This window comes from Procambarus clarkii, chromosome 3 (assembly GCF_040958095.1).
Source record: "Procambarus clarkii isolate CNS0578487 chromosome 3, FALCON_Pclarkii_2.0, whole genome shotgun sequence".
In the NCBI taxonomy this organism is placed as follows: domain Eukaryota; kingdom Metazoa; phylum Arthropoda; class Malacostraca; order Decapoda; family Cambaridae; genus Procambarus; species Procambarus clarkii.
In genome coordinates this window covers 26,691,203-26,979,560 of record NC_091152.1, presented here as the reverse complement: position 1 = coordinate 26,979,560, position 288,358 = coordinate 26,691,203, and the positions used below count along the sequence as shown (strand labels likewise).

At 51.9% G+C, this 288,358-nt stretch overlaps 2 protein-coding genes across 2 annotated transcripts; one reads left to right on the top strand and one right to left on the bottom strand.

The window, feature by feature from the left end:
- The first annotated feature begins 52,342 nt into the window (after nucleotides 1-52,342).
- Nucleotides 52,343-207,856, top strand: LOC123748230 (uncharacterized). Its single transcript, XM_069331345.1, has 7 exons — nucleotides 52,343-55,720; nucleotides 59,037-59,342; nucleotides 75,738-75,851; nucleotides 77,394-77,523; nucleotides 90,408-90,519; nucleotides 144,602-145,225; nucleotides 207,710-207,856. Exons 1-7 carry the CDS (start codon nucleotides 52,813-52,815, stop codon nucleotides 207,854-207,856), a joined length of 4,341 nt encoding a protein of 1,446 aa, XP_069187446.1. The 5' UTR covers nucleotides 52,343-52,812.
- A 39,155-nt stretch (nucleotides 207,857-247,011) lies between these two features.
- LOC123751367 (collagen alpha-1(III) chain-like) lies at nucleotides 247,012-275,664 on the bottom strand. Its single transcript, XM_069331334.1, has 3 exons — nucleotides 275,280-275,664; nucleotides 273,964-274,173; nucleotides 247,012-249,137 (listed from the first exon to the last, which is right to left on the bottom strand). Exons 1-3 carry the CDS (start codon nucleotides 275,662-275,664, stop codon nucleotides 247,012-247,014), a joined length of 2,721 nt encoding a protein of 906 aa, XP_069187435.1.
- Between the last annotated feature and the right edge of the window lie 12,694 nt (nucleotides 275,665-288,358).

Here is a 288,358-nt window from a genome sequence, read left to right as displayed (position 1 = left end):
AGGAACACTGTTGCTGGTTCACAAGGAACACTGTTGCTGGTTCACAAGGAACACTGTTGCTGGTTCACAAGGAACACCGTTGCTGGTTCACAAGGAACACCGTTGCTGGTTCACAAGGAACACTGTTGCTGGTTCACAAGGAACACTGTTGCTGGTTCACAAGGAACACTGTTGCTGGTTCACAAGGAACACTGTTGCTGGTTCACAAGGAACACTGTTGCTGGTTCACAAGGAACACTGTTGCTGGTTCACAAGGAACACTATTGTTGGTTCACAAGGAACACTGTTGCTGGTTCACAAGGAACACTGTTGCTGGTTCACAAGGAACACTGTTGTTGGTTCACAAGGAACACTGTTGCTGGTTCAGAAGGAACACTGTTGTTGGTTCACAAGGAACACTGTTAATTGTTCACTAGGAACACTGTTGCTGGTTCACAAGGAACACTGTTGCTGGTTCACAAGGAACACTGTTGTTGGTTCACAAGGAACACTGTTAATGGTTCACAAGGAACACTGTTGCTGGTTCACAAGGAACACTGTTGCTGGTTCACAAGGAACACTGTTGCTGGTTCACAATGAACATTGTTGTTGGTTCACAAGGAACACTGTTAATGGTTCACAAGGAACACTGTTGCTAGTTCTCAAGGAACACTGTTGCTGGTTCACAAGGAACACTGTTGCTGGTTCACAAGGAACACTGTTGTTGGTTCACAAGGAACACTATTGATGGTTCACAAGGAACACTGTTGCTGGTTCACAAGGAACACTGCTGCTGGTTCACAAGGAACACTGTTGCTAGTTCACAAGGAACACTGTTGCTGGTTCACAAGGAACACTGTTGCTGGTTCACAAGGAACACTGTTGCTGGATCATAAGGAACACTGTTGCTGGTTCACGACGAACACTGTTGCTGGTTCACGTGGAAGACTGTTGCTGGAGGAAGACTGTTGCTAGTTCAGGAGGAAGACTGTTGCTAGTTCAGAAAAAAGACTGTTGCTAGTTCAGAAGGAAGACTTGCTAGTTCAGAAGGAAGACTGTTGCTAGTTCAGAAGGAAGACTGTTGCTAGTTCAGAAGGAAGACTGTTGCTAGTTCAAAAGGAAGACTGTTGCTAGTTCAGAAGGAAGACTGTTGCTAGTTCAGAAGGAAGACTGTTGCTAGTTCAGAAGGAAAACTGTTGCTAGTTCAGGAGGAAGACTGTTGCTAGTTCAGAAGGAAGACTGTTGCTAGTTCAGAAGGAAGACTGTTGCTAGTTCAGAAGGAAGACTATTGCTAGTTCAGAAGGAAGACTGTTGCTAGTTCAGAAGGAAGACTGTTGCAAGTTCAGAAGGAAGACTGGTGCTAGTTCAGGAGGAAGACTGTTGCTAGTTCAGAAGGAAGACTGTTGCTGGTTCAGAAGAAAGACTGTTGCTGGTTCAAAAGGAAGACTGTTGCTGGTTCAGAAGAAAGACTGTTGCTGGTTCAAAAGGAACACTGTTGCTGGTTCACAAGGAACACTGTTTTTGGTTCACAAGGAACACTGTTTTTGGTTCACAAGGAACACTGTTGCTGGTTCACAAGGAACACTGTTGCTGGTTCACAAGGAACACTGTTGCTGGTTCACAAGGAACACTGTTGCTGGTTCACAAGGAACACTGTTGCTGGTTCACAAGGAACACTGTTGCTGGTTCACAAGGAACACTGTTGCTGGTTCACAAGGAACACTGTTGCTGGTTAACAAGGAACACTGTTGCTGGTTCACAAGGAACACTGTTGCTGGTTCACAAGGAACACTGTTGCTGGTTCACAAGGAACACCGTTGCTGGTTCACAAGGAACACTGTTGCTGGTTCACAAGGAACACTGTTGCTGGTTCACAAGGAACACTGTTGCTGGTTCACAAGGAACACTGTTGCTGGTTCACAAGGAACACTGTTGCTGGTTCACAAGGAACACTATTGTTGGTTCACAAGGAACACTGTTGCTGGTTCACAAGGAACACTGTTGCTGGTTCACAAGGAACACTGTTGTTGGTTCACAAGGAACACTGTTGCTGGTTCAGAAGGAACACTGTTGTTGGTTCACAAGGAACACTGTTAATGGTTCACTAGGAACACTGTTGCTGGTTCACAAGGAACACTGTTGCTGGTTCACAAGGAACACTGTTGTTGGTTCACAAGGAACACTGTTAATGGTTCACAAGGAACACTGTTGCTGGTTCACAAGGAACACTGTTGCTGGTTCACAAGGAACACTGTTGCTGGTTCACAATGAACATTGTTGTTGGTTCACAAGGAACACTGTTAATGGTTCACAAGGAACACTGTTGCTAGTTCTCAAGGAACACTGTTGCTGGTTCACAAGGAACAGTGTTGCTGGTTCACAAGGAACACTGTTGCTGGTTCACAAGGAACACTGTTGCTGGTTCACAAGGAACACTGTTGCTGGTTCACAAGGAACACTGTTGCTGGTTCACAAGGAACACTGTTGCTGGTTCACAAGGAACACTGTTGTTGGTTCACAAGGAACACTATTGATGGTTCACAAGGAACACTGTTGCTGGTTCACAAGGAACACTGCTGCTGGTTCACAAGGAACACTGTTGCTAGTTCACAAGGAACACTGTTGCTGGTTCACAAGGAACACTGTTGCTGGTTCACAAGGAACACTGTTGCTGGTTCACAAGGAACACTGTTGCTGGTTCACAAGGAACACTGTTGCTGGTTCACAAGGAACACTGTTGCTGGTTCACAAGGAACACTGTTGCTGGTTCACAAGGAACACTGTTGCTGGTTCACAAGGAACACTGTTGCTGGTTCACAAGGAACACTGTTGCTGGTTCAGAAGGAACACTGTTGCTCGTTCACAAGGAACACTGTTGCTGGTTCACAAATAACACTGTTGCTGGATCACGAGGAACACTGTTGCTGGTTCACGAGGAACACTGTTGCTAGTTTAGGAGGAAGACTGTTGCTAGTTCAGGAGGAACACTGTTGCTAGTTTAGGAGGAAGACTGTTGCTAGTTCAGGAGGAAGACTGTTGCTAGTTCAGGAGGAAGACTGTTGCTAGTTCAGAAAAAACTGTTGCTAGTTCAGAAGGAAGACTGTTGCTAGTTCAGAAGGAAGACTTTTGCTAGTTCAGAAAGAAGACTGTTGCTAGTTCAGAAGGAAGACTGTTGCTAGTTCAGAAGGAAGACTGTTGCTAGTTCAGAAGGAAGACTGTTGCTAGTTCAGGAGGAAGACTGTTGCTTGTTCAGGAGGAAGACTGTTGCTAGTTCAGAAGGAAGACTGTTGCTAGTTCAGAAGGAAGACTGGTGCTAGTTCAGGAGGAAGACTGTTGCTAGTTCAGAAGAAAGACTGTTGCTAGTTCAGAAGGAAGACTGTTGCTAGTTCAGAAGGAAGACTGTTGCTAGTTCAGAAGGAAGACTGGTGCTAGTTCAGGAGGAAGACTGTTGCTAGTTCAGAAGAAAGACTGTTGCTAGTTCAGAAGGAAGACAGGTGCTAGTTCGGAAGGAAGACTGTTGCTAGTTCAGAAGAAAGACTGTTGCTAGTTCAAAAGGAACACTGTTGCTGGTTCACAAGGAGCACTGTTGCTGGTTCACAAGGAACACTGTTGTTGGTTCACAAGGAACACTGTTGATGGTTCACAAGGAACACTGTTGCTGGTTCACGAGGAACACTGTTGCTGGTTCACAAGGAACACTGTTGCTGGTTCACAAGGAACACTGTTGCTGGTTCACAAGGAACACTGTTGCTGGTTCACAAGGAACACTGTTGCTGGTTCACAAGGAACACTGTTGCTGGTTCACAAGGAACACTGTTGCTGGATCACAAGGAACACTGTTGCTGGTTCACGAGGAACACTGTTGCTGGTTCACGAGGAACACTTTTGTTGGTTCACAAGGAACACTGTTGATGGTTCACAAGGAACACTGTTGTTGGTTCACAAGGAACACTGTTGATGGTTCACAAGGAACACTGTTGCTGGTTCACGAGGAACACTGTTGCTGGTTCACAAGGAACACTGTTGCTGGTTCACGAGGAACACTGTTGTTGGTTCACAAGGAACACTGTTGCTGGTTCAAAAGGAACACTGTTGTTGGTTCACAAGGAACACTGTTGATGGTTCACAAAGAACACTGTTGCTGGTTCACGAGGAACACTACTGCTGGTTCACAAGGAACACTGTTGCTGGTTCACAAAGAACACTGTTGCTGGTTCACAAGGAACACTGTTGCTGGTTCACAAGGAACACTGTTGCTGGTTCACAAGGAACACTGTTGCTGGATCACAAGGAACACTGTTGCTGGTTCACGAGGAACACTGTTGCTAGTTTAGAAGGAAGACTGTTGCTAGTTCAGGAGGAAGACTGTTGCTAGTTCAGGAGGAAGACTGTTGCTAGTTCAGGAGGAAGACTGTTGCTAGTTCAGAAAAAAGACTGTTGCTAGTTCAGAAGGAAGACTGTTGCTAGTTCAGAAGGAAGACTTTTGCTAGTTCAGAAAGAAGACTGTTGCTAGTTCAGAAGGAAGACTGTTGCTAGTTCAGAAGGAAGACTGTTGCTAGTTCAGAAGGAAGACTGTTGCTAGTTCAGGAGGAAGACTGTTGCTTGTTCAGGAGGAAGACTGTTGCTAGTTCAGAAGGAAGACTGTTGCTAGTTCAGAAGGAAGACTGGTGCTAGTTCAGGAGGAAGACTGTTGCTAGTTCAGAAGAAAGACTGTTGCTAGTTCAGAAGGAAGACTGTTGCTAGTTCAAAAGGAAGACTGTTGCTAGTTCAGAAGGAAGACTGTTGCTAGTTCAAAAGGAAGACTGTTGCTAGTTCAAAAGGAAGACAGGTGCTAGTTCACAAGGAACACTGTTGCTGGATCATAAGGAACACTGTTTCTGGTTAACAAGGAAGACTGTTGCTGGTTCACAAGGAACACTGTTGCTGGTTCACAAGGAACACTGTTGCTGGTTCACAAGGAACAATGTTGCTGGTTCACAAGGAACACTGCTGCTGGTTCACAAGGAACACTGTTGCTGGTTCACATGGAACACTGTTGTTGGTTCACAAGGAACACTGTTAATGGTTCACAAGGAACACTGTTGTTGGTTCACGAGGAACACTGTTGCTAGTTTAGGAGGAAAACTGTTGCTAGTTCAGGAGGAAGACTGTTGCTAGTTCAGGAGGAAGACTGTTGCTAGTTCATTAGGAAGACTGTTGCTAGTTCAAGAGGAAGACTGTTGCTAGTTCAGAAGGAAGACTGTTGCTAGTTCAGAAGGAAGACTGTTGCTAGTTCAGAAGGAAGACTGTTGCTAGTTCAGAAGGAAGACTGTTGCTAGTTCAGAAGGAAGACTGTTGCTAGTTCAGAAGGAAGACTGTTGCTAGTTCAGAAGGAAGACTGGTGCTAGTTCAGGAGGAAGACTGTTGCTAGTTCAGAAGAAAGACTGTTGCTAGTTCAGAAGAAAGACTGTTGCTAGTTCAGAAGGAAGACAGGTGCTAGTTCAGAAGGAAGACTGTTGCTAGTTCAAAGGAAAGACTGTTGCTAGTTCAAAAGGAACACTGTTGCTGGTTCACAAGGAACACTGTTGCTGGTTCACAAGGAACACTGTTGTTGGTTCACAAGGAACACTATTAATGGTTCACAAGGAACACTATTAATGGTTCACAAGGAACACTGTTGCTGGTTCACAAGGAACACTGTTGCTGGTTCACAAGGAACACTGTTGCTGGTTCACAAGGAACACTGTTGCTGGTTCACAAGGAACACTGTTGCTGGTTCACAAGGAACACTGTTGCTGGTTCACAAGGAACACTGTTGCTGGTTCACAAGGAACACTGTTGCTGGTTCACAAGGAACACTGTTGCTGGTTCACAAGGAACACTGTTGCTGGTTCACAAGGAACACTGTTGCTGGTTCACAAGGAACACTGTTGCTGGTTCACAAAGAACACTGTTGCTGGTTCACAAGGAACACTGTTGCTGGTTCACAAGGAACACTGTTGCTGGTTCACAAGGAACACTGTTGCTGGATCACGAGGAACACTGTTGCTGGTTCACGAGGAACACTGTTGCTAGTTTAGGAGGAAGACTGTTGCTAGTTCAGGAGGAAGACTGTTGCTAGTTCAGGAGGAAGACTGTTGCTAGTTCAGGAGGAAGACTGTTGCTAGTTCAGAAAAAAGACTGTTGCTAGTTCAGAAGGAAGACTGTTGATAGTTCAGAAGGAAGACTGTTGCTAGTTCAGAAGGAAGACTGTTGCTAGTTCAGAAGGAAGACTGTTGCTAGTTCAGAAGGAAGACTGTTGCTAGTTCAGGAGGAAGACTGTTGCTAGTTCAGGAGGAAGACTGTTGCTAGTTCAGAAGAAAGACTGTTGCTAGTTCAGAAGGAAGACAGGTGCTAGTTCAGAAGGAAGACTGTTGCTAGTTCAAAGGAAAGACTGTTGCTAGTTCAAAAGGAACACTGTTGCTGGTTCACAAGGAACACTGTTGCTGGTTCACAAGGAACACTGTTGTTGGTTCACAAGGAACACTATTAATGGTTCACAAGGAACACTATTAATGGTTCACAAGGAACACTGTTGCTGGTTCACAAGGAACACTGTTGCTGGTTCACAAGGAACACTGTTGCTGGTTCACAAGGAACACTGTTGCTGGTTCACAAGGAACACTGTTGCTGTTTCACAAGGAACACTGTTGCTGGTTCACAAGGAACACTGTTGCTGGTTCACAAGGAACACTGTTGCTGGTTCACAAGGAACACTGTTGCTGGTTCACAAGGAACACTGTTGCTGGTTCACAAGGAACACTGTTGCTGGTTCACAAGGAACACTGTTGCTGGTTCACAAGGAACACTGTTGCTGGTTCACAAGGAACACTGTTGCTGGATCACGAGGAACACTGTTGCTGGTTCACGTGGAACACTGTTGCTAGTTTTGGAGGAAGACTGTTGCTAGTTCAGGAGGAAGACTGTTGCTAGTTCAGGAGGAAGACTGTTGCTAGTTCAGGAGGAAGACTGTTGCTAGTTCAGGAGGAAGACTGTTGCTAGTTCAGGGGGAAGACTGTTGCTAGTTCAGAAAAAAGACTGTTGCTAGTTCAGAAGGAAGACTGTTGATAGTTCAGAAGGAAGACTGTTGCTAGTTCAGAAGGAAGACTGTTGCTAGTTCAGAAGGAAGACTGTTGCTAGTTCAGGAGGAAGACTGTTGCTAGTTCAGGAGGAAGACTGTTGCTAGTTCAGAAGGAAGACTGTTGCTAGTTCAGAAGGAAGACTGTTGCAAGTTCAGAAGGAAGACTGTTGCTAGTTCAGAAGGAAGACTGTTGCTAGTTCAGAAGGAAGACTGGTGCTAGTTCAGGAGGAAGACTGTTGCTAGTTCAGAAGAAAGACTGTTGCTAGTTCAGAAGGAAGACTGTTGCTAGTTCAGAAGGAAGACTGGTGCTAGTTCAGGAGGAAGACTGTTGCTAGTTCAGAAGAAAGACTGTTGCTAGTTCAGAAGGAACACTGTTGCTAGTTCAGAAGTAAGACTGTTGCTAGTTCAAAAGGAACACTGTTGCTGGTTCACAAGGAACACTGTTGCTGGTTCACAAGGAACACTGTTGTTGGTTCACAAGGAACACTGTTGATGGTTCACAAGGAACACTGTTGCTGGTTCACAAGGAACACTGTTGCTGGTTCACAAGGAACACTGTTGCTGGTTCACAAGGAACACTGTTGCTGGTTCACAAGGAACACTGTTGCTGGTTCACAAGGAACACTGTTGCTGGTTCACAAGGAACACAGTTAATGGTTCACAAGGAACACTGTTGCTGGTTCACAAGGAACAGTGTTGCTGGTTCACAAGGAACACTGTTGCTGGTTCACAAGGAACACTGTTGCTGGTTCACAAGGAACACTGTTGCTGGTTCACAAGGAACAATGTTGCTGGTTCACAAGGAACACTGCTGCTGGTTCACAAGGAACACTGCTGCTGGTTCACAAGGAACACTGTTGCTGGTTCACAAGGAACACTGTTGCTGGTTCACAAGGAACACTGTTAATGGTTCACAAGGAACACTGTTGCTGGTTCACAAGGAACACTGTTGCTGGTTCACAAGGGAACACTGTTGCTGGTTCACAAGGAACACTGTTGCTGGTTCATAAGGAACACTGTTGTTGGTTCACAAGGAACGCTGTTATTGGTTCACAAGGAACACTGTTGCTGGTTCACAAGGAACACTGTTGCTGGTTCACAAGGAACACTGTTGCTGGTTCACAAGGAACACTGTTGTTGGTTCACAAGGAACACTGTTGCTGGTTCACAAGGAACACTGTTGCTTGTTTAGGAGGAAGACTGTTGCTAGTTCAGGAGGAACACTGTTGCTAGTTTAGGAGGAAGACTGTTGCTAGTTCAGAAGGAAGACTGTTGCTAGTTTAGGAGGAAGACTGTTGCTAGTTCAGAAGGAAGACTGTTGCTAGTTCAGAAGAAAGACTGTTGCTAGTTCAGAAGGAAGACTGTTGCTAGTTCAGAAGAAAGACTGTTGCTAGTTCAGAAGGAAGACTGTTGCTAGTTCAGAAGGAAGACTGTTGCTAGTTCAGAAGGAAGACTGTTGCTAGTTCAGAAGGAAGACTGTTGCTAGTTCAGAAGGAAGACTGTTGCTAGTTCAGAAGAAAGACTGTTGCTAGTTCAGAAGGAAGACTGTTGCTAGTTCAGAAGGAAGACTGTTGCTAGTTCAGAAGGAAGACTGTTGCTAGTTCAGAAGGAAGACTGTTGCTTGTTCAGAAGGAAGACTGTTGCTAGTTCAGAAGGAAGACTGTTGCTAGTTCAGGAGGAAGACTGTTGCTAGTTCAGGAGGAAGACTGTTGCTAGTTCAGGAGGAAGACTGTTGCTAGTTCAGAAGGAAGACTGTTGCTAGTTCAGAAGGAAGACTGTTGCTAGTTCAGAAGGAAGACTGTTGCTAGTTCAGAAGGAAGACTGTTGCTAGTTCAGAAGGAAGACTGTTGCTAGTTCAGAAGGAAGACTGTTGCTGGTTCAGGAGGAAGACTGTTGCTAGTTCAGAAGGAAGACTGTTGCTAGTTCAGAAGGAAGACTGTTGCTAGTTCAGAAGGAAGACTGTTGCTAGTTCAGAAGGAAGACTGTTGCTAGTTCAGAAGGAAGACTGTTGCTAGTTCAGAAGGAAGACTGTTGCTAGTTCAGGAGGAAGACTGTTGCTAGTTCAGGAGGAAGACTGTTGCTAGTTCAGAAGGAAGACTGTTGCTAGTTCAGGAGGAAGACTGTTGCTAGTTCAGAAGGAAGACTGTTGCTAGTTCAGAAGGAAGACTGTTGCTAGTTCAGAAGGAAGACTGTTGCTAGTTCAGGAGGAAGACTGTTGCTAGTTCAGAAGGAAGACTGTTGCTAGTTCAGCAGGAAGACTGGTGCTAGTTCAGAAGGAAGACTGTTGCTAGTTTAGAAGAAAGACTGTTGCTAGTTCAGAAGGAAGACTGTTGCTAGTTCAGAAGGAAGACTGGTGCTAGTTCAGAAGGAAGACTGCTGCTAGTTCAGAAGGAAGACTGGTGCTAGTTCAGAAGGAAGACTGTTGCTAGTTCAGAAGGAAGACTGTTGCTAGTTCAGAAGAAAGACTGTTGCTAGTTCAGAAGGAAGACTGTTGCTAGTTCAGAAGGAAGACTGTTGCTAGTTCAGAAGGAAGACTGTTGCTAGTTCAGAAGGAAGACTGGTGCTAGTTCAGAAGGAAGACTGTTGCTAGTTCAGAAGGAAGACTGGTGCTTGTTCAGAAGGAAGACTGTTGCTAGTTCAGAAGGAAGACTGTTGCTAGTTCAGAAGGAAGACTGTTGCTAGTTCAGGAGGAAGACTGTTGCTAGTTCAGAAGAAAGACTGTTGCTAGTTCAGAAGGAAGACTGTTGCTAGTTCAGAAGGAAGACTGTTGCTAGTTCAGAAGGAAGACTGTTGCTAGTTCAGAAGAAAGACTGTTGCTAGTTCAGAAGAAAGACTGTTGCTAGTTCAGAAGGAAGACTGTTGCTAGTTCAGAAGGAAGACTGTTGCTAGTTCAAAAGGAAGACTGTTGCTAGTTCAGAAGGAAGACTGTTGCTAGTTCAGAAGGAAGACTGTTGCTAGTTCAGAAGGAAGACTGTTGCTAGTTCAAAAGGAAGACTGTTGCTAGTTCAGAAGGAAGACTGTTGCTAGTTCAGAAGGAAGACTGTTGCTAGTTCAGAAGGAAGACTGTTGCTAGTTCAGAAGGAAGACTGTTGCTAGTTCAGAAGGAAGACTGTTGCTAGTTCAGGAGGAAGACTGTTGCTAGTTCAGAAGAAAGACTGTTGCTAGTTCAGAAGGAAGACTGTTGCTAGTTCAGAAGGAAGACTGTTGCTAGTTCAGAAGGAAGACTGTTGCTAGTTCAGAAGAAAGACTGTTGCTAGTTCAGAAGAAAGACTGTTGCTAGTTCAGAAGGAAGACTGTTGCTAGTTCAGAAGGAAGACTGTTGCTAGTTCAAAAGGAAGACTGTTGCTAGTTCAGAAGGAAGACTGTTGCTAGTTCAGAAGGAAGACTGTTGCTAGTTCAGAAGGAAGACTGTTGCTAGTTCAGAAGGAAGACTGTTGCTAGTTCAGGAGGAAGACTGTTGCTAGTTCAGGAGGAAGACTGTTGCTAGTTCAGAAGGAAGACTGTTGCTAGTTCAGGAGGAAGACTGTTGCTAGTTCAGAAGGAAGACTGTTGCTAGTTCAGAAGGAAGACTGTTGCTAGTTCAGAAGGAAGACTGTTGCTAGTTCAGGAGGAAGACTGTTGCTAGTTCAGAAGGAAGACTGTTGCTAGTTCAGCAGGAAGACTGGTGCTAGTTCAGAAGGAAGACTGTTGCTAGTTTAGAAGAAAGACTGTTGCTAGTTCAGAAGGAAGACTGTTGCTAGTTCAGAAGGAAGACTGGTGCTAGTTCAGAAGGAAGACTGTTGCTAGTTCAGAAGGAAGACTGGTGCTAGTTCAGTAGGAAGACTGTTGCTAGTTCAGAAGGAAGACTGTTGCTAGTTCAGAAGAAAGACTGTTGCTAGTTCAGAAGGAAGACTGTTGCTAGTTCAGAAGGAAGACTGTTGCTAGTTCAGAAGGAAGACTGTTGCTAGTTCAGAAGGAAGACTGGTGCTAGTTCAGAAGGAAGACTGTTGCTAGTTCAGAAGGAAGACTGGTGCTTGTTCAGAAGGAAGACTGTTGCTAGTTCAGAAGGAAGACTGTTGCTAGTTCAGAAGGAAGACTGTTGCTAGTTCAGGAGGAAGACTGTTGCTAGTTCAGAAGAAAGACTGTTGCTAGTTCAGAAGGAAGACTGTTGCTAGTTCAGAAGGAAGACTGTTGCTAGTTCAGAAGGAAGACTGTTGCTAGTTCAGAAGAAAGACTGTTGCTAGTTCAGAAGAAAGACTGTTGCTAGTTCAGAAGGAAGACTGTTGCTAGTTCAGAAGGAAGACTGTTGCTAGTTCAAAAGGAAGACTGTTGCTAGTTCAGAAGGAAGACTGTTGCTAGTTCAGAAGGAAGACTGTTGCTAGTTCAGAAGGAAGACTGTTGCTAGTTCAAAAGGAAGACTGTTGCTAGTTCAGAAGGAAGACTGTTGCTAGTTCAGAAGGAAGACTGTTGCTAGTTCAGAAGGAAGACTGGTGCTAGTTCAGAAGGAAGACTTGTTGTAATCCACAAGTTAGTAGGAATTATTAGCTAGAGGATCATTACTACAACACTTAACGAATGATGATTGAAAGTACATGTAAGTAGACAGTCTATGGATCACATATCTAAGAAAGGTCAATGGATTAAGACCGAAGCTGGTTAGCCAAATGATTAATTCCTGGAAAGAGGAATTATTCTTCGTCAAGCTTCTAGGAACAAGATTACCTCTCTAGGGATAAGGTTAATCGGATTATACCTTCCTTGAGAGGTGGGGTGAAATGGTTGAGGTAGATGGCTGACTGGAGTCAGTCTGATTGTGGAAGTTGAACGAGCAAGTCCTTTTGGATCCCCGGTTGTGGCAGCAGCGAAGTGTAGCAGACAGCTATGCGAGAGCCTGATGTGATCTTAGTGACCAAGTTAAGTCTGCAGTATGTGAGTATTGAATGTAAGACTAACCGGGTGTGGAGCGTTGTAGTAATCATTCCGTATTAGGGACTTAGGCGGAAGTTACGAGTGTGTGTGGTGATCGCGGAGGTCAAGTGGTCTATGGGTATTGGAAGTGTATTGACCTAATAGAGTATGTTAATTAATATAGTATTATTTGTCAGAGTCTATTCTTTGTAATTAAATGACAAAACCCGACGGCCTTTAAATACCTTCCGTATGTTCATTCATTGTGTTCCAGTACAAACCTAGTGGTACGCCTCAAGGGTCTGGTGTGTGTAGGAGTACACGGTGGTAGTAACGGTTGCTGAGGCAAGGTGTTATGTGTTGTGTAATCGCTGTGTTCGGAATGAACCGGGGTTCAGGTTCACAACATATTTGGTGGCAGCGCAAACAGGTTTTGGAACACTGTGCGAGATGAAGAAAGTGTGGTTCTGGTTTAGTTGGTGAGGGAATGTTCGGGAAATGGTAGACGTCGGGTTGTGGTGAGAATGGTGGTTACTAGACGGAGGAAAGAAGGGTCAGGTGAGACCAGGTCAGAGGAGTTAGTTAATTAAAGGGACTAGGCCATTGTGGGGCACATGTGGGGTTTATTTCTTTCTTTCCAGATTCCCGCAACGAGAGACGGCTAAGAGGCAAGTCTGGACCATTGAAGCATCGGGATCCAAAACTAGTGCAGTGTTCGTAGTGCGGATTATACAGTGTTCGTAGTGCGGATTATACAGTGTTCGTAGTGTGGATTATACAGTGTTCGCAGTGCGGATTATACAGCGTGGCGAGGTAAACTAGCGCGGGTGAATGTGGGCCAGCGTGGGCCATGTGCGGCCATGTGCGGGCCAAGCGATGGGTGGGCCAAGCGAGCCGCACCTTGGAGCTTGTTTTATATCGTTGGTAAGGCGGAAATAGTGAGAAACCGTTGCTAAGGTGAAATTAATCGTGTAAACTACGTAATTTAAAGTTAATTAAATTTCATGTAACGTGTAAATCGAATATTTTAAGGATAATGAAATATTACCTAAAGTACTGTGCGAGTTCCGGCGTTGTCAGGTGTAGATACAGAAAATAGGCGCAGTGAATTATGGACGCCTTGGCATAGCGAGCGACGCGTAATTTGACGTCTGGGGTTCGCCGTCTACTGTACCCTGGAGAGGGCCATGGAGATTTTTTTGTGGGTGCAGGTAGCATTATGGAGAGTGTTACCGTGGGACACGGGGAGCGTGTCCCGTTGGTGGGGGTGTGGGACGCCGGGTGTAGTGCATGGTTGAATATTGGCGTTTGTACGCCGGGGTGTGTAGTGTAATGCATGTGGTGTGTAGTGTAATGCACGTGTAGTGGCTTATTAGACGCCAGCGTAATGCATAGCATTTACTGTAGTGAAATGTGCATGTTTTCACTGTGGATATCATGGATGTAGTATAGTGCATGACATTGTTGGCATTGTAGCGCCAAGGTGTAGCATGTGTAGCATAACGGGTTGTTGTAATACCGGGTGTTGTGTTGATGGCGTTGGGGACGCCGGGTGTTGTGTTGATGGCGTTGGGGACGCCGGGTGTTGTGTTGATGGCGTTGGGGACGCCGTGTGTTGTGTTGATGGCGTTGGGGACGCCGGGTGTTGTGTTGATGGCGTTGGGGACGCCGGGTGTTGTGTTGAGGGCATTGGGGACGCCGGGTGTTGTGTTGATGGCGTTGGGGACGCCGGGTGTTGTGTTGAGGGCGTTGGGGACGCCGTGTGTTGTGTTGATGGCGTTGGGGACGCCGGGTGTTGTGTTGATGGCGTTGGGGACGCCGGGTGTTGTGTTGAGGGCGTTGGGGACGCCGGGTGTTGTGTTGAGGGCGTTGGGGACGCCGTGTGTTGTGTTGAGGGCGTTGGGGACGCCGTGTGTTGTGTTGATGGCGTTGGGGACGCCGGGTGTTGTGTTGAGGGCGTTGGGGACGCCGTGTGTTGTGTTGAGGGCGTTGGGGACGCCGTGTGTTGTGTTGAGGGCGTTGGGGACGCCATTGGGTGGTGTAGTGTAGTGGCGTTTGGACGCCTGGTATGGAGTGTGGTGTTGTGGAGTACATAGCGGCACAGGAGGCCAGGTGGTGGTGGGTACGGTGAGTATCGGTGTAATGAGGTCAGGTGCGTCAGGACGCAGAGCCTGGCTGTTGAGAGACGTGGTGTTATAATGAGGTCATCAGTGGTTGGGTTGACCAGAGGTGATGGTGTGTCGGAGCGGGTAAGTATTATGGATAAGATTATAATGTAGAATTTCAAAATTTCAGGTGTTGGTGGTTGCAGTGGACGAGCGAAGTAGATATACTAATTTCTTATTAAGTTGTTACAGGAATCTCGCTAGAGGCGAGCCAGTGGCAGTATGATGTTTTAGTAACATAAGTGTGAAATTATTTTAATGAGGTATTTATTGTGATAATGTATGTGTATGTATATACTGTATATTACCTCATCGGCACCATTACTGAGTGTTAGGCTTGAGAAGGTCCCCCGGGATCATGTCACAGAGCTTCAGGTAGAGTAGAAGGGAAGCTATGAGGCTACACTCAGTAATTCTAGAGAAAAAAAAAAAGGGGGAGGAAGTGAAGCCAACGTGACGTTATAGGCGAAATTCGCCCCCTGACATCAAAGCAGGGATAAGGGCCAGCTGCAATGGTTTTGCAGCTGCGCTCAGGCTATATACGGGGAGAGAGTAAGGAGCCGAGGGGGTTATGTGATAATGGGATTGAGCCAGGGGGCTCCGAGGGAATATTTTGCAGGTACAGCGGTCGGGAAGGTGTGAATACAGGTGGACACACTCTGGGCGGATGGGCCTAGACCAGAGAGCTGTGAGGGATCTACAGCGTTCTGGGATTGGTGCCCTGGAACGAGACGTCAGCACAGACCCAAGGGGACATGACCCTGGGGTAGGAATCTCCGTTGCTCTGGAGGCCAGGATCACGTTACCTCAGAGCAACGATGGGACATTAACAACATTCACCAGGCTGGACAGCCTGGGTTTTGTCTGGGTCATGGAGGATCTATGACCTAGCAACCATGGGACACAAAGACAAGAGAAGTGATGCTGCCAATTGTGGAGGAGGCCAGTGAAACATTGTGTGATCATTGTAAGCCCTTATGTCAACAGTACAGGGCAAGATGTTAAATTGTTATTAACTTATTACTAAGGATGAAGAACCTTAGATATATATGTGTTGTGTATATATTAATGACTAGTGTCATTTCTGTTTAAGTGCCAGCATTCTGGTCCATGTAATTTTATGGTTATGTTTGTATGTAATTATATGTCAGCAGTTTAGGTATATGTGCATTGTTGGAGATGGGAAAAATTATTACAGACTATTTTACCTGTGCTATGATGTGAATATAATGTATATGTTGGAGAAGTGTTGTGAGTCATGTCGGGGAAAATTTTAATTTAGTTCATCGTGTGTATGATGAACTTATTGGATGATTTTTTAGTTGTACACATATGGTGGGTGCATCCTCCAGGTCCTTGCACTAATGGAACCATTGCAATGATGCATATGGGGACATATGCGTGTTTAAGGAGGGGAGTGGTGTTGTAATCCACAAGTTAGTAGGAATTATTAGCTAGAGGATCATTACTACAACACTTAACGAATGATGATTGAAAGTACATGTAAGTAGACAGACTATGGATCACATATCTAAGAAAGGTCAATGGATTAAGACCGAAGCTGGTTAGCCAAATGATTAATTCCTGGAAAGAGGAATTATTCTTCGTCAGGCTTCTAGGAACAAGATTACCTCTCTAGGGATAAGGTTAATCGGATTATACCTTCCTTGAGAGGTGGGGTGAAATGGTTGAGGTAGATGGCTGACTGGAGTCAGTCTGATTGTGGAAGTTGAACGAGCAAGTCCTTTTGGATCCCCGGTTGTGGCAGCAGCGAAGTGTAGCAGACAGCTATGCGAGAGCCTGATGTGATCTTAGTGACCAAGTTAAGTCTGCAGTATGTGAGTATTGAATGTAAGACTAACCGGGTGTGGAGCGTTGTAGTAATCATTCCGTATTAGGGACTTAGGCGGAAGTTACGAGTGTGTGTGGTGATCGCGGAGGTCAAGTGGTCTATGGGTATTGGAAGTGTATTGACCTAATAGAGTATGTTAATTAATATAGTATTATTTGTCAGAGTCTATTCTTTGTAATTAAATGACAAAACCCGACGGCCTTTAAATACCTTCCGTATGTTCATTCATTGTGTTCCAGTACAAACCTAGTGGTACGCCTCAAGGGTCTGGTGTGTGTAGGAGTACACGGTGGTAGTAACGGTTGCTGAGGCAAGGTGTTATGTGTTGTGTAATCGCTGTGTTCGGAATGAACCGGGGTTCAGCGTCACGACAGACTGTTGCTAGTTCAGAAGGAAGACTGTTGCTAGTTCAGCAGGAAGACTGGTGCTAGTTCAGAAGGAAGACAGTTGCTAGTTTAGAAGAAAGACTGTTGCTAGTTCAGAAGGAAGACTGTTGCTAGTTCAGAAGGAAGACTGGTGCTAGTTCAGAAGGAAGACTGTTGCTAGTTCAGAAGGAAGACTGGTGCTAGTTCAGAAGGAAGACTGTTGCTAGTTCAGAAGGAAGACTGTTGCTAGTTCAGAAGAAAGACTGTTGCTAGTTCAGAAGGAAGACTGTTGCTAGTTCAGAAGGAAGACTGTTGCTAGTTCAGAAGGAAGACTGTTGCTAGTTCAGAAGGAAGACTGGTGCTAGTTCAGAAGGAAGACTGTTGCTAGTTCAGAAGGAAGACTGGTGCTTGTTCAGAAGGAAGACTGTTGCTAGTTCAGAAGGAAGACTGTTGCTAGTTCAGAAGGAAGACTGTTGCTAGTTCAGGAGGAAGACTGTTGCTAGTTCAGAAGAAAGACTGTTGCTAGTTCAGAAGGAAGACTGTTGCTAGTTCAGAAGGAAGACTGTTGCTAGTTCAGAAGGAAGACTGTTGCTAGTTCAGAAGAAAGACTGTTGCTAGTTCAGAAGGAAGACTGTTGCTAGTTCAGAAGGAAGACTGTTGCTAGTTCAGAAGAAAGACTGTTGCTAGTTCAGAAGGAAGACTGTTGCTAGTTCAGAAGGAAGACTGTTGCTAGTTCAAAAGGAAGACTGTTGCTAGTTCAGAAGGAAGACTGTTGCTAGTTCAGAAGGAAGACTGTTGCTAGTTCAGAAGGAAGACTGTTGCTAGTTCAAAAGGAAGACTGTTGCTAGTTCAGAAGGAAGACTGTTGCTAGTTCAGAAGGAAGACTGTTGCTAGTTCAGAAGGAAGACTGGTGCTAGTTCAGAAGGAAGACTGTTGCTAGTTCAGAAGGAAGACTGTTGCTAGTTCAGAAGGAAGACTGTTGCTAGTTCAGAAGGAAGACTGTTGCTAGTTCAGAAGGAAGACTGTTGCTAGTTCAGAAGGAAGACTGGTGCTAGTTCAGAAGGAAGACTGTTGCTAGTTCAGAAGGAAGACTGTTGCTAGTTCAGAAGGAAGACAGGTTATTCAAGTTACTTGAAAGACTGGAAGTTTCAGTTTAGTACATAAATATATTGAATAAAGGTAAGAGTATTCTGGGATATATTTCTAGATGTTGTAGCACCAATATATCTAATAGAATTGTTCACCTTGCTCCTGCCCTTGTTGAGCCCCAGTTGGATTATACTGTTCATTGTTGGTCTCTGTATTACAGAATGAACACAAGTTCACTTGGTCTTGTTCAGAGAATAATAACAATCAATAACAGGAATTAGAAACCTCCTTTATGAAGAGAGATTAAGAAAAACTAAATTCACATTGTCTAATTCATCCTTTATGTGCCTCTAGGCGCCCCTTTATGTGCCTCTAGGCTTTCCTTTATGTGCCTCCAGGCGGCCCCTTTATGTGCCTCTAGGCGCCCCTTTATGTGCCTCTAGGCTTTCCTTTATGTGCCTCCAGGCGGCCCCTTTATGTGCCTCTAGGCGCCCCTTTATGTGCCTCTAGGCGGCCCTTTATGTGCCTCTAGGCGGCCCTTTATGTGCCTCTAGGCGGCCCCTTTATGTGCCTCTAGGCGGCCCCTTTATGTGCCTCTAGGCGGCCCCTTTATGTGCCTCTAGGCGCCCCTTTATGTGCCTCCAGGCGGCCCCTTTATGTGCCTCTAGGCGCCCCTTTATGTGCCTCTAGGCAGCCTTTTATGTGCCTCTAGGCGGCCCTTTATGTGCCTCTTGGCGGCCCTTTATGTGCCTCTAGGCGGCCCTTTATGTGCCTCTAGGCGGCCCCTTTATGTGCCTCTAGGCGGCCCCTTTATGTGCCTCTAGGCGGCCCCTTTATGTGCCTCCAGGCGGCCCCTTTATGTGCCTCTAGGCGCCCCTTTATGTGCCTCTAGGCTTTCCTTTATGTGCCTCCAGGCGGCCCCTTTATGTGCCTCTAGGCGCCCCTTTATGTGCCTCTAGGCGGCCCTTTATGTGCCTCTAGGCGGCCCTTTATGTGCCTCTAGGCGGCCCCTTTATCTGCCTCTAGGCGCCCCTTTATGTGCCTCTAGGCGGCCCTTTATGTGCCTCTAGGCGGCCCTTTATGTGCCTCTAGGCGGCCCTTTATGTACCTCTAGGCGGCCGTTTATGTGCCTCAAGGCGGCCCTTTATGTGCCTCTAGGCTTTCCTTTATGTGCCTCCAGGCGGCCCCTTTATGTGCCTCTAGGCGCCCCTTTATGTGCCTCTAGGCAGCCCTTTATGTGCCTCTAGGCGGCCCTTTATGTGCCTCTTGGCGGCCCTTTATGTGCCTCTAGGCGGCCCTTTGTGTGTCTCTAGGCGGCCTTTTATGTGCCTCTAGGCGGCCCTTTATGAACCTCTAGGCGGCATCTTTATGTACCTCTAGGCGCCCCTTTATGTACCTCTAGGCGGCCCTTTATGAACCTCTAGGCGGCCTCTTTATGTGCCTCTAGTCGGCCCTTTATGTACCTCTAGGCGGCCCCTTATGTACCTCTAGGCGACCCTTTATGTGCCTCTAGGCGGTCCTTTATGTGCCTCTAGGCGGCCCTTTATGAACCTCTAGGCGGCCTCTTTATGTGCCTCTAGGCGGCCCTTTATGTACCTCTAGGCGACCCTTTATGTACCTCTAGGCGACCCTTTATGTGCCTCTAGGCGGCCCTCTATGTACCTCTAGGCGGCCCTTTATGAACCTCTAGGCGGCCTCTTTATGTGCCTCTAGGCGGCCCTTTATGTACCTCTAGGCGACCCTTTATGTGCCTCTAGGCGGTCCTTTATGTGCCTCTAGGCGGCCCTTTATGTGCCTCTAGGCGGCCCTTTATGTGCCTCCAGGCGGCCCCTTTATGTGCCTCTAGGCGCCCCTTTATGTGCCTCTAGGCGGTCCTTTATGTGCCTCTAGGCGGTCCTTTATGTGCCTCTAGGCGGCCTTTTATGTGCCTCTAGGCGGCCCTTTATGTGCCTCTAGGCGGCCCTTTATGTGCCTCTAGGCGGCCCTTTATGTGCCTCTAGGCGGCCCTTTATGTGATTCCTGGCGGCCCTTTATGTGCTTCTAGGCGCCCCTTTATGTGCCTCTAGGCGGCCCTTTATGTGCCTCTAGGCTGCCCTTTATATGACTCAAGGCGGCCCTTTGTGTGCCTCTAGGCGGCCCTCTATGTACCTCTAGGCGGCCCTTTATGTGCCTCTAGGCGGCCCTTTATGTGCCTCTAGGAGGCCCTTTATGTGCCTCTAGGCGGCCCTTTATGTGCCTCTAGGCGGCCCATTATGTACCTCTAGGCGGCTCCTTTATGTACCTCTAGGCGGCCCTTTATGTGCCTCTAGGCTGCCCTTTATGTGACTCAAGGCGGCCCTCTATGCACCTCTAGGCGGCCCTTTATGTGCCTCTAGGCGGCCCTTTATGTACCTCTAGTCGGCTCTTTATATACCTCTAGGCGGCCCTCTATGTGCCTCTAGGCGGCGCTCTATGTACCTCTAGGCGGCCATTTATGTACCTCTAGGAGGCCCATTTATGTGCCTCTAGGCGGCCATTTATGTGCCTCTAGGCGGCCCCTTTATGTACCTCTGGTCGGCCCTTTATGTACCTGTAGGCGGCCCCTTTATGCACCTCTAGGCGGCCCTTTATGTCCCTCTAGACGGCCCTTTATGTACCTCTAGGCGGCTCTTTATGTGCCTCTAGGCGGCCCTTTATTCACCATCAAGGCGGCCCTTTATGTACCAATATTCGGCCCTTTATTCACCATCAAGGCGGCCCCTTTAAGTACCTTTAGGTGGTCCCTTATGTACCTCTAGGCGGTCCTTTATGTACCTCTAAGCGGCCTCTTACGTACCTCTAGGCGGCCCTTTATGTACCTCTAGGCGGCCCTTTATGTACCTCTAGGCGGCCCCTTTATGTACCTCTAGGCGGCCCCTTTATGTGTCTTTAGGCGAACCCTTTACGTGCCTCTAGGCGGCACATTATGTACTTCTTGGCGGCCCTTTATGTACCTCTAGGCGGCCCCTCTATGTACCTCAAGGCGCCCCTTTAAGTACCTCAAGGTGGCCCTGTATGTACCTTTAGGCGGCCTTTTATGTCCCTCCATGCACCTCTAGGCGGCCCTTTATGTGCCTTTAGACGGCCCATTTCTGTGACTCAAGGTGGCCCTTTTGTAACAAACTAGGCTGTTGTAAGAATTATCCAGAGTGGTTTATCGACAAAAGAGAATGGGAAGCTGAGCCGCATGGTGACCTGACCCCCAGGGGAATTCGCGGTGGAAATAACCGACGCTTTGTTCATATCTGCGTATAATGAATCATCCTATAGTATTCAGTAATTTAGAGAAAATTAGCCTTTATTCATTTTTATTAAAATTGTATTGTATAATAGTACTGGATACAATATCAAGAGTATTCTAATTATTGAGTTTAAGTCACCATCAGTGACGTCACGAATCAGATCTAACTTTTAAGGCGGAGTGACCGGCGGTCATAGGTCAGCAGGGTTGACATGTCTAATATTTCTCAAAGTTTTAATAACCATTTTTGTGATCGGGAACAGCTCTGCCGTTAGATGTTTGTAATTTAATTCAGTAAAATAATTCAACCAGTCTGGATCAATTCAGTACAAACAGAGTTTAATTGTTATAACTTAACCTTGCTAAAGTAACTGGGTAAGCGATGCGGAACAATACAATGTTCTAGTCTGGGGTAGACCAGACAAGAGGAGATCAGTGTGGAAACGGGAGCAGCTGGGATAAGAGGTCAAACATCTTACCTCTCCCCAAGACCAGCCAAGACATCTAGCTGGTCGCCCAAGGTATAGTTGCTATTGTTATGTATAGAAATAGTCTCATTTGCCACTCAGGTCAAGTAGGGAGTGTTAAAGTGATAGGGAGTGAACATTTTTAGATTTTGTTTTAGTTTTTCTTTTAATAAATTAAATTTGTTAATATTTTGCATTTCATTATTTCCATGTGTTTTATGTGTAAACTTGTCCTGGTCACGTGGTCCACACGAGGCAGAGTTGCATTGGGCGCCGATTCTAACATCGAATCGGAATTATCATTACCGTGTAATTTATTCCACACTCAAGGTCATCGTTTATAGTGGGGATCAAGCCCCAAGGTTGAGTAATTAGCGTGATCGATCCAGACCTCGATCATTGCTCTGTAGAGGTGGTCTGGTGGTGGCAGCGTAGAGGCGACTCTAGGGTTTCGATCAGAGCCTAGGTCACGTCATACTGGGTGTAGAATCCTAAGTCGGTCAATCGTCTTAGGACCACGTGGCGTGGAGTTGGCTTTGGTAAAAGTTTTGGAGTCCCTTGGTAGAGAATAAAAAGTAAGAATACGGGTAGAGGGAGTAGAAGGTAGAGAAAAGAGAGAGAGGAACTCAAACCCGTGTTACAATGGTGGCAGCGGTGGGATGTGGTCCTCAAAAGGTGTTCCTTTTGAGGAACACCTACAGGACTTGACTGAGACTTTGAAGTTGTTAGATCAGGCAGGTTTCAGGCTGAATGTTCAGAAGTGCACCTTGGCGGCTCAGAAATTCAAATTTCTGGGGTTCCAGGTGTGCCCAGACGGTATCCGACCTGACCCAGATTCTTGCCGCGCCATTGCTGACATGCCTACTCCAAGGACAGCAAAGGACGTGCGTAGGTTTTTGGGGGCGGCCGGATATTTTCGTCGTCACATTGAAGGTTTCGCTGGCATTTCAGCACCCCTGACTGATCTGACAAAGAAAAATGCGAAGTTTGTGTGGAAATCTGAACATGGCGAGGCCTATCGCAAACTGAAAGACCAACTAATCACGACACCGGTATTGGCTATTCCTGATTTTGAGAAAGAGTGGGAAGTGCACACTGACGCCAGCGGTATTGCTATTGGCGGGTGCTTAATTCAGCGAGACGCAGATAATTTACCCCATCCAGTAGCCTATTTCAGTAGGAAGGTCAAAGGACCTGAAGTTCGTTATTCAGCTACGGATCGGGAGGCACTGGCAGTAGTAGAATCAGTTAGGTATTTCGAGCCTTACCTATTTCAGCGGCATTTTGTAATCTACACAGACCATCGAGCGTTAACACACATATTTAAAAAGCGAACGAAATGCCCACGAATGTCACGCTGGTCTCACGAACTTTCGGCCCACTCATTCCAGATCTTGTACAAGCCTGGTCCAGCACATGTTGTGCCAGATACGCTAAGTAGAAATATAGCGGCAGTTCAAATTAATGAAAACATTGAAACCATTCCATCAGATAAAATGAGAGAATACCAGATGAGCGAGCCTAGATGGAAAGAAATTATTGAGTATTTAGAGGGAGGAAAATACCCGAAAAAGAAAAAGAACTTACCTATACATGATTTTGAGATGAAACAGGGCGTCCTGTATTATGTCAATAGCCAGAATGATAGGGCAGTATTTCAGCTAGTTATTCCGGACGCGTTGCGGTCATCAGCGTTAAAGCTTGCGCATGCTTCAAAACTTGCAGGGCATCCGGGGATCTTTAAAACGCACTTAAAAGCAAAGTCTCTATTTTATTTTCCAGGATTACTTTCTGAGGTAATCAATTTCGTGAAGTCGTGCCCTCGTTGCCAGAGGAGGAAAGGTACCCTTAAGGTACAAGCCCCACTTCAGGAATTTCCTGAAATTCGTGAACCGTTAGATCGTGTGGGGGCCGATCTGATTGATTTACACCACAGTCATGCGGGTAACAGATACGTGTTGGTGCTAGTTGACCATCTGTCTAGATACACTACACTAGTTGCATTACCTCAGAAGGATTCTCGTACGGTTGCAGATGCGTTCTTGCGTAGGTTCGTTACTGTATTCGGACCTCCTAAAGTTTTAGTCTCTGACCGGGGTCAAGAATTCAATGGGAATATATTTAGAGAAGTTTGTAAGATTTTAGAGACAACTTCGGCTTTTACAACAGCCTACCACCCACAAGCAAACGGAATGACGGAACGGACTAATCGTTCAGTCAAGGATATGCTTGCAATCCTTGCTGAACATGATGCAAACACCTGGGATGAACACCTACCCTATGTTCAGTTCGCCTTGAATACTGCCATCCACCAATCAATTAACACCCAACCACTTCATTTGTTTACTGGTAATTCATGCAATTTCCCCTCAGGTCTGCTTAACAGACATAATGTTGCATACGGGGAGGACTATCCTTCAGAGGTCCTTGGTAAAATGAGAAATGCATGGAATATTGCAGCTGAAGCGTCCAAGAAGGCACGGACTTGGTATGCTCATTTTTATGACAAGAAAGTGCGCCCTCTTGAGTTGAAGGAAGGAAGCCTCGTATTGAGAGTGAATGAGGCTGCGCCCGCCAATCAGAGCAGGAAACTAGCTCCGAGGTGGCGAGGACCCTATAGAGTAATTAAAAGGGCGGGGCCGGTTAATCTTGTTATAAAAGGAGTGTTCGAGGACCAGGTGGAAAGGACAATTCACGTAAATAAATTGAAACATTATCATGCTAGAGAGGAATTAGAACTGCCTTCAGCGGGTCTAGTTCCTGACTCAGCAGTGCTGACTCATGGCTTCACCGACGAGTCAGAAGATGAGGATGACCCTCTGTCATCGCTCATCAGTAGTCAGGTGCAGTCTCGCCACCCTATGGTGACGAGATCTCGCGCTATACAGTAAAGTAACTTCCTTAGTTAGTATAATTTAGTATTGATTAGATTTTCCTGTAAAGGCAAATGAGATGTACTATGTCTATACTTGACTCAGGTAGCAACTTTTACCGTGCTCTGGGGTTCCACCTCCACCAAACCCAGAGTATATCTATGCTTCCGCTGTGTTGTGTCTGTCTGTTCCCAGGTCTGATTGGTACACCGACCCAGTTGTTCCAGCCACACGTGAACCTTTGTCTGTAAAGACCGAGGGGGGAGGCACGTTACACAAAGCCCTCCCCCCACCAGACCCAGTAACCCATACATCAGTTACTTTGGGGATGAGTGACTGTCCAAGAGTCACCCGGCCGACGCCTCACGTCACTAACGAGGTTGTCAGGGCCAGCGAGCTGTCCACATTATAGCAGTCACCGGAGGTGCCATACAACGCCGGGGTAGCTGTCTCGAGATCACCAATACCCACCTGCTGCGTCATCAAGACTGCAGTCATTCCAGCAGTGTTGGAGGAGAGGTCAAGAAATGGAAAGCACGTAGCAGTACTCAAGAATTTCGCCGGAAGATTAATGATTACGTCATCTGAAGTAACAAGAAAGCAGAAGTAAGGCGGTCACAGGTGGAAGGCACGGTTTCCCTACAGAGTACCGGGACTCGCCAATAGAAGGTCGCAAAATTGTCTCCTTTGGCCTAAAGTCGGCGGTACGAGGGTATGCACAGTTGGTGTTTACGGCCTAGTAACCTGGTGACATCAAGAAACGCCTGAGATGACGTGAGCAATGATGGAAGACGAGATTCACCTGTTCTGCAAACAAGCAACCCGCCTCTACGACCTTCTAACATCACTCCTGCTAAGAGACACCGTTGGTACATCCAGTTCTGCTCTGCTGTGGTCATCTGCGACGTCAAGTTTAACATCAAGACTGCCGTGTGAACTGTGATTGATATGAAGGCGTGTGGACTGTCGAGAGCAAGATTAATGGCCGAAGTAACAGTATTCTACAGCTGTCACTTGGCACTCCGCTCTACTACACTCTGTCGTCATTCAAGAGTACCGGATGGGAGTACAAGAGGACCAGGTATTGATGTCTACACATGAGAAGAAGCAAGATCGACACCGTCATCGTCAGCGACTACATTCAGCATCCAGCAGCATCGATTTTTTTTTTTCTCGTTTACTCAATATGAACAATTGATACAAACAACAAAGTTGGCTCTGAACATCTGTGTAAAGAACATCTGGACGCTTTTGTTTAAATGTTGAAAAACAGAGTTAGAATCAATACTTTATAAATGTTGAAAAACAGATTTAAAATAATAATTGGTATAATATGAATTTTACTCTATAAATTGGTCAGTAATCAAAATCGAAGCCCCTGTGTAATTGTCTCAGCCCAGAACAAACGGCTATGGAAAATTATGTTGTGCTATTTTTTTTTTTCAGAATGTTTGAACACAGGAGAGGCGGACCAATATAAACATTGACACTTCTAGTGAGTGAGAACACTTGGCTGTACAGTCAGCTGAAACCTGTGATATAGTATAGGAATTTTTATTTTATTTTTAGATACCTGTAATAAACATTAGGTTGTGTTCCTTAACATGTCAAGGTTGACATTGATGGGGAGTGGTTAGTACACGGATGTGAACTGATAGTTCCGTAGTACGCTCCCGGATGACTGAAAGTTCAGTCTGATGATATAACTTTAATGTTTGTTTGAGCACGGTGTGGCCGGCTCTAGAGGACACATGGACTTGGCTAGTGAAGAGCCAAGAGAGTTTAATAGCTAGTTTTTGATGGTAGAGTAGGGACATGTTATTTAGCTATGTCAGTAAGGATAGGATGTATGTTTCCTGATATTGGAGGATTGCTGTCAGTTGACAGCTGAGAAAAATTTGAACATGTTTATTATGATGGACTATTATTTGTCAAATTTTATTAGTTAGGTTAGCTTTTGTTTGTGGCATGAGTTGAATTGTGGGTTTGGATACTAAACCTCGTGAATTTTAACAAATTAACAAGGTTTACTAAGTGCTTGTGCGGGGGGGTTGTAACAAACTAGGCTGTTGTAAGAATTATCCAGAGTGGTTTATCGACAAAAGAGAATGGGAAGCTGAGCCGCATGGTGACCTGACCCCCAGGGGAATTCGCGGTGGAAATAACCGACGCTTTGTTCATATCTGCGTATAATGAATCATCCTATAGTATTCAGTAATTTAGAGAAAATTAGCCTTTATTCATTTTTATTAAAATTGTATTGTATAATAGTACTGAATACAATATCAAGAGTATTCTAATTATTGAGTTTAAGTCACCATCAGTGACGTCACGAATCAGATCTAACTTTTAAGGCGGAGTGACCGGCGGTCATAGGTCAGCAGGGTTGACATGTCTAATATTTCTCAAAGTTTTAATAACCATTTTTGTGATCGGGAACAGCTCTGCCGTTAGATGTTTGTAATTTAATTCAGTAAAATAATTCAACCAGTCTGGATCAATTCAGTACAAACAGAGTTTAATTGTTATAACTTAACCTTGCTAAAGTAACTGGGTAAGCGATGCGGAACAATACAATGTTCTAGTCTGGGGTAGACCAGACAAGAGGAGATCAGTGTGGAAACGGGAGCAGCTGGGATAAGAGGTCAAACATCTTACCTCTCCCCAAGACCAGCCAAGACATCTAGCTGGTCGCCCAAGGTATAGTTGCTATTGTTATGTATAGAAATAGTCTCATTTGCCACTCAGGTCAAGTAGGGAGTGTTAAAGTGATAGGGAGTGAACATTTTTAGATTTTGTTTTAGTTTTTCTTTTAATAAATTAAATTTGTTAATATTTTGCATTTCATTATTTCCATGTGTTTTATGTGTAAACTTGTCCTGGTCACGTGGTCCACACGAGGCAGAGTTGCATTGGGCGCCGATTCTAACATCGAATCGGAATTATCATTACCGTGTAATTTATTCCACACTCAAGGTCATCGTTTATAGTGGGGATCAAGCCCCAAGGTTGAGTAATTAGCGTGATCGATCCAGACCTCGATCATTGCTCTGTAGAGGTGGTCTGGTGGTGGCAGCGTAGAGGCGACTCTAGGGTTTCGATCAGAGCCTAGGTCACGTCATACTGGGTGTAGAATCCTAAGTCGGTCAATCGTCTTAGGACCACGTGGCGTGGAGTTGGCTTTGGTAAAAGTTTTGGAGTCCCTTGGTAGAGAATAAAAAGTAAGAATACGGGTAGAGGGAGTAGAAGGTAGAGAAAAGAGAGAGAGGAACTCAAACCCGTGTTACACTTTAAGTACCTCCAGGCGGCCCCTTTAAGTGCCTCTAGGCGTCCCCTTTATGTGTCTCCATACGGCCCCTTTATGCATCTCTAGGCGGCCATTTATGTTCCTCTAGGCGAACCCTTTATGTACTTCTAGGCGGCCCTTCAACCGTGAAATCCAGCCCATCAACCATGAAGAGCTCAGTCCCCCAGGGTACTGTGCTTGCTCCAGTACTTTTTCTCATCCTCATATCGGACATAGACAAGAACACAACCTATAGCACTGTATCATCCTTTGCAGATGACACTAGGATCTTCATGAGAGTAGGCAACATAGAGGACACGGCAAACCTCCAGTCAGATGTAGATCAGGTCTTTCTATGGGCTATGGAAAATAATATGGTGTTTAACGAAGATAAGTTCCAGCTCATGCGCTATGGAAAAAATGAAAATATAAAAACGGAAACCACGTACAAAACTCAGGCAAATCATAACATAGAACGAAAAGGCAATGTAAAGGATCTGGGTGTACTCATGTCGGAAGACCTTACCTTTAAGGAACACAATAAAGTAGCCATCACAACTGCAAGAAAAATGACAGGTTGGATAACAAGAACTTTTCACACTAGAGATGCTATACCGATGATGATACTTTTCAAAACGCTTGTGCTCTCTAGAGTGGAGTACTGCTGCACAATGACAGCCCCTTTCAAAGCAGGAGAAATTGCTGACCTGGAGAGCGTGCAGAGATCCTTTACTGCTAGAATTCACTCAGTAAACATCTAAACTATTGGGACCGACTAAAGAGCCTAAAACTGTACTCCCTTGAGCGCAGGCGGGAGAGGTACATAATAATTTACACGTGGAAAATATTAGAGGGGCTGGTCCCAAACCTGCACACAGAAATAACATCACATGAGACCAGAAGACATGGCAGGATGTGCAGAATACCCCCGTTGAAAAGCAGAGGTGCAACAGGTACTCTGAGAGAGAACTCTATCAACATCAGAGGCCCGAGACTGTTCAACACGCTTCCACTACACATAAGGGGCATAACTGGCCGACCCCTCACAGTGTTCAAGAGAGAACTGGATAAGCACCTCCAAAGGATACCTGATCAACCAGGCTGTGACTCATACGTCAGGCTGCGAGCAGCCGCGTCCAACAGCCTGGTTGATCAGTCTGGCAACCAGGAGGCCTGGTCGACGACCGGGCCGCGGGGACGCTAAGCCCCGGAAGCACCTCAAGGTAACCTCAAGGTAAGGTAGGCCCTTTATGCACCTCTACGCAGCCTTTTATGTACTTCTAGCTGCCTTTTATGTGCGTCTAGGCGGCCCCATTATGTACCACTAGGCGCCTCTTTATATACCTCTAGGCGGCTCTTTATGTACCTCTAGGCGGCCATATATGTACCTTGTGACGGTAACGCGTTGGTGTTCAGCTGTTTCAAAAGCTAGGGGTATGGCCTTGTCACATAAAGAAAAAAAAAAGAGAAAAGCTGGAACTTTCGTCTGTGGTAAGGTAATGGGAAGACACACAGAACACAAGTAAATTTAACAATGAAATTTTAATTACGTTAGAAAAGCAAGACATGAATAAAATTGGGCATAAAAATTGTAACAGGTAAATCAATCAAACAAAATAATAAGAATAATCACTGGCAAATGAAAAGTTACGTTAAGACAAGTGAATAATAGCAAAGTAAATTATATTAGTGCAGGAATATTGGCTTCAAGCTGCCACCTCCCTTAGTACACGTAAGCCAAGGCTTATTCTACCAATGAGACGTGTTAACTTGTGTGGAGCACGATATATTCTGCCTTCCCTAGGTCGCGGTAGCTCAGACATCAGCTCGTGTGGCGGGTGGTGGAGCAGGTGCGACGGGCATCAGCCAATCAGCGATAGGCAGGCGATGGACAAGCAGTTTGCCGGTTTAACGGTGACGGAGGCGAGCAGGTGCTGAATACGTTTGCTCTCTGGGCAAAACTTGTTGTTGTACTTGTTGGATATATCTTCTATATTAGTTGTTACAGGGACGTACTTAGGAGGGAAGAGCAGGCTCAATCTCTCTTGAAAGAGATTATCGTCACAACTCTCCCCCGAAGCCTGCGGTTCTGGAAGAAGTACGTCGTTATGTGGTGGAGTAATAGGTGGAGTCGCTTCTACTTCATAAACTCTGGAGAGGGCATCGGCTATGATGTTGTCAGAACCCTTGATATAGCGGATCTCCAGGTTGAAATCTTGTAAATACAAAGCCCATCGTAGAAGACGCTGGTTAGTGAATTGGGCTTGATGTAGGAAGCGGAGAGGGTTGTGGTCTGAGAAGATGGTGGTAGACCTGGCACCTTGTAGGTACGGAGCGAAGTGCTGGAGATTCAGGACGATGGATAGTAGCTCCTTTTCAATAGTGCTGTAGTTCCTCTGGTGTGGTTTCAATTTGTAGCTGTAGTAGCTGACAGGTAGAACCTCCTCGCCTCGTTGCTGCATCAGGACACCACCAACGCCGGTACCACTGGCGTCGACATGAAGGACGAAAGGCTTGGTGATATCTGGCGAGGCGAGAATGGGATTAGAACAGAGGAGGAATTTGAGTTGTTCGAAAGCAACGGTTTGCTGCATGGTCCACTTATACCGTTGCTTGGGACTGGTTAATAGGATTAGAGGTGTGGCGACTGTACTGAAATTTCTCACAAACCTACGGTAGTAGGAGGCAAGACCAAGGAAGCGAAGGAGCTGCTTCCTGGTGGTAGGCTGTGGATAATGTTGGATGGCTTGAGTGTGTGAGTTTAACGGAGCTAGGCTGCCACTCCCAATAACATGACCCAGATAACGCACTTTACCTTTCGCGAAGGTGGACTTGCCCAGGTTGATGGTGAGGCCGGCTGTCAGGAGCTTGGCGAACAGACGTCGCAGCTGGAGCAGATGTTCACTCCAGGTGTTGGATGCTACGACGATATCATCCAAGTAGGCATATGTGTTATCCAAGACCTGGATGACACGGTTGACAGCTCTCTGAAAGGTGGCCGGGGCATTACATAGTCCAAAAGGAAGGCGTTCATATCTGAAAAGTCCAAAAGGAGTGATAAAGGCAGATATTTCTTTAGCTCGCTCCGTTAAACACACTTGATAATACCCCTTCAGCAAGTCCACTTGGGACAAGTACTGGGCATTACCAATGGCGTCAAGAATGTCATCTATCCTTGGCAAGGGGTAAGCATCTTTGACTGTCACGTTATTCAACTTACGATAGTCAGTACATAGCCTCACCTTACCTTGGGGTTTTGGCACCAAGATACAGGGTGAGACCCAGGGGGACTCACAAGGTGTAGCCAGTCCATGATCCAAGAGGTACTGCACCTCAGCATGCATGACTTCCTTCTTGCTAGGGCTGATTCGGTAGAAGGGTTGATGAATCGGCCGGGTGTCGGGGAACAGTTGGATGTCGTGCTGGGTAACATTACACTCTTGGGGGTCATCTCGGAACAACTCCTGATGTTCTCTGAAGATCTTGACGAGAGGTGCACTATGATTATCCTGAAAGTAGTTGGGAAGATTATTAAGGATTTCTGAATTAGAAAGCGCTGACTCCTTGTCAGTGCTTTCGGGAGGAGAAGCAGGGAAGGTCTCACTGTGGATGTATGGTTCTGTAAAAGTAGAATAGTTTAACATGACAGTGGGAGGAGTACCATTATATAGCTTCAGGAGGTTGACGTGGCACAGCTGGGTCTTCCGCCGCCTATCTGGAGTTTCTAGAACGTAGTTATGGTTGTTTCTGCACTCCTTGATGCGGTAGGGTCCTGAAAACCTGTTTTGTAAAGGAGAACCTGGGATAGGGAAATAAGCTAGGACGAAGTCTCCCGGCTTAAATTTTCTTACTCTGCTGGTCTGGTCGTAATGAGTCTCCATCCTCTCCTGTGCTTTCTATACATTATCTTGGGCAAAACTGTGGACTCTCTCTAGAATGTGTTGAAGGTTTTGAAGAAACTGGGGCACATTCTGATGCTCACTGAAGGTGGCATCACGTAGAGAGTCTTTGAAAGCCTTGAGGGGAGTACGGCACTTATGGCCGTAGAGCATCTCATAAGGAGATACTCCTAGGGACTCATTGGGAAGACTTCTATAAATGTGCATAATCAGATCAATTTGCTTATCCCAATCCTTAGAGGTTTCACTACAAAACTTTTTCAGGAGTGCTTTGATAGTCTGATGACTACGCTCAAGAGAACCCTGTGAAGCAGGATGATAGGGGCTGGACAATATCTGTTTGATGTTGAACTCCTCCAGTGTCCTCTTGAAGAGATCACTGGTGAAGTTGGTACCACAGTCGCTCTGAATCTCCCTGGGAAATCCATACTGGGTGAAGATCTTCAATAAGTGCTTCACAACCGTAGCAGCCGTAATGTTCTTCACTGGAACTGCTATGGGAAATCTGGTGGTAGGACACAGGATGGTTAAGATATAGGCGTTACCTGAACTGGTCCGAGGTAAAAGACCAACACAGTCTATAATAAGTTTGTGGAAAGGTTCCGCAGGCACCTATATGGGAATCAGTGGCGCTCTGGGAATAGAGATGTTCGGTTTACCTGCCATCTGACATGTATGACACTGTTTTACGTACTGTTTGACGCTATTTACCATACCTGGCCAGTAGTAGTCTTGACGAATTCCATGGTAAGTCTTGTTGAATCCGTAGTGGGAGAGTACTCCGTGGGCCAGGTGTAGAATAGTGGGCCACAGGCTGGCAGGAATCACAAGTTGTTCAATGTTGGCCCAATCGTCCTCCTCCTTCAGTTTACTGGGTCTATATCTGCGGTAGAGCAAGTCGTTCTCTAGGAAGAACCCAGGAATACTGTCGGGTTGAGTCTCAGCCTGGAAAAATAATGGTGTTTAGGTAAGATCTTCCCTCTGTAACTTACGGAACTCCAACTTGGTCAGATTCGGGGGTAGTTTCTGAGGGTCTTGAGGGACAGCGGTAGCAGTAGAGTCAGCTGGCTGTGGTCGTGCGGCTTGTGCACGGGTGGTCACTAGAACCGGAGGAGAAACTTCATCACTCTCTTGAACCTTTGCTGGAACATACTTGAATATAGGGTTATCTGGCCCAGAGGTACACACCTGGGGTTTGTCCATGACGATCAGGTTGGTCGGTTGCAGGTCTGCTGCCAAGTCGTTGCCTAGGAGAAGTTGCACTCCAGGCATGGGAAAAGGCTTTTCCCTGACGGCGACTTGGACTTCACCGTTCACGAAGGGACAATCCAGGTGGACTCTGGCGAGAGGATAAGGAGTGGTAGCAGTGAGGTCAGTGATGAAGACAGTTTCTAGGGTGTAGGCGATGTTGGGCACAGCCCAACATCGTTCAATCAAACATCAAGATGATCGATTGAAGAGCCGCTGTGTCCCTCAAGATCTTCAATTTGAAACGTCCCTCCGGATTTGAACCGTTGGCAGAGACAGTTCCAGTATACAGGTGGTTACTGAAAAGAGAAAGATCATTAACATTAACACCAACATTCATCACAGGCTTACCGGACTTAGGAGGAGTTGGTTTGGGTTTTTGCGTGTCAGTGGTTCCTTTGTATTGAGACTTACCGCACTTATCTATGGTATGTCCATAGAGTCTACAATACTTGCAGTACAATTGCGAGCCAGCTTGATCGGTACTCACTTTCTCGTAACTGTACCACGACTTCTTACTGGAGGATGGTTCTGGTGTCAGCCGGTGGATGAGGCTGTAAGTGTCAGCCGACTTAGCACACTTCAGGTAGTCGGTTTCTTCTTTATCTGCTAAATATAGACGGACAGGAGGCGGCACACGCCTCAAGAATTCTTCAACTAGCATCAGGTTGACGAGTTCTGTAAAAGTAGAGACATGTGCTGCTTCCAGCCATATCATAAAATATCTCCGTTTTGTGTTAGCAAACTCGAGAAAGGTAGTGGTACTTGCCTTCAGGTGGTCACGGAATTTCCTTCGATAACTTTCTGTGGAGAGAAGGTAGGCGTCCAACACTGCTTGTTTCAGAGTCTGGTAGTCATTCTCAGACGCCAAAGTACTGAGTGTGACTGCTGCTCTACCTGTAAGATGGACTCTGAGAAGTGTGGCCCATTGGTCGACAGGCCAACTGAGTTGATTAGCAAGGGTTTCAAAGGTGGTAAAAAACACGTCAACTTCTGCTTCTACAAATGCTGGCATTAACTTACTTGCATGTGATATATTAAAACTGACGGGAAGATTGGCAGTAGCTTGCTGGCGTTGAGCGAGGTGTGAAGTTTCCAACGCGAATTCTCGTTGACGACACTCTATAGCCAGAGTCGCTTGTTGCTTGTCATGTTCGTGTTGCATCTCCAACTCGCGTTGTTTTGTTTCAAGCTGTATTCGTTCACGTTCACGGAGTAAGGCAATCTCACGTTCTTGTTCTTTCCTTCGTATGGCAGCTGCTTCCCTTTGCTGTTCGAGGGCTTCCCTTTGCTGCTCACGTTCAATCTTGGCCAGCTCTAGTTTGAGTTTCATCGTTGTCAAATCAGTTTTATCTGCAATATAGTAAGTTTCATGAGTTTCAGAGTCTATCTTACCTTGCTCTAAGAAGTGATCCAGTAACAGGTTGTGTATGTCATTTTTGTTGGCTTGGTAGGGAACTTCTAGTTGATACTCATGTGCAAGAGTTTGTAATTCAGTCCTCTTGGCACGACTTAAAGTCCCTATTTCACCTGCTGGATCTGCACTGAAAGCTTGGAGACGAAACATGGTGAAATTAGCAAATAAATGTACAACGAATATACCGTTGTGATATAGTGAATGTCAGAAACAGGACAACGTGGCAACTGGTACCTATCCTGTGGAATCTTTAACAATTAAAGTTAAGTACAAGATGTTAAATGATTAATTTAAATCAAGGTCGCAGGAAATCTTGTACCCGGTACTCATGTAAGAGGATAAGGGCAAGATAATCCTACTAAACAAGTGAAACTGAGTTTCTAAAACAAATGAAACAGTTAATTGCCTCAAAAGTAAAATTGGTAGTCCAAGGATGTAGGCATACCTTGCCGAGTCTCTATAGGACATAAGCAAGTTTTTCCCACTGAAATTAATATGATACTTACAGAATTAGCGAACTTTTGTGCTCTGAAAAAGAAAGCTAATTCCCTACCAACGTAGGTATCATCATCTCTGACCGACATGTAGGGGTGCGAGGTGTCAACTGGTGACGAGAACTGCTGCTGAGGTCCCAATTCAGCAACTAAAGTTCGTGCTAGAGGAACTAAGGCCCTCTTTATCCTCCTACAGTCAGATTGCAGAAGATTAGGTGCACTTGACCCGGGGGCAGACCACAGTACCAGGGTACCAATATGATGATCTGTCAAAAATATGAGAAATATCCAAGGGACAAAAGATGGTAAACACGAGTAATAACACGGAGGGAGAGATGACCAATTAAGAGTATGACTGAGGCCTACAGTCACCACGTAATCCAAAGTTGTCTCACCTTCACCATATGCTACTCTCGGAATGCACAATACACACAGCACCATATAAAAATGAAATTGAATATGATAAATAGTAAAAGCTACGTTACCAAAGCCAAATACGCTTACCATAAATTACTACTTGGCACCAGTACCTGAGTGAAGCTCCTAGGGCAGGCCCCCACTTTTATGTGATGGTAACGCATTGGTGTTCGGCTGTTTCAAAAGCTAGGGGTATGGCCTCGTCACATAAAGAAAAAAAAAGAGAAAAGCTGGAACTTTCGTCTGTGTTAAGGTAATGGGAAGACACACAAAACACAAGTAAATTTAACAATGAAATTTTAATTACGTTAGAAAAGCAAGACATGAATAAAATTGGGCATAAAAATTGTAACAGGTAAATCAATCAAACAAAATAATAAGAATAATCACTGGCAAATGAAAAGTTACGTTAAGACAAGTGAATAATAGCAAAGTAAATTATATTAGTGCAGGAATATTGGCTTCAAGCTGCCACCTCCCTTAGTACACGTAAGCCAAGGCTTAGTCTACCAATGAGACGTGTTAACTTGTGTGGAGCACGATATATTCTGCCTTCCCTAGGTCGCGGTAGCTCAGACATCAGCTCGTGTGGCGGGTGGTGGAGCAGGTGCGACGGGCATCAATCAGCGATAGGCAGGTGATGGACAAGCAGTTTGCTGGTTTAACGATGACGGAGGCGAGCAGGTGCTGAATACGTTTGCTCTCTGGGCAAAACTTGTTGTTGTACTTGTTGGATATATCTTCTATATTAGTTGTTACAGGGACGTACTTAGGAGGGAAGAGCAGGCTCAATCTCTCTTGAAAGAGATTATCGTCACAACCTCTAGGCAGCATTTTTATATACCTCTAGGCGGCCCATTATGTACCTCAAGGCGATCTCTTTATGTACCTCTAAGCAGCCCTTTATGTACCTCTAGGCGGCCCTTTATGTACCTCTAGGCGGTCTCATTATGTACCTCTAAGCGGCCTTTTATGTACCTCTAGGCGGCCCTCTATGTACCTTTAGGCTGCGCTCTATTTACCTCTAGGCGGCCCCTTTAAGTACCTCTAGGCGGTCCATTTATGTACCTCTAGGCGGCCCTTTATATACCGCTAAGTGGCCCCTTTATGTGCCTCTAGGAAGCCCTTTATGGGCCTCTAGGTAAGAACATAAGATCAAAGGCAACTGCAGAAGGCCTATTGGCCCATACGAGGCAGCTCCTATTTATAACCACCCAATCCCACTCATATACTTGTCCAACCAATCGAGGGACCCCACCTCCAGCAAGTTACGCGGTAATTGGTTCCACAAATCAACAACCCTGTTACTGAACCAGTATTTACCCAAGTCTTTCCTGAATCTAAACTTATCCAATTTATACCCATTGTTTCGTGTTCTGTCTTGTGTTGATACTTTTAATACCCTATTAATATCCCCTTTGTTATGTCCATTCACCCACTTGTAAACCTCTATAATGTCACCCCTAACTCTTCGCCTTTCCAGTGAATGCAACTTAAGCTTTGTTAATCTTTCTTCATATGAAAGATTTCTAATTTGGGGAATTAACTTAGTCATCCTACGCTGGACACGTTCAAGTGAATTTATATCCATTCTATAATATGGCTACCAAAACTGAACTGCATAATCTAAATGGGGCCTAACTAGAGCAAGATATAGCTTGAGAACCACACCAAGTGTCTTGTTACTAACGCTGCGATTAATAAATCCAAGTGTCCGATTTGCCTTATTGCGAACATTTATGCATTGATCCTCTTGTTTTAAATTCTTACTAATCATAACTCCCAGATCCCTTTCGCAATCCGACTTCGCAATCTCAACAGCATCTTGTAACTCTATCATCATTACCTAGCCTCAGAACTTTACATTTATCAGCATTAAACTGCATTTGCCAATCCTTTGACCATTTCAAAACCCTATCTAGATCAACTTGAAGTGATAGTGAGTCCTCCTCCGAATTAATTTCCCTACCGATTTTCGTATCATCGGCAAATTTGCAAATGTTGCTACTCAAACCTGAATCTAAATCATATATATATATATATATATATATATTATAAACAACAGAGGTCCCAGGACAGAGCCCTGAGGCACTCCACTAACAACATTATCCCACTCTGACTTAACCCCATTTATACTAACTCTTTGTTTCCTTTGGAATAGCCATGCCCTAATCCAATTTAATATAGCACCCCCAATACCATGAGCTTCTATTTTTTTAATTAGTCTTTCATGTGGCACTGTATCAAAAGCTTTGCTAAAGTCAAGGTACACAACATCACAATCCTTACCACTATCAACTGCCTCAACTATGCTAGAATAAAAAGATAACAAATTTGTTAAACATGAACGGCCATTTATAAAACCTGTTGCGACTCAATTATTAATTTATGTTTTTCAAGATGAAGACGAATTTTATTTGCTATTATAGATTCGAGTAACTTTCCCACAATAGACGTTAGGCTAATTGGTCGATAGTTAGATGCAAGTGATCTATCTCCTTTCTTAAAAGCTGGTATCACATTAGAAACTTTCTAAAACTGGCACTCTGCCTGACTATTGATTTATTAAATATGGTTGACAGTGGGTCACAAAGCTCCTCTTTGCATTCTTTAAGCACCCTGGCAAACACTTCATCCGGCCCTGGGGATTTGTTTGGTTTGAGTTTTACTATTTGTTTAAGAACATCTTCCCTGGTAACTGCAAAACTCGTCAACCTGTCCTCGTCCCCACCCACATAGACTTGTTAGGCTGAAGGCATATTGTTAAGTTCCTCTTTAGTAAATACAGATACAAAATATTTATTAAAAATACTACTCATCTCTTCATCACTATCTGTTATTTGACCCTTCTCAGTTTTTAATGGACCTATCCTTTCCCTAGTCTTAGTACGATATAACTGAAAAAAACCTTTAGGATTTGTCTTTGCTTGCCCTGCTATGCGAACTTCATAGTTTCTTTTTGCTTTCCTTATCTCTCTTTTAACATTTCTAACCAGTTGTACGAATTCCTGTTCTAAAGTGACCTCCCCATTTTTAATCCTTTTGTACCAAGGTCTCTTTTTACCTATAAGGTTCTTCAAATTCTTTGTTATCCACTTTGGGTCATTAGTATTCGATCTATTCAATATGTATGGTATACTACGTTCCTGTGCTTTGTTTAGAATATTCTTAAATAAGTTATATATTGAATCCACATTGAAATCCCCATTTAAGTCACCTATCGCTGGGTTCATGTCTCGCTTCAAGACCGGCCCACACCCCATACCCAAGACATAAGAACATAAGAACATAAGAACAAAGGTAACTGCAGAAGGCCTATTGGCCCATACGAGGCAGCTCCTATTCTATAACCACCCAATCCCACTCATATACTTGTCCAACCCGTGCTTGAAACAATCGAGGGACCCCACCTCCACAATGTTACGCGGCAATTGGTTCCACAAATCAACAACCCTGTTACTGAACCAGTATTTACCCAAGTCTTTCCTAAATCTAAACTTATCCAATTTATATCCATTGTTTCGTGTTCTGTCCTGTGTTGATACTTTTAATACCCTATTAATATCCCCCCGGTTATGTCCATTCATCCACTTGTAAACCTCTATCATGTCACCCCTAACTCTTCGCCTTTCCAGTGAATGCAACTTAAGCTTTGTTAATCTTTCTTCATATGAAAGATTTCTAATTTGGGGAATTAACTTAGTCATCCTACGCTGGACACGTTCAAGTGAATTTATATCCATTCTATAATATGGCGACCAAAACTGAACTGCATAATCTAAATGGGGCCTAACTAGAGCAAGATATAGCTTGAGAACCACACCAGGTGTCTTGTTACTAACGCTGCGATTAATAAATCCAAGTGTCCGATTTGCCTTATTAGACTTTCCAATCAATTTGACCCAAAAAATTTCTTAGGCTATTAAAATGAGCTTTTCGAAAATCTGGCACTTTAACAGAATTTTCTCCTACAGGTCTATTCCATTTTATGCTAAATCTGATTTCTTTGTGATCACTGTTCCCTAGCTCACTCCCTATTTCGATGTCATTAATATGTGTTTCCCTATTAGTTAACACTAAATCTAAAATATTATTTTCCCGTGTTGGTTCCTTAATGTGTTGCGTAAGAAAGCAATCGTCAATTAATTCCAGAAAATCTTCTGCTTCACTATTCCCTGTTTTGTTCATCCAGTTTATTCCACTAAAATTAAAGTCACCCATGACATAAATACTGTTAGATCTAGATGCTCTAGATATTTCATCCCATAGGTGTTTTGCTTCCATTCTGTCTAAATTTGGTGGCCTATATATAACTCCTATTATAATATTATTAGCTTTTTCGTTTAATTCTATCCAAATAGTTTCTGTGTGTGGCTCAGTTTTGATTCACTCTTTGAGACTACATTTCAAATTGTCCCTAACATATATGGCTACTCCACCTCCTCGTCTAATATATCTATCTGTGTGAAATAGTTTAAATTCATTTATTTAATATTCAGCTAATAGTTCTCTATTTTCTACATTCATCCACGTTTCGGTAAGTGCAATAATATCTATTTTTTCTGTGCAGACAAGTAACAAGTAATTGTAACAAGTAATAACAAGTAACAAAGACACCTGGTAACAAGACACCTGGTCTGGTTCTCAAGCTATATCTTGCTCTAGTTAGGCCCCATTTAGATTTTGCAGTTCAGTTTTGGTCGCCATATTATAAAATGGATATAAATTCACTTGAACGTTTCCAGCATAGGATGACTAAGTTAATTCCCCAAATTAGAAATCTTTCATATGAAGAAAGATTAACAAAGCTTAAGTTGCATTCACTGGAAAGGCGAAGAGTTAGGGGTGACATTATAGAGGTTTACAAGTGGGTGAATGGACATAACAAAGGGGATATTAATAGGGTATTAAAAGTATCAACACAAGACAGAACACGAAACAATGGGTATAAATTGGATAAGTTTAGATTTAGGAAAGACTTGGGTAAATACTGGTTCAGTAACAGGGTTGTTGATTTGTGGAACCAATTGCCGCGTAACATTGTGGAGGTGGGGTCCCTCGATTGTTTCAAGCATGGGTTGGACATGTATATGAGTGGGATTGGGTGGTTATAAATAGGAGCTGCCTCGTATGGGCCAATAGGCCTTCTGCAGTTGCCTTTGTTCTTATGTTCTTAAGAGCATTTAATTCGTTAATTTTATTTCTTAGACTTCTACTGTTAGTGTAATATACCCTAAGTGAATTGTTATTTTGAGGCCCTTCTCTTTTCCTGATCATTTAGCCAATTCCTTTCTCCCACAAACACATACTTTTATTACCTCCTTCCTCCAAATCAATTCCCATACCTCTATCTACTAACAGTTTAAACCCAAACAAACACCTCTAACCACTTCTTCCAACGAGTTCGCAACAGCAACAACCCCAGCCCTCGATAGATGCACCCCATCACGAGCATACATTTCATTTCTTCCATAGAAGTGTTCCCAGTTGTCTATGAAAGATATTGCATTTGATTTGCAATATCTTTCCAGCCGGCAATTGACACCAAGTGCCCTCGACATCCATTCATTTCCCACTCCTTTTCTTGGAAGAATGCCACATATGATCGGGATTCCTCCCTTGCTCCTAACTAATTCAATGGCTGTCCTGAATCTCTGTATTAGTTCCTCACTCCTAACTCGTCCAACATCATTACCCCCGGCACTAATACAAATAATGGGTTTGTTCCCATTTCCCGTCATAATATCATTCATGTTTCCAACAATATCACCAATTCCAGCTCCCGGATAGCAAACCCTTAATCTGTTCCCCCTATCTCTGGCACAAAACGTTCTGTCAAAATACCTCACCTGGGAATCTCCAACAACCAAAATTCGCTTCGATTCTCCCTTTTCCTTTCGAGCAGTTTGAGGGACCTGTGCTTCAGGTGGTCCCTTTATGTACCTTTAAACGGCCTCTTACGTATCTCTAGGCGGCCCTTTATGTGCCTCTAGGCGGTCCTTTATGTACCTCTAAGCGGCCTCTTATGTACCTCTAGGCGGCCCTTTATGTACCTCAAGGCGGCCCCTTTATGTGCCTCTAGGTTGCCCTTTATGTGCCTCTAGGCTGCCCCTATATGTACCTCTAGACGGCCCTTTATATACCTCTAGGCGGCTCTTTATGTGCCTGTAGGTGGTCCCTTTACTTTCCTCTAGATGGCCATTTATGTACCTCTAGGCGGCCCTTTATGTACCTCTAGCCGGCCCTTTATTTACCTCTAGGCGGCCCTTTATGTGCCTCTAGCCGGACATTTATGTACCTTTAGGCGGCTCTTTATGTACCTCTTGGCGGCCCCACTATGTACCTCTTGGCGGCCTCTTTATGTGCCTCTAGACGGCCCTTTATGTGCCTCTAGGCGGCCCTTTATGTACCTCTAGGCAACTCTGTATGTGCCTCTAGGCGGCTTTTTATGTACCTCTAGGCGGCCCTTTATGTGCCTCTAGGCGGCCCTTTATGTACCTCTAGGCGGCTCTGCATGTGCCTTTAGCCGGCCTTTTATGTACCTCTAGGCGGCCCTTTATGTCGCTCTAGACGGCCCTTTATTCACCTCTAGGCGGACCCTTTGTGTACCTCTAGGCGGCCCCTTTTTGTGTGCCTTTAGGCCGCCCTTTATGTGCCTTTAGGCCGCCCTTTATGTGCCTTTAGGCCGCCCTTTATGTGCCTCTAGGCGGCTCCTTATGTGCCTCTAGGCGGCTCCTTTATGTGCCTCTAGGCGGCCCTTTATGTGCCTCTGGGCGGCCCTTTATGTGCCTCTAGGCGGCCCTTTATGTGCCTCTAGGCGGCCCTTTATGTGCCTCTATGCGGCCCTTTATGTGCCTCTATGCGGGCCTTTATGTGCCTCTAGGCGGCCCTTTATGTGCCTCTAGGCGGCTCCTTTATGTGCCTCTAGCGGCCCTTTATGTGCATCTATGCAGCCCTTTATGTGCCTCTAGGCGGCCCCTTTATGTGCCTCTAGGCGGTCCCTTTATATGCCTCTAGGCGGCCCTTTATGTGCCTCTAGGCAGCCCTTTATGTGCCTATAGGCGGCCCTTTATGTGCCTCTATGCAGCCCTTTATGTGCCTCTAGGCGGCCCCTTTATGCGCCTCTAGGCGGCCCTTTATGTGCCTCTAGGCGGCTCCTTTATGTGCCTCTAGGCGGCTCCTTTATGTGCCTCTAGGCGGCTCCTTTATGTGCCTTTAGGCGGCCCCTTTATGTACCTCTAGGCGGCTCCTTTATGTGCCTCTAGTCGGCCCTTTATGTGCCTCTAGGCGGGTCTTTATGTGCCTCTAGGCGGCCCTTTTATGCGCCTCATGGCGGCTCCTTTATGTGCCTGTAGGCGGTTCCTTTATGTGCCTCTAGGCAACCCTTTATGTGCCTCTAGGAGGCCCTTTATGTGCCTCTAGGCGGCTCCTTTATGCGCCTCTGGGCGGCTCCTTTATGTGCCTCTAGGCGGCCCCTTTATGCGCCTCATGGAGGCTCCTTTATGCGCCTCTAGGCGGCTCCTTTATGTGCCTCTAGGCGGCCCCTTTATGTGCCTCTAGGCGGCCCCTTATGTGCCTCTAGGCGGCCCTTTATGTGCCTCTAGGCGGCTCCTTTATGTGCCTCAAAGCGGCCCTTTATGTGCCTCTAGGCGGCCCTTCATGTGCCTCTAGGCGGCTCCTTTATGTACCTCTAGGCGGCTCCTTTATGTACCTCTAGGCGGCCCCTTTATGAACCTCTAGGCGGCCCCTTTATGTACCTCTAGGCGGCCCCTTTATCTACCACTAGGCGACCCCTTTATGTACCTCTAGGCGGCTCCTTTATTTACCTCTAGGCGGCCCCTTTATGAACCTCTAGGCGGCCCCTTTATGTACCTCTAGGCGGCCCCTTTATGTACCACTAGGCGACCCCTTTAAGTACCTCTAGGCGGCTCCTTTATGTGCCTCAAAGCGGCCCTTTATGTGCCTCTAAGCGGCCCTTTATGTACCTCTAGGTGGCCCTTTATGTACCTCTAGGCGGCTCCTTTATGTACCTCTTGGCGGCTCCTTTATGTACCTCTAGGCGGCCCCTTTATGAACCTCTAGGCGGCCCCTTTATGTACCACTAGGCGACCCCTTTATGTACCTCTAGGCGGCCCCTTTATGTACCACTAGGAGGCCCCTTTATGTACCACTAGGCGGCACATTTATGTGCCTCTAATCGGCTCCTTTATGTGCCTCTAGGCGGGTCTTTTATGTGCCTCTTGGCGGCCCCTTTATGTGCCTCTGGGCGGCCCCTTTATGTACCTCTAGGCGGCTCCTTTATGTACCACTAGGCGGCACATTTATGTGCCTCTAATCGGCTCCTTTATGTGCCTCTAGGCGGCCCTTTATGTGCCTCTGGGCGGCCCCTTTATGTACCTCTAGGCAGCCCCTTTATGTACCTCTAGGCGGCTCCTCTATGTGCCTCTAGGCGGCTCCTTTATGTGCCTCAAGGCGGCTCCTTTATGTGCCTCTAGGCGGCTCCTTTATGTGCCTCTAGGCGGCTCCTTTATGTGCCTCTAGGCGGCTCCTTTATGTGCCTCTAGGCGGCTCCTTTATGTGCCTCTAGGCGGCTTCTTTATGCGCCTCTAGGCGGCTCCTTTATGTGCCTCTAGGCGGCTCCTTTATGTGCCTCTAGGCGGCTCCTTTATGTACCTCTAGGCGGCTCCTTTATGTGCCTCTAGGCGGCTCCTTTATGTGCCTCTAAGCGGCCCTTTATGTGCCTCTAGGCGGCCCTTTATGTATCTCTAGGCGGCCAAATTATGTATCTCTAGGCGACCCCTTTATGTGCCTCTAGGCGGCCCCTTTATGCACTTATAGGCGGCCCTTTATTTGCGTCTAGGCGGACCATTATGTGCCTCTAGGCGGCCCTTTATGTGCCTCTAGGCAGCCCCTTTATGTAACTCTAGGTGGCCCTTTATGTGCCTCTAGGCGGCCTTTTATGTGCCTATAGGCGGCTCCTTTATGTTCCTCTAGGCGGCCCTTTATGTGCCTCTGGGCGGCCCTTTATGTGCCTTTAGGCGGCCCTTTATGTGCCTCTAGGCGGCCCTTCATGTGCCTCTATGCGGCCCCTTTATGTGCCTATAGGCGGCCGTTTATGTGCCTCTATGCAGCCCTTTATGTGCCTCTAGGCGGCCCCTTAATGTGCCTCTAGGCGGTCCCTTTATATGCCTCTAGGCGGCCCTTTATGTGCCTCTAGGCGGCCCTTTATGTACCTCTAGGCAACTCTGTATGTGCCTGTAGGCGGCTCTTTATGTACCTCTAGGCGGCCCTTTATGTACCTCTAGGCGGCTCTGTATGTGCCTTTAGCCGGCCTTTTATGTACCTCTAGGCGGCCGTTTATGTCGCTCTAGACGGCCCTTTATTCCCCTCTAGGCGGACCCTTTGTGTACCTCTAGGCGGCCCCTTTATGTGCCTTTAGGCCGCCCTTTATATGCCTTTAGGCCGCCCTTTATGTGCCTTTAGGCCGCCCTTTATGTGCCTCTAGGCGGCTCCTTATGTGCCTCTAGGCGGCTCCTTTATGTGCCTCTAGGCGGCCCTTTATGTGCCTCTGGGCGGCCCTTTATGTGCCTTTAGGCGGCCCTTTATGTGCCTCTAGGCGGCCCTTCATGTGCCTCTATGCGGCCCCTTTATGTGCCTATAGGCGGCCGTTTATGTGCCTCTATGCAGCCCTTTATGTGCCTCTAGGCGGCCCCTTAATGTGCCTCTAGGCGGTCCCTTTATATGCCTCTAGGCGGCCCTTCATGTGCCTCTAGGCAGCCCTTTATGTGCCTCTATGCAGCCCTTTATGTGCCTCTAGGAGTCGCTTTATGTGCCTCTAAGCGGCCCCTTTATGTACCTCTAGGCGGGCCTTTATGTGCCTCTAGGCGGCCCTTTATGTGCCTCTAGGCGGGCCTTTATGTGCCTCTAGGCGGCTCCTTTATGTGCCTCTAGGCGGCACCTTATGTGCCTCTAGGCGGCCCTTTATGTGCCTCTAGGCGGCCCCTTTATGTGCCTCTAGGCGGCCCATTTATGTGCCTCTAGGCGGCCCTTTATGTGCTTCTAGGCGGCCCCTTTATGTGCCTCTAGGCGGTCACTTTATGTGCCTGTAGGCGGTTCCTTTATGTGCCTCTAGGCGGCCCTTTATGTGCCTCTAGGCAGCCCTTTATGTGCCTCTAGGCGGCTCCTTTATGCGCCTCTAGGCGGCTTCTTTATGTGCCTCTAGGCGGCCAATTTATGAACCTCTAGGCGGCCTCTTTATGTACCACTAGGCGGCCCCTTTATGTACCTCTAGGCGGCCCCTTTATGTATCTCTAGGCGGCTCCTTTATGTGCCTCTAGGCGGCTCCTTTATGCGCCTCTAGGCGGCTCCTGTATGTGCCTCAAAGCGGCACTTTGTGTGCCTCTAGGCGGCCCTTTATATGCCTCAAAGCGGCCCTTTATGTGCCTCTAGGCGGCCCTTTATGTACCTCTAGGCGGCCCTTTATGTGCCTCTAGGCGGCTCCTTTATGTGCGTCAAAGCGGCCCTTTATGTGCCTCTAGGCGGCCCTTTATGTGCCTCTAGGCGGCTCCTTTATGTGCCTCTAAGCGGCCCTTTATGTACCTCTAGGCGGCCCTTTATGTGCCTCTAGGCGGCTCCTTTATGTACCTCTAGGCGGCTCCTTTATGTACCTCTAGGCGGCCCCATTATGAACCTCTAGGCGGCCCCTTTATGTACCACTAGGCGACCCCTTTATGTACATCTAGGCGGCCCCTTTATGTACCACTAGGAGGCCCCTTTATGTACCACTAGGCGGCACTTTTATGCGCCTCTAATCGGCTCCTTTATGTGCCTCTAGGCGGGTCTTTTATGTGCCTCTTGGCGGCCCCTTTATGTGCCTCTGGGCGGCCCCTTTATGTACCTCTAGGCAGCCCCTTTATGTACCTCTAGGCGGCTCCTTTATGTGCCTCTAGGCGGCTCCTTTATGTGCCTCTAGGCGGCTCCTTTATGTGCCTCTAGGGGGCTCCTTTATGTGCCTCTAGGCGGCTCCTTTATGTGCCTCTAGGCGGCTCCTTTATGTGCCTCTAGGCGGCTTCTTTATGCGCCTCTAGGCGGCACCTTATGTGCCTCTAGGCGGCCCTTTATGTGCCTCTAGGCGGCCCCTTTATGTGCCTCTAGGCGGCCCCTTTATGTGTCTCTAGGCGGGCCTTTATGTGCCTCAAGGCGGCCCCTTTATGTGCCTCTAGGCGGCCCTTTATGTGCCTCTAGGCGGCCCCTTTATGTGCCTCTAGGCGGCCCCTTTATGTGCCTCTAGGCGGTTCCTTTATGTGCCTCTAGGCGGCCCTTTATGTGCCTCTTGGCAGCCCTTTATGTGCCTCTACGCGGGCATTTATGTGCCTCTAGGCGGCTCCTTTATGTGCCTCTAGGCGGCTCCTTTATGTGCCTCTAGGCGGCCCTTTATGTGCCTCTAGGCGGCTCCTTTATGTGCCTCTAGGCAGCCCTTTATGTGCCTCTAGGCGGCCCCTTTATGCGCCTCTAGGCGGCTCTTTATGTGCCTCTAGGCGGCTCCTTTATGTGCCTCTAGGCGGCTCCTTTATGTGCCTCTAGGCGGCTCCTTTATGTGCCTTTAGGCGTCCCCTTTATGTGCCTCTAGGCGGCTCCTTTATGTGCCTTTAGGCGGCCCCTTTATGTACCTCTAGGCGGCTCCTTTATGTGCCTCTAGTCGGCCCTTTATGTGCCTCTAGGCGGGTCTTTATGTGCCTCTAGGCGGCCCTTTTATGCGCCTCATGGCGGCTCCTTTATGTGCCTGTAGGCGGTTCCTTTATGTGCCTCTAGGCAACCCTTTATGTGCCTCTAGGCGGCCCTTTATGCGCCTCATGGAGGCTCCTTTATGCGCCTCTAGGAGGCTCCTTTATGTGCCTCTAGGCGGCCCCTTTATGTGCCTCTAGGCGGCCCTTTATGTGCCTCTAGGCGGCCCTTTATGTGCCTCTAGGCGGCTCCTTTATGTGCCTCAAAGCGGCCCTTTATGTGCCTCTAGGCGGCCCTTTATGTGCCTCTAGGCGGCTCCTTTATGTGCCTCTAAGCAGCCCTTTATGTACCTCTAGGCGGCCCTTTATGTGCCTCTAGGCGGCTCCTTTATGTACCTCTAGGCGGCTCCTTTATGTACCTCTAGGCGGCCCCTTTATAAACCTCTAGGCGGCCCCTTTATGTACCTCTAGGCGGCCCCTTTATGTACCACTAGGCGACCCCTTTATGTACCTCTAGGCGGCTCCTTTATGTACCTCTAGGCGGCCCCTTTATGAACCTCTAGGCGGCCCCTTTATGTACCTCTAGGCGGCCCTTTTATGTACCACTAGGCGACCCCTTTATGTACCTCTAGGCGGCTCCTTTATGTGCCTCAAAGCGGCCCTTTATGTGCCTCTAAGCGGCCCTTTATGTACCTCTAGGCGGCCCTTTATGTGCCTCTAGGCGGCTCCTTTATGTACCTCTAGGCGGCTCCTTTATGTACCTCTAGGCGGCCCCATTATGAACCTCTAGGCGGCCCCTTTATGTACCACTAGGCGACCCCTTTATGTACATCTAGGCGGCACCTTTATGTACCACTAGGAGGCCCCTTTATGTACCACTAGGCGGCACTTTTATGCGCCTCTAATCGGCTCCTTTATGTGCCTCTAGGCGGGTCTTTTATGTGCCTCTTGGCGGCCCCTTTATGTGCCTCTGGGCGGCCCCTTTATGTACCTCTAGGCAGCCCCTTTATGTACCTCTAGGCGGCTCCTTTATGTGCCTCTAGGCGGCTCCTTTATGTGCCTCTAGGCGGCTCCTTTATGTGCCTCTAGGGGGCTCCTTTATGTGCCTCTAGGCGGCTCCTTTATGTGCCTCTAGGCGGCTCCTTTATGTGCCTCTAGGCGGCTTCTTTATGCGCCTCTAGGCGGCACCTTATGTGCCTCTAGGCGGCCCTTTATGTGCCTCTAGGCGGCCCCTTTATGTGCCTCTAGGCGGCCCCTTTATGTGCCTCTAGGCGGGCCTTTATGTGCCTCAAGGCGGCCCCTTTATGTGCCTCAAGGCGGCCCCTTTATGTGCCTCTAGGCGGGCCTTTATGTGCCTCTAGGCGGCCCCTTTATGTGCCTCTAGGCGGCCCCTTTATGTGCCTCTGGGCGGCCCCTTTATGTACCTCTAGGCAGCCCCTTTATGTACCTCTAGGCGGCTCCTTTATGTGCCTCTTGGCGGCCCCTTTATGTGCCTCTGGGCGGCCCCTTTATGTACCTCTAGGCAGCCCCTTTATGTACCTCTAGGCGGCTCCTCTATGTGCCTCTAGGCGGCTCCTTTATGTGCCTCAAGGCGGCTCCTTTATGTGCCTCTAGGCGGCTCCTTTATGTGCCTCTAGGCGGCTCCTTTATGTGCCTCTTGGCGGCTCCTTTATGTGCCTCTAGGCGGCTCCTTTATGTGCCTCTAGGCGGCTTCTTTATGCGCCTCTAGGCGGCTCCTTTATGTGCCTCTAGGCGGCTCCTTTATGTGCCTCTAGGCGGCTCCTTTATGTGCCTCTAGGCGGCTCCTTTATGTACCTCTAGGCGGCTCCTTTATGTGCCTCTAGGCGGCTCCTTTTTGTGCCTCTAAGCGGCCCTTTATGTATCTCTAGGCGGCCCTTCATGTGCCTCTAGGCGGCCCTTTATGTACCTCTAGGCGGCCCTTTATGTGCCTCTAGGCGGCTCCTTTATGTGCCTCTAGGCGGCTCCTTTATGTGCCTCTAGGCGGCCCATTATGTGCCTCTAGGCGGCCCTTTATGTGCCTCTAGGTGGCCCTTTATGTGCCTCTAGGCGGCCTTTTATGTGCCTCTAGGCGGCTCCTTTATGTGCCTCTAGGCGGCTCCTTTATGTGCCTCTAGGCGGCCCCTTTATGTGCCTCTAGGTGGCCCTTTATGTGCCTCTAGGCGGCCTTTTATGTGCCTCTAGGCGGCTCCTTTATGTGCCTCTAGGCGGCCCTTTATGTGCCTCTAGGCGGCTCCTTTATGTGCCTCTAGGCGGCTTCTTTATGCGCCTCTAGGCGGCTCGTTTATGCGCCTCTAGGCGGCTTTTTTATGTGCCTCTAAGCCGCCCCTTTATGAACCTCTAGGCTGCCCCTTTATGTACCACTAGGCGACCCCTTTATGTACCTCTAGGCGGCCTCTTTATGAACCTCTAGGCGGCCCCTTTATGTACCACTAGGCGGCCCCTTTATGTACCACTAGGAGGCCCCTTTATGTACCACTAGGCGACCCCTTTATGTGCCTCTAAGCGGCCCCTTTATGAACCTCTAGGCTGCCCCTTTATGTACCACTAGGCGACCCCTTTATGTACCTCTAGGCGGCCCCTTTATGTACATCTAGGCGGCCCCTTTATGTACCACTAGGAGGCCCCTTTATGTACCACTAGGCGGCACTTTTATGCGCCTCTAATCGGCTCCTTTATGTGCCTCTAGGCGGGTCTTTTATGTGCCTCTTAGCGGCCCCTTTATGTGCCTCTGGGCAGCCCCTTTATGTACCTCTAGGCGGCTCCTTTATGTGCCTCTAGGCGGCTCCTTTATGTGCCTCTAGGCGGCTCCTTTATGTGCCTCTAGGCGGCTCCTTTATGTGCCTCTAGGCGGCTCCTTTATGTGCCTCTAGGCGGCCCTTTATGTACCTCTAGGTGGCCCCTTTATGCACCTCTAGGCGGCCCTTTATGTGCCTCTAGGCGGCCCCTTTATGTGCATCTAGGCGGCCCTTTATGCACCTCTAGGCGGCCCTTTATGTGCCTCTAGGCGGTCCCTTTATGTACCTCTTGGCGGCTCCTTTACGTGCCTCTAGGCGGCCCCTTTATGTGCATCTAGGCGGCCCTTTATGCACCTCTAGGCGGCCCTTTATGTGCCTCTAGGCGGTCCCTTTATGTACCTCTTGGCGGCTCCTTTACGTGCCTCTTGGCGGCTCCTTTATGTACCTCTAGGCGGCCCTTTATGTACCTCTAGGCGGCTCCTTTATGTGCCTCTAGGCGGGCCTTTATGTACCTCTAGGTGACCTCTTTATGTCCCTCTAGGCGGGCCTTTATGTGCCTCTAGGTGACCTCTTTATGTGCCTCTAGGCGTCACTTTATCTATCTCAAGGCGGCCCTTTATGTATCTCTAGGCGACCCCTTTATGTGCCTCTAGGCGGCCCCTTTATGTGCCTCTAGGCGGCCAATTATGTACCTTTAGGTGGCCCCTTTATGCACCTCTAGGCGGCCCTTTATGTACCTCTAAGCGGCCCTTTATGTGCCTGTAGGCGGCCCTTTATGCGCCTCTAGGCGGCCCCTTTATGTGCGTCTAGGCGGCCCCTTTATATGCCTCTAGGCGGCCCTTTATGTACCTCTTGGTGGCCCCTTTATGTACCTCTAGGCGGCCCTTTATGCGCCTCTAGGCGGCCCCTTTATGTGCGTCTAGGCGGCCCTTTATGCGCCTCTAGGCGGCCCTTTATGTATCTCTAGGCGGCCCTTTATGTGCTTCAAGGCAGCCCCTTTATGTGCCTCTAGGTGGCCCTCTATGTGCCTCTAGGCGGCCCTTTATGTGCCTCTATGCGGCCCTTTATGTGCCTCTAGGCGGACCCCTTTATGTGCCTATAGGCAGCCCCTTAATGTGCCTCTAGGCGGCCCTTTATGTACCTCTAGGCGGCCCTTTATGTGCCTCTAGGCGGCCCTTTATGTGCCTCTAGGCGGCCTTTTATGCGCCTCTAGGCGGCCCTTTATGTACCTCTAGGCGGCTCTTTATGTGCCTCTAGGCGGCCCTTTATGAGCCTCTAGGCGGCTCCTTTATGTGCCTCTAGGCAGCCCTTTATGTGCCTCTAGGCGGCTCCTTTATGTGCCTCTAGGCTGCCCTTTATATACCTGTAGGCGGCCCTTTATGTACCTCTAGGCTGCCCTTTATGTGCCTCTAGGCGGCCATTTTATGTGCCTCTAGGCGGCCATTTTATGTGCCTCTAGGCGGCCCTTTATGTGCATCTAGGCGGCCTTTTATGTGACTTTAGGTGGGCCCTTTATGTACCTCTAGGCAGCCCTTTATGGGCCTCTAGGCTTCCCTTTTATGCACCTCTAGGCATCCATTTTATTTGCCTATAGGCGGTCCTTTATGTGCATCTAGGCGGCCTTTTATGTGCCTCAAGGCGGCCCTTTTATGCACCTCTAGGCGGCCCTTTTATGCACCTCTAGGCGGCCCTTTAATGCACCTCTAGGCGGCCCCTTTATGTACCTCTAGGCGGCCCTTTATGTACCTCTAGGCGGCCTTTTATGTGCCTTTAGGTGGCCCCTTTATTTACCTCTACGTGGCCCTTTATACACGTCTAGGCAGCTATTTTAAGTGCCTTTAAGCGGCCCCTTTATGTGCCTCTAGGCGGCCATTTTATGTGAATCTAGGCGGCCATTTTATGTGCTTCTGGCGGACCCTTTATGTACCTCTAGGCTGCCCCTTATGCACCTCTAGGCGGCCCCTTTATGTGCCTCTAGGCGGCCATTTTATGTGCCTCTAGGCGGCCATTTTATGTGCTTCTGGCGGACCCTTTATGTACCTCTAGGCTGCCCCTTATGCACCTCTAGGCGGCCATTTTATGTGCCTCTAGGCGGCCATTTTATATGATGAGCCTCTACGCGGCCCGCCATCATTGCTCCTATAAGAGACTCTCAGGGGACGGAAGTTTACTTGTAGTAAACTCCATGTAAGTTGTTAACATTATACTGTGAATATTGTCCACAAGAGAGCGGAGTGGGAGAGGGCGATCTACACAGAAGCTCAGATGGGAACCCTTGCAAGAAAATAAATAAATAATTCAAAGCCTAATTAATATGATATAGCAAAGTTCGTGGTGGGGGGTAGCTTTGGTACTCTTTAAAGTTGTACTCCCTACATATATGCCATGCCCTGTTGGGCACATACCCAGCAGGAATTACTGTTAGAAATTAGGTGAGGCTCCCTGAGTAGGGTCTTCTAGCTCGCATAGACAGAGAAGCAGACATTATTTCTTATTAATACAGATTTATCATTTCTTGTTCTATTTTGTGTTGATATAGTTAACAACTTATTATTACTACCTTCGATATAACTTTTCATCCTTTTGACAACATCAATAATATCAACTATACTTTTCGAAGAATGTGTAAACATAGCTTCCTTAATCTCTTTTAATAATGGAGATTTTTAATTCCTGAGATCAACTTTGTCATTCTTCTCTTTTATGGGTTCAAGTCAAATTATGTCCAGTATATTGTATGTTGACCAAACTGAACTGCATAATCTAAATAGGTCCTTACAAGAGCAAGATAAAGGCAGAGAATAACATTACTAAATGCTACACCGTATATTTCTGTGTGAGAAAATGAGCACCATTACTCTACCTAAACCAGAAGCCAACACCACAATGATCACAGGAGTTAGGTCAAAATATTGACAAGTTTTAAGTTATAAAATATAACAAAATGCAGGAGGCAGACTTTGGAACTTTATTTGTTTTAGTGATCTCAAAAATGTATTTCTGACCCAATGTTTAACACTAACATCTTGTTTTAATAACGTTAAATTGTTCTTCCAGATGACAGAAATCTGAAGAGTATAAAGACAGAAGAAATTAACTAGTTAAAGAACAATTTGAAAATAACAAATAAAGCTGGAACCAAATATTGCATTAACATGTGAAAACATTTAGTAAAATTGGATTTTTTTGGAAATCACTTATATTTTTGGTAAATTAAGTTACTGTATTATGGTTAATGCAGTCGGATCATCACAGAGTTTGATTCCCTGACAGTGTGAGATGCTCAGCCTCCTGATACCTCTGTTCACCTAGCAGTAAACATTAACCTGGAAATTAGTCAACTGTTGAGGGATGCTTCCTGAGGAAGGTCTGTCGTTGGCTTAGGAAGGCCTACACAAGCCTAACAAGCTGCCCGTCTCCGACAGTGGGAAACAATGTTATGTTTTTAAACATATAATAACAAAACCAGCGTGGGACATTTACTGCTTGTGTGAAACTTGACAACAGTTGTGTGAGGTGAGAATCATACGGCCCAATATGGCGGCCTCGAGTCCTGTTATCCAACCGGAAGATGTGAACAGACTGCGGTATGGACTGGCTGTGACTAAGGCAGGACGAGACGCGCTAGCAAGTGTGTTTATGTGGTCGTACCGGGGCGCCTTCCCAGTAGTGACTTACCTCACTCAGGACTTGGGGTACACCAATGCTCAGTACAGGCGTGTCTTCGATGATCACCAGAGGGATAAACTCGAAGCTTCCTCTGACGCGGCAACTTTTGACATCACCCTGTTGTATAAACTCCTGCAACGTGTGTGTGGTCTGGCTGAGATGAATGACCCAACGTGGACCACTCCAGGGCCTCAGGGACCATCACTTGAACACCTCATTTATAGCCTGAAGCAACGCCGAAACACGTTGGCCCATGATAATGTGGGAATGTCAGAGCAAGATCTTACGTCAACACTGACGGAGCTCAGTGACTTATTGGCCAAGATGCTGGCTGAGGCCGGCGTCCGGTGTAGGACAAACAGCCAGGATGTGGACCACGTGACCAGAGATGTCACCAAGTATATTGGTGGTCTGCTAGCGAAGGTCAGAGAGCCGTTGGATCCCTCAGATGTGGCGTACTTGCCTCAGCTCCGCCAGGAGATTAAGATGTTCAGAAGCCACATCACAGAAGAAGTTAAGCAGATGAGCAAGCAAGAGTTAACTGACGGGTATAGACTGCTGTACCAGATTGTTCCCGCACCCTGGCTCCTCCTCAACATTAACTACAACCCAAGTCTTGCTTTTACACGACTGCGACTCCTTGAAGATCCCGTCATAGGGGCAAGACCCTCCCACGCTGCCAAGGGTCAGGATAGCACAAGACCCTCCCACGCTGCCAAGGGTCAGGATAGCACAAGACCCTCCCACGCTGCCAAGGGTCAGGATAGCACAAGACCCTCCCACGCTGCCAAGGGTCAGGATATAAACTATGAAGACATCTTGAGCATGAGACGAGAGAAGGGAAGAGTCCCTGAGTGTGTCCTCCTGATGGGGGAAGGTGGTATGGGCAAGACAACTTTACTCAAGCTCATCCTCGAGAAGTGGGTAGAGGACCCTGATGCCATACGTCACCTGGGCACTGTGGACCTCGTTTTCTATGTACAGTGCAGGGACTCACATCTTAATACCTTCGATGATCTCCTCCGCCAGTTGCTGCCTCAAGCACTTAGTGATTCTGGTGCCGACTTCCAGCTGTTTAAGGAGATAATCTTGAGCTTAAATATATTAGTCCTGATTGACGGCTACGACGAGGTCAACGACCATTCAGGAAGGCTGGTGAAGGAGCTGTTGCACCTGCCTGGCAAGGATGTGAGGTTGGTGATAACCACACGGCCGGGGTGGGACCAACAACTGTCACAGCTCGTCCCACACACCAGACCTCGCTGCAACATCCTCGTCTTGGGCATCACTCCAGAACGTCGCGTGGAGTTCGCCGAGAGAACCATCAAGGTGCTGGTGGAGGAAGAGAGCCAACGGAGTGTCATCACAGGGAGGTTTACCCAGCGGCTGGAGCAGATGAGTCAGTTCCTGGGTGAGTACCTCAACACTCCACTCACCTTGACCTTGTTGGCGCTGCTGTGTGTCGAGGCTCCAGAAGAATTTAACAACCTCACCACAAACACTCAAGTCTACGAGAAGATTCATGACTTCATAACCAGTAAACTGGTGTCCAGACTCACAGACAAACATGTGGTGGACCCCAAAGGAAAATGTGACCAGTTTCTGTTGTTCTATGAAGAGATTAGTTTAAGAGGGATCCAGAGGCAGGAATACGACCTTTGGCCGGAGACGGAAGCGGAGATTAGGGAGAAGTGTGACACTCTGGGACTGCCACAGGAGGAGGTCTTGTCCAACTATTTCACAAGAACCAGCTACCGTCGGGGCCTCAATGTGGTGTGGGTGTTTGGCTATTTTCACGCCAGGTACCAGGAGTATTGTGCCAGCAGGAGGCTGGTCGCTCTCTTGTTGAAGGCTGAGCAAGACCGAGGTGATCCAGCATCACACCGTGTGTCAGGGGAAAGCTCTATAATCATTGACCTCTTGGTGGATGTTGTGGTGTGGGTGATTGGCTATTTTCACGCCAGGTACCAGGAGTATTGTGCCAGCAGGGGGCTGGTCGCTCTCTTGTTGAGGGCTGAGCAAGACCGAGGTGATCCAGCATCACACCGTGTGTCAGGGGAAAGCTCTATAATCATTGACCTCTTGGTGGATGTTGTACGTAAGGAAAAACGCTCCTTGGGAGATCACCTGAGAGGGTCAAAGTTTGATATTAGCGACGTGCAACAAGAGTTTAAGGAGCGCCCCAGATGGGAGAACATTTTAGTCAGCACTACCGGGGTGCTGTGTGCCCGGGGAGTAGAGCACAAGTTCATTACTCACATAATTGACCTGTGCAAGATGGTTACACTTGAGACTGACGAGCTGTTGAAGCATGTAGCAGAGTCCCGCGGGAGTGAGCACGTCATCCAAGCCGTGTGTGAGAAGCTGCGTACAGAACAAGAGTGGACAATATGGAGTGTTGACTCGTGTGTTGTCCTGCCGCTTGTTCTTAAGAAAGTGACACCTAAGAACATTTACCTAATCATAAACGATCCATCCCAACTAAAGCAGCACCTGTCTACACTGTCAGTGCTGGCAAAAATAATGGTAACCATATGCTTAAATCTTGACTATAGTTTAGACAGCAAAGAGAGAAGTGTTATATCAAAACAATGTTTGGAGAGGCTGACAGCCCCCGGCAGTAAGTGTACCTTAGAGGAGTTTGATGGTGGCTTGTCTGAGGCAGCCATACCCCTCCTGCCTCACACCCTCGAGAGCCTCACCCTGTACCTCACACTACAGCAACTGCCCGTCCTCATCCGTCACCTGCCTCACCTTCCTCACTTGCAGACTCTTGGTAAATATTCATATTTTCCACCATAATTTTTAGGGTTATTTATAAATACCAAAATTACGCAAAGGGCTTCATTCGTCATGTTTAATATAGTAATTCAGATTTATATTGTTTACATATATGTTTACAACCTTATGGACGAAAGATTCGTTATATTGTTTACAAACATAATCACCTTAAGGGAGACAAAACCTTATATTGTTTACAAACATATTCATCTTATGGATGACAAACACCTGATATTGTTTACAAATATAGTCACCTTAAGAGCGACAAACACCCTATATTGTTTACAAATATAGTCACCTTAAGAGCGACAAACATCTTATATTGTTTACAAATATAGTCACCTTAAGAGCGACAAACATCTTATATTGTTTACAAATATAGTCACCTTAAGGGTGACAAACACCTTACATTGTTTACAAATATAGTCACCTTAAGTGTGACAAACACCTTATATTGTTTACAATTATAGTCACCTTAAGGGTGACAAACCTTCTACTTTGATTACAAATATAGACTTATTAAGGGCGACTACTCCATGAATAATAAATTTTCGAAACATTCCGCTGCTGTATATATTCTTGTGCATAAATAATTTCATGAAGTATTTAGCGACGCCAAACTTTTGGTTCAGATGACTTACCACTTTGACTTTGACTCGTGGTACAGATCTCCTTTCACTGTGACCTAATTCCTGTTCAAGATGACCTTTCACTGTGACCTAATTCCTGTTCAAGATGACCTTTCACTGTGACCTAATTCCTGTTCAAGATGACCTTTCACTGTGACCTAATTCCTGTTCAAGATGACCTTTCACTGTGGCCTAATTCCTGTTCAAGATGACCTTTCACTGTGACCTAATTCTTGTTCAGGATGACCTTTCACTGTGACCTAATTCCTGTTCAAGATGACCTTTCACTGTGACCTAATTCCTGTTCAAGATGACCTTTTACTGTGACCTAATTCCTGTTCAGGATGACCTTTCACTGTGACCTAATTCCTGTTCAGGATGACCTTTCACTGTGGCCTAATTCCTGTTCAGGATGACCTTTCACTGTGACCTAATTCCTGTTCAAGATGACCTTTCACTGTGACCTAATTCCTGTTCAAGATGACCTTTCACTGTGACCTAATTCCTGTTCAAGATGACCTTTTACTGTGACCTAATTCCTGTTCAAGATGACCTTTCACTGTGACCTAATTCCTGTTCAAGATGACCTTTCACTGTGACCTAATTCCTGTTCAAGATGACCTTTCACTGTGGCCTAATTCCTGTTCAAGATGACCTTTCACTGTGGCCTAATTCCTGTTCAAGATGACCTTTCACTGTGGCCTAATTCCTGTTCAAGATGACCTTTCACTGTGACCTAATTCCTGTTCAAGATGACCTTTCACTGTGACCTAATTCCTGTTCAAGATGACCTTTCACTGTGGCCTAATTCCTGTTCAGGATGACCTTTCACTGTGGCCTAATTCCTGTTCAAGATGACCTTTCACTGTGACCTAATTCCTTTTCAAGATGACCTTTCACTGTACTCACCTAATTGTACTCACCTAATTGTGCTTGCGGGGGTTGAGCTCTGGCTCTTTGGTCCCGCCTCTCAACCGTCAATCAACTGGTGTACAGATTCCTGAGCCTACTGGGCTCTATCATACCTACATTTGAAACTGTGTATGGAGTCAGCCTCCACCACATCACTGCCTAATGCATTCCATTTATTAACTACTCTGACACTGAAAAAATTCTTTCTAACGTCTCTGTGGCTCATCTGGGTACTAAGTTTCCACCTGTGTCCCCTTGTTCGTGTCCCACCCGTGCTGAAGAGTTTGTCTTTGTCCACCCTCTCAATTCCCCTGAGAATCTTGTAGGTGGTTATCATGTCTCCCCTTACTCTTCTGTTTTCCAGGGATGTGAGGTTCAGCTCCTTTAGCCTTTCCTCGTAGCTCAATCCTCTCAGTTCCGGGACGAGCCTGGTGGCATACCGCTGAATCTTCTCTAACTTTGTCTTGTGTTTAACTAGGTATGGACTCCAGGCTGGAGCTGCATACTCCAGGATTGGTCTTACATAAGTGGTATACAGGGTTCTGAAAGATTCCTTACACAAGTTTCTAAAGGCAGTTCTTATGTTGGCCAGTCTAGCATATGCCGCTGATGACCTAATTCCTGTTCAAGTTGACCTTTCACTGTGACCTAATTCTTGTTCAAGATGACCTTTCACTGTGACCTAATTCCTGTTCAAGATGACCTTTCACTGTGACCTAATTCTTGTTCAGGATGACCTTTCACTGTGACCTAATTCTTGTTCAGGATGACCTTTCACTGTGACCTAATTCCTGTTCAAGATGACCTTTCACTGTGACCTAATTCCTGTTTAAGATGACCTTTCACTGTGACCTAATTCCTGTTTAAGATGACCTTTCACTGTGACCTAATTCCTTTTCAAGATGACCTTTCACACTGACCTAATTCCTGTTTAAGATGACCTTTCACTGTGACCTTGATCCCTTGGTTAATTAGACCTTCCGTAACTTTGATCCTTAATTCAGGTGACCCATCTATCCCTGTGACCTTGATACTTGGTCCAGATGACCTTTCACTGTGACCTTGACTTAGTTTATATGACCTTCTAATGAGACCTTGACCATTGATAAAGATGACCATGTCTGTGACCTTGACCATTGATACAGATGACCTTGACCATTGGCACAGATGACCTTGACCATTGATATAGATGACCTTGACTGTGACCTTGACCATTGATACAGATGACCTTGACCATTGGCACAGATGACCTTGACCATTGATATAGATGACCTTGACTGTGACCTTGACCATTGATACAGATGACCTTGACCATTGGCACAGATGACCTTGACCATTGATATAGATGACCTTGACTGTGACCTTGACCATTGATACAGATGACCTTGACCATTGGCACAGATGACCTTGACCATTGATATAGATGACCTTGACTGTGACCTTGACCATTGATACAGATTACCTTGACTGTGACCTTGACAATTGATACAGATGACCTTGACTGTGACCTTGACAATTGATACAGATAACCTTGACTGTGACCTTGACCATGATACAGATGACCTTGACCATTGATACAGATGACCTTGACCGTGGCTTTTAAAAGCTATTAATACATAGTTTAGATGCTATTAATACTGTCCAAAATACGGACTTGTCATCAGGTAATAAACCCAGCAGTAAGGTGAGTGGATGGCTCAGTATGTCTTCTTGTTATATCTTAGAACATACCAGTAACGACGGTGACTGTATCTCAGTGTATGTCTTCAGGCATTGGCCTGGACGCCACGGGCTACGTGGACCCGGACACCCTGGACGCCACGGGCTACGTGGACCCGGACACCCTGGACGCCACGGGCTACGTGGACCCGGACACCCTGGACGCCACGGGCTACGTGGACCCGGACACCCTGGACACTCTGCCGTACCAGGGAAGGGAGCTCCGCCTGACCATCAGGCGGGACCTCACTGATGACGACCCCGCCATAGACTGGTGTTGCCACCTGGTGGCTCAGCTGTGTCCTCTCTCAAGAGGAGGGTATAGTGGCCTGGTCTTCCGTGACAGGCGTCTCACCAGTACGTATTGGCTACATTTTAACACGTGAATATCTGTAACTCAGTTGTTTAATTCACAGTGCTTCCAGTGGTTTCAAAAATATTTTTACATTAAAAGTCATGAATTAGAGAACTTATAAGGCTTCTTGAGTAACTTTGAGCACCGTTTAGCGACCAAGAATATTCATTAAGCAAGCTTCACTGCTTATAAGATAACACTGATCAATATTTAGCCCAACATTGTCTTGCTTAATACAAGCTAGATTTACTTGATATAAGTTTTCTTTGGCATGAGTGTGTGACATAGACAGGTGTGGGTGGGGAGAGTAGCCAGGTGTGGGCTTTAGTGTTCCCTCTCATGTGCAGGTGTGGGTGGGGAGAGTAGCCAGGTGTGGGCTTTAGTGTTCCCTCTCATGTGCAGGTGTGGGTCGGGAGAGTAGCCAGGTGTGGGCTTCCGTGTTCCCTCTCGTGTGCAGGTGTGAGTGGGGAGAGTAGCCAGGTGTGGGCTTTAGTGTTCCCTCTCATATGCAGGTGTGGGTGGGGAGAGTAGCCAGGTATGGGCTTTAGTGTTCCCTCTCATCTACAGGTGTAGGTCGGGAGATTAGCCAGGTGTAGGCTTCCGTGTTCCTTCCCATCTGCAGGTGTGGGTGAGGACAGTAGCCAGGTGTGGTTTTCCGTGTTCCTTCCCATCTGCAGGTGTGGGTGGGGAGAGTAGCCAGGTGTGGTTTTCCGTGTTCCTTCCCATCTGCAGGTGTGGGTGGGGAGAGTAGCCAGGTGTGGTGGAAGGAGTGGAAGGTGTTTGAAAGCGGTGACAACGTTTGTTTTCATGTATTAGCTACGTTATTGTGTGGTTGTAAATAAGTTGCCACAACTTACTGCACAACTTTGGCTAAACAATTTTGAGACCGTGTCGCAACCTTAAATGTTGCATAAAAATCGTTTTCCTGATTGATGGAATATATATAAAAAATGTAGAAATATATTAAAAATATATTTCTACATATAATAGAAATAAAATTGAAGCATAATAAAAGGTAGGTTAAAAGTATTTTATTCATTACTTTCACTTAATGGTGAATCCATGGTAGTGGTGGTGGAATTGTTGCTGGGTTATGGTTGGTGGCAGTGGTGGTAGGTTGTGATTGGTGGCAGTGGTGGGTGATGTTTATTGTTGGTGGTAGTGGTTGGTTCTAGTGGTGGTTAATAGTTGTGGTTAGTGATAGTGGTTGATTGCTGTGGTTGGTAATTGTGGTGGCTGATGGTTGTGATTAGTGGTAGGGGTGGTTAATGTTAATGGTGGTTGAGGTTGTGGTGGTTTATGGTATCTGGCTCTGCTCCACTACCCTCCTCCACCTGTGCACAACTACCCTCCTCCACCTGTGCACAACTACCCTCCTCCTCCTCTGCACCACTATCCTCCTCCTCCTCTGCTCCACTACCCTCCTCCACCTCTGCACCACTACCCTCCTCCTACTCTGCACCACTACCCTCCTCCTCCTCTGCTCCACTACCCTCCTCCACCTCTGCACCACTACCCTCCTCCTCCTCTGCACCACTACCCTCCTCCTCTGCACCATACACTTCTCCTTTGCACCACTACCCTCCTCCTCTGCACCACTACCCTCCTCCTCTGCACCACTACCCTCCTCCTCCTCTGCACCACTACCCTCCTCCTCTGCACCATACACTTCTCCTTTGCACCACTACCCTCCTCCTCTGCACCACTACCCTCCTCCTCAGCACCACTTCCCTCTCCCTCTGCACCACTACCCTTCTCCTCTGCACTCACTACCCTCCCCCTCCTCTGCACCACAACCCTCCTCCTCTACACCACTACCCTCCTCCTCCTCTGCACCACTACCCTCCTCCTCTGCACCACTACCCTCCACGTCCTCTGCACCACTACCCTCCTCCTCTGCACGACTACCCTCCTCCTCTGCACCACTACCCTCCTCCTCCTCTGCAACACTACTCTCCTCCTCTGCACAACTACCCTCCTTCTCCTCTGCACCTCTTCCCTTCTCCTCTGCTCCACTACCCTCCTACTCCTCTGGACCTCTACCCTCCCCCTCTGCACCACTACCCTCCTCCTCCTCTGCACCACTACCCTCCTCCTCCTCCTCTGCATCACTACCCTCCTCCTCCTCCTCCTCTGCACCACTACCCTCTTCCTCCTCTGCACCACTACCCTCATCCTCCTCTCACCACTACCCTCCACCTCCTCTACACCACTATCCTCCTCCTCTGCACCACTACCCTCCTCCTCCTCCGCACCACTACCCTCCTCCTCCTCTGCACCACTACCCTCCTCCTCCTCCGCACCACTACCCTCCTCCTCCTCTGCACCACTACCCTCCTCCTACTCTGCACCACTACCCTCCTACTCCTATGCACCACTACCCTCCTCCTCCTCCTCTGCACCACTACCCTCCTCCTCTGCACCACTACCCTCCTCTTCCTCCGCACCACTACCCTCCTCCTCTGCACCACTACCCTCCTCCTCCTCTGCACCACTGCCCTCCTCCTCCTCTGCACCACTACCCTCCTCCTCCTCTGCACCACTACCCTCCTCCTCCTCTGCACCACTACCCTCCTCCTCCTCTCCACCACTACCCTCCTCCTCCTCTGCACCACTACCCTCCTCCCCTCTGCACCACTACCCTCCTCCTCCTCTGCACCACTACCCTCCTCTGCACCACTACCCTCCTCCTCCTCTCCACCACTACCCTCCTCCTCCTCTGCACCACTACCCTCCTCCCCTCTGCACCACTACCCTCCTACTCCTTTGTACCACTACCCTCCTCCTCCTCCTCCTCTGCACCACTACCCTCCTCCTCTGCACCACTACCCTCCTCTTCCTCCACACCACTACCCTCCTCCTCCTCTGCACCACTACCCTCCTCCTCCTCTGCACCACTACCCTCCTCCTCTGCACCATACACTTCTCCTTTGCACCACTACCCTCCTCCTCTGCACCACTACCCTCCTCCTCTGCACCACTACCCTCCTCCTCCTCTGCACCACTACCCTCCTCCTCTGCACCATACACTTCTCCTTTGCACCACTACCCTCCTCCTCTGCACCACTACCCTCCTCCTCAGCACCACTTCCCTCTCCCTCTGCACCACTACCCTTCTCCTCTGCACTCACTACCCTCCCCCTCCTCTGCACCACAACCCTCCTCCTCTACACCACTACCCTCCTCCTCCTCTGCACCACTACCCTCCTCCTCTGCACCACTACCCTCCACGTCCTCTGCACCACTACCCTCCTCTGCACGACTACCCTCCTCCTCTGCACCACTACCCTCCTCCTCCTCTGCAACACTACTCTCCTCCTCTGCACAACTACCCTCCTTCTCCTCTGCACCTCTTCCCTTCTCCTCTGCTCCACTACCCTCCTACTCCTCTGGACCTCTACCCTCCCCCTCTGCACCACTACCCTCCTCCTCCTCTGCACCACTACCCTCCTCCTCCTCCTCTGCATCACTACCCTCCTCCTCCTCCTCCTCTGCACCACTACCCTCTTCCTCCTCTGCACCACTACCCTCATCCTCCTCTCACCACTACCCTCCACCTCCTCTACACCACTATCCTCCTCCTCTGCACCACTACCCTCCTCCTCCTCCGCACCACTACCCTCCTCCTCCTCTGCACCACTACCCTCCTCCTCCTCCGCACCACTACCCTCCTCCTCCTCTGCACCACTACCCTCCTCCTACTCTGCACCACTACCCTCCTACTCCTATGCACCACTACCCTCCTCCTCCTCCTCTGCACCACTACCCTCCTCCTCTGCACCACTACCCTCCTCTTCCTCCGCACCACTACCCTCCTCCTCTGCACCACTACCCTCCTCCTCCTCTGCACCACTGCCCTCCTCCTCCTCTGCACCACTACCCTCCTCCTCCTCTGCACCACTACCCTCCTCCTCCTCTGCACCACTACCCTCCTCCTCCTCTCCACCACTACCCTCCTCCTCCTCTGCACCACTACCCTCCTCCCCTCTGCACCACTACCCTCCTCCTCCTCTGCACCACTACCCTCCTCTGCACCACTACCCTCCTCCTCCTCTCCACCACTACCCTCCTCCTCCTCTGCACCACTACCCTCCTCCCCTCTGCACCACTACCCTCCTACTCCTTTGTACCACTACCCTCCTCCTCCTCCTCCTCTGCACCACTACCCTCCTCCTCTGCACCACTACCCTCCTCTTCCTCCGCACCACTACCCTCCTCCTCCTCTGCACCACTACCCTCCTCCTCCTCTGCACCACTACCCTCCTCCTCTGCACCACTACCCTCCTCCTCCTCTGCACCACTACCCTCCTCCTCCTCTGCACCACTACCCTCCTCCCCTCTGCACCACTACCCTCCTACTCCTTTGCACCACTACCCTCCTCCTCCTCCTCTGCACCACTACCCTCCTCCTCTGCACCACTACCCTCCTCTTCCTCCGCACCACTACCCTCCTCCTCTGCACCATTACCCTCCCCCTCCTCTGCACCACTACCCTCCTCCTCCTCTGCACCACTACCCTCCTCCTCCTCTGCACCACTACCCTCCTCCTCCTCTACTCCAACACCCTCCTCCTCTGCACCACTACCCTCCCCCTCTGCACCATTCCTTAAACGTCCTCTGCGCTACTACCCTCCTCCTCCTCTGCACAACTTCTCTCCTCTGCACCACTACCCTGCCCCTTCTCTGCACCTCTACTCTCCTCCTCCTCTGCACCACTACCCTTCCTATGCTCTGCACCACTACCCTCCTCTTCCTCTGTTCCACTACCCTCCTCCTCCTCCTCTGCACCACTAGCCTCCTCTTCCTCTGTACCACTACCCTCCTACTCCTCTGCACCACTACCCTCCTCCTCCTCCTCTGCACCACTACCCTCCTCTTCCTTTCCACCATATCCTCCTCCTCTGTACCACTACCCTCCTCCTCTGCACCACTACCCTCCTCCTCCTCTCCACCACTACCCTCCTCCTCTGTACCACTACCCTCCTCCTCTGCACCACTACCTTCCTCCTCCTCTCCACCACTACCCTCCTCCTCTGCAACACTACCTTCCTCCTCCTCTGCACCACTACCCTCCTCCTCTGCACCACTACCCTCCTCCTTTGCACCACTACACTCCTCCTCTGCACCACTACCCTCCTCCTCTGCACCACTACCCTCCTCCTCTGCACCACTACCCTCCTCCTCCTCTGCACCACTACCCTCCTCTTCCTCTGTTCCACTACCCTCCTCCTCCTCCTCTGCACCACTAGCCTCCTCTTCCTCTGTACCACTACCCTCTTACTTCTCTGCACCACTACCCTCCTCCTCTGCACCACTGCCCTCCTCCTCTGCACCACTACCCTCCTCCTCTGCACCACAACCCTCCTCTTCTGCACCACTGCCCTACTCCTCTGCACCACTACCCTCCTCTGCACTACTACCCTGCCCCTTCTCTGCACCTCTACTCTCCTCCTACTCTGCACCACTACCCTCCTCCTCCTCTGCACCACTACCCTCCTCCTCTGCACCACAACCCTCCTCCTCCTCTGCACCACTACCCTTCTCCTCCTCCTCTGCACCACTACCCTCCTCCTCCTCCTCTGCACCACTACCCTCCTCCTCCTTTCCACCATATCCTCCTCCTCTGCACCGCTACCCTCCTCCTCCTCTGCACCACTACCCTCCTCCTTTGCCTCACTACCATCCTCCTCAGCACAACTACCCTCCTCCTCCTCCTCTGCACCACTACCCTCCTTTTCCTTTCCACCATATCCTCCTCCTCTGTACCACTACCCTCCTCCTCTGCACCACTACCCTCCTCCTCCTCTCCACCACTACCCTCCTCCTCTGTACCACTACCCTCCTCCTCTGCACCACTACCTTCCTCCTCCTCTCCACCACTACCCTCCTCCTCTGCAACACTACCTTCCTCCTCCTCTGCACCACTACCCTCCTCCTCTGCACCACTACCCTCCTCCTTTGCACCACTACACTTCTCCTCTGCACCACTACCCTCCTCCTCTGCACCACTACCCTCCTCCTCTGCACCACTACCCTCCTCCTCTGCACCTCAACCCTCCTACTGCTCCTCTGCACCACAACCCTCCTCCTCCTCCTTTAGACAACTACCCTCCTCCTCCTCTGCACCACTACCCTCCTCCTCATCTGCACCACTAGCCTCCTCCTCTGCACCACTACCCTCCTACTGCTCCTCTGCACCACAACCCTCCTCCTCCTCCTTTAGACCACTACCCTCCTCCTCCTCCTCTGCACCACTACCCTCCTCCTCATCTGCACCACTAGCCTCCTCCTCTGCACCACTACCCTCCTCCTCCTCTGTACAACTTCTCTCCTCTGCACCACTACCCTCCTCCTCTGCACCATAACAATCCCACACCTCTGCACCACTCTCCTTCCCCTGCTCTGCACCACTAACCTCCCACTCCGCTGCACGGCAACCCTGCTTCTCCTCTGCACCACTACCCTCCTCCTCCTCTGCACCAATACCCTCCTCCTCCTCTGCACCACTAACCTCCCACTCCTCTGCACCACTACCCTTCTTCTCCTCTGCACCACTACCCTCCTCCTCCTCTGCTCCAATACCCTCCTCCTCTGCACCACGACCCTCCTCCTCTGCACCACTACCCTCCTCCTCTTCTGAACCACTACCCTCCTCCTCTGCACCACTACCCTCCACCTCTGCACCACTACCCTCCTCTTCCTCCTCATCACTAACCTCCTCTTCCTCCGCACCACTACCCTCCTCCTCCTTCTCTGCACCTCTACCCTCTTCCTCCTCTGCCCCACTACCCTCATCCTCCTCTGCACCACTACCCACCTACTCCTCCTCTGCACCACTACCCTCCTCCTCTGCACCAGTACCCTCCTCCTCTGCACCACTACCCTCCTCCTCGTCTGGACCACTACCTTCCTCCTCCTCTTCACCACTACCCTCCTCATCCTCTGCACCACTACCCTTCTCCTCTGCTCCACTACCCTCTTCGCCCTCTGCACTACTACCCTCCTCCTCTGTACCACTACCCTCCTCCTCTGCTCAACTTCCGTCCTCTTTCTATGCACCTCTACTCTCCTCCTCCTCTGCATCACTACCCTCCTCCCCCTCCTCACTACTATCCTCCTCTTCTGCACCACTAACCTCCTCCTCCTCTGCACAACTTCTCTCCTATGCACCACTACCCTGCCCCTTCTCTGCACCTCTACCCTCCTCCTCCTCTGTACCACTACCCTCCTCCTCCGCTGCACCACTACCCTCCTCCTCTGCACCACTTCCCTCCTCCTCCTCTACACCACTACCCTCCTCCTCTGCACCACTACACTCCTCCTCCTCCGCTCCACCACTACCCTCCTCCTCCTCTGCACCACTACCCTTCTTCTCCTCCTCTGCACCACTACCCTCCTCCTATGCACCACTACCCTCCTCCTCCTCCGCACCACTATCCTCCTCCTCCTCTGCACCACAACCCTAGTCCTCTTTCACCACTACCCTCCTCCTCCTCTGCATCACTACCCTCCTCCTCCTCTGCACCACTACCCTCCTCCTCTGCACCACTACTCTTCTCCTCTTCTGCACCACTACCCTCCTCCTCTGCACCACAACCCTCCTCCTCCTCTGCACCACTACACTCCTCCTCCTCTGGACCACTACCCTCCTCCTCCTCGGCACCACTACCCTCCTCCTCCTCTGCATCACTACCCTCCTCCTCCTCTGCACAACTACCCTCCTCCTCTGCACCACTACCCTTCTCCTCTGCACCACTACCCTCCTCCTCTGCACCACAACCCTCCTCCTCTGCACCACTACCCTCCTCCTCTACACCATTACCCTCCTCTGCACTACTACCCTGCCCCTTCTCTGTACCTCTACTCTCCTCCTCCTCTGCACCACTACCCTCCTCCTCCTCTGCAGCACTACCCTCCTCCTCCTCCTCTGCACCACTACCCTTCTCCTCCTCTGCACCACTACCCTCCTCCTCTGCACCACTACGCATCTTCTCGGCACCTTTACCTTCCATGTCTGCACCATTAACCTCCTCCTCTGCACCACTACCCTCCTCCTCTGCACCACTACCCTCCTCTTCCTCCGCACCACTACCCTTCTCCTCCTCTGCACCACTACCCTCTATTATAGACTGTGGGTTGGTTGGTGCTGTCGTCGTTGATCCTTCTCTACGGACAACCCAACCCAAAACTCGGTTGAGTGCTTATACTTCACTAGGAGATCACCCTTGGCGCTTTTGGCTCTTGGAGAGGGGCTCAACGTCACACGTTTAGGGGATGCGGCTCCCACACCTAGCCTCGTTGTCACGTGCACACACCCACTCGAGCCGCTGTGACTCCCCACTCTCTCCTTAGGTAATATGATCTCCTCGATCCCCTTTTGGCTTATTAGTACTACCTTCTACCCTGTCCACAGCAGTGGTTCTTGGTTCTTTCTCTCTCTCTCTCCTTCTTTACTACTTCCTGGGAAGCCTCACTAGGACAAGGGCAAACACCAGAAAATTGGGATACATTTACTGGACAAAGCACATACACGATACATACACACATATAATAATAATGAATCCTATACTCTATAATATCACAATCAGGCTGCACTCCAACACAATCAGAACTCTATTATCAGCTTATCAAGTGGTATCCTATCTCCTGGTTCACCACCTGATACTATCAACCTCCTCAAGTTGATCAGGTCTACATACACTGTTGTACCATCAGCAAGAGAATATATATATATATGTATCTATAAATGTGTACAAAGAAAATCAGCATATGAATGCAATAACACGTATCAGTATAAATGTTCCTTGCTACACTGCAATGATCCATCGATCACCCTATCAGTCCTAGAACGCATACATCTGTTGGTAATCCAGCCTACGACTGTAACTCTAATCTTCAGTGTAAATCACTCCTTGACATAAGAATGCAAACAACCACTCACCTCTCACTACGTCTTGCACACTAATGACAACCAAACACTATCAACTCCCTACAAGTAATCCACCAGAACTTCCCTTCCACTTCTGGAAGTTCACTACCCTGATATCTTCAGGTTCTTCCGGGCTTCACTACCAGGATCCTCTGCAGCTCCTCCAGGCTGCTATCATGAAGTTTCCTTGAGCAACGACGGTGCTACACCCTTCTGCTAGGTTCCTCCACAGCTCTCTTGGCTGCTACACCATGAAGTTTCCTCGAGCAACTATGGTGCTTCACCACCTCTACAGAAGCACGTGACACTCCTCTTCACTGCTGCTTCTCCTCACAGCTCGAGGTCCTCTCCTCCACTACCTTGGAGTCTCATCAATTACTTCATCTGTGCTGGCTTCGAAGTTCTCAGCAACTTCTTCCCAAAAGACAAACCTGCAACCCATCGACACTCCAATAAAAATGTTTCCCCTTTAACACACAAACAAAAATAACCACACAATATGCTTGCCTCAAACCTCTATCTGTCCTCTACATACAGTGAGAGTGGACTCCCCCGTTTTGGGCGGGTCCATACTCCACCTCGCCCGGAGGCGGTCCTCACTCGCTGGGAGGGTCTTCCTCCGTCAGGAGCCGGGCTCCCTCAGTCGCCTGCCAGTGCTCAGAGGGGACGGACGTTAATCTGTGCTTACCACAGATTAACTGGTCGAGGGCGCTTCTCCCTCTGACTGCGTCTGGTCACGGCGCTTCCACGGCCCACAATAATGTCTCTGGCCGGCTTGATCATCTCTTCTTCGACCAGGACTTGAGACCACAACGTTCCCAGCTCAGTTCCACAGCTGGCACGTCTACACACTTCTCTTCTCTTCGAGATATATCACTAGGGGTTCCCTTCTGGCGGGAGCTCAACGGAGCGCGGCTTTCTCCCTGTGATGTCTGGCACTCAATTCTTCTTCGGGTGGGCCATCTTCACTTTTGTCCTCACCGAGACTTCATTTTTCTGGGCTGGACCTTCATCAAACAGCCATGCTATATCTACATCAATATCTTCTACCGGTTTAATTGACACTGTCTCATCTCCTCCAGCGTCTTCCTTGTCGGCCACCTCTGTCTTCATCACTACCGAGACAGGGTACTCAATGGCTTGGCGGTCTCCTGACTCATCTCCTCGGATGTCAGTCAGGTTCCCACTCTCAGGTGTCCCACCCGTGCCGTGGCCTTCTGGGCACTCCTCTGGGACAGTCTCCGCTATGACTCTTGGCAACACCTTTGTCCCGCACAAGTCATTCCCCAGGATCACTTGGACTCCTGGAATAGGTATGTCGGGGCACACTCCCAACATCACCTCTGCCGACACATATTCCGACCTTAGCTGGACAGTACAAACGGGCATGTCACTCTCAGACAATAACCCACATACTCTCATCTTACCACTGCCAGCTAATCGTCGATCATTCCCAATCAGGCTTCTTGCAATCAAGCTCTGATTAGCTCCGGTATCTCTTAAAATACCAACTTCTACTTCAGGTTGGCTTCCTATTCTGACCCAACCTTTGCTCATGAACGGCCTATACCTCTCGTTCACTAAGTTCGCTCTCTGTGGTTTGTCTCAGAACACATTAGTATATTTACCTCGGGGGTCACACACGGCCAGGGTCACAACTCTCTTGCCCTGCCGACAATCTCGCATCACGTGACCCAATCCGTTACAATTGTAACACCTCACCTGGGAAAAGTCTCTTCTATATGTACCAGAGTAGCTCTGACTCTGCTTACTCACATGAGAATTCCTCGGGCCAGACGTACTACTCGTACTCTGTGGAGCTTTACTGGACTCTTGATTCCCTGGATAACGATTAGTTTCTCGTTTAGCTCCTCCATCCTCGCTTTCAGACGAAGTGCGTGACCTACTCTTCTGAGTTTTAGGGTACTTACTTTTATCTGCCCATTTATCAAAATTCTTCTCACCCCAGACTCTTCTGGGTCTTTCATAATTTCTTCCTCCCCAGACTCCACTGGATCTGCCATTGCTGCGTCTCGCCTCGCTTCGCACTCTGTTCTCCCTCAAGCTCTTGTACGCTTCAGTAATCATATCCGCCCTATCTGCGGCATCTTTCACCTCCTTTATCCCTGCTTCTTGGATCTTGAACTTTGTTTCGGGATGCATCATCTCCAAGAACTTCTCCATGACCATCAGTTGCTTCAGGTCAGCGTAAGATCCAACTCCAGCAGCCTCAATCCACTTCTGGAATCGTCTTTCCAGATCCCTTGCTGTCTCAGCAAACGTACACGCTCCAACTTTGATCATCTCTCTGAAGCGCTTCCTATAAGCTTCTGGGGTTAACTGAAACGAGCGCAATATGCTGCTCTTTACCGTGGCATAATCCTGGCACTCTTCCAGTGACAATTGGGTGTATGCCTCCCTGGCTGCACCGGTCAATCTTAACTGGACCAGCTGGGCCCATTCCTCCTGTGGCCACTCCCTGATGCTGGCTACCTTTTCAAAGTGCTCGAAGAAGCTCTCTGCCTCTTCAGGAACAAACAAGGGAATGTCCTTCTCCCTAACCCTAACATCTTGTGAGTGTGATACCTGGGTAGTGCTCTCTGGCAACCCATGTTCAATCCTTTGCTCAGCCAAGGTTCTGTTCGCTTCTATCTGCATTTGTTTTGTTCTCTCTTTTTCTTTTTCGACCTGGGCTCTTTCTTTTTCGACCTGGGCTCTTTCTTTTTCGACCTGGGCTTTTTCTTTTCCTTTCTCCTGTTCCAACTCCAGTTCTCTTATCCTGGTTTTCTCTTTCTCTTTCTCCACCTCTAGTCTTGCTCTCTCTACTTCCAGCCTGGTTTTCTCTTTTTCCTTCTCGGCTTCATTTTTCATCTGGAGTTCTAATTTCATCTTCTCCAGCTGGAACTGTCTCTCCTTGTCCTCTCGTTGTTGCTGCATCTGGAGCTCTAACTGGAATCTCTCCAAGCTCCTATTTCGGCTACTCCTGCTACTGCGGCTACTCTTGCTGCTCCTACTTGATCCCTGGGATCTCACGTCATCCTGCCCATCATCCTCCTTTCCACTTTCAGCTCCTTTTTGGGCTCCTTGCTCTGCCGCTTCACTTCTGGCTCTTAACTGCCTCAGGATCTCATCCTTCATCCCAGCTAATTTAGATGCTCTCAACCTGATGCCACATTTTTCTGCTATTTGCTTCAATTGATCCCTCGTGCAACCTTCTAAGTCCTCAGGCTTGCCTGACTCCACAAATGCTTGCACCTTCTCCATCTTGTCCTGTGAGTCTTCCCAAGAGAGAGAATATACACCTGCAGTCACACAGTTTATCTATTTCAGCAAGGGTGTACAAATCCACTCTTGGACAGGGTGTGGGTGTGTCAGTTCACTCTCCCGGACACAGGCCCCCAATTTATTATAGACTGTGGGTTGGTTGGTGCTGTCGTCGTTGATCCTTCTCTACGGACAACCCAACCCACAACTCGGTAGAGTGCTTATACTTCACTAGGAGATCACCCTTGGCGCTTCTGGCTCTTGGAGAGGGGCTCAACGTCACACATTTAGGGGATGCGGCTCCCACACCTAGCCTCGTTGTCACGTGCACACACCCACTCGAGCCGCTGTGACTCCCCACTCTCTCCTTAGGTAATATGATCTCCTTGATCCCCTTTTGGCTTATTAGTACTACCTTCTACCCTGTCCACAGCAGTGGTTCTTGGTTCTTTCTCTCTCTCTCTCCTTCTTTACTACTTCCTGGGAAGCCTCACTAGGACAAGGGCAAACACCAGAAAATTGGGATACATTTACTGGACAAAGCACATACACGATACATACACACATATAATAATAATGAATCCTATACTCTATAATATCACAATCAGGCTGCACTCCAACACCATCAGAACTCTATTATCAGCTTATCAAGTGGTATCCTATCTCCTGGTTCACCACCTGATACTATCAACCTCCTCAAGTTGATCAAGTCTACATACACTGTTGTACCATCAGCAAGAGAATATATATATATATGTATCTATAAATGTGTACAAAGAAAATCAGCATATGAATGCAATAACACGTATCAGTATAAATGTTCCTTGCTACACTGCAATGATCCATCGATCACCCTATCAGTCCTAGAACGCATACATCTGTTGGTAATCCAGCCTACGACTGTAACTCTAATCTTCAGTGTAAAACACTCCTTGACATAAGAATGCAAACAACCACTCACCTCTCACTACGTCTTGCATACTAATGACAACCAAACACTATCAACTCCCTACAAGTAATCCACCAGAACTTCCCTTCCACTTCTGGAAGTTCACTACCCTGATATCTTCAGGTTCTTCCGGGCTTCACTACCAGGATCCTCTGCAGCTCCTCCAGGCTGCTATCATGAAGTTTCCTTGAGCACCGACGGTGCTTCACCCTTCTGCTAGGTTCCTCCACAGCTCTCTTGGCTGCTACACCATGAAGTTTCCTCGAGCAACTATGGTGCTTCACCACCTCTACAGAAGCACGTGACACTCCTCTTCACTGCTGCTTCTCCTCACAGCTCGAGGTCCTCTCCTCCACTACCTTGGAGTCTCATCAATTACTTCATCTGTGCTGGCTTCGAAGTTCTCAGCAACTTCTTCCCAAAAGACAAACCTGCAACCCATCGACACTCCAATAAAAATGTTTCCCCTTTAACACACAAACAAAAATAACCACACAATATGCTTGCCTCAAACCTCTATCTGTCCTCTACATACAGTGAGAGTGGACTCCCCCGTTTTGGGCAGGTCCATACTCCACCTCGCCCGGCGGCGGTCCTCACTCGCTGGGAGGGTCTTCCTCCGTCAGGAGCCGGGCTCCCTCAGTCGCCTGCCAGTGCTCAGAGGGGACGGACGTCGCTCCGTGTTCCTCCCTCTTCACTCTCCTATTTCAGGCTTTCTGCCTTATTAAAACATGTCTAACTTATAAATAAACATCGCTACTGTCGCTGGGCACACGACCAACTACAAGCAATCACTATGAACTGGCGTATATCGTGCTTACCACAGATTAACTGGTCGAGGGCGCTTCTCCCTCTGACGGCGTCTGGTCACGGCGCTTCCACGGCCCACAATAATGTCTCTGGCCGGCTTGATACTCTCTTCTTCGACCAGGACTTGAGACCACAACGTTCCCAGCTCAGTTCCACAGCTGGCACGTCTACACACTTCTCTTCTCTTCGAGATATATCACTAGGGGTTCCCTTCTATCGGGAGCTCAACGGAGCGCGGCTTTCTCCCTGTGATGTCTGGCACTCAAGTGAGGTCAAGGTCCTCCGGAAGCGAGCCTCACGTCTCCAGCAAAATGTCCACATCTCCTAGCCAGTCATTTATCTGTTTTCTTCTTCATTGCCCATAATCTCAAACTGTTATACATATCCAAGCAACTATTTTACATATGGGTTATCACCTCAATATTTGCTAGACCTTCTAATCAGGTCAGGCTTGATGAATAACTCTCAAGGAGGGAGACTCGTTTCTCCTGTAGGCTGAGATCATAACACCTCCTACTTCTCCTCTGCAGCACTACCCTTCTCCTCTGCACCACTACCCTCCTCCTCCTCTGCACCACTATCCTCCTCCTCCTCTGCACCACTACCCTCCTCCTCCTCTGCTCCAGTACCCTCCTCCTCTGCACTACTACCCTCCTCTTCCTCTGCACCACTACCCTCCTCCTCTGCACCACTACCCTCCTCCTCTGCACCACTACCCTCCTCCTCTGCACCACTACCCTCCTCCTCCTCGGCACCACTACCCTCTTCCTCTACACCACTACCCCCCTCCTCTGCACCACTACCCTCCTCCTCCTCTGCACCACTACCCTCCTCCTCTGCTCAACTTCTATCCTCTTTCTCTGCACCACTACCCTCCTCCTCCTCTGCATCACGACCCTCCTCCCCCTCCTCACCACTACCCTACTCCTTTGCACCACTACCCTCTTCCTCCTCTGCACAGCTTCTCTCCTCTGCACGACTACCCTGCCCCTTCTCTGCACCTCTACCCTCCTCCTCCTCTGTACCACTACCCTCCTCCTCATCCTCTGACCCACTACCCTCATCCTCCGCTGCACCACTACCCTCTTCCTCTGCACCACTACCCTCCTCCTTCTCTGCACCACTGTCCTCCTCCTCCTCTGCACCACTACACTCCTCCTCCTCCTCTGCACCACTACCCTCCTCCTCCTCTGCACCACTACCCTCCTCCTCCTCTGCACCACTACACTCCTCCTCCTCCTCTGCACCACTACCCTCCTCCTCCTCTGCACCACTACCCTCCTCCTCCTCTGCACCACTACCCTCCTCCTCCTCCTCTGCACCACTGCCCTCCTCCTCTGCACCACTTCCCTCCTCTTCCTCCGCACCACTACCCTCCTCCTCTGCACCACTACCCTCCTCCTCCTCTGCACCACTGCCCTCCTACTTCTCCTCTGTAGCACTACCCGTCTCTGCACCACTACCCTCCTCCTCTGCACCACTACCCTCCTCCTCCTTTGCACCACTACCCTCCTCCTCTGCACCACTACCCTCCTCCTCCTCCTTTGCACCACTACCCTCCTCCTCTGCACCACTACCCTCCTCCTCCTCTGCACCACTACCCTCTTTCTCTTCCTTAAGAGATGGGTGTGAGGAGTAGCCAGGTGTGGGCTTCAGTGTTCCCTTTCATCTGCAGGTGTAGGTGGGGAGAGCTGCCAGGTGTGGACTTCAGAGTTCCCTCTCATCTACAGATGTGGGTGTGGAGAGTAGCCAGGTGTGGGCTTCAGTGTTCCCTTTCATCTGCAGGTGTGGGTGTGGGTTGCTTCCAGGTGTGAGCTGCAATGTTCCCTCTCATCTACAGGTGTGGGTGGGGAGAGTTGCTAGGTGTGGGCTTCAATGTTTCCTCTCATCTACAGGTGTGGGTGTGGAGAATTGCCAGGTGTGAGCTTCAATGTTCCCTCTCATCTGCAGGTGTGTGTGTGGAGAGTTGCCAGGTGTGAGCTTCAATGGTCCCTCTCATCTACAGGTGTGGGTGTGGAGAGCTGCCAGGTGTGAGCTGCAATGTTCCCTCTTATCTACATGTGTGGGTGTGGAGAGTTGCCAGGTGTGGGCTTCAATGTTCCCTCTTATCTACAGGTGTGGGTGGGGAGAGTTGCCAGGTGTGGGCTTCAATGTTCCCTCTCATCTACAGGTGTGGGTGTGGAGAGTTGCCAGGTGTGGGCTTCAGTGTTCCCTCTCATCTACAGGTGTGGGTGTGGAGAGTAGCCAGGTGTGAGCTTCAATGTTCCCTCTCGTCTACAGGTGTGGGAGGGGAGAGTTGCCAGGTGTGAGCTTCAATGTTCCCTCTCGTCTACAGGTGTGGGAGGGGAGAGTTGCCAGGTGTGAGCTTCAATGTTCCCTCTCGTCTACAGGTGTGGGAGGGGAGAGTTGCCAGGTGTGAGCTTCAGTGTTCCCTCTCATCTACAGGTGTGGGTGGGGAGAGACTCCTGCGAGGACTTCACCGGAGGGGCGTCACTGGTAATATCCTTACGTTTTGGATCCAGGACAGTGAGGAGAACAAGAAGTACCTCCGAGAGCTTGGTGCGTCGCTTAACAATTTTAATAATGTTTATATATTGTTGATTGTTGAGACCTGCCTCACGAGACCAATAATGTACAAGGACACATCTACGAGGAGCTGGTTGTTGAGACCAGCCTCACGAGACCAATGTAGATGTACATTATATGACAATGATTATCATGTACATCTCTCAATGAGATGATTACATCTCATCAACGATTAGATGTACATGTGTAGATGTACAGTAATCTACAGATGTACATGTGTAGATGTACAGTAATCTACAGATGTACACGTGTAGATGTACAGTAATCTACAGATGTACATGTGTATATGTACAGTAATCTACAGATGTACATGTGTAGATGTACAGTAATCTACAGATGTACATGTGTAGATGTACAGTAATCTACAGATGTACATGTGTAGATGTACAGTAATCTACAGATGTACATGTGTATATGTACAGTAATCTACAGATGTACATGTGTAGATGTACAGTAATCTACAGATGTACATGTGTAGATGTACAGTAATCTACAGATGTACACGTGTAGATGTACAGTAATCTACAGATGTACATGTGTATATGTACAGTAATCTACAGATGTACATGTGTAGATGTACAGTAATCTACAGATGTACATGTGTAGATGTACAGTAATCTACAGATGTACATGTGTAGATGTACAGTAATCTACAGATGTACATGTGTATATGTACAGTAATCTATAGATGTACATGTGTAGATGTACAGTAATCTACAGATGTACATGTGTAGATGTACAGTAATCTACAGATGTACAGTAATCTACAGATGTACAATAATCTACAGATGTACATGTGTAGATGTACAGTAATCTACATATGTACATGTGTAGATGTACAGTAATCTACAGATGTACATGTGTAGATGTACAGTAATCTACAGATGTACATGTGTAGATGTACAGTAATCTACAGATGTACATGTGTAGATGTACAGTAATCTACAGATGTACATGTGTAGATGTACAGTAATCTACAGATGTACATGTGTAGATGTACAGTAATCTACAGATGTACAGTAATCTACAGATGTACATGTGTAGATGTACAGTAATCTACAGATGTACATGTGTATATGTACAGTAATCTATAGATGTACATGTGTAGATGTACAGTAATCTACAGATGTACATGTGTAGATGTACAGTAATCTACAGATGTACATGTGTAGATGTACAGTAATCTACAGATGTACATGTGTAGATGTACAGTAATCTACAGATGTACAGTAATCTACAGATGTACATGTGTAGATGTACAGTAATCTACAGATGTACATGTGTAGATGTACAGTAATCTACAGATGTACATGTGTAGATGTACAGTAATCTACAGATGTACATATGCAGGTATGCTCAAGGTATGAATGAGTTTTAGTATGTTGTGAGATGAATGAGTTTTGGTATGCTGGTGGTATGAATGAGTTTAGGTATGCTGGTGGTATGAATGAGTTTTGGTATGCTGGTGGTATGAATGAATGTTGGTATACTGGTGGTATGAATGAGTTTTGGTAGGTTGTGGGATGAATGAGTTTTGGTATGCTGATCGTATGAATGAGTTTTGGTATGCTGGTGGTATGAATGAATTTTGGAATGTTGGTGGTATGAATGAGTTTTGGTATGCTGGTAGTATGAATGAGTTCAGGTATGCTGATGGATGAATGAGTGTTGGTATGCTGGTGGTATGAATGAGTTTAGGTATGCTGGTAGTATGCATGAGTTTTGGAAGTCTGGTGGAATGAATGAATGTTGGTATGCTGGTGGTATGAATGAGTTTTGGTATGTTGTGGGATGAATGAGTTTTGGTATGCTTGTGGTATGAATGAGTTTTGGTATGCTGGTGGTATGAATGAGTTTTGGTATGCTGGTGGTATGAATGAGTTTTGGAATAAATGAGTTTTGGAATGAATGAGTTTTGGTATGTTAATGGTATGAAAGAATTTTTGTATGCTGGAGGTATGAATGAGATTTAGTATACTGGTGGTATGAATGAGTTTTGGTATGCTGGTGGTATGAATGAGCTCAGATATGCTGCTCGTATGAATGAGTTTTGGTATGCTGGTGGAATGAATGAGTTTTGGAATGCTGGTGGTATGAATAAGCTTTGGTATGCTGATGGATGAATGAGTGTTGGTATGCTGGTGGTATGAATGAGTTTAGGTATGCTGGAGGTATGAATGAGTTTTGGTATGCTCTAGGTATTAATGAGTTTTGCTATGCTGGTGGTATGAATGAGTTTTGGTATGCTGGTGGTATGAATGAGTTTTGGTATGCTGAGGAAATGAATGAATTTTGCTATGTTGGTGGAATGAATGAGTTGTGGTGCGTCGGTGGTATAAATGATTTTTGTGTAATGATAGTTTGAATGAGTTTTTATATTATGGTAGTATGAAGGATTTTTAGTATACATTGTTTGAATGAGTTTTGGTATGTTAGAGGTATGAAAGTATTTTAGTATGCTGAAGGTACCTTCCTTGAGGTTACCTTGAGATGGTTTCGGGGCTTTGCGTCCCCGCGGCCCGGTTCTCGACCAGGCCTCCTCGTTGCTGGACTGGTCAAGCAGGTTGTTGGACGCGGCTACTCGCAACCTGACACCTGAATCACAGCCTGGTTGATCAGGTATCCTTTGGATGTGCTTATCAAGTTCCTTTGAACTCTTTGAGAGGTCGGCCAGTTATACCTCTTATGTGTAATCGAATAGTATAAATGAAGTGGAAGGTATAGATAAGCAGCCTTCCAGTCTGTAGTGGAAGGTATAGATAAGCAGCCTTCCAGTCTGTAGTGGAAGGTATAGATAAGCAGCCTTCCAGTCTGTAGTGGAAGGTATAGATAAGCAGCCTTCCAGTCTGTAGTGGAGGGTATAGATAAGCAGCCTTCCAGTCTGTAGTGGAGGGTATAGATAAGCAGCCTTCCAGTCTGTAGTGGAAGGTATAGATAAGCAGCCTTCCAGTCTGTAGTGGAAGGTATAGATAAGCAGCCTTCCAGTCTGTAGTGGAGGGTATAGATAAGCAGCCTTCCAGTCTGTAGTGGAGGGTATAGATAAGCAGCCTTCCAGTCTGTAGTGGAGGGTATAGATAAGCAGCCTTCCAGTCTGTAGTGGAGGGTATAGATAAGCAGCCTTCCAGTCTGTAGTGGAAGGTATAGATAAGCAGCCTTCCAGTCTGTAGTGGAGGGTATAGATAAGCAGCCTTCCAGTCTGTAGTGGAGGGTATAGATAAGCAGCCTTCCAGTCTGTAGTGGAGGGTATAGATAAGCAGCCTTCCAGTCTGTAGTGGAGGGTATAGATAAGCAGCCTTCCAGTCTGTAGTGGAGGGTATAGATAAGCAGCCTTCCAGTCTGTAGTGGAAGGTATAGATAAGCAGCCTTCCAGTCTGTAGTGGAGGGTATAGATAAGCAGCCTTCCAGTCTGTAGTGGAGGGTATAGATAAGCAGCCTTCCAGTCTGTAGTGGAGGGTATAGATAAGCAGCCTTCCAGTCTGTAGTGGAGGGTATAGATAAGCAGCCTTCCAGTCTGTAGTGGAGGGTATAGATAAGCAGCCTTCCAGTCTGTAGTGGAGGGTATAGATAAGCAGCCTTCCAGTCTGTAGTGGAGGGTATAGATAAGCAGCCTTCCAGTCTGTAGTGGAGGGTATAGATAAGCAGCCTTCCAGTCTGTAGTGGAGGGTATAGATAAGCAGCCTTCCAGTCTGTAGTGGAGGGTATAGATAAGCAGCCTTCCAGTCTGTAGTGGAGGGTATAGATAAGCAGCCTTCCAGTCTGTAGTGGAGGGTATAGATAAGCAGCCTTCCAGTCTGTAGTGGAGGGTATAGATAAGCAGCCTTCCAGTCTGTAGTGGAGGGTATAGATAAGCAGCCTTCCAGTCTGTAGTGGAGGGTATAGATAAGCAGCCTTCCAGTCTGTAGTGGAGGGTATAGATAAGCAGCCTTCCAGTCTGTAGTGGAGGGTATAGATAAGCAGCCTTCCAGTCTGTAGTGGAGGGTATAGATAAGCAGCCTTCCAGTCTGTAGTGGAGGGTATAGATAAGCAGCCTTCCAGTCTGTAGTGGAGGGTATAGATAAGCAGCCTTCCAGTCTGTAGTGGAGGGTATAGATAAGCAGCCTTCCAGTCTGTAGTGGAGGGTATAGATAAGCAGCCTTCCAGTCTGTAGTGGAGGGTATAGATAAGCAGCCTTCCAGTCTGTAGTGGAGGGTATAGATAAGCAGCCTTCCAGTCTGTAGTGGAGGGTATAGATAAGCAGCCTTCCAGTCTGTAGTGGAAGGTATAGATAAGCAGCCTTCCAGTCTGTAGTGGAGGGTATAGATAAGCAGCCTTCCAGTCTGTAGTGGAAGATATAGATAAGCAGCCTTCCAGTCTGTAGTGGAAGATATAGATAAGCAGCCTTCCAGTCTGTAGTGGAGGGTATAGATAAGCAGCCTTCCAGTCTGTAGTGGAGGGTATAGATAAGCAGCCTTCCAGTCTGTAGTGGAGGGTATAGATAAGCAGCCTTCCAGTCTGTAGTGGAGGGTATAGATAAGCAGCCTTCCAGTCTGTAGTGGAGGGTATAGATAAGCAGCCTTCCAGTCTGTAGTGGAGGGTATAGATAAGCAGCCTTCCAGTCTGTAGTGGAGGGTATAGATAAGCATTTGTCTCCTGATTTTATGAATAAGTTTTGGTATGTAATTGATATATTAGCATTTTCTACACTTTATTATCAATATGACTTACTTTACTATTGTTTGGGATCACTATTATTAGTTTTGGCTCATTATTTGTTAATGGATCTTAGTTATTGTAACATTTTAGGGATTTTAGGCATTGGGAATTTTTGTCTGTTTTAGTCTGTTTTAACCTTATTATCCTCAAGATCAAGCAGGAGCATATATACACCTGTGTTATTGTAAGTTGCTTAATGTACAACTAAATACAGTAAGTTGCCGACTGTAACTTACAATTATGCATTAAGCAGCTTACCGTATATGTACTTTCATATTATCAGTATCCTATTGTAAACTTGCTCTAATACAGTAGGAAGCCTTTTGGGCACTTACTTTATTACAGTAAGTAACGTACTGTACAAGATCTTTTGTACAGTAAGCAGCTTACTGTTCAAGTAGTTTAATACAGTAAGTGTCCTTCTACACACTTAAATGAACAATTTCTTTAGTAAAGAAACTACCATATGTACGCCTGCTTTGATACTGTAAGTAGTACTGTACTATATTTTATATAGTACAGTACTGCAAGTATTAAAGTAAATACATGCATTATCTGAAATAAAGTAACATACAACTTTTTACAATTTAAACACTTATTTTCACTCATTCTCTGAGGCCTATTGTTTGGAGGTATTAACTTGCTAGTGGTATATGATATGACTTTTTCAACAGAAACAGAGTAAGACAAATCCGAGTGGTAAACGTTACCAATGGTCCTCAGGACTCTGGCCTGAGACCTGTCTTGTTTACCGTATATATAAACCACGTAGATAAAAAATAAATTCTTAATAAATTAAGAAAAACTTAAAATCGTTACAAGAAGATTTAGCCTTTTAAAATTTAACAAAACATTTGCATATGCTGGTCAATACTGTCAATGCTCAGTTTAATATTACTTTGGCTTACTTTAAATGACTGGAGAGGAAAGTCTCATTTTGATAATTTTCCCATTGATGGTGACCTAACTGGTCACATCTGAGGGTATAAGACTCCGTGATTGTGACAACCTATCCTGACATTTTCCTGTCATTCACACCTTCATTATACCTCACTATCAAACTGTTGCTGCTGACATTGAGAATAGTAACCAGCCTTAAAATATTTAAACTGGGAGAAAGTCACTATTGCTGACCAGGAAAAGCTTTGAGTGTCTGTTTAACAGAAAAATTGATACTATTCATACATCAAATATTGTAACTTTCAACACAAAACTTCAGTGTAATGTCTATCAAAACAGTTTCAATTACTCTTTTTTTCCATCTGTCATGTCAGTGTTAGTTAAGGAAGGGGAGAGAGAATCCTTCTTAAAACCAAATATAAGAAGTATTGCCTGGTTGGAATTGTCACGTTAAAGCATTTCAAATTACATCTGTCATTGGGATACTCTGTGTCAAGATGCTGGGTGCCCCAGAGATGGCTGGGATACCCTGTGGCAAGATGCTGGGTGCCCCAGAGATGGCTGGGATACTCTGTGTCAAGATGCTAGGTGCCCCAGAGATGGCTGGGATACCCTGTGGCAAGATGCTGGGTGTCCCAGAGATGGCTGAGATACTCTGTGGCAAGATGCTAGGTGCCCCAGAGATGGCTGGGATACCCTGTGGCAAGATGCTGGGTGCCCCAGAGATGGCTGGGATACCCTGTGGCAAGATGCTGGGTGCCCCAGAGATGGCTGGGATACTCTGTGGCAAGATGCTAGGTGCCCCAGAGATGGCTGGTATACCCTGTGGCAAGATGCTGGGTGCCCCAGAGATGGCTGGGATACTCTGTGGCAAGATGCTGGGTGTCCCAGAGATGGCTGGGATACTCTGTGGCAAGATGCTGGGTGCCCCAGAGATGGCTGGGATACCCTGTGGCAAGATGCTGGGTGTCCCAGAGATTGCTGGGATACTCTGTGGCAAGATGCTGGGTGCCCCAGAGATGGCTGGGATACTCTGAGGCAAGATGCTGGGTGCCCCAGAGATGGCTGGGATACCCTGTGGCAAGATGCTGGGTGCCCCAGAGATGGCTGGGATACCCTGTGGCAAGATGCTGGGTGCCCCAGAGATGGCTGGGATACCCTGTGGCAAGATGCTGGGTGCCCCAGAGATGGCTGGGATACCCTGTGGCAAGATGCTGGGTGCCCCAGAGATGGCTGGGATACCCTGTGGCAAGATGCTGGGTGCCCCAGAGATGGCTGGGATACCCTGTGGCAAGATGCTGGGTGCCCCAGAGATGGCTGGGATACTCTGTGGCAAGATGCTGGGTGCCCCAGAGATGGCTGGGATACTCTGTGGCAAGATGCTGGGTGTCCCAGAGATGGCTGGGATACTCTGTGGCAAGATGCTGGGTGCCCCAGAGATTGCTGGGATACCCTGTGGCAAGATGCTGGGTGTCCCAGAGATTGCTGGGATACTCTGTGGCAAGATGCCGGGTGCCCCAGAGATGGCTGGGATACTCTGAGGCAAGATGCTGGGTGTCCCAGAGATGGCTGGGATACCCTGTGGCAAGATGCTGGGTGCCCCAGAGATGGCTGGGATACTCTGTGGCAAGATGCTGGGTGTCCCAGAGATGGCTGGGATACTCTGTGGCAAGATGCTGGGTGCCCCAGAGATGGCTGGGATACCCTGTGGCAAGATGCTGGGTGCCCCAGAGATGGCTGGGATACCCTGTGGCAAGATGCTGGGTGCCCCAGAGATGGCTGGGATACTCTGTGGCAAGATGCTGGGTGTCCCAGAGATGGCTGGGATACTCTGTAGCAAGATGCTGGGTGCCCCAGAGATGGCTGGGATACCCTGTGGCAAGATGCTGGGTGTCCCAGAGATGGCTGGGATACTCTGTGGCAAGATGTTGGGTGCCCCAGAGATGGCTGGGATACCCTGTGGTAAGATGCTGGGTGCCCCAGAGATGGCTGGGATACTCTGTGGCAAGATGCTGGGTGTCCCAGAGATGGCTGGGATACCCTGTGGCAAGATGCTGGGCGCCCGGAGATGACTGGGATACTCTGTGGCAAGATGCTGGGTGCCCCAGAGAAGGCTGGGATACTCTGTGGCAAGATGCTGGGTGCCCCAGAGATGGCTGGGATACCCTGTGGCAAGATGCTGGGTGCCCCAGAGATGGCTGGGATACCCTGTGGCAAGATGCTGGGTGCCCCAGAGATGGCTGGGATACTCTGTGGCAAGATGCTGGGTGTCCCAGAGATGGCTGGGATACCCTGTGGCAAGATGCTGGGCGCCCGGAGATGACTGGGATACTCTGTGGCAAGATGCTGGGTGCCCCAGAGAAGGCTGGGATACTCTGTGGCAAGATGCCGGGTGCCCCAGAGATGGCTGGGATACCCTGTGGCAAGATGCTGGGTGCCCCAGAGATGGCTGGAATACTCTGTGGCAAGATGCTGGGTGTCCCAGAGATGGCTGGGATACTCTGTGGCAAGATGCTGGGTGCCCCAGAGATGGCTGGGATACCCTGTGGCAAGATGCTGGGTGTCCCAGAGATGGCTGGGATACTCTGTGGCAAGATGCTGGGTGCCCCAGAGATGGCTGGGATACACTGAGGCAAGATGCTGGGTGTCCCAGAGATGGCTGGGATACCCTGTGGCAAGATGCTGGGTGCCCCAGAGATGGCTGGGATACTCTGTGGCAAGATGCTGGGTGTCCCAGAGATGGCTGGGATACTCTGTGGCAAGATGCTGGGTGCCCCAGAGATGGCTGGGATACCCTGTGGCAAGATGCTGGGTGCCCCAGAGATGGCTGGGATACCCTGTGGCAAGATGCTGGGTGCCCCAGAGATGGCTGGGATACCCTGTGGCAAGATGCTGGGTGCCCCAGAGATGGCTGGGATACCCTGTGGCAAGATGCTGGGTGCCCCAGAGATGGCTGGGATACCCTGTGGCAAGATGCTGGGTGCCCCAGAGATGGCTGGGATACTCTGTGGCAAGATGCTGGGTGCCCCAGAGATGGCTGGGATACTCTGTGGCAAGATGCTGGGTGTCCCAGAGATGGCTGGGATACTCTGTGGCAAGATGCTGGGTGCCCCAGAGATTGCTGGGATACCCTGTGGCAAGATGCTGGGTGTCCCAGAGATTGCTGGGATACTCTGTGGCAAGATGCCGGGTGCCCCAGAGATGGCTGGGATACTCTGAGGCAAGATGCTGGGTGTCCCAGAGATGGCTGGGATACCCTGTGGCAAGATGCTGGGTGCCCCAGAGATGGCTGGGATACTCTGTGGCAAGATGCTGGGTGTCCCAGAGATGGCTGGGATACTCTGTGGCAAGATGCTGGGTGCCCCAGAGATGGCTGGGATACCCTGTGGCAAGATGCTGGGTGCCCCAGAGATGGCTGGGATACCCTGTGGCAATATGCTGGGTGCCCCAGAGATGGCTGGGATACTCTGTGGCAAGATGCTGGGTGTCCCAGAGATGGCTGGGATACTCTGTGGCAAGATGCTGGGTGCCCCAGAGATGGCTGGGATACCCTGTGGCAAGATGCTGGGTGTCCCAGAGATGGCTGGGATACTCTGTGGCAAGATGCTGGGTGCCCCAGAGATGGCTGGGATACCCTGTGGCAAGATTCTGGGTGCCCCAGAGATGGCTGGGATACTCTGTGGCAAGATGCTGGGTGTCCCAGAGATGGCTGGAATACCCTGTGGCAAGATGCTGGGCGCCCGGAGATGACTGGGATACTCTGTGGCAAGATGCTGGGTGCCCCAGAGAAGGCTGGGATACTCTGTGGCAAGATGCTGGGTGCCCCAGAGATGGCTGGGATACCCTGTGGCAAGATGCTGGGTGCCCCAGAGATGGCTGGGATACCCTGTGGCAAGATGCTGGGTGCCCCAGAGATGGCTGGGATACTCTGTGGCAAGATGCTGGGTGTCCCAGAGATGGCTGGGATACCCTGTGGCAAGATGCTGGGCGCCCGGAGATGACTGGGATACTCTGTGGCAAGATGCTGGGTGCCCCAGAGAAGGCTGGGATACTCTGTGGCAAGATGCTGGGTGCCCCAGAGATGGCTGGGATACCCTGTGGCAAGATGCTGGGTGCCCCAGAGATGGCTGGGATACTCTGTGGCAAGATGCTGGGTGTCCCAGAGATGGCTGGGATACTCTGTGGCAAGATGCTGGGTGCTCCAGAGATGGCTGGGATACCCTGTGGCAAGATGCTGGGTGTCCCAGAGATGGCTGGGATACTCTGTGGCAAGATGCTGGGTGCCCCAGAGATGGCTGGGATACACTGAGGCAAGATGCTGGGTGTCCCAGAGATGGCTGGGATACCCTGTGGCAAGATGCTGGATGCCCCAGAGATGGCTGGGATACTCTGTGGCAAGATGCTGGGTGTCCCAGAGATGGCTGGGATACTCTGTGGCAAGATGCTGGGTGCCCCAGAGATGGCTGGGATACCCTGTGGCAAGATGCTGTATCACGATGCGTCGCGTATACGTCAGCAGAAACTTGATGGACGCGACGCAGCCGAATATCAGCAGTAGCAATTGCATAAATATTTAAATAAATGTGTCTGGATCTTAACTATGATTTGAGAAATTCCTTTTCAAAGAGATGAGTTACCTACGTTGGTCGCACAGTAAAAGTATTATGCTGAATTTATATAAAAAAAGAAGAAGTAATTTTAGCATCAATGTTGGGCAAACAGTGCATTGTTCAAGCTACTTAGCAACAAAAAGATAAAAATGCCAAAGATGCAATGAGAGAACCATTGAAAGCTTTTCACATACAAATTTAACAAATTACCATTAATTAGTCCTACTATCCAAAAGTTTACACTTAAAAGATGTGTTATAGATCATAGTCAAATTAATTTCCTTTAACAAAAAACTTAGTTCAGATGTACAGCATACAGAAAGTTTAGTTTAGTCCAAGACTACAAGACTAACTATATTTGGTGGTGGGTCAGTAAGCTAGCTTGTGGCACGGTTTAAGAACAATCCAAAGGTTGAGAGGTGTAAAGCCCAACACCAAAAACTTGGTTAACTTACATATCAAACATATGGCCATAGATGATACTGCCAAGAAGGGTGGCGAGTTGGCTTGCTGCTTGAGTGGTAGAGTACAGAGGTCTCCGATCACAAACCTGGTCCCACTGATATACAACTCGTTTAGTCTCGGTTATAATCCTTGTAATAAATGTATTCCTAATATCCTTGACATTCTTATGTTGTCTCATTCTGACGCATGGGTCATCTTAGCCTCTAAACTAACAACAGTACTTTATTCAACAACTTCTGTGATTTATGTAAATAATATTTCAAGCTAACACCAAGTCAGCAAGCTGATGGGTTTACTACTATCAACCCGCTCATTCGAATGGAACATTGCATTTGGACGTCAAAATCCCAAACGGACAAATAAAAGGGTGCTAAAAATCATAGCGACTCACAAACATTATCCAGAGACATTTCAGTAGCCATACACAGACTCAGACTTGGTTACAAGTGCTGCTGGGAGGTATAATAAACCCAATTGTTAAAGAGTGTCATATCTGTCGTACAAATGCAGAGGCGCCTCTATTGCATTACTTACTGGAATGTAAAGCAACTTATCTACTCAGACCCCAACCCACACACATTAAATTATGAAATTAAAAAATCCAATTTTGGATGTCAACCGACCAACTCACACTAAACATAGAAAAGACCTACTACATCATATTTGGAAGCAAATCAACAAATGCAATTCAGCTTCAGATAGACAATGTTAACATCAGCAATGAAAATGCTGGAAAGTTCCTTGGCCTATACATAGACAAGATATTTAACTTCAGCACCCACATACAACACATAACCAAGAAAGTCTCAAAAAACGGTTGTAGTTTTCTTTAAAATCAGATATTATGTTCCAAACTCTGCTCTCCTCTCACTATACTATGCGCTAATCTAGCCCTATCTCACATATGGTATCTACATGGGGATCACCCACTGGAAACTACCTCAAGCCAATCATCACTCAGCAAAAATCTTCAATCAGAACAATAACAAACTGTGCTCTCGGACAACACTCAGCGCCCCCTTGTTTAAATCCCTAAACATGATAAACATAAAATCACTTCACACATTCTCTTGTGCCATTTACATTTACAAAACCCTGTTCTTAAATGCAAACCCTGTTCTGAAACTCTTCCTAGACAGATGTAATAAAACCCATAATCACCACACCTGAAATAAATATCTTTTTTGATGTCCCTACAGTCAAACTTAATCTGTGTAAACACTATGCAAATAAAGGGACCTAGTCTATGGAACTCATTCATTAACGGACTGAAAAGCTGCCCAACTTTTGTTGGACAACTCCGCCTATGGAGGTCCCGAGTTCCATATTCATTGTTCTTGAGACTGCTCCATTGAAGCAAACCTTGGCTTTCCTCCCTGTGAGGTAGTCTTCAACCCATTTCATGAGTCTCCCCTTGACACCCATGTATGCAAGCTTGTCCAGGATCGCAATCCCCTGCGCTTTGTCGAAGGTTCCTTTGATATCAACAAATACAGAGTACTTAGCTGTGGTATTAGCCAAGTAATTAACTATACGATTTGTTGTGCTCTGTCCTATAACAAATCCATTGACCCCCTTCCCTAGCCTGCCTATTTTGTGCAACAGTCGGTTTAGTATGATCCTTTCAAGCATCTTGCAAGTGCATGACATGAGACTGATAGGTCTGTAATTACTAGAGTCATTGGGCTTCGGTACGGTAACAATTATTGTGTTTCCATTGTGTGGGCAGCACACCACTTAGGAATGACTTGTTAAATAGGTTGAGTAGTGGATTCCCAGTCACTTCACACAGTGCATTGAGTATGTCGTAGGTGACGCCATCTTCACCAGGTGCAGTACTTTTACTCTTTTTCATAGCGCCCTTACTTCCTGGGCAGTGATTGGTTGCCCATACTCATCATCGCTAGCCTGTGCTCTTGTTATCCAAAATCTTCTCTCATTATGTCGCAGGAGCTGTTCCCTGCTGATTTCTGCAGTGAGGGAGGAGGAGGATGCTGTATCACTCCACTTGTGAATTAGTTCCTCAGCCTTACCCTGGGGGTCTTTGTGAGTCGCAAGCGGGGTTCTGCCCCCCTTACCTATCTGAATTTTTGCCCACACTCGTCTTGCAGATGTTTCTCGTTCAATGGAGCTAGTAAAGTCAAGCCACTGTCTTTCCCGCTCTTTAATCTTCTCTTCCATGGCTACTTGACACACAGTTTTAAACAGCTCTTGGTTGCTTTCAGTGGGATGTCTCCGTTACTCTCTACTCATGGTCTTACATTTGCATTGAGCATCTTTATGTAATTGTTCTCATACCATTGTATTTTCTTCCTCTGAAGGGTACTTCGCCCAGTCGTACGACACGGAACTCTGAGACAGCTCTCAATTAGGTTATAAAGGTTATCAACAATTGTATCAATATCTTCTGGGATTTGGTATTCCGTGAACCAGTCACTCATCCTGTTTATGAAGTGCGGCCTCATATCCGGTCCTAGTGATAACCTTTTTCTTTTATTTATCTCTTTCCTTCTCTTAATCATGTCGACGGTGGTAATCAGTGCCCAGTGGTCACTACATAGACTGTGTACTGGTATCCGTGTCCTGTGCATTCAGCAGAAGAGCATAGTCCAATCTTCCTCATCTGAAGTGGGTTGGCTGTTAATCTCTCAGGACCCTAAGATTTTCATTTCTTCTAACATAGAGTAACAGTTTCCGTCCATTGACATTGGGCTGATGACAGTTGGCACCAAAGTGTGGATGCCTGGCATTAAGGTCACCGACCAGCAAGGTAGGTTCCTTGCTGGTCGGTTCAAGGTAGGTTCCTTCATTAACAAATTCAGGTAGTGTGTCAAGGTCAAGTTTATTCTTTGGCACATATAGGTTGATTATATGTAGGGCATTATTGTTTAAGTGTAGGGGTTACCCCCCAGTGATTCATATTCATTCCTTATGTGGAGGTCATCAATAATCTGTGTGAGAATGTTGTTATTTATTAAAGTGATGAGGCCCCGTTTCCTTTCCCTTAAGGGCAGGGAGTACTTGCGTACTTGCGCCCCTTTCCCTTGTTCGCCTTCCCCTTCCTTGTTCATTCTCCCCCTCCCCCGTTGCCTCATCTCCCCTTCTTCCCCATGGAGCCTTAAGCGAGTCAAGTGTCCCTTCCCGTATCTTGGATAAGACAGGCTGGAACTTATTTCATCCAATTCTGTGAACACAGCTCGCTGTGGGCAAGGTCTGGTGTTTGTCGCCAACTACAAAGAGGCCTTGTTCCTTCGGGCTGCTGGGTAGAGCTGACACGACTCTATGGGCATTTCGTGTATCTTTCAAGCAGACCTGGAAGGTGATTGGCTGTAGATAGGTGCCAAACCCTTACTGGCCTTTGAGAGCCAGACCTCAGGCCTAGTTTTTAAATGATTGGCAGTAGCCAAAAATAATGGGAGAAGCCCAGGCGCTGTATTAGTTGTGGGAGGAGCTATCCTTCCAATGGTAACCTTGTGAACAAATTATAAGTTAGTGTGTCTTGGGGACAGGTCCAAGGGACCTGAGGGAGAGATCCATTCAACATCTGTGGCCGGTAATTGCAGGATAAGGTAAGGTGCTCTTGAGAACTCATGTTCCATCAATGATATACCATTGCCTCGTAGGACTTAATTACAGCATGGATATAAATACGTGTTTTTTGTTAAATATAGTGCTGAGTAATGTATTTTGGTGTTTAGATATTTTCACTCCCTTTTTTGTTTCTTATCTGAGTCGTTATATTTCTGGTTTACATGCTGTACTGGAAGTCCCCTATGTTCTCCTCCATTTAATGGCAATTAAAGTTGCTCTTGAATCTAAACAAGTAAAGTAAAGAATGTTCTAAAAATTAATTCCCAAGCAGTATTGCCAAGATTCCTACGCCCTTCGAGTTCATAATTTTGATTTCTGTCCATCCTAGGAGATCAGTAATGCAGGCACATTCAGGTTTCAGGTTCAGGAAGGTGGTAGCAGCCGTAAGTTAAGTTTTTATTTAATTGAAATAAATAATATCTCTTTATTGTAGCTTCCACCATTTAATGTTTCAGTTTAATAGTTAGCTGGGAGTTCAGTGAGGATCACAGTGATCCTGACAGGATACTTCAACCAAAATGCTGGAGTACCCCAGGGCTCAGTTCTCTCAGTACAACGACCCTATATATACGCTACATAAATGACATTCCGAACCCAAGATACTGGACCTCTATGACCCTCTGTTATGATGACGACGTAATCCAACTGATCTCTTGATACTCGATTGACACCCTCACCCGCAAAGCACAGGAAGAAATACACAAAGTAACCTTCTGGGAAAATGACTGGCGGATGAAAACAAACCCTAACAAATCCAAAATCATCCACTTCTATAACAAACGACAAGAGCCAGCCCCACTAAACCTTTACTCACAATCACCTGACCCAGCCAACATCCTGAGAGCAAACAACATCAGTCTTGGGCCTAACATTAGACCACAACCGCCGCTTACACACACACATAACATCTAAAAAAGTCATATCCTCAAAAGCTCTAAAAACTCTTCCCCCTCAGACAAGCCTCCCAAGCCACCAAACTCTACCTTTACAAGACACTAATTCTCCCACTCCTTACATACACACCTAGCCCACTATCACTCGCAAAACCAACAAATAAAAGAAACTCCAAGGCACCCAGAACAGGGCCCCGAGATGGGTGTTCGACACTCACTGGCTGGACTTCACCACTAGTGAAGCTCTGCACGGATGGGCGAACACCCCGTCACTGAACATGGTCTGGGACACCATGGGGAAAAACAGATCACAAGAAGTCACACGTTTCACAACAACTACGACACTTTCCTCAGAAACACCCCTCAGTAGATCTAGAAATATGCACAATCTGTTTAACCTGATCTACGACCCACCCCCTGCTCCAATATTCCAACGACACTCGCCTCCTCCAAAACCACTCCTCAAAATATCTAGCTCCTAACTACCCCAGACTCCTTAACTTTTCTCCCCCTCTTTAGTGGAGGGGGGAAGGTGCTAGCTCCCGTTTAGCAGTGACTCTGAGGGGGGGGGGAGAAGGTGCTAACTCCCGCTTAGCAGTGACTCTGAGGGAGGGGGGGGGAGGAGAAGGTGCTAACTCCCGCTTAGCAGTGACTCTGAGGGAGGGGGGGGAGGAGAAGGTGCTAACTCCCGCTTAGCAGTGACTCTGAGGGAGGAGGGGGGAGGAGAAGGTGCTAACTCCCGCTTAGCAGTGACTCTGAGGGAGGGGGGGGGAGGAGAAGGTGCTAACTCCCGCTTAGCAGTGACTCTGAGGGAGGAGGGGGGAGGAGAAGGTGCTAACTCCCGCTTAGCAGTGACTCTGAGGGAGGGGGGAGGAGGAGAAGGTGCTAACTCCCGCTTAGCAGTGACTCTGAGGGGGGGGAGAAGGTGCTAACTCCCGCTTAGCAGTGACTCTGAGGGAGGAGGGGGGAGAAGAAGGTGCTAACTCCCGCTTAGCAGTGACTCTGAGGGGGGGGGGAGGAGAAGGTGCTAACTCCCGCTTAGCAGTGACTCTGAGGGAGGGGGGGGGGAGGAGAAGGTGCTAACTCCCGCTTAGCAGTGACTCTGAGGGAGGAGGGGGGAGGAGAAGGTGCTAACTCCCGCTTAGCAGTGACTCTGAGGGAGGGAGGGGAGGAGAAGGTGCTAGCTCCCGTTTAGCAGTGACTCTGAGGGAGGGGGGGAGGAGAAGGTGCTAACTCCCGCTTAGCAGTGACTCTGAGGGAGGGGGGGGGGAGGAGAAGGTGCTAGCTCCCGTTTAGCAGTGACTCTGAGGGAGGGGGGGGAGGAGAAGGTGCTAACTCCCGTTTAGCAGTGACTCTGAGGGAGGGGGGGGGAGGAGAAGGTGCTAACTCCCGCTTAGCATTGACTCTGAGGGAGGGGGGGGGAGGAGAAGGTGCTAGCTCCCGTTTAGCAGTGACTCTGAGGGAGGGGGGGGGGAGGAGAAGGTGCTAACTCCCGCTTAGCAGTGACTCTGAGGGAGGAGGGGGGAGGAGAAGGTGCTAACTCCCGCTTAGCAGTGACTCTGAGGGAGGGAGGGGAGGAGAAGGTGCTAACTCCCGTTTAGCAGTGACTCTGAGGGAGGGGGGGAGGAGAAGGTGCTAACTCCCGCTTAGCAGTGACTCTGAGGGAGGGGGGGGGAGAAGGTACTAGCTCCCGTTTAGCAGTGACTCTGAGGGAGGGGGGGGGGAGGAGAAGGTGCTAACTCCCGCTTAGCATTGACTCTGAGGGAGGGGGGGGGGGAGGAGAAGGTGCTAACTCCCGCTTAGCAGTGACTCTGAGGGAGGGGGGGGGGAGGAGAAGGTGCTAACTCCCGCTTAGCAGTGACTCTGAGGGAGGGGGGGGGAGGAGAAGGTGCTAACTCCCGTTTAGCAGTGACTCTGAGGGAGGGGGGGGGGGAGGAGAAGGTGCTAACTCCCGCTTAGCAGTGACTCTGAGGGAGGGGGGGGGGGAGGAGAAGGTGCTAACTCCCGCTTAGCAGTGACTCTGAGGGGGGGAGAAGGTGCTAACTCCCGCTTAGCAGTGACTCTGAGGGAGGAGGGGGGAGGAGAAGGTGCTAACTCCCGCTTAGCAGTGACTCTGAGGGGGGGGGGAGGAGAAGGTGCTAACTCCCGCTTAGCAGTGACTCTGAGGGAGGGGGGGGGGAGGAGAAGGTGCTAACTCCCGCTTAGCAGTGACTCTGAGGGAGGAGGGGTGAGGAGAAGGTGCTAACTCCCGCTTAGCAGTGACTCTGAGGGAGGGAGGGGAGGAGAAGGTGCTAGCTCCCGTTTAGCAGTGACTCTGAGGGAGGGGGGGGGGAGGAGAAGGTGCTAACTCCCGCTTAGCAGTGACTCTGAGGGAGGGGGGGGAGGAGAAGGTGCTAGCTCCCGTTTAGCAGTGACTCTGAGGGAGGGGGGGGAGGAGAAGGTGCTAACTCCCGCTTAGCAGTGACTCTGAGGGAGGGGGGGGAGGAGAAGGTGCTAGCTCCCGTTTAGCAGTGACTCTGAGGGAGGGGGGGGGAGGAGAAGGTGCTAACTCCCGCTTAGCAGTGACTCTGAGGGAGGGGGGGGAGGAGAAGGTGCTAACTCCCACTTAGCAGTGACTCTGAGGGAGGGGGGGGGGAGGAGAAGGTGCTAACTCCCGTTTAGCAGTGACTCTGAGGGAGGGGGGGGAGGAGAAGGTGCTAGCTCCCGTTTAGCAGTGACTCTGAGGGAGGGGGGGGGGAGAAGGTGCTAACTCCCGCTTAGCAGTGACTCTGAGGGAGGGGGGGGGGGGAGAGGAGAAGGTGCTAACTCCCGCTTAGCAGTGACTCTGAGGGAGGGGGGGGGGGAGGAGAAGGTGCTAACTCCCGCTTAGCAGTGACTCTGAGGGAGGGGGGGGGAGGAGAAGGTGCTAACTCCCGCTTAGCAGTGACTCTGAGGGAGGGGGGGGGGAGGAGAAGGTGCTAACTCCCGCTTAGCAGTGACTCTGAGGGAGGGAGGGGAGGAGAAGGTGCTAGCTCCCGTTTAGCAGTGACTCTGAGGGAGGGGGGGGGAGGAGAAGGTGCTAACTCCCGCTTAGCAGTGACTCTGAGGGAGGGGGGGGGAGGAGAAGGTGCTAGCTCCCGTTTAGCAGTGACTCTGAGGGAGGGGGGGGAGGAGAAGGTGCTAACTCCCGCTTAGCAGTGACTCTGAGGGAGGGGGGGGAGGAGAAGGTGCTAGCTCCCGTTTAGCAGTGACTCTGAGGGAGGGGGGGGGGGGAGGAGAAGGTGCTAACTCCCGCTTAGCAGTGACTCTGAGGGAGGGGGGGGGAGGAGAAGGTGCTAACTCCCACTTAGCAGTGACTCTGAGGGAGGGGGGGGGGAGGAGAAGGTGCTAACTCCCGTTTAGCAGTGACTCTGAGGGAGGGGGGGGGAGGAGAAGGTGCTAGCTCCCGTTTAGCAGTGACTCTGAGGGAGGGGGGGGGAGAAGGTGCTAACTCCCGCTTAGCAGTGACTCTGAGGGAGGGGGGGGGGAGAGGAGAAGGTGCTAACTCCCGCTTAGCAGTGACTCTGAGGGAGGGGGGGGGGAGGAGAAGGTGCTAACTCCCGCTTAGCAGTGACTCTGAGGGAGGGGGGGGGAGGAGAAGGTGCTAACTCCCGCTTAGCAGTGACTCTGAGGGAGGGGGGGGGAGGAGAAGGTGCTAACTCCCGCTTAGCAGTGACTCTGAGGGGGGGGGGAGAAGGTGGTAACTCCCGTTTAGCAGTGACTCTGAGGGGGGGGGGAGAAGGTGCTAACTAACGTTTAGCAGTGACTCTGAGGGGGGGGGAGAAGGTGCTAACTAACGTTTAGCAATGACTCTGAGGGGGGGGGGAGAAGGTGCTAACTAACGTTTAGCAATGACTCTGAGGGGGGGAGAAGGTGCTAACTAACGTTTAGCAGTGACTCTGAGGGGGGGGGGGGAGAAGGTGCTAACTAACGTTTAGCAATGACTCTGAGGGGGGGGGAGAAGGTGCTAACTAACGTTTAGCAGTGACTCTGAGGGGGGGGAGAAGGTGCTAACTAACGTTTAGCAGTGACTCTGAGGGGGGGGGAGAAGGTGCTAACTAACGTTTAGCAGTGACTCTGAGGGGGGGGGAGAAGGTGCTAACTCCCGTTTAGCAATGACTCTGAGGGGGGGGGGAGAAGGTGCTAACTAACGTTTAGCAGTGACTCTGAGGGGGGGTAGAAGGTGATAACTAACGTTTAGCAGTGACTCTGAGGGGGGGGGGAGAAGGTGCTAACTCCCGTTTAGCAGTGACTCTGAGGGGGGGGGGAGAAGGTGCTAACTAACGTTTAGCAATGACTCTGAGGGGGGGGGGAGAAGGTGCTAACTAACGTTTAGCAATGACTCTGAGGGGGGGGGAGAAGGTGCTAACTAACGTTTAGCAGTGACTCTGAGGGGGGGGAGAAGGTGCTAACTCCCGTTTAGCAGTGACTCTGAGGGGGGGGAGAAGGTGCTAACTCCCGTTTAGCAGTGACTCTGAGGGGGGGGGGAGAAGGTGCTAACTAACGTTTAGCAATGACTCTGAGGGGGGGGGGGGGAGAAGGTGCTAACTAACGTTTAGCAATGACTCTGAGGGGGGGGGGAGAAGGTGCTAACTAACGTTTAGCAATGACTCTGAGGGGGGGGGGAGAAGGTGCTAACTAACGTTTAGCAGTGACTCAGAGGGGGGGGAGAAGGTGCTAACTAACGTTTAGCAGTGACTCTGAGGGGGGGGAGAAGGTGCTAACTAACGTTTAGCAATGACTCTGAGGGGGGGGGGAGAAGGTGCTAACTCCCGTTTAGCAGTGACTCTGAGGGGGGGGGAGAAGGTGCTAACTAACGTTTAGCAATGACTCTGAGGGGGGGGGAGAAGGTGCTATCTAACGTTTAGCACTGACTCTGAGGGAGGGGGGGGGGGAGGAGAAGGTGCTAACTCCCGTTTAGCAGTGACTCTGAGGGAGGGGGGGGAGGAGAAGGTGCTAACTCCCGCTTAGCAGTGACTCTGAGGGAGGGGGGGGAGGAGAAGGTGCTAGCTCCCGCTTAGCAGTGACTCTGAGGGATGGGGGGGAGGAGAAGGTGCTAACTCCCGTTTAGCAGTGACTCTGAGGGAGGGGGGGGAGGAGAAGGTGCTAACTCCCGCTTAGCAGTGACTCTGAGGGAGGGGGGGGAGGAGAAGGTGCTAACTCCCGCTTAGCAGTGACTCTGAGGGAGGGGGGGGGAGGAGAAGGTGCTAACTCCCGTTTAGCAGTGACTCTGAGGGAGGGGGGGGAGGAGAAGGTGCTAGCTCCCGTTTAGCAGTGACTCTGAGGGAGGGGGGGAGGAGAAGGTGCTAACTCCCGCTCAGCAGTGACTCTGAGGGAGGGGGGGAGAGGAGAAGGTGCTAACTCCCGCTTAGCAGTGACTCTGAGGGAGGGGGGGGAGGAGAAGGTGCTAACTCCCGCTTAGCAGTGACTCTGAGGGAGGGGGGGGGGAGGAGAAGGTGCTAACTCCCGCTTAGCAGTGACTCTGAGGGAGGGGGGGGGAGGAGAAGGTGCTAACTCCCGCTTAGCAGTGACTCTGAGGGGGGGGGGAGAAGGTGCTAACTCCCGCTTAGCAGTGATTCTGAGGGTGGGGGGAGGGGAGGAGAAGGTGCTAACTCCCGCTTAGCAGTGACTCTGAGGGAGGGGGGGGGGGAGAAGGTGCTAACTCCCGCTTAGCAGTGACTCTGAGGGGGGGGGGAGAAGGTGCTAACTCCCGCTTAGCAGTGACTCTGAGGGAGGAGGGGGGAGGAGAAGGTGCTAACTCCCGCTTAGCAGTGACTCTGAGGGGGGGGAGGAGAAGGTGCTAACTCCCGCTTAGCAGTGACTCTGAGGGAGGGGGGGGGGGAGGAGAAGGTGCTAACTCCCGCTTAGCAGTGACTCTGAGGGAGGAGGGGGGAGGAGAAGGTGCTAACTCCCGCTTAGCAGTGACTCTGAGGGAGGGAGGGGAGGAGAAGGTGCTAACTCCCGTTTAGCAGTGACTCTGAGGGAGGGGGGGGGAGGAGAAGGTGCTAACTCCCGCTTAGCAGTGACTCTGAGGGAGGGGGGGAGGAGAAGGTGCTAGCTCCCGTTTAGCAGTGACTCTGAGGGAGGGGGGGGGAGGAGAAGGTGCTAACTCCCGCTTAGCAGTGACTCTGAGGGAGGGGGGGGGAGGAGAAGGTGCTAACTCCCGCTTAGCAGTGACTCTGAGGGAGGGGGGGAGGAGAAGGTGCTAACTCCCGCTTAGCAGTGACTCTGAGGGAGGGGGGGGGAGGAGAAGGTGCTAACTCCCGTTTAGCAGTGACTCTGAGGGAGGGGGGGGAGGAGAAGGTGCTAACTCCCGCTTAGCAGTGACTCTGAGGGAGGGGGGGGGGAGGAGAAGGTGCTAACTCCCGCTTAGCAGTGACTCTGAGGGAGGGGGGGGAGGAGAAGGTGCTAACTCCCGCTTAGCAGTGACTCTGAGGGAGGGGGGGAGGAGAAGGTGCTAGCTCCCGTTTAGCAGTGACTCTGAGGGGGGGGGGGGAGAAGGTGCTAACTCCCGCTTAGGAGTGACTCTGAGGGTGGGGGGGGGGAGGAGAAGGTGCTAACTCCCGCTTAGCAGTGACTCTGAGGGAGGGGGGGGGAGGAGAAGGTGCTAACTCCCGCTTAGCAGTGACTCTGAGGGAGGGGGGGAGAAGGTGCTAACTCCCGCTTAGCAGTGACTCTGAGGGGGGGGGAGAAGGTGCTAACTCCCGATTTGCAGTGACTCTGAGGGAGGGGGGGGGAGGAGAAGGTGCTAACTCCCGCTTAGCAGTGACTCTGAGGGAAGGGCGGGGAGAAGGTGCTAACTCCCGCTTAGCAGTGACTCTGAGGGAGGGGGGGGGGAGAAGGTGCTAACTCCCCGCTTAGCAGCGACTCTGAGGGGGGGGGGAGAAGGTGCTAACTCCCGTTTAGCAGTGACTCTGAGGGGCAGGGAGAAGGTGCTAACTAACGTTTAGCAGTGACTCTGAGGGGGGGGAGAAGGTGCTAACTAACGTTTAGCAGTGACTCTGAGGGGGAGGGGGAGAAGGTGCTAACTCCCGTTTAGCAGTGACTCTGAGGGGGGGGGAGAAGGGGCTAACTAACGTTTAACAATGACTCTGAGGGGGGGGAGAAGGTGCTAACTAACGTTTAGCAATGACTCTGAGGGAGGGGGGGGGAAAAGGTGCTAACTCCCGCTTAGCAGTGACTCTGAGGGAGGGGGGGGGGAGAAGGTGCTAACTCCCGCTTAGCAGCGACTCTGAGGGGGGGGGAGAAGGTGCTAACTCCCGTTTAGCAGTGACTCTGAGGGGCAGGGAGAAGGTGCTAACTAACGTTTAGCAGTGACTCTGAGGGGGGGGAGAAGGTGCTAACTAACGTTTAGCAATGACTCTGAGGGGGGGGAGAAGGTGCTAACTAACGTTTAGCAATGACTCTGAGGGGGGGGAGAAGGTGCTAACTAACGTTTAGCAGTGACTCTGAGGGGGGGGAGAAGGTGCTAACTAACGTTTAGCAATGACTCTGAGGGGGGGGAGAAGGTGCTAACTAACGTTTAGCAGTGACTCTGAGGGGGGGGGGAGAAGGTGCTAACTAACGTTTAGCAGTGACTCTGAGGGGGGGGGGAGAAGGTGCTAACTAACGTTTAGCAATGACTCTGAGGGGGGGGGAGAAGGTGCTAACTAACGTTTAGCAATGACTCTGAGGGGGGGGGAGAAGGTGCTAACTAACGTTTAGCAGTGACTCTGAGGGGGGGGAGAAGGTGCTAACTAACGTTTAGCAGTGACTCTGAGGGGGGGGGGAGAAGGTGCTAACTCCCGTTTAGCAGTGACTCTGAGGGGGGGGGGGGAGAAGGTGCTAACTCCCGCTTAGCAGTGACTCTGAGGGAGGGGGGGGGAGAAGGTGCTAACTCCCGCTTAGCAGCGACTCTGAGGGGGGGGGGGAGAAGGTGCTAACTCCCGTTTAGCAGTGACTCTGAAGGGGGGGGGAGAAGGTGCTAACTAACGTTTAGCAGTGACTCTGAGGGGGGGGAGAAGGTGCTAACTAACGTTTAGCAATGACTCTGAGGGGGGGGGGAGAAGGCGCTAACTAACGTTTAGCAATGACTCTGAGGGGGGGGGGAGAAGGTGCTAACTAACGTTTAGCAGTGACTCTGAGGGGGGGGAGAAGGTGCTAACTAACGTTTAGCAATGACTCTGAGGGGGGGGAGAAGGTGCTAACTAACGTTTAGCAATGACTCTGAGGGAGGGGGGGGGGGAAAAGGTGCTAACTCCCGCTTAGCAGTGACTCTGAGGGAGGGGGGGGGGAGAAGGTGCTAACTCCCGCTTAGCAGCGACTCTGAGGGGGGGGGGAGAAGGTGCTAACTCCCGTTTAGCAGTGACTCTGAGGGGCAGGGAGAAGGTGCTAACTAACGTTTAGCAGTGACTCTGAGGGGGGGGAGAAGGTGCTAACTAACGTTTAGCAATGACTCTGAGGGGGGGGGAGAAGGTGCTAACTAACGTTTAGCAATGACTCTGAGGGGGGGGAGAAGGTGCTAACTAACGTTTAGCAGTGACTCTGAGGGGGGGGAGAAGGTGCTAACTAACGTTTAGCAATGACTCTGAGGGGGGGGGGAGAAGGTGCTAACTAACGTTTAGCAGTGACTCTGAGGGGGGGGGGAGAAGGTGCTAACTAACGTTTAGCAGTGACTCTGAGGGGGGGGGAGAAGGTGCTAACTAACGTTTAGCAATGACTCTGAGGGGGGGGAGAAGGTGCTAACTAACGTTTAGCAATGACTCTGAGGGGGGGGGAGAAGGTGCTAACTAACGTTTAGCAGTGACTCTGAGGGGGGGGGAGAAGGTGCTAACTAACGTTTAGCAGTGACTCTGAGGGGGGGGGGAGAAGGTGCTAACTCCCGTTTAGCAGTGACTCTGAGGGCGGGGGGAGAAGGTGCTAACTCCCGCTTAGCAGTGACTCTGAGGGAGGGGGGGGGGAGAAGGTGCTAACTCCCGCTTAGCAGCGACTCTGAGGGGGGGGGGAGAAGGTGCTAACTCCCGTTTAGCAGTGACTCTGAAGGGGGGGGGAGAAGGTGCTAACTAACGTTTAGCAGTGACTCTGAGGGGGGGGAGAAGGTGCTAACTAACGTTTAGCAATGACTCTGAGGGGGGGGGGGAGAAGGCGCTAACTAACGTTTAGCAATGACTCTGAGGGGGGGGGGAGAAGGTGCTAACTAACGTTTAGCAGTGACTCTGAGGGGGGGGAGAAGGTGCTAACTAACGTTTAGCAATGACTCTGAGGGGGGGAAGAAGGTTGCTAACTAACGTTTAGCAGTGACTCTGAGGGGGGGGGAGAAGGTGCTAACTAACGTTTAGCAGTGACTCTGAGGGGGGGGGAGAAGGTGCTAACTAACGTTTAGCAGTGACTCTGAGGGGGGGGGGAGAAGGTGCTAACTCCCGTTTAGCAATGACTCTGAGGGGGGAGGAGAAGGTGCTAACTAACGTTTAGCAGTGACTCTGAGGGGGGGGGAGAAGGTGCTAACTAACGTTTAGCAGTGACTCTGAGGGGGGGGGGGAGAAGGTGCTAACTTCCGTTTAGCAGTGACTCTGAGGGGGGGGAGAAGGTGCTAACTAACGTTTAGCAATGACTCTGAGGGGGGGGGAGAAGGTGCTAACTAACGTTTAGCAATGACTCTGAGGGGGGGGGAGAAGGTGCTAACTAACGTTTAGAAGTGACTCTGAGGGGGGGGAGAAGGTGCTAACTAACGTTTAGCAGTGACTCTGAGGGAGGGGGGGGGAGGAGAAGGTGCTAGCTCCCGTTTAGCAGTGACTCTGAGGGAGGGGGGGGGGAGGAGAAGGTGCTAACTCCCGCTTAGCAGTGACTCTGAGGGAGGGGGGGGAGGAGAAGGTGCTAACTCCCGCTTAGCAGTGACTCTGAGGGAGGGGGGGAGGAGAAGGTGCTAACTCCCGTTTAGCAGTGACTCTGAGGGAGGGGGGGGAGGAGAAGGTGCTAGCTCCCGTTTAGCAGTGACTCTGAGGGAGGGGGGGGAGGAGAAGGTGGTAACTCCCGCTTAGCAGTGACTCTGAGGGAGGGGGGGGAGAGGAGAAGGTGCTAACTCCCGCTTAGCAGTGACTCTGAGGGAGGGGGGGAGGAGAAGGTGCTAACTCCCGCTTAGCAGTGACTCTGAGGGAGGGGGGGGAGGAGAAGGTGCTAACTCCCGCTTAGCAGTGACTCTGAGGGAGGGGGGGGAGGAGAAGGTGCTAACTCCCGCTTAGCAGTGACTCTGAGGGGGGGGGAGAAGGTGCTAACTCCCGCTTAGCAGTGATTCTGAGGGTGGGGGGAGGGGAGGAGAAGGTGCTAACTCCCGCTTAGCAGTGACTCTGAGGGAGGGGGGGGAGGAGAAGGTGCTAACTCCCGCTTAGCAGTGACTCTGAGGGGGGGGGGAGAAGGTGCTAACTCCCGCTTAGCAGTGACTCTGAGGGAGGAGGGGGGAGGAGAAGGTGCTAACTCCCGCTTAGCAGTGACTCTGAGGGGGGGGGAGGAGAAGGTGCTAACTCCCGCTTAGCAGTGACTCTGAGGGAGGGGGGGGAGGAGAAGGTGCTAACTCCCGCTTAGCAGTGACTCTGAGGGAGGAGGGGGGAGGAGAAGGTGCTAACTCCCGCTTAGCAGTGACTCTGAGGGAGGGAGGGGAGGAGAAGGTGCTAACTCCCGTTTAGCAGTGACTCTGAGGGAGGGGGGGAGGAGAAGGTGCTAACTCCCGCTTAGCAGTGACTCTGAGGGAGGGGGGGGGGAGGAGAAGGTGCTAGCTCCCGTTTAGCAGTGACTCTGAGGGAGGGGGGGGGAGGAGAAGGTGCTAACTCCCGCTTAGCATTGACTCTGAGGGAGGGGGGGGGAGGAGAAGGTGCTAACTCCCGCTTAGCAGTGACTCTGAGGGAGGGGGGGGAGGAGAAGGTGCTAACTCCCGCTTAGCAGTGACTCTGAGGGAGGGGGGGGGAGGAGAAGGTGCTAACTCCCGTTTAGCAGTGACTCTGAGGGAGGGGGGGGAGGAGAAGGTGCTAACTCCCGCTTAGCAGTGACTCTGAGGGAGGGGGGGGGGAGGAGAAGGTGCTAACTCCCGCTTAGCAGTGACTCTGAGGGGGGGGAGAAGGTGCTAACTCCCGCTTAGCAGTGACTCTGAGGGAGGAGGGGGGAGGAGAAGGTGCTAACTCCCGCTTAGCAGTGACTCTGAGGGGGGGGAGGAGAAGGTGGTAACTCCCGCTTAGCAGTGACTCTGAGGGAGGGGGGGGGGAGGAGAAGGTGCTAACTCCCGCTTAGCAGTGACTCTGAGGGAGGAGGGGGGAGGAGAAGGTGCTAACTCCCGCTTAGCAGTGACTCTGAGGGAGGGAGGGGAGGAGAAGGTGCTAGCTCCCGTTTAGCAGTGACTCTGAGGGAGGGGGGGGAGGAGAAGGTGCTAACTCCCGCTTAGCAGTGACTCTGAGGGAGGGGGGGGGAGGAGAAGGTGCTAGCTCCCGTTTAGCAGTGACTCTGAGGGAGGGGGGGGAGGAGAAGGTGCTAACTCCCGTTTAGCAGTGACTCTGAGGGAGGGGGGGGGGGAGGAGAAGGTGCTAACTCCCGCTTAGCAGTGACTCTGAGGGAGGGGGGGGGAGGAGAAGGTGCTAGCTCCCGTTTAGCAGTGACTCTGAGGGAGGGGGGGGAGGAGAAGGTGCTAACTCCCGCTTAGCAGTGACTCTGAGGGAGGGGGGGGAGGAGAAGGTGCTAACTCCCGCTTAGCAGTGACTATGAGGGAGGGGGGGGGGAGGAGAAGGTGCTAACTCCCGTTTAGCAGTGACTCTGAGGGAGGGGGGGGAGGAGAAGGTGCTAGCTCCCGTTTAGCAGTGACTCTGAGGGAGGGGGGGGGAGGAGAAGGTGCTAACTCCCGCTTAGCAGTGACTCTGAGGGAGGGGGGGGAGAGGAGAAGGTGCTAACTCCCGCTTAGCAGTGACTCTGAGGGAGGGGGGGGAGGAGAAGGTGCTAACTCCCGCTTAGCAGTGACTCTGAGGGAGGGGGGGGGGAGGAGAAGGTGCTAACTCCCGCTTAGCAGTGACTCTGAGGGAGGGGGGGGGAGGAGAAGGTGCTAACTCCCGCTTAGCAGTGACTCTGAGGGGGGGGAGAAGGTGCTAACTCCCGCTTAGCAGTGATTCTGAGGGTGGGGGGAGGGGAGGAGAAGGTGCTAACTCCCGCTTAGCAGTGACTCTGAGGGAGGGGGGGAGGAGAAGGTGCTAACTCCTGCTTAGCAGTGACTCTGAGGGAGGGGGGGGAGGAGAAGGTGCTAACTCCCGCTTAGCAGTGACTCTGAGGGGGGGGGGAGAAGGTGCTAACTCCCGCTTAGCAGTGACTCTGAGGGGGGGGAGAAGGTGCTAACTCCCGCTTAGCAGTGACTCTGAGGGAGGAGGGGGGAGGAGAAGGTGCTAACTCCCGCTTAGCAGTGACTCTGAGGGAGGGGGGGGGAGGAGAAGGTGCTAACTCCCGCTTAGCAGTGACTCTGAGGGAGGAGGGGGGAGGAGAAGGTGCTAACTCCCGCTTAGCAGTGACTCTGAGGGAGGGGGAGAAGGTGCTAACTAACGTTTAGCAATGACTCTGAGGGGGGGGGGGAGAAGGTGCTAACTAACGTTTAGCAGTGACTCTGAGGGGGGGGAGAAGGTGCTAACTAACGTTTAGCAATGACTCTGAGGGGGGGGGGAGAAGGTGCTAACTAACGTTTAGCAGTGACTCTGAGGGGGGGAGAAGGTGCTAACTAACGTTTAGCAGTGACTCTGAGGGGGGGGGAGAAGGTGCTAACTAACGTTTAGCAGGTACTCTGAGGGGGGGGAGAAGGTGCTAACTCCCGTTTAGCAATGACTCTGAGGGGGGGGGAGAAGGTGCTAACTAACGTTTAGCAGTGACTCTGAGGGGGGGGAGAAGGTGCTAACTAACGTTTAGCAGTGACTCTGAGGGGGGGGGAGAAGGTGCTAACTCCCGTTTAGCAGTGACTCTGAGGGGGGGGGGAGAAGGTGCTAACTAACGTTTAGCAATGACTCTGAGGGGGGGGGAGAAGGTGCTAACTAACGTTTAGCAATGACTCTGAGGGGGGGGGGAGAAGGTGCTAACTAACGTTTAGCAGTGACTCTGAGGGGGGGGAGAAGGTGCTAACTCCCGTTTAGCAGTGACTCTGAGGGGGGGGAGAAGGTGCTAACTCCCGTTTAGCAGTGACTCTGAGGGGGGGGAGAAGGTGCTAACTAACGTTTAGCAATGACTCTGAGGGGGGGGGGGAGAAGGTGCTAACTAACGTTTAGCAATGACTCTGAGGGGGGGGGGGGAGAAGGTGCTAACTAACGTTTAGCAATGACTCTGAGGGGGGGGGGAGAAGGTGCTAACTAACGTTTAGCAGTGACTCTGAGGGGGGGGAGAAGGTGCTAACTAACGTTTAGCAGTGACTCTGAGGAGGGGGAGAAGGTGCTAACTAACGTTTAGCAATGACTCTGAGGGGGGGGGGAGAAGGTGCTAACTCCCGTTTAGCAGTGACTCTGAGGGGGGGGGAGAAGGTGCTAACTAACGTTTAGCAATGACTCTGAGGGGGGGGAGAAGGTGCTAACTAACGTTTAGCACTGACTCAGAGGGAGGGGGGGGGAGGAGAAGGTGCTAACTCCCGTTTAGCAGTGACTCTGAGGGAGGGGGGGGAGGAGAAGGTGCTAACTCCCGCTTAGCAGTGACTCTGAGGGAGGGGGGGGGAGGAGAAGGTGCTAGCTCCCGCTTAGCAGTGACTCTGAGGGAGGGGGGGGGAGGAGACGGTCCTAACTCCCGTTTAGCAGTGACTCTGAGGGAGGGGGGGGGGAGGAGAAGGTGCTAACTCCCGCTTAGCAGTGACTCTGAGGGAGGTGGGGGAGGAGAAGGTGCTAACTCCCGCTTAGCAGTGACTCTGAGGGAGGGGGGGAGGAGAAGGTGCTAACTCCCGCTTAGCAGTGACTCTGAGGGAGGGGGGGAGGAGAAGGTGCTAGCTCCCGTTTAGCAGTGACTCTGAGGGGGGGGGGAGAAGGTGCTAACTCCCGCTTAGGAGTGACTCTGAGGGTGGGGGGGGGAGGAGAAGGTGCTAACTCCCGCTTAGCAGTGACTCTGAGGGAGGGGGGGGGAGGAGAAGGTGCTAACTCCCGCTTAGCAGTGACTCTGAGGGAGGGGGGGAGAAGGTGCTAACTCCCGCTTAGCAGTGACTCTGAGGGGGGGGGGGAGAAGGTGCTAACTCCCGATTTGCAGTGACTCTGAGGGAGGGGGGGGGAGGAGAAGGTGCTAACTCCCGCTTAGCAGTGACTCTGAGGGAGGGGCGGGGAGAAGGTGCTAACTCCCGCTTAGCAGTGACTCTGAGGGAGGGGGGGGGAGAAGGTGCTAACTCCCCGCTTAGCAGCGACTCTGAGGGGGGGGGGGAGAAGGTGCTAACTCCCGTTTAGCAGTGACTCTGAGGGGCAGGGAGAAGGTGCTAACTAACGTTTAGCAGTGACTCTGAGGGGGGGGAGAAGGTGCTAACTAACGTTTAGCAGTGACTCTGAGGGGGAGGGGGAGAAGGTGCTAACTCCCGTTTAGCAGTGACTCTGAGGGGGGGGAGAAGGGGCTAACTAACGTTTAACAATGACTCTGAGGGGGGGGAGAAGGTGCTAACTAACGTTTAGCAATGACTCTGAGGGAGGGGGGGGGGAAAAGGTGCTAACTCCCGCTTAGCAGTGACTCTGAGGGAGGGGGGGGGGGAGAAGGTGCTAACTCCCGCTTAGCAGCGACTCTGAGGGGGGGGGGAGAAGGTGCTAACTCCCGTTTAGCAGTGACTCTGAGGGGGGGGGAGAAGGTGCTAACTAACGTTTAGCAGTGACTCTGAGGGGGGGGAGAAGGTGCTAACTAACGTTTAGCAATGACTCTGAGGGGGGGGAGAAGGTGCTAACTAACGTTTAGCAATGACTCTGAGGGGGGGGAGAAGGTGCTAACTAACGTTTAGCAGTGACTCTGAGGGGGGGGAGAAGGTGCTAACTAACGTTTAGCAATGACTCTGAGGGGGGGGGGGAGAAGGTGCTAACTAACGTTTAGCAGTGACTCTGAGGGGGGGGGGAGAAGGTGCTAACTAACGTTTAGCAGTGACTCTGAGGGGGGGGGGAGAAGGTGCTAACTAACGTTTAGCAATGACTCTGAGGGGGGGGAGAAGGTGCTAACTAACGTTTAGCAATGACTCTGAGGGGGGGGGAGAAGGTGCTAACTAACGTTTAGCAGTGACTCTGAGGGGGGGGAGAAGGTGCTAACTAACGTTTAGCAGTGACTCTGAGGGGGGGGGGAGAAGGTGCTAACTCCCGTTTAGCAGTGACTCTGAGGGGGGGGGGGAGAAGGTGCTAACTCCCGCTTAGCAGTGACTCTGAGGGAGGGGGGGGGAGAAGGTGCTAACTCCCGCTTAGCAGCGACTCTGAGGGGGGGGGGAGAAGGTGCTAACTCCCGTTTAGCAGTGACTCTGAAGGGGGGGGGAGAAGGTGCTAACTAACGTTTAGCAGTGACTCTGAGGGGGGGGAGAAGGTGCTAACTAACGTTTAGCAATGACTCTGAGGGGGGGGGGAGAAGGCGCTAACTAACGTTTAGCAATGACTCTGAGGGGGGGGGAGAAGGTGCTAACTAACGTTTAGCAGTGACTCTGAGGGGGGGGAGAAGGTGCTAACTAACGTTTAGCAATGACTCTGAGGGGGGGGAGAAGGTGCTAACTAACGTTTAGCAGTGACTCTGAGGGGGGGGGAGAAGGTGCTAACTAACGTTTAGCAGTGACTCTGAGGGGGGGGAGAAGGTGCTAACTAACGTTTAGCAGTGACTCTGAGGGGGGGGGAGAAGGTGCTAACTCCCGTTTAGCAATGACTCTGAGGGGGGAGGAGAAGGTGCTAACTAACGTTTAGCAGTGACTCTGAGGGGGGGGGAGAAGGTGCTAACTAACGTTTAGCAGTGACTCTGAGGGGGGGGGAGAAGGTGCTAACTTCCGTTTAGCAGTGACTCTGAGGGGGGGGGAGAAGGTGCTAACTAACGTTTAGCAATGACTCTGAGGGGGGGGAGAAGGTGCTAACTAACGTTTAGCAATGACTCTGAGGGGGGGGGGGAGAAGGTGCTAACTAACGTTTAGAAGTGACTCTGAGGGGGGGGAGAAGGTGCTAACTAACGTTTAGCAGTGACTCTGAGGGAGGGGGGGGGAGGAGAAGGTGCTAGCTCCCGTTTAGCAGTGACTCTGAGGGAGGGGGGGGGGGAGGAGAAGGTGCTAACTCCCGCTTAGCAGTGACTCTGAGGGAGGGGGGGGAGGAGAAGGTGCTAACTCCCGCTTAGCAGTGACTCTGAGGGAGGGGGGGGAGGAGAAGGTGCTAACTCCCGTTTAGCAGTGACTCTGAGGGAGGGGGGGAGCAGAAGGTGCTTGCTCCCGTTTAGCAGTGACTCTGAGGGAGGGGGGGGAGGAGAAGGTGGTAACTCCCGCTTAGCAGTGACTCTGAGGGAGGGGGGGAGAGGAGAAGGTGCTAACTCCCGCTTAGCAGTGACTCTGAGGGAGGGGGGGAGGAGAAGGTGCTAACTCCCGCTTAGCAGTGACTCTGAGGGAGGGGGGGGGGAGGAGAAGGTGCTAACTCCCGCTTAGCAGTGACTCTGAGGGAGGGGGGGGAGGAGAAGGTGCTAACTCCCGCTTAGCAGTGACTCTGAGGGGGGGGGAGAAGGTGCTAACTCCCGCTTAGCAGTGATTCTGAGGGTGGGGGGAGGGGAGGAGAAGGTGCTAACTCCCGCTTAGCAGTGACTCTGAGGGAGGGGGGGGAGGAGAAGGTGCTAACTCCCGCTTAGCAGTGACTCTGAGGGGGGGCGGAGAAGGTGCTAACTCCCGCTTAGCAGTGACTCTGAGGGAGGAGGGGGGAGGAGAAGGTGCTAACTCCCGCTTAGCAGTGACTCTGAGGGGGGGGGGAGGAGAAGGTGCTAACTCCCGCTTAGCAGTGACTCTGAGGGAGGGGGGGGAGGAGAAGGTGCTAACTCCCGCTTAGCAGTGACTCTGAGGGAGGAGGGGGGAGGAGAAGGTGCTAACTCCCGCTTAGCAGTGACTCTGAGGGAGGGAGGGGAGGAGAAGGTGCTAACTCCCGTTTAGCAGTGACTCTGAGGGAGGGGGGGAGGAGAAGGTGCTAACTCCCGCTTAGCAGTGACTCTGAGGGAGGGGGGGGGAGGAGAAGGTGCTAACTCCCGCTTAGCAGTGACTCTGAGGGAGGGGGGGGGGAGGAGAAGGTGCTAACTCCCGCTTAGCAGTGACTCTGAGGGAGGGGGGGGAGGAGAAGGTGCTAACTCCCGCTTAGCAGTGACTCTGAGGGAGGGGGGGGGAGGAGAAGGTGCTAACTCCCGTTTAGCAGTGACTCTGAGGGAGGGGGGGGAGGAGAAGGTGCTAACTCCCGCTTAGCAGTGACTCTGAGGGAGGGGGGGGGGAGGAGAAGGTGCTAACTCCCGCTTAGCAGTGACTCTGAGGGGGGGGAGAAGGTGCTAACTCCCGCTTAGCAGTGACTCTGAGGGAGGAGGGGGGAGGAGAAGGTGCTAACTCCCGCTTAGCAGTGACTCTGAGGGGGGGGAGGAGAAGGTGGTAACTCCCGCTTAGCAGTGACTCTGAGGGAGGGGGGGGGGAGGAGAAGGTGCTAACTCCCGCTTAGCAGTGACTCTGAGGGAGGAGGGGGGAGGAGAAGGTGCTAACTCCCGCTTAGCAGTGACTCTGAGGGAGGGAGGGGAGGAGAAGGTGCTAGCTCCCGTTTAGCAGTGACTCTGAGGGAGGGGGGGGAGGAGAAGGTGCTAACTCCCGCTTAGCAGTGACTCTGAGGGAGGGGGGGGGAGGAGAAGGTGCTAGCTCCCGTTTAGCAGTGACTCTGAGGGAGGGGGGGGAGGAGAAGGTGCTAACTCCCGTTTAGCAGTGACTCTGAGGGAGGGGGGGGGAGGAGAAGGTGCTAACTCCCGCTTAGCAGTGACTCTGAGGGAGGGGGGGGGAGGAGAAGGTGCTAGCTCCCGTTTAGCAGTGACTCTGAGGGAGGGGGGGGGAGGAGAAGGTGCTAACTCCCGCTTAGCAGTGACTCTGAGGGAGGGGGGGGGAGGAGAAGGTGCTAACTCCCGCTTAGCAGTGACTCTGAGGGAGGGGGGGGGAGGAGAAGGTGCTAACTCCCGTTTAGCAGTGACTCTGAGGGAGGGGGGGGGGAGGAGAAGGTGCTAGCTCCCGTTTAGCAGTGACTCTGAGGGAGGGGGGGGGAGGAGAAGGTGCTAACTCCCGCTTAGCAGTGACTCTGAGGGAGGGGGGGGAGAGGAGAAGGTGCTAACTCCCGCTTAGCAGTGACTCTGAGGGAGGGGGGGGGAGGAGAAGGTGCTAACTCCCGCTTAGCAGTGACTCTGAGGGAGGGGGGGGGAGGAGAAGGTGCTAACTCCCGCTTAGCAGTGACTCTGAGGGAGGGGGGGGGAGGAGAAGGTGCTAACTCCCGCTTAGCAGTGACTCTGAGGGGGGGGGAGAAGGTGCTAACTCCCGCTTAGCAGTGATTCTGAGGGTGGGGGGAGGGGAGGAGAAGGTGCTAACTCCCGCTTAGCAGTGACTCTGAGGGAGGGGGGGAGGAGAAGGTGCTAACTCCCGCTTAGCAGTGACTCTGAGGGAGGGGGGGGAGGAGAAGGTGCTAACTCCCGCTTAGCAGTGACTCTGAGGGGGGGGAGAAGGTGCTAACTCCCGCTTAGCAGTGACTCTGAGGGAGGAGGGGGGAGGAGAAGGTGCTAACTCCCGCTTAGCAGTGACTCTGAGTGGGGGGGGGAGGAGAAGGTGCTAACTCCCGCTTAGCAGTGACTCTGAGGGAGGGGGGGAGGAGAAGGTGCTAACTCCCGCTTAGCAGTGACTCTGAGGGAGGAGGGGGGAGGAGAAGGTGCTAACTCCCGCTTAGCAGTGACTCTGAGGGAGGGAGGGGAGGAGAAGGTGCTAACTCCCGTTTAGCAGTGACTCTGAGGGAGGGGGGGGAGGAGAAGGTGCTAACTCCCGCTTAGCAGTGACTCTGAGGGAGGGGGGGGGGGAGGAGAAGGTGCTAGCTCCCGTTTAGCAGTGACTCTGAGGGAGGGGGGGGGGAGGAGAAGGTGCTAACTCCCGCTTAGCAGTGACTCTGAGGGAGGGGGGGGGAGGAGAAGGTGCTAACTCCCGCTTAGCAGTGACTCTGAGGGAGGGGGGGAGGAGAAGGTGCTAACTCCCGCTTAGCAGTGACTCTGAGGGAGGGGGGGGAGGAGAAGGTGCTAACTCCCGTTTAGCAGTGACTCTGAGGGAGGGGGGGGAGGAGAAGGTGCTAACTCCCGCTTAGCAGTGACTCTGAGGGAGGGGGGGGAGGAGAAGGTGCTAACTCCCGTTTAGCAGTGACTCTGAGGGAGGGGGGGGAGGAGAAGGTGCTAACTCCCGCTTAGCAGTGACTCTGAGGGAGGGGGGGGGAGGAGAAGGTGCTAACTCCCGCTTAGCAGTGACTCTGAGGGAGGGGGGGGGAGGAGAAGGTGCTAACTCCCGCTTAGCAGTGACTCTGAGGGAGGGGGGGAGGAGAAGGTGCTAGCTCCCGTTTAGCAGTGACTCTGAGGGGGGGAGAAGGTGCTAACTCCCGCTTAGCAGTGACTCTGAGGGAGGGGGGGGAGGAGAAGGTGCTAACTCCCGCTTAGCAGTGACTCTGAGGGAGGGGGGGGGAGGAGAAGGTGCTAACTCCCGCTTAGCAGTGACTCTGAGGGAGGGGGGGAGAAGGTGCTAACTCCCGCTTAGCAGTGACTCTGAGGGGGGGGGAGAAGGTGCTAACTCCCGATTTGCAGTGACTCTGAGGGAGGGGGGGGGAGGAGAAGGTGCTAACTCCCGCTTAGCAGTGACTCTGAGGGAGGGGCGGGGAGAAGGTGCTAACTCCCGCTTAGCAGTGACTCTGAGGGAGGGGGGGGGAGAAGGTGCTAACTCCCCGCTTAGCAGCGACTCTGAGGGGGGGGGAGAAGGTGCTAACTCCCGTTTAGCAGTGACTCTGAGGGGGGGGGAGAAGGTGCTAACTAACGTTTAGCAGTGACTCTGAGGGGGGGAGAAGGTGCTAACTAACGTTTAGCAGTGACTCTGAGGGGGGGGGAGAAGGTGCTAACTCCCGTTTAGCAGTGACTCTGAGGGGGGGGAGAAGGTGCTAACTAACGTTTAGCAATGACTCTGAGGGGGGGGAGAAGGTGCTAACTAACGTTTAGCAATGACTCTGAGGGAGGGGGGGGGAGAAGGTGCTAACTCCCGCTTAGCAGTGACTCTGAGGGAGGGGGGGGGGAGAAGGTGCTAACTCCCGCTTAGCAGCGACTCTGAGGGGGGGGGAGAAGGTGCTAACTCCCGTTTAGCAGTGACTCTGAGGGGGGGGAGAAGGTGCTAACTAACGTTTAGCAGTGACTCTGAGGAGGGGGAGAAGGTGCTAACTAACGTTTAGCAATGACTCTGAGGGGGGGGGAGAAGGTGCTAACCAACGTTTAGCAATGACTCTGAGGGGGGGGGAGAAGGTGCTAACTAACGTTTAGCAGTGACTCTAAGGGGGGGGAGAAGGTGCTAACTAACGTTTAGCAATGACTCTGAGGGGGGGGGGGAGAAGGTGCTAACTAACGTTTAGCAGTGACTCTGAGGGGGGGGGAGAAGGTGCTAACTAACGTTTAGCAGTGACTCTGAGGGGGGGGGGAGAAGGTGCCAACTAACGTTTAGCAATGACTCTGAGGGGGGGGGGGAGAAGGTGCTAACTAACGTTTAGCAGTGACTCTGAGGGGGGGGGGGAGAAGGTGCTAACTCCCGTTTAGCAGTGACTCTGAGGGGGGGGAGAAGGTTCTAACTAACGTTTAGCAATGACTCTGAGGGGGGGGGGAGAAGGTGCTAACTAACGTTTAGCAATGACTCTGAGGGAGGGGGGGGGGAGAAGGTGCTAACTCCCGCTTAGCAGTGACTCTGAGGGAGGGGGGGGGGGAGAAGGTGCTAACTCCCGCTTAGCAGCGACTCTGAGGGGGGGGGGAGAAGGTGCTAACTCCCGTTTAGCAGTGACTCTGAGGAGGGGGGAGAAGGTGCTAACTAACGTTTAGCAGTGACTCTGAGGAGGGGGAGAAGGTGCTAACTAACGTTTAGCAATGACTCTGAGGGGGGGGGAGAAGGTGCTAACTAACGTTTAGCAATGACTCTGAGGGGGGGGGGAGAAGGTGCTAACTAACGTTTAGCAGTGACTCTAAGGGGGGGGAGAAGGTGCTAACTAACGTTTAGCAATGACTCTGAGGGGGGGGAGAAGGTGCTAACTAACGTTTAGCAGTGACTCTGAGGGGGGGGGGAGAAGGTGCTAACTCCTGCTTAGCAGTGACTCTGAGGGAGGGGGGGGAGGAGAAGGTGCTAACTCCCGCTTAGCAGTGACTCTGAGGGGGGGGGGAGAAGGTGCTAACTCCCGCTTAGCAGTGACTCTGAGGGGGGGGAGAAGGTGCTAACTCCCGCTTAGCAGTGACTCTGAGGGAGGAGGGGGGAGGAGAAGGTGCTAACTCCCGCTTAGCAGTGACTCTGAGGGAGGGGGGGGGAGGAGAAGGTGCTAACTCCCGCTTAGCAGTGACTCTGAGGGAGGAGGGGGGAGGAGAAGGTGCTAACTCCCGCTTAGCAGTGACTCTGAGGGAGGGGGAGAAGGTGCTAACTAACGTTTAGCAATGACTCTGAGGGGGGGGGGAGAAGGTGCTAACTAACGTTTAGCAGTGACTCTGAGGGGGGGGAGAAGGTGCTAACTAACGTTTAGCAATGACTCTGAGGGGGGGGGGGAGAAGGTGCTAACTAACGTTTAGCAGTGACTCTGAGGGGGGGAGAAGGTGCTAACTAACGTTTAGCAGTGACTCTGAGGGGGGGGGAGAAGGTGCTAACTAACGTTTAGCAGGTACTCTGAGGGGGGGGAGAAGGTGCTAACTCCCGTTTAGCAATGACTCTGAGGGGGGGGGAGAAGGTGCTAACTAACGTTTAGCAGTGACTCTGAGGGGGGGGAGAAGGTGCTAACTAACGTTTAGCAGTGACTCTGAGGGGGGGGGAGAAGGTGCTAACTCCCGTTTAGCAGTGACTCTGAGGGGGGGGGGGAGAAGGTGCTAACTAACGTTTAGCAATGACTCTGAGGGGGGGGGAGAAGGTGCTAACTAACGTTTAGCAATGACTCTGAGGGGGGGGGGAGAAGGTGCTAACTAACGTTTAGCAGTGACTCTGAGGGGGGGGAGAAGGTGCTAACTCCCGTTTACCAGTGACTCTGAGGGGGGGGAGAAGGTGCTAACTCCCGTTTAGCAGTGACTCTGAGGGGGGGGGGAGAAGGTGCTAACTAACGTTTAGCAATGACTCTGAGGGGGGGGGGAGAAGGTGCTAACTAACGTTTAGCAATGACTCTGAGGGGGGGGGGGGAGAAGGTGCTAACTAACGTTTAGCAATGACTCTGAGGGGGGGGGGAGAAGGTGCTAACTAACGTTTAGCAGTGACTCTGAGGGGGGGGAGAAGGTGCTAACTAACGTTTAGCAGTGACTCTGAGGAGGGGGAGAAGGTGCTAACTAACGTTTAGCAATGACTCTGAGGGGGGGGGGGGAGAAGGTGCTAACTCCCGTTTAGCAGTGACTCTGAGGGGGGGGGGGAGAAGGTGCTAACTAACGTTTAGCAATGACTCTGAGGGGGGGGAGAAGGTGCTAACTAACGTTTAGCACTGACTCAGAGGGAGGGGGGGGGAGGAGAAGGTGCTAACTCCCGTTTAGCAGTGACTCTGAGGGAGGGGGGGGAGGAGAAGGTGCTAACTCCCGCTTAGCAGTGACTCTGAGGGAGGGGGGGGGGAGGAGAAGGTGCTAGCTCCCGCTTAGCAGTGACTCTGAGGGAGGGGGGGGGGAGGAGAAGGTCCTAACTCCCGTTTAGCAGTGACTCTGAGGGAGGGGGGGGGGAGGAGAAGGTGCTAACTCCCGCTTAGCAGTGACTCTGAGGGAGGTGGGGGAGGAGAAGGTGCTAACTCCCGCTTAGCAGTGACTCTGAGGGAGGGGGGGAGGAGAAGGTGCTAACTCCCGCTTAGCAGTGACTCTGAGGGAGGGGGGGAGGAGAAGGTGCTAGCTCCCGTTTAGCAGTGACTCTGAGGGGGGGGTGAGAAGGTGCTAACTCCCGCTTAGGAGTGACTCTGAGGGTGGGGGGGGGAGGAGAAGGTGCTAACTCCCGCTTAGCAGTGACTCTGAGGGAGGGGGGGGGAGGAGAAGGTGCTAACTCCCGCTTAGCAGTGACTCTGAGGGAGGGGGGGAGAAGGTGCTAACTCCCGCTTAGCAGTGACTCTGAGGGGGGGGGGGAGAAGGTGCTAACTCCCGATTTGCAGTGACTCTGAGGGAGGGGGGGGGGAGGAGAAGGTGCTAACTCCCGCTTAGCAGTGACTCTGAGGGAGGGGCGGGGAGAAGGTGCTAACTCCCGCTTAGCAGTGACTCTGAGGGAGGGGGGGGGAGAAGGTGCTAACTCCCCGCTTAGCAGCGACTCTGAGGGGGGGGGAGAAGGTGCTAACTCCCGTTTAGCAGTGACTCTGAGGGGCAGGGAGAAGGTGCTAACTAACGTTTAGCAGTGACTCTGAGGGGGGGGAGAAGGTGCTAACTAACGTTTAGCAGTGACTCTGAGGGGGAGGGGGAGAAGGTGCTAACTCCCGTTTAGCAGTGACTCTGAGGGGGGGGGAGAAGGGGCTAACTAACGTTTAACAATGACTCTGAGGGGGGGGAGAAGGTGCTAACTAACGTTTAGCAATGACTCTGAGGGAGGGGGGGGGAAAAGGTGCTAACTCCCGCTTAGCAGTGACTCTGAGGGAGGGGGGGGGGAGAAGGTGCTAACTCCCGCTTAGCAGCGACTCTGAGGGGGGGGGAGAAGGTGCTAACTCCCGTTTAGCAGTGACTCTGAGGGGGGGGGAGAAGGTGCTAACTAACGTTTAGCAGTGACTCTGAGGGGGGGGAGAAGGTGCTAACTAACGTTTAGCAATGACTCTGAGGGGGGGGAGAAGGTGCTAACTAACGTTTAGCAATGACTCTGAGGGGGGGGAGAAGGTGCTAACTAACGTTTAGCAGTGACTCTGAGGGGGGGGAGAAGGTGCTAACTAACGTTTAGCAATGACTCTGAGGGGGGGGGGAGAAGGTGCTAACTAACGTTTAGCAGTGACTCTGAGGGGGGGGGGAGAAGGTGCTAACTAACGTTTAGCAGTGACTCTGAGGGGGGGGGAGAAGGTGCTAACTAACGTTTAGCAATGACTCTGAGGGGGGGGAGAAGGTGCTAACTAACGTTTAGCAATGACTCTGAGGGGGGGGGAGAAGGTGCTAACTAACGTTTAGCAGTGACTCTGAGGGGGGGGAGAAGGTGCTAACTAACGTTTAGCAGTGACTCTGAGGGGGGGGGGGAGAAGGTGCTAACTCCCGTTTAGCAGTGACTCTGAGGGGGGGGGGAGAAGGTGCTAACTCCCGCTTAGCAGTGACTCTGAGGGAGGGGGGGGGAGAAGGTGCTAACTCCCGCTTAGCAGCGACTCTGAGGGGGGGGGAGAAGGTGCTAACTCCCGTTTAGCAGTGACTCTGAAGGGGGGGGGAGAAGGTGCTAACTAACGTTTAGCAGTGACTCTGAGGGGGGGGGAGAAGGTGCTAACTAACGTTTAGCAATGACTCTGAGGGGGGGGAGAAGGCGCTAACTAACGTTTAGCAATGACTCTGAGGGGGGGGGAGAAGGTGCTAACTAACGTTTAGCAGTGACTCTGAGGGGGGGGAGAAGGTGCTAACTAACGTTTAGCAATGACTCTGAGGGGGGGGGAGAAGGTGCTAACTAACGTTTAGCAGTGACTCTGAGGGGGGGGAGAAGGTGCTAACTAACGTTTAGCAGTGACTCTGAGGGGGGGGAGAAGGTGCTAACTAACGTTTAGCAGTGACTCTGAGGGGGGGGAGAAGGTGCTAACTCCCGTTTAGCAATGACTCTGAGGGGGGAGGAGAAGGTGCTAACTAACGTTTAGCAGTGACTCTGAGGGGGGGGGAGAAGGTGCTAACTAACGTTTAGCAGTGACTCTGAGGGGGGGGGGGAGAAGGTGCTAACTTCCGTTTAGCAGTGACTCTGAGGGGGGGGGAGAAGGTGCTAACTAACGTTTAGCAATGACTCTGAGGGGGGGGAGAAGGTGCTAACTAACGTTTAGCAATGACTCTGAGGGGGGGGGGAGAAGGTGCTAACTAACGTTTAGAAGTGACTCTGAGGGGGGGGAGAAGGTGCTAACTAACGTTTAGCAGTGACTCTGAGGGAGGGGGGGGGAGGAGAAGGTGCTAGCTCCCGTTTAGCAGTGACTCTGAGGGAGGGGGGGGGGGGAGGAGAAGGTGCTAACTCCCGCTTAGCAGTGACTCTGAGGGAGGGGGGGGAGGAGAAGGTGCTAACTCCCGCTTAGCAGTGACTCTGAGGGAGGGGGGGGAGGAGAAGGTGCTAACTCCCGTTTAGCAGTGACTCTGAGGGAGGGGGGGGAGCAGAAGGTGCTAGCTCCCGTTTAGCAGTGACTCTGAGGGAGGGGGGGGAGGAGAAGGTGGTAACTCCCGCTTAGCAGTGACTCTGAGGGAGGGGGGGAGAGGAGAAGGTGCTAACTCCCGCTTAGCAGTGACTCTGAGGGAGGGGGGGAGGAGAAGGTGCTAACTCCCGCTTAGCAGTGACTCTGAGGGGGGGGGAGAAGGTGCTAACTAACGTTTAGCAGTGACTCTGAGGGGGGGGAGAAGGTGCTAACTAACGTTTAGCAATGACTCTGAGGGGGGGGAGAAGGTGCTAACTAACGTTTAGCAGTGACTCTGAGGGGGGGGAGAAGGTGCTAACTAACGTTTAGCAATGACTCTGAGGGGGGGGGAGAAGGTGCTCACTAACGTTTAGCAGTGACTCTGAGGGGGGGGAGAAGGTGCTAACTAACGTTTAGCAGTGACTCTGAGGGGGGGGGGAGAAGGTGCTAACTCCCGTTTAGCAGTGACTCTGAGGGGGGGGGGGGAGAAGGTGCTAACTCCCGCTTAGCAGTGACTCTGAGGGAGGGGGGGGGGAGAGAAGGTGCTAACTCCCGCTTAGCAGCGACTCTGAGGGGGGGGGGAGAAGGTGCTAACTCCCGTTTAGCAGTGACTCTGAAGGGGGGGGGAGAAGGTGCTAACTAACGTTTAGCAGTGACTCTGAGGGGGGGGAGAAGGTGCTAACTAACGTTTAGCAATGACTCTGAGGGGGGGGGGGAAGGCGCTAACTAACGTTTAGCAATGACTCTGAGGGGGGGGGAGAAGGTGCTAACTAACGTTTAGCAGTGACTCTGAGGGGGGGGAGAAGGTGCTAACTAACGTTTAGCAATGACTCTGAGGGGGGGGAGAAGGTGCTAACTAACGTTTAGCAGTGACTCTGAGGGGGGGGAGAAGGTGCTAACTAACGTTTAGCAGTGACTCTGAGGGGGGGGAGAAGGTGCTAACTAACGTTTAACAGTGACTCTGAGGGGGGGGAGAAGGTGCTAACTCCCGTTTAGCAATGACTCTGAGGGGGGAGGAGAAGGTGCTAACTAACGTTTAGCAGTGACTCTGAGGGGGGGGGAGAAGGTGCTAACTAACGTTTAGCAGTGACTCTGAGGGGGGGGGGAGAAGGTGCTAACTTCCGTTTAGCAGTGACTCTGAGGGGGGGGGAGAAGGTGCTAACTAACGTTTAGCAATGACTCTGAGGGGGGGGAGAAGGTGCTAACTAACGTTTAGCAATGACTCTGAGGGGGGGGGGGAGAAGGTGCTAACTAACGTTTAGAAGTGACTCTGAGGGGGGGGAGAAGGTGCTAACTAACGTTTAGCAGTGACTCTGAGGGAGGGGGGGGGGAGGAGAAGGTGCTAGCTCCCGTTTAGCAGTGACTCTGAGGGAGGGGGGGGGGGAGGAGAAGGTGCTAACTCCCGCTTAGCAGTGACTCTGAGGGAGGGGGGGGAGGAGAAGGTGCTAACTCCCGCTTAGCAGTGACTCTGAGGGAGGGGGGGGAGGAGAAGGTGCTAACTCCCGTTTAGCAGTGACTCTGAGGGAGGGGGGGGAGCAGAAGGTGCTAGCTCCCGTTTAGCAGTGACTCTGAGGGAGGGGGGGGAGGAGAAGGTGGTAACTCCCGCTTAGCAGTGACTCTGAGGGAGGGGGGGAGAGGAGAAGGTGCTAACTCCCGCTTAGCAGTGACTCTGAGGGAGGGGGGGAGGAGAAGGTGCTAACTCCCGCTTAGCAGTGACTCTGAGGGAGGGGGGGGGGAGGAGAAGGTGCTAACTCCCGCTTAGCAGTGACTCTGAGGGAGGGGGGGGAGGAGAAGGTGCTAACTCCCGCTTAGCAGTGACTCTGAGGGGGGGGGAGAAGGTGCTAACTCCCGCTTAGCAGTGATTCTGAGGGTGGGGGGAGGGGAGGAGAAGGTGCTAACTCCCGCTTAGCAGTGACTCTGAGGGAGGGGGGGGAGGAGAAGGTGCTAACTCCCGCTTAGCAGTGACTCTGAGGGGGGGGGGAGAAGGTGCTAACTCCCGCTTAGCAGTGACTCTGAGGGAGGAGGGGGGAGGAGAAGGTGCTAACTCCCGCTTAGCAGTGACTCTGAGGGGGGGGGAGGAGAAGGTGCTAACTCCCGCTTAGCAGTGACTCTGAGGGAGGGGGGGGAGGAGAAGGTGCTAACTCCCGCTTAGCAGTGACTCTGAGGGAGGAGGGGGGAGGAGAAGGTGCTAACTCCCGCTTAGCAGTGACTCTGAGGGAGGGAGGGGAGGAGAAGGTGCTAACTCCCGTTTAGCAGTGACTCTGAGGGAGGGGGGGAGGAGAAGGTGCTAACTCCCGCTTAGCAGTGACTCTGAGGGAGGGGGGGGGGAGGAGAAGGTGCTAGCTCCCGTTTAGCAGTGACTCTGAGGGAGGGGGGGGGAGGAGAAGGTGCTAACTCCCGCTTAGCATTGACTCTGAGGGAGGGGGGGGGGAGGAGAAGGTGCTAACTCCCGCTTAGCAGTGACTCTGAGGGAGGGGGGGGAGGAGAAGGTGCTAACTCCCGCTTAGCAGTGACTCTGAGGGAGGGGGGGGGAGGAGAAGGTGCTAACTCCCGTTTAGCAGTGACTCTGAGGGAGGGGGGGGGAGGAGAAGGTGCTAACTCCCGCTTAGCAGTGACTCTGAGGGAGGGGGGGGGAGGAGAAGGTGCTAACTCCCGCTTAGCAGTGACTCTGAGGGGGGGGAGAAGGTGCTAACTCCCGCTTAGCAGTGACTCTGAGGGAGGAGGGGGGAGGAGAAGGTGCTAACTCCCGCTTAGCAGTGACTCTGAGGGGGGGGAGGAGAAGGTGGTAACTCCCGCTTAGCAGTGACTCTGAGGGAGGGGGGGGGGAGGAGAAGGTGCTAACTCCCGCTTAGCAGTGACTCTGAGGGAGGAGGGGGGAGGAGAAGGTGCTAACTCCCGCTTAGCAGTGACTCTGAGGGAGGGAGGGGAGGAGAAGGTGCTAGCTCCCGTTTAGCAGTGACTCTGAGGGAGGGGGGGGAGGAGAAGGTGCTAACTCCCGCTTAGCAGTGACTCTGAGGGAGGGGGGGGAGGAGAAGGTGCTAGCTCCCGTTTAGCAGTGACTCTGAGGGAGGGGGGGGGAGGAGAAGGTGCTAACTCCCGTTTAGCAGTGACTCTGAGGGAGGGGGGGGGAGGAGAAGGTGCTAACTCCCGCTTAGCAGTGACTCTGAGGGAGGGGGGGGGGAGGAGAAGGTGCTAGCTCCCGTTTAGCAGTGACTCTGAGGGAGGGGGGGGGAGGAGAAGGTGCTAACTCCCGCTTAGCAGTGACTCTGAGGGAGGGGGGGGGAGGAGAAGGTGCTAACTCCCGCTTAGCAGTGACTCTGAGGGAGGGGGGGGGAGGAGAAGGTGCTAACTCCCGTTTAGCAGTGACTCTGAGGGAGGGGGGGGGGAGGAGAAGGTGCTAGCTCCCGTTTAGCAGTGACTCTGAGGGAGGGGGGGGGAGGAGAAGGTGCTAACTCCCGCTTAGCAGTGACTCTGAGGGAGGGGGGGGAGAGGAGAAGGTGCTAACTCCCGCTTAGCAGTGACTCTGAGGGAGGGGGGGGGGAGGAGAAGGTGCTAACTCCCGCTTAGCAGTGACTCTGAGGGAGGGGGGGAGGAGAAGGTGCTAACTCCCGCTTAGCAGTGACTCTGAGGGAGGGGGGGGAGGAGAAGGTGCTAACTCCCGCTTAGCAGTGACTCTGAGGGGGGGGGGAGAAGGTGCTAACTCCCGCTTAGCAGTGATTCTGAGGGTGGGGGGAGGGGAGGAGAAGGTGCTAACTCCCGCTTAGCAGTGACTCTGAGGGAGGGGGGGAGGAGAAGGTGCTAACTCCCGCTTAGCAGTGACTCTGAGGGAGGGGGGGGAGGAGAAGGTGCTAACTCCCGCTTAGCAGTGACTCTGAGGGGGGGGGAGGAGAAGGTGCTAACTCCCGCTTAGCAGTGACTCTGAGGGAGGAGGGGGGAGGAGAAGGTGCTAACTCCCGCTTAGCAGTGACTCTGAGTGGGGGGGGGAGGAGAAGGTGCTAACTCCCGCTTAGCAGTGACTCTGAGGGAGGGGGGAGGAGAAGGTGCTAACTCCCGCTTAGCAGTGACTCTGAGGGAGGAGGGGGGAGGAGAAGGTGCTAACTCCCGCTTAGCAGTGACTCTGAGGGAGGGAGGGGAGGAGAAGGTGCTAACTCCCGTTTAGCAGTGACTCTGAGGGAGGGGGGGGGAGGAGAAGGTGCTAACTCCCGCTTAGCAGTGACTCTGAGGGAGGGGGGGGGGGAGGAGAAGGTGCTAGCTCCCGTTTAGCAGTGACTCTGAGGGAGGGGGGGGGGAGGAGAAGGTGCTAACTCCCGCTTAGCAGTGACTCTGAGGGAGGGGGGGGGAGGAGAAGGTGCTAACTCCCGCTTAGCAGTGACTCTGAGGGAGGGGGGGGAGGAGAAGGTGCTAACTCCCGCTTAGCAGTGACTCTGAGGGAGGGGGGGGAGGAGAAGGTGCTAACTCCCGTTTAGCAGTGACTCTGAGGGAGGGGGGGGAGGAGAAGGTGCTAACTCCCGCTTAGCAGTGACTCTGAGGGAGGGGGGGGAGGAGAAGGTGCTAACTCCCGCTTAGCAGTGACTCTGAGGGAGGGGGGGGGAGGAGAAGGTGCTAACTCCCGCTTAGCAGTGACTCTGAGGGAGGGGGGAGGAGAAGGTGCTAGCTCCCGTTTAGCAGTGACTCTGAGGGGGGGAGAAGGTGCTAACTCCCGCTTAGCAGTGACTCTGAGGGAGGGGGGGGAGGAGAAGGTGCTAACTCCCGCTTAGCAGTGACTCTGAGGGAGGGGGGGGGAGGAGAAGGTGCTAACTCCCGCTTAGCAGTGACTCTGAGGGAGGGGGGGAGAAGGTGCTAACTCCCGCTTAGCAGTGACTCTGAGGGGGGGGGGGAGAAGGTGCTAACTCCCGATTTGCAGTGACTCTGAGGGAGGGGGGGGGAGGAGAAGGTGCTAACTCCCGCTTAGCAGTGACTCTGAGGGAGGGGCGGGGAGAAGGTGCTAACTCCCGCTTAGCAGTGACTCTGAGGGAGGGGGGGGGAGAAGGTGCTAACTCCCCGCTTAGCAGCGACTCTGAGGGGGGGGGAGAAGGTGCTAACTCCCGTTTAGCAGTGACTCTGAGGGGGGGGGGAGAAGGTGCTAACTAACGTTTAGCAGTGACTCTGAGGGGAGGAGAAGGTGCTAACTAACGTTTAGCAGTGACTCTGAGGGGGGGGGAGAAGGTGCTAACTCCCGTTTAGCAGTGACTCTGAGGGGGGGGAGAAGGTGCTAACTAACGTTTAGCAATGACTCTGAGGGGGGGGAGAAGGTGCTAACTAACGTTTAGCAATGACTCTGAGGGAGGGGGGGGAGAAGGTGCTAACTCCCGCTTAGCAGTGACTCTGAGGGAGGGGGGGGGGAGAAGGTGCTAACTCCCGCTTAGCAGCGACTCTGAGGGGGGGGGGGAGAAGGTGCTAACTCCCGTTTAGCAGTGACTCTGAGGGGGGGGAGAAGGTGCTAACTAACGTTTAGCAGTGACTCTGAGGAGGGGGAGAAGGTGCTAACTAACGTTTAGCAATGACTCTGAGGGGGGGGGAGAAGGTGCTAACCAACGTTTAGCAATGACTCTGAGGGGGGGGGAGAAGGTGCTAACTAACGTTTAGCAGTGACTCTAAGGGGGGGGAGAAGGTGCTAACTAACGTTTAGCAATGACTCTGAGGGGGGGGGGAGAAGGTGCTAACTAACGTTTAGCAGTGACTCTGAGGGGGGGGGGAGAAGGTGCTAACTAACGTTTAGCAGTGACTCTGAGGGGGGGGGGAGAAGGTGCCAACTAACGTTTAGCAATGACTCTGAGGGGGGGGGAGAAGGTGCTAACTAACGTTTAGCAGTGACTCTGAGGGGGGGGGGAGAAGGTGCTAACTCCCGTTTAGCAGTGACTCTGAGGGGGGGGAGAAGGTTCTAACTAACGTTTAGCAATGACTCTGAGGGGGGGGGAGAAGGTGCTAACTAACGTTTAGCAATGACTCTGAGGGAGGGGGGGGGGAGAAGGTGCTAACTCCCGCTTAGCAGTGACTCTGAGGGAGGGGGGGGGGAGAAGGTGCTAACTCCCGCTTAGCAGCGACTCTGAGGGGGGGGGGAGAAGGTGCTAACTCCCGTTTAGCAGTGACTCTGAGGAGGGGGGAGAAGGTGCTAACTAACGTTTAGCAGTGACTCTGAGGAGGGGGAGAAGGTGCTAACTAACGTTTAGCAATGACTCTGAGGGGGGGGAGAAGGTGCTAACTAACGTTTAGCAATGACTCTGAGGGGGGGGGGAGAAGGTGCTAACTAACGTTTAGCAGTGACTCTAAGGGGGGGGAGAAGGTGCTAACTAACGTTTAGCAATGACTCTGAGGGGGGGGAGAAGGTGCTAACTAACGTTTAGCAGTGACTCTGAGGGGGGGGGGAGAAGGTGCTAACTAACGTTTAGCAGTGACTCTGAGGGGGGGGGGAGAAGGTGCCAACTAACGTTTAGCAATGACTCTGAGGGGGGGGGGGAGAAGGTGCTAACTAACGTTTAGCAATGACTCTGAGGAGGGGGGAGAAGGTGCTAACTCCCGTTTAGCAGTGACTCTGAGGGGGGGGAGAAGGTGCTAACTAACGTTTAGCAATGACTCTGAGGGGGGGGAGAAGGTGCTAACTAACGTTTAGCAATGACTCTGAGGGAGGGGGGGGGAGAAGGTGCTAACTCCCGCTTAGCAGTGACTCTGAGGGAGGGGGGGGAGAAGGTGCTAACTCCCGCTTAGCAGCGACTCTGAGGGGGGGGGGGAGAAGGTGCTAACTCCCGTTTAGCAGTGACTCTGAGGGGGGGGGAGAAGGTGCTAACTAACGTTTAGCAGTGACTCTGAGGGGGGGGAGAAGGTGCTAACTAACGTTTAGCAATGACTCTGAGGGGGGGGGAGAAGGTGCTAACTAACGTTTAGCAGTGACTCTGAGGGGGGGGAGAAGGTGCTAACTAACGTTTAGCAGTGACTCTGAGGGGGGGGGAGAAGGTGCTAACTAACGTTTAGCAGGTACTCTGAGGGGGGGGGAGAAGGTGCTAACTCCCGTTTAGCAATGACTCTGAGGGGGGGGGGGAGAAGGTGCTAACTAACGTTTAGCAGTGACTCTGAGGGGGGGGAGAAGGTGCTAACTAACGTTTAGCAGTGACTCTGAGGGGGGGGGGAGAAGGTGCTAACTCCCGTTTAGCAGTGACTCTGAGGGGGGGGGGAGAAGGTGCTAACTAACGTTTAGCAATGACTCTGAGGGGGGGGGAGAAGGTGCTAACTAACGTTTAGCAATGACTCTGAGGGGGGGGGGAGAAGGTGCTAACTAACGTTTAGCAGTGACTCTGAGGGGGGGGAGAAGGTGCTAACTCCCGTTTAGCAGTGACTCTGAGGGGGGGGAGAAGGTGCTAACTCCCGTTTAGCAGTGACTCTGAGGGGGGGGGGGAGAAGGTGCTAACTAACGTTTAGCAATGACTCTGAGGGGGGGGGAGAAGGTGCTAACTAACGTTTAGCAATGACTCTGAGGGGGGGGGGGAGAAGGTGCTAACTAACGTTTAGCAATGACTCTGAGGGGGGGGGGGAGAAGGTGCTAACTAACGTTTAGCAGTGACTCTGAGGGGGGGGAGAAGGTGCTAACTAACGTTTAGCAGTGACTCTGAGGGGGGGGAGAAGGTGCTAACTAACGTTTAGCAATGACTCTGAGGGGGGGGGAGAAGGTGCTAACTCCCGTTTAGCAGTGACTCTGAGGGGGGGGGGAGAAGGTGCTAACTAACGTTTAGCAATGACTCTGAGGGGGGGGAGAAGGTGCTAACTAACGTTTAGCACTGACTCAGAGGGAGGGGGGGGAGGAGAAGGTGCTAACTCCCGTTTAGCAGTGACTCTGAGGGAGGGGGGGGAGGAGAAGGTGCTAACTCCCGCTTAGCAGTGACTCTGAGGGAGGGGGGGGAGGAGAAGGTGCTAGCTCCCGCTTAGCAGTGACTCTGAGGGAGGGGGGGGGGAGGAGAAGGTCCTAACTCCCGTTTAGCAGTGACTCTGAGGGAGGGGGGGGGAGGAGAAGGTGCTAACTCCCGCTTAGCAGTGACTCTGAGGGAGGTGGGGGGAGGAGAAGGTGCTAACTCCTGCTTAGCAGTGACTCTGAGGGAGGCGGGGGGAGGAGAAGGTGCTAACTCCCGTTTAGCAGTGACTCTGAGGGAGGGGGGGAGGAGAAGGTGCTAGCTCCCGTTTAGCAGTGACTCTGAGGGAGGGGGGGGGGAGGAGAAGGTTCTAACTCCCGCTTAGCAGTGACTCTGAGGGAGGGGGGGAGAGGAGAAGGTGCTAACTCCCGCTTAGCAGTGACTCTGAGGGAGGGGGGGGAGGAGAAGGTGCTAACTCCCGCTTAGCAGTGACTCTGAGGGAGGGGGGGGAGGAGAAGGTGCTAACTCCCGCTTAGCAGTGACTCTGAGGGAGGGGGGGGAGGAGAAGGTGCTAACTCCCGCTTAGCAGTGACTCTGAGGGGGGGGAGAAGGTGCTAACTCCCGCTTAGCAGTGACTCTGAGGGAGGAGCGGGGAGGAGAAGGTGCTAACTCCCGCTTAGCAGTGACTCTGAGGGGGGGGGGAGGAGAAGGTGCTAACTCCCGCTTAGCAGTGACTCTGAGGGAGGGGGGAGGAGAAGGTGCTAACTCCCGCTTAGCAGTGACTCTGAGGGAGGAGGGGTGAGGAGAAGGTGCTAACTCCCGCTTAGCAGTGACTCTGAGGGAGGGAGGGGAGGAGAAGGTGCTAACTCCCGTTTAGCAGTGACTCTGAGGGAGGGGGGGGGAGGAGAAGGTGCTAACTCCCGCTTAGCAGTGACTCTGAGGGAGGGGGGGAGGAGAAGGTGCTAGCTCCCGTTTAGCAGTGACTCTGAGGGAGGGGGGGGGAGGAGAAGGTGCTAACTCCCGCTTAGCAGTGACTCTGAGGGAGGGGGGGGGAGGAGAAGGTGCTAACTCCCGCTTAGCAGTGACTCTGAGGGAGGGGGGAGAGGAGAAGGTGCTAACTCCCGCTTAGCAGTGACTCTGAGGGAGGGGGGGGAGGAGAAGGTGCTAACTCCCGTTTAGCAGTGACTCTGAGGGAGGGGGGGGGGAGGAGAAGGTGCTAACTCCCGCTTAGCAGTGACTCTGAGGGAGGGGGGGGGAGGAGAAGGTGCTAACTCCCGCTTAGCAGTGACTCTGAGGGAGGGGGGGGAGGAGAAGGTGCTAACTCCCGCTTAGCAGTGACTCTGAGGGAGGGGGGGAGGAGAAGGTGCTAGCTCCCGTTTAGCAGTGACTCTGAGGGGGGGGGGAGAAGGTGCTAACTCCCGCTTAGCAGTGACTCTGAGGGAGGGGGGGGGGAGGAGAAGGTGCTAACTCCCGCTTAGCAGTGACTCTGAGGGAGGGGGGGGGGAGGAGAAGGTGCTAACTCCCGCTTAGCAGTGACTCTGAGGGAGGGGGGGAGAAGGTGCTAACTCCCGCTTAGCAGTGACTCTGAGGGGGGGGAGAAGGTGCTAACTCCCGATTTGCAGTGACTCTGAGGGAGGGGGGGGAGGAGAAGGTGCTAACTCCCGCTTAGCAGTGACTCTGAGGGAGGGGCGGGGAGAAGGTGCTAACTCCCGCTTAGCAATGACTCTGAGGGAGGGGGGGGGGAGAAGGTGCTAACTCCCCGCTTAGCAGCGACTCTGAGGGGGGGGGGGAGAAGGTGCTAACTCCCGTTTAGCAGTGACTCTGAGGGGGGGGGGAGAAGGTGCTAACTAACGTTTAGCAGTGACTCTGAGGGGGGGGGAGAAGGTGCTAACTAACGTTTAGCAGTGACTCTGAGGGGGGGCGGAGAAGGTGCTAACTCCCGTTTAGCAGTGACTCTGAGGGGGGGGAGAAGGTGCTAACTAACGTTTAGCAATGACTCTGAGGGGGGGGAGAAGGTGCTAACTAACGTTTAGCAATGACTCTGAGGGAGGGGGGGGAGAAGGTGCTAACTCCCGCTTAGCAGTGACTCTGAGGGAGAAGGGGGGAGAAGGTGCTAACTCCCGCTTAGCAGCGACTCTGAGGGGGGGGGAGAAGGTGCTAACTCCCGTTTAGCAGTGACTCTGAGGGGGGGGAGAAGGTGCTAACTAACGTTTAGCAGTGACTCTGAGGGGGGGAGAAGGTGCTAACTAACGTTTAGCAATGACTCTGAGGGGGGGGAGAAGGTGCTAACTAACGTTTAGCAATGACTCTGAGGGGGGGGAGAAGGTGCTAACTAACGTTTAGCAGTGACTCTGAGGGGGGGGAGAAGGTGCTAACTAACGTTTAGCAATGACTCTGAGGGGAGGGGGGAGAAGGTGCTAACTAACGTTTAGCAGTGACTCTGAGGGGGGGGGGGGAGAAGGTGCTAACTAACGTTTAGCAGTGACTCTGAGGGGGGGGGAGAAGGTGCTAACTAACGTTTAGCAATGACTCTGAGGAGGGGGAGAAGGTGCTAACTCCCGTTTAGCAGTGACTCTGAGGGGGGGGAGAAGGTGCTAACTAACGTTTAGCAATGACTCTGAGGGGGGGGAGAAGGTGCTAACTAACGTTTAGCAATGACTCTGAGGGAGGGGGGGGGAGAAGGTGCTAACTCCCGCTTAGCAGTGACTCTGAGGGAGGGGGGGGGAGAAGGTGCTAACTCCCGCTTAGCAGCGACTCTGAGGGGGGGGGGGGAGAAGGTGCTAACTCCCGTTTAGCAGTGACTCTGAGGGGGGGGGTGAGAAGGTGCTAACTAACGTTTAGCAGTGACTCTGAGGGGGGGGAGAAGGTGCTAACTAACGTTCAGCAATTTCTCTGAGGGGGGGGGGAGAAGGTGCTAACTAACGTTTAGCAATGACTCTGAGGGGGGGGAGAAGGTGCTAACTAACGTTTAGCAGTGACTCTGAGGGGGGGGAGAAGGTGCTAACTAACGTTTAGCAATGACTCTGAGGGGGGGGGGGAGAAGGTGCTAACTAACGTTTAGCAGTGACTCTGAGGGGGGGAGAAGGTGCTAACTAACGTTTAGCAGTGACTCTGAGGGGGGGGAGAAGGTGCTAACTAACGTTTAGCAGGTACTCTGAGGGGGGGGAGAAGGTGCTAACTCCCGTTTAGCAATGACTCTGAGGGGGGGGGGAGAAGGTGCTAACTAACGTTTAGCAGTGACTCTGAGGGGGGGGGAGAAGGTGCTAACTAACGTTTAGCAGTGACTCTGAGGGGGGGGGGAGAAGGTGCTAACTCCCGTTTAGCAGTGACTCTGAGGGGGGGGGGGGAGAAGGTGCTAACTAACGTTTAGCAATGACTCTGAGGGGGGGGGGAGAAGGTGCTAACTAACGTTTAGCAATGACTCTGAGGGGGGGGGGAGAAGGTGCTAACTAACGTTTAGCAGTGACTCTGAGGGGGGGGAGAAGGTGCTAACTCCCGTTTAGCAGTGACTCTGAGGGGGGGGGAGAAGGTGCTAACTCCCGTTTAGCAGTGACTCTGAGGGGGGGGGAGAAGGTGCTAACTAACGTTTAGCAATGACTCTGAGGGGGGGGGAGAAGGTGCTAACTAACGTTTAGCAATGACTCTGAGGGGGGGGGGGAGAAGGTGCTAACTAACGTTTAGCAATGACTCTGAGGGGGGGGGGAGAAGGTGCTAACTAACGTTTAGCAGTGACTCTGAGGGGGGGGAGAAGGTGCTAACTAACGTTTAGCAGTGACTCTGAGGGGGGGAGAAGGTGCTAACTAACGTTTAGCAATGACTCTGAGGGGGGGGGAGAAGGTGCTAACTCCCGTTTAGCAGTGACTCTGAGAGGGGGGGGAGAAGGTGCTAACTAACGTTTAGCAATGACTCTGAGGGGGGGGAGAAGGTGCTAACTAACGTTTAGCACTGACTCAGAGGGAGGGGGGGGGGGAGGAGAAGGTGCTAACTCCCGTTTAGCAGTGACTCTGAGGGAGGGGGGGGGAGGAGAAGGTGCTAACTCCCGCTTAGCAGTGACTCTGAGGGAGGGGGGGGGGAGGAGAAGGTGCTAGCTCCCGCTTAGCAGTGACTCTGAGGGAGGGGGGGGGAGGAGAAGGTCCTAACTCCCGTTTAGCAGTGACTCTGAGGGAGGGGGGGGAGGAGAAGGTGCTAACTCCCGCTTAGCAGTGACTCTGAGGGAGGTGGGGGGAGGAGAAGGTGCTAACTCCTGCTTAGCAGTGACTCTGAGGGAGGCGGGGGGAGGAGAAGGTGCTAACTCCCGTTTAGCAGTGACTCTGAGGGAGGGGGGGAGGAGAAGGTGCTAGCTCCCGTTTAGCAGTGACTCTGAGGGAGGGGGGGGGAGGAGAAGGTTCTAACTCCCGCTTAGCAGTGACTCTGAGGGAGGGGGGGAGAGGAGAAGGTGCTAACTCCCGCTTAGCAGTGACTCTGAGGGAGGGGGGGGAGGAGAAGGTGCTAACTCCCGCTTAGCAGTGACTCTGAGGGAGGGGGGGGAGGAGAAGGTGCTAACTCCCGCTTAGCAGTGACTCTGAGGGAGGGGGGGGAGGAGAAGGTGCTAACTCCCGCTTAGCAGTGACTCTGAGGGGGGGGGAGAAGGTGCTAACTCCCGCTTAGCAGTGACTCTGAGGGAGGAGCGGGGAGGAGAAGGTGCTAACTCCCGCTTAGCAGTGACTCTGAGGGGGGGGGAGGAGAAGGTGCTAACTCCCGCTTAGCAGTGACTCTGAGGGAGGGGGGAGGAGAAGGTGCTAACTCCCGCTTAGCAGTGACTCTGAGGGAGGAGGGGGGAGGAGAAGGTGCTAACTCCCGCTTAGCAGTGACTCTGAGGGAGGGAGGGGAGGAGAAGGTGCTAACTCCCGTTTAGCAGTGACTCTGAGGGAGGGGGGGGAGGAGAAGGTGCTAACTCCCGCTTAGCAGTGACTCTGAGGGAGGGGGGGAGGAGAAGGTGCTAGCTCCCGTTTAGCAGTGACTCTGAGGGAGGGGGGGGGGAGGAGAAGGTGCTAACTCCCGCTTAGCAGTGACTCTGAGGGAGGGGGGGGGGAGGAGAAGGTGCTAACTCCCGCTTAGCAGTGACTCTGAGGGAGGGGGGAGAGGAGAAGGTGCTAACTCCCGCTTAGCAGTGACTCTGAGGGAGGGGGGGGAGGAGAAGGTGCTAACTCCCGTTTAGCAGTGACTCTGAGGGAGGGGGGGGGGAGGAGAAGGTGCTAACTCCCGCTTAGCAGTGACTCTGAGGGAGGGGGGGGAGGAGAAGGTGCTAACTCCCGCTTAGCAGTGACTCTGAGGGAGGGGGGGGAGGAGAAGGTGCTAACTCCCGCTTAGCAGTGACTCTGAGGGAGGGGGGGAGGAGAAGGTGCTAGCTCCCGTTTAGCAGTGACTCTGAGGGGGGGGGGAGAAGGTGCTAACTCCCGCTTAGCAGTGACTCTGAGGGAGGGGGGGGGGAGGAGAAGGTGCTAACTCCCGCTTAGCAGTGACTCTGAGGGAGGGGGGGGGAGGAGAAGGTGCTAACTCCCGCTTAGCAGTGACTCTGAGGGAGGGGGGGAGAAGGTGCTAACTCCCGCTTAGCAGTGACTCTGAGGGGGGGGGGAGAAGGTGCTAACTCCCGATTTGCAGTGACTCTGAGGGAGGGGGGGGGGAGGAGAAGGTGCTAACTCCCGCTTAGCAGTGACTCTGAGGGAGGGGCGAGGAGAAGGTGCTAACTCCCGCTTAGCAATGACTCTGAGGGAGGGGGGGGGGGGAGAAGGTGCTAACTCCCCGCTTAGCAGCGACTCTGAGGGGGGGGGGGAGAAGGTGCTAACTCCCGTTTAGCAGTGACTCTGAGGGGGGGGGGAGAAGGTGCTAACTAACGTTTAGCAGTGACTCTGAGGGGGGGGGAGAAGGTGCTAACTAACGTTTAGCAGTGACTCTGAGGGGGGGCGGAGAAGGTGCTAACTCCCGTTTAGCAGTGACTCTGAGGGGGGGGAGAAGGTGCTAACTAACGTTTAGCAATGACTCTGAGGGGGGGGGGAGAAGGTGCTAACTAACGTTTAGCAATGACTCTGAGGGAGGGGGGGGGAGAAGGTGCTAACTCCCGCTTAGCAGTGACTCTGAGGGAGGGGGGGGGGAGAAGGTGCTAACTCCCGCTTAGCAGCGACTCTGAGGGGGGGGGAGAAGGTGCTAACTCCCGTTTAGCAGTGACTCTGAGGGGGGGGAGAAGGTGCTAACTAACGTTTAGCAGTGACTCTGAGGGGGGGGAGAAGGTGCTAACTAACGTTTAGCAATGACTCTGAGGGGGGGGAGAAGGTGCTAACTAACGTTTAGCAATGACTCTGAGGGGGGGGAGAAGGTGCTAACTAACGTTTAGCAGTGACTCTGAGGGGGGGGAGAAGGTGCTAACTAACGTTTAGCAATGACTCTGAGGGGAGGGGGGAGAAGGTGCTAACTAACGTTTAGCAGTGACTCTGAGGGGGGGGGGAGAAGGTGCTAACTAACGTTTAGCAGTGACTCTGAGGGGGGGGGGAGAAGGTGCTAACTAACGTTTAGCAATGACTCTGAGGGGGGGGGGAGAAGGTTCTAACTAACGTTTAGCAATGACTCTGAGGGGGGGGGGAGAAGGTGCTAACTAACGTTTAGCAGTGACTCTGAGGGGGGGAGAAGGTGCTAACTAACGTTTAGCAGTGACTCTGAGGGGGGGGAGAAGGTGCTAACTCCCGTTTAGCAGTGACTCTGAGGGGGGGGGAGAAGGTGCTAACTAACGTTTAGCAATGACTCTGAGGGGGGGGAGAAGGTGCTAACTAACGTTTAGCAATGACTCTGAGGGAGGGGGGGGGGAGAAGGTGCTAACTCCGGCTTAGCAGTGACTCTGAGGGAGGGGGGGGGAGAAGGTGCTAACTCCCGCTTAGCAGCGACTCTGAGGGGGGGGGCGAAGGTGCTAACTCCCGTTTAGCAGTGACTCTGAGGGGGGGGGGGAGAAGGTGCTAACTAACGTTTAGCAGTGACTCTGAGGGGGGGGAGAAGGTGCTAACTAACGTTTAGCAATGACTCTGAGGGGGGGGAGAAGGTGCTAACTAACGTTTAGCAATGACTCTGAGGGGGGGGGAGAAGGTGCTAACTAACGTTTAGCAGTGACTCTGAGGGGGGGAGAAGGTGCTAACTAACGTTTAGCAATGACTCTGAGGGGGGGGGGGAGAAGGTGCTAACTAACGTTTAGCAGTGACTCTGAGGGGGGGGAGAAGGTGCTAACTAACGTTTAGCAGTGACTCTGAGGGGGGGGGAGAAGGTGCTAACTCCCGTTTAGCAGTGACTCTGAGGGGGGGGGGAGAAGGTGCTAACTAACGTTTAGCAATGACTCTGAGGGGGGGGGAGAAGGTGCTAACTAACGTTTAGCAATGACTCTGAGGGGGGGGGGGGAGAAGGTGCTAACTAAAGTTTAGCAGTGACTCTGAGGGGGGGGAGAAGGTGCTAACTAACGTTTAGCAGTGACTCTGAGGGGGGGGAGAAGGTGCTAACTCCCGTTTAGCAGTGACTCTGAGGGGGGGGAGAAGGTGCTAACTCCCGTTTAGCAGTGACTCTGAGGGGGGGGAGAAGGTGCTAACTAACGTTTAGCAATGACTCTGAGGGGGGGGGAGAAGGTGCTAACTAACGTTTAGCAATGACTCTGAGGGGGGGGGGAGAAGGTGCTAACTAACGTTTAGCAATGACTCTGAGGGGGGGGGGAGAAGGTGCTAACTAACGTTTAGCAGTGACTCTGAGGGGGGGAGAAGGTGCTAACTAACGTTTAGCAGTGACTCTGAGGGGGGGGAGAAGGTGCTAACTAACGTTTAGCAATGACTCTGAGGGGGGGGGGAGAAGGTGCTAACTCCCGTTTAGCAGTGACTCTGAGGGGGGGGGGGAGAAGGTGCTAACTAACGTTTAGCAATGACTCTGAGGGGGGGGGAGAAGGTGCTAACTAACGTTTAGCAGTGACTCTGAGGGGGGGGAGAAGGTGCTAACTAACGTTTAGCAGTGACTCTGAGGGGGGGGAGAAGGTGCTAACTAACGTTTAGCAATGACTCTGAGGGGGGGGAGAAGGTGCTAACTAACGTTTAGCAGTGACTCTGAGGGGGGGAGAAGGTGCTAACTAACGTTTAGCAGTGTCTCTGAGGGGGGGGGAGAAGGTGCTAACTAACGTTTAGCAATGACTCTGAGGGGGGGGAGAAGGTGCTAACTAACGTTTAGCAGTGACTCTGAGGGGGGGAGAAGGTGCTAACTAACGTTTAGCAGTGACTCTGAGGGGGGGGGGAGAAGGTGCTAACTAACGTTTAGCAATGACTCTGAGGGGGGGGAGAAGGTGCTAACTAACGTTTAGCAGTGACTCTGAGGGGGGGGAGAAGGTGCTAACTAACGTTTAGCAATGACTCTGAGGGGGGGAGAAGGTGCTAACTAACGTTTAGCAGTGACTCTGAGGGGGGGGGGAGAAGGTGCTAACTAACGTTTAGCAGTGACTCTGAGGGGGGGGAGAAGGTGCTAACTAACGTTTAGCAGTGACTCTGAGGGGGGGGAGAAGGTGCTAACTAACGTTTAGCAGTGACTCTGAGGGGGGGGAGAAGGTGCTAACTAACGTTTAGCAGTGACTCTGAGGGGGGGGGGAGAAGGTGCTAACTAACGTTTAGCAGTGACTCTGAGGGGGGGGGAGAAGGTGCTAACTAACGTTTAGCAGTGACTCTGAGGGTGGGGGGGACACGATGTTGACTAATGGATCAAACCTCTGCTGGTGTGAGCCTCCAGGACTCACTCAGCTGAGGGCTGCTATCTCCGTGGGTGCGCTGAAAAGACGGAATGTTGTCATAAAATACCGACTCCTTGCTTCCATTGCTTAATACGGTCATAAAAACACTTAAACTCCATGCAGCTGGGTCTAGTCCTGGCACTTTATCTCAACCTAAAAACCCTTCCTCTCCCCCTCCCCCACCACCCACTAATTCTTCCCCCCGTCCCCATTTACCCGCTCACCCCATGGGGTACCTTGTCCTATATTTAATTCGTATCGATTAAGGTAGAAATTGAGGTGTGGGTGGGTTCCCGGGAAGGTGAAGTGGTTGGAAGCCCTCAAGGATGAGGAAGTGGTGGTGGCTGGCTACACTGCTCGTGACCATGGCCCATGCCTGATTGCCCTCCTGACCCTGGGTTCTCCTATTCACTGATTGATCACTACACCAGACGGTTGCCGGTCTATTGTCCTGGTCTGGACCCTGGCTTGCTGCGGTACTGTCCACGGAGCCATTCCCGTCTCTGTTCACTGGTCCACCTGCGGCTTGATTCGGTGTTCCTCTCGAGCCCCGTCAATCAGGCCTCAAGGTGCAATAACTGTTCCAGGTATGGTGGGGGGCTGCTTACAGTTGACACATTTAGGCATTACCCCGCCACCCTCACCCGGTGTAAGCTTAGCCAGACACTGCTTGGTGTCGTGAGAGTCACTGCAACACTCACACCTAGTTGGGCGATCACATTGCCACGTTCTGTGATCCCACCGTTGACAGTTGCCACATAAAGATGGGCTGCCAATATACCTCTCCACCTTCCACGCCATCATGCCTGATAATTTAATGACTTGGGGGCAGGTCTCCCTTCCAAAGAGTTATTGTTTGATTTTTGGCAGTCCCTCTGGTCCAGTGTTGCGCCTGACCCAGACAGTCTCTTTACAGTCCTCGAGTCTGTGGGTTTGCTTCCAACAATTTAACATTCTTTCCTTGATACTCATGGCTGGTCTATATGAAGAGCTTCACTGGTTAAGAGGCGGGATCAAAGAGCTGAAGCCCAAACCCAGCAATCACAATTAGGTGTGTACAGGGTCGTTACCGTCCCGTGGTTCTTGAGATGAAGTGCCTGTCTTCACACTGCACACCTGTCACCCGGCCTGACACACCCAGCGCGGTACACCTGTCACCCGGCCTGACACACCCAACGCGGTACACCTGTCACCCGGCCTGACACACCCACCGCGGTACACCTGTCACCCGGCCTGACACACACACACCCCGGTTCACCTGTCTCCCGTGCTGATACACACACACCCCGGTACATCTGTCACCCGCGCTGACACACACACACCCCGGTACACCTGTCACCCGTGCTGACACACACACACCCCGGTACACCTGTCACCCGTGCTGACACACACACACACACACACACACCAGTACATTTGTCACCCGTGCTATCTCACACACACCCCGGTACACTTGTTACCCGTTTTAACACACACACACACACACCCCGGTTCACCTGTCACCCGTGCTGACACGCACACACCCCGGTACACCTGTCTCCCGTGCTGACACACACACACCCCGGTACACCTGTCACCCGTGCTGACACACACACACCCCGGTACACCTGTCACCCGTGCTGACACACACACACCCCGGTACACCTGTCACCCGTGCTGACACACACACACCCCGGTACACCTGTCACCCGTGCTGACACACACACACCCCGGTACACCTGTCTCCCGTGCTGACACACACACACCCCGGTACACCTGTCTCCCGTGCTGACACACACACACCCCGGTACACCTGTCACCCGTGTTGACACACACACACCCCAGTACACCTGTCACCCGTGCTGACACACACACACCCCGGTACACCTGTCACCCGTGCTGACACACACACACCCTGGTACACCTGTCACCCGTGCTGACACACACACACCCCGGTACACCTGTCACCCGTGCTGACACACACACACCCCGGTACACCTGTCACCCGTGCTGACACACACACACCCCGGTACACCTGTCTCCCATGCTGACACACACACACCCCGGTACACCTGTCACCCGTGCTGACACACACACACCCCGGTACACCTGTCACCCGTGCTGACACACACACACCCCGGTACACCTGTCTCCCGTGCTGACACACACACACCCCGGTACACCTGTCACCCGTGCTGACACACACACACACCCCGGTACACCTGTCACCCGTGCTGACACACACACACCCTGGTACACCTGTCACCCGTGCTGACACACACACACACCCCGGTACACCTGTCACCCGTGCTGACACACACACACCCCGGTACACCTGTCACCCGTGCTGACACACACACACCCTGGTACACCTGTCACCCGTGCTGACACACACACACACCCCGGTACACCTGTCACCCGTGCTGACACACACACACCCCGGTACACCTGTCACAAGTGCTGACACACACACACCCCGGTACACCTGTCTCCCGTGCTGACACACACACACCCCGGTACACCTGTCACCCGTGTTGACACACACACACCCCGGTACACCTGTCACCCGTGCTGACACACACACACCCCGGTACACCTGTCACCCGTGCTGACACACACACACCCTGGTACACCTGTCACCCGTGCTGACACACACACACCCCGGTACACCTGTCACCCGTGCTGACACACACACCCCGGTACACCTGTCACCCGTGCTGACACACACACACCCCGGTACACCTGTCTCCCATGCTGACACACACACACCCCGGTACACCTGTCACCCGTGCTGACACACACACACCCCGGTACACCTGTCACCCGTGCTGACACACACACACCCCGGTACACCTGTCTCCCGTGCTGACACACACACACCCCGGTACACCTGTCACACGTGCTGACACACACACACACCCCGGTACACCTGTCACCCGTGCTGACACACACACACCCTGGTACACCTGTCACCCGTGCTGACACACACACACACCCCGGTACACCTGTCACCCGTGCTGACACACACACACCCCGGTACACCTGTCACCCGTGCTGACACACACACACCCTGGTACACCTGTCACCCGTGCTGACACACACACACACCCCGGTACACCTGTCACCCGTGCTGACACACACACACCCCGGTACACCTGTCACCCGTGCTGACACACACACACCCCGGTACACCTGTCACCCGTGCTGACACACACACACCCTGGTACACCTGTCTCCCATGCTGACACACACACACCCCGGTACACCTGTCACCCGTGCTGACACACACACACCCCGGTACACCTGTCACCCGTGCTGACACACACACACCCTGGTACACCTGTCTCCCATGCTGACACACACACACCCCGGTACACCTGTCACCCGTGCTGACACACACACACCCCGGTACACCTGTCACCCGTGCTGACACACACACCCTGGTACACCTGTCTCCCGTGCTGACACACACACACCCCGGTACACCTGTCACCCGTGCTGACACACACACCCTGGTACACCTGTCTCCCATGCTGACACACACACACCCCGGTACACCTGTCACCCGTGCTGACACACACACACCCTGGTACACCTGTCTCCCGTGCTGACACACACACCCCGGTACACTTGTTACCCGTTTTAACACACACACACACACACACCAGTACATCTGTCACCCGTACTGACACCCACTCACCGGTAAACATGTCTCTCGTCCTGACACACACACACACACACCAGTACATCTGTCTCCCGTGTTGACACACACACACCCCAGTACACCTGTCACCCGTGCTGACACACACACACCCCGGTACACCTGTCTCCCGTCCTGACACACACACACCCCGGTACACCTGTCTCCCGTCCTGACACACACACACCCCGGTACATCTGTCTCCCGTGCTGACACACACACACACCGGTACACCTGTCACCCGTGCTGACACACACACACCCCGGTACACCTGTCTCCCGTGCTGACACACACACACCCCGGTACACCTGTCTCCCGTGCAGACACACACACACCCCGGTACACCTGTCACCCGTGCTGACACACACCAGTACACCTGTTACCCGTGCTGACACGCACACACCGGTACACCTGTCACCCGTGCTGACACGCACACACCCCGGTACACATGTCTCCCGTCCTGACACACACACACCCTGGTACACCTGTCACCCGTGCTGACGCACACACACCCCGGTACACCTGTCACCCGTGCTGACACGCACACACCCAGGTACACCTGTCTCCCGTCCTGACACACACACACCCCGGTACACCTGTCACCCGTGCTGACACACACACACCCCGGTACACCTGTCACCCGTGCTGACACGCACACACCCCGGTACACCTGTCTCCCGTCCTGACACACACACACCCCGGTACATCTGTCTCCCGTGCTGACACACACACACACGGGTACACCTGTCACCCGTGCTGACACACACACACACGGGTACACCTGTCACCCGTGCTGACACACACACACCCCGGTACACCTGTCTCCCATGCTGACACACACACACCCCGGTACACCTGTCACCCGTGCTGACACACACACACCCCGGTACACCTGTCACCCGTGCTGACACACACACACCCCGGTACACCTGTCACCCGTGCTGACACACACACACCCCTGTACACCTGTCACCCGTGCTGACACACACACACCCCGGTACACCTGTCACCCGTGCTGACACACACACACCCCGGTACACCTGTCACCCGTGCTGACACACACACACCCCGGTACACCTGTCACCCGTGCTGACACACACACACCCCGGTACACCTGTCACCCGTGCTGACACACACACACCGGTACACCTGTCACCCGTGCTGACACACACACCCCGGTACACCTGTCACCCGTGCTGACACACACACACCCCGGTACACCTGTCACCCGTGCTGACACACACACACCCCGGTACACCTGTCACCCGTGTTGACACACACACACCCCGGTACACCTGTCACCCGTGCTGACACACACACACCCCGGTACACCTGTCACCCGTGCTGACACACACACACCCCGGTACACCTGTCACCCGTGCTGACACACACACACCCCGGTACACCTGTCACCCGTGCTGACACACACACACCCTGGTACACCTGTCACCCGTGCTGACACACACACACCCCGGTACACCTGTCACCCGTGCTGACACACACACACCCCGGTACACCTGTCACCCGTGCTGACACACACACACACCCCGGTACACCTGTCACCCGTGCTGACACACACACACCCCGGTACACCTGTCACCCGTGCTGACACACACACACCCCGGTACACCTGTCTCCCGTGCTGACACACACACACCCTGGTACACCTGTCACCCGTGCTGACACACACACACCCCGGTACACCTGTCACCCGTGCTGACACACACACACACCGGTACACCTGTCACCCGTGCTGACACACACACACCCCGGTACACCTGTCACCCGTGCTGACACACACACAGCCTGGTACACCTGTCACCCGTGCTGACACACACACACACCGGTACACCTGTCACCCGTGCTGACACACACACACACCGGTACACCTGTCACCCGTGCTGACACACACACACACCGGTACACCTGTCACCCGTGCTGACACACACACACACCGGTACACCTGTCACCCGGATGAGATGCTGGAGCTGTTGTTGTTGTTGTTTAGATTTAGCTATTGAAAACTAAATGCCCGTATAGCACGGGATATAGTGAGTTCGTGTTTTTCTCGAAAACCTTGTTACTGTGATATTTCAGTCAAAGCATTAAATGGAAGTGGAAGTTTCCTTCTTTACCCCCATTTCTTTTTCACTTCTTTTTTTTAGCACACTGCTTCTAGTCTTGTTTTAATAATAATTTTTTGGTGGTGGATGTAAATTCAGTGTTCACTAGTGTGTCCCATTCTTCAACTACTTGTCTGACCATTATAGTCAGAAAAGGATTGCTGTGGATTTTGCATCTAATCTAACTGATAATGTTAATTGAATGTTGAGTTTGATGCGCAGGGCTTCAGTTGTTTCACATTCCAACAAGTAGTATAATAATGACGCCTCTGCATATGTTCCACAGATATGACATTCTTTAACTATTAGACAAAGGAGCATAAGAATAAAGGTAACTGCAGAGGGCCTTTTGGCCCATACGATGCTTCTCCTATTTATAACCACCCAATCCCACTCATATATGTGTCCAACACACGATTGAGACAATCAAGGGACCCCCACCTACACTACGTTACATGGTAATTGCTTCCACAAATCAACAACCATGTTACCGAACTAGTATTAACACAGTTTTTTTATAAACCAAAACTTATTCATTTATACCTATTGTTCCGGGTCCTGACTTGTGTGATTCTTTTTATACCATATTAATATCTCCTTTGTTATGGCCCTTCATTAACTTGTTTTACTGTACACTTCAATCAGTTATGATTAGTAAGAATTTAAAACCAAAGGATCAATGCATGAATGTTCGTAATAAGCAAATAGGACACTGGGATTTATTAATCCAAGTATCAGTAACAAGACACCTGGTGTTGTTCTTCAGCAATATCTTAGCTATATATATAGGTAAATATAGATATATAGCTACATATAGATATATAGCTATAGCTATAACCAATGGGGCTATGGTTAGGCCCCATTTAGATTATACAGTTCAGTTTTGGTCGCAGTACTATGGAATGGATATAAATTTACTTGAACGTGTCCAGCGTAGGATGAAAAAGTTAATTCCCCAAATTAGAAATCTTTCCTATGAAGAAAGATTAACACAGCTTAAATTGCATTCACTGGAAAGGCAAAGAGTTGGGGGGTGACATGACAGAGGTTTACAAGTGGATGAATGGACATAACAAAGGGGATATTAATGGAGTATTAAAAGTATGAACACAAGATAAAACGCGAAGCAATAGGTATAAATTGGAAAAGTTTAGATTTAGGAAAGACTTGGGTAAATACAGGGTTGTTGATTTGTGGAACCAGTTACCGCGTAAAGGTGTGGAGGTGGGGTCCCTCGATTGTTTCAAGCGTGGGTTGGACATGTATATGAGACGGATTAAGAACATAAGAACAAAGGCAACTGCAGAAGGCCTATTGGCCCATACGAGGCAGCTCCAATTTATAACCACCCAATCCCACTCATATACTTGTCCAACCCGCGCTTGAAACAATCGAGGGACCCCACCTCCACCACGTTACGTGGTAATTGGTTTCAACAAATCAACAACCCTGTTACCGAACCAGTATTTACCCAAGTCTTTCCTAAATCTAAACTTAGAACTAAACTTGGACTGGGTGGTTATAAATACGAGCAGCCTCGTATTGACCAATAGGCCCTCTGAATTTACCTTTCTGTTTATGTTTTTCTCAAACACAGTTAATTCTTTGACTTTCTGGAGAATGTAATTTAAGCTTGGTCAATCTTTCTTCATAAGACAGGTTTCTAATTTGAGGGATTAATTTGTCAACCCTCGCTGAACGCATTCTATTGAATTTAGATCCATTTTATAGTACGGAGTATAGCCAAAACTGAACTGCATAACCTAAATAAAAACATAGGAAGAAAGGTAACTGTTTAAGGGGCCTCGTAGCCTGGTGGATAGTGCGCAGGACTCGTAATTCTGTTGCGCGGGTTCGATTCCCGCACGAGGCAGAAACAAATGGGCAAAGTTTCTTTCACCCTGAATGCCCCTGTTACCTAGCAGTAAATAGGTACCTGGGAGTTAGTCAGCTGTCACGGGCTGCTTCCTGGGGGTGGAGGCCTGGTCGTGGACCTGGCCGCGGGGACACTAAAAGCCCCGAAATCATCTCAAGATAACCTCAAGATAACCACTGTGTATGTATATACCTCAAAACATTGGTTCCTGTTTTTTCTTGTGTTGATACTTTTTAATACCCTATTAATATCTCCTTTGTTATATCAATTCATCCACTTGTAAACCTCCATCATATCAACCCTAACTCTTCGTCTTTACAGTGAATGCAATATAAGTCAACAAATCCACAAGGACCCTGATGAGGGTTCGAACCTACGTTCGAGAGGATCCCAGACGCTGCCTTAATTGTGATTTATGTGTGTAATGCAATTTAAGCTTCATATGACAGGTAACTAATTTGGGGAATTAACTTTGTCATCCTACGCTAAACACCTTCAAGTGAATTTATATCCATTCTATAGTACGGCAAGGAAAATTGAACTGCATAATCAAAAGGGGCCTAACCAGATAAAGATATAACTGAAGAACAACACCAGGTGTCTTGTTACTAACGTCCTGTGTCCTTTTTGCCGTATTACGAACATTCATGCATTGATCTTATGTTTTTAAATTCTTACTAATCATAATCATAAGCTATTAGGACAATATCTAACTCTGGCCCCAGACATCACTCGGTACCCTTACACACATTAATATGTTAGGTATTAAGTCCCTGCACATCCTCTCATGTGTATTTTATATATATAAAACGCTGAACTGTAATGTCAATCCTGACCTTAAAAGCTTCCTAGAAGGTTGTAACAGATCCCATGAGCACCACACCAGAAACAAATACCTATTTGATATTGCAAGACTACGACTTAGTCAAACTAGAAATGTTTTACAAATCAAGGGACCTCGAATGGGGAATGACCTTCCCAATTATGTTAAAGACTGTACCTCTCCCAACCAGTTTAAGATGAAAACTAAGTACAACCTAATTAACTCAATGTAACCTACCTCACCCCCAAAGTGTCAACCTATGTCTTCTAGTTTAAATAATACTGATTGTTGACCAAATTGTATTTTTGTTTTTTTTCTGCCATGCTGGGATGCTTGACGGCTCCCGCACCCTGACCATGTCACTGAAGAGTAGTGTTCCGTCCTCTGTGTCCTTGTTGGGTTACACGCTCCGCTGCCTGTATCGAGTGCAACCATGCACCTGTTACAAGTGTGGTAATGAGGGTCATCTCGCTGCAGCGTGCGACGTGGGAGCATCTGGCAGGGTGCATATTTTTCGTGAGGAGGACTTTCCACCCCTGTTGACTTCGGACGCTTCTGAGGATGGAGTGAGTGCTGTGCCTGAGGCGCCTGATTGCGTGTCTGCTGCTCCGCCTGTTAGGCCGATACTTCACCTTGTACGTCCAATCTGTTAACGGGGACGCAGGTTCTTCTGTTTTGGCTCCTTGGCTTACAAAGGGAATACTTAAATCCATTAATAAAAACATGACCTTGAGAAGAAGTATAGGTTAGGAACCGTCTCCAAAGAATTCTCAAAGAATTACTCGTTATTGCTATCTAAAATAATTAGACGAGCCAAAACTAAATACTACGAAGATAAATTTACCCAAATAACGAGCAACATTAAAAAAACTTGGAGCACAATTTCACAAATATTGGGATCAAAGAAGATTTTAAATAACAAACCAACACTCCTGTCCAAAAATGATGGTCAGCTTTCAGCCTCTGATTCTGCTGATGAGTTCAATAGATTCTTCTCTTCCATTGGGTCATCGCTTGCAAATGATATTCCATCTTCCAGTACTGATGTTAAGGACTATCTTACAGGTAACTATCCACAGTCTCTGTACCTAAAGCCTACTAATTCCACTGACGTTAATGAGATAATCCTATCCCTTAAAAACCAAGTCTAATGCCCTTGATGAGATACCAACTTTAATTTACAAAAAAGCCTCCAGATCTTTAGCCCCTGCTATTGCATTGCTCTTCAACAAGTCACTTGAACTCCAAACCTTTCCAGATATTCTAAAAAAAAGCGAGAGTAACCCCTGTCCACAAATGTGGTGATCTCACAGATGGTAACAACTACAGACCTATATCAATCCTGCCTAACTTGTCAAAAATATTTGAAAAACTAATCTACACGCAGCTTTACTCTTATCTAGCCAAACACAATATACTTAGCTCTTGTCAATATGGCTTCAGACCCAAAAAAAGCACTAACGATGCACTTATTAGTATGATTAACTTGATTCATGCAGCTCTTGATAAAAATGAGTTCCCTGTTGGGTTATTTGTGGACCTGCGTAAGGCTTTTGACACTGTCAACCACCAAAACGTTTTTCTTAAATTACATCATTATGGAGTCAGAAGCTACTCCCTGCAATACCTCAAATCTTACCTTACTGACAGGCTCCAGTATGTTTCTGTGAATAATTCAATTTCTCCCACCCTACCCATGAACATTGGTGTTCCTCAGGGCAGCATACTTGGCCCTCTCCTCTTTCTCATCTACATTAATGACCCTCCAAATGCCTCCCAACACCTCCCAATACTTCTATTTGCTGACGACCCAACCTTCATTTACTCCAGTCCTGACCCCCTTGCTCTAAATGCCACAGTAAATACTGAGCTAAATAAAGTCCGTCTTTGGTTAACTGCCAACAAACTCACCTTTAACATTGACAAAAGTTTCTATATTCTGTTTGGCAATAAATCCTCTAATCAAATAAATCTCAGAATAAACAATACCCAAATTTGTAACAAATTAGATGGCAAATTCCTTAGCGTTCTCATTGACCACAAGCTGAATATCCAGGGACACATTCTAAATATATAAAAAAATTTAAAAAAAAAACTGTTGGCATTCTTTCTAAGATCAGATATTATGTACCCCGCCCTGCCCTGGTGACTCTCTATTACTCCCTCATCTATCCATATCTCAACTATGGTATTTGTGCCTGGGGTTCTACTACCCAAAATCATTTACGTCCTCTAATTACTCAACACAAAGCTGCTATTAGGACAATATCCAACTCTGGCCCCAGACATCACTCGGTACCCCTACTCAAATCTCTGAATATGCTAGATATTAAGTCACTGCACATTCTCTCATGTGTATTATACATATAAAACGCTGAACTATAATGCCAATCCTGACCTCAAAACCTTCATTGAAGATTGTAACAGAACCCATGAGCACCACACCAGAAACAAATACAGTTTTGATATTCCAAGAGTACGACTTAATCAAACTAGAAATGCTCTACAAATCAAGGGACCCAGAATGTGGAATGACCTTCCCAACCATGTTAAAGACTGTACCTCTCTCAACCAGTTTAAGATAAAAAAGAAGCACTACCTAATAAATTTCCTGTAACCTACCTTAGCCCTCTATTGTCAACCCATGTCTGTTTTTTAAACAACGCTGTTGGTCGACCTAATTGTATTTGTGCTGCTTTTTCAGCCATGTTCCCCCCTTTCTTATTTTTATTTTTATTTGTTCTCAACACATTTTATACTTTAAACTCAATTAGTATTAAGATTTAGTCTTTAAGGTTTTCCTGCCCGAAACGCTTTGCGTAATAGTGACTTTAGGCATTGTATGTACTAGCTGTGTCTATAAATCCATCAACTTTGTATCTTACCTTGTATGCATATACCCTACCTGAATAAAAATGTATTTATTTTATTTATTTGGAGGGCCTGCCACCTCCGGGGCCTGCCACCCCCGGGGCCTGCCACCCCCGGGGCCTGCCACCTCCGGGGCCTGCCACCTCCGGGGCCTGCCACCTCCGGGGCCTGCCACCCCCGGGGCCTACCACCCCCGGGGCTCTGCCATCCCCGGGGCCGGGGCCTGCCGACCCTGTGAGTTTGGACGATTGTAGTTCTGATGATGTACTCCTTTTGCTGAAGCGGGCGCACCGGTGTCCCGGGCCAGTTTCCGAGGATGTGGTGGACCATGAGGATGCGGTGATGTTGGCCGTGCCTGCGAAGGAGACGGGTGGGCATTGTGTGGTGCCTGTTCCTGCCTGCGTTTCGGGTGTTGCTCCACTGTGCCCCCCTGCGCCGCTGTGTGCCGGTTCTCCGAAATGGGAGGTTGTTGTACCTGCTGTTACCCCTGGTGTGGATCGTGATTTAGTTATCGTGCTGAAAAAGGACACCAGCCGGGGAGTCTCGGCGCCGTATGAACCTGTGCCGCGGGATGTACCGCCGCTCGTCATTGGAGGTGTCGTTGTTGAGATTCCAGAGTATATGGGCCCCCGCGTCGCTCGGATGCGGGTGTGCCCCCGTCACAGGATGCCTGGGATGTGTGGCACGCGTACTGTAAGAAATATCCTAAGCATCTGTTTTCTGAGAAATATTATTGACCTAGTTCACTGGTGTTTGTGTTAACTTGTATGTGTGTTTTGTTTTTTGCTTGTTTTTTGTTTTTTTATGCTCCGTTGTCTTCTCCGTGTCCCTCTGTTTTTCGTTCATGTTTGTCATTTATGTGTCCTGCTTTGTTACTTTGTCCCGGGTTGAGTTGTTTCTGTAAGGGTTCATTTTATGATCGGGTGCTTTGATGCCTTGTTTAATTTGTATGTCTGTATTTTATAATAAAACAAAATGGCCACTATAAGGAAGGACAACATAACAACAGATGAACTTTTCAAGGGTTTTATTGTGGAAGAAATAATGAAAGGTTCTCTTGGCAGGTTAGTGATGACTGAGGATTTGCTAATGATTCATAAAAAAAAATTCTCAAATTAGAACAAGAAACTGAATGTCGCAAGAGTGAATTTAATAATTTAAAAGGAAGTACTTTACAGTTTGACTGATAAGGCAAAGAAACAAGAGGTCACACAGACACCGAACACCAGCCCTCAGACCACAGTCACAGGGCACCAGCCCTCAGACCACAGTCACAGGGCACCAGCCCTCAGACCACAGTCAAAGGGCACCAGCCGTCAGGCCACAGTCACAGGGCACCAACCCTCAGACCACAGTCACAGGGCACCAGCCCTCGGACCACAGTCACAGGGAACCAGCCCTCAGACCACAGTCACCTGGCATCAACCCTCAGACCACAGTCACAGGGCACCAGCCCTCAGACCGCAATCACAGGGCACCAGCCCTCAGACTACAGTCACAGGGCACCAGCCCTCAGACCACAGTGACAGGGCACCAGCCCTCAGACCACAGTCACAGAGCACCAGTCCTCAGACCACAGTCACTGGGCACCAGCCCTCAGACCACAGTCACAGGGCACCAGCCCTCAGACCACAGTCACAGGGCACCAGCCCTCGGACCTTAGTCACAGGGCACCAGCCCTCAGACTACAGTCACAGGGCACCAGCCCTCAGACCACAGTCACAGGGCACCAGCCCTCAGACCACAGTCACAAGGCACCAGCCCTCAGACACACAGTCACAGGGCACCAACCCTGAGACACACAGTCACAGGGCACCAACCCTCAGACCACAGTCTCAGGGCACCAGCCCTCAGACCACAGTCACAGCGCACCAACCCTCAGACCACAGTCACAGGGCACCAGCCCTCAGACCACAGTCACAGGGCACCAGCCCTCAGACACACAGTCACAGGGCACCAGCCCTCAGACCACAGTTACAGGGCACCTGCCCTCAGACACACAGTCACAGGGCACCAGCCCTCAGACCGCAATCACAGGGCACCAACCCTCAGACACACAGTCACAGGGCACCAACCCTCAGACCACAGTCACAGGGCACCAGCCTTCAGACCACAGTCATAGGGCACCAGCCTTCAGACCACAGTCACAGGGCACCAGCCCTCAGACCACAGTCACAGGGCACCAGCCCTCAGACCACAGTCACAGGGCACCAACCCTCTGACCACAGTCACAGGGCACCAACCCTCAGACCACAGTCACAGGGCACCAGCCCTCAGACCACAGTCACAGGGCACCAACCCTCAGACCACAGTCACAGGGCACCAACCCTCAGACCACAGTCACAGGGCACCAGCCCTCAGACACACAGTCACAGGGCACCAACCCTCAGACCACAGTCACAGGGCACCAACCCTCAGACACACAGTCACAGGGCACCAACCCTCAGACCACAGTCACAGGGGCACCAGCCCTCAGACCACAGTCACAGGGCACCAACCCTCAGACACACAGTCACAGGGCACCAGCCCTCAGACCACAGTCACAGGGGCACCAGCCCTCAGACCACAGTCACAGGGGCACCAGCCCTCAGACGACAGTCACAGGGCACCAACCCTCAGACACACAGTCACAGGGCACCAACCCTCAGACACACAGTCACAGGGCACCAACCCTCAGACCACAGTCACAGGGCACCAACCCTCAGACCACAGTCACAGGGCACCAACCCTCAGACCACAGTCACAGGGCACCAACCCTCAGACACAGTCACAGGGCACCAACCCTCAGACCACAGTCACAAGGCACCAACCCTCAGACCACAGTCACAGGGCACCAACCCTCGGACCACAGTCACAGGGCACCAGCCCTCAGACCACAGTCACAGGGCACCAGCCCTCAGACATACAGTCACAGGGCACCAGCCCTCAGACCACAGTTACAGGACACCTGCCCTCAGGCCACAGTCACAGGGCACCAACCCTCGGACCACAGTCACAAGGCACCAGCCCTCAGACCACAGTCACAAGGCACCAGCAATCAGACCACAGTCACAGGGCACCAGCCCTCAGACCACAGTCACAGGGCACCAGCCCTCAGGCCACAGTCACAGGGCAGAAACCCTCAGACCACAGTCACAGGGCACCAGCCCTCGGACCACAGTCACAGGGCACCAGCCCTCAGACCACAGTCACCTGGCATCAACCCTCACACCACAGTCACAGGGCACCAGCCCTCAGACCGCAATCACAGGGCACCAGCCCTCAGACTACAGTCACAGAGCACCAGCCCTCAGACCACAGTCACAGGGCACCAGCCCTCAGACCAGTCACAGAGCACCAGTCCTCAGACCACAGTCACAGGGCACCAGCCCTCAGACCACAGTCACAGGGCACCAGCCCTCAGACCACAGTCACAGGGCACCAGCCCTCGGACCTTAGTCACAGGGCACCAGCCCTCAGACTACAGTCACAGAGCACCAGCCCTCAGACCACAGTCACAGGGCACCAGCCCTCAGACACACAGTCACAGGGCACCAGCCCTCAGACCACAGTTACAGGGCACCTGCCCTCAGGCCACAGTCACAGGGCACCAACCCTCGGACCACAGTCACAAGGCACCAGCCCTCAGACCACAGTCACAAGGCACCAGCAATCAGACCACAGTCACAGGGCACCAGCCCTCAGACCACAGTCACAGGGCACCAGCCCTCAGGCCACAGTCACAGGGCACCAACCCTCAGACCACAGTCACAGGGCACCAGCCCTCGGACCACAGTCACAGGGCACCAGCCCTCAGACCACAGTCACCTGGCATCAACCCTCAGACCACAGTCACAGGGCACCAGCCCTCAGACCGCAATCACAGGGCACCAGCCCTCAGACTACAGTCACAGAGCACCAGCCCTCAGACCACAGTCACAGGGCACCAGCCCTCAGACCACAGTCACAGAGCACCAGTCCTCAGACCACAGTCACAGGGCACCAGCCCTCAGACCACAGTCACAGGGCACCAGCCCTCAGACCACAGTCACAGGGCACCAGCCCTCGGACCTTAGTCACAGGGCACCAGCCCTCAGACTACAGTCACAGAGCACCAGCCCTCAGACTACAGTCACAGGGCACCAACCCTCAGACCACAGTTACAGGGCACCAGCCCTCAGACCACAGTCACAGGGAACCAGCCCTCAGACCACAGTCACAGGGCACCAGCCCTCAGACCACAGTCACCTGGCATCAACCCTCAGACAACAGTCACAGGGCACCAGCCCTCAGACCGCAATCACAGGGCACAAGCCCTCAGACTACAGTCACAGGGCACCAGCCCTCAGACCACAGTCACAGGGCACCAGCCCTCAGACCACAGTCACAGAGCACCAGTCCTCAGACCACAGTCACAGGGCACCAGCCCTCAGACCACAGTCACAGGGCACCAGCCCTCAGACCACAGTCACAGGGCACCAGCCCTCGGACCTTAGTCACAGGGCACCAGCCCTCAGACTACAGTCACAGAGCACCAGCCCTCAGACCACAGTCACAGGGCACCAACCCTCAGACCACAGTCACAGGGCACCAGCCCTCAGACCACAGTCACAGGGCACCAGCCCTCAGACACACAGTCGCAGGGCACCAACCCTCAGACCACAGTCACAGGGCACCAACCCTCAGACACACAGTCACAGGGCACCAGCCCTCAGACACACAGTCGCAGGGCACCAACCCTCAGACCACAGTCACAGGGCACCAACCCTCAGACACACAGTCACAGGGCACCAACCCTCAGACCACAGTCACAAGGCACCAGCCCTCAGACCACAGTCACAGGGCACCAACCCTCGGACCACAGTCACAGGGCACCAACCCTCAGACCACAGTCACAGGGCACCAACCCTCGGACCACAGTCACAGGGCACCAACCATCAGACCACAGTCACAGGGCACCAACCCTCAGACCACAGTCACACGGCACCAACCCTCAGACCACAGTCACAAGGCACCAGCCCTCAGACCACAGTCGCAGGGCACCAACCCTCAGACACACAGTCACAGGGCACCAGCCCTCAGACCACAGTCACAGGGCACCAACCCTCAGACCACAGTCACAGGGCACCAACCCTCAGACCACAGTCACAGGGCACCAGCCCTCAGACCACAGTCACAGGGCACCAGCCCTCGGACCACAGTCACAGGGCACCAGCCCTCAGACCACAGTCACAAGGCACCAGCAATCAGACCACAGTCACAGGGCACCAGCCCTCAGACCACAGTCACAGGGCACCAGCCCTCAGACCACAGTCACAAGGCACCAGCAATCAGACCACAGTCACAGGGCACCAGCCCTCAGACCACAGTCACAGGGCACCAACCCTCAGGCCACAGTCACAGGGCACCAACCCTTAGACCACAGTCACAGGGCACCAGCCCTCGGACCACAGTCACAGGGCACCAGCCCTCAGATCACAGTCACCTGGCATCAACCCTCAGACCACAGTCACAGGGCACCAGCCCTCAGACCGCAATCACAGGGCACCAGCCCTCAGACTGCAGTCACAGAGCACCAGCCCTCAGACCACAGTCACAGGGCACCAGCTCTCAGACCACAGTCACAGAGCACCAGTCCTCAGACCACAGTCACAGGGCACCAGCCCTCAGACCACAGTCACAGGGCACCAGCCCTCAGACCACAGTCACAGGGCACCAGCCCTCGGACCTTAGTCACAGGGCACCAGCCCTCAGACTACAGTCACAGAGCACCAGCCCTCAGACCACAGTCACAGGGCACCAACCCTCAGACCACAGTCACAGGGCACCAGCCCTCAGACCACAGTCACAGGGCACCAACCCTCAGACACACAGTCACAGGGCACCAGCCTTCAGACCACAGTCACAGGGCACCAGCCCTCAGACCACAGTCACAGGGCACCAGCCCTCAGACCACAGTCACAGGGCACCAACCCTCAGACACAGTCACAGAGCACCAGCCCTCAGACCACAGTCACAGGGCACCAACCCTCAGACACACAGTCACAGGGCACCAGCCCTCAGCCACAGTCACAGGGCACCAACCCTCAGACACACAGTCACAGGGCACCAGCCCTCAGACCACAGTCACAGGGCACCAACCCTCAGACCACAGTCACAGGGCACCAACCCTCAGACACACAGTAACAGGGCACCAACCCTCAGACACACAGTCACGGGGCACCAACCCTCAGACCACAGTCACAGAGCACCAACCATCAGACCACAGTCACAGGGCACCAACCCTCAGACCACAGTCACACGGCACCAACCCTCAGACCACAGTCACAAGGCACCAGCCCTCAGACCACAGTCGCAGGGCACCAACCCTCAGACACACAGTCACAGGGCACCAGCCCTCAGACCACAGTCACAGGGCACCAACCCTCAGACCACAGTCACAGGGCACCAACCCTCAGACCACAGTCACAGGGCACCAGCCCTCAGACCACAGTCACAGGGCACCAACCCTCGGACCACAGTCACAGGGCACCAGCCCTCAGACCACAGTCACAAGGCACCAGCAATCAGACCACAGTCACAGGGCACCAGCCCTCAGACCACAGTCACAGGGCACCAGCCCTCAGACCACAGTCACAAGGCACCAGCAATCAGACCACAGTCACAGGGCACCAGCCCTCAGACCACAGTCACAGGGCACCAACCCTCAGGCCACAGTCACAGGGCACCAACCCTTAGACCACAGTCACAGGGCACCAGCCCTCGGACCACAGTCACAGGGCACCAGCCCTTAGATCACAGTCACCTGGCATCAACCCTCAGACCACAGTCACAGGGCACCAGCCCTCAGACCGCAATCACAGGGCACCAGCCCTCAGACTGCAGTCACAGAGCACCAGCCCTCAGACCACAGTCACAGGGCACCAGCTCTCAGACCACAGTCACAGAGCACCAGTCCTCAGACCACAGTCACAGGGCACCAGCCCTCAGACCACAGTCACAGGGCACCAGCCCTCAGACCACAGTCACAGGGCACCAGCCCTCGGACCTTAGTCACAGGGCACCAGCCCTCAGACTACAGTCACAGAGCACCAGCCCTCAGACCACAGTCACAGGGCACCAACCCTCAGACCACAGTCACAGGGCACCAGCCCTCAGACCACAGTCACAGGGCACCAACCCTCAGACACACAGTCACAGGGCACCAGCCTTCAGACCACAGTCACAGGGCACCAGCCCTCAGACCACAGTCACAGGGCACCAGCCCTCAGACCACAGTCACAGGGCACCAACCCTCAGACACAGTCACAGAGCACCAGCCCTCAGACCACAGTCACAGGGCACCAACCCTCAGACACACAGTCACAGGGCACCAGCCCACAGCCACAGTCACAGGGCACCAACCCTCAGACACACAGTCACAGGGCACCAGCCCTCAGACCATAGTCACAGGGCACCAACCCTCAGACCACAGTCACAGGGCACCAACCCTCAGACACACAGTAACAGGGCACCAACCCTCAGACACACAGTCACGGGGCACCAACCCTCAGACCACAGTCACAGGGCACCAACCCTCAGACCACAGTCACAAGGCACCAGCCCTCAGACCACAGCCACAGGGCACCAACCCTCAGACACACAGTCACAGGGCACTAACCCTCAGACCACAGTCACAGGGCACCAACCCTGAGACACACAGTCACAGGGCACCAACCCTCAGACCACAGTCACAGGGCACCAACCCTCAGACCAAAGTCACAGGGCACCAGCCCTCAGACCACAGTCACAGGGCACCAACCCTCAGACACACAGTCACAGGGCACCAACCCTCAGACCACAGTCACAGGGCACCAGCCCTCAGACCACAGTCACAGGGCTCCAGCCCTCAGACCAAAGTCACAGGGCACCAGCCCTCAGACCACAGTCACAGGGCACCAGCCCTCAGACCAAAGTCACCGGGCACCAGCCCTCAGACCACAGTCACAAGGCACCAGCAATCAGACCACAGTCACAGGGCATCAGCCCTCAGACCACAGTCACAGGGCACCAGCCCTCAGACCAAAGTCACAGGGCACCAGCCCTCAGGCCACAGTCACAGGGCACCAACCCTCAGACCACAGTCACAGGGCACCAGCCCTCGGACCACAGTCACAGGGCACCAGCCCTCAGACCACAGTCACAGGGCACCAACCCTCAGACCACAGTCACAGGGCACCAACCCTCAGACACACAGTCACAGAGCACGAGCCCTCAGACCACAGTCACAGGGCACCAGCCCTCAGACCACAGTCACAGAGCACGTGCCCTCAGACCACAGTCAAAGGGCACCAGCTCTTAGACCTCAGTCACAGGGCACCAGCCCTCGGACCACAGTCACAGGGCACCAGCCCTCAGACCACAGTCACAGGGCACCAACCCTCAGACCACAGTCACAGGGCACCAGCAATCAGACACACAGTCACAGGGCACCAGCCCCCAGACACACAGTCACAGGGCACCAACCCTCAGACACACAGTCACAGGGCACCAGCCCTCAGACCACAGTCACAGGGCACCAGCCCTCAGACCACAGTCACAGGGCACCAACCCTCAGACCACAGTCACAGGGGTTCCAGCCCTCAGACGACAGTCACAGGGCACCAACCCTCAGACACACAGTCACAGGGCACCAACCCTCAGACACACAGTCACAGGGCACCAGCCCTCAGACCACAGTCACAGGGCACCAGCCCTCAGACCACAGTCACAGGGCACCGGCCCTCAGGCCACAGTCACAGGGCACCAACCCTCAGACCACAGTCACAGGGCACCAGCCCTCGGACCACAGTCACAGGGCACCAGCCCTCAGACCACAGTCACCTGGCTTCAACCCTCAGACCACAGTCACAGGGCACCAGCCCTCAGACCGCAATCACAGGGCACCAGCCCTCAGACTACAGTCACAGGGCACCAGCCCTCAGACCACAGTCACAGGGCACCAACCCTCAGACCACAGTCACAGGGCACCAACCCTCAGACCACAGTCACAGGGCACCAGCCCTCAGACCACAGTCACAGGGCACCAACCCTCAGACACACAGTCACAGGGCACCAACCCTCAGACCACAGTCACAGGGCACCAGCCCTCAGACCACAGTCACAGGGCACCAACCCTCAGACACACAGTCACAGGGCACCAACCCTCAGACACACAGTCACAGGGCACCAACCCTCAGACACACAGTCACAGGGCTCCAGCCCTCAGACCAGTCAAAGGGCACCAGCCCTCAGACCACAGTCACAAGGCACCAGCCCTCAGACCACAGTCATAGGGCACCAACCCTCGGACAACAGTCACAGGGCACCAGCCCTCAGACCACAGTCACAGGGCTCCAGCCCTCAGACCAAAGTCACAGGGCACCAGCCCTCAGACCACAGTCACAGGGCACCAGCCCTCAGACCAAAGTCACAGGGCACCAGCCCTCAGACCACAGTCACAAGGCACCAGCAATCAGACCACAGTCACAGGGCACCAGCCCTCAGACCACAGTTACAGGGCACCAGCCCTCAGACCAAAGTCACAGGGCACCAGCCCTCAGGCCACAGTCACAGGGCACCAACCCTCAGACCACAGTCACAGGGCACCAGCCCTCAGACACACAGTCGCAGGGCACCAACCCTCAGACCACAGTCACAGGGCACCAACCCTCAGACACACAGTCACAGGGCACCAACCCTCAGACACACAGTCACAGGGCACCAACCCTCAGACACACAGTCACAGGGCACCAACCCTCAGACCACAGTCACAAGGCACCAGCCCTCAGACCACAGTCACAGGGCACCAACCCTCGGACCACAGTCACAGGGCACCAACTCTCAGACCACAGTCACAGGGCACCAACCCTCGGACCACAGTCACAGGGCACCAACCATCAGACCACAGTCACAGGGCACCAACCCTCAGACCACAGTCACACGGCACCAACCCTCAGACCACAGTCACAAGGCACCAGCCCTCAGACCACAGTCGCAGGGCACCAACCCTCAGACACACAGTCACAGGGCACCAGCCCTCAGACCACAGTCACAGGGCACCAACCCTCAGACCACAGTCACAGGGCACCAACCCTCAGACCACAGTCACAGGGCACCAGCCCTCAGACCACAGTCGCAGGGCACCAACCCTCAGACCACAGTCACAGGGCACCAACCCTCAGACACACAGTCACAGGGCACCAACCCTCAGACACACAGTCACAGGGCACCAACCCTCAGACACACAGTCACAGGGCACCAACCCTCAGACCACAGTCACAAGGCACCAGCCCTCAGACGACAGTCACAGGGCACCAACCCTCGGACCACAGTCACAGGGCACCAACCCTCAGACCACAGTCACAGGGCACCAACCCTCGGACCACAGTCACAGGGCACCAACCATCAGACCACAGTCACAGGGCACCAACCCTCAGACCACAGTCACACGGCACCAACCCTCAGACCACAGTCACAAGGCACCAGCCCTCAGACCACAGTCGCAGGGCACCAACCCTCAGACACACAGTCACAGGGCACCAGCCCTCAGACCACAGTCACAGGGCACCAACCCTCAGACCACAGTCACAGGGCACCAACCCTCAGACCACAGTCACAGGGCACCAGCCCTCAGACCACAGTCACAGGGCACCAACCCTCGGACCACAGTCACAGGGCACCAGCCCTCAGACCACAGTCACAAGGCACCAGCAATCAGACCACAGTCACAAGGCACCAGCCCTCAGACCACAGTCACAGGGCACCAGCCCTCAGACCACAGTCACAAGGCACCAGCAATCAGACCACAGTCACAGGGCACCAGCCCTCAGACCACAGTCACAGGGCACCAACCCTCAGGCCACAGTCACAGGGCACCAACCCTTAGACCACAGTCACAGGGCACCAGCCCTCGGACCACAGTCACAGGGCACCAGCCCTCAGATCACAGTCACCTGGCATCAACCCTCAGACCACAGTCACAGGGCACCAGCCCTCAGACCGCAATCACAGGGCACCAGCCCTCAGACTGCAGTCACAGAGCACCAGCCCTCAGACCACAGTCACAGGGCACCAGCTCTCAGACCACAGTCACAGAGCACCAGTCCTCAGACCACAGTCACAGGGCACCAGCCCTCAGACCACAGTCACAGGGCACCAGCCCTCAGACCACAGTCACAGGGCACCAGCCCTCGGACCTTAGTCACAGGGCACCAGCCCTCAGACTACAGTCACAGAGCACCAGCCCTCAGACCACAGTCACAGGGCACCAACCCTCAGACCACAGTCACAGGGCACCAGCCCTCAGACCACAGTCACAGGGCACCAACCCTCAGACACACAGTCACAGGGCACCAGCCTTCAGACCACAGTCACAGGGCACCAGCCCTCTGACCACAGTCACAGGGCACCAGCCCTCAGACCACAGTCACAGGGCACCAACCCTCAGACACAGTCACAGAGCACCAGCCCTCAGACCACAGTCACAGGGCACCAACCCTCAGACACACAGTCACAGGGCACCAGCCCTCAGCCACAGTCACAGGGCACCAACACTCAGACACACAGTCACAGGGCACCAGCCCTCAGACCATAGTCACAGGGCACCAACCCTCAGACCACAGTCACAGGGCACCAACCCTCAGACACACAGTAACAGGGCACCAACCCTCAGACACACAGTCACGGGGCACCAACCCTCAGACCACAGTCACAGGGCACCAACCCTCAGACCACAGTCACAAGGCACCAGCCCTCAGACCACAGCCACAGGGCACCAACCTTCAGACACACAGTCACAGGGCACTAACCCTCAGACCACAGTCACAGGGCACCAACCCTGAGACACACAGTCACAGGGCACCAACCCTCAGACCACAGTCACAGGGCACCAACCCTCAGACCAAAGTCACAGGGCACCAGCCCTCAGACCACAGTCACAGGGCACCAACCCTCAGACACACAGTCACAGGGCACCAACCCTCAGACCACAGTCACAGGGCACCAGCCCTCAGACCACAGTCACAGGGCTCCAGCCCTCAGACCAAAGTCACAGGGCACCAGCCCTCAGACCACAGTCACAGGGCACCAGCCCTCAGACCAAAGTCACCGGGCACCAGCCCTCAGACCACAGTCACAAGGCACCAGCAATCAGACCACAGTCACAGGGCACCAGCCCTCAGACCACAGTCACAGGGCACCAGCCCTCAGACCAAAGTCACAGGGCACCAGCCCTCAGGCCACAGTCACAGGGCACCAACCCTCAGACCACAGTCACAGGGCACCAGCCCTCGGACCACAGTCACAGGGCACCAGCCCTCAGACCACAGTCACAGGGCACCAACCCTCAGACCACAGTCACAGGGCACCAACCCTCAGACACACAGTCACAGAGCACGAGCCCTCAGACCACAGTCACAGGGCACCAGCCCTCAGACCACAGTCACAGAGCACGAGCCCTCAGACCACAGTCAAAGGGCACCAGCTCTTAGACCTCAGTCACAGGGCACCAGCCCACGGACCACAGTCACAGGGCACCAGCCCTCAGACCACAGTCACAGGGCACCAACCCTCAGACCACAGTCACAGGGCACCAGCAATCAGACACACAGTCACAGGGCACCAGCCCCCAGACACACAGTCACAGGGCACCAACCCTCAGACACACAGTCACAGGGCACCAGCCCTCAGACCACAGTCACAGGGCACCAGCCCTCAGACCACAGTCACAGGGCACCAACCCTCAGACCACAGTCACAGGGGTTCCAGCCCTCAGACGACAGTCACAGGGCACCAACCCTCAGACACACAGTCACAGGGCACCAACCCTCAGACACACAGTCACAGGGCACCAGCCCTCAGACCACAGTCACAGGGCACCAGCCCTCAGACCACAGTCACAGGGCACCGGCCCTCAGGCCACAGTCACAGGGCACCAACCCTCAGACCACAGTCACAGGGCACCAGCCCTCGGACCACAGTCACAGGGCACCAGCCCTCAGACCACAGTCACCTGGCTTCAACCCTCAGACCACAGTCACAGGGCACCAGCCCTCAGACCGCAATCACAGGGCACCAGCCCTCAGACTACAGTCACAGGGCACCAGCCCTCAGACCACAGTCACAGGGCACCAGCCCTCAGACCACAGTCACAGAGCACCAGTCCTCAGACCACAGTCACAGGGCACCAGCCCTCAGACCACAGTCACAGGGCACCAGCCCTCAGACCACAGTCACAGGGCACCAGCCCTCGGACCTTAGTCACAGGGCACCAGCCCTCAGACTACAGTCACAGGGCACCAGCCCTCAGACCACAGTCACAGGGCACCAGCCCTCAGACCACAGTCACAGGGCACCAGCCCTCAGACACACAGTCACAGGGCACCAACCCTGAGACACACAGTCACAGGGCACCAACCCTCAGACCACAGTCACAGGGCACCAGCCCTCAGACCACAGTCACAGGGCACCAACCCTCAGACCACAGTCACAGGGCACCAGCCCTCAGACCACAGTCACAGGGCACTAGCCCTCAGACACACAGTCACAGGGCACCAGCCCTCAGACCGCAATCACAGGGCACCAGCCCTCAGACACACAGTCACAGGGCACCAACCCTCAGACCACAGTCACAGGGCACCAGCCCTCAGACCACAGTCACAGGGCACCAGCCTTCAGACCACAGTCACAGGGCACCAGCCCTCAGACCACAGTCACAGGGCACCTGCCCTCAGACCACAGTCACAGGGCACCAACCCTCAGACCACAGTCACAGGGCACCAACCCTCAGACACACAGTCACAGGGCACCAACCCTCAGACCACAGTCACAGGGGCACCAACCCTCAGACCACAGTCACAGAGCACCAACCCTCAGACACACAGTCACAGGGCACCAACCCTCAGACCACAGTCACAAGGCACCAACCCTCAGACCACAGTCACAGGGCACCAACCCTCGGACCACAGTCACAGGGCACCAGCCCTCAGACCACAGTCACAGGGCACCAGCCCTCAGACACACAGTCACAGGGCACCAGCCCTCAGACCACAGTTACAGGGCACCTGCCCTCAGGCCACAGTCACAGGGAACCAACCCTCGGACCACAGTCACAAGGCACCAGCCCTCAGACCACAGTCACAAGGCACCAGCAATCAGACAACAGTCACAGGGCACCAGCCCTCAGACCACAGTCACAGGGCACCAGCCCTCAGGCCACAGTCACAGGGCACCAACCCTCAGACCACAGTCACAGGGCACCAGCCCTCGGACCACAGTCACAGGGCACCAGCCCTCAGACCACAGTCACCTGGCATCAACCCTCAGACCACAGTCACAGGGCACCAGCCCTCAGACCACAGTCACAGGGCACCAGCCCTCAGACCAAAGTCACAGAGCACCAGTCCTCAGACCACAGTCACAGGGCACCAGCCCTCAGACCACAGTCACAGGGCACCAGCCCTCAGACCACAGTCACAGGGCACCAGCCCTCGGACCTTAGTCACAGGGCACCAGCCCTCAGACTACAGTCACAGAGCACCAGCCCTCAGACCACAGTCACAGGGCACCAACCCTCAGACCACAGTCACAGGGCACCAACCCTCAGACCACAGTCACAGGGCACCAGCCCTCAGACACACAGTCACAGGGCACCAGCCCTCAGATAACAGTTACAGGGCACCAGCCCTCAGACTACAGTCACAGAGCACCAGCCCTCATACCACAGTCACAGGGCACCAACCCTCAGACCACAGTTACAGGGCACCAGCCCTCAGACCACAGTCACAGGGCACCAGCCCTCAGACCACAGTCACAGGGCACCAGCCCTCAGACCACAGTCACCTGGCATCAACCCTCAGACACACAGTCACAGGGCACCAACCCTCAGACACACAGTCACAGGGCACCAGCCCTCAGGCCACAGTCACAAGGCACCAGCAATCAGACCACAGTCACAGGGCACCAACCCTCAGGCCACAGTCACAGGGCACCAACCCTTAGACCACAGTCACAGGGCATCAGCCCTCGGACCACAGTCACAGGGCACCAGCCCTCAGATCACAGTCACCTGGCATCAACCCTCAGACCACAGTCACAGGGCACCAGCCCTCAGACCGCAATCACAGGGCACCAGCCCTCAGACTGCAGTCACAGAGCACCAGCCCTCAGACCACAGTCACAGGGCACCAGCTCTCAGACCACAGTCACAGAGCACCAGTCCTCAGACCACAGTCACAGGGCACCAGCCCTCAGACCACAGTCACAGGGCACCAGCCCTCAGACCACAGTCACAGGGCACCAGCCCTCGGACCTTAGTCACAGGGCACCAGCCCTCAGACTACAGTCACAGAGCACCAGCCCTCAGACCACAGTCACAGGGCACCAACCCTCAGACCACAGTCACAGGGCACCAGCCCTCAGACCACAGTCACAGGGCACCAACCCTCAGACACACAGTCACAGGGCACCAGCCTTCAGACCACAGTCACAGGGCACCAGCCCTCAGACCACAGTCACAGGGCACCAGCCCTCAGACCACAGTCACAGGGCACCAACCCTCAGACACAGTCACAGAGCACCAGCCCTCAGACCACAGTCACAGGGCACCAACCCTCAGACACACAGTCACAGGGCACCAGCCCTCAGCCACAGTCACAGGGCACCAACCCTCAGACATACAGTCACAGGGCACCAGCCCTCAGACCATAGTCACAGGGCACCAACCCTCAGACCACAGTCACAGGGCACCAACCCTCAGACACACAGTAACAGGGCACCAACCCTCAGACACACAGTCACGGGGCACCAACCCTCAGACCACAGTCACAGGGCACCAACCCTCAGACCACAGTCACAAGGCACCAGCCCTCAGACCACAGCCACAGGGCACCAACCCTCAGACACACAGTCACAGGGCACTAACCCTCAGACCACAGTCACAGGGCACCAACCCTGAGACACACAGTCACAGGGCACCAACCCTCAGACCACAGTCACAGGGCACCAACCCTCAGACCAAAGTCACAGGGCACCAGCCCTCAGACCACAGTCACAGGGCACCAACCCTCAGACACACAGTCACAGGGCACCAACCCTCAGACCACAGTCACAGGGCACCAGCCCTCAGACCACAGTCACAGGGCTCCAGCCCTCAGACCAAAGTCACAGGGCACCAGCCCTCAGACCACAGTCACAGGGCACCAGCCCTCAGACCAAAGTCACCGGGCACCAGCCCTCAGACCACAGTCACAAGGCACCAGCAATCAGACCACAGTCACAGGGCACCAGCCCTCAGACCACAGTCACAGGGCACCAGCCCTCAGACCAAAGTCACAGGGCACCAGCCCTCAGGCCACAGTCACAGGGCACCAACCCTCAGACCACAGTCACAGGGCACCAGCCCTCAGACCACAGTCACAGGGCACCAGCCCTCAGACCACAGTCACAGGGCACCAACCCTCAGACCACAGTCACAGGGCACCAACCCTCAGACACACAGTCACAGAGCACGAGCCCTCAGACCACAGTCACAGGGCACCAGCCCTCAGACCACAGTCACAGAGCACGAGCCCTCAGACCACAGTCAAAGGGCACCAGCTCTTAGACCTCAGTCACAGGGCACCAGCCCTCGGACCACAGTCACAGGGCACCTGCCCTCAGACCACAGTCACAGGGCACCAACCCTCAGACCACAGTCACAGGGCACCAACCCTCAGACACACAGTCACAGGGCACCAACCCTCAGACCACAGTCACAGGGGCACCAACCCTCAGACCACAGTCACAGAGCACCAACCCTCAGACACACAGTCACAGAGCACGAGCCCTCAGACCACAGTCACAGGGCACCAGCCCTCAGACCACAGTCACAGAGCACGAGCCCTCAGACCACAGTCAAAGGGCACCAGCTCTTAGACCTCAGTCACAGGGCACCAGCCCTCGGACCACAGTCACAGGGCACCTGCCCTCAGACCACAGTCACAGGGCACCAACCCTCAGACCACAGTCACAGGGCACCAACCCTCAGACACACAGTCACAGGGCACCAACCCTCAGACCACAGTCACAGGGGCACCAACCCTCAGACCACAGTCACAGAGCACCAACCCTCAGACACACAGTCACAGGGCACCAACCCTCAGACCACAGTCACAAGGCACCAACCCTCAGACCACAGTCACAGGGCACCAACCCTCGGACCACAGTCACAGGGCACCAGCCCTCAGACCACAGTCACAGGGCACCAGCCCTCAGACACACAGTCACAGGGCACCAGCCCTCAGACCACAGTTACAGGGCACCTGCCCTCAGGCCACAGTCACAGGGAACCAACCCTCGGACCACAGTCACAAGGCACCAGCCCTCAGACCACAGTCACAAGGCACCAGCAATCAGACAACAGTCACAGGGCACCAGCCCTCAGACCACAGTCACAGGGCACCAGCCCTCAGGCCACAGTCACAGGGCACCAACCCTCAGACCACAGTCACAGGGCACCAGCCCTCGGACCACAGTCACAGGGCACCAGCCCTCAGACCACAGTCACCTGGCATCAACCCTCAGACCACAGTCACAGGGCACCAGCCCTCAGACCGCAATCACAGGGCACCAGCCCTCAGACTATAGTCACAGAGCACCAGCCCTCAGACCACAGTCACAGGGCACCAGCCCTCAGACCAAAGTCACAGAGCACCAGTCCTCAGACCACAGTCACAGGGCACCAGCCCTCAGACCACAGTCACAGGGCACCAGCCCTCAGACCACAGTCACAGGGCACCAGCCCTCGGACCTTAGTCACAGGGCACCAGCCCTCAGACTACAGTCACAGAGCACCAGCCCTCAGACCACAGTCACAGGGCACCAACCCTCAGACCACAGTCACAGGGCACCAACCCTCAGACCACAGTCACAGGGCACCAGCCCTCAGACACACAGTCACAGGGCACCAGCCCTCAGATAACAGTTACAGGGCACCAGCCCTCAGACTACAGTCACAGAGCACCAGCCCTCAGACCACAGTCACAGGGCACCAACCCTCAGACCACAGTTACAGGGCACCAGCCCTCAGACCACAGTCACAGGGCACCAGCCCTCAGACCACAGTCACAGGGCACCAGCCCTCAGACCACAGTCACCTGGCATCAACCCTCAGACACACAGTCACAGGGCACCAACCCTCAGACACACAGTCACAGGGCACCAGCCCTCAGGCCACAGTCACAAGGCACCAGCAATCAGACCACAGTCACAGGGCACCAACCCTCAGGCCACAGTCACAGGGCACCAACCCTTAGACCACAGTCACAGGGCATCAGCCCTCGGATCACAGTCACAGGGCACCAGCCCTCAGATCACAGTCACCTGGCATCAACCCTCAGACCACAGTCACAGGGCACCAGCCCTCAGACCGCAATCACAGGGCACCAGCCCTCAGACTGCAGTCACAGAGCACCAGCCCTCAGACCACAGTCACAGGGCACCAGCTCTCAGACCACAGTCACAGAGCACCAGTCCTCAGACCACAGTCACAGGGCACCAGCCCTCAGACCACAGTCACAGGGCACCAGCCCTCAGACCACAGTCACAGGGCACCAGCCCTCGGACCTTAGTCACAGGGCACCAGCCCTCAGACTACAGTCACAGAGCACCAGCCCTCAGACCACAGTCACAGGGCACCAACCCTCAGACCACAGTCACAGGGCACCAGCCCTCAGACCACAGTCACAGGGCACCAACCCTCAGACACACAGTCACAGGGCACCAGCCTTCAGACCACAGTCACAGGGCACCAGCCCTCAGACCACAGTCACAGGGCACCAGCCCTCAGACCACAGTCACAGGGCACCAACCCTCAGACACAGTCACAGAGCACCAGCCCTCAGACCACAGTCACAGGGCACCAACCCTCAGACACACAGTCACAGGGCACCAGCCCTCAGCCACAGTCACAGGGCACCAACCCTCAGACACACAGTCACAGGGCACCAGCCCTCAGACCATAGTCACAGGGCACCAACCCTCAGACCACAGTCACAGGGCACCAACCCTCAGACACACAGTAACAGGGCACCAACCCTCAGACACACAGTCACGGGGCACCAACCCTCAGACCACAGTCACAGGGCACCAACCCTCAGACCACAGTCACAAGGCACCAGCCCTCAGACCACAGCCACAGGGCACCAACCCTCAGACACACAGTCACAGGGCACTAACCCTCAGACCACAGTCACAGGGCACCAACCCTGAGACACACAGTCACAGGGCACCAACCCTCAGACCACAGTCACAGGGCACCAACCCTCAGACCAAAGTCACAGGGCACCAGCCCTCAGACCACAGTCACAGGGCACCAACCCTCAGACACACAGTCACAGGGCACCAACCCTCAGACCACAGTCACAGGGCACCAGCCCTCAGACCACAGTCACAGGGCTCCAGCCCTCAGACCAAAGTCACAGGGCACCAGCCCTCAGACCAAAGTCACCGGGCACCAGCCCTCAGACCACAGTCACAAGGCACCAGCAATCAGACCACAGTCACAGGGCACCAGCCCTCAGACCACAGTCACAGGGCACCAGCCCTCAGACCAAAGTCACAGGGCACCAGCCCTCAGGCCACAGTCACAGGGCACCAACCCTCAGACCACAGTCACAGGGCACCAGCCCTCGGACCACAGTCACAGGGCACCAGCCCTCAGACCACAGTCACAGGGCACCAACCCTCAGACCACAGTCACAGGGCACCAACCCTCAGACACACAGTCACAGAGCACGAGCCCTCAGACCACAGTCACAGGGCACCAGCCCTCAGACCACAGTCACAGAGCACGAGCCCTCAGACCACAGTCAAAGGGCACCAGCTCTTAGACCTCAGTCACAGGGCACCAGCCCTCGGACCACAGTCACAGGGCACCTGCCCTCAGACCACAGTCACAGGGCACCAACCCTCAGACCACAGTCACAGGGCACCAACCCTCAGACACACAGTCACAGGGCACCAACCCTCAGACCACAGTCACAGGGGCACCAACCCTCAGACCACAGTCACAGAGCACCAACCCTCAGACACACAGTCACAGGGCACCAACCCTCAGACCACAGTCACAAGGCACCAACCCTCAGACCACAGTCACAGGGCACCAACCCTCGGACCACAGTCACAGGGCACCAGCCCTCAGACCACAGTCACAGGGCACCAGCCCTCAGACACACAGTCACAGGGCACCAGCCCTCAGACCACAGTTACAGGGCACCTGCCCTCAGGCCACAGTCACAGGGAACCAACCCTCGGACCACAGTCACAAGGCACCAGCCCTCAGACCACAGTCACAAGGCACCAGCAATCAGACAACAGTCACAGGGCACCAGCCCTCAGACCACAGTCACAGGGCACCAGCCCTCAGGCCACAGTCACAGGGCACCAACCCTCAGACCACAGTCACAGGGCACCAGCCCTCGGACCACAGTCACAGGGCACCAGCCCTCAGACCACAGTCACCTGGCATCAACCCTCAGACCACAGTCACAGGGCACCAGCCCTCAGACCGCAATCACAGGGCACCAGCCCTCAGACTACAGTCACAGAGCACCAGCCCTCAGACCACAGTCACAGGGCACCAGCCCTCAGACCAAAGTCACAGAGCACCAGTCCTCAGACCACAGTCACAGGGCACAAGCCCTCAGACCACAGTCACAGGGCACCAGCCCTCAGACCACAGTCACAGGGCACCAGCCCTCGGACCTTAGTCACAGGGCACCAGCCCTCAGACTACAGTCACAGAGCACCAGCCCTCAGACCACAGTCACAGGGCACCAACCCTCAGACCACAGTCACAGGGCACCAACCCTCAGACCACAGTCACAGGGCACCAGCCCTCAGACACACAGTCACAGGGCACCAGCCCTCAGATAACAGTTACAGGGCACCAGCCCTCAGACTACAGTCACAGAGCACCAGCCCTCAGACCACAGTCACAGGGCACCAACCCTCAGACCACAGTTACAGGGCACCAGCCCTCAGACCACAGTCACAGGGCACCAGCCCTCAGACCACAGTCACAGGGCACCAGCCCTCAGACCACAGTCACCTGGCATCAACCCTCAGACACACAGTCACAGGGCACCAACCCTCAGACACACAGTCACAGGGCACCAGCCCTCAGGCCACAGTCACAAGGCACCAGCAATCAGACCACAGTCACAGGGCACCAACCCTCAGGCCACAGTCACAGGGCACCAACCCTTAGACCACAGTCACAGGGCATCAGCCCTCGGACCACAGTCACAGGGCACCAGCCCTCAGATCACAGTCACCTGGCATCAACCCTCAGACCACAGTCACAGGGCACCAGCCCTCAGACCGCAATCACAGGGCACCAGCCCTCAGACTGCAGTCACAGAGCACCAGCCCTCAGACCACAGTCACAGGGCACCAGCTCTCAGATCACAGTCACAGAGCACCAGTCCTCAGACCACAGTCACAGGGCACCAGCCCTCAGACCACAGTCACAGGGCACCAGCCCTCAGACCACAGTCACAGGGCACCAGCCCTCGGACCTTAGTCACAGGGCACCAGCCCTCAGACTACAGTCACAGAGCACCAGCCCTACAGACCACAGTCACAGGGCACCAACCCTCAGACCACAGTCACAGGGCACCAGCCCTCAGACCACAGTCACAGGGCACCAACCCTCAGACACACAGTCACAGGGCACCAGCCTTCAGACCACAGTCACAGGGCACCAGCCCTCAGACCACAGTCACAGGGCACCAGCCCTCAGACCACAGTCACAGGGCACCAACCCTCAGACACAGTCACAGAGCACCAGCCCTCAGACCACAGTCACAGGGCACCAACCCTCAGACACACAGTCACAGGGCACCAGCCCTCAGCCACAGTCACAGGGCACCAACCCTCAGCCACACAGTCACAGGGCACCAGCCCTCAGACCATAGTCACAGGGCACCAACCCTCAGACCACAGTCACAGGGCACCAACCCTCAGACACACAGTAACAGGGCACCAACCCTCAGACACACAGTCACGGGGCACCAACCCTCAGACCACAGTCACAGGGCACCAACCCTCAGACCACACTCACAAGGCACCAGCCCTCAGACCACAGCCACAGGGCACCAACCCTCAGACACACAGTCACAGGGCACTAACCCTCAGACCACAGTCACAGGGCACCAACCCTGAGACACACAGTCACAGGGCACCAACCCTCAGACCACAGTCACAGGGCACCAACCCTCAGACCAAAGTCACAGGGCACCAGCCTTCAGACCACAGTCACAGGGCACCAACCCTCAGACACACAGTCACAGGGCACCAACCCTCAGACCACAGTCACAGGGCACCAGCCCTCAGACCACAGTCACAGGGCTCCAGCCCTCAGACCAAAGTCACAGGGCACCAGCCCTCAGACCACAGTCACAGGGCACCAGCCCTCAGACCAAAGTCACCGGGCACCAGCCCTCAGACCACAGTCACAAGGCACCAGCAATCAGACCACAGTCACAGGGCACCAGCCCTCAGACCACAGTCACAGGGCACCAGCCCACAGACCAAAGTCACAGGGCACCAGCCCTCAGGCCACAGTCACAGGGCACCAACCCTCAGACCACAGTCACAGGGCACCAGCCCTCGGACCACAGTCACAGGGCACCAGCCCTCAGACCACAGTCACAGGGCACCAACCCTCAGACCACAGTCACAGGGCACCAAGCTTCAGACACACAGTCACAGAGCACGAGCCCTCAGACCACAGTCACAGGGCACCAGCCCTCAGACCACAGTCACAGAGCACGAGCCCTCAGACCACAGTCAAAGGGCACCAGCTCTTAGACCTCAGTCACAGGGCACCAGCCCTCGGACCACAGTCACAGGGCACCAGCCCTCAGACCACAGTCACAGGGCACCAACCCTCAGACCACAGTCACAGGGCACCAGCAATCAGACACACAGTCACAGGGCACCAGCCCCCAGACACACAGTCACAGGGCACCAACCCTCAGACACACAGTCACAGGGCACCAGCCCTCAGACCACAGTCACAGGGCACCAGCCCTCAGACCACAGTCACAGGGCACCAACCCTCAGACCACAGTCACAGGGGCTCCAGCCCTCAGACGACAGTCACAGGGCACCAACCCTCAGACACACAGTCACAGGGCACCAACCCTCAGACACACAGTCACAGGGCACCAGCCCTCAGACCACAGTCACAGGGCACCAGCCCTCAGACCACAGTCACAGGGCACCGGCCCTCAGGCCACAGTCACAGGGCACCAACCCTCAGACCACAGTCACAGGGCACCAGCCCTCGGACCACAGTCACAGGGCACCAGCCCTCAGACCACAGTCACCTGGCATCAACCCTCAGACCACAGTCACAGGGCACCAGCCCTCAGACCGCAATCACAGGGCACCAGCCCTCAGACTACAGTCACAGGGCACCAGCCCTCAGACCACAGTCACAGGGCACCAGCTCTCAGACCACAGTCACAGAGCACCAGTCCTCAGACCACAGTCACAGGGCACCAGCCCTCAGACCACAGTCACAGGGCACCAGCCCTCAGACCACAGTCACAGGGCACCAGCCCTCGGACCTTAGTCACAGGGCACCAGCCCTCAGACTACAGTCACAGGGCACCAGCCCTCAGACCACAGTCACAGGGCACCAGCCCTCAGACCACAGTCACAGGGCACCAGCCCTCAGACACACAGTCACAGGGCACCAACCCTGAGACACACAGTCACAGGGCACCAACCCTCAGACCACAGTCACAGGGCACCAGCCCTCAGACCACAGTCACAGGGCACCAACCCTCAGACCACAGTCACAGGGCACCAGCCCTCAGACCACAGTCACAGGGCACTAGCCCTCAGACACACAGTCACAGGGCACCAGCCCTCAGACCGCAATCACAGGGCACCAGCCCTCAGACACACAGTCACAGGGCACCAACCCTCAGACCACAGTCACAGGGCACCAGCCCTCAGACCACAGTCACAGGGCACCAGCCTTCAGACCACAGTCACAGGGCACCAGCCCTCAGACCACAGTCACAGGGCACCTGCCCTCAGACCACAGTCACAGGGCACCAACCCTCAGACCACAGTCACAGGGCACCAACCCTCAGACACACAGTCACAGGGCACCAACCCTCAGACCACAGTCACAGGGGCACCAACCCTCAGACCACAGTCACAGAGCACCAACCCTCAGACACACAGTCACAGGGCACCAACCCTCAGACCACAGTCACAAGGCACCAACCCTCAGACCACAGTCACAGGGCACCAACCCTCGGACCACAGTCACAGGGCACCAGCCCTCAGACCACAGTCACAGGGCACCAGCCCTCAGACACACAGTCACAGGGCACCAGCCCTCAGACCACAGTTACAGGGCACCTGCCCTCAGGCCACAGTCACAGGGAACCAACCCTCGGACCACAGTCACAAGGCACCAGCCCTCAGACCACAGTCACAAGGCACCAGCAATCAGACAACAGTCACAGGGCACCAACCCTCAGACCACAGTCACAGGGCACCAGCCCTCAGACCACAGTCACAGTGCACCAGCCCTCAGACCACAGTCACAGGGCACCAGCCCTCGGACCTTAGTCACAGGGCACCAGCCCTCAGACTACAGTCACAGGGCACCAGCCCTCAGACCACAGTCACAGGGCACCAGCCCTCAGACCACAGTCACAGGGCACCAGCCCTCAGACACACAGTCACAGGGCACCAACCCTGAGACACACAGTCACAGGGCACCAACCCTCAGACCACAGTCACAGGGCACCAGCCCTCAGACCACAGTCACAGGGCACCAACCCTCAGACCACAGTCACAGGGCACCAGCCCTCAGACCACAGTCACAGGGCACTAGCCCTCAGACACACAGTCACAGGGCACCAGCCCTCAGACCGCAATCACAGGGCACCAGCCCTCAGACACACAGTCACAGGGCACCAACCCTCAGACCACAGTCACAGGGCACCAGCCCTCAGACCACAGTCACAGGGCACCAGCCTTCAGACCACAGTCACAGGGCACCAGCCCTCAGACCACAGTCACAGGGCACCTGCCCTCAGACCACAGTCACAGGACACCAACCCTCAGACCACAGTCACAGGGCACCAACCCTCAGACACACAGTCACAGGGCACCAACCCTCAGACCACAGTCACAGGGGCACCAACCCTCAGACCACAGTCACAGAGCACCAACCCTCAGACACACAGTCACAGGGCACCAACCCTCAGACCACAGTCACAAGGCACCAACCCTCAGACCACAGTCACAGGGCACCAACCCTCGGACCACAGTCACAGGGCACCAGCCCTCAGACCACAGTCACAGGGCACCAGCCCTCAGACACACAGTCACAGGGCACCAGCCCTCAGACCACAGTTACAGGGCACCTGCCCTCAGGCCACAGTCACAGGGAACCAACCCTCGGACCACAGTCACAAGGCACCAGCCCTCAGACCACAGTCACAAGGCACCAGCAATCAGACAACAGTCACAGGGCACCAGCCCTCAGACCACAGTCACAGGGCACCAGCCCTCAGGCCACAGTCACAGGGCACCAACCCTCAGACCACAGTCACAGGGCACCAGCCCTTGGACCACAGTCACAGGGCACCAGCCCTCAGACCACAGTCACCTGGCATCAACCCTCAGACCACAGTCACAGGGCACCAGCCCTCAGACCGCAATCACAGGGCACCAGCCCTCAGACTACAGTCACAGAGCACCAGCCCTCAGACCACAGTCATAGGGCACCAGCCCTCAGACCAAAGTCACAGAGCACCAGTCCTCAGACCACAGTCACAGGGCACCAGCCCTCAGACCACAGTCACAGGGCACCATCCCTCAGACCACAGTCACAGGGCACCAGCCCTCGGACCTTAGTCACAGGGCACCAGCCCTCAGACTACAGTCACAGAGCACCAGCCCTCAGACCACAGTCACAGGGCACCAACCCTCAGACCACAGTCACAGGGCACCAACCCTCAGACCACAGTCACAGGGCACCAGCCCTCAGACACACAGTCACAGGGCACCAGCCCTCAGATAACAGTTACAGGGCACCAGCCCTCAGACTACAGTCACAGAGCACCAGCCCTCAGACCACAGTCACAGGGCACCAACCCTCAGACCACAGTTACAGGGCACCAGCCCTCAGACCACAGTCACAGGGCACCAGCCCTCAGACCACAGTCACAGGGCACCAGCCCTCAGACCACAGTCACCTGGCATCAACCCTCAGACACACAGTCACAGGGCACCAACCCTCAGACACACAGTCACAGGGCACCAGCCCTCAGGCCACAGTCACAAGGCACCAGCAATCAGACCACAGTCACAGGGCACCAGCCCTCAGACCACAGTCACAGGGCTCCAACCCTCAGACACACAGTCACAGGGCACCAACCCTCAGACACACAGTCACAGGGCACCAACCCTCAGACCACAGTCACAGGGCACCAACCCTCGGACCACAGTCACAGGGCACCAGCCCTCAGACCACAGTCACAAGGCACCAGCAATCAGACCACAGTCACAGGGCACCAGCCCTCAGACCAAAGTCACAGGGCACCAGCCCTCAGGCCACAGTCATAGGGCACCAACCCTCAGACCGCAATCACAGGGCACAAGCCCTCAGACTACAGTCACAGGGCACCAGCCCTCAGACCACAGTCACAGGGCACCAGCCCTCAGACCACAGTCACAGAGCACCAGTCCTCAGACCACAGTCACAGGGCACCAGCCCTCAGACCACAGTCACAGGGCACCAGCCCTCAGACCACAGTCACAGGGCACCAGCCCTCGGACCTTAGTCACAGGGCACCAGCCCTCAGACTACAGTCACAGAGCACCAGCCCTCAGACCACAGTCACAGGGCACCAACCCTCAGACCACAGTCACAGGGTACCAGCCTTCAGACCACAGTCACAGGGCACCAGCCCTCAGACACACAGTCACAGGGCACCAGCCCTCAGACCACAGTTACAGGACACCTGCCCTCAGACACACAGTCACAGGGCACCAGCCCTCAGACACACAGTCACAGGGCACCAGCCCTCAGATAACAGTTACAGGGCACCAGCCCTCAGACTACAGTCACAGAGCACCAGCCCTCAGACCACAGTCACAGGGCACCAACCCTCAGACCACAGTTACAGGGCACCAGCCCTCAGACCACAGTCACAGGGCACCAGCCCTCAGACCACAGTCACAGGGCACCAGCCCTCAGACCACAGTCACCTGGCATCAACCCTCAGACACACAGTCACAGGGCACCAACCCTCAGACACACAGTCACAGGGCACCAGCCCTCAGGCCACAGTCACAAGGCACCAGCAATCAGACCACAGTCACAGGGCACCAGCCCTCAGACCACAGTCACAGGGCTCCAACCCTCAGACACACAGTCACAGGGCACCAACCCTCAGACACACAGTCACAGGGCACCAACCCTCAGACCACAGTCACAGGGCACCAACCCTCGGACCACAGTCACAGGGCACCAGCCCTCAGACCACAGTCACAAGGCACCAGCAATCAGACCACAGTCACAGGGCACCAGCCCTCAGACCAAAGTCACAGGGCACCAGCCCTCAGGCCACAGTCATAGGGCACCAACCCTCAGACCGCAATCACAGGGCACAAGCCCTCAGACTACAGTCACAGGGCACCAGCCCTCAGACCACAGTCACAGGGCACCAGCCCTCAGACCACAGTCACAGAGCACCAGTCCTCAGACCACAGTCACAGGGCACCAGCCCTCAGACCACAGTCACAGGGCACCAGCCCTCAGACCACAGTCACAGGGCACCAGCCCTCGGACCTTAGTCACAGGGCACCAGCCCTCAGACTACAGTCACAGAGCACCAGCCCTCAGACCACAGTCACAGGGCACCAACCCTCAGACCACAGTCACAGGGTACCAGCCTTCAGACCACAGTCACAGGGCACCAGCCCTCAGACACACAGTCACAGGGCACCAGCCCTCAGACCACAGTTACAGGACACCTGCCCTCAGACACACAGTCACAGGGCACCAGCCCTCAGACCGCAATCACAGGGAACCAACCCTCAGACCACAGTCACAGGGCACCAGCCCTCAGACCACAGTCACAGGGCACCAGCCCTCAGACCACAGTCACAGGGCACCAACCCTCAGACCACAGTCACAGGGCACCAACCCTCAGACACACAGTCACAGGGCACCAACCCTCAGACCACAGTCACAGGGGCACCAGCCCTCAGACCACAGTCACAGGGCACCAACCCTCAGACACACAGTCACAGGGCACCAACCCTCAGACACACAGTCACAGGGCACCAACCCTCAGACCACAGTCACAGGGCACCAACCCTCAGACCACAGTCACAGGGCACCAGCCCTCAGACACACAGTCACAGGGCACCAACCCTCAGACCAAAGTCACAGGGCACCAACCCTCAGACCACAGTCACAGGGCACCAGCCCTCAGACACACAGTCGCAGGGCACCAACCCTCAGACCACAGTCACAGGGCACCAACCCTCAGACACACAGTCACAGGGCACCAACCCTCAGACACACAGTCACAGGGCACCAACCCTCAGACACACAGTCACAGGGCACCAACCCTCAGACCACAGTCACAAGGCACCAGCCCCCAGACCACAGTCACAGGGCACCAACCCTCGGACCACAGTCACAGGGCACCAACCCTCAGACCACAGTCACAGGGCACCAACCCTCGGACCACAGTCACAGGGCACCAACCATCAGACCACAGTCACAGGGCACCAACCCTCAGACCACAGTCACACGGCACCAACCCTCAGACCACAGTCACAAGGCACCAGCCCTCAGACCACAGTCGCAGGGCACCAATCCTCAGACACACAGTCACAGGGCACCAGCCCTCAGACCACAGTCACAGGACACCAACCCTCAGACTACAGTCACAGGGCACCAACCCTCAGACCACAGTCACAGGGCACCAGCCCTCAGACCACAGTCACAGGGCCCCAACCCTCGGACCACAGTCACAGGGCACCAGCCCTCAGACCACAGTCACAAGGCACCAGCAATCAGACCACAGTCACAGGGCACCAGCCCTCAGACCACAGTCACAGGGCACCAGCCCTCAGACCACAGTCACAAGGCACCAGCAATCAGACCACAGTCACAGGGCACCAGCCCTCAGACCACAGTCACAGGGGCACCAACCCTCAGACACACAGTCACAGGGTACCAACCCTCAGACACACAGTCACAGGGCACCAACCCTCAGACCACAGTCACAGGGCACCAACCCTCAGACCACAGTCACAGGGCACCAACCCTCAGACCACAGTCACAGAGCACCAACCCTCAGACACACAGTCACAGGGCACCAACCCTCAGACCACAGTCACAAGGCACCAACCCTCAAACCACAGTCACAGGGCACCAACCCTCGGACCACAGTCACAGGGCACCAGCCCTCAGACCACAGTCACAGGGCACCAGCCCTCAGACACACAGTAACAGGGCACCAGCCCTCAGACCACAGTTACAGGGCACCTGCCCTCAGGCCACAGTCACAGGGAACCAACCCTCGGACCACAGTCACAAGGCACCAGCCCTCAGACCACAGTCACAAGGCACCAGCAATCAGACAACAGTCACAGGGCACCAGCCCTCAGACCACAGTCACAGGGCACCAGCCCTCAGGCCACAGTCACAGGGCACCAACCCTCAGACCACAGTCACAGGGCACCAGCCCTCGGACCACAGTCACAGGGCACCAGCCCTCAGACCACAGTCACCTGGCATCAACCCTCAGACCACAGTCACAGGGCACCAGCCCTCAGACCGCAATCACAGGGCACCAGCCCTCAGACTACAGTCACAGAGCACCAGCCCTCAGACCACAGTCACAGGGCACCAGCCCTCAGACCAAAGTCACAGAGCACCAGTCCTCAGACCACAGTCACAGGGCACCAGCCCTCAGACCACAGTCACAGGGCACCAGCCCTCAGACCACAGTCACAGGGCACCAGCCCTCGGACCTTAGTCACAGGGCACCAGCCCTCAGACTACAGTCACAGAGCACCAGCCCTCAGACCACAGTCACAGGGCACCAACCCTCAGACCACAGTCACAGGGCACCAACCCTCAGACCACAGTCACAGGGCACCAGCCCTCAGACACACTGTCACAGGGCACCAGCCCTCAGATAACAGTTACAGGGCACCAGCCCTCAGACTACAGTCACAGAGCACCAGCCCTCAGACCACAGTCACAGGGCACCAACCCTCAGACCACAGTTACAGGGCACCAGCCCTCAGACCACAGTCACAGGGCACCAGCCCTCAGACCACAGTCACAGGGCACCAGCCCTCAGACCACAGTCACCTGGCATCAACCCTCAGACACACAGTCACAGGGCACCAACCCTCAGACACACAGTCACAGGGCACCAGCCCTCAGGCCACAGTCACAAGGCACCAGCAATCAGACCACAGTCACAGGGCACCAGCCCTCAGACCACAGTCACAGGGCTCCAACCCTCAGACACACAGTCACAGGGCACCAACCCTCAGACACACAGTCACAGCGCACCAACCCTCAGACCACAGTCACAGGGCACCAACCCTCGGACCACAGTCACAGGGCACCAGCCCTCAGACCACAGTCACAAGGCACCAGCAATCAGACCACAGTCACAGGGCACCAGCCCTCAGACCAAAGTCACAGGGCACCAGCCCTCAGGCCACAGTCACAGGGCACCAACCCTCAGACCACAGTCACAGGGCACCAGCCCTCGGACCACAGTCACAGGGCACCAGCCCTCAGACCACAGTCACCTGGCATCAACCCTCAGACCACAGTCACAGGGCACCAGCCCTCAGACCGCAATCACAGGGCACCAGCCCTCAGACTACAGTCACAGGGCACCAGCCCTAAGACCACAGTCACAGGGCACCTGCCCTCAGACCACAGTCACAGAGCACCAGTCCTTAGACCACAGTCACAGGGCACCAGCCCTCAGACCACAGTCAAAGGGCACCAGCCCTTAGACCACAGTCACAGGGCACCAGCCCTCAGACCACAGTCACAGGGCACCAGCCCTCAGACCACAGTCACAGGGCACCAGCCCTCGGACCTTAGTCACAGGGCACCAGCTCTCAGACTACAGTCACAGAGCACCAGCCCTCAGACCACAGTCACAGGGCACCAACCCTCAGACCACAGTCACAGGGCACCAGCCCTCAGACCACAGTCACAGGGCACCAGCCCTCAGACACACAGTCACAGGGCACCAGCCCTCAGACAACAGTTACAGGGCACCTGCCCTCAGACACACAGTCACAGGGCACCAGCCCTCAGACCGCAATCACAGGGCACCAACCCTCAGACCACAGTCACAGGGCACCAGCCCTCAGGCCACAGTCACAGGGCACCAGCCCTCAGACCACAGTCACAGGGCACCAACCCTCAGACCACAGTCACAGGGCACCAACCCTCAGACACACAGTCACAGGGCACCAACCCTCAGACCACAGTCACAGGGGCACCAGCCCTCAGACCACAGTCACAGGGCACCAACCCTCAGACACAAAGTCACAGGGCACAACCCTCAGACACACAGTCACAGGGCACCAACCCTCAGACCACAGTCACAGGGCACCAACCCTCAGACCACAGTCACAGGGCACCAGCCCTCAGACACACAGTCACAGGGCACCAACACTCAGACCACAGTCACAGGGCACCAACCCTCAGACCACAGTCATAGGGCACCAGCCCTCAGACACACAGTCACAGGGCACCAACCCTCAGACCACAGTCACAGGGCACCAACCCTCAGACCAAAGTCACAGGGCACCTGCCCTCAGACCACAGTCACAGGGCACCAACCCTCAGACACACAGTCACAGGGCACCAACCCTCAGACCACAGTCACAGGGCACCAGCCCTCGGACCACAGTCACAGGGCACCAACCCTCAGACCACAGTCACCTGGCATCAACCCTCAGACCACAGTCACAGGGCACCAGCCCTCAGACCGCAATCACAGGGCACCAGCCCTCAGACTACAGTCACAGAGCACCAGCCCTCAGACCACAGTCACAGGGCACCAGCACTCAGACCACAGTCACAGAGCACCAGTCCTCAGACCACAGTCACAGGGCACCAGCCCTCAGACCACAGTCACAGGGCACCAGCCCTCAGAACACAGTCACAGGGCACCAGCCCTCGGACCTTAGTCACAGGGCACCAGCCCTCAGACTACAGTCACAGAGCACCAGCCCTCAGACCACAGTCACAGGGCACCAACCATCAGACCACAGTCACAGGGCACCAGCCCTCAGACCACAGTCACAGGGCACCAACCCTCAGACCACAGTCACAGGGCACCAGCCCTCAGACTACAGTCACAGAGCACCAGCCCTCAGACCACAGTCACAGGGCACCAGCCCTCAGACCACAGTCACAGGGCACCAGCCCTCAGACCACAGTCACAGGGCACCAGCCCTCAGAACACAGTCACCTGGCATCAACCCTCAGACACACAGTCACAGGGCACGAACCCTCAGACACACAGTCACAGGGCACCAGCCCTCAGACCACAGTCACAGGGCACCAACCATCAGACCACAGTCACAGGGCACCAGCCCTCAGACCACAGTCACAGGGCACCAACCCTCAGACACCCAGTCACAGGGCACCAACCCTCAGACACACAGTCACAGGGCACCAACCCTCAGACACACAGTCACAGGGCACCAGCCCTCAGACCAGTCAAAGGGCACCAGCCCTCAGACCACAGTCACAGGGCACCAACCCTCGGACCACAGTCACAGGGCACCAGCCCTCAGACCACAGTCACAGGGCACCAGCCCTCAGACCAAAGTCACAGGGCACCAGCCCTCAGGCCACAATTACAGGGCACCAACCCTCAGACCACAGTCACAGGGCACCAGCCCTCGGACCACAGTCACAGGGCACCAGCCCTCAGACCACAGTCACCTGGCATCAACCCTCAGACCACAGTCACAGGGCACCAGCCCTCAGACCGCAATCACAGGGCACCAGCCCTCAGACTACAGTCACAGGGCACCAGCCCTCAGACCATAGTCACAGGGCACCAGCCCTCAGACCACAGTCACAGAGCACCAGTCCTTAGACCACAGTCACAGGGCACCAGCCCTCAGACCACAGTCACAGGGCACCAGCCCTCAGACCACAGTCACAGGGCACCAGCCCTCGGACCTTAGTCACAGGGCACCAGCCCTCAGACCACAGTTACAGGGCACCAGCCCTCAGACCACAGTCACAGGGCACCAGCCCTCAGACCACAGTCACAGGGCACCAGCCCTCAGACCACAGTCACCTGGCATCAACCCTCAGACACACAGTCACAGGGCACCAACCCTCAGACACACAGTCACAGGGCACCAGCCCTCAGGCCACAGTCACAAGGCACCAGCAATCAGACCACAGTCACAGGGCACCAGCCCTCAGACCACAGTCACAGGGCACCAACCCTCAGACACACAGTCACAGGGCACCAACCCTCAGACACACAGTCACAGGGCACCAACCCTCAGACACACAGTCACAGGGCACCAGCCCTCAGACCAGTCAAAGGGCACCAGCCCTCAGACCACAGTCACAGGGCACCAACCCTCGGACCACAGTCACAGGGCACCAGCCCTCAGACCACAGTCACAGGGCACCAGCCCTCAGACCAAAGTCACAGGGCACCAGCCCTCAGGAAACAATCACAGGGCACCAACCCTCAGACCACAGTCACAGGGCACCATTCCTCGGACCTTAGTCTCAGGGCACCAGCCCTCAGACTACAGTCACAGAGCACCAGCCCTCAAACCACAGTCACAGGGCACCAACCCTCAGACCACAGTCACAGGGCACCAGCCCTCAGACCACAGTCACAGGGCACCAGCCCTCAGACACACAGTCACAGGGCACCAGCCCTCAGACCACAGTTACAGGGCACCTGCCCTCAGACACACAGTCACAGGGCACCAGCCCTCAGACCGCAATCCCAGGGCACCAACCCTCAGACCACAGTCACAGGGCACCAGCCCTCAGACCACAGTCACAGGGCACCCGCCCTCAGACCACAGTCACAGGGCACCAACCCTCAGACCACAGTCACAGGGCACCAACCCTCAGACACACAGTCACAGGGCACCAACCCTCAGACCACAGTCACAGGGGCACCAGCCCTCAGACCACAGTCACAGGGCACCAACCCTCAGACACACAGTCACAGGGCACCAACCCTCAGACACACAGTCACAGGGCACCAACCCTCAGACCACAGTCACAGGGCACCAACCCTCAGACCAAAGTCACAGGGCACCAGCCCTCAGAAACACAGTCACAGGGCACCAACCCTCAGACCAAAGTCATAGGGCACCAACCCTCAGACCACAGTCACAGGGCACCAGCCCTCAGACACACAGTCGCAGGGCACCAACCCTCAGACCACAGTCACAGGGCACCAACCCTCAGACCACAGTCACAGGGCACCTGCCCTCAGACCACAGTCACAGGGCACCAACCCTCAGACACACAGTCACAGGGCACCAACCCTCAGACACACAGTCACAGGGCACCAACCCTCAGACACACAGTCACAGGGCACCAACCCTCAGACCACAGTCACAGGGCACCAGCCCTCAGACCACAGTCACAGGGCACCAACCCTCGGACCACAGTCACAGGGCACCAACCCTCAGACCACAGTCACAGGGCACCAACCCTCGGACCACAGTCACAGGGCACCAACCATCAGACCACAGTCACAGGGCACCAACCCTCAGACCACAGTCACACGGCACCAACCCTCAGACCACAGTCACAAGGCACCAGCCCTCAGACCACAGTCGCAGGGCACCAACCCTCAGACACACAGTCACAGGGCACCAGCCCTCAGACCACAGTCACAGGGCACCAACCCTCAGACCACAGTCACAGGGCACCAACCCTCAGACCACAGTCACAGGGCACCAGCCCTCAGACCACAGTCACAGGGCACCAACTCTCGGACCACAATCACAGGGCACCAGCCCTCAGACCACAGTCACAAGGCACCAGCAATCAGACCACAGTCACAGGGCTCCAGCCCTCAGACCACAGTCACAGGGCACCAGCCCTCAGACCACAGTCACAAGGCACCAGCAATCAGACAGCATTCACAGGGCACCAGCCCTCAGACCACAGTCACAGGGCACCAACCCTCAGGCCACAGTCACAGGGCACCAACCCTCAGACCACAGTCACAGGGCACCAGCCCTCGGACCACAGTCACAGGGCACCAGCCCTCAGATCACAGTCACCTGGCATCAACCCTCAGACCACAGTCACAGGGCACCAGCCCTCAGACCGCAATCACAGGGCACCAGCCCTCAGACTGCAGTCACAGAGCACCAGCCCTCAGACCACAGTCACAGGGCACCAGCCCTCAGACCACAGTCACAGGGCACCAGCCCTCAGACCACAGTCACAGGGCACCAGCCCTCGGACCTTAGTCACAGGGCACCAGCCCTCAGACTACAGTCACAGAGCACCAGCCCTCAGACCACAGTCACAGGGCACCAACCCTCAGACCACAGTCACAGGGCACCAGCCCTCAGACCACAGTCACAGGGCACCAACCCTCAGACACACAGTCACAGGGCACCAGCCTTCAGACCACAGTCACAGGGCACCAGCCCTCAGACCACAGTCACAGGGCACCAGCCCTCAGACCACAGTCACAGGGTACCAACCCTCAGACACAGTCACAGAGCACCAGCCCTCAGACTACAGTCACAGGGCACCAACCCTCAGACACACAGTCACAGGGCACCAGCCCTCAGCCACAGTCACAGGGCACCAACCCTCAGACACACAGTCACAGGGCACCAGCCCTCAGACCACAGTCACAGGGCACCAACCCTCAGACCACAGTCACAGGGCACCAACCCTCAGACACAGTAACAGGGCACCAACCCTCAGACACACAGTCACGGGGCACCAACCCTCAGACCACAGTCACAGGGCACCAACCCTCAGACCACAGTCACAAGGCACCAGCCCCCAGACCACAGTCACAGGGCACCAACCCTCAGACACACAGTCACAGGGCACTAACCCTCAGACCACAGTCACAGGGCACCAACCCTCAGACACACAGTCACAGGGCACCAACCCTCAGACCACAGTCACAGGGCACCAACCCTCAGACCACAGTCACAGGGCACCAGCCCTCAGACCACAGTCACAGGGCACCAACCCTCAGACACACAGTCACAGGGCACCAACCCTCAGACCACAGTCACAGGGCACCAGCCCTCAGACCACAGTCACAGGGCACCAACCCTCAGACACACAGTCACAGGGCACCAACCCTCAGACACACAGTCACAGGGCACCAACCCTCAGACACACAGTCACAGGGCACCAGCCCTCAGACCAGTCAAAGGGCACCAGCCCTCAGACCACAGTCACAAGGCACCAGCCCTCAGACCACAGTCATAGGGCACCAACCCTCGGACCACAGTCACAGGGCACCAGCCCTCAGACCACAGTCACAGGGCTCCAGCCCTCAGACCAAAGTCACAGGGCACCAGCCCTCAGACCACAATCACAGGGCACCTGCCCTCAGACCAAAGTCACAGGGCACCAGCCCTCAGACCACAGTCACAAGGCACCAGCAATCAGACCACAGTCACAGGGCACCAGCCCTCAGACCACAGTCACAGGGCACCAGCCCTCAGACCAAAGTCACAGGGCACCAGCCCTCAGGCCACAGTCAAAGGGCACCAACCCTCAGACCACAGTCACAGGGCACCAGCCCTCGGACCACAGTCACAGGGCACCAGCCCTCAGACCACAGTCACAGGGCACCAACCCTCAGACCACAGTCACAGGGCACCAACCCTCAGACACACAGTCACAGAGCACGAGCCCTCAGACCACAGTAACAGGGCACCAGCCCTCAGACCACAGTATCAGAGCACGAGCTCTCAGACCACAGTCAAAGGGCACCAGCTCTTAGACCACAGTCACAGGGCACCAGCCCTCGGACCACAGTCACAGGGCACCAGCCCTCAGACCACAGTCACAGGGCACCAACCCTCAGACCACAGTCACAGGGCACCAGCAATCAGACACACAGTCACAGGGCACCAGCCCCCAGACACACAGTCACAGGGCACCAACCCTCAGACACACAGTCACAGGGCACCAGCCCTCAGACCACAGTCACAGGGCACCAGCCCTCAGACCACAGTCACAGGGCACCAACCCTCAGACCACAGTCACAGGGGTTCCAGCCCTCAGACGACAGTCACAGGGCACCAACCCTCAGACACACAGTCACAGGGCACCAACCCTCAGACACACAGTCACAGGGCACCAGCCCTCAGACCACAGTCACAGGGCACCAGCCCTCAGACCACAGTCACAGGGCACCGGCCCTCAGGCCACAGTCACAGGGCACCAACCCTCAGACCACAGTCACAGGGCACCAGCCCTCGGACCACAGTCACAGGGCACCAGCCCTCAGACCACAGTCACCTGGCATCAACCCTCAGACCACAGTCACAGGGCACCAGCCCTCAGACCGCAATCACAGGGCACCAGCCCTCAGACTACAGTCACAGGGCACCAGCCCTCAGACCACAGTCACAGGGCACCAGCCCTCAGACCACAGTCACAGAGCACCAGTCCTCAGACCACAGTCACAGGGCACCAGCCCTCAGACCACAGTCACAGGGCACCAGCCCTCAGACCACAGTCACAGGGCACCAGCCCTCGGACCTTAGTCACAGGGCACCAGCCCTCAGACCACAGTCACAGGGCACCAGCCCTCAGACCACAGTCACAGGGCACCAGCCCTCAGACCACAGTCACAGGGCACCAGCCCTCAGACACACAGTCACAGGGCACCAACCCTCAGACCACAGTCACAGGGCACCAGCCCTCAGAATACAGTCACAGAGCACCAGCCCTCAGACCACAGTCACAGGGCACCAGCCCTCAGACCACAGTCACAGGGCACCAGCCCTCAGACCACAGTCACAGGGCACCAGCTCTCAGAACACAGTCACCTGGCATCAACCCTCAGACACACAGTCACAGGGCACCAACCCTCAGACACACAGTCACAGGGCACCAGCCCTCAGACCACAGTCACAGGGCACCAACCATCAGACCACAGTCACAGGGCACCAGCCCTCAGACCACAGTCACAGGGCACCAACCCTCAGACACCCAGTCACAGGGCACCAACCTTCAGACACACAGTCACAGGGCACCAACCCTCAGACACACAGTCACAAGGCACCAGCCCTCAGACCACAGTCACAGGGCACCAACCCTCAGACCACAGTCACAGGGCACCAACCCTCGGACCACAGTCACAGGGCACCAACCCTCAGACCACAGTCACAGGGCACCAACCCTCAGACCACAGTCACAGGGCACCAACCCTCATACCACAGTCACAGGGCACCAACCCTCAGACCACAGTCACAGGGCACCAGCCCTCAGACCACAGTCACAGGGCACCAGCCCTCAGACCACAGTCACAGGGCACCAACCCTCGCACCACAGTCACAGGGCACCAGCCCTCAGACCGCAAACACAGGGCACCAGCCCTCAGACTACAGTCACAGGGCACCAGCCCTCAGACCACAGTCACAGGGCACCAGCCCTCAGACCACAGTCACAGAGCACCAGTCCTTAGACCACAGTCACAGGGCACCAGCCCTCAGACCACAGTCACAGGGCACCAGCTCTTAGACCACAGTCACAGGGCACCAGCCCTCGGACCACAGTCACAGGGCACCAGCCCTCAGACCACAGTTACAGGGCACCAGCCCTCAGACCACAGTCACAGGGCACCAGCCCTCAGACCACAGTCACAGGGCACCAGCCCTCAGACCACAGTCACCTGGCATCAACCCTCAGACACACAGTCACAGGGCACCAACCCTCAGACACACAGTCACAGGGCACCAGCCCTCAGGCCACAGTCACAAGGCACCAGCAATCAGACCACAGTCACAGGGCACCAGCCCTCAGACCACAGTCACAGGGCACCAACCCTCAGACACACAGTCACAGGGCACCAACCCTCAGACACACAGTCACAGGGCACCAACCCTCAGACACACAGTCACAGGGCACCAGCTCTCAGACCAGTCAAAGGGCACCAGCCCTCCGACCACAGTCACAGGGCACCAACCCTCGGACCACAGTCACAGGGCACCAGCCCTCAGACCACAGTCACAGGGCACCAGCATTCAGACCAAAGTCACAGGGCACCAGCCCTCAGGCCACAATCACAGGGCACCAACCCTCAGACCACAGTCACAGGGCACCAGCCCTCGGACCACAGTCACAGGGCACCAGCCCTCAGACCACAGTCACCTGGCATCAACCCTCAGACCACAGTCACAGGGCACCAACCCTCAGACCGCAATCACAGGGCACCAGCCCTCAGACTACAGTCACAGGGCACCAGCCCTCAGACCACAGTCACAGGGCACCAGCCCTCAGACCACAGTCACAGAGCACCAGTCCATAGACCACAGTCACAGGGCACCAGCCCTTAGACCACAGTCACAGGGCACCAGCCCTCAGACCACAGTCACAGGGCACCAGCCCTCGGACCTTAGTCACAGGGCACCAGCCCTCAGACTACAGTCACAGAGCACCAGCCCTCAGACCACAGTCACAGGGCACCAACCCTCAGACCACAGTCACAGGGCACCAGCCCTCAGACCACAGTCACAGGGCACCAGCCCTCAGACACACAGTCACAGGGCACCAGCCCTCAGACCACAGTTACAGGGCACCTGCCCTCAGACACACAGTCACAGGGCACCAGCCCTCAGACCGCAATCACAGGGCACCAACCCTCAGACCACAGTCACAGGGCACCAGCCCTCAGACCACAGTCACAGGGCACCAGCCCTTAGACCACAGTCACAGGGCACCAACCCTCAGACCACAGTCACAGGGCACCAACCCTCAGACACACAGTCACATGGCACCAACCCTCAGACCACAGTCACAGGGCACTAACCCTCAGACCACAGATACAGGGCACCTGCCCTCAGACACACAGTCACTGGGCACCAGCCCTCAGACACACAGTCACAGGGCACCAGCCCTCAGACCGCAATCACAGGGCACCAACCCTCAGACCACAGTCGCAGGGCACCTGCCCTCAGACCACAGTCGCAGGGCACCAACCCTCAGACACACAGTCACAGGGCACCAACCCTCAGACACACAGTCACAGGGCACCAACCCTCAGACACACAGTCACAAGGCACCAGCCCTCAGACCACAGTCACAGGGCACCAACCCTCAGACACACAGTCACAGGGCACCAACCCTCAGACACACAGTCACAGGGCACCAACCCTCAGACACACAGTCAAAGGGCACCAACCCTCAGACCACAGTCACAAGGCACCAGCCCTCAGACCACAGTCACAGGGCACCAACCCTCAGACCACAGTCACAGGGCACCAACCCTCGGACCACAGTCACAGGGCACCAACCCTCAGACCACAGTCACAGGGCACCAACCCTCAGACCACAGTCACAGGGCACCAACCCTCATACCACAGTCACAGGGCACCAACCCTCAGAAAACAGTCACAGGGCACCAACCCTCAGACCACAGTCACAGGGCACCAGCCCTCAGACCACAGTCACAGGGCACCAACCCTCGCACCACAGTCACAGGGCACCAGCCCTCAGACCACAGTCACAAGGCACCAGCAATCAGACCACAGTCACAGGGCACCAGCCCTCAGACCACAGTCACAGGGCACCAGCCCTCAGACCACAGTCACAAGGCACCAGCAATCAGACCACAGTCACAGGGCACCAGCCCTCAGACCACAGTCACAGGGCACCAGCCCTCAGGCCTTAGTCACAGGGCACCAACCCTCAGACCACAGTCACAGGGCACCAGCCCCCGGGCCACAGTCACAGGGCACCAGCCCTCAGACCACAGTCACCTGGCATCAACCCTCAGACCACAGTCACAGGGCACCAGCCCTCAGACCGCAATCACAGGGCACCAGCCCTCAGACTACAGTCACAGAGCACCAGCCCTCAGACCACAGTCACAGGGCACCAGCCCTCAGACCACAGTCACAGAGCACCAGTCCTCAGACCACAGTCACAGGGCACCAGCCCTCAGACCACAGTCACAGGGCACCAGCCCTCAGAACACAGTCACAGGGCACCAGCCCTCAGACCACAGTCACCTGGCATCAACCCTCAGACCACAGTCACAGGGCACCAGCCCTCAGACCGCAATCACAGGGCACCAGCCCTCAGACTACAGTCACAGGGCACCAGCCCTCAGACCACAGTCACAGGGCACCAGCCCTCAGACCACAGTCACAGAGCACCAGTCCTTAGACCACAGTCACAGGGCACCAGCCCTTAGACCACAGTCACAGGGCACCAGCCCTCAGACCACAGTCACAGGGCACCAGCCCTCAGGCCACAATCACAGGGCACCAACCCTCAGACCACAGTCACAGGGCACCAGCCCTCGGACCACAGTCACAGGGCACCAGCCCTCAGACCAAAGTCACAGGGCACCAGCCCTCAGACCGCAATCACAGGGCACCAGCCCTCAGACCACAGTCACAGGGCACCAGCCCTCGGACCACAGTCACAGGGCACCAGCCCTCAGACCACAGTCACCTGGCATCAACCCTCAGACCACAGTCACAGGGCACCAGCCCTCAGACCGCAATCACAGGGCACCAGCCCTCAGACTACAGTCACAGGGCACCAGCCCTCAGACCACAGTCACAGGGCACCAGCCCTCAGACCACAGTCACAGAGCACCAGTCCTTAGACCACAGTCACAGGGCACCAGCCCTTAGACCACAGTCACAGGGCACCAGCCCTCAGACCACAGTCACAGGGCACCAGCCCTCGGACCTTAGTCACAGAGCACCAGCCCTCAGACTACAGTCACAGAGCACCAGCCCTCAGACCACAGTCACAAGGCACCAACCCTCAGACCACAGTCACAGGGCACCAGCCCTCAGACCACAGTCACAGGGCACCAGCCCTCAGACACACAGTCACAGGGCACCAGCCCTCAGACCACAGTTACAGGGCACCTGCCCTCAGACACACAGTCACAGGGCACCAGCCCTCAGACCGCAATCACAGGGCACCAACCCTCAGACCACAGTCAAAGGGCACCAGCCCTCAGACCACAGTCACAGGGCACCAGCCCTTAGACCACAGTCACAGGGCACCAACCCTCAGACCACAGTCACAGGGCACCAACCCTCAGACACACAGTCACAGGGCACCAACCCTCAGACCACAGTCACAGGGCACCAACCCTCAGACCACAGTTACAGGGCACCTGCCCTCAGACACACAGTCACAGGGCACCAGCCCTCAGACCGCAATCACATGGCACCAACCCTCAGACCACAGTCACAGGGCACCTGCCCTCAGACCACAGTCGCAGGGCACCAACCCTCAGACACACAGTCACAGGGCACCAACCCTCAGACACCCAGTCACAGGGCACCAACCCTCAGACACACAGTCACAGGGCACCAACCCTCAGACCACAGTCACAAGGCACCAGCCCTCAGACCACAGTCACAGGGCACCAACCCTCGGACCACAGTCACAGGGCACCAACCCTCAGACCACAGTCACAGGGCACCAACCCTCGGACCACAGTCACAGGGCACCAACCCTCAGACCACAGTCACAGGGCACCAACCCTCAGACCACAGTCACAGGGCACCAACCCTCAGACCACAGTCACAAGGCACCAACCCTCAGACACACAGTCACAGGGCACCAGCCCTCAGACCACAGTCACAGGGCACCAACCCTCAGACACACAGTCACAGGGCACCTGCCCTCAGACCACAGTCACAGGGCACCAACCCTCAGACCACAGTCACAGGGCACCAACCCTCAGACCACAGTCACAGGGCACCAGCCCTCAGACCACAGTCACAGGGCACCAACCCTCGCACCACAGTCACAGGGCACCAGCCCTCAGACCACAGTCACAAGGCACCAGCAATCAGACCACAGTCACAGGGTACCAGCCCTCAGACCACAGTCACAGGGCACCAGCCCTCAGACCACAGTCACAAGGCACCAGCAATCAGACCACAGTCACAGGGCACCAGCCCTCAGACCACAGTCACAGGGCACCAGCCCTCAGGCCACAGTCACAGGGCACCAACCCTCAGACCACAGTCATAGGGCACCAGCCCTCGGGCCACAGTCACAGGGCACCAGCCCTCCGACCACAGTCACCTGGCATCAACCCTCAGACCACAGTCACAGGGCACCAGCCCTCAGACCGCAATCACAGGGCACCAGCCCTCAGACTACAGTCACAGAGCACCAGCCCTCAGACCACAGTCACAGGGCACCAGCCCTCAGACCACAGTCACAGAGCACCAGTCCTCAGACCACAGTCACAGGGCACCAGCCCTCAGACCACAGTCACAGGGCACCAGCCCTCAGACCACAGTCACAGGGCACCAGCCCTCGGACCTTAGTCACAATGCACCAGCCCTCAGACTACAGTCACAGAGCACCAGCCCTCAGACCACAGTCACAGGGCACCAAACCTCAGACCACAGTCACAGGGCACCAGCCCTCAGACCACAGTCACAGGGCACCAGCCCTCAGACCACAGTCACAGGGCACCAACCCTCAGACACACAGTCACAGGGCACCAGCCCTCGGACCTTAGTCACAGGGCACCAGCCCTCAGACTACAGTCACAGAGCACCAGCCCTCAGACCACAGTCACAGGGCACCAAACCTCAGACCACAGTCACAGGGCACCAGCCCTCAGACCACAGTCACAGGGCACCAGCCCTCAGACCACAGTCACAGGGCACCAACCCTCAGACACACAGTAACAGGGCACCAACCCTCAGACCACAGTCACAGGGCACCAACCCTCAGACCACAGTCACAGGGCACCAACCCTCAGACCACAGTCACAGGGCACCAACCCTCAGACACACAGTCACAGGGCACCAACCCTCAGACCACAGTCACAGGGCACCAGCCCTCAGACCACAGTCACAGGGCACCAGCCCTCAGACCACAGTCACAGGGCACCAGCCCTCGGACCTTAGTCACAGGGCACCAGCCCTCAGACTACAGTCACAAGGCACCAGCAATCAGACCACAGTCACAGGGTACCAGCCCTCAGACCACAGTCACAGGGCACCAGCCCTCAGACCACAGTCACAAGGCACCAGCAATCAGACCACAGTCACAGGGCACCAGCCCTCAGACCACAGTCACAGGGCACCAGCCCTCAGGCCACAGTCACAGGGCACCAACCCTCAGACCACAGTCATAGGGCACCAGCCCTCGGGCCACAGTCACAGGGCACCAGCCCTCAGACCACAGTCACCTGGCATCAACCCTCAGACCACAGTCACAGGGCACCAGCCCTCAGACCGCAATCACAGGGCACCAGCCCTCAGACTACAGTCACAGAGCACCAGCCCTCAGACCACAGTCACAGGGCACCAGCCCTCAGACCACAGTCACAGAGCACCAGTCCTCAGACCACAGTCACAGGGCACCAGCCCTCAGACCACAGTCACAGGGCACCAGCCCTCAGACCACAGTCACAGGGCACCAGCCCTCGGACCTTAGTCACAATGCACCAGCCCTCAGACTACAGTCACAGAGCACCAGCCCTCAGACCACAGTCACAGGGCACCAAACCTCAGACCACAGTCACAGGGCACCAGCCCTCAGACCACAGTCACAGGGCACCAGCCCTCAGACCACAGTCACAGGGCACCAACCCTCAGACACACAGTCACAGGGCACCAGCCCTCGGACCTTAGTCACAGGGCACCAGCCCTCAGACTACAGTCACAGAGCACCAGCCCTCAGACCACAGTCACAGGGCACCAAACCTCAGACCACAGTCACAGGGCACCAGCCCTCAGACCACAGTCACAGGGCACCAGCCCTCAGACCACAGTCACAGGGCACCAACCCTCAGACACACAGTAACAGGGCACCAACCCTCAGACCACAGTCACAGGGCACCAACCCTCAGACCACAGTCACAGGGCACCAACCCTCAGACCACAGTCACAGGGCACCAACCCTCAGACACACAGTCACAGGGCACCAACCCTCAGACCACAGTCACAGGGCACCAGCCCTCAGACCACAGTCACAGGGCACCAGCCCTCAGACCACAGTCACAGGGCACCAGCCCTCGGACCTTAGTCACAGGGCACCAGCCCTCAGACTACAGTCACAGAGCACCAGCCCTCAGACCACAGTCACAGGGCACCAACCCTCAGACCACAGTCACAGGGCACCAGCCCTCAGACCACAGTCACAGGGCACCAGCCCTCAGACACACAGTCACAGGGCACCAGCCCTCAGACCACAGTTACAGGGCACCTGCCCTCAGACACACAGTCACAGGGCACCAGCCCTCAGACCGCAATCACAGGGCACCAACCCTCAGACCACAGTCACAGGGCACCAGCCCTCAGACCACAGTCACAGGGCACCAGCCCTTAGACCACAGTCACAGGGCACCAACCCTCAGACCACAGTCACAGGGCACCAACCCTCAGACACACAGTCACATGGCACCAACCCTCAGACCACAGTCACAGGGCACCAACCCTCAGACCACAGATACAGGGCACCTGCCCTCAGACACACAGTCACTGGGCACCAGCCCTCAGACACACAGTCACAGGGCACCAGCCCTCAGACCGCAATCACAGGGCACCAACCCTCAGACCACAGTCGCAGGGCACCTGCCCTCAGACCACAGTCGCAGGGCACCAACCCTCAGACACACAGTCACATGGCACCAACCCTCAGACACACAGTCACAGGGCACCAACCCTCAGACACACAGTCACAGGGCACCAACTCTCAGACCACAGTCACAAGGCACCAGCCCTCAGACCACAGTCACAGGGCACCAACCCTCAGACCACAGTCACAGGGCACCAACCCTCGGACCACAGTCACAGGGCACCAACCCTCAGACCACAGTCACAGGGCACCAACCCTCAGACCACAGTCACAGGGCACCAACCCTCATACCACAGTCACAGGGCACCAACCCTCAGACCACAGTCACAGGGCACCAACCCTCAGACCACAGTCACAGGGCACCAGCCCTCAGACCACAGTCACAAGGCACCAGCAATCAGACCACAGTCACAGGGCACCAGCCCTCAGACCACAGTCACAGGGCACCAGCCCTCAGACCACAGTCACAAGGCACCAGCAATCAGACCACAGTCACAGGGCACCAGCCCTCAGACCACAGTCACAGGGCACCAGCCCTCAGGCCTTAGTCACAGGGCACCAACCCTCAGACCACAGTCACAGGGCACCAGCCCCCGGGCCACAGTCACAGGGCACCAGCCCTCAGACCACAGTCACCTGGCATCAACCCTCAGACCACAGTCACAGGGCACCAGCCCTCAGACCGCAATCACAGGGCACCAGCCCTCAGACTACAGTCACAGAGCACCAGCCCTCAGACCACAGTCACAGGGCACCAGCCCTCAGACCACAGTCACAGAGCACCAGTCCTCAGACCACAGTCACAGGGCACCAGCCCTCAGACCACAGTCACAGGGCACCAGCCCTCAGAACACAGTCACAGGGCACCAGCCCTCAGACCACAGTCACCTGGCATCAACCCTCAGACCACAGTCACAGGGCACCAGCCCTCAGACCGCAATCACAGGGCACCAGCCCTCAGACTACAGTCACAGGGCACCAGCCCTCAGACCACAGTCACAGGGCACCAGCCCTCAGACCACAGTCACAGAGCACCAGTCCTTAGACCACAGTCACAGGGCACCAGCCCTTAGACCACAGTCACAGGGCACCAGCCCTCAGACCACAGTCACAGGGCACCAGCCCTCAGGCCACAATCACAGGGCACCAACCCTCAGACCACAGTCACAGGGCACCAGCCCTCGGACCACAGTCACAGGGCACCAGCCCTCAGACCAAAGTCACAGGGCACCAGCCCTCAGACCGCAATCACAGGGCACCAGCCCTCAGACCACAGTCACAGGGCACCAGCCCTCGGACCACAGTCACAGGGCACCAGCCCTCAGACCACAGTCACCTGGCATCAACCCTCAGACCACAGTCACAGGGCACCAGCCCTCAGACCGCAATCACAGGGCACCAGCCCTCAGACTACAGTCACAGGGCACCAGCCCTCAGACCACAGTCACAGGGCACCAGCCCTCAGACCACAGTCACAGAGCACCAGTCCTTAGACCACAGTCACAGGGCACCAGCCCTTAGACCACAGTCACAGGGCACCAGCCCTCAGACCACAGTCACAGGGCACCAGCCCTCGGACCTTAGTCACAGGGCACCAGCCCTCAGACTACAGTCACAGAGCACCAGCCCTCAGACCACAGTCACAAGGCACCAACCCTCAGACCACAGTCACAGGGCACCAGCCCTCAGACCACAGTCACAGGGCACCAGCCCTCAGACCACAGTTACAGGGCACCTGCCCTCAGACACACAGTCACAGGGCACCAGCCCTCAGACCGCAATCACAGGGCACCAACCCTCAGACCACAGTCAAAGGGCACCAGCCCTCAGACCACAGTCACAGGGCACCAGCCCTTAGACCACAGTCACAGGGCACCAACCCTCAGACCACAGTCACAGGGCACCAACCCTCAGACACACAGTCACAGGGCACCAACCCTCAGACCACAGTCACAGGGCACCAACCCTCAGACCACAGTTACAGGGCACCTGCCCTCAGACACACAGTCACAGGGCACCAGCCCTCAGACCGCAATCACATGGCACCAACCCTCAGACCACAGTCACAGGGCACCTGCCCTCAGACCACAGTCGCAGGGCACCAACCCTCAGACACACAGTCACAGGGCACCAACCCTCAGACACCCAGTCACAGGGCACCAACCCTCAGACACACAGTCACAGGGCACCAACCCTCAGACCACAGTCACAAGGCACCAGCCCTCAGACCACAGTCACAGGGCACCAACCCTCGGACCACAGTCACAGGGCACCAACCCTCAGACCACAGTCACAGGGCACCAACCCTCGGACCACAGTCACAGGGCACCAACCCTCAGACCACAGTCACAGGGCACCAACCCTCAGACCACAGTCACAGGGCACCAACCCTCAGACCACAGTCACAAGGCACCAACCCTCAGACACACAGTCACAGGGCACCAGCCCTCAGACCACAGTCACAGGGCACCAACCCTCAGACACACAGTCACAGGGCACCTGCCCTCAGACCACAGTCACAGGGCACCAACCCTCAGACCACAGTCACAGGGCATCAACCCTCAGACCACAGTCACAGGGCACCAGCCCTCAGACCACAGTCACAGGGCACCAACCCTCGCACCACAGTCACAGGGCACCAGCCCTCAGACCACAGTCAGAAGGCACCAGCAATCAGACCACAGTCACAGGGCACCAGCCCTCAGACCACAGTCACAGGGCACCAGCCCTCAGACCACAGTCACAAGGCACCAGCAATCAGACCACAGTCACAGGGCACCAGCCCTCAGACCACAGTCACAGGGCACCAGCCCTCAGGCCACAGTCACAGGGCACCAACCCTCAGACCACAGTCATAGGGCACCAGCCCTCGGGCCACAGTCACAGGGCACCAGCCCTCAGACCACAGTCACCTGGCATCAACCCTCAGACCACAGTCACAGGGCACCAGCCCTCAGACCGCAATCACAGGGCACCAGCCCTCAGACTACAGTCACAGAGCACCAGCCCTCAGACCACAGTCACAGGGCACCAGCCCTCAGACCACAGTCACAGAGCACCAGTCCTCAGACCACAGTCACAGGGCACCAGCCCTCAGACCACAGTCACAGGGCACCAGCCCTCAGACCACAGTCACAGGGCACCAGCCCTCGGACCTTAGTCACAATGCACCAGCCCTCAGACTACAGTCACAGAGCACCAGCCCTCAGACCACAAGTCACAGGGCACCAAACCTCAGACCACAGTCACAGGGCACCAGCCCTCAGACCACAGTCACAGGGCACCAGCCCTCAGACCACAGTCACAGGGCACCAACCCTCAGACACACAGTCACAGGGCACCAGCCCTCGGACCTTAGTCACAGGGCACCAGCCCTCAGACTACAGTCACAGAGCACCAGCCCTCAGACCACAGTCACAGGGCACCAAACCTCAGACCACAGTCACAGGGCACCAGCCCTCAGACCACAGTCACAGGGCACCAGCCCTCAGACCACAGTCACAGGGCACCAACCCTCAGACACACAGTAACAGGGCACCAACCCTCAGACCACAGTCACAGGGCACCAACCCTCAGACCACAGTCACAGGGCACCAACCCTCAGACCACAGTCACAGGGCACCAACCCTCAGACACACAGTCACAGGGCACCAACCCTCAGACCACAGTCACAGGGCACCAGCCCTCAGACCACAGTCACAGGGCACCAGCCCTCAGACCACAGACACAGGGCACCAACCCTCAGCCCACAGTCACAGGGCACCAACCCTCAGACACACAGTCACAGGGCACCAACCCTCAGACCACAGTCACAGGGGCACCAGCCCTCAGACCACAGTCACAGGGCACCAACCCATAGACCACAGTCACAGGGGCACCATCCCTCAGACCACAGTCATAGGGGCACCAGCCCTCAGACCACAGTCACAGGGCACCAACCCTCAGACACACAGTCACAGGGCACCAACCCTCAGACACACAGTCACAGGGCACCAACCCTCAGACCACAGTCACAGGGCACCAACCCTCAGACCACAGTCACAGGGCACCAACCCTCAGACCACAGTCACAGGGCACCAACCCTCAGACACACAGTCACAGGGCACCAGCCCTCAGACCACAGTTACAGGGCACCTGCCCTCAGGCCACAGTCACAGGGCACCAACCATCGGACCACAGTCACAAGGCACCAGCCCTCAGACCACAGTCACAAGGCACCAGCAATCAGACCACAGTCACAGGGCACCAGCCCTCAGACCACAGTCACAGGGCACCAGCCCTCAGGCCACAGTCACAGGGCACCAACCCTCAGACCACAGTCACAGGGCACCAGCCCTCGGACCACAGTCACAGGGCACCAGCCCTCAGACCACAGTCACCTGGCATCAACCCTCAGACCACAGTCACAGGGCACCAGCCCTCAGACCGCAATCACAGGGCACCAGCCCTCAGTCTACAGTCACAGAGCACCAGCCCTCAGACCACAGTCACAGGGCACCAGCCCTCAGACCACAGTCACAGAGCACCAGTCCTCAGACCACAGTCACAGGGCACCAGCCCTCAGACCACAGTCACAGGGCACCAGCCCTCAGAACACAGTCACAGGGCACCAACCCTCAGACACACAGTCACAGGGCACCAGCCCTCAGACTACAGTCACAGAGCACCAGCCCTCAGACCACAGTCACAGGGCACCAACCATCAGACCACAGTCACAGGGCACCAGCCCTCAGACCACAGTCACAGGGCACCAACCCTCAGACCACAGTCACAGGGCACCAGCCCTCAGACTACAGTCACAGAGCACCAGCCCTCAGACCACAGTCACAGGGCACCAGCCCTCAGACCACAGTCACAGGGCACCAGCCCTCAGACCACAGTCACAGGGCACCAGCCCTCAGAACACAGTCACCTGGCATCAACCCTCAGACACACAGTCACAGGGCACCAACCCTCAGACACACAGTCACAGGGCACCAGCCCTCAGACGACAGTCACAGGGCACCAACCATCAGACCACAGTCACAGGGCACCAGCGCTCAGACCACAGTCACAGGGCACCAACCCTCAGACACACAGTCACAGGGCACCAACCCTCAGACACACAGTCACAGGGCACCAACCCTCAGACACACAGTCACAGGGCACCAGCCCTCAGACCAGTCAAAGGGCACCAGCCCTCAGACCACAGTCACAGGGCACCAACCCTCGGACCACAGTCACAGGGCACCAGCCCTCAGACCACAGTCACAGGGCACCAGCCCTCAGACCAAAGTCACAGGGCACCAGCCCTCAGGCCACAATCACAGGGCACCAACCCTCAGACCACAGTCACAGGGCACCAGCCCTCGGACCACAGTCACAGGGCACCAGCCCTCAGACCACAGTCACCTGGCATCAACTCTCAGACCACAGTCACAGGGCACCAGCCCTCAGACCGCAATCACAGGGCACCAGCCCTCAGACTACAGTCACAGGGCACCAGCCCTCAGACCACAGTCACAGGGCACCAGCCCTCAGACCACAGTCACAGAGCACCAGTCCTTAGACCACAAACACAGGGCACCAGCCCTCAGACCACAGTCACAGGGCACCAGCCCTCAGACCACAGTCACAGGGCACCAGCCCTCGGACCTTAGTCACAGGGCACCAGCCCTCAGACCACAGTTACAGGGCACCAGCCCTCAGACCACAGTCACAGGGCACCAGCCCTCAGACCACAGTCACAGGGCACCAGCCCTCAGACCACAGTCACAGGGCACCAGCCCTCAGACCACAGTCACAGGGCACCAGCCCTCAGACCACAGTCACCTGGCATCAACCCTCAGACACACAGTCACAGGGCACCAACCCTCAGACACACAGTCACAGGGCACCAGCCCTCAGGCCACAGTCACAAGGCACCAGCAATCAGACCACAGTCACAGGGCACCAGCCCTCAGACCACAGTCACAGGGCACCAGCCCTCAGACCACAGTCACCTGGCATCAACCCTCAGACACACAGTCACAGGGCACCAACCCTCAGACACACAGTCACAGGGCACCAACCCTCAGACACACAGTCACAGGGCACCAACCCTCAGACACACAGTCACAGGGCACCAGCCCTCAGACCAGTCAAAGGGCACCAGCCCTCAGACCACAGTCACAGGGCACCAACCCTCGGACCACAGTCACAGGGCACCAGCCCTCAGACCACAGTCACAGGGCACCAGCCCTCAGACAAAAGTCACAGGGCACCAGCCCTCAGGCCACAATCACAGGGCACCAACCCTCAGACCACAGTCACAGGGCACCAGCCCTCGGACCACAGTCACAGGGCACCAGCCCTCAGACCACAGTCACCTGGCATCAACCCTCAGACCACAGTCACAGGGCACCAGCCCTCAGACCGCAATCACAGGGCACCAGCCCTCAGACTACAGTCACAGGGCACCAGCCCTCAGACCACAGTCACAGGGCACCAGCCCTCAGACCACAGTCACAGAGCACCAGTCCTTAGACCACAGTTACAGGGCACCAGCCCTTAGACCTCAGTTACAGGGCACCAGCCCTCAGACCACAGTCACAGGGCACCAGCCTTCGGACCTTAGTCACAGGGCACCAGCCCTCAGACTACAGTCACAGAGCATCAGCCCTCAGACCACGGTCACAGGGCACCAACCCTCAGACCACAGTCACAGGGCACCAGCCCTCAGACCACAGTCACAGGGCACCAGCCCTCACACACACAGTCACAGGGCACCAGCCCTCAGACCACAGTTACAGGGCACCTGCCCTCAGACACACAGTCACAGGGCACCAGCCCTCAGACCGCAATCACAGGGCACCAACCCTCAGACCACAGTCACAGGGCACCAGCCCTCAGACCACAGTCACAGGGCACCAGCCCTTAGACCACAGTCACAGGGCACCAACCCTCAGACCACAGTCACAGGGCACCAACCCTCAGACACACAGTCACAGGGCACCAACCCTCAGACCACAGTCACAGGGCACCAACCCTCAGACCACAGTTACAGGGCACCTGCCCTCAGACACACAGTCACAGGGCACCAGCCCTCAGACCGCAATCACAGGGCACCAACCCTCAGACCACAGTCACAGGGCACCTGCCCTCAGACCACAGTCGCAGGGCACCAACCCTCAGACACACAGTCACAGGGCACCAACCCTCAGACACACAGTCACAGGGCACCAACCCTCAGACACACAGTCACAGGGCACCAACCCTCAGACCACAGTCACAAGGCACTAGCCCTCAGACCACAGTCACAGGGCACCAACCCTCGGACCACAGTCACAGGGCACCAACCCTCAGACCACAGTCACAGGGCACCAACCCTCGGACCACAGTCACAGGGCACCAACCCTCAGACCACAGTCACAGGGCACCAATCCTCAGACCACAGTCACAGGGCACCAACCCTCAGACCACAGTCACAAGGCACCAGCCCTCAGACCACAGTCACAGGGCACCAACCCTCAGACACACAGTCACAGGGCACCAGCCCTCAGACCACAGTCACAGGGCACCAACCCTCAGACCACAGTCACAGGGCACCAACCCTCAGACCACAGTCACAGGGCACCAGCCCTCAGACCACAGTCACAGGGCACCAACCCTCGCACCACAGTCACAAGGCACCAGCAATCAGACCACAGTCACAGGGCACCAGCCCTCAGGCCACAGTCACAGGGCACCAACCCTCAGACCACAGTCACAGGGCACCAGCCCTCGGGCCACAGTCACAGGGCACCAGCCCTCAGACCACAGTCACCTGGCATCAACCCTCAGACCACAGTCACAGGGCACCAGCCCTCAGACCGCAATCACAGGGCACCAGCCCTCAGACTACAGTCACAGAGCACCAGCCCTCAGACCACAGTCACAGGGCACCAGCCCTCAGACCACAGTCACAGAGCACCAGTCCTCAAACCACAGTCACAGGGCACCAGCCCTCAGACCACAGTCACAGGGCACCAGCCCTCAGACCACAGTCACAGGGCACCAGCCCTTAGACCACAGTCACAGGGCACCAACCCTCAGACCACAGTCACAGGGCACCAACCCTCAGACACACAGTCACAGGGCACCAACCCTCAGACCACAGTCACAGGGCACCAACCCTCAGACCACAGTTACAGGGCACCTGCCCTCAGACACACAGTCACAGGGCACCAGCCCTCAGACCGCAATCACAGGGCACCAACCCTCGCATCACAGTCACAAGGCACCAGCAATCAGACCACAGTCACAGGGCACCAGCCCTCAGGCCACAGTCACAGGGCACCAACCCTCAGACCACAGTCACAGGGCACCAGCCCTCGGGCCACAGTCACAGGGCACCAGCCCTCAGACCACAGTCACCTGGCATCAACCCTCAGACCACAGTCACAGGGCACCAGCCCTCAGACCGCAATCACAGGGCACCAGCCCTCAGACTACAGTCACAGAGCACCAGCCCTCAGACCACAGTCACAGGGCACCAGCCCTCAGACCACAGTCACAGAGCACCAGTCCTCAAACCACAGTCACAGGGCACCAGCCCTCAGACCACAGTCACAGGGCACCAGCCCTCAGACCACAGTCACAGGGCACCAGCCCTTAGACCACAGTCACAGGGCACCAACCCTCAGACCACAGTCACAGGGCACCAACCCTCAGACACACAGTCACAGGGCACCAACCCTCAGACCACAGTCACAGGGCACCAACCCTCAGGCCACAGTTACAGGGCACCTGCCCTCAGACACACAGTCACAGGGCACCAGCCCTCAGACCGCAATCACAGGGCACCAACCCTCAGACCACAGTCACAGGGCACCTGCCCTCAGACCACAGTCGCAGGGCACCAACCCTCAGACACACAGTCACAGGGCACCAACCCTCAGACACACAGTCACAGGGCACCAACCCTCAGACACACAGTCACAGGGCACCAACCCTCAGACCACAGTCACAAGGCACCAGCCCTCAGACCACAGTCACAGGGCACCAACCCTCGGACCACAGTCACAGGGCACCAACCCTCAGACCACAGTCACAGGGCACCAACCCTCGGACCACAGTCACAGGGCACCAACCCTCAGACCACAGTCACAGGGCACCAACCCTCAGACCACAGTCACAGGGCACCAACCCTCAGACCACAGTCACAAGGCACCAGCCCTCAGACCACAGTCACAGGGCACCAACCCTCAGACACACAGTCACAGGGCACCAGCCCTCAGACCACAGTCACAGGGCACCAACCCTCAGACCACAGTCACAGGGCACCAACCCTCAGACCACAGTCACAGGGCACCAGCCCTCAGACCACAGTCACAGGGCACCAACCCTCGCACCACAGTCACAGGGCACCAGCAATCAGACCACAGTCACAGGGCACCAGCCCTCAGACCACAGTCACAGGGCACCAGCCCTCAGACCACAGTCACAAGGCACCAGCAATCAGACCACAGTCACAGGGCACCAGCCCTCAGACCACAGTCACAGGGCACCAGCCCTCAGGCCGCAGTCACAGGGCACCAACCCTCAGACCACAGTCACAGGGCACCAGCCCTCGGGCCACAGTCACAGGGCACCAGCCCTCAGACCACAGTCACCTGGCATCAACCCTCAGACCACAGTCACAGGGCACCAGCCCTCAGACCGCAATCACAGGGCACCAGCCCTCAGACTACAGTCACAGAGCACCAGCCCTCAGACCACAGTCACAGGGCACCAGCCCTCAGACCACAGTCACAGAGCACCAGTCCTCAAACCACAGTCACAGGGCACCAGCCCTCAGACCACAGTCACAGGGCACCAGCCCTCAGACCACAGTCACAGGGCACCAGCCCTCGGACCTTAGTCAGAGGTCACCAGCCCTCAGACTACAGTCACAGAGCACGAGCCCTCAGATCACAGTCACAGGGCACCAAACCTCAGACCACAGTCACAGGGCACCAACCCTCAGACCACAGTCACAGGGCACCAGCCCTCAGACCACAGTCACAGGGCACCAACCCTCAGACACACAGTCACAGGGCACCAACCCTCAGACCACAGTCACAGGGCACCAACCCTCAGACCACAGTCACAGGGCACCAACCCTCAGACACACAGTCACAGGGCACCAACCCTCACACCACAGTCACAGGGCACCAGCCCTCAGACCACAGTCACAGGGCACCAACCCTCAGACACACAGTCACAGGGCACCAACCCTCAGACACACAGTCACAGGGCACCAACCCTCAGACACACAGTCACAGGGCACCAGCCCTCAGACCAGTCAAAGGGCACCAGCCCTCAGGCCACAGTCACAAGGCACCAGCCCTCAGACCACAGTCATTGGGCACCAACCCTCGGACCACAGTCACAGGGCACCAACCCTCAGACACACAGTCACAGGGCACCAACCCTCAGACACAGTCACAGGGCACCAACCCTCAGACCACAGTCACAGGGCACCAACCCTCAGACACACAGTCACAGGGCACCAACTCTCAGACACACAGTCACAGGGCACCAGCCCTCAGGCCACAGTCACAAGGCACCAGCAATCAGACCACAGTCACAGGGCACCAGCCCTCTGACCACAGTCACAGGGCACCAACCCTCAGACACACAGTCACAGGGCACCAACCCTCAGACACACAGTCACAGGGCACCAACCCTCAGACACACAGTCACAGGGCACCAGCCCTCAGACCAGTCAAAGGGCACCAGCCCTCAGACCACAGTCACAAGGCACCAGCCCTCAGACCACAGTCATAGGGCACCAACCCTCGGACCACAGTCACAGGGCACCAGCCCTCAGACCACAGTCACAGGGCACCAGCCCTCAGACCAAAGTCACAGGGCACCAGCCCTCAGACCACAGTCACAGGGCACCAGCCCTCAGACCAAAGTCACAGGGCACCAGCCCTCAGACCACAGTCACAAGCACCAGCAATCAGACCACAGTCACAGGGCACCAGCCCTCAGACCACAGTCACAGGGCACCAGCCCTCAGACCAAAGTCACAGGGCACCAGCCCTCAGGCCACAGTCACAGGGCACCAACCCTCAGACCACAGTCACAGGGCACCAGCCCTCGGACCACAGTCACAGGGCACCAGCCCTCAGACCACAGTCACAGAGCACCAGCCCTCAGACCAAAGTCACAGGGCACCAGCCCTCAGGCCACAGTCACAGGGCACCAACCCTCAGACCACAGTCACAGGGCACCAACCCTCGGACCACAGTCACAGGGCACCAGCCCTCAGACCACAGTCACCTGGCATCAACCCTCAGACCACAGTCACAGGGCACCAGCCCTCAGACCGCAATCACAGGGCACCAGCCCTCAGACTACATTCACAGAGCACCATCCCTCAGACCACAGTCACAGGGCACCAGCCCTCAGACCACAGTCACAGGGCACCAGCCTTCAGACCACAGTCACAGGGCACCAGCCCTCAGACCACAGTCACAGGGCACCAGCCCTCAGACCACAGTCACAGGGCACCAGCCCTCAGACCACAGTCACAGGGCACCAACCCTCAGACCACAGTCACAGGGCACCAGCCCTCAGACCACAGTCACAGGGCACCAGCCCTCAGACCACAGTCACAGGGCACCAACCCTCAGACCACAGTCACAGGGCACCTACCTTCAGACCACAGTCACAGGGCACCTGCCCTCAGACACACAGTCACAGGGCACCAACCCTCAGACCACAGTCACTGGGCACCAACCCTCAGACACACAGTCACAGGGCACCAGCCCTCAGACACACAGTCACAGGGCACCAACCCTCAGACCACAGTCACAGGGCACCAACCCTCAGACACACAGACACAGAGCACCAGCCCTCAGACCACAGTCACAGGGCACCAACCCTCAGACCACAGTCACAGAGCACCAGCCCTCTGACCACAGTCACAGGGCACCAGTCCTCAGACCACAGTCACAGGGCACCAGCCCTCAGACAACAGTCACAGGGCACCAGCCCTCAGATCACAGTCACAGGGTACCAGCCCTCAGACCACAGTCACAGGGCATCAGTCCTCAGACCACAGTCACAGGGCACCAACCCTCAGACCACAGTCACAGGGCACCAACTCTCAGACCACAGTCACAGGGCACCAGCCCTCAGACTACAGTCACAGGGCACCACCCCTCAGACCACAGTCACAGGGCACCAACCCTCAGACCACAGTAACAGGGCACCAGCCCTCAGACCACAGTCACAGGGCACCAGCCCTCAGACACACAGTCACAGGGCACCAGCCCTCAGACCACAGTCTCAGGACACCAACCCTCAGACACACAGTCACAGGGCACCAGCCCTCAGACCACAGTCATAGGGCACCAACCCTCAGACCACAGAAACAGAGCACCAGCCCTCAGACCACAGTCACAGGGCACCAACCCTCAGACCACAGTCACAGAGCACCAGCCCTCAGACCACAGTCACAGGGCACCTGCCCTCAGACACACAGTCACAGGGCACCAACCCTCAGACCACAGTCACAGGGCACCAACCCTCAGACCACAGTCACCGGGCACCAGCCCTCAGACACACAGTCACAGGGCACCAACCCTCAGACCACAGTCACAGGGCACCAGCCATCAGACCACAGACACAGGGCACCAGCCCTCAGACCACAGTCACAGAGCACCAGCCCTCAGACCACAGTCACAGGGCACCTGCCCTCAGACACACAGTCACAGGGCACCAACCCTCAGACCACAGTCACAGGGCACCAACCCTCAGACCACAGTCACAGGGCACCAGCCCTCAGGCCACAGTCACAGGGCACCAGCCCTCAGACCACAGTCACACGGCACCAACCCTCAGACAAAAGTCACAGGGCACCAGCCCCCAGACCACAGTCACAGGGCACCAACCCCCAAGACACACAGTCACAGGGCACCAACCCCCAAGACACACAGTCACAGGGCACCAACCCCCAAGACACACAGTCACAGGGCACCAACCCCCAAGACACACAGTCACAGGGCACCAACCCCCAAGACACACAGACACAGGCCACCAACCCCCAAGACACACAGTCACAGGGCACCAGCCCTCAGACCACAGTCACAGGGCACCAGCCCTCAGACCACAGTCACAGGGCACCAGCCCTCAGACACACAGTCACAGGGCACCAACCCCCAAGACACACAGTCACAGGGCCCCAACCCCCAAGACACACAGTCACAGGGCACCAACCCCCATGACACACAGTCACAGGGCACCAACCCTCAGACACACAGTCACAGGGCACCAACACTCAGACACAGTCACAGGGCACCAACCCTCAGACCACAGTCACAGGGCACCAACCCTCAGACACACAGTCACAGGGCACCAACTCTCAGACACACAGTCACAGGGCACCAGCCCTCAGGCCACAGTCACAAGGCACCAGCAATCAGACCACAGTCACAGGGCACCAGCCCTCTGACCACAGTCACAGGGCACCAACCCTCAGACACACAGTCACAGGGCACCAACCCTCAGACACACAGTCACAGGGCACCAACCCTCAGACACACAGTCACAGGGCACCAGCCCTCAGACCAGTCAAAGGGCACCAGCCCTCAGACCACAGTCACAAGGCACCAGCCCTCAGACCACAGTCATAGGGCACCAACCCTCGGACCACAGTCACAGGGCACCAGCCCTCAGACCACAGTCACAGGGCACCAGCCCTCAGACCAAAGTCACAGGGCACCAGCCCTCAGACCACAGTCACAGGGCACCAGCCCTCAGACCAAAGTCACAGGGCACCAGCCCTCAGACCACAGTCACAAGCACCAGCAATCAGACCACAGTCACAGGGCACCAGCCCTCAGACCACAGTCACAGGGCACCAGCCCTCAGACCAAAGTCACAGGGCACCAGCCCTCAGGCCACAGTCACAGGGCACCAACCCTCAGACCACAGTCACAGGGCACCAGCCCTCGGACCACAGTCACAGGGCACCAGCCCTCAGACCACAGTCACAGAGCACCAGCCCTCAGACCAAAGTCACAGGGCACCAGCCCTCAGGCCACAGTCACAGGGCACCAACCCTCAGACCACAGTCACAGGGCACCAACCTTCGGACCACAGTCACAGGGCACCAGCCCTCAGACCACAGTCACCTGGCATCAACCCTCAGACCACAGTCACAGGGCACCAGCCCTCAGACCGCAATCACAGGGCACCAGCCCTCAGACTACATTCACAGAGCACCATCCCTCAGACCACAGTCACAGGGCACCAGCCTTCAGACCACAGTCACAGGGCACCAGCCCTCAGACCACAGTCACAGGGCACCAGCCCTCAGACCATAGTCACAGGGCACCAGCCTTCAGACCACAGTCACAGGGCACCAGCCCTCAGACCACAGTCACAGGGCACCAACCCTCAGACCACAGTCACAGGGCACCAGCCCTCAGACCACAGTCACAGGGCACCAGCCCTCAGACCACAGTCACAGGGCACCAACCCTCAGACCACAGTCACAGGGCACCTACCCTCAGACCACAGTCACAGGTCACCTGCCCTCAGACACACAGTCACAGGGCACCAACCCTCAGACCACAGTCACTGGGCACCAACCCTCAGACACACAGTCACAGGGCACCAGCCCTCAGACACACAGTCACAGGGCACCAACCCTCAGACCACAGTCACAGGGCACCAACCCTCAGACACACAGACACAGAGCACCAGCCCTCAGACCACAGTCACAGGGCACCAACCCTCAGACCACAGTCACAGAGCACCAGCCCTCAGACCACAGTCACAGGGCACCAGTCCTCAGACCACAGTCACAGGGCACCAGCCCTCAGACAACAGTCACAGGGCACCAGCCCTCAGATCACAGTCACAGGGTACCAGCCCTCAGACCACAGTCACAGGGCATCAGTCCTCAGACCACAGTCACAGGGCACCAACCCTCAGACCACAGTCACAGGGCACCAACTCTCAGACCACAGTCACAGGGTACCAGCCCTCAGACTACAGTCACAGGGCATCAGTCCTCAGACCACAGTCACAGGGCACCAACCCTCAGACCACAGTCACAGGGCACCAACTCTCAGACCACAGTCACAGGGCACCAGCCCTCAGACTACAGTCACAGGGCACCACCCCTCAGACCACAGTCACAGGGCACCAACCCTCAGACACACAGTCACAGGGCACCAGCCCTCAGACCACAGTCACAGGGCACCAGCCCTCAGACACACAGTCACAGGGCACCAGCCCTCAGACCACAGTCTCAGGGCACCAACCCTCAGACACACAGTCACAGGGCACCAGCCCTCAGACCACAGTCATAGGGCACCAACCCTCAGACCACAGACACAGAGCACCAGCCCTCAGACCACAGTCACAGGGCACCAGCCCTCAGACTACAGTCACAGGGCACCACCCCTCAGACCACAGTCACAGGGCACCAACCCTCAGACCACAGTAACAGGGCACCAGCCCTCAGACCACAGTCACAGGGCACCAGCCCTCAGACACACAGTCACAGGGCACCAGCCCTCAGACCACAGTCTCAGGGCACCAACCCTCAGACACACAGTCACAGGGCACCAGCCCTCAGACCACAGTCATAGGGCACCAACCCTCAGACCACAGACACAGAGCACCAGCCCTCAGACCACAGTCACAGGGCACCAACCCTCAGACCACAGTCACAGAGCACCAGCCCTCATACCACAGTCACAGGGCACCTGCCCTCAGACACACAGTCACAGGGCACCAACCCTCAGACCACAGTCACAGGGCACCAACCCTCAGACCACAGTCACAGGGCACCAGCCCTCAGACACACAGTCACAGGGCACCAACCCTCAGACCACAGTCACAGGGCACCAGCCATCAGACCACAGACACAGGGCACCAGCCCTCAGACCACAGTCACAGAGCACCAGCCCTCAGACCACAGTCACAGGGCACCTGCCCTCAGACACACAGTCACAGGGCACCAACCCTCAGACCACAGTCACAGGGCACCAACCCTCAGACCACAGTCACAGGGCACCAGCCCTCAGGCCACAGTCACAGGGCACCAGCCCTCAGACCACAGTCACACGGCACCAACCCTCAGACCAAAGTCACAGGGCACCAGCCCCCAGACCACAGTCACAGGGCACCAACCCCCAAGACACACAGTCACAGGGCACCAACCCCCAAGACACACAGTCACAGGGCACCAACCCCCAAGACACACAGTCACAGGGCACCAACCCCCAAGACACACAGTCACAGGGCACCAACCCCCAAGACACACAGACACAGGCCACCAACCCCCAAGACACACAGTCACAGGGCACCAGCCCTCAGACCACAGTCACAGGGCACCAGCCCTCAGACCACAGTCACAGGGCACCAGCCCTCAGACACACAGTCACAGGGCACCAACCCCCAAGACACACAGTCACAGGGCCCCAACCCCCAAGACACACAGTCACAGGGCACCAACCCCCATGACACACAGTCACAGGGCACCAACCCCCAAGACACAGGGTCACAGGGCACCAGCCCCCATGACACACAGTCACAGGGCACCAACCCCCAAGACACACAGTTACAGGGCACCAACCCCCAAGACACACAGTCACAGGGCACCAACCCTCAGACACACAGTCACAGGGCACCAACCCCCAAGACACACAGTCACAGGGCACCAACCCCCAAGACACACAGTCACAGGGCCCCAACCCCCAAGACACACAGTCACAGGGCACCAACCCCCAAGACACACAGTCACAGGGCACCAACCCCCAAGACACACAGTCACAGGGCACCAACCCCCATGACACACAGTCACAGGGCATCAACCCCCAAGACACACAGTCACAGGGCACCAACCCCCAAGACACACAGTCACAGGGCACCAACCCCCAAGACACACAGTCACAGGGCACCAACCCCCAAGACACACAGTCACAGGGCACCAACCCCCATGACACACAGTCCCTTATGAGGTATATACACAAAGACGGGTGTATATATATACACATAAGCAGCGTACTCCGCTTGTTCTCTACACTATTCAAACCGTTACACAATTTGTATCAATGTATACTAATTCAAATAATATAATTAAACAAAACTTTATTTTATTTTTATTTTGTGTTCAGTTTTTAGTACTGTTACTGGAAAGTTGTTGTTGTTGTGTTGATTTAGGGGCGACGACGATCGTGGGATCGGATGCGCCCCGGCTGCCCGATACTGGGAAATAGCGGAGGGATGGGGTCCCTATAGTCTCTTCAGGCCATAGACCCTACAAACTCCTCAGGCGACAAATTTTACAGTCTCTTCAGGGAACGGACATGACGGATGAAGCGAAAGGTATGGCGAAGGATGTCATGACGGACATCTTCGTCTCTCGCACCTGCCCAGTCAAGGAGAACGGGAACTGTGAGGCGGGGAATATTCAGCCTACGACCGGCACTCTGTAGTCTGACACGAGCGTTATGAAATCGAGGGCAGTGAAGAAGAAGATGTATCCTCCTGGGTCGAACTGTGAGGCGGGGAATATTCAGCCTACGACCGGCACTCTGTAGTCTGACACGAGCGTTATGAAATCGAGGGCAGTGAAGAAGAAGATGCTTCACTGTATCCTCCTGGGTCGGACACCACTGGCAGTATGGGGAATCTACCAGCCGTAGACGATGGAGATGTGCGGCCAGGCAGGTGTGCCCACTCCAGAAACGAGTGATGGCAGTGTCGAGAAGTCGAGAATGATGACGAGTCCATGGACGCGGGGAGGAGTCCTCCCGGAGACCCGCCAGAGAGGAGGACCTGAGTGCTGGCGCCATCATTGCCTCCCAACTCGCGAGGCAAGCCGCCCAAAGCTGCGGGAGAATTTCGGAAAGGTCTAGAGGCACATTTGTAGTCATGGAGAGTATGCGCCATCCCTGCTGCTGCTGCGTCGGCCACCTCATTGCCATTAATATCGACATGTGACGGAACCCATTGGAGATAGATGGACCAACCCGGAGAACCAGAGTATGACAGCAGTTCTCCACGGATCTGTAACACAGTATGACGATGGACTCGTGGATGCCGAGATGATATGAGATGTAGGGCTGTAACTGAGTCCACGTAGAAAACGACTGCAAAGGGCCCTGAAACTTGTGAAGGAGTCATAAGGCTAGTAAGATTACAAACAGTTCCCCATCCAGGCACGAATGAGCAGAGGAGAGTTTCCACGTTTGACAGAAGGAAAAAGGAGCAAAGTATGCTGCTGCAGATGTAGATGGTGGCTGATCTTTGCGGGACCCATTGGTGTAAACCTCCAAGTATCCAGAGTATAAGGAGGCTCGTAAGTCTGCAAAAATTAAAGGGGCCAAACCCTCTAAATCTCTCTTCCGATGAGGAGGCTTGGAAAAGTCGAAAGAAACCCGAATGAGCTCTTCTGCCCACGGAGGCATCGATGAGATGATCGGGCCAGGGGTGAGTACAGGGACGGGATGGGAAAACTGTGAATATGCATCCAAGGCCCGGACGACGAAAGGCAACTGACGACGTCAGGAGTGTCCAGCCGGCACATTCCACCAGTTAGCCTCGAGCTGGAGGCGAGTAAGTGGATGGGTAGCAGGGAGACGCACTATCCGTTGAAATTGGCGGCAGTGGATGAGAAGACGTTCAAAGCTCAGGGGCCATAGCCCCGACTCGGCATGGAGAGAAAGAACTGGCGAGGAGGGCATAGCTCCTAGCGCTGAGCGAAGGGCACCATTTTGAATGGGATCCAGCCTTGCCAAGACAGATGCTGCTGCTGAGCCATAGACTTCACTCGCATACATGATCTTGCTACGAATGAAGGCCTTATAGAGAGCTAGGAGCGACTCCCGTGAAGCCCCCCCTGCTGCACCAGAGAGTCGTTTCATGATGTTCATGCGACAAAGGCATGAGGCCCGAAGGTAGTCCACATGATGCCTCCACGTCACCCGAGGGCTATCTAGAACGACCCCCAGCCACCTGTGTTCCGTAGCGATCGGGAGACGACAGCCCCCGACGGTCACCACTGGTTGGTCTGGTAAGCGGGTCCAGGTGAAACTCATGATGCAACTTTTCACAGGGTTAATGGAGAGACCCTTCCCCAGCACAGTTGCTGAGAACACAGCATTTTGCAGGAAGCCTTGTGCCTCTAGGAGAGTGGCACCATCCGCCACAAGGGTTACATCATCGGCACAGGCTAAAACCTGGACCCCCCAGAATACAGGGAGATCAGACAGAAGAATAGAGAATAATAGTGGGCTCAGAATCGCTCCCTGGGGGGACACCACGTGAGACAGGGTGGGTTGTAGAGACGACTCCACCAACCGCTACTCTGAATGAGCGGCCCTGTAGATAGTTTTGGAACCACCTTAACGCCGGACCCGAGAGACCTAGTCGAGCCAGACTCTGAAGGACAGCAGAATGAGACGCAGAGTCAAATGCACTCTTGATGTCGAAGAATGCTGCAAGGAGCACTCTTCTCTGGCAATAAGTGTCCATTATTCGATGTTCGAAGGAGAGGAGGCAGTCCATTGTGCTTCTTCCCGCCCGAAATCCACTGATACCCTCAGGTAGAAGACCTGAGGTTTCCACCACCCATTGTAGCTGGGTGTGAACAAGACGTTCCATCAGTTTCCCGAGACATGGAAGCAGACTTATGGGCCGATATGAACTCGGGACAGACGGATCCTTCCCTGACTTGGCCAATGGTAGAAGAATGGCGTGTTTCCACAGGGCAGGGAAGACACCAGAGGACCAGCAAGCGCTGTAGAAGTGAAGGAGGTGGGACTGAAGGATCTTGGGTGCCCTCCGAAGAAATTTATATGGAACGTTGTCTATCCCTGGCATAGTGCCCGACCTAGAGAGTGACAGAGCGTCCTTCAGCTCAACAGATGTAAATGGATGATCCAGGTCCTGAGCTAGTCCTATACCCTGTCGGGAGTCCCATCCTATAGAACTCACAGAAAGGAGCGGGGAACGGTAAACATTTTCAAAGTGGTCAGCCAAGAGTTCGGCTATTTGTACTTCCCCCCAGGCCTCCATTACCACTGAGGTCTCTGAGTGGGATGGAAGGCTGGGAGTACCTACCTGTCATCTTGCGAACAAAGGCCCAGGCTCCTGCAGAGGAGTCGAATCGGAGAGAGGCACAGTAATCAGCCCAGGCCTTGCATTTGGCAAGGAGGACTGTTCATCTACACCTGGCGTCCGCCCTGCAGAAGGTCTGCCGCTGCAGTGGAGTAGGGTGGCGCCGCCACGAATTCCACGTACGTCCCCGGTCCAGTACTGCCTGCCGACATTCAGGATTCCACCACAGTGCCCCATGGCAGGAAGGATTGGTTGTCTGGCCACTAGTCTTCCTGAAATGCCGAGAGCCTACACTGAAAAGGGACTTGGAGAGAGCATCCGCTGACCCATGCAGATCTGCAGTAACTGCGGGAAGGGTCGACCAGTCATCCGCCTCATAGCCATGCCACCCCTCTTCCGAGAAGATTCATTTGGATCTTCGGGAGGTCAGAGCAGGACGAACAGTACCCCTGAAGGAAATGATGATGGGCAGTTGATCACTACCCAGGTACGGCCAGGTCCATATCTGCGCCATCGTGAAGGGGCCTCTTCCAATGCAAAGATCGAGCGTTGAAGTATGTCCATTTAGTGGGTCTGTCAGAGTTCCCAAACCTGGCGGCGTCAGTAAGGAGAGGTCTGGGGAGTCAAGGAGAAACTGAAGTAGGGCTCGGCCAGCCACGTTGTGGTGGCGACCCAATAGCATAGGTTGCCATGATGAGTGCCGAGCATTAAAGTTGTGAGGGATCTAGATCCCTCAGCTAGTTTTCCTAGTTTCTAGATTAGGCTAGTCACTCTAGAAACTGAAGCTTTCAAAATAACAAGTGCTTGTTGGGTGTTGAATGAAAGCTTATGTTATGGACTGTCATTTGTGAGTAGTTAGAAGTCTGTGATTGCTCTGTAGAGAGAATTACAGAAATTTTCCTGTTTCTGTGAAGTAGGATGTGAGTTACTTGACTAAAACCGTTAGAGGTGGGGGAACAGTGGAGTGAACGTTGCCTTTCTCCTCCACATGGGAGACATCACGCCACTCTCCTTAGGCCTCACCCTCCTTGTGACGTCACAGGACGCCCGAGGGTGACGGAGAGAGGTGATTGGGTTAGGCACGTGTGCTCCAAGCCTAGTTTTGGCGCGAAGAGCTATGGTTGGATGCGGCACGAGGGAGCCTTGCCGGCTCCAAGCTGATTGGTCTAGACAAAGTAGGGAGGAGGTAGGGGCATTTTGAGTTTCCCTAGCCCGGGAAACCGTCAGTCTGAGCAGGGTAGCAGGTGGACTAGGACGTGTCTGGTGGGGGGGGGGGGAGTTTTCCCCCCTCCACCCCCGTTAATCGCTTCTCTCATCCAAATTACTCATCGAATATGGCACTCCTGCCATCAGGGGTTGTGTCAAGGCCCAATTAGGTGAATTGGGGCCAAGGATTTACGAAAGGAACAGTAAAAAACTAGAGAGACAGTTGACTGTGTTCACCCAGGGGGCAGCTGGCAGAGCCTCATGGTGTAACAGGTGGGTCGAGTATCCTGTCTAGTGGCAATGGACAATTGGTGTTGGGCAGTGTAAGTGAGTGTGATATTACAGGCCCATGTTGGACTTTGCATTCCGCCAGGCTGCGTCAGTGTGGGGACGCCGCCGGCCATTGTCACCCCCAGTCGCGTGGGTACTCCTGTGGGCGGCAGCCTGCCAGCCTGAGACACCCATGTGCGCGCCCGCCCGCGGCCACCCACCCAGGCCACCCGCGCGGCCAAACCCCACCCCACCCCGCGTGCCGCTCAGCCGGGTGGTGTGCTATGACGTCATGCGCTACCCGTGGCCACCCCCAGGCCACCCGCCGCATGGTCCGGCCACATGGCCCGCCTGCCCGCACGCCGGCCACCCACCCAGGCCACCCGCGCGGCCAAACCCCACCCCCTTCTCAGCTCGGGAGGGGCGCTGTGGGCCACGCGGTGGCCACATGCTTTGGCCACTTTCCCGGGACAGCCTAGGGCCACATCTTGTCGATGCATGAGGAGCAAGCAAGCTAAGTGTTGTCAGCTAGTGTAGTAGTGACTTGAGAAATGAGGAAAAAATAAGGGAAAGAGGGCAGTAAAAATGAGTACTATTACAGTGTGATGCATACCGGTGGAAATTCACGGTAAGAGTTGTCTCAGAGCCTCGCCAGGCTAGAGAAGCAGCTGAGTGACAGCTGTCAGTAGGATCCAGGTGATTGATAGGGCGGTACCTGGAGATGGATATTATACATGGTACCACACTGTAGTATCAATGTATATATAGTAGACTGACTAGAGTATGTAACCGGTCAGTGTAGAGATTTACCATATAAGTGATCCAGCCTGTCGATTCTATATAATCGTTCAGACTGGATTAATGCCATAGAGTACCGTAAACCGTAAAATTATAATCATTAGAGGTAGTTAAGTACAATTACTTGGTGATATAATTTTCATTGATTATGTGTATGCCATTTCTATGTGTTCATTTGCATGTTTATGTACTGTGTTGTGTGGTAAGTCAGTAGATGTGATTGCTGACTGATTGCCTAATGATGTCATTAGCATATGGGGTATGCTGACGGCATCATTATGTTGCAGGTTTGTGCAGTATTGTTATCAGTTTATACGATATTATTGCCCCAGGAACTGTGTTGAGGGTTTAAGGGACCTCTAGGATTATTCAGGAGAATTCAGTGCTTAATGAGAGCAGGCAATTGATGGGTTAGTTGCCTGGCTGAGGTATGTGTGTGTTCACAGTAGTCCTTTGCAATCGGGTGCAAGAAAAAGAGGGGGCAGTAATATTAGTATACTTATGTGTGTTGCACAACCGTGTGTCATTATTGTGTGGGCACAGTAATTAGCGAGTTGCAGTAGCCGCAACCATATGTGGGCAGTGCTTTTATGATGTTGCATGCCATTGTAGTGTGACCTATGTAATGCTGGGGTTTGTTTCTTTAAGTTGTGTTGAGGACTTAAGGATTCAGTGAGTTAATTAAGTAAGGGGTAAATAACTGGATAAAGGGGTGCACACTTAGTATTGTGGAGTGAGTGAGGGCTGTTAAGAGAGAACAGTGTTGAGCTTGAGTGAGATACGTCTCGGGAGCAATTAATTGTCCATGTGACAATTAATTGACCACTCTAGCTAATTATGTAATTAGCCTTCTCATCATGAATTCACGTAGTGGGAGAGGATCTGTCAGTATTTGTGTTAACGTAATATGCTCGAGACTAATTACCTTTCAGGGGTATAGCAATTAGTGGCTCAGGTTAATTAGTGGAGTAATTAACATTGGAGAGCTCCGATGACTCGGTAAAGCGAGGTCATGGAGCTAGCATAAATCGTTGTATTAATCATATCCTGTCTGAGGACAGTGGATTAGTGGCACATCTTGTTAATTAGGGTAATTAACTCCTTTTCCGTGAATTCACAGTGTTTGATGAGACCTGCTTAGGCAGTGCGGAGTGAGACGTATTTCTGGATGATCAATTATCGGTCCTGGTGACAGTTAATTAATTGCTCAGAATTAATAAGGGAATTAATTAGGGTAATTAACACTCACTAGTAATTTTTTGACACAGACTGTGGAGAAGCTACCAAGTTAGGGTAGGCTTAGTTAACGTAACTCAAAGGGGATGTAATTAGTGGTCCATTTGACCTTAATTGAGAATTACTCACTGAATACTTGCAAGGAGTCAAGTGTGATGTAATATAAGTTTGAGTTATTGTTAACAAGAGAGAGACAAGTGTTAAAGATTAACGTAGAGTATCATCATGTTGTTGTCTAGTGTGAGACAATTGTTTGTGATTACCGTAGTACTTTGTTGCTGACTGCTGCGATCAGTCAATTAACGTAATTAATCACTTAAGGCAATTTCTTTTGGTTGTCGTCTGGTGACGAGAGTAGAGTCATCTAGGGATCTGTGGAGCTGTGTCCCAGAATCCCGCCTTGCCTGTCTTTGTTACTGTTTACAACAGTGCAACTTCTTGTACGGAGTTGCAAAGAGTGTTCACACTGGGTTGTGATAGGGGGGGGGGTCACTGTTGGACTACCCGCCTAGTTACGTGGGTCTCTCCTGGGGGGCGGGAGGACCCCTAAGTTTGTGATTATAGTAGCTGTCAGGGAAACCGAGACACTATTGATTGCCTGCTTGTGTCTTTGTCTTCAGTGGATATCCTTCATTTGTTCAGTTAGTTCATGTTGTCAGCCCGAAGTGTCAGCAAGATGGAGCCTGCTGTCACTTCTCGAGGGGCTGTTGAATAGCTGTGTTGCAAATGCCACTTGATGTACAATAACATAACCATTCGCTGTGGTGTAACTTAGTCTGTGATATTTTTCTTTGTTTTGCAATATTGCGTCATCAGTGGGCACACCTGTGTTCAGGTTAGTTCAGTATGCAGCCTCACAGCAAGGGTTGCTATTTAGTTGTTTGTTATCGTGCCACTGGATGGACATTAATGTAACGTAAACTCGGTAATGTGGTAATGTAGTAGTTAGTCTCTTGTTATTAATAAATTGTTATGTTATAGAAAACGGTCTTTGATGTCAACCCTTCAACCATATTATTCCACCATATTTCTGCATATTATTAAATGTTGATGTGATCTTGATAAGGCGGCTGTTCTTGGGAATTCGAATTCCAATTCATAGCGCCACATCAAATATAAATATTTGATTGTTAGAACCCGTCGGTTACCCTTTATTAATTTTAACGTCCTGTTAAACTAGGAGGAGCCAGCGGCCTATTGTGGACAGGTTTTCACCCTTGGTGGTGGAGGCCTGGCGGTTTGCTCCCACTTTTCCTTTTTCTATTGGACTCATGCTTAACTGCCGTGAGCAGACTTTAAACTTGTAGTCCACCTCCTAAGGGAGGTAGGCGTAGAGAAAAATCTCACAAAAGTCACCCATGACGAGGCAGGTGTCTGTGATCTGACCAAAATAGTGTTCTAGTTCCTTCTTCATTACCGGTAGACAGGGATTATACAGAACTCCAAAGGTGCCCCACCCATGGGAGAGGGCCACCTTCACTGCCATGAATTCTAAATGCCCACCCGGGAAGGAGTGAATTCGGAGCAAGGAGCTGGGAACTGAGTACCTGACCAAGAGAGCAAGTCCCCCTCTACCCCATACTGGCCGATCGTGTCTATAGACCGAATACCCCGGCACTGTGAAGGAAAGATCGTCAGTAAGCGAAGTCTCACAGAGTCCCACGATCAACGGTGGTGCGCTGGCGATAAAATTGCGTAGAAATTGCGTCTTCTTAAAAAGGAAGCGGGCATTCCAAAACACCGCAGTATTCTCAGGATGGGGCGCCATTATCCCTGAAATACAACAGCTAACTTTTTGACCACCTGTGCACAGACGTCTCCAAAGGGGGAACCACTAGAAAAAGCCATAAAACCCTCATACAAAGTAAGTAAAATGTGTGGAATCAATGTCAGCCTGTCCAGAGGATGTTGATCAATGCTTCTCTCTGCCTTACGGAAGCGGTGATCGGCTCGCGAACTCTCTTGATGGCGCCTGCGACTGGTGGGTGCTTCACTCTGGGCCTCGTGTTCCACCGGTGTCACAATCCCCTGGGAAAGTGTCTGGGGGACCAGAGGATCATCAGGGCTATCTGTTGGAGCAGTACCTCTTGATCGATGGGTGTGTCGACGACGCCAGTGTTGGCTTCTTTGGGAAGAGGCAGGAGGGTGACAAGTGCCGGGCTCTGGCCGAGACTGAGCGTCCATGTCTGTATCCGTGGATGAGCCGTCAGTGTCAAGGCTACCCAGGAGGGAAAATCGATTAGCAACCTTGTTGTAATCCACAAGTTAGTAGGAATTATTAGCTAGAGGATCATTACTACAACACTTAACGAATGATGATTGGAAGTACATGTTAAGTAGACAGACTATGGATCACATATCTAAGAAAGATCAAAGGATTAAGACCGCAGCTGCTTAGCCTAATTAATAATTCCTGGAAAGAGGACTCGGGCTTCTAGGGATAAGGTTAATCGGATTATACCTTCCTTGAGAGGCGTGGTGAAATGTTTGAGACCATGGTTGGCTAAAGGCAGTCTTGTTGTGGGAGTGGAACTGGCAAGTCCTCCGAGGTCTCCGTTTGTAGCAGCAGCGAAGTGTAGCAGACAGCTATGCAAGAGCCTGGTGTGATCTTAGTGACCAAGTTAAGTCTGCAGTATGTGAGTATTGAATGAAAGACTAACCGGGTGTGGAGCGTTGTAGTAATCATTCCGTATTAGGGACTTAGGCGGAAGTTATGAGTGCAAGTGGTGACCGCGAAGGTCAAGTGGTCTATGGGTATTGGAAGTGTATTTACCTAATAGAGTATGTTAATATGTTATTAATTGTCAGAGTCTATTCTTTGTAATTAAATGACAAAACCCGACGGCCTTTAAATACCTTCCATCTGTCCCCTCATAGTGTTCTTTGTTTGGTTTGTGAGGGATTGTTAGGGAAGTGGTAGACGACATATTTGGAGGCAGCGCAAACAGGTTCTGGAACACTTTGAGAGATGAAGGAAGTGTGGTTCTGGTTTAGTTGGTGAGGGAATGTTCGGGAAATGGTAGAAATCGGGTTGTGGTGAGAATGGTGGTTACTAGACTGAGGAAAGAAGGGTCAGGTGAGACCAGGTCAGAGGAGTTAGTTAATTAAAGGGACTAGGCCATTGTGGGGCACAAGTGGGGTTTATTTCTTTCTTTCCAGATTCCCGCAACGAGAGATGACTAAGATGCAAGTCTGGACCACTGAAGCATCGGGATCCAAAACAAGTGCAGTGTTCGTAGTGCGGATTATACAGTGTTCGTAGTGCGGAGTATACAGAGTGGCGAGGTAAACTAGCGCGGGTGAATGTGGGCCAGGTCGGAAAATCCGACACCATTTAATAATATACAGGCAGATAATATTGCTGTGTTGTATAAACAAGTTAACCCATAGAAAATGTAACTTGTAGTGGAATTTCCGTCTATAGAAAACGGGATATCATTACCACATACTATTATAAATTCACCACCTATTATGGTGGGAATTATTCTTAAATACATTAGTCTTTGGACTTTACCATCATAAAAACATCTCATATAAATTAACTTAATTATCAATATTAAAATATAGTAAATGTGACCCTTCTATCACTTACTGTCATCTGGACAATGTAGGCCAGTAGTGTCAGTGAGGAGGGAGTGGTCAGCCATTGTTATTGTACTTAGACCAGAGGCATGGGAGCAATTCGGCTCCTGTTAATTTTACTTGGACGAAGTGTTATGGAAACCAAAGGTGTACCATCATCAACACGCTGTCAACAAATACAAGTTAAGTGTTCTGCCGAAACCCATTTATCTATCATTTATGGCCATTAATGTCATTAGATAGGGGCGAGCCGGTTAGAATACGAACTGCCTCTTAATAAATGGTAATTAAGCCTAGGTCTTTATGGTTCCTTGTACAGTGTTTTCTCTGATATAGCTGTCATATATTAGGATTCTGGCTTCATAGCTAGCGCCCTTTTGACAGGTCAAGACGAGGAAGCATGCTTTGTGTACCAGTTACTGGGTGATGGAAGCTACCTCAAAGAGGATAATTTGGTGTCTACATCCTGGTTATACCTGGTGGACTAAGGCCTGCTGTACAATAAGATAAGGAACCTCTTCAATGTTCACTAATGTGTAGTTAATACTGTAGTTTGATTGGCTGCATATATAAATTCAATATAAACCCCCCCCCCTAATGTGTAGAGGATCGATTTGTGAGATTATTGCAGAAATACAGTCCACTTATCATCATACAAATTGCTATCGAAGTATATAAATTAATGTAAATATAAATTCATATAAATTAAATAAATATAAATCTCACAGGTCGGTTCCCACATTATTTGGACCTTCGGAACTGGAATATTTGGTCCTTTGAACCCACATTATTTGGTCATCTTAGTACCGGATGAACCAGTTAACCAGTGGATTCATTAAATATACTAGTGCAGTGTGATTTATACAAAGCCAGCAGTCAAAGACGGCGGCGTTGCCTCGTGCGAGCTCAGGAGCCCCCCTCAGCTCAGTTCAGCCTCATCAGCGGTTTCAGGGACACCCACAGATATTTAGTGGCGTGTTATTTCGTGAAATGACAGCGCTAATATTGAAGCCAGCCAAATTAGTGGCTGTGTCTTCGTGAGATTGTTCACGGATTTTGTGGTGTTAAATTTTGCGAGATATTTTACACGAATTTTGTGGAGTTTATTTCGCGAGGTCACTAATAATATTTAATACTTCTTGATAATATTAGAAGTTTCATAGAGGCTATTATCAATAATTGTGTATATTATTTCTCCAAAATAGAGAAATATTTAATATATTGCCTAGTGTTCACAATATAATATTTACTAATTGCCAACCCACAACAGGGTAGGATATTACCATTGACTAGTTGAACTATTTATTGTTCATCCTAGTCCCATTACCGTAGTCTAGTTGTACTATATTAAACAACCTAGCACCATTAATGAATGGTGCAGACCCTATTTTGGGTGTAAATTTTATCAAGTCGAGTTGAGTTGTGTATATATAATAATTTACTTATGATCATTACACCTTTGAGTGATTAATTAATGTCTATACCATCCTAGGGTGATATAGAAGAGCTAACCTAAAGGTACTTCCATGACACTGGTTTATCACTCAAATCATTAGTGTGTATGATTGTATATATATAATGTGTATTAATTTTAAGTGCTAACCTCCAGTAGAGGTAGGATTACAGCCTAGTGAGTGCGGAAATTTTACCCTAGGCTACCATCAGTGCTTGTTCAGTATTATGAGCGACCCAAGTACAAGTCCCACAAGGCTTCACCAACTAGCCAGTATGGATAATGCAGGGAGAATGAAAAGAACCCTTGCAGGTCTTAAAGGTCACTTAACAAGACAGATCAAGAAATGTGAAGATTTGTCACAACAATCTCAAGTTGATTATGCTGACCTGGAAAGCTATTATCAAGCAGCTGCAGGTAAATTTGAGCAAATCAAATGCCAAATAGCAACATATGTGGCTGAACTTGCCAACACCAATTTATCAGAAACAGAAATAGGCGACATTATGGTTGATCTAGCGAATTATGAAGATCACACTCAGGCCACGTTACAGCTTTATGTCAAATTAATTGCCCAGAACAAGGCAACAACAACAACAACAACAGTTGCATCTAATACGAGTCAAGCAGAAGCTCGACTCCCTCCAATTAATTTACCCACTTTCTCAGGAAAAGATGAGGAAGATTGGGACGAATTTTGGAACAAATTCGTTGACCTTGTGGACTCAAAACAATCTTTACCAAAGAGTAGTAAATTCTCTTATTTGCAAGGCCAATTATCAGGTGAGGCTAAAACAGTAGTATCCCATCTGAGATTAACTAATGACGGCTATGATCTGGCAGTAAAACTCCTCAAGGATAATTATGCTGATCCAGAAGTAAGAACATCACATTTAGTTCATGAGCTGTTGCATTTACCCCCACCGGAGGCTTCAGCTGATTCACTCCAAGTCTTCAAGCTGGAGGTAGAATCATTGATCAATGCCCTCAGCCTGACAGCAGATACAAACGGGGCTGTGTGGGTCTTGAAAATAATTGTCCAGGAGAAAATACCTAGGGACATATTGAGACAAATGAGTGCTCATTACAATAAAAGTATCTTATCCATGAATGAAATATCTGAGGGTTTAACGTCAGTAGTTCAACAATTACGAACACATGACAAATTAAAACCACCAAGTAAACCGTCTGAAACTAATAATAGTAAACCACAGAGTACCAAAGGTACTCCAAATCAATCTAGACAATATAATTCAACAACAAAGTGGAACAGTGGCCGTGTGGGCCTATATGCATTGGGACCCTCCAAGCCTATAGTTACTCTGTCACCCAAGAACGTGACACCAATGGGTACTGGAAGCTATGGAACATGTTTGTTCTGCAATGAGAAACATTCAATGTACCACTGCCCTAATTTTCCTGATAGTGACGCCTGTGTTGAGCGACTCAAAGATTTGCAACATTGCACGAGGTGCCTCAGGAAACATAACATCAACGACTGTGATACCCAATTACACACCTGTAATAGGTGTAACAAGGGTCAGCACCATGCAGCATTGTGCAGAGATACCAAAACAACGTCTCCAAACCCCAAGGTGGAAGATAGCATTCCCACCACAGTACAGTACTGCAAGGTGCAACAAACAAAGAGTGTCCAATCGGCAAAGTCTAAAGGTAATACGACTTTGCCTACTGCCCAAATTACCATCCTGAATAAGAGGGCCAAGGTCCATACCCGTGGGTTGTTTGACCAAGGGTCCCAGAGAACATATGTCACTAAAAAGTTGGCAGATGAACTACAATTAAGGCCTGTAGCCCAGATGTCATTCAATATCTCAGGGTTTGTAACAGATGCAGGACCTCAAGTCTACCAGGTGGTACAACCATCAGTACGTTTAGGCAGGTACGTCTGTAGAGTACAAGCCATTGTGGTGGACAAAATACCAGTAGACCTACAAGTTCAAGGTCTGAGAGCAACAGCCAAATTCCTGAGAAATAGAGGAATAAAATTGGCAGATAATATTAAGTCTGATCACCTCACCGACTTCAATCTCCTTGTTGGGACAGACTATTGCCATCGATTCATCGGTAGCCCTACTAAATATAACCATGTTAAATTCTGCAGGAGGTAAATTACTCTCAGGCCCAGTATCAAGCCTGGGGAGACCTATGGCTGCAGATAAACAATACCAATAGAAATCTAAATTTGTCAGTTGATTATATTTCTCCAGTAGTATTATACTAAGGAGATTACAGCTGACTATACCAACAGAGGTTGATGTTAGTATCATCATTTAAAGCTGAAGATGAGTTCATGAGGCCTCAGTGGCAAATCAGTGAACAGTAGCCTAAACAGCTACAAGTCACTGCGACCAATGTCACTGAACCCACTGCAGTCTCAGAACCATACTTTACTTTAATGATGAGCTATTCAATCTTCTGAATCAATTAACTAAATTAAACCCCAATAAATCTGATGACTGATTTGATACATTAATTATTTAATCAAGATGTATTCCATGGGCCTCAGTGTTTATATATCAGTGACCAGTTACCTGAACAAACTTCAAGTTATATCGAATGTCACTGATCTCACTGCAGTCCCTGAATCATACTTGACTGTAGTACTTGATCACATTCAGTCTTCTGGGTTAAATAATATGTAATTGGGCTTGAATTTTAGCCTTTCAAGAGTTAATAGGGATATGAAATCGCATTAGACTTCTATCCCCTGCAACTCTAGTACGGGACATCCGTCCTGTACGAACAGACGCACAAATGTGTGATTACTAACTACTAACATCAAATTAATCTAATAATTCGAAGGAGGAGTATCGGTGTTCATCTGTTCTAAAGAGGACTTCGACCCGTGAGCAGTCCCCGGGGAATTATGTAGGAAAATCCGACACCATTTAATAATATCATACAGGCAGATAATATTGCTGTGTTGTATAAACAAGTTAACCTATAGAAAATGTAACTTGTAGTGGAATTTCCATCTATAGAAAATGGGATATCATTACCACATACTATTATAAATTCACCACCTATTATGGTGGGAATTATTCTTAAATACATTAGTCTTTGGACTTTACCATCATAGAAACATCTCATATAAATTAACTTAATTATCAATATTAAAATAGAGTAAATGTGACCCTTCTATCACTTACTGTCATCTGGACAATGTAGGCCAGTAGCGTCAGTGAGGAGGGAGTGGTCAGCCATTGTTATTGTACTTAGACCAGAGGCATGGGAGCAATTCGGCTCCTGTTAATTTTACTTGGACGAAGTGTTATGGAAACCAAAGGTGTACCATCATCAACACGCTGTCAACAAATACAAGTTAAGTGTTCTGCCGAAACCCATTTATCTATCATTTATGGCCATTAATGTCATTAGATAGGGGCGAGCCAGTTAGAATACGAACTGGCTCCTAATAAAAGGTAATTAAGCCTAGGTCTTTATGGTTCCTTGTACAGTGTTTTCTCTGATATAGCTGTCATATATTAGGATTCTGGCTTCATAGCTAGCGCCCTTTTGACAGGTCAAGGTGAGGAAGCATGCTTTGTGTACCAGTTACTGGGTGATGGAAGCTACCTCAAAGAGGATAATTTGGTGTCTACATCCTGGTTATACCTGGTGGACTAAGGCCTGCTGTACAATAAGATAAGGAACCTCTTCAATGTAAACTAATGTGTAGTTAATACTGTAGTTTGATTGGCTGCATATATAAATTCAATATAACCCCCCCTAATGTGTAGAGGATCGATTTGTGAGATTATTGCAGAAATACAGTCCACTTATCATCATACAAATTGCTATCGAAGTATATAAATTAACATAAATATAAATTCATATAAATTAAATAAATATAAATCTCACAGGTCGGTTCCCACAGGCCATGTGCGGCCATGTGCTGGCCAAGCGATGGGTGGGCCAAGCGAGCCGCACCTTGGAGCTTGTTTTATATCGTTGGTAAGGCGGTAATAGTGATAAAACGTTGCTAATGACAAATCAAGCGTGAAAACTACGTAATATGACGTAAATGAAATTTCACGTAAAGTGTAAACCTAATATTTTAAAGATAATTAAATATTACGTAAAGATTCGAGCGATTTCAGGCGTTACATCGATACAGAAAATAGGCGAAGTGAATTGTGAACTCCTAGGCATAGCGAGCGACGCGTAATTTGACGTCTGGGGTTCGATGTCTCGTGTACCGTGGAGAGGTCCATGGAGATTTTTTTGTGGGTGCAGGTAGCATTATGGAGAGTGTTACCTTGGGACACGGGGAGCGTGTCCCGTTGGTGGGGGTGTGTGGCGCCGGGAGTAGTGCATGGTCGTGTATTGGCGTTTGGACGCCGGGCAGTGCATGGTTGTATATTGGCGGCTGGACGAGGGGTGAGTATTGTAATGCATGTGTAGTGGCTTATTAGATGCCAGCATAGTAATTACTGTAGTGAAATGTGCATGTTTTGACCGTTGATATTATGGATGTAGTATAGTGCATGACTTTGTTGGCATTGTAGCGCCAAGGTGTAGGAAGTGTAGCATTACTGGTAATTGTAACGCCGTGTGTTGTGTTGAGGGCGTTGGGGACGCCGTGTGTTGTGTTGAGGGCGTTGGGGACACCGGGTGTTGTGTTGAGGGCGTCGGGGACGCCGGGTGTTGTGTTGAGGGCGTTGGGGACGCCGTGTGTTGTGTTGAGGGCGTTGGGGACGCCGTGTGTTGTGTTGAGGGCGTTGGGGATGCCGTGTGTTGTGTTGAGGGCGTTGGGGACGCCGTGTGTTGTGTTGGGGACGCCGGGTGTTGTGTTGAGGGCGTTGGGGGACGCCATTGGGTGGTGTAGTGTAGTGGCGTTTGGAAGCGATGGTATGGAGTGTGGTGTTGTGGAGAATATGGTGGCGCAGGAGCGCCAGGTAGTGGTCGGTAAGGTGAGTATTGGCGTAACAAGGTCGGTGCGTTAGGACGCAGGAAGTGGTTGTAGGGATGTATGGCGTTATATTGAGGTCATCAGTGGTTGGGATGACCAGAGGTAATGGTGTGTCGGAGTGGGTAAGTCTTGTGGATAAGATGAAATGTGGATAATTGCATGAGTTGGTGGCTGCAGTAGGCGAGCCAAGTCGATATATCTAGCAAAACTCATAAAAGACTAATAAAAATTCATTATTCTCATTAAAATTTTCATTAATTATGTCGGAGTGGGTAAGTCTTATGGATAAGATTACAAGGTAGAATTTCAAAATTTCAGGTGTTGGTGGTTGCAGTGGGCGAGCGAAGTAGATATACTAATTTCTTATTAAGTTGTCACAGGAATCTCGCTAGAGGCGAGCCAGTGGCAGTATGATGTTTTAGTGACATAAGTTGGAAATTATGTTAATGAGGTATTTATTGTGATAATGTATGTGTATGTATATACTGTATGTGCATGTATATACTGTATATTACCTCATCGGCACCATTACTGAGTGTTAGGCTTGAGAAGGTCTCCGGGATCATGTCACAGAGCTTCAGGTAGAGTAGAAGGGAAGCTATGAGGCTACACTCAGTAATTCTAGAAAAAAAGGGGGGAGGAAGTGAAGCCATCGTGACGTTATAGGCGAAATTCGCCCCCTGACATCAAAGCAGGGATAAGGGCCAGCTGCAATGGTTTTGCAGCTGTGCTCAGGCTATATACGGGGAGAGAGTAAGGAGCCGAGGGGGTTATGTAATAATGTGATCGAGCCAGGGGGCTCCGAGGGAATATTTTGCTGGTGCAGCGGTCGGGAAGGTGTGGATAAAGGTGGACACACTCTGGGCAGATGGGCCTAGAGTAATGTGCTACAGCTGTGGTGAGCACAGCAAGGAAGGATGACCAGAGAGCTGTGCGGTATCTACAGCGTTCTGGGGTTGGTGCCCTGGAACGAGACGTCAGCACAGACCCGAGGGAACATGACCTTGGGGTAGGAATCTCCGTTGCTCTGGAGGCCAGGATCACGTTAGCTCAGAGCAACGATGGGCCATTGACAACATTCACAAGGCTGGACAGCCTGGGTTTTGTCTGGGTCATGGAGGATCTATGACCTAGCAACCATGGGACACGAAGACAAGAGAAGTGATGCTGCCAATTGTGGAGGAGGCCAGTGAAACATTGTGTGATCATTGTAAGCCCTTATGTCAACAGTACAGGGCAAGATGTTAAATTGTTATTAACTTATTACTAAGGATGAAGAACCTTAGATATATATGTGTTGTGTATATATTAATGACTAGTGTCATTTCTGTTTAAGTGCCAGCATTCTGGTCCACGTAATTTTATGGTTATGTTTGTATGTAATTATATGTCAGCAGTTTAGGTATATGTGCATTGTTGGAGATGGGAAAAATTATTACAGACTATTTTACCTGTGCTATGATGTGAATATAATGTATATGTTGGAGAAGTGTTGTGAGTCATGTCGGGGAAAATTTTAATTTATTTCATCGGGTGTATGATGAACTTATTGGATGATTTTTTAGTTGTACATATATGGTGGGTGCATCCTCCAGGTCCTTGCACTAATGGAACCATTGCAGTGATGCATATGGGGACATATGCGTGTTTAAGGAGGGGAGTGGTGTTGTAGTCCACAAGTTAGTAGGAATTATTAGCTAGAGGATCATTACTACAACACTTAACGAATGATGATTGGAAGTACATGTTAAGTAGATAGACTATGGATCACATATCTAAGAAAGGTCAAGGGATTAAGACCGCAGCTGCTTAGCCTAATTAATAATTCCTGGAAAGAGGACTCAGGCTTCTAGGGATAAGGTTAATCGGATTATACCTTCCTTGAGAGGCGTGGTGAAATGTTTGAGGCCATGGTTGGCTAAAGGCAGTCTTGTTGTGGGAGTGGAACTGGCAAGTCCTCCGAGGTCTCCGTTTGTGGCAGCAGGGAAGTGTAGCAGACAGCTATGCGAGAGCCTGGTGTGATCTTAGTGACCAAGTTAAGTCTGCAGTATGTGAGTATTGAATGAAAGACTAACCGGGTGTGGAGCGTTGTAGTAATCATTCCGTATTAGGGACTTAGGCGGAAGTTATGAGTGCAAGTGGTGACCGCGGAGGTCAAGTGGTCTATGGGTATTGGAAGTGTATTTACCTAATAGAGTATGTTAATATGTTATTAATTGTCAGAGTCTATTCTTTGTAATTAAATGACAAAACCCGACGGCCTTTAAATACCTTCCATATGTTCACTCATTGTGTTCCAGTACAAACCTAGTGGTATGCCTCAAGGGTCTGGTGTGTGTAGGAGTACACGGTGGTGGGTACGGTTGCTGAGGCAAGGTGTTATGTGTTGTGTAATCGCTGTGTTCGGAATGAACCGGGGTTCAGCATCACGACAACCTGGGCGTATGAGGCATGTGACTGGCACAGGCAAGAGCGTCTGCTAGTTCCTACTTGTGAAGAGGCCCGACCAGGGGGAACCTGGAGGCGAGAAGAAGCGATAGGCTGATTGAGGGCACGCAGCCTCTGGAACAGCTCTTGTCGAGAGGTCCCCGCTGTTTTAAGATCGATGTCCAACTGGAGGGCCTCAAGATATACAGGGCAACTCTTGGTCGTAACCTTATGATGGCCATAGCATAAAAAGCAGCGAGGTGCAGCAGAGCACCCACCGTTATCTCTGTCTGAATGGCCTGTTTTGCCGCAGTTTGCACAACGTGCTGCATTACGGCATGTCAGGCGACTGTGGCTCAATAGATGACAAGCATAACATCGTAACACAGGGAAGTTGTAGGGCTGGACCTGATACGAGGTCCTGTGTAGTGCCACCCGGTCAGGGAGGTGCCCATCGAACTTTACACGGACCATTGATGTCGGCCTTGCTGCTCTGCGAATCCTGGTAACTTCCAATAATCCCGCTGATGCACCCCCTAACACCTGCAGAGCGGCCTGGATGTCATCCACATCAACACTCTGGTCAATTAGGCCAATCTTTCCATACCGGGCCCGAGACTCCTCCTGTGACAATACCTGTTGGCACCTGACAGGCCAGTTCCCCAACTTAATAATGTCGGATACACGGATGTGTGATAGAGCCTCTTTTCTAATGTGTAGCTTCAGTGCTGCACCCCTACCCAGTGTACGTATGGTCTCGGGCATACCTGGGCATATACATACCTGGGCAGGCAATATTGCCACAATACCGAAGCCTCAATTGCTACATCTAAGGTACGAGGATTAGCAAACACGCACTGACCTGATTCTGACTGGATTAGGACAACCACAAACGAGGAATGGGGTACCACAAGACTACGGTCTTCTAAAGGCGAAGACATCCTCTTAGCATCTCGTTCTGGGGCAGCATCAGCCGACTCATTTTCCAACAGATGTTTTCCTCTCTGGGACTTGCTGTCAACATCCATGGCGCCCCCACTCGGGGAGGCGTCCATTAGGGAGGCTCCGGCCTACCCCGGTGCTGTGAGCCCCTGGGTAGCTGCAGTGAGCAAACACTGGCCCAAAGAAGCCAGCTGAATTCAAAGATGAGCTCCAGATAAAGTGTGGAAAGAAAGTCCAGCCAGGAGCGTTCAATCCGCGCGCCAAGATGGCCGACCTTCGGGCGGGAATCTGGAAAGTTGTTCTGATGTCATTGGAAAGACCAAAGTTCTGTAGTTGACTAATTTATGTTTTTAAATACTCGGCATTCTTTTTGTTGTTGTTTTTTAAAATAAACATACACCTTAATTAAAAAAAAAATTATTATGTTCATAATTACCTGAAAGTGAATTGCAAAAATTTCTTGATTTTTGTCATGTTTGAAAATTTCATCAAAATCCGATGGAAACTGTCGGAAAAGTTCCTGAAAACCTTAAAGAAAACAGTGTTTTGATATTTGAATTTTCCCGGCAAAAATACCGCGCCTCAAGTCCTCAAGAATGTTATTTATAATTATATAACTTAACTTTGTATATTCTTTCTAATACTTTCTAATACTTTGTATTTTATTTATCTTATATTTTATGCTTTCAGAGCATGAAAAATACTAGTTAGCAACTCGCTATTATTACCAGATTTTCTTGAGACTTAAAAGAATGCAACGTTGACAGATTTCTTTAAAATAAAGACCAAAATGTACATAAAAAATAACTTTGGAGTGACACGGGCTCCTTATGTATGTTGATATATATCTAACTTGCATCACTTATAACTTGTTCACATGTATATAGAGCCCTCAGTCAGGACCAGGACTGTTTCTGACAATTATAAACATTTATTTATAATTGAGTCCGTTCAATTCGAAATTTTTTTGGACTTTTTTAATCAATATTTGAACTTTTTTTTATATCGTCATGTTTTTGACAACTATTTTCAGATAGAATCATGAGCTTGGGAAGGTTTAGGAGAGTTTTATGCAGCATCCAGTTGACTCACTCTCCATACTTGGCGCAGGGATGATGACACCAGCTGTCACACTCTCCATACTTGGCGCAGGGATGATGACACCAGCTGTCACACTCTCCATACCTGGCGCAGGGATGATGACACCAGCTGTCACACTCTCCATACCTGGCGCAGGGATGATGACACCAGCTGTCACACTCTCCATACCTGGCGCAGGGATGATGACACCAGCTGTCACACTCTCCATACTTGGCGCAGGGATGATGACACCAGCTGTCACACACTCCATACCTGGCGCAGGGATGATGACACCAGCTGTCACACTCTCCATACCTGGCGCAGGGATGATGACACCAGCTGTCACACTCTCCATACCTGGCGCAGGGATGGTGACACCAGCTGTCACAGACTCCATACCAGGCGCAGGGATGGTGACACCAGCTGTCACACACTCCATACCTGGCGCAGGGATGATGACACCAGCTGTCACACTCTCCATACCTGGCGCAGGGATGATGACACCAGCTGTCACACACTCCATACCTGGCGCAGGGATGATGACACCAGCTGTCACACTCTCCATACCTGGCGCAGGGATGATGACACCAGCTGTCACACTCTCCATACCTGGCGCAGGGATGGTGACACCAGCTGTCACAGACTCCATACCTGGCGCAGGGATGGTGACACCAGCTGTCACACACTCCATACCTGGCGCAGGGATGATGACACCAGCTGTCACACTCTCCATACCTGGCGCAGGGATGATGACACCAGCTGTCACACACTCCATACCTGGCGCAAGGATGATGAGACAAGGAGGAGCTCTGCCAGCTTAATATAAATCTATATATATATATATATATATATATATATATATATATATATATATATATATATATATATATATATATATATATATATATATATATATATATATATATTATTAAATATAACTGGCTGGTGAGATACCTGAGGTCATCAGGCCTCTCTTTTTTGGTGCCTCCCTCTGTGCTCTCAAAAAGAAGGACGAAGGAATCAGGCCAATCGCTGTTGGCAACACTCTCCGACGCCTGATTGCCAAGGCTGCTACGAGGGTTGTCAGCCAGCAAGCGGCTGAATTGCTGAAACCAATCCAGCTAGGATTTGGAATCCCCCAAGGCTGTGAAGCGGCTGCCCATGCAGCACGAGCATACATCACAAACATTTCTGATGAAAAGGCCCTGCTCAAACTGGACTTTAAGAATGCCTTCAACATGGTAAGAAGAGATGCAGTACTTTGTGCCGTACATCGCCATTTCCGGCCCCTCTACCCGTTCATACTATCGTGCTACAGTGGCGAGTCAAAACTGCTCTTTGGTGAACATGAAATCAGATCATGTGAAGGTGTTCAGCAAGGTGATCCTCTTGCTCCCCTTCTTTTCTGCTTAGTCTTAAAAGAAATCACCGAAAGCTTGTCCAGCGAGTTCAACATCTGGTTTTTGGATGATGGCACTATAGCTGGCACCGTAGACCACCTCTTGTCAGATATCAGGAAAATAAGGGAGCAAGAAGTAAGCCTGGGTCTCGTCCTGAACCCTTCCAAGTGTGAAGTAGTCTCCTCCAACCCAGACATCGTAGCTAGAATAAGGTCTGCCTTGCCTGGAGCCCATGTCATTAGGGCCGAGAACAGCACCCTCCTTGGAGCTCCCCTCGGGTCTAACGCCATTGAGGAGATCCTCGACAAGAAAATCGCAGACCTTAGGAGGATGGAAGACAGAATAGGTGACATCGATGCCCACGATGCTTTTTATCTCCTCACCAAATGCCTATCCCTTCCGAGGCTAACCTACTTTCTGAGGTGCGCCCCATCTTACAACAACCCAAAGCTTGAGGAGTATGACCTCCTACTCAAGACCATGCTGGAAAAAGTGGTTAACCTCTCTCTCAACGAATGCCAGTGGAAACAAGCCACTCTTCCTGTCAGGCTCGGTGGCTTGGGTGTCCGCACCGCCACCCAAATTGCAGTCCCAGCCTTCCTGTCTTCCTCCTCAGCATCAGATGACCTGGTTAAGGAAATTCTACCTGACACCCTGAGTGATGTAGCGGGGATACAGGACCCCCACTACACGGAATGTGACACGAAATGGGGTGCCATGACAGACCCAGCACTCAGACCAGCCATGCCGAAAGCCAAGAAACAATCCAGTTGGGACAGCCCCATTGTAGACAAAGAAGCCACAGCTTTGCTGGAGGCAGCAACAACCCCCAGTGATCGTGCACGCCTCACAGCTGTGCAGGCTCCCCATGCAGGGGACTTCCTTCTGGCAGTCCCTATGTCTGCGACAGGCACACGTCTTGATCCGCAGGAGCTCCGTATTGCAGTCGCTCTCCGCCTTGCTGCCCCTATCCACACTGTTCACAGGTGTATTTGCGGCGAGGCAGATGCTGACGAATATGGATTGCATGGCCTGCACTGTGGAAAATCGGGTGGTTGGCACACTAGACACGACGAAGTCAACGACATCATTAAAAGAAGCCTTGCCTCTGCTCAGTGTCCAGCGGAGAGAGAGCCCCGCAACCTACTGAACCGTGACTCTGTTAGCTTTGCCGGCCGACCAGACGGAATCACACTGCGTCCGTGGAAGGGTGGCAGGCAGTTAGCATGGGACTATACTTGCGTATCCACCCTGGCAACGACATACATCACCCTCTCTGCCGGCACGGCAGGAGCCGCAGCGACACACAGAGAAAAACAAAAGTCAGTCAAGTACAGGCAATTAGATCAAAGGTACAATTTCGTTCCAATAGGGTCTGAGACCCTAGGCCCATGGGGTGAGAGTGCAAGAAGGTTTCTTAAGGATCTTGGTTCCAAGCTCATTGACACCACAAGAGACCCTAGAGCAGCAAGTTTTCTCTTTCAGCGCCTCAGTGTCGCGATCCAGAGGGGAAATGCCCGCTGCATCCTCGGTTCCTGCCCGGCGTCGGAGGAGTTCGAGGAAATCTACAGCCTCTAGGAAGCGAACTTTTTCTTGTGTCCTCTTAATGTTCATTTTTTGTATAAAATCAGATATGTAACTGTATAACCTTGCATAATAAAGTGTACATCATAATAAAAAAAAAAAAGGGGGTGGTAGGAGAAGTGAACACTCTTTCGTATTCAGAGTTAAATGTCAAGTTTTTCCCTGAGTGCTCTGTGTTCCCTTCTCTGAGGCTGTGGGTCCCTATAATTACACCAGTGGTGGTACCCCCCTATTATTAAATATGACCGAAAAAGTAAGATTAATAATTCTAACACGAATTTTCTCAATCTTTCGTACATTACGCTTCACTGTTGGAGGTAAATCAAAAATTAATTCTCCAAAATTCATTTTTATTTCTAGTCTGACGCGACACGGGCGCGTTTCGTAAAACTTATTACATTTTCAAAGACTTTAGTTCACAAATACACAACTGAATAGAACTTACGTATCTCAGATTTTATATCTACATTTGAGTGAGGTGGGAGGGGTGATGTATAGGTGTTGTGTTAGTTGTCTCTTCAGAGGTTGCATGGCTTTTCACTTTCCTTCTTATGATGTCTTCGACGAAACCATTGGAGAAGCCGTTATTGACTAGGACCTGCCTTACCCTACAGAGTTCTTCGTCGACTTGCTTCCATTCTGAGCTGTGGCTGAGAGCACGGTCGACATATGCGTTAACAACACTCCTCTTGTACCTGTCAGGGCAGTCACTGTTGGCATTTAGGCACATTCCTGTGTTTGTTTCCTTAGTGTAGACTGCAGTGTGGAAACCTCCGCCCTTTTCCATGACTGTTACATCTAGAAAGGGCAGCTTCCCATCCTTTTCCATCTCGTAAGTGAAACGCAGCACAGAACTCTGCTCAAATGCCTCCTTCAGCTCCTGCAGATGTCTGACATCAGGTACCTGTGTAAAAATGTCGTCAACATACCTGCAGTATATGGCCGGTTTCAAGTTCATGTCGACTAAGACTTTTTGCTCGATGGTACCCATGTAGAAGTTTGCAAACAGGACACCTAGGGGAGAACCCATGGCGACCCCATCTACTTGCTTATACATGTGCCCATCCGGGCTCAAGAAGGGTGCCTCTTTAGTACAAGCTTGGAGTAGTTTCCTCAGAATATTTTCTGGTATGTCAAGAGGAGTACAGGCTGGATCACGATACACTCTGTCGGCTATCATTCCGATTGTCTCGTCCACAGGTACGTTGGTAAACAGCGATTCTACGTCCAACGAGGCTCTTATCCCTGTGGCCCGTGTGCCCCGCAGTAAGTCAACAAATTCCTTTGGAGACTTCAGGCTGAAGGCGCAAGGAACATAAGGAGTCAGCAGGCCGTTGAGTCGCTTCGCCAGTCTGTACGTGGGTGTGGGTATCTGGCTAATGATTGGCCGAAGTGGGTTTCCAGGCTTGTGCGTCTTGACATTTCCATACGCATATCCAGGTTTATATTCCCCAATGATCTTTGGCAGGTGGAGTCCGGATTTCTTGGCGTTCACAGTTTCGATCAGTTTGTTGACCTTTGCTTTTAATTCGGCTGTAGTGTCCTTCGTTACCCTTTGGAACTTAGTTTGGTCAGAGAGTATGATGTTCATTTTCGCCAGATATTCGTCTTTTTTAAGAATGACATATATTGGCGACTTGTCACCTCTCCTGACAACTATCTCCTTGTTCTCACGAAGGCTTTTAGCTGCCGCTTTAAGCTCGGGGGACAGTATGGTGCTTCTGTAGTTGCCTCGATTCTTTCCTCCTTCTGCAATAAGTTCTGCTTGTAAGGTATCTTTGGTAGTGACCTTCTTTTGTGTCTCGAGGTCGAATATGTCGTCCAACAGAATTTCCAACTCTACTTTCCGGGCCATCTCACTCGGTCTGGACATAACATGACAGTTTATGCCCAGATTTAGGAGAGTGACTTGGTCCTCAGTGAGGTTAATTCCTGCAAGGTTCAGGAAGCCATCTCTTGGTCGTGGAATTGCCAAAGGTCCTCCATATAATGTTGTTAGTTTCTTGATAATCCTTGTTTCAGTGCTGAGGTGATGTTGGTCTGTGAGGATGTCGAGGTGTTGTTCAATGCGGGTACGGATACTATGGTCGATGTTGCTATTTCTCCACTCGTTTGTAGCATGAAGTAGTTGCGTTTTGTTGTCTTTGATTTCATTCTCTGCCTTGTATATCTGATCACGAATCAGATCCTGGCGATATTTTATCGTGAAGGCTTGATTCCTTGCTGCTGGGTCGTGCGCTTTAATATTAGTATATTTTGGTAGCAGTCTTTCCTGTAGACATATATTATTAAATATGACCGAAAAAGTAAGATTAATAATTCTAACACGAATTTTCTCAATCTTTCGTACATTACGCTTCACTGTTGGAGGTAAATCAAAAATTAATTCTCCAAAATTCATTTTTATTTCTAGTCTGACGCGACACGGGCGCGTTTCGTAAAACTTATTACATTTTCAAAGACTTTAGTTCACAAATACACAACTGAATAGAACTTACGTATCTCAGATTTTATATCTACATTTGAGTGAGGTGGGAGGGGTGATGTGGCATTAACACAAGACAGAACAAGAGGGGATATTAATAGGGTATTAAAAGTATCAACACAAGACAGAACACAAACAATGGGTATTGAATAGAAGTGTTTGTAGAAAGCCTATTGGTCCATATTTTTTGATGCTTCTATATTGGAGCGGAGTCTTGAGGTGGGTAGAATATAGTTGTGCAATAATTGGCTGTTGATTGCTGGTGTTGACTTCTTGATGTGTAGTGCCTCGCAAACGTCAAGCCGCCTGCTATCGCTGTATCTATCGTTGATTTCTGTGTTGTTTACTAGGATTTCTCTGGCGATGGTTTGGTTGTGGGAAGAGATTATATGTTCCTTAATGGAGCCCTGTTGCTTATGCATCGTTAAACGCCTAGAAAGAGATGTTGTTGTCTTGCCTATATACTGGGTCTTTTGGAGCTTACAGTCCCCAAGTGGGCATTTGAAGGCATAGACGACGTTAGTCTCTTTTAAAGCGTTCTGTTTTGTGTCTGGAGAGTTTCTCATGAGTAGGCTGGCCGTTTTTCTGGTTTTATAGTAAATCGTCAGTTGTATCCTCTGATTTTTGTCTGTAGGGATAACGTTTCTATTAACAATATCTTTCAGGACCCTTTCCTCCGTTTTATGAGCTGTGGAAAAGAAGTTCCTGTAAAATAGTCTAATAGGGGGTATAGGTGTTGTGTTAGTTGTCTCTTCAGAGGTTGCATGGCTTTTCACTTTCCTTCTTATGTCTTCGACGAAACCATTGGAGAAGCCGTTATTGACTAGGACCTGCCTTACCCTACAGAGTTCTTCGTCGACTTGCTTCCATTCTGAGCTGTGGCTGAGAGCACGGTCGACATATGCGTTAACAACACTCCTCTTGTACCTGTCAGGGCAGTCACTGTTGGCATTTAGGCACATTCCTATGTTTGTTTCCTTAGTGTAGACTGCAGTGTGGAAACCTCCGCCCTTTTCCATGACTGTTACATCTAGAAAGGGCAGCTTCCCATCCTTTTCCATCTCGTAAGTGAAACGCAGCACAGAACTCTGCTCAAATGCCTCCTTCAGCTCCTGCAGATGTCTGACATCAGGTACCTGTGTAAAAATGTCGTCAACATACCTGCAGTATACGGCCGGTTTCAAGTTCATGTCGACTAAGACTTTTTGCTCGATGGTACCCATATAGAAGTTTGCAAACAGGACACCTAGGGGAGAACCCATGGCGACCCCATCTACTTGCTTATACATGTGCCCATCCGGGCTCAAGAAGGGTGCCTCTTTAGTACAAGCTTGGAGTAGTTTCCTCAGAATATTTTCTGGTATGTCAAGAGGAGTACAGGCTGGATCACGATACACTCTGTCGGCTATCATTCCGATTGTCTCGTCCACAGGTACGTTGGTAAACAGCGATTCTACGTCCAACGAGGCTCTTATCCCTGTGGCCCGTGTGCCCCGCAGTAAGTCAACAAATTCCTTTGGAGACTTCAGGCTGAAGGCGCAAGGAACATAAGGAGTCAGCAGGCCGTTGAGTCGCTTCGCCAGTCTGTACGTGGGTGTGGGTATCTGGCTAATGATTGGCCGAAGTGGGTTTCCAGGCTTGTGCGTCTTGACATTTCCATACGCATATCCAGGTTTATATTCCCCAATGATCTTTGGCAGGTGGAGTCCGGATTTCTTGGCGTTCACAGTTTCGATCAGTTTGTTGACCTTTGCTTTTAATTCGGCTGTAGTGTCCTTCGTTACCCTTTGGAACTTAGTTTGGTCAGAGAGTATGATGTTCATTTTCGCCAGATATTCGTCTTTTTTAAGAATGACATATATTGGCGACTTGTCACCTCTCCTGACAACTATCTCTTTGTTCTCACGAAGGCTTTTAGCTGCCGCTTTAAGCTCGGGGGACAGTATGGTGCTTCTGTAGTTGCCTCGATTCTTTCCTCCTTCTGCAATAAGTTCTGCTTGTAAGGTATCTTTGGTAGTGACCTTCTTTTGTGTCTCGAGGTCGAATATGTCGTCCAACAGAATTTCCAACTCTACTTTCCGGGCCATCTCACTCGGTCTGGACATAACATGACAGTTTATGCCCAGATTTAGGAGAGTGACTTGGTCCTCAGTGAGGTTAATTCCTGCAAGGTTCAGGAAGCCATCTCTTGGTCGTGGAATTGCCATAGGTCCTCCATATAATGTTGTTAGTTTCTTGATAATCCTTGTTTCAGTGCTGAGGTGATGTTGGTCTGTGAGGATGTCGAGGTGTTGTTCAATGCGGGTACGGATACTATGGTCGATGTTGCTATTTCTCCACTCGTTTGTAGCATGAAGTAGTTGCGTTTTGTTGTCTTTGATTTCATTCTCTGCCTTGTATATCTGATCACGAATCAGATCCTGGCGATATTTTATCGTGAAGGCTTGATTCCTTGCTGCTGGGTCGTGCGCTTTAATATTAGTATATTTTGGTAGCAGTCTTTCCTGTAGACATATATTATTAAATATGACCGAAAAAGTAAGATTAATAATTCTAACACGAATTTTCTCAATCTTTCGTACATTACGCTTCACTGTTGGAGGTAAATCAAAAATTAATTCTCCAAAATTCATTTTTATTTCTAGTCTGACGCGACACGGGCGCGTTTCGTAAAACTTATTACATTTTCAAAGACTTTAGTTCACAAATACACAACTGAATAGAACTTACGTATCTCAGATTTTATATCTACATTTGAGTGAGGTGGGAGGGGTGATGTGGCATTAACACAAGACAGAACAAGAGGGGATATTAATAGGGTATTAAAAGTATCAACACAAGACAGAACACAAACAATGGGTATTGAATAGAAGTGTTTGTAGAAAGCCTATTGGTCCATATTTCTTGATGCTTCTATATTGGAGCGGAGTCTTGAGGTGGGTAGAATATAGTTGTGCAATAATTGGCTGTTGATTGCTGGTGTTGACTTCTTGATGTGTAGTGCCTCGCAAACGTCAAGCCGCCTGCTATCGCTGTATCTATCGTTGATTTCTGTGTTGTTTACTAGGATTTCTCTGGCGATGGTTTGGTTGTGGGAAGAGATTATATGTTCCTTAATGGAGCCCTGTTGCTTATGCATCGTTAAACGCCTAGAAAGAGATGTTGTTGTCTTGCCTATATACTGGGTTTTTTGGAGCTTACAGTCCCCAAGTGGGCATTTGAAGGCATAGACGACGTTAGTCTCTTTTAAAGCGTTCTGTTTTGTGTCTGGAGAGTTTCTCATGAGTAGGCTGGCCGTTTTTCTGGTTTTATAGTAAATCGTCAGTTGTATCCTCTGATTTTTGTCTGTAGGGATAACGTTTCTATTAACAATATCTTTCAGGACCCTTTCCTCCGTTTTATGAGCTGTGGAAAAGAAGTTCCTGTAAAATAGTCTAATAGGGGGTATAGGTGTTGTGTTAGTTGTCTCTTCAGAGGTTGCATGGCTTTTCACTTTCCTTCTTATGATGTCTTCGACGAAACCATTGGAGAAGCCGTTATTGACTAGGACCTGCCTTACCCTACGGAGTTCTTCGTCGACTTGCTTCCATTCTGAGCTGTGGCTGAGAGCACGGTCGACATATGCGTTAACAACACTCCTCTTGTACCTGTCAGGGCAGTCACTGTTGGCATTTAGGCACATTCCTATGTTTGTTTCCTTAGTGTAGACTGCAGTGTGGAAACCTCTGCCCTTTTCCATGACTGTTACATCTAGAAAGGGCAGCTTCCCATCCTTTTCCATCTCGTAAGTGAAACGCAGCACAGAACTCTGCTCAAATGCCTCCTTCAGCTCCTGCAGATGTCTGACATCAGGTACCTGTGTAAAAATGTCGTCAACATACCTGCAGTATATGGCCGGTTTCAAGTTCATGTCAAGTTCATGTCAAACCCAGTATATAGGCAAGACAACAACATCTCTTTCTAGGCGTTTAACGATGCATAAGCAACAGGGCTCCATTAAGGAACATATAATCTCTTCCCACAACCAAACCATCGCCAGAGAAATCCTAGTAAACAACACAGAAATCATCGATAGATACAGCGATAGCAGGCGGCTTGACGTTTGCGAGGCACTACACATCAAGAAGTCAACACCAGCAATCAACAGCCAATTATTGCACAACTATATTCTACCCACCTCAAGACTCCGCTCCAATATAGAAGCATCAAGAAATATGGACCAATAGGCTTTCTACAAACACTTCTATTCAATACCCATTGTTTGTGTTCTGTCTTGTGTTGATACTTTTAATACCGTATTAATATCCCCTCTTGTTCTGTCTTGTGTTAATGCCACATCACCCCTCCCACCTCACTCAAATGTAGATATAAAATCTGAGATACGTAAGTTCTATTCAGTTGTGTATTTGTGAACTAAAGTCTTTGAAAATGTAATAAGTTTTACGAAACGCGCCCGTGTCGCGTCAGACTAGAAATAAAAATGAATTTTGGAGAATTAATTTTTGATTTACCTCCAACAGTGAAGCGTAATGTACGAAAGATTGAGAAAATTCGTGTTAGAATTATTAATCTTACTTTTTCGGTCATATTTAATAATATATGTCTACAGGAAAGACTGCTACCAAAATATACTAATATATATATATATATATATATATATATATATATATATATATATATATATATATATATATATATATATATATATATATATATACATTTTTCATCGAATATGGCAGCTTATTCTGTATTAATTATTTTTCTTATATGACTAGTGCTCTTGCATCTTGGTGTAATTGTAAGAGGAGTTCTCCAAAAGTCATCTTCGTTCGAGGTGAAGAAAAAAGAGTTAAATAACTGTAGAATGTATTACACTTATTATAAAAATACACGTTTCGAACCTACATGGTTCATTCTCAAGTGATAGGAAAGTACACGGCATATTGGATTTATTCCATTAGGGGTCAGGTGTAGACAAGTAGATCAATACAAATAATAGAATAAGGTCAAGAATAAGGCGTAAAGGGAAGAAAAGTAAGGCGTTAAAGTTTGGAGAAAGAGGCGAAAATGGGGTACGATTCACATATAAAGATTAATCAGGTGTATTGGGCGTAGCATGTTGGGCAGTGTCCTCTATGTTGGCATCTTCATGTTCCGGTCTTGTTCTTACTCTCGTGGTGGGTAGAGTGAATAGTTCTATAATATGGGTAATTATAGTGGGTTGTTCTATTTTTATGTAGAGTGATCAAGAATTTGTAATCTTCTTACATCTTGGGTTGTGTCTATTATACAAGTGTTTTTATTCAACATTTCTCTTGTTAGGGTGATGTCATGGGCTTGTCTCGTGTGACTTTTGAGGGCACCTGTCAAATGCCTCTTCAGCCCTAAACAAAAAATAATCAATACAGAATATGATATAATATATATACACATAAAAATTCCACACCCCCAGAGGGATTCGGACCCAGACAGCTAGGAGCACTGTGTACCTTTGTGTACCTGGTACCTTAACCACTTGACCACATTGAATGTACAAAAATGTTGGAAGTCGAGAGAACTTATGTACCCAACACCCGACAGCTCTCGGTGGCAAGCTTGGGCATAGTTATTTCATCGAATCACCTCACTTGGTGGGGCCACGTGAGCAACACAAATGTGAACAAGCTAGAACAGTCCCCAAGCCAATATGCAACTGAGAACTCCACACCTCAGAATAATGGGGTGTGGGCATTAGCGTGGTCAAGCGGTTAAGGAACCAGGTACACCAAGGTACACACTGCTCCTACCTGTCTGGGTTCGAATCCTTCTGGGGTGTGGGTTATCCATTCCTCAGTCCTTACCCGTTGGCAGGCTTCTTGGTTGTCTGTTACTGGTAACAAGCTCCGTACTCTTAAATGTTGTGTTTCCTCGTGGCCGTCCTCCTTCCACCGTAACCGGCGGTGGGAAACAGCTCTGGCGAGGTTGCGTATTGGCCATACTCGCTTAACCCATGGTCACTTGATGGAGCGCCGCCCTGCTCCTTATTGTCCAAGTTGCATTGTCCCTCTTACGGTCGTGCATGCCCTTCTTGAATGTCCTGACTTCCAGGACGAGCGTGTGTCTTGCTTTCCGACCGCCCCTCGCGGTCACCTGTCCCTCGATAGAATTCTTGGTGACTCGGATACTTTTGATATCGTTCGCCTTATGCGTTTTTGTTCTCGTATTGGCATCCTTGGTGATATTTAGCGCCCTCTGATTATTTTGCGTATTTGATGGTGCTACATAGCCTTCCCGGTTTGGTGCCTTCTTTTGATAATTACTTACTTACTTCTGGGGTGTGGAATTTTCAGTTGCATATTGGCTTTGGGACCATTCAAGCTTGTTTGCATAAATAAATAAATAAATAAATAAATATACATATATATATATATATATATATATATATATATATATATATATATATATATATATATGTATATATATATATACATATATATATATATATATATATATATATATATATATATATATATATATATATATATATATATATATATACATATACACACATACACTATTTTTGCAATGCTTTTGTGTTATGGTAAGTTGAAGTACTGAAACACTCACGTGTACTCCACCACTGGTGAGACACCCACGTGTACTCCACCACTGGTGAGACACCCACGTGTACTCCACCACTGGTGAGACACCCACGTGTACTCCACCACTGGAACAACACCCACGTGTACTCCACTTCTGGAACAACACCCATGTGTACTCCACCACCGGAACAACACCCACGTGTACTCCACCACTGGAACAACACCCACGTGTACTCCACCACTGGAACAACACCCACGTGTACTCCACCACTGGAACAACACCCACGTGTACTCCACCTCTGGAACAACACCCACGTGTACTCCACCACTGGAACAACACCCACGTGTACTCCACCACTGGAACAACACCCACGTGTACTCCACCTCTGGAACAACACCCACGTGTACTCCACCTCTGGAACAACACCCACGTGTACTCCACCACTGGAACAACACCCACGTGTACTCCACCACTGGAACAACACCCACGTGTACTCCACCTCTGGAACAACACCCACGTGTACTCCACCACTGGAACAACACCCACGTGTACTCCACCACTGGAACATCACCCACGTGTACTCCACCACTGGAACAACACTCACGTGTACTCCACCACTGGAACAACACCCACGTGTACTCCACCACTGGAACAACACTCACGTGTACTCCACCACTGGAACAACACCCACGTGTACTCCACCACTGGAACAACACCCACGTGTACTCCACCACTGGTGAGACACCCACGTGTACTCCACCACTGGAACAACACCCACGTGTACTCCACCACTGGAACAACACCCACGTGTACTCCACCACTGGAACAACACCCACGTGTACTCCACCACTGGAACAACACCCACGTGTACTCCACCACTGGAACAACACCCACGTGTACTCCACCACTGGAACAACACCCACGTGTACTCCACCACTGGAACAACACCCACGTGTACTCCACCACTGGAACAACACCCACGTGTACTCCACCACTGGAACAACACCCACGTGTACTCCACCACTGGAACAACACCCACGTGTACTCCACCACTGGAACAACACCCACGTGTACTCCACCACTGGAACAACACCCACGTGTACTCCACCACTGGAACAACACCCACGTGTACTCCACCACTGGAACAACACCCACGTGTACTCCACCACTGGAACAACACCCACGTGTACTCCACCACTGGAACAACACCCACGTGTACTCCACCACTGGAACAACACCCATGTGTACTCCACCACTGGAACAACACCCAGGACACCACGATGAGTGCCATCACTTGGAACAAACCGGTGTGTTCCACACATCACAGGTGCATAACGGCACTAAAAAATATATGTTGATTTCTCTCTATTTTATTTACAAAAATAGTCAATTTCCTGACAATGTTTTGGTTATCACGTCCCCGAGGGAAGGGTTGTCAGTCATCGGAAGTGAGAGGTGATGACCAGTTGACTGAGGGCGCTGAAGAGTATGATGACCTGAATGGAATATGTCTCGTTGACGGAGGTGTTGTACCCGCTCTGTTGGACGGCGGCCTGGTGCTGACCTGTAGGGTGATGTCTGTTAGTGCTGGGTTAGTACACACACACACACACACACACACACACACACACACACACACACACACACACACACACACTGGTGCTGACCTGTAGGGTGATGTCTGTTAGTGGTGGGTTAGTACACACACACACACACACACACACACACACACACACACACACACACTGGTGCTGACCTGTAGGGGAGATGTTTGTTAGTGCTGGGTTAGTACACACTCACACACACACACACACACACACACACACACACACACACACACACACTGGTGCTGACCTGTAGGGTGATGTCTGTTAGTGGTGGGTTAGTACACACACACACACACACACACACACACACACACACACACACACACACACACACACACACACACACACACACACACACACACACACACACACATAAAGGGTGACAGGCAAGAGGCACTGAACTACAGGCCAGTGTCCTTAACTTGTATACCATGCAAGGTGATGGAGAAGATTGTGAGAAAAAACCTAGTAACACGTCTGGAGAGAAGAGACTTCGTGACAACCCATCAACATGGGTTCAGGGAGGGTAAATCTTGCCTTACAGGATTGATAGATTTCTATGACCAGGTGACAAAGATTAAGCAAGAAAGAGAAGGATGGGCGGACTGCATTTTTTGGACTGTCGGAAACCCTTTGACACAGTACCCCATAAAAGGTTGATGCATAAGCTGGAGAAACAGGCAGGAGTAACTGGTAGGGCGCTCCAGTGGATAAGGGAGTACCTAAGCAATAGGAAGCAGAGAGTTATAGTGAGGGGTGAGACCTCAGAATGGCGTGAAGTCACCAGTGGAGTCCCACAGGGCTCTGTGCTTGGACCTATCCTGTTTCTGATATACGTAAATGATCTCCCAGAGGGTATAGACTCATTCCTCTCAATGTTTGCTGACGATGCCAAAATTATGAGAAGAATTAAGATAAAGGAGGACAGCTTGAGGCTTCAAGAAGACCTGGACAAGCTGCAGGAATGGTCGAACAAATGGATGTTAGAGTTTAACCCAAGCAAATGTAATGTAATGAAGATACGGGTAGGAAGCAGGAGACCAGATACAAGGTATCACTTGGGAGATGAAATACTTCAAGAGTCAGAGAGAGAGAAACTTTGGGGCACACGTGAGGAGGAGTTTTCAGTTGCATATTGTCCTGGGGACCATTCAGGCTTGTTCGCATTTGTGTTCCTCACGTGTGCCCCAAAGAATGAGGTGATTTGGTAAAATGCTATGCCCAAGATTACTATCCGAGTGCCGGCGGTGGGGTGGTTCAAATAGCCTCGGCTATCACCTCATTTTGTCCGGTCGTGATGGTCAAGTGGATTAAGGCGTCTTGTACATACCAGTTGCGTGGCTCCTGGGAGTATGGGTTCGAGTCACTTCTGGGGTGTGAGTTTTCAGTTGCATATTGTCCTGGGGACCATTCAGGCTTGTTCGCATTTGTGTTCCTCACGTGTGCCCCAAAGAATGAGGTGATTTGGTAAAATGCTATGCCCAAGATTACTATCCGAGTGCCGGCGGTGGGGTGGTTCAAATAGCCTCGGCTATCACCTCATTTTGTCCGGTCGTGATGGTCAAGTGGATTAAGGCGTCTTGTACATACCAGTTGCGTGGCTCCTGGGAGTATGGGTTCGAGTCACTTCTGGGGTGTGAGTTTTCAGTTGCATATTGTCCTGGGGACCATTCAGGCTTGTTCGCATTTGTGTTCCTCACGTGTGCCCCAAAGAATGAGGTGATTTGGTAAAATGCTATGCCCAAGATTACTATCCGAGTGCCGGCGGTGGGGTGGTTCAAATAGCCTCGGCTATCACCTCATTTTGTCCGGTCGTGATGGTCAAGTGGATTAAGGCGTCTTGTACATACCAGTTGCGTGGCTCCTGGGAGTATGGGTTCGAGTCACTTCTGGGGTGTGAGTTTTCAGTTGCATATTGTCCTGGGGACCATTCAGGCTTGTTCGCATTTGTGTTCCTCACGTGTGCCCCAAAGAATGAGGTGATTTGGTAAAATGCTATGCCCAAGATTACTATCCGAGTGCCGGCGGTGGGGTGGTTCAAATAGCCTCGGCTATCACCTCATTTTGTCCGGTCGTGATGGTCAAGTGGATTAAGGCGTCTTGTACATACCAGTTGCGTGGCTCCTGGGAGTATGGGTTCGAGTCACTTCTGGGGTGTGAGTTTTCAGTTGCATATTGTCCTGGGGACCATTCAGGCTTGTTCGCATTTGTGTTCCTCACGTGTGCCCCAAAGAATGAGGTGATTTGGTAAAATGCTATGCCCAAGATTACTATCCGAGTGCCGGCGGTGGGGTGGTTCAAATAGCCTCGGCTATCACCTCATTTTGTCCGGTCGTGATGGTCAAGTGGATTAAGGCGTCTTGTACATACCAGTTGCGTGGCTCCTGGGAGTATGGGTTCGAGTCACTTCTGGGGTGTGAGTTTTCAGTTGCATATTGTCCTGGGGACCATTCAGGCTTGTTCGCATTTGTGTTCCTCACGTGTGCCCCAAAGAATGAGGTGATTTGGTAAAATGCTATGCCCAAGATTACTATCCGAGTGCCGGCGGTGGGGTGGTTCAAATAGCCTCGGCTATCACCTCATTTTGTCCGGTCGTGATGGTCAAGTGGATTAAGGCGTCTTGTACATACCAGTTGCGTGGCTCCTGGGAGTATGGGTTCGAGTCACTTCTGGGGTGTGAGTTTTCAGTTGCATATTGTCCTGGGGACCATTCAGGCTTGTTCGCATTTGTGTTCCTCACGTGTGCCCCAAAGAATGAGGTGATTTGGTAAAATGCTATGCCCAAGATTACTATCCGAGTGCCGGCGGTGGGGTGGTTCAAATAGCCTCGGCTATCACCTCATTTTGTCCGGTCGTGATGGTCAAGTGGATTAAGGCGTCTTGTACATACCAGTTGCGTGGCTCCTGGGAGTATGGGTTCGAGTCACTTCTGGGGTGTGAGTTTTCAGTTGCATATTGTCCTGGGGACCATTCAGGCTTGTTCGCATTTGTGTTCCTCACGTGTGCCCCAAAGAATGAGGTGATTTGGTAAAATGCTATGCCCAAGATTACTATCCGAGTGCCGGCGGTGGGGTGGTTCAAATAGCCTCGGCTATCACCTCATTTTGTCCGGTCGTGATGGTCAAGTGGATTAAGGCGTCTTGTACATACCAGTTGCGTGGCTCCTGGGAGTATGGGTTCGAGTCACTTCTGGGGTGTGAGTTTTCAGTTGCATATTGTCCTGGGGACCATTCAGGCTTGTTCGCATTTGTGTTCCTCACGTGTGCCCCAAAGAATGAGGTGATTTGGTAAAATGCTATGCCCAAGATTACTATCCGAGTGCCGGCGGTGGGGTGGTTCAAATAGCCTCGGCTATCACCTCATTTTGTCCGGTCGTGATGGTCAAGTGGATTAAGGCGTCTTGTACATACCAGTTGCGTGGCTCCTGGGAGTATGGGTTCGAGTCACTTCTGGGGTGTGAGTTTTCAGTTGCATATTGTCCTGGGGACCATTCAGGCTTGTTCGCATTTGTGTTCCTCACGTGTGCCCCAAAGAATGAGGTGATTTGGTAAAATGCTATGCCCAAGATTACTATCCGAGTGCCGGCGGTGGGGTGGTTCAAATAGCCTCGGCTATCACCTCATTTTGTCCGGTCGTGATGGTCAAGTGGATTAAGGCGTCTTGTACATACCAGTTGCGTGGCTCCTGGGAGTATGGGTTCGAGTCACTTCTGGGGTGTGAGTTTTCAGTTGCATATTGTCCTGGGGACCATTCAGGCTTGTTCGCATATATATATATATATATATATATATATATATATATATATATATATATATATATATATATATATATATATATATATATATATATATATATATATATATATATATATATATATATATATATATATATATATATATATATGACAGTGTCAGACACCACGGAGGAAGAACTGAAACAGGAATTTCCTTTAGTACTTTCGTATATTAATACATCTTCAGAAGGAGTGACTCCTTCTGAAGATGTATTAATATACGAAAGTACTTAAGGAAATTCCTGTTTCAATTCTTCCTCCGTGATGTCTGACACTGTCAAATTTTTAATCACGTGTTTATTTTTCGTGATTTACACACAACACATAATATATATATATATATATATATATATATATATATATATATATATATATATATATATATATATATATATATTATATATATATATATATATATATATATATATATATATATATATATATATATATATATATATATATATATATATAAACACGTTGTTCACACAACAAACACCATTTAGATCACTCTACGCCTCCTGTACGAGGGATCGGATATGAAGAAAGTCATGATCATAGCGGCGCTGGAAAAGAGATAATGGGGAAGAGAGGAGACGTGATAAAGACATACAAAATATTTGAAGGGAATGATAGGGTGGCAAAGGCGGGAATATTCACAGTAAATATCAGCAGAAGAAGAGGGCATGGACGCCACCTTGAGAAACAGATCACCAATAGTGATAAAATAATTGTTAACGCACGAGGAAGGGGTCCAAGAGCTGAAGCTCGAACCCCACAAGCACAAACAGGTGAGTGTAGTAAAACAATCACGCACGCACGCACGCGCACGAAACGAGTCAAAACCGTCAGATATATCACGTGACACCCCGGGTACGTGGCTCGTACTGGTCGCCCCGGGTACGTGGCTCGTACTGGTCGCCCCGGGTACGTGGCTCGTACTGGTCGCCCCGGGTACGTGGCTCGTACTGGTCGCCCCGGGTACGTGGCTCGTACTGGTCGCCCCGGGTACGTGGCTCGTACTGGTCGCCCCAGGTACGTGGCTAGTACTGGACGCCCCGGGTACGTGGCTCGTACTGTTCACCCCGGGTATGTGGCTCGTACTGGTCGCCCCGGGTACGTGGCTCGTACTGGTCACCCCAGGTACGTGGCTAGTACTGGACGCCCCGGGTACGTGGCTCGTACTGGTCGCCCCGGGTACGTGGCTCGTACTGGTCGCCCCGGGTACGTGGCTCGTACTGGACACCCCAGGTACGTGGCTCGTACTGGTCGCCCCGGGTACGTGGCTCGTACTGGACACCCCAGGTACGTGGCTCGTACTGGTCGCCCCGGGTACGTGGCTCGTACTGGTCGCTCCGGGTACGTGGCTCGTACTGGACACCCCAGGTACGTGGCTCGTACTGGTCGCCCCAGGTACGTGGCTCGTACTGGTCGCTCCGGGTACGTGGCTCGTACTGGACACCCCAGGTACGTGGCTCGTACTGGTCGCCCCGGGTACGTGGCTCGTACTGGTCGCCCTGGGTACGTGGCTCGAACTGGTCGCCCCGGGTACGTGGCTCGTACTGGTCACCCCGGGTACGTGGCTCGTACTGGTCACCCCGGGTACGTGGCTCGTACTGGTCACCCCGGGTACGTGGCTCGTACTGGTTGCCCCGGGTACGTGGCTCGTACTGGTCGCCCCGGGTACGTGGCTTGTACTGGTCACCCCGGGTACGTGGCTCGTACTGGTCGCCCCGGGTACGTGGCTTGTACTGGTCGCCCCGGGTACGTGGCTCGTACTGGTCACCCCGGGTACGTGGCTCGTACTGGTCACCCCGGGTACGTGGCTTGTACTGGTCGCCCCGGGTACGTGGCTTGTACTGGTCGCCCCGGGTACGTGGCTCGTACTGGACACCCCGGGTACGTGGCTCGTACTGGTCGCCCCGGGTACGTGGCTTGTACTGGTCGCCCCGGGTACGTGGCTTGTACTGGTCGCCCCGGGTACGTGGCTCGTACTGGTCGCCCCGGGTACGTGGCTCGTACTGGTCGCCCCGGGTACGTGGCTCGTACTGGTCACCCCGGGTACGTGGCTCGTACTGGTCGCCCCGGGTACGTGGCTCGTACTGGTCACCCCGGGTACGTGGCTCGTACTGGTTGCCCCGGGTACGTGGCTCGTACTGGTCACCCTGGGTACGTGGCTCGTACTGGTCGCCCTGGGTACGTGGCTCGTACTGGTCGCCTCGGGTACGTGGCTCGTACTGGTCGCCCCGGGTACGTGGCTCGTACTGGTCGCCCTGGGTACGTGGCTCGTACTGGTCGCCCTGGGTACGTGGCTCGTACTGGTTGCCTCGGGTACGTGGCTCGTACTGGACACCCTGGGTACGTTGCTCGTACTGGTCGCCCTGGGTACGTGGCTCGTACTGGTCGCCCTGGGTACGTGGCTCGTACTGGTTGCCTCGGGTACGTGGCTCGTACTGGACACCCTGGGTACGTTGCTCGTACTGGTCGCCCCGGGTACGTGGCTCGTACTGGTCGCCCCGGGTACGTGGCTCGTACTGGTTGCCCCGGGTACGTGGCTCGTACTGGTTGCCCCGGGTACGTGGCTCGTACTGGTCACCCTGGGTACGTGGCTCGTACTGGTCGCCCTGGGTACGTGGCTCGTACTGGTCGCCTCGGGTACGTGGCTCGTACTGGTCGCCCCGGGTACGTGGCTCGTACTGGTCGCCCTGGGTACGTGGCTCGTACTGGTCGCCCTGGGTACGTGGCTCGTACTGGTCGCCCTGGGTACGTGGCTCGTACTGGTTGCCTCGGGTACGTGGCTCGTACTGGACACCCTGGGTACGTTGCTCGTACTGGTCGCCCTGGGTACGTGGCTCGTACTGGTCGCCCTGGGTACGTGGCTCGTACTGGTTGCCTCGGGTACGTGGCTCGTACTGGACACCCTGGGTACGTTGCTCGTACTGGTCGCCCCGGGTACGTGGCTCGTACTGGTCCCCCCGGGTACGTGGCTCGTACTGGACACCCTGGGTACGTTGCTCGTACTGGACACCCCGGATACGTGGCTCGTACTGAACGCCCCGGGTACGTGGCTCGTACTGGACACCCTGGGTACGTTGCTCGTACTGGACACCCCGGATACGTGGCTCGTACTGAACGCCCAGGGTACGTGGCTCGTACTGAACGCCCAGGGTACGTGGTTCGTACTGAACGCCCAGGGTACGTGGCTCGTACTGAACGCCCAGGGTACGTAGACCCAGCAATAATTCAGAGGAATCCTCTACCGGTTCTGAGGCTTCAGCTGAACACCAGGATGCGTTGTTTTACATGTCGTGGTGTAGTGGTGCAAGGCGTATGCTTGGGAGCACCCAGAGCACAGGGTCGAATCCTCCTAACGACTACTACTGATTTTCTCATTGATACTTCCCTCTACTGTGATTTGTTTGTGTATCTGGTCGATCTGTTAGGCAAACATGAACCAGTTTAACTTGAGCAGCGATCATCTCGTGTCACTCAAACTTGTAAAATACTGAACAATTTGGAGGATGTTGATCCGGACACTTTCTCCTTCAGGTCAGATGTAACACAAACAAGGAGCAACGGGTCAAGCTCAACAAGCCACAATGTTGGACTGAGAACAGCAGATGCTTTTTCAACCACAGGGTTATTAACCCACGGAACCGCCTACCCGCCGACGCCGTAAATGCCAAAACTCTGTCAAATTTTGTAATCCAGCTGGAAAAAACCTTTAGGGCAAATTGGGGGGGGGGGACCTTTGACCAGCCGCCGGCTTGCTATCCTCGTCGAGGCTACTATAACATGTTAGTGGCCCTCAGGTAAATTCGGGTAAAACGTTTTGGAAGCTAGAGAACCAACAGATGAACAAATCCACAAGGGCCGTGAGGAGGGTTCGAACCTACGCCCGAGAGGATCCCAGACACTGCCATAGTCGACTGAGCTACGACATAGTCAAAGAATTGCAACCGGAAGTTCTACTGACCTTACTGGGATCCTGCAGCCTCTCCGAGACACAAACCAGGATTTTACACAATTCCCCCCATGCATTGGGGGAATTGAGATGCATGACGCTATTGTGATTTCTGTGTGTAGTGTGTAGAGAAGCTACAGTTCCTTCTTCAGTTCAGTTCGTGGTTGTAGCCAGAATAACAAGGTGGTAAAGCTGGCAACGTGCAGCAATAGCAGCCTGCAGGCCACAACACTCTACACACCTGTACTTGTCACACACCTCGTCCTCTTAAGCTGCCCCAACGTCAAGAAACTGTCATTCTAGAGTGGCCTTATGCGCACCTACCAGAGGACCCAAAACAGAAAACGGGACAGTACGTCAAATCCGCGAGCCGCTTCCCTTTTCTAGTATAACAATTTGTGGCCTCAGGTGGCGTGTACGTCAAAATGCGACGTTCTACTAGAGGGACGGGCTGGGTCAAGGCCTAATCACGTCGGCAGTTGTAGTCGACCTTGAGGGAAGGCTGAACAGAGGCTACAGTCAAGGATTGGCGCCCAGTAAATCCTCCCCCACAAGGATACGAACCCAGGCCAAAGCGCTCGTGAAACGCCAGGGGAGTGTCTTACCACTTCACCACGGAGATTGCTAAAGTTACGATAAGTTACCCCAAAGTTAGGATAAATTATTGCGAAGTTACAATAAGTTATTGCAACATTATTATAAGTTAGTGCCCTCGAGGAAGAGTAGACTAGTGTGGGACCTAAGAGTTGGTCATAGAAAACGGAATCCCAGATAGCATTTCTGTGTGTATTTTAGCGCATCAAAGGGAAGAGGAGCCGAGGGCTACACAAAGGAAAGAGCACTACACTCCGAGGTAAAGTTAGTGAAACCTGCAAAGATTTTCCGTGGACTTTAGAGCAGAAAATTACTGAATACCCCCAGCACTCTAGAGCCGCGCGGCTGTCAAAGGAAAACGCAGACAAGTTTATGGGGAGACTGCAGCAGATGACGAGCAGGTGATTGCCTGCCCTATCTTACCTGCAAGTATTTACCCCTATGTCTGTAACATTTAAACTTTGATATATGGACAACACTTTACGATGATGTGATATATATATATATACAACTTTAGAACACTTTCCCACCAGGAGACTCGAACCCTAGCCAGCACAGAAGCCTTCCAGCAACTGGCATAACAGGTACGCCTTAACCCTCTGCACCACCACTCAGACCCTTAAAAGAGATGGTAATTTCGGAGTATTTAAATACCCCAAAGAGCAACAGAGCAAGTGAGGGGTCATTTAGACGTTAATTTCATCAAGTCCCTGTTAATATGGGAAGACACAGTGTCTCTGCTTAAGGCACAACTCTCCTAAACACGAGAGTTAAGTATACAACTTTAGAACACTTTCCCACCAGGAGACTCGAACCCTAGCCAGCACAGAAGCCTTCCAGCAACTGGCATAACAGGTACGCCTTAACCCTCTGCACCACCACTCAGACCCTTAAAAGAGATGGTAATTTCGGAGTATTTAAATACCCCAAAGATCAACACCTCCCAAGAGCACCAGAGCAAGTGAGGGGTCATTTAGACGTTAATTTCATCAAGTCCCTGTTAATATGGGAAGACACAGTGTCTCTGCTTAAGGCACAACTCTCCTAAACACGAGAGTTAAGTATACAACTTTAGAACACTTTCCCACCAGGAGACTCGAACCCTAGCCAGCACAGAAGCCTTCCAGCAACTGGCATAACAGGTACGCCTTAACCCTCTGCACCACCACTCAGACCCTTAAAAGAGATGGTAATTTCGGAGTATTTAAATACCCCAAAGATCAACACCTCCCAAGAGCACCAGAGCAAGTGAGGGGTCATTTAGACGTTAATTTCATCAAGTCCCTGTTAATATGGGAAGACACAGTGTCTCTGCTTAAGGCACAACTCTCCTAAACACGAGAGTTAAGTATACAACTTTAGAACACTTTCCCACCAGGAGACTCGAACCCTAGCCAGCACAGAAGCCTTCCAGCAACTGGCATAACAGGTACGCCTTAACCCTCTGCACCACCACTCAGACCCTTAAAAGAGATGGTAATTTCGGAGTATTTAAATACCCCAAAGATCAACACCTCCCAAGAGCACCAGAGCAAGTGAGGGGTCATTTAGACGTTAATTTCATCAAGTCCCTGTTAATATGGGAAGACACAGTGTCTCTGCTTAAGGCACAACTCTCCTAAACACGAGAGTTAAGTATACAACTTTAGAACACTTTCCCACCAGGAGACTCGAACCCTAGCCAGCACAGAAGCCTTCCAGCAACTGGCATAACAGGTACGCCTTAACCCTCTGCACCACCACTCAGACCCTTAAAAGAGATGGTAATTTCGGAGTATTTAAATACCCCAAAGATCAACACCTCCCAAGAGCACCAGAGCAAGTGAGGGGTCATTTAGACGTTAATTTCATCAAGTCCCTGTTAATATGGGAAGACACAGTGTCTCTGCTTAAGGCACAACTCTCCTAAACACGAGAGTTAAGTATACAACTTTAGAACACTTTCCCACCAGGAGACTCGAACCCTAGCCAGCACAGAAGCCTTCCAGCAACTGGCATAACAGGTACGCCTTAACCCTCTGCACCACCACTCAGACCCTTAAAAGAGATGGTAATTTCGGAGTATTTAAATACCCCAAAGATCAACACCTCCCAAGAGCACCAGAGCAAGTGAGGGGTCATTTAGACGTTAATTTCATCAAGTCCCTGTTAATATGGGAAGACACAGTGTCTCTGCTTAAGGCACAACTCTCCTAAACACGAGAGTTAAGTATACAACTTTAGAACACTTTCCCACCAGGAGACTCGAACCCTAGCCAGCACAGAAGCCTTCCAGCAACTGGCATAACAGGTACGCCTTAACCCTCTGCACCACCACTCAGACCCTTAAAAGAGATGGTAATTTCGGAGTATTTAAATACCCCAAAGATCAACACCTCCCAAGAGCACCAGAGCAAGTGAGGGGTCATTTAGACGTTAATTTCATCAAGTCCCTGTTAATATGGGAAGACACAGTGTCTCTGCTTAAGGCACAACTCTCCTAAACACGAGAGTTAAGTATACAACTTTAGAACACTTTCCCACCAGGAGACTCGAACCCTAGCCAGCACAGAAGCCTTCCAGCAACTGGCATAACAGGTACGCCTTAACCCTCTGCACCACCACTCAGACCCTTAAAAGAGATGGTAATTTCGGAGTATTTAAATACCCCAAAGATCAACACCTCCCAAGAGCACCAGAGCAAGTGAGGGGTCATTTAGACGTTAATTTCATCAAGTCCCTGTTAATATGGGAAGACACAGTGTCTCTGCTTAAGGCACAACTCTCCTAAACACGAGAGTTAAGTATACAACTTTAGAACACTTTCCCACCAGGAGACTCGAACCCTAGCCAGCACAGAAGCCTTCCAGCAACTGGCATAACAGGTACGCCTTAACCCTCTGCACCACCACTCAGACCCTTAAAAGAGATGGTAATTTCGGAGTATTTAAATACCCCAAAGATCAACACCTCCCAAGAGCACCAGAGCAAGTGAGGGGTCATTTAGACGTTAATTTCATCAAGTCCCTGTTAATATGGGAAGACACAGTGTCTCTGCTTAAGGCACAACTCTCCTAAACACGAGAGTTAAGTATACAACTTTAGAACACTTTCCCACCAGGAGACTCGAACCCTAGCCAGCACAGAAGCCTTCCAGCAACTGGCATAACAGGTACGCCTTAACCCTCTGCACCACCACTCAGACCCTTAAAAGAGATGGTAATTTCGGAGTATTTAAATACCCCAAAGATCAACACCTCCCAAGAGCACCAGAGCAAGTGAGGGGTCATTTAGACGTTAATTTCATCAAGTCCCTGTTAATATGGGAAGACACAGTGTCTCTGCTTAAGGCACAACTCTCCTAAACACGAGAGTTAAGTATACAACTTTAGAACACTTTCCCACCAGGAGACTCGAACCCTAGCCAGCACAGAAGCCTTCCAGCAACTGGCATAACAGGTACGCCTTAACCCTCTGCACCACCACTCAGACCCTTAAAAGAGATGGTAATTTCGGAGTATTTAAATACCCCAAAGATCAACACCTCCCAAGAGCACCAGAGCAAGTGAGGGGTCATTTAGACGTTAATTTCATCAAGTCCCTGTTAATATGGGAAGACACAGTGTCTCTGCTTAAGGCACAACTCTCCTAAACACGAGAGTTAAGTATACAACTTTAGAACACTTTCCCACCAGGAGACTCGAACCCTAGCCAGCACAGAAGCCTTCCAGCAACTGGCATAACAGGTACGCCTTAACCCTCTGCACCACCACTCAGACCCTTAAAAGAGATGGTAATTTCGGAGTATTTAAATACCCCAAAGATCAACACCTCCCAAGAGCACCAGAGCAAGTGAGGGGTCATTTAGACGTTAATTTCATCAAGTCCCTGTTAATATGGGAAGACACAGTGTCTCTGCTTAAGGCACAACTCTCCTAAACACGAGAGTTAAGTATACAACTTTAGAACACTTTCCCACCAGGAGACTCGAACCCTAGCCAGCACAGAAGCCTTCCAGCAACTGGCATAACAGGTACGCCTTAACCCTCTGCACCACCACTCAGACCCTTAAAAGAGATGGTAATTTCGGAGTATTTAAATACCCCAAAGATCAACACCTCCCAAGAGCACCAGAGCAAGTGAGGGGTCATTTAGACGTTAATTTCATCAAGTCCCTGTTAATATGGGAAGACACAGTGTCTCTGCTTAAGGCACAACTCTCCTAAACACGAGAGTTAAGTATACAACTTTAGAACACTTTCCCACCAGGAGACTCGAACCCTAGCCAGCACAGAAGCCTTCCAGCAACTGGCATAACAGGTACGCCTTAACCCTCTGCACCACCACTCAGACCCTTAAAAGAGATGGTAATTTCGGAGTATTTAAATACCCCAAAGATCAACACCTCCCAAGAGCACCAGAGCAAGTGAGGGGTCATTTAGACGTTAATTTCATCAAGTCCCTGTTAATATGGGAAGACACAGTGTCTCTGCTTAAGGCACAACTCTCCTAAACACGAGAGTTAAGTATACAACTTTAGAACACTTTCCCACCAGGAGACTCGAACCCTAGCCAGCACAGAAGCCTTCCAGCAACTGGCATAACAGGTACGCCTTAACCCTCTGCACCACCACTCAGACCCTTAAAAGAGATGGTAATTTCGGAGTATTTAAATACCCCAAAGATCAACACCTCCCAAGAGCACCAGAGCAAGTGAGGGGTCATTTAGACGTTAATTTCATCAAGTCCCTGTTAATATGGGAAGACACAGTGTCTCTGCTTAAGGCACAACTCTCCTAAACACGAGAGTTAAGTATACAACTTTAGAACACTTTCCCACCAGGAGACTCGAACCCTAGCCAGCACAGAAGCCTTCCAGCAACTGGCATAACAGGTACGCCTTAACCCTCTGCACCACCACTCAGACCCTTAAAAGAGATGGTAATTTCGGAGTATTTAAATACCCCAAAGATCAACACCTCCCAAGAGCACCAGAGCAAGTGAGGGGTCATTTAGACGTTAATTTCATCAAGTCCCTGTTAATATGGGAAGACACAGTGTCTCTGCTTAAGGCACAACTCTCCTAAACACGAGAGTTAAGTATACAACTTTAGAACACTTTCCCACCAGGAGACTCGAACCCTAGCCAGCACAGAAGCCTTCCAGCAACTGGCATAACAGGTACGCCTTAACCCTCTGCACCACCACTCAGACCCTTAAAAGAGATGGTAATTTCGGAGTATTTAAATACCCCAAAGATCAACACCTCCCAAGAGCACCAGAGCAAGTGAGGGGTCATTTAGACGTTAATTTCATCAAGTCCCTGTTAATATGGGAAGACACAGTGTCTCTGCTTAAGGCACAACTCTCCTAAACACGAGAGTTAAGTATACAACTTTAGAACACTTTCCCACCAGGAGACTCGAACCCTAGCCAGCACAGAAGCCTTCCAGCAACTGGCATAACAGGTACGCCTTAACCCTCTGCACCACCACTCAGACCCTTAAAAGAGATGGTAATTTCGGAGTATTTAAATACCCCAAAGATCAACACCTCCCAAGAGCACCAGAGCAAGTGAGGGGTCATTTAGACGTTAATTTCATCAAGTCCCTGTTAATATGGGAAGACACAGTGTCTCTGCTTAAGGCACAACTCTCCTAAACACGAGAGTTAAGTATACAACTTTAGAACACTTTCCCACCAGGAGACTCGAACCCTAGCCAGCACAGAAGCCTTCCAGCAACTGGCATAACAGGTACGCCTTAACCCTCTGCACCACCACTCAGACCCTTAAAAGAGATGGTAATTTCGGAGTATTTAAATACCCCAAAGATCAACACCTCCCAAGAGCACCAGAGCAAGTGAGGGGTCATTTAGACGTTAATTTCATCAAGTCCCTGTTAATATGGGAAGACACAGTGTCTCTGCTTAAGGCACAACTCTCCTAAACACGAGAGTTAAGTATACAACTTTAGAACACTTTCCCACCAGGAGACTCGAACCCTAGCCAGCACAGAAGCCTTCCAGCAACTGGCATAACAGGTACGCCTTAACCCTCTGCACCACCACTCAGACCCTTAAAAGAGATGGTAATTTCGGAGTATTTAAATACCCCAAAGATCAACACCTCCCAAGAGCACCAGAGCAAGTGAGGGGTCATTTAGACGTTAATTTCATCAAGTCCCTGTTAATATGGGAAGACACAGTGTCTCTGCTTAAGGCACAACTCTCCTAAACACGAGAGTTAAGTATACAACTTTAGAACACTTTCCCACCAGGAGACTCGAACCCTAGCCAGCACAGAAGCCTTCCAGCAACTGGCATAACAGGTACGCCTTAACCCTCTGCACCACCACTCAGACCCTTAAAAGAGATGGTAATTTCGGAGTATTTAAATACCCCAAAGATCAACACCTCCCAAGAGCACCAGAGCAAGTGAGGGGTCATTTAGACGTTAATTTCATCAAGTCCCTGTTAATATGGGAAGACACAGTGTCTCTGCTTAAGGCACAACTCTCCTAAACACGAGAGTTAAGTATACAACTTTAGAACACTTTCCCACCAGGAGACTCGAACCCTAGCCAGCACAGAAGCCTTCCAGCAACTGGCATAACAGGTACGCCTTAACCCTCTGCACCACCACTCAGACCCTTAAAAGAGATGGTAATTTCGGAGTATTTAAATACCCCAAAGATCAACACCTCCCAAGAGCACCAGAGCAAGTGAGGGGTCATTTAGACGTTAATTTCATCAAGTCCCTGTTAATATGGGAAGACACAGTGTCTCTGCTTAAGGCACAACTCTCCTAAACACGAGAGTTAAGTATACAACTTTAGAACACTTTCCCACCAGGAGACTCGAACCCTAGCCAGCACAGAAGCCTTCCAGCAACTGGCATAACAGGTACGCCTTAACCCTCTGCACCACCACTCAGACCCTTAAAAGAGATGGTAATTTCGGAGTATTTAAATACCCCAAAGATCAACACCTCCCAAGAGCACCAGAGCAAGTGAGGGGTCATTTAGACGTTAATTTCATCAAGTCCCTGTTAATATGGGAAGACACAGTGTCTCTGCTTAAGGCACAACTCTCCTAAACACGAGAGTTAAGTATACAACTTTAGAACACTTTCCCACCAGGAGACTCGAACCCTAGCCAGCACAGAAGCCTTCCAGCAACTGGCATAACAGGTACGCCTTAACCCTCTGCACCACCACTCAGACCCTTAAAAGAGATGGTAATTTCGGAGTATTTAAATACCCCAAAGATCAACACCTCCCAAGAGCACCAGAGCAAGTGAGGGGTCATTTAGACGTTAATTTCATCAAGTCCCTGTTAATATGGGAAGACACAGTGTCTCTGCTTAAGGCACAACTCTCCTAAACACGAGAGTTAAGTATACAACTTTAGAACACTTTCCCACCAGGAGACTCGAACCCTAGCCAGCACAGAAGCCTTCCAGCAACTGGCATAACAGGTACGCCTTAACCCTCTGCACCACCACTCAGACCCTTAAAAGAGATGGTAATTTCGGAGTATTTAAATACCCCAAAGATCAACACCTCCCAAGAGCACCAGAGCAAGTGAGGGGTCATTTAGACGTTAATTTCATCAAGTCCCTGTTAATATGGGAAGACACAGTGTCTCTGCTTAAGGCACAACTCTCCTAAACACGAGAGTTAAGTATACAACTTTAGAACACTTTCCCACCAGGAGACTCGAACCCTAGCCAGCACAGAAGCCTTCCAGCAACTGGCATAACAGGTACGCCTTAACCCTCTGCACCACCACTCAGACCCTTAAAAGAGATGGTAATTTCGGAGTATTTAAATACCCCAAAGATCAACACCTCCCAAGAGCACCAGAGCAAGTGAGGGGTCATTTAGACGTTAATTTCATCAAGTCCCTGTTAATATGGGAAGACACAGTGTCTCTGCTTAAGGCACAACTCTCCTAAACACGAGAGTTAAGTATACAACTTTAGAACACTTTCCCACCAGGAGACTCGAACCCTAGCCAGCACAGAAGCCTTCCAGCAACTGGCATAACAGGTACGCCTTAACCCTCTGCACCACCACTCAGACCCTTAAAAGAGATGGTAATTTCGGAGTATTTAAATACCCCAAAGATCAACACCTCCCAAGAGCACCAGAGCAAGTGAGGGGTCATTTAGACGTTAATTTCATCAAGTCCCTGTTAATATGGGAAGACACAGTGTCTCTGCTTAAGGCACAACTCTCCTAAACACGAGAGTTAAGTATACAACTTTAGAACACTTTCCCACCAGGAGACTCGAACCCTAGCCAGCACAGAAGCCTTCCAGCAACTGGCATAACAGGTACGCCTTAACCCTCTGCACCACCACTCAGACCCTTAAAAGAGATGGTAATTTCGGAGTATTTAAATACCCCAAAGATCAACACCTCCCAAGAGCACCAGAGCAAGTGAGGGGTCATTTAGACGTTAATTTCATCAAGTCCCTGTTAATATGGGAAGACACAGTGTCTCTGCTTAAGGCACAACTCTCCTAAACACGAGAGTTAAGTATACAACTTTAGAACACTTTCCCACCAGGAGACTCGAACCCTAGCCAGCACAGAAGCCTTCCAGCAACTGGCATAACAGGTACGCCTTAACCCTCTGCACCACCACTCAGACCCTTAAAAGAGATGGTAATTTCGGAGTATTTAAATACCCCAAAGATCAACACCTCCCAAGAGCACCAGAGCAAGTGAGGGGTCATTTAGACGTTAATTTCATCAAGTCCCTGTTAATATGGGAAGACACAGTGTCTCTGCTTAAGGCACAACTCTCCTAAACACGAGAGTTAAGTATACAACTTTAGAACACTTTCCCACCAGGAGACTCGAACCCTAGCCAGCACAGAAGCCTTCCAGCAACTGGCATAACAGGTACGCCTTAACCCTCTGCACCACCACTCAGACCCTTAAAAGAGATGGTAATTTCGGAGTATTTAAATACCCCAAAGATCAACACCTCCCAAGAGCACCAGAGCAAGTGAGGGGTCATTTAGACGTTAATTTCATCAAGTCCCTGTTAATATGGGAAGACACAGTGTCTCTGCTTAAGGCACAACTCTCCTAAACACGAGAGTTAAGTATACAACTTTAGAACACTTTCCCACCAGGAGACTCGAACCCTAGCCAGCACAGAAGCCTTCCAGCAACTGGCATAACAGGTACGCCTTAACCCTCTGCACCACCACTCAGACCCTTAAAAGAGATGGTAATTTCGGAGTATTTAAATACCCCAAAGATCAACACCTCCCAAGAGCACCAGAGCAAGTGAGGGGTCATTTAGACGTTAATTTCATCAAGTCCCTGTTAATATGGGAAGACACAGTGTCTCTGCTTAAGGCACAACTCTCCTAAACACGAGAGTTAAGTATACAACTTTAGAACACTTTCCCACCAGGAGACTCGAACCCTAGCCAGCACAGAAGCCTTCCAGCAACTGGCATAACAGGTACGCCTTAACCCTCTGCACCACCACTCAGACCCTTAAAAGAGATGGTAATTTCGGAGTATTTAAATACCCCAAAGATCAACACCTCCCAAGAGCACCAGAGCAAGTGAGGGGTCATTTAGACGTTAATTTCATCAAGTCCCTGTTAATATGGGAAGACACAGTGTCTCTGCTTAAGGCACAACTCTCCTAAACACGAGAGTTAAGTATACAACTTTAGAACACTTTCCCACCAGGAGACTCGAACCCTAGCCAGCACAGAAGCCTTCCAGCAACTGGCATAACAGGTACGCCTTAACCCTCTGCACCACCACTCAGACCCTTAAAAGAGATGGTAATTTCGGAGTATTTAAATACCCCAAAGATCAACACCTCCCAAGAGCACCAGAGCAAGTGAGGGGTCATTTAGACGTTAATTTCATCAAGTCCCTGTTAATATGGGAAGACACAGTGTCTCTGCTTAAGGCACAACTCTCCTAAACACGAGAGTTAAGTATACAACTTTAGAACACTTTCCCACCAGGAGACTCGAACCCTAGCCAGCACAGAAGCCTTCCAGCAACTGGCATAACAGGTACGCCTTAACCCTCTGCACCACCACTCAGACCCTTAAAAGAGATGGTAATTTCGGAGTATTTAAATACCCCAAAGATCAACACCTCCCAAGAGCACCAGAGCAAGTGAGGGGTCATTTAGACGTTAATTTCATCAAGTCCCTGTTAATATGGGAAGACACAGTGTCTCTGCTTAAGGCACAACTCTCCTAAACACGAGAGTTAAGTATACAACTTTAGAACACTTTCCCACCAGGAGACTCGAACCCTAGCCAGCACAGAAGCCTTCCAGCAACTGGCATAACAGGTACGCCTTAACCCTCTGCACCACCACTCAGACCCTTAAAAGAGATGGTAATTTCGGAGTATTTAAATACCCCAAAGATCAACACCTCCCAAGAGCACCAGAGCAAGTGAGGGGTCATTTAGACGTTAATTTCATCAAGTCCCTGTTAATATGGGAAGACACAGTGTCTCTGCTTAAGGCACAACTCTCCTAAACACGAGAGTTAAGTATACAACTTTAGAACACTTTCCCACCAGGAGACTCGAACCCTAGCCAGCACAGAAGCCTTCCAGCAACTGGCATAACAGGTACGCCTTAACCCTCTGCACCACCACTCAGACCCTTAAAAGAGATGGTAATTTCGGAGTATTTAAATACCCCAAAGATCAACACCTCCCAAGAGCACCAGAGCAAGTGAGGGGTCATTTAGACGTTAATTTCATCAAGTCCCTGTTAATATGGGAAGACACAGTGTCTCTGCTTAAGGCACAACTCTCCTAAACACGAGAGTTAAGTATACAACTTTAGAACACTTTCCCACCAGGAGACTCGAACCCTAGCCAGCACAGAAGCCTTCCAGCAACTGGCATAACAGGTACGCCTTAACCCTCTGCACCACCACTCAGACCCTTAAAAGAGATGGTAATTTCGGAGTATTTAAATACCCCAAAGATCAACACCTCCCAAGAGCACCAGAGCAAGTGAGGGGTCATTTAGACGTTAATTTCATCAAGTCCCTGTTAATATGGGAAGACACAGTGTCTCTGCTTAAGGCACAACTCTCCTAAACACGAGAGTTAAGTATACAACTTTAGAACACTTTCCCACCAGGAGACTCGAACCCTAGCCAGCACAGAAGCCTTCCAGCAACTGGCATAACAGGTACGCCTTAACCCTCTGCACCACCACTCAGACCCTTAAAAGAGATGGTAATTTCGGAGTATTTAAATACCCCAAAGATCAACACCTCCCAAGAGCACCAGAGCAAGTGAGGGGTCATTTAGACGTTAATTTCATCAAGTCCCTGTTAATATGGGAAGACACAGTGTCTCTGCTTAAGGCACAACTCTCCTAAACACGAGAGTTAAGTATACAACTTTAGAACACTTTCCCACCAGGAGACTCGAACCCTAGCCAGCACAGAAGCCTTCCAGCAACTGGCATAACAGGTACGCCTTAACCCTCTGCACCACCACTCAGACCCTTAAAAGAGATGGTAATTTCGGAGTATTTAAATACCCCAAAGATCAACACCTCCCAAGAGCACCAGAGCAAGTGAGGGGTCATTTAGACGTTAATTTCATCAAGTCCCTGTTAATATGGGAAGACACAGTGTCTCTGCTTAAGGCACAACTCTCCTAAACACGAGAGTTAAGTATACAACTTTAGAACACTTTCCCACCAGGAGACTCGAACCCTAGCCAGCACAGAAGCCTTCCAGCAACTGGCATAACAGGTACGCCTTAACCCTCTGCACCACCACTCAGACCCTTAAAAGAGATGGTAATTTCGGAGTATTTAAATACCCCAAAGATCAACACCTCCCAAGAGCACCAGAGCAAGTGAGGGGTCATTTAGACGTTAATTTCATCAAGTCCCTGTTAATATGGGAAGACACAGTGTCTCTGCTTAAGGCACAACTCTCCTAAACACGAGAGTTAAGTATACAACTTTAGAACACTTTCCCACCAGGAGACTCGAACCCTAGCCAGCACAGAAGCCTTCCAGCAACTGGCATAACAGGTACGCCTTAACCCTCTGCACCACCACTCAGACCCTTAAAAGAGATGGTAATTTCGGAGTATTTAAATACCCCAAAGATCAACACCTCCCAAGAGCACCAGAGCAAGTGAGGGGTCATTTAGACGTTAATTTCATCAAGTCCCTGTTAATATGGGAAGACACAGTGTCTCTGCTTAAGGCACAACTCTCCTAAACACGAGAGTTAAGTATACAACTTTAGAACACTTTCCCACCAGGAGACTCGAACCCTAGCCAGCACAGAAGCCTTCCAGCAACTGGCATAACAGGTACGCCTTAACCCTCTGCACCACCACTCAGACCCTTAAAAGAGATGGTAATTTCGGAGTATTTAAATACCCCAAAGATCAACACCTCCCAAGAGCACCAGAGCAAGTGAGGGGTCATTTAGACGTTAATTTCATCAAGTCCCTGTTAATATGGGAAGACACAGTGTCTCTGCTTAAGGCACAACTCTCCTAAACACGAGAGTTAAGTATACAACTTTAGAACACTTTCCCACCAGGAGACTCGAACCCTAGCCAGCACAGAAGCCTTCCAGCAACTGGCATAACAGGTACGCCTTAACCCTCTGCACCACCACTCAGACCCTTAAAAGAGATGGTAATTTCGGAGTATTTAAATACCCCAAAGATCAACACCTCCCAAGAGCACCAGAGCAAGTGAGGGGTCATTTAGACGTTAATTTCATCAAGTCCCTGTTAATATGGGAAGACACAGTGTCTCTGCTCAAGGCACAACTCTCCTAAACACGAGAGTTAAGTATACAACTTTAGAACACTTTCCCACCAGGAGACTCGAACCCTAGCCAGCACAGAAGCCTTCCAGCAACTGGCATAACAGGTACGCCTTAACCCTCTGCACCACCACTCAGACCCTTAAAAGAGATGGTAATTTCGGAGTATTTAAATACCCCAAAGATCAACACCTCCCAAGAGCACCAGAGCAAGTGAGGGGTCATTTAGACGTTAATTTCATCAAGTCCCTGTTAATATGGGAAGACACAGTGTCTCTGCTTAAGGCACAACTCTCCTAAACACGAGAGTTAAGTATACAACTTTAGAACACTTTCCCACCAGGAGACTCGAACCCTAGCCAGCACAGAAGCCTTCCAGCAACTGGCATAACAGGTACGCCTTAACCCTCTGCACCACCACTCAGACCCTTAAAAGAGATGGTAATTTCGGAGTATTTAAATACCCCAAAGATCAACACCTCCCAAGAGCACCAGAGCAAGTGAGGGGTCATTTAGACGTTAATTTCATCAAGTCCCTGTTAATATGGGAAGACACAGTGTCTCTGCTTAAGGCACAACTCTCCTAAACACGAGAGTTAAGTATACAACTTTAGAACACTTTCCCACCAGGAGACTCGAACCCTAGCCAGCACAGAAGCCTTCCAGCAACTGGCATAACAGGTACGCCTTAACCCTCTGCACCACCACTCAGACCCTTAAAAGAGATGGTAATTTCGGAGTATTTAAATACCCCAAAGATCAACACCTCCCAAGAGCACCAGAGCAAGTGAGGGGTCATTTAGACGTTAATTTCATCAAGTCCCTGTTAATATGGGAAGACACAGTGTCTCTGCTTAAGGCACAACTCTCCTAAACACGAGAGTTAAGTATACAACTTTAGAACACTTTCCCACCAGGAGACTCGAACCCTAGCCAGCACAGAAGCCTTCCAGCAACTGGCATAACAGGTACGCCTTAACCCTCTGCACCACCACTCAGACCCTTAAAAGAGATGGTAATTTCGGAGTATTTAAATACCCCAAAGATCAACACCTCCCAAGAGCACCAGAGCAAGTGAGGGGTCATTTAGACGTTAATTTCATCAAGTCCCTGTTAATATGGGAAGACACAGTGTCTCTGCTTAAGGCACAACTCTCCTAAACACGAGAGTTAAGTATACAACTTTAGAACACTTTCCCACCAGGAGACTCGAACCCTAGCCAGCACAGAAGCCTTCCAGCAACTGGCATAACAGGTACGCCTTAACCCTCTGCACCACCACTCAGACCCTTAAAACAGATGGTAATTTCGGAGTATTTAAATACCCCAAAGATCAACACCTCCCAAGAGCACCAGAGCAAGTGAGGGGTCATTTAGACGTTAATTTCATCAAGTCCCTGTTAATATGGGAAGACACAGTGTCTCTGCTTAAGGCACAACTCTCCTAAACACGAGAGTTAAGTATACAACTTTAGAACACTTTCCCACCAGGAGACTCGAACCCTAGCCAGCACAGAAGCCTTCCAGCAACTGGCATAACAGGTCTTTTAAGGGCCTGAGTGGTGGTGCAGAGGGTTAAGGCGTACCTGTTATGCCAGTTGCTGGAAGGCTTCTGTGCTGGCTAGGGTTCGAGTCTCCTGGTGGGAAAGTGTTCTAAAGTTGTATACTTAACTCTCGTGTTTAGGAGAGTTGTGCCTTAAGCAGAGACACTGTGTCTTCCCATATTAACAGGGACTTGATGAAATTAACGTCTAAATGACCCCTCACTTGCTCTGGTGCTCTTGGGAGGTGTTGATCTTTGGGGTATTTAAATACTCCGAAATTACCATCTCTTTTAAGGGTCTGAGTGGTGGTGCAGAGGGTTAAGGCGTACCTGTTATGCCAGTTGCTGGAAGGCTTCTGTGCTGGCTAGGGTTCGAGTCTCCTGGTGGGAAAGTGTTCTAAAGTTGTATACTTAACTCTCGTGTTTAGGAGAGTTGTGCCTTAAGCAGAGACACTGTGTCTTCCCATATTAACAGGGACTTGATGAAATTAACGTCTAAATGACCCCTCACTTGCTCTGGTGCTCTTGGGAGGTGTTGATCTTTGGGGTATTTAAATACTCCGAAATTACCATCTCTTTTAAGGGTCTGAGTGGTGGTGCAGAGGGTTAAGGCGTACCTGTTATGCCAGTTGCTGGAAGGCTTCTGTGCTGGCTAGGGTTCGAGTCTCCTGGTGGGAAAGTGTTCTAAAGTTGTATACTTAACTCTCGTGTTTAGGAGAGTTGTGCCTTAAGCAGAGACACTGTGTCTTCCCATATTAACAGGGACTTGATGAAATTAACGTCTAAATGACCCCTCACTTGCTCTGGTGCTCTTGGGAGGTGTTGATCTTTGGGGTATTTAAATACTCCGAAATTACCATCTCTTTTAAGGGTCTGAGTGGTGGTGCAGAGGGTTAAGGCGTACCTGTTATGCCAGTTGCTGGAAGGCTTCTGTGCTGGCTAGGGTTCGAGTCTCCTGGTGGGAAAGTGTTCTAAAGTTGTATACTTAACTCTCGTGTTTAGGAGAGTTGTGCCTTAAGCAGAGACACTGTGTCTTCCCATATTAACAGGGACTTGATGAAATTAACGTCTAAATGACCCCTCACTTGCTCTGGTGCTCTTGGGAGGTGTTGATCTTTGGGGTATTTAAATACTCCAAAATTACCATCTCTTTTAAGGGTCTGAGTGGTGGTGCAGAGGGTTAAGGCGTACCTGTTATGCCAGTTGCTGGAAGGCTTCTGTGCTGGCTAGGGTTCGAGTCTCCTGGTGGGAAAGTGTTCTAAAGTTGTATACTTAACTCTCGTGTTTAGGAGAGTTGTGCCTTAAGCAGAGACACTGTGTCTTCCCATATTAACAGGGACTTGATGAAATTAACGTCTAAATGACCCCTCACTTGCTCTGGTGCTCTTGGGAGGTGTTGATCTTTGGGGTATTTAAATACTCCGAAATTACCATCTCTTTTAAGGGTCTGAGTGGTGGTGCAGAGAGTTAAGGCGTACCTGTTATGCCAGTTGCTGGAAGGCTTCTGTGCTGGCTAGGGTTCGAGTCTCCTGGTGGGAAAGTGTTCTAAAGTTGTATACTTAACTCTCGTGTTTAGGAGAGTTGTGCCTTAAGCAGAGACACTGTGTCTTCCCATATTAACAGGGACTTGATGAAATTAACGTCTAAATGACCCCTCACTTGCTCTGGTGCTCTTGGGAGGTGTTGATCTTTGGGGTATTTAAATACTCCGAAATTACCATCTCTTTTAAGGGTCTGAGTGGTGGTGCAGAGGGTTAAGGCGTACCTGTTATGCCAGTTGCTGGAAGGCTTCTGTGCTGGCTAGGGTTCGAGTCTCCTGGTGGGAAAGTGTTCTAAAGTTGTATACTTAACTCTCGTGTTTAGGAGAGTTGTGCCTTAAGCAGAGACACTGTGTCTTCCCATATTAACAGGGACTTGATGAAATTAACGTCTAAATGACCCCTCACTTGCTCTGGTGCTCTTGGGAGGTGTTGATCTTTGGGGTATTTAAATACTCCGAAATTACCATCTCTTTTAAGGGTCTGAGTGGTGGTGCAGAGGGTTAAGGCGTACCTGTTATGCCAGTTGCTGGAAGGCTTCTGTGCTGGCTAGGGTTCGAGTCTCCTGGTGGGAAAGTGTTCTAAAGTTGTATACTTAACTCTCGTGTTTAGGAGAGTTGTGCCTTAAGCAGAGACACTGTGTCTTCCCATATTAACAGGGACTTGATGAAATTAACGTCTAAATGACCCCTCACTTGCTCTGGTGCTCTTGGGAGGTGTTGATCTTTGGGGTATTTAAATACTCCGAAATTACCATCTCTTTTAAGGGTCTGAGTGGTGGTGCAGAGGGTTAAGGCGTACCTGTTATGCCAGTTGCTGGAAGGCTTCTGTGCTGGCTAGGGTTCGAGTCTCCTGGTGGGAAAGTGTTCTAAAGTTGTATACTTAACTCTCGTGTTTAGGAGAGTTGTGCCTTAAGCAGAGACACTGTGTCTTCCCATATTAACAGGGACTTGATGAAATTAACGTCTAAATGACCCCTCACTTGCTCTGGTGCTCTTGGGAGGTGTTGATCTTTGGGGTATTTAAATACTCCGAAATTACCATCTCTTTTAAGGGTCTGAGTGGTGGTGCAGAGGGTTAAGGCGTACCTGTTATGCCAGTTGCTGGAAGGCTTCTGTGCTGGCTAGGGTTCGAGTCTCCTGGTGGGAAAGTGTTCTAAAGTTGTATACTTAACTCTCGTGTTTAGGAGAGTTGTGCCTATATATATATATATATATATATATATATATATATATATATATATATATATATATATATATATGTCGTACCTAGTAGCCAGAACGCACTTCTCAGCCTACTATGCAAGGCCCGATTTGCCTAATAAGCCAAGTTTTCCTGAATTAATATATTTTCTCTAATTTTTTTCTTATGAAATGATAAAGCTACCCATTTCATTATGTATGAGGTCAATTTTATTTTATTGGAGTTAAAATTAACGTAGATATATGACCGAACCTAACCAACACTACCTAACCTAACCTAACCTAACCTATCTTTATAGGTTAGGTTAAGTTAGGTAGCCGAAAAAGTTAGGTTAGGTTAGGTAGGTTAGGCAATCGAAAAAACATTAATTCATGAAAACTTGGCTTATTAGGCAAATCGGGCATCGCATAGTAGGCTTAGAAGTGCGTTTTGGCTACTAGGTACGCCATTATATATATATATATATATATATATATATATATATATATATATATATATATATATGTGTGTGTGTGTGTGTTGACAGACAGGGTGTTGACAGACAGGGTGTTGACAGGCAGGGTGTTGACAGGTAGGGTGCTGACAGGCAGGGTGTTGACAGGCAGGGTGCTGACAGGCAGGGTGTTGACAGGCAGGGTGCTGACAGACAGGGTGTTGAAAGGCAGGGTGTTACTAGGCAGGGTGTTGACAGAGGGTGTTGACAGGCAGGGTGTTGAAAGGCAGGGTGTTGACAGGCAGGGTGTTGACAGAGGGTGTTGACAGGCAGGGTGTTGACAGGCAGGGTGTTGACAGGCAGGGTGTTGACAGGCAGGGTGTTGACAGGCAGGGTGTTGACAGGCAGGGTGTTGACAGGCAGGGTGTTGACAGACAGGGTGTTGACAGGCAGGGTGTTGACAGGCAGGGTGTTGACAGACAGGGTGTTGACAGGCAGGGTGTTGACAGGCAGGGTGTTGACAGGCAGGGTGTTGACAGGCAGGGTGTTGACAGGCAGGGGTGTTGACAGGCAGGGTGTTGACAGGCAGGGTGTTGACAGGCAGGGTGTTGACAGGCAGGGTGTTGAAAGGCAGGGTGTTGACAGGCAGGGTGTTGACAGGCTGGGTGTTACCAGGCAGGGTGCTGACAGGCAGGGTGTTGACAGGCAGGGTGTTGACAGGCAGGGTGTTGACAGGCAGGGTGTTGACAGGCAGGGTGTTGACAGGCAGGGGTGTTGACAGGCAGGGTGTTGACAGGCAGGGGTGTTGACAGGCAGGGTGCTGACAGGCAGGGTGTTGACAGGCAGGGTGTTGACAGGCAGGGTGTTGACAGGCAGGGTGTTGACAGGCAGGGTGTTGACAGGCAGGGTGCTGACAGGCAGGGTGTTGACAGGCAGGGTGTTGACAGGCAGGGGTGTTGACAGGCAGGGTGTTGACAGGCAGGGTGTTGACAGGCAGGGTGTTGACAGGCAGGGTGTTGACAGGCAGGGTGTTGACAGGCAGGGTGTTGACAGAGGGTGTTGACAGGCAGGGTGATTGACAGGCAGGGTGTTGACAGGCAGGGTGTTGACAGGCAGGGTGTTGACAGGCAGGGTGCTGACAGGCAGGGTGTTGACAGGTAGGGTGTTGACAGGCAGGGTGTTGACAGGCAGGGTGCTGACAGGCAGGGTGTTGACAGGCAGGGTGTTGACAGGCAGGGTGTTGACAGGCAGGGTGGTGACAGGCAGGGTGTTGACAGGCAGGGTGTTGACAGGCAGGGTGTTGACAGGCAGGGGTGTTGACAGGCAGGGTGTTGACAGGCAGGGTGTTGACAGGCAGGGGTGTTGACAGGCAGGGTGTTGACAGGCAGGGTGTTGACAGGCAGGGGTGTTGACAGGCAGGGTGTTGACAGGCAGGGTGTTGACAGGCAGGGTGGTGACAGGCAGGGTGTTGACATGCAGGGTGTTGACAGGCAGGGTGTTGACAGGCAGGGGTGTTGACAGGCAGGGTGTTGACAGGCAAGTTGTTGACAGGCAGGGGTGTTGACAGGCAGGGTGTTGACAGGCAGGGTGTTGACAGGCAGGGGTGTTGACAGGCAGGGTGTTGACAGGCAGGGTGTTGACAGGCAGGGTGCTGACAGGCAGGGTGTTGACAGGCAGGGTGTTGACAGGCAGGGTGTTGACAGGCAGGGTGTTGACAGGCAGGGGTGTTGACCGGCAGGGTGCTGACAGGCAGGGTGTTGACAGGCAGGGTGTTGACAGGCAGGGTGTTGACAGGCAGGGTGTTGACAGGCAGGGTGCTGACAGGCAGGGTGTTGACAGGCAGGGTGTTGACAGGCAGGGTGTTGACAGGCAGGGTGTTGACAGGCAGGGTGCTGACAGGCAGGGTGTTGACAGGCAGGGTGTTGACAGGCAGGGTGTTGACAGGCAGGGTGTTGACAGGCAGGGTGCTGACAGGCAGGGTGTTGACAGGCAGGGTGTTGACAGGCAGGGTGTTGACAGGCAGGGTGTTGACAGGCAGGGTGTTGACAGGCAGGGGTGTTGACAGGCAGGGTGTTGACAGGCAGGGTGTTGACAGGCAGGGGTGTTGACAGGCAGGGGTGTTGACAGGCAGGGTGTTGACAGGCAGGGTGTTGACAGGCAGGGGTGTTGACAGGCAGGGTGTTGACAGGCAGGGTGCTGACAGGCAGGGTGTTGACAGGCAGGTTTATCCTCTTGATATGAGCCTCAGGGGACAGGTCTGGCGTGATATCAACCCCCAGGTCTTTCTCTCTCTCTCTGACTCTTGAAGTATTTCATCTCCCAAATGGTACCTTGTATCTGGTCTCCTGCTTCCTACCCCTTTCTTCATTACATTACATTTGCTTGGGTTAAACTCTAACAGCCATTTGTTCGACCTTTCCTGCAGCTTGTCCAGGTTTTCTTGAAGTCTCAAGCTGTCCTCCTCTGTCTTAATCCTTCTCATAATTTTGGCTTCGTCAGCAAACATTGAGAGGAATGAGTCTATACCCTCTTGGAGATCAATTACATATATCAGAAACAGGATAGGTCCAAGCACGGAGCCCTGTGGGATTCCACTGGTGACTTCACGCCATTCTGAGGTCTCACCCCTCACTATAACTCTGTGCTTCCTATTGCTTAGGTACTCCCTTATCCACTGGAGCGCCCTACCAGTTACTCCTGCCTGTTTCTCCAGCTTATGCATCAACCTTTCATGGGGTACTGTGTCAAAGGCTTTCCGACAGTCCAAAAAATGCAGTCCGCCCATCCTTCTCTTTCTTGCTTAATCTTTGTCAGCTGATCATAGAATTCTATCAAGTCTGTGAGGCAAGATTTACTCTCCCTGGAGCCATGTTGATGGGTTGTCACGAAGTCTCTTCTCTCCAGATGTGATACTAGGTTTTTTTCTCACAATCTTCTCCATCACCTTGCATGGTATACAAGTTAAGGACACTGGCCTGTAGTTCAGTGCCTCTTGTCTGTCACCCTTTTTAAATATTGGTACTTCATTAGCAGTCTTCCATATTTCTGGTAGGTCTCCCGTTTCCAGTGACCTACTATACACTATGGAGAGTGGCAAGCAAAGTGCTCCTGCACACTCTTTCAATACCCATGGTGAGATTCCGTCCGGCCCAACAGCTTTTCTCACATCCAGCTCCAATAGGTGCTTCTTGACTTCATCTCTTGTAATTTCGAACCTTTCCAAGGTCACCTGGTTTGCTGCCACCTCTCCTATCGCCGTGACTTCTCCCTGTTCTATTGTAAAGACCTCCTGGAACCTTTTGTTGAGTTCTTAACTCACCTCTTTATCATTCTCTGTGTACCTGTCCTCGCCCACCTTAAGTTTCATCACCTGTTCCTTCACTGTTGTCTTCCTCCTGATGTGACTGTGTAGTAGCTTTGGTTCGGTCTTGGCTTTACTAGCTATATCATTTTCATACCTTTTCTCAGCTGCTCTTCTCACACTAACATACTCGTTCCTGGTTTTCTGGTATCTCTCTATACTTTCTGGTGTTCTGTTATTACGGAAGCTCCATGCCCTTTTGTTCAGCTCCTTTGCTTTCATACATTCCCTATTAAACCACGGATTCTTCCTTTGCTTCTCTGTTTTTCCCTGTTGGGCTGGGACAAACCTGCTTACAGCCTCCTGACGTTTTTGGGTGACATAGTCCATCATGTCTTGTACGGACTTGGTTCCGAGTTCTGTGTCCCAATGTATATTCCATAGGAATTTATTCATCTCCTCATAGTTTCCCTTTCGGTACGCCAGCCCTTTGTTTCCCAGTTCTTTTTTGGGGGTGATAATTCCTAGCTCAACCAGGTACTCAAAGTTCAATACACTATGATCACTCATTCCCAAGGGGGCTTCCAACTTAACTTCCCTTATATCCGACTTATTTAGGGTAAATATCAGATCAAGCAAGGCTGGTTCATCCCCTCCTTTCGTTCTTGTCGGTCCCTTGACGTGATGACTTAGAAAGTTTCTTGTTGCCACATCCAGCAGCTTAGCTCTCCATGTGTCTGGGCCTCCATGTGGGTCTCTGTTCCCCCAATCTATCTTTCCATGGTTGAAGTCTCCCATGATTAGTGGCCTGGATCCGTTCCTGCTAGCCACAGAAGCTGCTCTCTATTATATTGATGGTGGCCAAGTTGTTTCTATCATATTCCTGTCTGGGTCTTCTGACATTCGGTGGGGGGTTATATATGACTACTACTATAATTTTCTGTCCTCCAGTTGCTATGGTGCCTGATATGTAGTCACTGAAACCTTCACAGTTCTGAATTACCATCTCTTCAAAACTCCAACCTTCTCTTAGTAGCAAAGCTACACCACCTCCTCCTCTCCCTTCTCTCTCTTTCCTCACTACATAGTAACCCTGTGGAAACACTGCATTTGTTATGGTGTTTGTTAGCTTTGTTTCTGTGAGTGCTATTATGTCTGGGTTTTCTTCTAGTGCCCATTCTCCGAGTTCACTTGTTTTATCTGTAATCCCATCTATGTTAGTGTACATTGCCTTGAAGCTCACTTTCTTCAGTTCATTTTCTTATCCCTTTCTTGGCGAACATTCTGCTGGTGTGGGAAGCTTTTCCGTGGGTGAGAAGATCTGTGAGGTGATCTTTTTCTCTCCAGCAGCTGAGTGATGCATCTTGCTGCTTCCTGTGAGGTTGGTGCTTGCATGGCTACCTCCCTCACTGTGTCCATAGCTTCTGAGCTCTTTTTCAGTATGTCCGCAAATGTTTCAGGTACTGAGGCATTTCCTTCCAATGTAACGTTCCCACCTTCCCTTTGGATGATAATCTGATGCTCGGTTTCTTTATTTTTCTCTGTGAGGGATTTGATCTCCTCCCTTGCTGATGTCAGCTCACTTTGCAGGTTGTTAATTGTAATCCTCATTTCCTGCATCTCCTTCCTGAATTCCTCCAGAACTTGGGTTAGCATGTCCTTCGTTTGGTCACTCTGGCTGTTCCCTGTGTCCCTGTTCCGTCCACCTGCCATTTTGCCCTTGCCAAGAGAGAGCAAGAGAGAGAGAGCAAGAATAGTCCTAGTGTGAGAGTGGGTGCGGTGGGGGGGGGGGCGGGAGTGTTTTGGGAGAGTGGGAGGGATAGGGAAGCGGGGAGTGTGTTGGGAGAGTGAGATGGGGGGTTAAGAGGAGGTGGGTGAGGTGTAGTCTTCAGATTACGGCAGGTGGGGGGGGGGGGGGGAATTAGCGGCTTATCTGGGTTCCCAGTGAGCTCACAGTTGCTGTCCCTGTTACCTGTCTACCACGATTGTATTATTACGATTGTATTATTGAATGGAATGCAATAGTGTCTATGATATGATATTATATAAACCTTGTACACTGTTGGAGACTTATGAGAGACACTTACCAGTCAGCCCCCCACAAGCACTCTAGGTGAATACACGGCGTGTCGTCGGTAATCCTGTGAGGTCTTCAGGTCTCCACGTGGGTCCCGGCTGATGCGACTGATGCTTCCTCAAGTCGATCTTCACTAGCTATCTTCTCTAAATTCACTAAGATAATTCACCACGAGATGTGATCAATGTGTTGCATTACAATGCCACTATTCAATTTACACTGTCCCGATTCTCACTGCACAGTACACCCGCTCCCTTGACCCCTATTGTTCCCTCGGTTAACGCGACCGCTGTCCCTACACGTCTGCTCACGATCAAAGCTGACCCAAAACTGTGTGTATCATCTGGTGATATATGAGACACATGTGTATCATCTAGTGATATATGAGACACATGTGTATCATCTGGTGATATACGAGACACATGTGTACCATCATCTGGTGATATATGAGACACGTGTGTATCATCTGGTGATATATGAGACACATGTGTATCATCTGGTGATATATAAGACACATGTGTATCATCATCTGGTGATATATGAGACACATGTTTGTATCATCATCTGGTGATATATGAGACACATGTGTGTATCATCATCTGGTGATATATGAGACACATGTGTAGCATCTGGTGATATATGAGACACATGTTTGTATCATCATCTGGTGATATATGAGACACATGTGTGTATCATCATCTGGTGATATATGAGACACATGTGTAGCATCTGGTGATATATGAGACACATGTGTATCATCATCTGGTGATATATGAGACACATGTGTAGCATCTGGTGATATATGAGACACATGTGTATCATCATCTGGTGATATATGAGACACATGTGTATCATCATCTGGTGATATATGAGACACGTGTGTATCATCTGGTGATATATGAGACACACCTTGTGATGATCTCGGGGCTCTGCGTCCCCGCGGCCCGGTCCTTGACCAGGCCTCCGGGTTTCACACTTCACATATTGGATATGTGTCACATATATATATTGATAGGGTCTCGGTAGTACAGTCGGCTTCGTTCTCGAGGCACAATTGAGAATTCCGGGTTCGACTCCGGGGCGGGACACAAATGGTTGGGCACTTTTCCTTTCCCCTAATGAGCCTGTTCACCTAGCAGTGAGTAGGTACTCAGGAGTTAGTCAGAAGGGGGGGGGGGAGGGTTCAGTAACTGGTGGGGGGGGGGGGGGACCTGGATGTAAGCCTAACGTTTATGAATACACCCAGGCTTTCTGTCCCCGCGACATAATGTATTATTTTTAAATTATTATATCCCAGCTGACAGGAGGGGAGGGAGGGAATAATTAGGAGAAAGCGCCAAGCCATTACGACTATATACCACTGGGAAGGGGTCAGGATAAGGGTTTGGGATGGGATGGGGGAAAGGAATGGTGGCCAACCACTTGGACGGTCGGGGATTGAACGCCGACCTGCATGAAGAGAGACCGTCGCTCTTCCGTCCTGCCCAAGTGGTTGGGGCGGAATTATTGAAGTTTTCAACTAGAGTCATTCAGGGATTGCAACACGTGAAGGATTACTAAGGTCACTGTGACGAGTAATGAACCTTCCACGGGTCGGTAAAGAGGGCTCCAGGAGCATAACGAAGCCATAAGCCAATATTCCTTCTGAACGAGAAAGTTAAGGAGACGCTACAGGAAGGTCGCTGTACTGACCGGTACTCTGAAGTCATTTCACTAGTTCCCAACCGCAACATGATTCAACCTTCGTGAGACCCATTGTTGAGCATGCAGCCCCAGCATGGATTCTTCACTTGAGAAAGCACAAGACAAAACTTGAAATTGCTCCAAGATTTGTAACAAAACTCGTTCCTGAGCTACCTGAGAGTTTGGTCCACCAGGCTGTTGCTTGAAGCGGCCCCCCTGGCCTACATGTCCACCACAGCCCGGTTGGTCCAGCATTTCTTGAAGAAAACTATCTAGTTTACTCTTGAAGATGGCCACGGGATGACGAAGGTCGTGTTTGTCACGACCAACAACAGCAGCAGCAAGCCCAGCCATAACTTGTAACTTGAAGATGGCCACGGGGTGACGAAGGTCGTGTTTGTCACGGCCAACAGCAGCAGCAAGCCCAGCCATAACTTGTAACTTGAAGATGGCCACGGGGTGACGAAGGTCGTGTTTGTCACGGCCAACAGCAGCAGCAAGCCCAGCCATAACTTGTAACTTGAAGATGGCCACGGGGTGACGAAGGTCGTGTTTGTCACGACCAACAACAGCAGCAAGCCCAGCCATAACTTGTAACTTGAAGATGGCCACTGGGTGACGAAGGTCGTGTTTGTCACGGCCAACAGCAGCAGCAAGCCCAGCCATAACTTGTTACTTGTAACAACAATGAGTCACAGAGATAACATTTCTCCAGTGTTAACAGTTGTCAATATCAGCACCGGGGTAAACAAGGCAGTTGTCTGAGCTAACTCACTACAGTGTTAACAGTTGTCAATATCAACACCGAGGTAAACAAGGCAGTTGTCTGAGCTAACTCACTACAGTGTTAACAGTTGTCAATATCAACACCGGGGTAAACAAGGAAGTTGTCTGAGCTAACTCACTACAGTGTTAACAGTTGTCAATATCAACACCGGGGTAAACAAGGAAGTTGTCTGAGCTAACTCACTACATTATATTTTCATGCCATAATGAAAACGTGGAACTCGAGTCATTATATTGATCTTTGTTTGGAAGGCAAGGCTGCAGGGAGCCAGTTAGCGAACCCGACAAGCACTTCTGCGTGAGTACATCTGGGTGAGTGCATGTAGGGGAGTACATCTGGGTGAGTGCATGTAGGGAAGTACATCTGGGTGAGTGCGTGTTGGGAAGTACATCTGGATGAGTGCATGTTGGGAAGTACATCTGGGTGAGTGCGTGTTGGGAAGTATATCTGGATGAGTGCATGTTGGGAAGTACATCTGGGTGAGTGCATGTTGGGAAGTACATCTGGGTGAGTGCATGTTGGGAAGTACATCTGGGTGAGTGCATGTAGGGAAGTACATCTGGGTGAGTGCATGTTGGGAAGTACATCTGGGTGAGTGCGTGTTGGGAAGTACATCTGGATGAGTGCATGTTGGGAAGTACATCTGGGTGAGTGCATGTTGGGAAGTACATCTGGGTGAGTGCATGTTGGGAAGTACATCTGGGTGAGTGCATGCAGGGAAGTACATCTGGGCAAGTACGTGTACGTGGGAAGTGTACCTGGACGCGCGCACACACACACAAACACACACACACACGCACTGAGGTAAACAAGGAAGTTGTCTGAGCTAACTCACTACATGTTAACAGTTGTCAATATCAGCACTGAGGTAAACAAGGTTGATTGACGGTTGAGAGGCGGGACCAAAGAGCCAGAGCTCAACCCCCGCAAGCACAACTTGGTGAGTACAACAAGGTGAGTACACACACACACACACACACATACATACACACACACACACACACACACACACACACACACACACACACACACACACACACACACACACACACACACACACACACACACACACACACACAGGGACTGGTATGGGGCCTCGTAGCCTGGTGGATAGCGCGCAGGATTCGTAATTATGTGGCGCGGGTTCGATTCCCGCACGAGGCAGAAACAAATGGGCAAAGTTTCTTTCACCCTGAATGCCCCTGTTACCTAGCAGTAAATAGGTACCTGGGAGTTAGTCAGCTGTCACGGGCTGCTTCCTGGGGTGTGTGTGTGTGTGGTGTGGAAAAAAAAAAGTAGTTAGTAAACAGTTGATTGACAGTTGAGAGGCGGGCCGAAAGAGCAAAGCTCAACCCCCGTAAAAACACAACTAGTAAACACAACACAACTAGTAAACACACACACACACACACACACACACACACACACACACACACACACACACACACACACACACACACACACACACACACACACACACACAGAGTGTGTTCACAACTGGAACAAACACAGAGGATGGGATGGAACAGGAAGCCTGGATGAAGGAAGTACTCCAGCAAATGCAGAATGAATTCAGTGAAGGACTGAGGGTAATGAGGGAGACAGTAGCCAACCTGCAAGATGATTTAAGGGCAGCAAAGGAGGAGATAAGATACCTAAAGGAGACTCTTCCACAATACCAGGCGCAAACCGTACCCCAGGGAGATGGGAATGCTACTCTGGAGGGGACCACCACAACCCAGATCTCATTTGCTGAAATGCTTAAAAAGAGCCCTGAAGCTAGGTCTGCGGTTAAGGAAGTTGCCATGGAAGTGGCTTCCTCTCAGGAAGCAGCTAGATGTACTAGCCGGCTGATAGAGAGAAATAGAGCAGTAGTAGTAGCAGGCATTGAAGAACAAACAGGGACCAGACCAAAGGAGCGGAGAGACAAGGACAAAAACATGATTAAAGAGATCCTTAAAGAGGTAAGGATGGAGGGAGCTGAGCGAAATGTTGAAAAGGTTTTCAGGCTTGGAAAGTACAACAAGGACAGAGACCGAATGATAAAGGTGGTTTTCATGAGCGAAATCGCGAAAGAGGAACTGCTAGCAAGGAAGTGTTGTCTAAAAGGTGTAGAGAAGTTCAAGAAAATATTCCTGCAGAGGGATATGACAAGGGAAGAGAGAATACGGACAGCAGACGCGAGGAAGGAGCGCAGGGAGAGAGAAGGAAATCAGAGTACCACAACCCAGAACCCTACAATCCCAGAGGGAAGTGGAGAACCCTCCTCAAACAGTACAACAGCCACAGGGATTGGGGCACCACCCCCACATTCTACCCAACAGACACCCAACCTGCCCCATCCCCTGTCAGCCCCCCACTAAGTACCCACCTAGGGCACCCTCCCCCCACCCACCCCCCTCCCCCCACTCACCCCCCTTCTCCCCCTCACCCCTCTCCCCAGGACCTCCCTTCCCCCCCATCCCCCATGCCCTCCCTTCTCCCACATGCCTTCCCGTCTCTTCCACACCCATGCCCTCCCTTCTCCCCCTCCCCCCTAAGCCCCCCACTCTCCCCCACCCCACCTAAGTCTTCCCCTCTCCCCCACTCCCCTAAACCCTCCCCTCTTCCTCACCCACCTCAGCCCTCCCTTTTCCCCCACGCCCCCCAAGCCCTCCACCCTTTTCTCTCCCCCCAAGCCCCCCCATCTCCCCTATCCCCCACAGCCTCTCCTCCCCCCATGCTTCCCCAACCCTCCCTCTCTTATCCACCCCCTGTACCCTCCCCCTCTTATCCACCCCCTGTACCCTCCCCCTCTCCCCCACCACCCCAAGCCCTCCCTCCTCCACCAATCCCCCCGTGCCAGGTCCCCCCAGCTCCCACTCACCCCAGATCCCAAAGGTCCCCCCCAGAAAAGAAGCAGAAGAGAGTCAGTTTCAGGGTGATGTACTCGAACATAGATGGGATCACAAGCAAGACAAGTGAACTAAGGGAAAGAGCACAAGAAGTTAACCCAGATGTAATCGGACTCACTGAAACAAAACTCTCTGGAATCATAACGAATGCCGTGTTTCCCCAGGAGTATACAGTAATAAGGAAAGAGAGGGAAGGTAGAGGAGGAGGCGGAGTGGCCCTACTCATGAGAAGGGAATGGAGTTTTAAGGAGATGGCCATCCCGGGCTGTGAGGAGTTCAGAGACTACATAGCAGGCACCATAACAATGGGAGGACCAAGAATAGTAGTAGCAGTAATATACAACCCTCCACCAAATGACAGGAGACCCAGTCAAGAGTATGAAAACAACAACAAGGCAGTTAACACTATAATTGAGAGGGCAGCCTCTGCTGCCTGTAGAAATAGATCCCACCTGCTCATCATGGGCGACTTCAATCACGGAAAGATTGACTGGGAGAACAAGGAACCGCATGGAGGCGAGGATACGTGGAGAGCCAAACTATTGGAGGTAGTGACAAGCAACTTTTTAACCCAGCATGTCGGAGAACCCACAAGGATGAGAGGAAATGACGAACCAGCAAGACTCGACCTAGTCTTCACTCTGAACGACTCCGACATAAGAGAAATCGGTTTTGAGGACCCAGTAGGAATGAGCGACCACAGTGTACTGGTGTTTGAGTACTTGATTGAAGAAGGGTTATTGAACTCGAGGAGGGATACCGAAACCAAAAGGTTAGCATACCGAAAGGGAAACTATGAGGGGATAAGAAAATTCCTAACAGATATAGCATGGGAAACAGAGCTCAGGGGAAAGACGGCCCAAGATATGATGGATTACATCACGCAGAAGTGCAAGGACGCAGCAAACAAGTTTGTCCCAGTCCAAAAGGAAAACAAAGAAATGAAGATGAGAAACCCATGGTTTAATCAAAGATGTAGGCTAGCTAAGCAGCAAAGTAAAAGGGCATGGAGAAACTATAGGAATAACAGGACACTGGAGAGCAGAGAAAGATACCAGAATGCCAGGAATGAATATGTCAGGATGAGAAGAGAGGCAGAAAGACAATACGAAAATGACATCGCAAGCAAGGCAAAGACTCAGCCTAAATTGTTGCATAGCCACATTAGGAGAAAAACAACAGTAAAGGAACAGGTTATGAGATTAAGGATAGGGGCGGAAGGATTCACTACAAATGACAAGGAAGTGTGTGAGGAATTGAATAAGAAATTCCAGGAGGTCTTCACCTTAGAACAAGGAGAAATTCCAGAGGTAAGTGAGGGAATAGCTAACCAGGAACCACTGGAAGAGTTTGAGATTACCAGTGGGGAAGTAAGGAAGTGTTTACTAGAGTTGGACGTGACGAAGGCTATAGGCCCAGATGGAATCTCCCCTTGGGTTCTAAAGGAAGGAGCAAGAGAACTGAGCCTACCACTCTCCATAGTGTATAACAAATCACTGGCAACAGGGGAACTGCCAGATATTTGGAAAGCAGCTAACGTAGTCCCGATATACAAGAAAGGGGATAGACAGGAGGCACTGAACTACAGGCCAGTGTCCCTAACCTGCATACCATGCAAGCTGATGGAGAAGATTGTGCGAAAAAAACTAGTGGAGCATCTGGAGCGAAGGAACTTTGTAACACAGCATCAACATGGGTTCAGGGATGGCAGGTCCTGCCTCACAGGGTTACTTGAATTCTACGACCAGGCAACAAAAATAAGGCAAGAAAGAGAAGGGTGGGCAGACTGCATATTTTTGGTTTGTCAGAAAGCCTTTGATACAGTACCACACAAGAGGCTAGTGCGAAAGTTGGAGATGCAGGCTGGAGTGAGAGGGAAGGTACTCCGGTGGATAGAGGAATACCTAAGCAACAGGAGACAACGAGTCTGTGTGAGGGGTGAGGCCTCAGATTGGCGAGACGTCACAAGTGGAGTCCCGCAGGGGTCAGTCCTTGGACCTATACTGTTTCTGGTATATGTAAATGATCTCCCAGAGGGTATAGATTCGTTCCTCTCAATGTTTGCCGACGATGCAAAAATTATGAGGAGGATTGAAACAGAGGATGATAGTAGGAGGCTACAAGATGACCTGGATAGACTGAGTGAATGGTCCAACAAATGGCTGTTGAAGTTCAACCCGAGTAAATGCAAAGTAATGAAACTAGGCAGTGGAAACAGGAGGCCAGGCACAGGATACAGAATAGGAGATGAAGTACTTAATGAAACAGACAGAGAGAAAGATCTAGGAGTTGATATCACACCAAACCTGTCTCCTGAAGCCCACATAAAGAGAATAACGTCTGCGGCATATGCGAGGCTGGCTAACATCAGAACGGCGTTCAGGAACCTGTGTAAGGAATCATTCAGAATCTTGTACACCACATATGTAAGACCAATCCTGGAGTATGCGGCCCCAGCATGGAGCCCGTACCTTGTCAAGCACAAGACGAAGCTGGAAAAAGTCCAAAGGTATGCTACTAGACTAGTCCCAGAACTAAGAGGCATGAGTTATGAGGAAAGGCTGCGGGAAATGCACCTCACGACACTGGAAGACAGAAGAGTAAGGGGGGACATGATCACAACCTACAAAATCCTCAGGGGAATCGACCGGGTAAACAAGGATGAACTATTCAACACTGGTGGGACGCGAACAAGGGGACACAGGTGGAAGCTGAGTACCCAAATGAGCCACAGAGACGTTAGAAAGAACTTTTTCAGTGTCAGAGTAGTTAGTAAATGGAATGCATTAGGAAGTGATGTGGTGGAGGCTGACTCCATACACAGTTTCAAATGTAGATATGATAGAGCCCAATAGGCTCAGGAATCTGTACACCAGTTGATTGACGGTTGAGAGGCGGGACCAAAGAGCCAGAGCTCAACCCCCGCAAGCACAATTAGGTGAGTACACACACACACACAGAGAAATGGTTCAACAGAAATTGCGAGAGGGCCAGAGACCAAAAGACACAAAAATGGAATCAATACAGGAAGAGGCCAAACCCCCAAACATACCAGTGATACAAAGATGCGAGAAACAACTACACAGCAGTGAGGAGAGAAGCAGAAAGAAATTTTGAAAAAGGGATTGCAGACAAATGTAAAACAGAACCAGGTCTATTCTATAAATTTATAAACAACAATTTGCAGGTAAAGGATAATATTCAAAGGTTGAAAATAGGAAACAGATTCACGGAAAATGAAAAGGAAATGTGTGAAACATTAAACGAAAAGTTCCAAAGTGTGTTTGTACAAAATGAAATCTTCAGGGAACCAGACACAATAAGAATTCCAGAGAACAACATAGAGCACATAGAGGTGTCTAGAGACGAAGTGAAAAAAATGCTCAAGGAGCTAAATAAGAACAAAACAGTTGGTTCAGATGGAGTTTCACCATGGGTTCTGAGAGAATGTGCACCTGAGCTCAGCATTCCACTTCAACTGATTTTTCAGGCATCCCTGTTTACAGGAGTTGTAGCTGATGTGTGGAAAAAGGCTAACATAGTTCCAATCTACAAAAGTGGAAGCAGGGAAGACCCCCTTAATTATAGACCTGTATCATTGACAAGTGTATTAGTCAAATTATTGGAAAAAATAATTAAAACTAAATGGGTAGAACACCTGGAGAGAAATGATATAATATCAGACAGACAGTATGGTTTTCGATCTGGAAGATACTGTGTATCGAATTTACTCAGTTTCTATGATCGAGCAACAGAGATATTACAGGAAAGAGATGGTTGGGTTAACTGTATCTATCTGGACCTAAAAAAGGCTTTCGACAGAGTTCCACATACGAGGTTGTTCTGGAAACTGGAAAATATTGGAGGGGTGACAGGTAAGCTTCTAACATGGATGAAAAATGTTCTGACTGATAGAAAAATGAGGGCAGTGATCAGAGGCAATGATCACTGCCTTGGAGGGGTGACAGGTAAGCTTCTAACATGGATGAAAAATGTTCTGACTGATAGAAAAATGAGGGCAGTGATCAGAGGCAATGTATCGGACTGGAGAAATGTCACAAGTGGAGTACCACAGGGTTCAGTTCTTGCCCCAGTGATGTTTATTGTCTACATAAATGATCTACCAGTTGGTATACAGAATTATATGAACATGTTTGCTGATGATGCTAAGATAATAGGAAGGATAAGAAACTTAGATGATTGTCATGCCCTTCAAGATGACCTGGACAAAATAAGTATATGGAGCACCACTTGGCAAATGGAATTTAATGTTAATAAATGCCATGTTATGGAATGTGGAATAGGAGAACATAGACCCCACACAACCTATATATTATGTGAGAAATCTTTAAAGAATTCTTATAAAGAAAGAGATCTAGGGGTGATTCTAGATAGAAAACTATCACCTGAGGACTACATAAAGAATATTGTGCGAGGAGCTTATGCCACGCTTTCTATCTTCAGAATTGCTTTTAAATACATGGATGGCGATATACTAAAGAAATTGTTCAGGACTTTTGTTAGGCCACAGCTAGAATATGCAGCGGTTGTGTGGTGCCCATATCTTAAGAAGCACATCAACAAACTTGAAAAGGAGCAAAGATATGCTACTAAGTGGCTCCCAGAACTGAAGGGCAAGAGCTACGAGGAGAGGTTAGAGGCATTAAGTATGCCAAAACTGGAAGACAGAAGAAAAAGAGGTGATATGATCACTACATACAAAATAGTAACAGGAATTGATAAAATCAATAGGGAAGATTTCCTGAGACCTGGAACTTTAAGAACAAGAGGTCATAGATTTAAACTAGTTAAACACAGATGCCGAAGAAATATAAGAAAATTCACTTTCGCAAACAGAGTGGTAGATGGTTGGAACAAGTTAGGTGAGAAGGTGGTGGAGGCCAAGAACGTCAGTAGTTTCAAAGCGTTATATGACAAAGAGTGCTGGGAAGACGGGACACCACGAGCGTAGCTCTCATCCTGGAACTACACTTAGGTAATTACACTTAGGTAATTACACACACACACACACACACACACACACACACACATTGAGATGTATTGGAGCAGGAATGGCAGAACACGAGGTGGATATCAGCCGCCAGGTTGGACCTTACAATTGTACCAAGAATAGACCTGTTCTGGTGCAATTCTCCAATGAGGAGGCTGTGGAGTACATAATGAGGAACAAACATTTACTCAGAGGAAGTGAAACCCATTACAATGTGTTTATAGAGAGGTTTATGACGAAAGATGAGCAAATAGCCCACAAGAATAGATGGCAACAATGACACCGAACTAGCCTCTCAGGTAGTCTCACCTCCCAGGTCACATCCCAGGTCACCTCCCAGGCCACCTCCCAGGTCACCTCCCAGGTCGCATCCTCCCCAACTCAGCCCTCCTATACCTCCCCCCTGCCTCAGCCTCCCAAAACCCCCCTGTCCCTTCCACATTTGCACCTCCCCAACGATTCCCCTGCCCCTGCTACATCACACCTGTCAACGACCCCAGTGGGTCAAGCCATGCCCTCCCCAAACCCACCTTCCCAACCCCCCCTCCCCAACTACCCCTTCCTACTCCCCTGCCCCTTCTACCCCATTGACTTCAATTCCATCTACTCCATCCCAGCTTCCACGGCACCCCTCTTCCACTCACCCCCAAACCCCACCCAACCCTCACCCCTCCTATGCACCTCCAGTCCACATTTAACCCCCTCACCTTGTGACCCCCTAACACCTTCCCCCATCTCCCTCTTCCCCTCTTCTACCCCAAAACCCCCACCTACCCCCGATTCCCCCCTAACTAATACACCCTCTCTTTCACTCCCAGCACCCATGCTCCATTCTCATCTCAGCCCTCTGCCCTCAGTATCCCTCTCCCCCCCAACCTCTCAACCTCTATCTGACTCTCAGTCTTACTCTATTTCTCAACCCCCCTATGCTATTCAGACCCCTAATTTTCAGACCCATTATGCCCTTCCTACCCCCCTAGATGCCCAGACCCCATTCGCCTACCAGGCACTCCCAGGCACCCCCCTAGCACCCCCCCACTCACCCCCACAGCCCCCACTTGTCCCCCAGACACCCCCCAGTTCCCCCCAGACCCCTGGTGAAAGGGGGAACTCTGACACCCGAGTTTCCAAGAAGTCTCTCAAGGTTTGGTACACCAATGCTGATGGGGTAGCCAATAAAGCAGAAGAGATAAAAGAAAGAGTTAGTGAGGCAGACCCAGACATAGTGGCAATAGTGGAAACTAAAATAAATGGCATGATCTCGGATGCAATCTTTCCAGAGGGGTACCAGGTGATGAAAAGAAAGGACACAGAGACAGAGAGGAGGAGTGGCACTACTAATAAAGCGGAAATGGAAGTTTGATGAGCTGGAAAATCCGGGTACCAATGAAAGCACGAGCTTCATACATGGAACTCTGACAGTGGATGGGAAGAAGATTGTAATCTTGATACTCTACAATCCCCCACCAAACAGTAGAAGGCCCAGGCAGGAGTACGAGGACAGCAACAAGACATGTATAGATGAACTGCAGAGGGCAGCAACTTTAGCGCATAGAATGAGAGCGAAGCTGCTGGTCATGGGGGACCTAAATCACGGAGAGATAGATTGGGAAACGAGGAATCCCCATGGCGGGGAGGAGACCTGGGGAGCGAAGCTGGTAGACGTTATTGACAGGAATTTCCTAACACAGCATGTGAAAGAAGATACTAGGGAAAGAGGAGGGGATATGCCCAGCCTATTAGATCTCATTTTCACCCAGAATGTAGAAGACATCGAGCAGTTGGAACATGAAATACCACTAGGAGCTAGTGACCATTGTGTCCTAGTCTTTGACTACATGATGGAGCTTAAAATTGTGACCAAAGGACAAGAGGTCCAGGAAAGGAGACTTGATTACAGAAAAGGGGACTACAGAAGGATAAGGGACTACCTGGGAGAAGTGCAGTGGGAGGAAGAACTTAGAGGAAAAACAGTGCAAGGTATGATGAACCAAGTCATATTGAAATGCAAGGAGGCTGAAGAGAGATTTATTCCAACAATAAAGAAAAAAAGCAGGAGGGAATATAATAACCCATGGTTTAATAGGCAGTGTCAGGAAGCAAAGGTGAGAAGCAGGAGGGAGTGGAGGAAGTACAGAAGACAAAGGACAGAGGACAACAGGATTAGATGTAACAGAGCTAGGAATGATTACATTAACATAAGACGAGTGTTGGAAAGAAATTATGAGAATGATATTGCAGTCAAAGCGAAAAAGCAACCAAAATTACTACATAGCCATATAAGAAGGAAGTTGTCGGTAAATGACCAAGTGACAAGACTGAGGAAAACAGAAGGGGCTTATACAGAAAGCGACAAGGAAATCTGCGAGGTACTGAATGCAAAATTCCATGGAGTGTTCACAACCGAGCCTGAGCAGCTCCCATTGTTAGAAGAGATTACCCAAGATGAAAGACTATCAGATATAGAGGTGACAGCAGAGGATGTAATGAAACAGTTGACAACACTGGATGCAAATAAAGCTGTTGGACCAGACAAAGTATCACCGTGGATACTTAAAGAGGCAGCGCAGGCTCTCAGCGTGCCTCTGGCAATGATCTTTAATGAGTCACTTATGTCGGGAGAATTGCCCAGTTGCTGGAAGGAGGCAAATGTCGTACCGATTTTCAAAAAAGGTGACAGGGAGGAGGCACTTAACTACAGACCCGTATCACTGACAAGCATCCCCTGCAAAATACTTGAAAGAATAATTAGGCTAAGACTTGTTGAGCACCTGGAGAGCATTGGGTTTGTAAACAAGCACCAACATGGGTTCTGGACAGGGAAATCATGCCTAACAAACCTTTTAGAATTCTATGATAAAGTAACAAGGATAAGGCAGGACAGAGAAGGCTGGGCAGACTGCATATTTCTTGACTGCCAAAAGGCCTTTGATACGGTACCGCACATGAGACTGCTATACAAACTTGAGAGGCAGGCAGGAGTAAGCGGAAAGGCCCTAGTATGGGTGAAGAACTACCTAACAGGAAGGAGCCAGAGGGTAATGGTAAGGGGCGAGAAGTCGGACTGGCGAACAGTAACAAGTGGAGTACCTCAAGGATCGGTGTTGGGACCAATGCTCTTTCTAATTTACGTAAATGATATGTTTACAGGAGTGGAATCATACATGTCAATGTTTGCGGATGACGCAAAATTAATGAGAAGAGTTGTGACAGACGAGGATTGTAGGATCCTCCAAGAGGACTTAAACAGGCTGCAGAGATGGTCAGGGAAATGGCTACTGGAGTTTAACACCAGTAAATGTAAAGTTATGGAAATGGGATCAGGTGACAGGAGACCAAAGGGACAGTACACAATGAAGGGGAACAGCCTACCTGTAACGATTCGAGAAAGAGACCTGGGAGTGGATGTGACACCTAATCTAACTCCTGAGGCACATATAAATAGGATAATGACAGCAGCGTACTCTACACTGGCGAAAATTAGAACTTCATTCAGAAACCTAAATGAGGAGGCTTTTAGGGCGCTTTACACTGCCTACGTGAGACCCGTCTTAGAGTATGCCGCGCCATCATGGAGCAACACACCTGAAGAAACACATAAAGAAACTGGAGAAGGTTCAGAGGTTTGCGACGAGGCTTGTCCCAGAGTTACGAGCGATGGGATATGAAGAGCGGCTGAAGGAACTGAACCTTACGACACTAGAGAAAAGAAGGGAGAGAGGAGATATGATAGGGACATATAAAATACTCAGGGGAATTGACAAAGTGGAAATAGATGAAATGTTCACACGTAATAATAACAGAACGAGGGGACATGGGTGGAAACTGGAAACTCAGATGAGTCACAGAGATGTTAGGAAGTTTTCTTTTAGCGTGAGAGTAGTGGAAAAATGGAATGCACTTGGGGAACAGGTTGTGGAAGCAAATACTATTCATACTTTTAAAACTAGGTATGATAGGGAAATGGGACAGGAGTCGTTGCTGTAAACAACCGATAGCTGGAAAGGCGGGATCCAAGAGTCAATGCTAGATCCTGCAAGCACAAATAGGTGAGTACAAATAGGTGAATAGGTGAGTACACACACACGCGCGCACACACACACACACACACACACACACACACACACACACACACACACACACACACACACACTTCTTAACCCAGCATGTCAGTGAACCCACAAGGATGAGAGGAAACGACGAACCAGCGAGACTCGACCTGGTTTTCACCCTGAACGACTCTGACATAAGAGAAATCAGTTTTGAGGCCCCAGTAGGAATGAGCGACCACAGTGTACTGGTGTTTGAGTACTTGATTGAAGAAGGGTTATTGAACTCGAGGAGGGATACCAAAACCAAAAGGTTAGCATACCGAAAGGGAAACTATGAGGAGATAAGAAAATGCCTAGCAGATATAGCATGGGAAACAGAGCTCAGGGAAAAGACGGCCCAAGATATGATGGAATACATCACGCAAAAATGAAAGGATGCGGCAAACAAGTTTGTCCCAATCCAAAAGGAAAACAGTGAAATGAAGATGAGAAACCCATGGTTTAATCAGAGATGTAGGCTAGCTAAGCAGCAAAGTAAAAGGGCATGGAGAAACTATAGGAATAACAGGACACTGGAGAGCAGAGAAAGATACCAGAATGCCAGGAATGAATATGT

Coding starts and splice junctions, on each gene's coding strand:
- LOC123748230 (XM_069331345.1), top strand. CDS start 52,813: ATGGCGGCCTCGAGTCCTGTTATCCAACCGGAAGATGTGAACAGACTG. Junction 77,524..90,407: donor GGTAGTATGAATGAGTTCAG/GTATGCTGATGG, acceptor ATTCCCAAGCAG/TATTGCCAAGATTCCTACGC. Junction 90,520..144,601: donor TCAGGAAGGTGGTAGCAGCC/GTAAGTTAAGTT, acceptor ATTTATTTGGAG/GGCCTGCCACCTCCGGGGCC.
- LOC123751367 (XM_069331334.1), bottom strand. CDS start 275,664: ATGGCTGGGCTTGCTGCTGCTGTTGGCCGTGACAAACACGACCTTCGT. Junction 274,174..275,279: donor TCCCGTGGCCATCTTCAAGA/GTAAACTAGATA, acceptor ATATATCACCAG/ATGATGATACACATGTGTCT. Junction 249,138..273,963: donor CCAGATGATGATACAAACAT/GTGTCTCATATA, acceptor CCTGGTGTTCAG/CTGAAGCCTCAGAACCGGTA.